This window comes from Nerophis lumbriciformis, linkage group LG23, assembly GCF_033978685.3.
Source record: "Nerophis lumbriciformis linkage group LG23, RoL_Nlum_v2.1, whole genome shotgun sequence".
Lineage (NCBI taxonomy): Eukaryota > Metazoa > Chordata > Actinopteri > Syngnathiformes > Syngnathidae > Nerophis > Nerophis lumbriciformis.
In genome coordinates this window covers 7,181,798-7,470,155 of record NC_084570.2, presented here as the reverse complement: position 1 = coordinate 7,470,155, position 288,358 = coordinate 7,181,798, and the positions used below count along the sequence as shown (strand labels likewise).

General features: G+C 40.6%; 7 protein-coding genes and 1 long non-coding RNA gene across 18 annotated transcripts; 2 read left to right on the top strand and 6 right to left on the bottom strand.

Annotated features, from left to right (window-relative positions):
* Nucleotides 1–91,501: 91,501 nt before the first annotated feature.
* arl13b (ADP-ribosylation factor-like 13b) lies at nt 91,502–113,082 on the bottom strand. Of its 3 annotated transcripts, none has more exons than XM_061985226.1 (10): nt 112,553–113,082; nt 99,929–99,999; nt 99,580–99,829; nt 99,376–99,481; nt 99,030–99,232; nt 98,698–98,812; nt 98,468–98,624; nt 92,421–92,543; nt 92,128–92,196; nt 91,502–91,876 (listed from the first exon to the last, which is right to left on the bottom strand). In XM_061985226.1, the coding sequence occupies exons 1-10, from the start codon at nt 112,609–112,611 to the stop codon at nt 91,800–91,802; spliced, it is 1,230 nt and encodes a 409-aa protein (XP_061841210.1). In that variant the 5' UTR covers nt 112,612–113,082; the 3' UTR covers nt 91,502–91,799. The 3 variants fall into 3 exon arrangements, with proteins under 3 accessions (XP_061841210.1, XP_072771958.1, XP_061841213.1); XM_072915857.1 differs by lacking the exon at nt 112,553–113,082 and adding an exon at nt 103,938–104,390 and having other exon boundaries at nt 99,929–100,001; XM_061985229.2 differs by lacking the exon at nt 92,128–92,196.
* Nucleotides 113,083–114,601: 1,519 nt separating this feature from the next.
* Nucleotides 114,602–148,593, bottom strand: cbsa (cystathionine beta-synthase a). The gene is made up of 15 exons (XM_061985225.1): nt 148,434–148,593; nt 141,852–142,122; nt 135,389–135,495; nt 131,507–131,641; nt 131,303–131,382; nt 131,017–131,221; nt 130,813–130,904; nt 124,047–124,172; nt 123,890–123,974; nt 123,685–123,790; nt 123,426–123,503; nt 121,044–121,178; nt 120,869–120,977; nt 120,613–120,697; nt 114,602–115,306 (listed from the first exon to the last, which is right to left on the bottom strand). Exons 1-15 carry the CDS (start codon nt 148,555–148,557, stop codon nt 115,170–115,172), a joined length of 1,875 nt encoding a protein of 624 aa, XP_061841209.1. The 5' UTR covers nt 148,558–148,593; the 3' UTR covers nt 114,602–115,169.
* A 1,654-nt stretch (nt 148,594–150,247) lies between these two features.
* On the bottom strand, nt 150,248–168,512 carry LOC133622461 (splicing factor U2AF 35 kDa subunit-like). Of its 5 annotated transcripts, XR_012051123.1 has the most exons (9): nt 168,449–168,512; nt 165,548–165,635; nt 165,392–165,458; nt 162,715–162,764; nt 160,587–160,685; nt 160,378–160,511; nt 151,741–151,833; nt 151,476–151,656; nt 150,248–150,710 (listed from the first exon to the last, which is right to left on the bottom strand). XR_012051123.1 is itself a non-coding variant. In XM_072915858.1 (8 exons), exons 1-8 carry the CDS (start codon nt 168,490–168,492, stop codon nt 151,548–151,550), a joined length of 684 nt encoding a protein of 227 aa, XP_072771959.1. In that variant the 5' UTR covers nt 168,493–168,512; the 3' UTR covers nt 150,248–151,547. The 5 variants fall into 5 exon arrangements, 4 of the variants coding, with proteins under 4 accessions (XP_072771959.1, XP_072771961.1, XP_072771962.1 ...); XM_072915858.1 differs by having other exon boundaries at nt 150,248–151,656; XM_072915860.1 differs by lacking the exons at nt 165,548–165,635; nt 168,449–168,512 and adding an exon at nt 163,352–163,422 and having other exon boundaries at nt 150,248–151,656; nt 165,392–165,457.
* Nucleotides 168,513–171,443: 2,931 nt separating this feature from the next.
* LOC133622460 (uncharacterized) lies at nt 171,444–193,525 on the top strand. 2 transcript variants are annotated; one of them, XM_061985233.2, is made up of 6 exons: nt 171,444–171,808; nt 178,267–178,599; nt 178,669–178,710; nt 190,876–190,980; nt 191,091–191,125; nt 191,186–193,525. In XM_061985233.2, exons 1-6 carry the CDS (start codon nt 171,739–171,741, stop codon nt 191,459–191,461), a joined length of 861 nt encoding a protein of 286 aa, XP_061841217.1. In that variant the 5' UTR covers nt 171,444–171,738; the 3' UTR covers nt 191,462–193,525. The 2 variants fall into 2 exon arrangements, with proteins under 2 accessions (XP_061841217.1, XP_061841218.1); XM_061985234.2 differs by lacking the exon at nt 178,669–178,710.
* Nucleotides 193,526–208,538: 15,013 nt separating this feature from the next.
* Nucleotides 208,539–227,229, bottom strand: LOC133622542 (OX-2 membrane glycoprotein-like; the record flags this gene model as incomplete). Its single annotated transcript, XM_061985370.1, has 5 exons — nt 208,539–210,343; nt 214,694–214,789; nt 220,152–220,436; nt 224,782–225,111; nt 227,013–227,229. Coding segments are annotated over 5 exons (933 nt in total), but the record flags the coding sequence as incomplete, so codon positions are not given.
* A 1-nt stretch (nt 227,230) lies between these two features.
* On the bottom strand, nt 227,231–239,370 carry LOC133622462 (uncharacterized). The gene is made up of 4 exons (XR_009817778.2): nt 238,282–239,370; nt 230,223–230,273; nt 230,062–230,125; nt 227,231–227,320 (listed from the first exon to the last, which is right to left on the bottom strand). It is a non-coding gene; the product is annotated as an uncharacterized lncRNA (long non-coding RNA).
* A 4,582-nt stretch (nt 239,371–243,952) lies between these two features.
* On the bottom strand, nt 243,953–254,615 carry LOC133622458 (OX-2 membrane glycoprotein-like). 3 transcript variants are annotated; one of them, XR_009817777.2, is made up of 6 exons: nt 254,342–254,615; nt 254,137–254,226; nt 250,059–250,377; nt 249,662–249,774; nt 246,831–246,933; nt 243,953–244,499 (listed from the first exon to the last, which is right to left on the bottom strand). XR_009817777.2 is itself a non-coding variant. In XM_061985230.2 (6 exons), the coding sequence occupies exons 1-6, from the start codon at nt 254,525–254,527 to the stop codon at nt 244,457–244,459; spliced, it is 1,077 nt and encodes a 358-aa protein (XP_061841214.1). In that variant the 5' UTR covers nt 254,528–254,615; the 3' UTR covers nt 243,953–244,456. The 3 variants fall into 3 exon arrangements, 2 of the variants coding, with proteins under 2 accessions (XP_061841214.1, XP_061841215.1); XM_061985230.2 differs by having other exon boundaries at nt 249,662–249,997; XM_061985231.2 differs by having other exon boundaries at nt 249,662–249,997; nt 250,059–250,310; nt 254,342–254,392.
* A 5,380-nt stretch (nt 254,616–259,995) lies between these two features.
* On the top strand, nt 259,996–266,058 carry gemin8 (gem (nuclear organelle) associated protein 8). Of its 2 annotated transcripts, XM_061985219.2 has the most exons (4): nt 260,002–260,193; nt 260,365–260,412; nt 264,192–264,516; nt 265,348–266,058. In XM_061985219.2, the coding sequence occupies exons 2-4, from the start codon at nt 260,410–260,412 to the stop codon at nt 265,605–265,607; spliced, it is 588 nt and encodes a 195-aa protein (XP_061841203.1). In that variant the 5' UTR covers nt 260,002–260,193; nt 260,365–260,409; the 3' UTR covers nt 265,608–266,058. The 2 variants fall into 2 exon arrangements, with proteins under 2 accessions (XP_061841204.1, XP_061841203.1); XM_061985220.2 differs by lacking the exon at nt 260,365–260,412 and having other exon boundaries at nt 259,996–260,193.
* The last annotated feature ends 22,300 nt before the right edge of the window (nt 266,059–288,358 follow it).

Here is a 288,358-nt window from a genome sequence, read left to right as displayed (position 1 = left end):
GGATGGTGTCCTGCTGGCCCCACTATGGACTGGACTCTTACTATTATGTTGGATCCACTATGGACTGGACTCTCGCAATATTATGTCAGACCCACTCGACATCCATTGCTTTCGGTCTCCCCTAGAGGGGGGGGTTACCCACATATGCGATCCTCTCCAAGGTTTCTCATAGTCATTCACATCGACGTCCCACTGGGGTGAGTTTTTCCTTGCCCTCATGTGGGCTTTGTACCGAGGATGTCGTTGTGGCTTGTGCAGCCCTTTGAGACACTTGTGATTTAGGGCTATATAAATAAAGATTGATTGATTGATTGATTGAAGTGGCAAGGAATTGGACGTTTGTTCCGCACACTTTGCTACGACAGAGATGGCAAGAATGTGTGGATATCCTGCGACACTCAAAGCAGATGCATTTCCAACGATAAAGTCAAAGAAATCTGCCGCCAGACCCCCATTGAATCTGCCGGAGTGTGTGAGCAATTCAGGGACAAAGGACCTTGGTAGCACGGCAAGCAATGGCGGTAGTTTGTTCCCGCAGACGAGCGAGCTAAACCCCCTGGATGTCTTGGCTCACACCATCCCTTATGCCACCGAAGATGATCAAGAGAAGAATATCGACCCTAGCTTCCCTGGCCTGCTGACATCAACTCCAAAACTGGACAGATCAGCTTTCAGGAAAAAGAGCGGATGAGGGTATGTCTACAGAATATATTAATTGATGAAAACTGGGCTGTCTGCACTCTCAAAGTGCATGTTGTTGCCAAATGTATTTCATATGCTGTAAACCTAGTTCATAGTTGTTAGTTTCCTTTAATGCCAAACAAACACATGCCAATCGTTGGTTAGAAGGCGATCGCCAAAGTCGTCCTCGCTTTCTCCCGTGTCGCTGGCTGTCGTGTCGTTTTCGTCGGTTTCGCTTGCATACGGTTCAAACCGATATGGCTCAATAGCTTCAGTTTCTTCTTCAATTTCGTTTTCGCTACCTGCCTCCACACTACAACCATCCGTTTCAATACATGCGTAATCTGTTGAATCGCTTAAGCCTCTGAAATCCGAGTCTGAATCCGAGCTAATGTCGCTATAGCTTGCTGTTCTATCCGCCATGTTTGTTTGTATTGGCATCACTATGTGACGTCACAGGGAAACGGACGGGTGTATATAACGATGGTTAAAATCAGGCACTTTGAAGCTTTTTTTAGGGATATTGCGTGATGGGTAAAATTTTGAAAAAAACTTCGAAAAATAAAATAAGCCACTGGGAACTGATTTTTAATGGTTTTATTTTTTCTGAAATTGTGATAATGTTCCCCTTTTAGGGTTTTGGTCCTACATGATCTGAGTAAGATATTACAGCTTGTTGCTGAGATTTGATGACCTATATTGAGTAAAACATGCTTGAAACTAGAATATCAACTGTTGCAAAGCTGTGTCATCAACACTCACAAGTATAAAACTACTTTTTTAAAGTAATAGTTCCTTATTTCAAGCATGAAAAAAAAATCATGATGCCAAGCGCATGTCATTATGTCAAGATAATGGCACTAGCATTTACTTAATTTAAGAATATTTTTTGACATATTGAGCAAAAAGGTCTCTTTTTTTGTACCAAGAAAAGTGCACTTGTTATTAGTGAGAATATACTTATTTTAAGGTATTTTTGGGTTCATTGAGGTAAGCTCATTTTACTTGTTTTGGAAAGTCTTGACAAGCCGAATTTTCTTGTTCTATTGGCAGATATTTTTGCTTAGTTCAAATAAAATACCCCTTTCTTGTTTTTGAACACTGACTTTTTGCAGTGCACACATACGAGCTGTGCAAACCCGCCGCTGTCTAGGTCTGCTTGATTAATGGCTGTTTACTACACCTCCCACTCACCTGCTCTCAGCTGCTTGATTGATGGGCTCCGGGGTTTGACAGATGGACAGATGTGGCATCGGGGAGGACTTGGGCAGGGAACGCCACATCAGTCCCGCTGGCATCCTACTCAGCCGGGACTATTGTGTTTTATCCTCATCGGGCCTCATCATCTTTTAATTGCACTGACATGGAAGAGTTGAGGTGTACTTTCCGCTGACGTTATGCAAATGGACCCGAGATGATCCGACCATTAAATTACTTCAATCAGGTATAATCGCAGAATGTATACATTTCCATTTTTCTAGATGTGTTACACGATTCTTTTAAGGCAAATCTGCTTGTTCTAACACTGCATTAGTGCAAAGATAAAAATCACAATTTCATAATTGCATTTGATGTAATTATGATGTTGTCTCACGCTGCTGCCTATCATTTAGGAGGAGGACAAACGGAGGTTAAATAAGATGATGAAACTCATTATCAGCTGCAAATTAAATCGCCGCCTGCAATATTATTATTGCTGCATGTAAGCCTGCTCAGGGTTTTTATTTTTTTTTTATATTTCAAATTTGCAGTCACATCCAGCAATAACTTATAGCAGGGGGTGTCAAACTCATTTTAGATCGGGGGCCACATGGAGGAAAATCTACACCCGAGTGGGCCGAACTGGTGAAATCACGGCACGATAACTTAAAAATAAAGACAATTTCGGATTGTATTCTTTGTTTAAAAATAGAACAAGCACATTCTGAAAATGTACAAATTATATAGTTGTTGTTTTTTTTACATTTACACATACTTGCCAACCTTGAGACCTCCGATTTCGGGAGGTGGGGGGAGGGGGTGGGGTGGGCGTGGTCGGGGTGGGGCGGGGGCGTGGTGGGGTGTGGCTAAAAGGGGAGGAGTATATTTACAGCTAGAATTCACCAAGTCAAGTATTTCATATATATATAAGAAATACTTGACGTTCAGTGAATTCTAGCTATATATATATATATATATATATATATATATATATATATATATATATATATATATATATATATGTATATATATATATTTATTTTATTATATGTATATATATATATATATATACAAATATATATATATATATATATATATATATATATATATATATATATATATATATATATATATATATATAAAATAAATACTTGAATTTCAGTGTTCATTTATTTACACATATACACACACACACATAACACCACTCATCTACTCATTGTTGAGTTAAGGGTTGAATTGTCCATCCTTGTTCTATTCTCTGTCACTATTTTTCGAACCATGCTGAACACCCTCTCTGATGATGCATTGATGTGTGGCATGCACAAAAGTGCTTTCATCAAATGCACTAGATGGCAGTATTGCCCTGTTTAAGAGTGTCACAACATTGCTGTTTACGGCAGACGAACTGCTTTACGGTATACAAAAAAGTGACTGCTGTTGTTGTGTGTTGTTGCCATGCTGGGAGGACGTTAATGAAACTGCCTAACAATAAACCCACATAAGAAACCAAGAACTCGCCCTCCATCATTCTATAGTTATAACGTGATTGGGCAGGTACGCTTTTTTATATTGTGGAGGACCTGAGTCCGCCTGAATTTCGGGAGATTTTCGGGAGAAAAATTGTCCCGGGAGGTTTTCGGGAGAGGCGCTGAATTTCGGGAGTTGGTAAGTATGCATTTACATGTTGCGGTTAATAGTATTCTTGTTGTGATCTGCTGCCCGGATCATAGTCTGTTTAAGTTTTTCGAGTCACTTGTGTTTTCTGTTAGTTTTGCACTCCTTGAGTTCCTGTTTATGCATCTCTGAGTTTGTTACCATGGCTACTTATTAGTTTCACCTGCCTCTTGTGTTCTGGACGCATACCTGTTTGTAATCACTGACATTATTTAAGCTTGCCTTTGCCAGTCAGTCGGTCTAACGTTAGTTTTGCTCGTCTCCTAGCCCCTGCTAGTGATCCCTAGTCTGTGCTAAGTAGTAGCCTTAGCTTCAGGTGCGATCGGCACCTTTTTCCGTCGGTTTGTTTTCTGTTGTGTACCTGTTTTGTGTTCATTTACTATTAAACCTGTTCGGATTCGTCCGTTTGCATCCTGGGAGAACAAACCCCGCATCACCATGCGACCCAGTCGTAACAATTATATCTTTATTTGTTGTTATTTATACTTTCTGAATAAATTATGTTATAATGTTCATCAGTCGACTCATTGGTGTTAATATTAAATCTATAGCAAGATAAATGGTAAATGGTAAATGGGTCGTACTTGTATAGCGCTTTTCTACCTTTTTAAGGAACTCAAAGCGCTTTGACACTATTTTCCACATTCACCCATTCACACACACACACACACACACACATTCACACACTGATGGCGGGAGCTGCCATGCACGGCGCTAACCAGTCCCATCAGGAGCAAGGGTGAAGTGTCTTGCTCAAGGACACAACGGACGTGACTAGGATGGTAGAAGGTGGGGATTGAACCAGTAACCCTCAGATTGCTGGCACGGCCACTCTCCCAACTTCGCCACGCCGTAATATCAAAATCAATTTACAGTATGCTGTTTATGTAATTTGCAAATTTTCCTCGATTAGTGGATTATTTTTTGTACATATGTAGCATCATCTACAAAGATACCAATAATTGCTATTGGGACATCTAGTGGACACATTTAGAACAGCAGTTTCTTTCATTCAAAAATTTTGGCTAATTTTTATACTTAGCAAACACATCCCGCGGGCCGGATAAAACCTGTTTGCGGGCTTGATCCGGCCCAAGGGCCGTACATTTGACACCCCTGATTTATAGTAAAAATATCTCGAAACTCCCGATTAAGGTTGTATATCGTTAGGATTTTATCAATACCAGTATTCATTGGTACTCTTTTCGTTAGTATATGTTATTTGCGTAAATAAGGATGTGGAAAAATGCTATTTTTGATAAGCACAAGAAATTGTGCACCAGCAGCATCGTGATACAACATCTCACAGCATGGAAGTCTTTTATTAACACTTGCTTTTAAATCTTTCAGAGATGTGTGAAAATGGAAAAAGAAGAAGAAAAATATAAATTTTTTGTTTTAATATGTTTTGTCAGAGACCAACATGACACAAACCGCCCTGATTGTTAGAAATCTCACAGTTTATATTAAACATGCTTCACTGATGAGAGTATTTGGCAAGCACCGTTTTGTCCTAATTTCAGCGATCGTTGAACTCATCGTAGTTTGTTTACATGTACAACTTTCTCTGATGCTGCCACAGAAAGACGTGTTTTATGCCACTACTTTTTTGTCTCATTTTGTCCACCATATATTTTATGCTGTGCGTGAATGCACCAAGGTGAGCTTTGTTGATGATATTGACTTGTTGGAGTGTTAATCAGGCATATTTGGTCAATTTATGACTGCAAGCTATTTGATGCCAACATGCTATTTAGGCGAGCTGTATGTACATATTGCATCATTATGCCTCGTTTGTAGCTATATTTGAGCTAATTTATTATCCTTTACTTATGTCCTCTGTGTATTTAATTTATATATGCATGTGTCATGACACATTATCTGTTTGCAATATTAGCTGCATTTCTCACAGTTGTTTGTGTGCCATGTTGTTCCAGACCACAGCAAACGTTACCCAGCTTGCAAAGATTGCAATAAATCCATTAGAAGAAGACAGCCTGCCATTTCCTTCAACTTGGACACACACATCTATACCTTTGGCCATTCTGAGCCAGTTATTTCTAGGAGTTATCTCATCCTGTGAGAATCCTCCATTTACTAATGATTTCCAATGTTGCAAAAATTTGCAGAATACAAATTTAAATACAACATTCTGTCCAACGAAGACTTGCGTCAGCCTTTGATAGTAGGCTAATATAGCTAATATAGACACTTACATCATGTGTTGCCTTCATTTTAACACTTATATGAGACTTTAATTTTTTGCGGCTCAAGACAGATTTTTTGTTTGTATTTTTGGTCCAATATGGCTCTTTCAACATTTTGGGTTGCCGACCCCTGGGCTAGGGCTAAGGAGTAGGGCAAGGGTGTGTCTTAGGCAGTGTTACTGTAACGCGTGTGTGTATGTGTGTGTGTGGGAGGGAGGGGGCGTGTCTGTGTTTACTAACAAGACATGGCGAAGCCGAGTTTCTTAACATGGAGATATTCTCACTACTTTTCTTTTGTCGACCACAAAGAAAAGAACATTTTTGTTAAATGTAAGTTGTGTCTTGGATCAAAGATCCTATCCTAGCAATTCAAATCTGCTGAAACAGCTACAAAAGCAACATGCTTCGACGAAGCTAGTAAAGAGAGACACACTTCATTCACCTCCTAAGCAACAGCGGCTGGATTTTTAACGAGGCACTGCGCACTGAAGGTACACACTCTGTCAATTCTCTTATATACTGTTGCGCTTTCATTCTAGACTTCTAGAGTCTTCACATCACTCTAAATGTATAGACTATAAAGTTCACAAACAAAGATGGATGCTAGTGGGCCAGGCCAATCTTTCATTATCTCTAAACTAAAACTGGGGAAATGTGTAGTGTGTTCTGGGCTTCAGACAGGATTTTATTTCACAATTCCTTGAGAGAGAAAAACGCCTGGTTAGGCTTTGTGTATGTAGTGTGTGCCTTCCTTGGTTTACAGCTATGTTGTTATAATGCTGTTTATTACTTATGTATGTTATGTTGCAGTTATTTAAAATAGTTTTGTCAATTTGTTCGGGCCTGAAACAAATTGGCCCTTTGAAACATATCTTTGTCTTTGTCTGTTTTATACAGGCCACATTGCTTAGCAGAGTTCAGTGATGCAAATGTATGTCACGTTGATCAACAGATTGTATTATTCTCCAGTGCAATAACAGTACTGAAATGAAGGCTAAAAGGGCATTAAAGGGGCTTTAAAAAAATATATATAGTGCGCAGTGCCTCGTTATCACTTTCCTCTGGCACTGTTCCACTAGCATTCAAAAAAGCGGTTATTCATCCTTTGCTCAAAAGACCTAACCTCGATCCTGACCTCATGGTAAACTACCGGCCGGTGTCCCACCTTCCGTTTATCTCGAAAATCCTCGAAAAAATTGTCGCACAGCAGCTAAATGAACACTTAATGTCTAACAATCTCTGTGAACCTTTTCAATCCGGTTTCAGGGCAAATCACTCTACGGAGACAGCCCTCGCAAAAATGACTAATGATCTACTGCTAACGATGGATTCTGATGCGTCATCTATGTTGCTGCTTCTTGATCTTAGCGCTGCTTTCGATACCGTCGATCATAACATTTTATTAGAGCGTATCAAAACACGTATTGGTATGTCAGACTTAGCCTTGTCGTGGTTTAACTCTTATCTTACTGACAGGATGCAATGCGTCTCCCATAACAATGTGACCTTGGACTATGTTAAGGTAACGTGCGGTTCTTGGCCCTGCACTCTGTAGTATTTACATGTTGCCGCTAGGCGACATCATACGCAAATACGGTGTTAGCTTTCATTGTTATGCTGATGACACCCAACTCTACATGCCCCTAAAGCTGACCAACACGCCGGATTGTAGTAAGCTGGAGGCGTGTCTTAATGAAATTAAACAATGGATGTCCGCTAACTTCTTGCAACTCAACACTAAGAAAACGGAAATGCTGATTATCGGTCCTGCTAAACACCAACATTTATTTGATAATACCACCTTAACATTTGACAACCAAACAATTACACAAAGCGACTCAGTAAAGAATCTGGGTATTATCTTCGACCCAACTCTCTCCTTTGAGTCACACATTAAGAGTGTTACTAAAACGGCCTTCTTTCATCTCCGTAATATCGCTAAAATTCGTTCCATTTTGTCCACTAGCGACGCTGAGATCATTATTCATGCGTTCGTTACGTCTCGTCTCGATTACTGTAACGTATTATTTTCGGGTCTCCCTATGTCTAGCATTAAAAGATTACAGTTGGTACAAAATGCGGCTGCTAGACTTTTGACAAGAACAAGAAAGTTTGATCATATCACGCCTATACTGGCTCACCTGCACTGGCTTCCTGTGCACTTAAGATGCGACTTTAAGGTTTTACTACTTACGTATAAAATACTACACGGTCTAGCTCCAGCCTATCTTGCCGATTGTATTGTACCATATGTCCCGGCAAGAAATCTGCGATCAAAGAACTCCGGCTTATTAGTGATTCCCAGAGCCCAAAAAAAGTCTGCGGGCTGTAGAGCGTTTTCTATTCGGGCTCCAGTACTATGGAATGCCCTCCCGGTAACAGTTAGAGATGCTACCTCAGTAGAAACATTTAAGTCCCATCTTAAAACTCATTTGTATACTCTAGCCTTTGAATAGCCCCCCTTTTTTTTTAGACCAGTTGATCTGCCGTTTCTTTTCTTTTCTCCTCTGCTCCCCCCTATCCCTTGTATAAGGGGAGACACACAGATCCGGTTGCAATGGATGGGGTGCTGGCTGTCCGGGGTCGGGACCCGGGGTGGACCGCTCGCCTGTATATCGGTTGGGAACATCTCTGCGCTGCTGACCCGTCTCCGCTCGGGATGGTTTCCTGCTGACCCCACTGTGGACTGGACTCTTACTGTTATGCTGGATCCACTATGGACTGTACTCTCACAATATTATGTTAGACCCACTCGACATCCATTGCATTCGGTCTCCCAAGAGGGGGGGGTTACCCACATATGCGATCCTCTCCAAAGTTTCTCATAGTCATTCACATCGACGTCCCACTGGGGTGAGTTTTTCCTTGCCCTTATGTGGGCTCTGTACCGAGGATGTCGTTGTGGCTTGTGCAGCCCTTTGAGACACTTGTGATTTAGGGCTATATAAATAAACATTGATTGATTGATTGATTGATATATATAAATAACTAAATAGTTACTTTTCACAGTAACGCATTACTTTTTGGTGTAAGTAACTGAGTAAGTAACTGAGTTACTTTTGAAATAAAGTAACTAGTAACTGTAATTAGTTACTGGTTTTCAGTAACTAACCCAACACTTATCTTAGGACCGGCCCCAACTCTTATTAGCGTGCATGACTTTGGGAACAAGGAGGAAATATTGTTGTGTTCAAAACTTGTGTGTGGTGTTGCTTCCTTATTTGTGATTATTCCAAGCTGATTGTCATCTTGAACTGAATGTGACAGCGTGTCAAAAGTATGACGGTCAACCGGGTAAAAAACACAGACAGCAGTATCATTAGACCCAATTAGGAACCGGTACCAAAAAATACTGGTATATGGTATACATTCCTACTACTGCTAGATACTGTTTTTTTTGTTGTTTGTTTGTTATTAATCTCCGCCCACCATTCAGCCTATTTATAACACAAGTCTGACTTGGAGGTACGCTTCCACGAACAAAGCTCCCAGTGCAACCTGAGAGCAAGAAGACAGAGGAAGCAGAATGGAGGCCGACTCTCTGTTGTGTTGCAAAGTGAAAGCGGCGCTTTCTGGAGGAGCGGAATAAAGCCATAAATCATTTGTCTACTAATGGCAGTTCCAAATGAGGCCTCTCATCAAACAAGACAAGTGCCGCTCTGTTTGCTACTTCAAGCGCCACTGTAACATCTGGGCACGCTCATGAAACTGCGCCCGCCATGTGTGTCACTCTTGCATCCATTAGGAAATGTCTACTAAGCTGTAAAAGTTCCGATTGGGTTCAACTGGCTTGAATCTGAAACGATGGCGGTGACGAGGGACGCGGGAATGATGAAATACGACAGAAATGATAGAAATTTGCCCGACAATAGAGTATTTAATTACATTGCCACATTTTAGCGCAATAGTTGTATGTTGTAAGTAGCGTCCTCGCCAGTGAGCACAGTTTATGTCTCTCCACAGTGCGACGCGGTTTCTACAAACTCCGTTTCCATATGAGTTGGGAAATTGTGTTAGATGTAAATATAAACAAAATACAATGATTTGCAAATCATTTTCAACCCATATTCAGTTGAATGTGCTACAAAGACAACATATTTGATGTTCAAACTGATAAACATTTTTTTTTTTTGCAAATAATCATTAACTTTAGAATTTGATGCCAGCAACACGTGACAAAGAAGTTGGGAAAGGTGGCAATAAATACTGATAAAGTTGAGGAATGCTCATCAAACACTTATTTGGAACATCCCACAGGTGAACAGGCAAATTGGGAACAGGTGGGTGCCTTGATTGGGTATAAAAGTAGATTCCATAAAATGCTCAGTCATTCACAAACAAGGATGGGGCGAGGGTCACCACTTTGTCAACAAATGCGTGAGCAAATTGTTTCACCATCTACGGTCCGTAATATCATCAAAGGGTTCAGAGAATCTGGAGAAATCACTGCACGTAAGCAGCTAAGCCCGTGACTTTCGATCCCTCAGGCTATACTGCATCAACAAGTGACATCAGTGTGTAAAGGATACCACCACATGAGCTCAGGAACACTTCAGAAACCCACTGTCATTAACTACAGTTGGTCGCTACATCTGTAAGTGCAAGTTAAAACTTTCCTATGCGAGGCGAAAACCGTTTATCAACAACACCCAGAAACGCCGTCGGCTTCGCTGGGCCTGAGCTCATCTAAGATGGACTGATACAAAGTGGAAAAGTGTTCTGTGGTCTGACAAGTCCACATTTCAAATTGTTTTTGGAAACTGTGGACGTCGTGTCCTCCGGACCAAAGAGGAAAAGAACCATCCGGATTGTTATAGGCGCAAAGTGTAAAAGCCAGCATCTGTGATGGTATGGGGGTGTATTAGTGCCCAAGACATGAGTAACTTACACATCTGTGAAGGCACCATTAATGCTGAAAGGTACATCCAAGCAACATTACCATGGACGCCCCTGCTTATTTCAGCAAGACAATGCCAAACCACGTGTTACATACAACGTGGCTTCATAGTAAAAGAGTGCGGGTACTAGACTGGCCTGCCTGTAGTCCAGACCTGTCTCCCATTGAAAATGTGTGGTGCATTATGAAACCTAAAATACCACAACGGAGACCCCCGGAATGTTGAACAACTTAAGCTGTACATCAAGCAAGAATGGGAAAGAATTCCACCTGAGATGCTTAAAAAATGTGTCTCCTAAGGTTCCCAAACGTTTACTGAGTGTTGTTAAAAGGAAAGGCCATGTAACAAAGTGGTGAACATGCCCTTTCCCAACTACTTTGGCACGTGTTGCAGCCATGAAATTCTAAGTTAATTATTATTTGCAAAAAAAAAAATAAAGTTTATGAGTTTGAACATCAAATATCTTGTCTTTGTAGTGTATTCAATTGAATATGGGTTGAATAGGATTTGGAAATCATCATATTCTGTTTATATTTACATCTAACACAATTTCCCAACTCATATGGAAACGGGGTTTGTATATATATATATATATATATATATATATATATATATATATATATATATATATATATATACATATATATCTCCAGTACAGCTGCGCCCAACAAATATAGCCAAATGTTAAAATAATTGTTTCTAAGTTATCACAAAAACTTTGTGTTACATTGAGTGCCCAGTGAGAAGCAAAAGCTTTGAACCTACCAAAAAGAAGGCTTGTAAAACTCCAATGTGTAAGAGGGGAAGCAACATGAAGGTGTTTATGTTTCTTTCATGTATTGTAATCAACAAAAAGATATTATCTGACCCAAGAACTACAAAAGCAAAGAGGAAGCAGGACCAGACTCCCATCCAGGCACCGCTTTTTTGAACTCTTTTGCGAACCTCTTTTTTAACTGTTTTACGGCCTTTCCTGTGAAGTGTTTACGACCTTTTATTTTGAACTGTTCTGTAGCCAAAGGCAACGCTGTTTACGACCCACGTCCCTTTGGAAGCAGCTGTTGCCATGTGGTTCAGGGAAAGTCCAAATAAAGGAGGCGGCGTACAATCTTTCGCCAGAGTGTGCTGAGACACTGTGCAAGGGTACAATGTCCATGCGTCTCTCCTCAAATTGAGCCAAATTGAATTCTGTCTCTGTTTAATTCTTTGCTTCTTGTCTTGTTTAATAGATGTCATCAGTGTTTGAACCTGACACCAAACATTTAAAGGGGAACATTATCACCAGACCTATGTAAGCGTCAATATATACCTTGATGTTGCAGAAAAAGACCATATATTTTTTTAACCGATTTCCGAACTCTAAATGGGTGAATTTTGGCGAATTAAACGCCTTTCTAGTATTCGCTCTCGGAGCGATGACGTCACGTTGTGACCTCACATCGGGAAGCAATCCGCCATTTTCTCAAACACATTACAAACACCGAATCAAATCAGCTCTGTTATTTTCCGTTTTTTCGACTGTTTTCTGTACCTTGGAGACATCATGCCTCGTCGGTGTGTTGTCGGAGGGTGTAACAACACGAACAGGGACGGATTCAAGTTGCACCAGTGGCCCAAAGATGCGAAAGTGGCAAGAAATTTGACGAAATTTGTTCAAAATACGAGGGTGTGGGGAAAGCCGACGAAAATGGTCAGTTGTTTGTTCCGCACACTTTACCGACGAAAGCTATGCTACGACAGAGATGGCAAGAATGTGTGGATATCCTGCGACACTCAAAGCAGATGCATTTCCAACGATAAAGTCAAAGAAATCTGCCGCCAGACCCCCATTGAATCTGCCGGAGTGTGTGAGCAATTCAGGGACAAAGGACCTCGCTAGCACGGCAAGCAATGGCGGCAGTTTGTTCCCGCAGACGAGCGAGCTAAACCCCCTGGATGTCTTGGCTCACACCGTCCCTTATGACTGAAGATGATCAAGAGAAGAATATCGACCCTAGCTTCCCTGGCCTGCTGACATCAACTCCAAAACTGGACAGATCAGCTTTCAGGAAAAGAGAGCGGATGAGGGTATGTCTACAGAATATATTAATTGATGAAAACTTTATTTATTACTCGCGGTTTTACGGATATTATTATACATAAACTGTGTTTACCAATAATTTAGCTTAAAAACATTACAACACTTAAAAACAAACACATACCAATCATTGGTTAGAAGGCGATCGCCGAATTCGTCCTCGCTTTCTCCCGTGTCGCTGGCTGTCGTGTCGTTTTCGCTTGCATACGGTTCAAACCGATATGGCTCAATAGCTTCAGTTTCTTCTTCAATTTCGCTTAAGCCGCTGAAATCCGAGTCTGAATCCGAGCTAATGTCGCTACCTTGCTGTTCTATCCGCCATGTTTGTTTGTATTGGCATCACTATGTGACGTCACAGGAAAATGGACGGGTGTATATAACGATGGTTAAAATCAGGCACTTTGAAGCTTTTTTTAGGGATATTGCGTGATGGGTAAAATTTAGAAAAAAACTTCGAAAAATAAAATAAGCCACAGGGAACTGATTTTTAATGGTTTTAACCCTTCTGAAATTGTGATAATGTTCCCCTTTAATATAGTCAAATACAGATAAGTATGCCTCACTACTCTTTTGTAGAGTAAATTTGTACAAGTATGAGCATCTACATCAATAGGATTTGCCTGAGCGGCTGGACAAAGCAGATTTTATTAAAAAAAAACTATTTTCATTTAAATTTTTTATTTTTACTTGGGACCTCCAGAGGTCCGGCTTGCGGACGCTGGCGGTTTGGATCCAGCCCACCGGCCGTAGTTTGGACACTCCTGATGTAAGTGGTTAAGTACTGTGGACCAGGACTTGATGAGTTGGTTGGCTTATAACAGTTGTCATACTTTGACGGCTGACCCCATGCAAACGCGACAACGCCTTTGTTCTACTTGGTAAGCGGATGATGACGTCTGAAGCCGTATGCTGGTGCTATGCAGAGATAGGGACTGAAAGAAAGAAAAATGCAATTACTATACCTGTCTGAGCAACAATGGCTGAGCAGCCACGTTGCCCCTAACGCCACTCGAGGAAGCCTGACAGCAAGTGCTGTTGGATTGTGGGAGCACAAAAGCTGCCCTTGCTGCGACTCCCAAATCAGTGTCTCGTACAAGATAAAAAGGGATATGTGACAGTATTCTCCCAAAAAAAAAAAAAAATAATAAAGCAGATATGTGTATCTGGATGGAAAGGTATTTTCGCCGCGTCCATTCCTTTTGATACCACAAGGCCGAGATAGGAAGCAGTACTAAAATAAGCTTTCGTATAAAGCTTTCATAATAACAACGATCCCTACTACTCAAGAGACAGGAGTCAATCAATCAATCAATGTTTATTTATATAGCCCTAAATCACAAGTGTCTCAAAGGGCTGCACAAGCCACAACGACATCCTCGGTACAGAGCCCACATAAGGGCAAGGAAAACTCACCCCAGTGGAATGTCGATGTGAATGAGAAACCTTGGAGAGGACCGCATATGTGGGTAACCCCCCGCCCTCTAGGGGAGACCGAATGCAATGGATGTCGAGTGGGTCTGACATAACATTGTGAGAGTCCAGTCCATAGTGGATCCAACATAATAGTAAGAGTCCAGACCATAGTGGGGCCAGCAGGAGACCATCCCGAGCGGAGACGGGTCAGCAGCGCAGAGATGTTCCCAACCGATGCACAGGCGAGCGGTCCACCCCGGGTCCCGACTCTGGACAGCCAGCACTTCATCCATGCCCACCGGACCTGTGTGTCTCCCCCTCCACAAGGGAGAGGGGGGAGCAGAGGAGAAAGAAAAAGAATGGGCAGATCAACTGGTCCAAAAAATGGGGGTTATTTAAAGGCTAGAGCAGGGGTCGGCAACCCGCGGCTCTAGAGCCGCATGCGGCTCTTTAGCGCCGCCCTAGTGGCTCTCTGGAGCTTTTTCAGAAATGTATGAAAAATGGAAAAAGATGAGGGGAAAAAAATCTATTTTTTGTTTTAATATGGTTTCTGTAGGAGGACAAACATGACACAAAGCTCCCTAATTGTTATAAAGCACACTGTTTATATTAAACATGCTTCACTGATTCGAGTATTTGGCGAGCGCCGTTTTGTCCTACTAATTTTGGCGGTCCTTGAACTCACCGTAGTTTGTTTACATGTATAACTTTCTCCGACTTTCGAGGACGTGTTTTATGCCACTTCTTTTTCTGTCTCATTTTGTCCACCAAACTTTTAAGGTTGTGCATGAAAGGTGAGTTTTGTTGATGTTATTGACTTGTTGGAGTGCTAATCAGACATATTTGGTCACTGCATGACTGCAAGCTAATCGATGCTAACATGCTATTTAGGCTAGCTATATGTACATATTGCATCATAATGCCTCATTTGTAGCTATATTTGAGGTCATTTAGTTTCCTTTAAGTCCTCTTAATTCAATTTATATCTCATGACACACTATCTGTATGTAATATGGCTTTTAATTTTTTGCGGCTCCAGACAGATTTTTTTTGTATTTTTGGTCCAATATGGCTCTTTCAACATTTTGGGTTGCCGACCCCCGGGCTAGAGTGATTTATTTTAAAGAGTGTTTATAATTTGTCAACAATAAATCATATACAGTCGCGATCATAAGTTTGCATACACTTGTAAAGAACATTATGTCATGGCTCTTTATTTTTTTTGTGATAGAGTGATTGGAGCACATACTTGTTGGTCACAAAAAACATTCATGAAGTTTGGTTCTTTTATGAATTTATTATGAGTCTACTGAAAATGTGACCAATTCTGCTGGGTCAAAAGTATACATACAGCAATGTTAATATTTGGTTACATGTCCCTTGGCAAGTTTCACTGCAATAAGGCTCTTTTGGTAGCCATCCACAAGCTTCTGGTTGAATTTTTGACCACTCCTCTTGACAAAATTGGTGCAGTTCAGCTAAATTTGTTGGTTTTCTGACATAACTTGTTTCTTCAGCATTGTCCACACGTTTAAGTCAGGACTTTGGGAAGGCCATTTGAAAACCTTAATTCCAGCCTGATTTAGCCATTCCTTTGCCACTTTCGACATGTGTTTGGGGTCATTCTCCTGTTGGAACACCCAACTGTGCCCAAGACCCAACCTCCGGGCTGATAATTTTAGGTTATCCTGAAGAATTTGGAGGTAATCCTCCTTTTTCATTGTCCCATTTACTCTCTGTAAAGCACCAGTTCCATTGGCAGCAAAACAGGCTCAACGCATAATACTACCACCACCATGCTTGACGGTAGGTGTGGTGTTCCTGGGATTAAAGGCCTTTTCTCCTCCAAACATATTGCTGGCCAAACACCTCAATTTTTCTTTCATCTGACCACAGAACTTTCCTCCAGAAGGTCTTATCTTTGCCCATGTGATGTCAGATGAAGCAAAAATGCTGAAGAAACAAGTCCATGTCAGAAAACCAACACATTTAGCTCAACTGCACCAATTTTGTCAAGAGGAGTGGTCAAAAGTCAATCCACCTTTTCTCCTCCAAACATATTGCTGGGTATTGTTGCCAAACAGCTACATTTTTGTTTCATCTGACCACAGGACTTTCCTCCAGAAGGTCTTATCTTTGTCCACCGTCAAGCATGGTGGTGGTAGTAATATGCTCTGGGCCTGTTTTGCTGCCAATGGAACTGGTGCTTTACAGAGAGTAAATGGGACAATGAAAAAGGAGGATTATCTCCAAATCCTTCACGACAACCTAAAATCATCAGCCCGTAGGTTGGGTCTTGGGTGCAGTTGGGTGTTCCAACAGGACAATGACCCCAAACAAACATCAAAAGTGGTAAAGGAATGGCTAAATCAGGCTAGAATTAAGGTTTTAGAATGGCCTTCCCAAAGTCCTGACATAAACGTGTGGACAATGTTGAAGACATCTACCTATTTGGAACCATGATCGCGGGGCACCTGCTGATTGGGCTTGGCATTGCTCTGGTCTATCGTAAAATTTGTAAGACAATGGCAGCCACTCAAGGAGCCCGAAGGCTGTTCGTCGCAATGGACGGATTGGGTCGGGCTGTGGGATCACAGTCTGGGGCGATTTCTGAACTGAATCACAAGATGGATCACATCATGGAGAAGCTTGCTTGAGAAAAAAACAAAAATTCTTATCTACGATCTGACTCCCCCGAATGGCCTTGAGGACAAAAACAGGCTGTTCTGTAATTATCCCCTGAGGAATTTCAAAGATGGACGCTTTTGACCTCCCTCCCTCCTCAACGACACCTGGACGTCGAACTTTGCTTGCATAGCATGCAGAATGACCCCAGGCCTATGAACACAACTCCACTACACCCAAAGACAATGGGCATATACACAAACACACAGTCCCCACCCCCACCCCACACCTTCACCACCGCTTGATTCCCCTTCTGGGTGATGGACGGCTGAGTAGCGCTTTATAGCAGCATGCCGGCCTCCAGGACCCCAACCCCCCCTGTTGCGAGTTGTTGTGATTATATGTTTATGTGTGCTATGGAAAATGAGTTTTTTTCCCTTGGACTCAGTCTGGAAACCCTCCCAAAGGTCCAGCCTTTGACTGATATTTTTTACTCTTCGCCCCTTTCCCAATATCACCTTTTTCCCACCTTTTTTAAGGAGCGCCGTAAGTGGCTGATCCATCGGCGGTCCCGTCTTGTCTCCCTGTAATGTATGTCTGCTCTTAGTGGGACTGTGCCGAAAATGTAATTTCAGTTCTTATGTGTCTTGTACATGTTAAAGAATGGACAATAATAAAGCATCCTGAATCCCGAAACAAGTCCATGTCAGAAAACCAACAAATTTAGCTGAACTGCACCAATTTTGTCAAGAGGAGTGGTCAAAAATTCAAGCTTGTGGATGGCTACCAAAAGTGGCTTATTGCAGTGAAACTTGCCAAGGTACATGTAAGCAAATATTAACATTACTGTATGTATACTTTTGACCCAGCAGATTTGGTCACATTTTCAGTAGACCCATAATAAATTCATAAAAGAACCAAACTTCATGAATGTTTTTAGTGACCAACAAGTATGTGCTCCAATCACTCTATCACAAAAAATAAGAGTTGTAGAAATGATTGGAAACTCAAGACAGCCATGACATTATGTTCTTTACAAGTGTATGTCAACTTTTGATCTCGAGTGTAGTCCTTCTGACAATGACAACCAGCGTGTTGCTCAAGGACACTTCAGCGGTGAGAGAAGCTGCGATTGAGACACGGACGTCTGTTTACCCACTGGGCCCCTCAATTGAGCTTATTTTCCTTTATTGTGACTTGACAAGCGCCACAGATCTCCCGTCATGCTGCGGCCCGCCTTCACTTTTTTTTCGGTGACGGCTGCTGAGTCGGCACGTGTGCGGCGCCGACTGCTCAAAGGACGCTCGGTGGGTCTTGTGTGATTGGCGAAGAGATATCGAGAGCAAGGACCAATGCAAAAGCAATTTTCAGGAGCTGTTGGGAATATTGAGGTCAAGTGAACTTCTTCTTTTTTTCCCCCCCATATCCATCTTTTCATTGAAACGGGTCTCATTCAGGACACTGAAGGATTGTGGTACCAGTGGAGTATAGAACACGTGGCAAAATAAATTACATGCGCATCTAACTTTGATATTGGTGCTTTAGTGGCCAGTGGCCTGGTGGTTAGAGTGTCCGCCCTGATATTGGTAGGTCGTGGGTTCAAACCCCGGCCGAGTCATACCAAAGGCTATAAAAATGGGACCCATTACTTCCCTGCTTGGCACTCAGCATCAAGGGTTGGAATTGGGGGTTAAATCACCAAAATGATTCCCGAGCACGGCCACGCTGCTGCTCACTGCTCCCCTGGAACAAGGGAATGGGTCAAATGCAGAGGGTAATTTTACCACACCTAGTGTGTGTGTGTGTGTATGTGTGACTATCAGTGGTACAACCGACCGATCTCAGGGCAGACACCAACTACAAGGCCACTGAGCAGGTTTAAAGGCCTACTGAAATGCGATTTTCTTATTTAAACGGGGATAGCAGGTCCATTCCATGTGTCATACTTGATCATTTCGCGATATTGCCATATTTTTGCTGAAAGGATTTAGTAGAGAACATCGACGATAAAGTTTGCAACTTTTGGTCGCTGATAAAAAAAGCCTTGCCTGTACAGGAAGTAGCAGACGAGTAGCGTGACGTCACAGGTTGTGGAGCTCCTCACATCTGCACATTGTTTACAATCATGACCACCAGCAGCGAGAACGATTCCGATCGAGAAAGCGACGATTTCCCCATTAATTTGAGCGAGGATGAAAGATTCGTGGATGAGGAAAGTGAGAGTGAAGGACTAGAGGGCAGTGGGAGCGATTCAGATAGGGAAGATGCTGTGAGAGGCGGGTGGGACCTGATATTCAGCTGGGAATAACTAAAACAGTAAATAAACACAAGACATATATATACTCTATTAGCCACAACACAACCAGGCTTATATTTAATATGCCACAAATTAATCCCGCATAACAAACACCCACCCCCCTCCCGTCCATATAACCCGCCAATACAACTCAAACACCTGCACAACACACTCAATCCCACAGCCCAAAGTACCGTTCACCCCCCCAAAGTTCATACAGCACATATATTTCCCCAAAGTCCCCAAAGTTACGTACGTGACATGCACATAGCGGCACGCACGTACGGGCAAGCGATCAAATGTTTGAAAGCCGCAGCTGCATGCGTACTCACGGTACCGCTTCTGCATATCCAACTCAAAGTCCTCCTGGTAAGAGTCTCTGTCATCCCAGTTCTCCACGGGCCAATGGTAAAGCTTGACTGTCATCTTCCGGGAATGTAAACAATGAAACACCGGCTGTGTTTGTGTTGCTGCAGTCGGCCACAATACACCGCTTCCCACCTACAGCTTTCTTCTTTGCTGTCTCCATTGTTCATTGAACAAATTGCAAAAGAATCACCAACACAGATATCCAGAATACTGTGGAATTTTGCGTTGAAAACAGACGACTTAATAGCTGGCCACCATGCTGTCCCAAAATGTCCTCTACAATCCGTGACGTCACGCGCTGACGTCATCATACCGAGACGCTTTCAGCAGGATATTTCGCGCAAAATTTAAAATTGCACTTTAGTAAGCTAACCCGGCCGTATTGGCATGTGTTGCAATGTTAAGATTTCATCATTGATGTATAAACCATCAGACTGCGTGGTCGGGAGTAGTGGGTTTCAGTAGGCCTTTAAAGTTGTGAAATGTGAAGTTCCAGTTAACCTGCTCTTATCTCTACTGTGACTGATGGCCATATGCAGTGTGTCGCTCGTACACTAGGGGGCGATTGTGGTCATTTCACCTTGTTTATGTCACGATTGGTATAACTCGGGGGTCGGCAACCCGCGGCTCACGAGCGGCATGCTGCTCTTTAGCGCCGCCCTAGTGGCTCCCTGGAGCATTTTTTTTTTAAAAGGATTGAAAATAGAAAAAGATGGCAGGGAAAATATAATGCAACAGTTTGTTTACATGTAAAATTGTCCACTACTTTGTCTCATTTTGTCCACCAAACATTGTATGCTGTGCGTGAATGCACAAAGGTGAGCTCTGTTGATGTTATTGACTTGGAGCGCTAAGCAGTTATATTTGGTCAGTGCGTGACTGCGAGCTAATCAATGCTAACATGCTATTTAGGCTAGCTGTATGTACATATTGCATCATTCTGCCTCATGTGTAGGTATATTTGAGCTCATTTGATATCCTTTACTTTCATCCTCTTTGTATATAATTTACTTTTGCATTTCTCATGACACATTGTATGTAATATTGGCTGCATTTCAGACAGTTGTTTGTGTGCCATGTTGTTCCAGACCACAGCAAACATTCCCGAGCTTGCCAAAGATTGTAATGAATCTATTAAAAGAAGACAGCCTGCCGTTTCCTTTAAAGGGGAACATTATCACCAGACCTATGTATGTGTCAATATATACCTTGATGTTGCAGAAAAAAGACCATATATTTTTTTAACCGATTTCCGAACTCTAAATGGGTGAATTTTGGCGAATTAAACGCCTTTCTATTATTCGCTCTATCGGAGCGATGACGTCACAACGTGACGTCACAACAGGAAGCAATCCGCCATTTTCTCAAACACCGAGTCAAATCAGCTCTGTTATTTTCCGTTTTTTCGACTGTTTTCCGTACCTTGGATACATCATGCCTCGTCGGTGTGTTGACGGAGGGTGTAACAACACGAACAGGGACGGATTCAAGTTGCACCAGTGGCCCAAAGATGCGAAAGTGGCAAGAAATTGGACGTTTGTTGCGCACACTTTACCGACGAAAGCTATGCTACGACAGAGATGGCAAGAATGTGTGGATATCCTGCGACACTCAAAGCAGATGCATTTCCAACGATAAAGTCAAAGAAATCTGCCGCCAGACCCCCATTGAATCTGCCGGAGTGTGTGAGCAATTCAAGGACAAAGGACCTCGCTAGCACGGCAAGCAATGGCGGCAGATTGTTCCCGCAGACGAGCGAGCTAAACCCCCTGGATGTCTTGGCTCACACCGCCCCGTATGCCACCGAAGATTATCAAGAGAAGAATATCGACCCTAGCTTCCCTGGCCTGCTGACATCAACTCCAAAACTGGACAGATCAGCTTTCAGGAAAAGAGTGCGGATGAGGGTATGTCTACAGAATATATTAATTGATGAAAATTGGGCTGTCTGCACTCTCAAAGTGCATGTTGTTGCCAAATGTATTGCATATGCTGTAAACCTAGTTCATAGGTTCCTTTAATGCCAAACAAACACATACCGATCGTTGGTTAGAAGGCGATCGCCGAATTCGTCCTCGCTTTCTCCCGTGTCGCTGGCTGTCGTGTCGTTTTCGTCGGTTTCGCTTGCATACGGTTCAAACCGATATGGCTCAATAGCTTCAGTTTCTTCTTCAATTTCGTTTTCGCTACCTGCCTCCACACTACAACCATCCGTTTCAATACATGCGTAATCTGTTGAATCGCTTAAGCCGCTGAAATCCGAGTCTGAATCCGAGCTAATGTCGCTATAGCTTGCTGTTCTATGCGCCATGTTTGTTTGTATTGGCATCACTATGTGACGTCACAGGAAAATGGACGGGTGTATATAACGATGGTTAAAATCAGGCACTTTGAAGCTTTTTTTAGGGATATTGCGTGATGGGTAAAATTTTGAAAAAAACTTCGAAAAATAAAATGAGCCACTGGGAACTGATTTTTAATGGTTTTAACCCTTCTGAAATTGTGATAATGTTCCCCTTTAACTTGGACACACTCACCTATACCTTCGGCCGTTAAAAGCCAGTAATTTCTGAGAGTTATCTCACATTTTGAGTAGCCTCTGATTTACTAATGTTTTTTAACGTTGTAAAAATGTGTAGAATAACAGACTGTGGATGCTTTTAAAAAAAGCTTAAAAACCTTATTTTAAAAAAAGCCTTTTTATAGATATATGCATACTAGTTCTAGCTATTAGGCTGTTCTAGTTTTTATTTTTTTATTTTTTTTTAAATCTTTTTATCATTATTTTTTTTAATACACTGTAGCACTTTGAGGTTGTTCGCTCAATGTAAAGTGCTTTTTTACAAATAAAATCTATTATTATTATTATTATTATTATTATTAAATATTCCATTTCAACATTTCTGTCAACCAAAATTTGCTGCAGCCTGCGACAGTCATTTTGATAGTAGGCTATTATAGCTAATATAGACACTTACTTCATGTGTCGCATTCATTAAGCATTTAATTTTTTGTGGCTCCAGACCAGACCTGGGCAAATTAAGGCCCGGGGGCCGTATGCGGCCCATTAAGCTTTTCAATCTGGCCCATTCCCAAATAAATGTTTTAGTTTTTAAGATGGAAAGTGTAGCTGCCATTATGATGTGCAGTCATGTTTTCAAATGACCGTAAGTCTTCAACTATACAAAGTATTTCAATGGTTGGAATCTGCACTTTTGCATGATATACTAGTTACTATGGTAATCTACTTAGTTACTTTGATAATTTAATTAGTTACTATGGTAATATAAGTCACAGCAGAGGCACCAAACAGTGTGGGTGGGGAGCGTTTCCACAGAGTGTTTCCAGAGCGGCCAGCCTGAAATGCGGGTGTCAGGGATAGACGCGGAAGGAGATTTTTACAACACAGTTCTGAAGCTTAGTGATATATCAGATTGTAGGTGGGTTTATTTCATTGTTTGTTGCATTTTTATTGCGTTTCGTTTGATTGTAAAATATGTCGATCGAGTGGGGGTGTGATGTTCATATGTTGTCAATATTCAGTGTTTTATCGTTCATAGTTAATATTGTAAATCACACATTTTTTATTTTCATGTACATTTTGGGTGTCTCATTCAGTAAAAAAAATTTAAATTACATTCTGTTTTTCTAAGGCGGTCTGTCATAATGTTTTTAGCATTCAATCAGACATTATTGTGAGGTTTTGTATTAGTGTTCCTAAAAATAGATATATTGGCCCCCAGAGACATGTTTTCTCTAAATGTGGCCCCCTGAGTCAAAATAATTGCCCAGACCTGCTCCAGACAGATTTGTTTTTTTGTATTTTTGGTCTAATATGGCTGTTTCAAGGTTTTGGGTTGCCGCCCCCTGGTATAACTGTTGGGCCCAAACGCAGAAATGACAGGCAGAATCAAAGTCTAAAGCATGGGTGTCAAACTCTGGCCCACGGGGCCAAAATTGGCCCGCCGTGTAATTTCATTTGGCCCTTGAGGCAATATCAAATTAACACTAGAGCTGGCCCGCCGATTATATACAGCGGCGGTGCCGCGGTAACACCGCATTCACCGCTAATTCTCATACTTGCCAACTTACAGACTCCCAAATTTCAGTGCCCCTCCCGAAAATTTGCCCCGAACTGTCGTCACGTCAGCTTTTCATCCAGTCCAACGGCACACCCCCAAGACTGTGGTCCGGGTGGACTACGAGATATAATGACTGATGAACACCTTTGTTCTATAATGAAGGTTGCCTCAGCTCAAAGCCTGAACCCTGACATTAATGAACGAGCATCCAAGAAAAGATGCCAGGTACCTGGCTTGGGCACATCAGATTAGATCAGTGTGTTGCGAACTGAGCAGTTTAAAGTCCTGAATGTTTTTTTTATTCATTATTTTATTTTCAAATGTATTAGCCTGTGGAAAAAGTTAATGTTGATGTTTACCTCAGAAGGCTGCAAATAGAAAAGAGGCATTCAATTTTTATTTAAATTTTATTTGATATGCCATTGATATTTTTTAATTATTATTAGAAACTCGATTTTACATGTCACTATAAAGTTATATAAGCCTTGCTTGTTCAATATTCAATGCAAAACTTGTTTGGGTCCCTATTAAAAGGTTCATTTGTTCAACCTTGGCCCGCGGTTTTGTTCAGTTTTAAATTTTTGGCCCACTCTGTATTTGAGTTTGACACCCCTGGTCTAAAGGTTATTATTGAAAAACCAAAAAGGAAAGGAGGGAGCTTGTAGTTCTTGGCTTTTGTGGTCCAGGAGGGCAGGCTATGGCTCGCAGGCTGAGGAAGGGGTAGCGTTACCACGTGTAGAACTGTGAACGACCTGGCAATCGCGCCGAGAGAAGTCCAAACATTTATAGGCTGCAGGTGATGAGTTGATGGCAGGCAGGTGAGTTGATTACGGAGTTGGGATCAGCCTCCGGCCAAAACACGCCCACTCTCACAAAGACAAACACATGGACACAGACAGAGACTGTGACAGTTTAGCTGTATGGAAATGTAAATAATATAGAAGAAGAGAATGCTACATACTAATAAGCTTGTGATAGTAACTTTCAAGCTACGGACATAACACATTTCCACTGCTATTTAGTGTTGTTGGTAATGTTTAATGTGTTTAAATGACACTTGTGGTTATTAGGATCACCAGAGACTACCAATATTTTGATACTTTTTGATACTTTTCTAAATAAAGGGCACCACAAAAAATGGCATTATTGGCTTTATTTTAACAAAGAATCTTAGGGTACATTAAACATATGTTTCTTATTGCAAGTTTGTCCTTAAATAAAATAGTGAACATACAAGACAACTTGTCTTTTATTAGTAAGTAAGCAAACAAAGGCTCCTAATTTAGTCTGCTGACATATGCAGTAACATATTGTGTCATTAATCATTCTATTATTTTGTCAACATTATTAAGGACAAGTGGTAGAAAATGAATTATTAGGTACGCCTCAGGATCTCCCGGAAAGAGCTGGATGAAGTGGCTGGGGAGAGGGAAGTCTGGGCTTCCCTGCTTAGGCTGCTGCCCCCGCGACGCAACCTCGGATAAGGGAAAGAAGATGGATGGATTGTTCATTTACTGTTAATATCTGCTTACTTTCTCTTTTAACATGTTCTATCTACACTTCTGTTAAAATGTAATAATCATTTATTCTTCTGTTGTTTGATACTTACATTAGTTAGCAGGGAAAGGTGTAGACCAGTGTTTTTCAACCACTTGTGTGCCAAGAGTTACAGTCTGGTGTGCCGTGGGAGATTATGTAATTTCACCCATTTGGGTTAAAAATATTTTTTGCAAACCAGTACTTATAATCCGCAAATAATGTGCCGTTGTTGAGTGTCGGTGCTGTCTAGAGCTCGGCAGAGTAACCGTGTAATACTCTTCCATATCAGTAGGTGGCAGCAGGTAGCTAATTGCTTTGTCATGATCACAATATGCGGGAGGCAGCGTGAAGGTAAAAAGGTATCTAATGCTTAAACCAAAAATAAACAGAAGGCAAGTGCCGCTAAGAAAAGGCATTGAAGCTTAGGGATGGCTATGCAGAATGAAACTAAAACTGAACTGGCTACAAAGTAAACAAAAACCGAATGCTGGATGACAGCAAAGACTTACGGCGTGTGGAGCAGAGTATCCGTACATGACATGACAATCAACAATGTCCCCACAAAGAAGGATAGTCTTGATTGCTAAAACAAAGTAGGTGAAGTTTAACATTGAAACACCCTCAGGAAGAGGTGCTTTAAGACATGGCTAGCTAGCTAGCCGCCATCTGCAGTGTTTTAGCTACTTCTAAATTACTAATCCTCCATGGCAACAAATAAAGTAAGTTTCTTACAAGTATCATCCCTGCAGGACGAGGAATAGCTAAACATGCTTCACTACACACCGTAGCTCACCGGCGTCAAAATGTAAACAAACGCCATTGGTGGATCTACACCTGACATCCACTGTAATGATATCAAGTACAGGCACGTATCTAATCGATACTACTATGATTACGTCAATATTTTTTTGCTTCACAACATCTACTTTAGTTTTTTTTTAAATGTATATTATGTTTATAAATAAGGAAATATGTCCCTGAGGGGGCTTCACGGTGGCAGAGGGGTTAGTGCATCTGCCTCACAATACGAAGGTCCTGAATAGTCTTGGGTTCAATCCCGGGCTCGGGATCTTTCTGTGTGGAGTTTGCATGTCCTCCCCGTGACTGCGTGGGTTCCCTCCGGGTACTCCGGCTTCCTCCCACTTCCAAAGACATGCACCTGGGGATAAGTTGATTGGCAACACTAAATTGGCCCTAGTGTGTGGATGTGAGTGTGAATGTTGTCTGTCTATCTGTGTTGGCCCTGCGATGAGGTGGCGACTTGTCCAGGGTGTACCCCGCCTTCCGCCCGATTGTAGCTGAGATAGGCTCCAGCGCCCCCCGCGACCCCAAAGGGAATAAGCGGTAAAAAATGGATGGATGGATGGATGTCCCTGAGGACTTTGAATATGACCAATGTATGATCCTGTAACTACTTGGTATCAAATTGATACCCAAATTTGTGGTATCATCCAAAACTAATGTAAAGTATCAAACAACAGAAGAATAAGTGATAGTTACATTTTAACAGAAGTGTAGACAGAACATGTTCAAATAGAAAGTAAGCAGATATTAACAGTAAATAAACAAGTAGATTAATAATGAATTTTCTACCACTTGTCCCTCATAATGTTGACAAAATAATAGAATGATGAATGACACAATATGTTACTGCATACTTCAGCAGACTAATTAGGAGCCTTTGTTTGTTTACTTACTGTTGTGGTTTAACAGAGGGAGATGACGGCTCAGACACCAGGGGGCAGTAATGTTCAAGAATGTATTATATATATAGTTAATATATATAATAATAAACAATACTAAGTAATAAACTAAACTAAGGAAATGGAGAGTGTCAAAACCCAAGAGTGTGTGTGTGTGAGGCTATGTGTGTAGTTAGCTGAAGTGTGTGTTACCAAGTGTTGAGAGCGAAGGAACGAGGCAGTCCGTGGGGCAGGCAGGTGGTCCAAGGCAGAAGAGGAGTGACAAGGTCCGTGTCCAGGCGAGGGTCAAGGATCGAGGAAGGCAGTCCAAAGTCCACAGGGGAAATCAACGGAAGAATCACCAAGGGCAAAACTCGGGAGAGCACTGAGGGAGGACAAACAAGGAAGTCAAGCACGGAGGGAAAACAGAGAGCATCAAGCTAGAGTAGGCTTACGGTACACCATTGAGAAACTAAGTTACAGCATGGATCCTTGGGTCCACTGGTCTTTTATACAGCTCCCTCTCATCAGGTCCAGGTGCGCTGATTGCTGATCGCCCACAGCCTTGCAGGCATGTGGGCGCATTGGAACGCGCTCTGGCCGTGACACTTATTACTAAAAGACAAATTGTCTAGTATGTTCACTATTTTATTTAAGGACTTAACTGCAATAAGAAACATATGTAAGATATTTTGTTAAAATAAAGCCAATAATGCAATTTTTTTGTGGTGCCCTTTATTTAGAGAAGTACCGAAAAATTTGTAGTACCGGTACCAAAATAATGGTATCGTTACAACACTACACTACACAGAGGAAAACACAAAAAAAAAACTAAATAAGTCGCGGCGTGATGTGACAGGTGGTGACAGTACACCTACTTTGAGACAAGAGCTGTAGTGATGCATGCTTGGTTATGCTTTGAATTCATATCCAACAATTGCCAGAACAACTTTTTACTGTCAGTATCGGCTGCTGAGTTTCATGTATTTATGTTTTCTGCTGGTGGTGTGCCTCCGCATTTTTTCAATGAAGAAAATGTGCCTTGGCTCAAAAAAGGATGAAAAACACTGGTGTAGATGATGCAAAGCTTTGTATACTCAACCCCCTCTACAAACACTTCGAGAAGCCACCAGCCCATGCCAGGCTCTCATTTGCTGATTTCTCTTCCGCATGTAATTCAATGCATCTCTTAATAGAGAGGCTTGTGTCTAAATGTAAATGGTCTCACCAGCTTGTGCTATGGATTTTAGACTTTTTAAGTGGCAGAGAGCAAAGAGTCTCTGTAAACGGCTGTCTCTCTGACTCTGTAACCATCTCCACATGGTTTCATCATGTAAATAGTTGGGGACCTTTTTTTGACCACCAGCTCAAGTTTGATGTGCACACCGATTTTATTGTGAAGCGAGCACAACAGAGAATTCATCTTCTCAGGAAGTTAAATTATTTCTCTGTCAGGCCTGTTATACTCTACAGCAGTCTTTTTCAACCACTGTGAGATACAGTCTGGTGAGATTATCTAATTTCACCTATTTGGGTTAAAAATATGTTTTGCAAACTAGTAATTATAATCCACAAATTATGTGTTGTTGTTGAGTGTCGGTGCTGCCTAGAGCTCGGCAGAGTAACCATGTTATACTTTTCCATATCAGTAGGTGGCAGCCGGTAGCTAATTGCTTTGTAGATGTCAGAAACAGCGGGAGGCAGCGTGCAGGTAAAAAGGTGTCTAATGCTTAAACCAAAAATAAACAAAAGGTGAGTGCACCTAAGAAAAGGCATTGAAGCTTAGGGAAGGCTATGCAGAACGAAACTATAACTGAACTGGCTAGAAAGTAAACAAAAACAGAATGCTGGACGACAGCAAAAACTTACTGTGGAGCAAAGACGGCGTCCACAATGTACATCCGAACATGACATGACAATCAACAATGTCCCCACAAAGAAGGATAAAAAACAACTGAAATATTCTTGATTGCTAAAACAAAATAGATGCGGGAAATATCTCTCAAAGGAAGACATGAAACTGCTACAGGAAAATACCAAAAAAAGAGAAAAAGCCACCAAAATAGGAGCGCAAGACAAGAACTAAAACACTACACACAGGAAAACAGCAAAAAACTCAAAATAAGTCAGGGCAGGATGTAACAGGTCGTGACAGTACACCTACTTTGAGAAAAGAGCTATAGTCATGCATTCTTGGTTATGGTTTAAAGTCATATCCAACAATTGCGACGACTTTTTATTGTCAACTGAGTTAGTTTTTTAATGATTTCTGCTGGTGGTGTGCCTTTTCAACGCAAAAAATGTGCCTTGGCTCAAAAAAGGTTGAAAAACACTACTCTACAGAGCCCCTAAAGCAGGGGTCGGCAACCTTTACCACTCAAAGAGCCATTTTGACCCGTTTCACAAATTAAAGAAAACAATGGGAGCCACAAAACTCTTTTGAAATTTAAAATTAAATAACACTGCATACAAAGTTTTTTTTTAATTTGTGCTATGCAGAGGTGTGGACTCGAGTCACATGACTTGGACTCGAGTCAGACTCGAGTCATGAATTTGATGACTTTAGACTCGACTTGACAAAATGTAAAAAGACTTGCAACTCGACTTAGACTTTAACATCAATGACTTGTGACTTCACTTGGACTTGAGCCTTTTGAATTGACATGACTTGACATGACTTGCTACTTTCCCCAAAACCCAAAGATGAAAAAGTTATTCGGGAGCGCACCGTATTTTTCATTGTGTACTTGTCTATCAGCGTTGCATGTGTCAGCTGGTGTGGTCTCAGTACAACAGCCAATCAAATTAGATCTACTTTGTTTTCATCACACAGCATTCATCCAATCAAATTGCAGGACAACCAACGAAGAAGACATGTCCAAACCACACGCCAGTGAACAAAAAATGATACCTAAAATAATTTTGTTTGGGTATAAAAATTACGAGGTGGTCAACACAAAACGGTTTGCAGTATGCAACACATGCGGTTCGAAAATTACTGATGGAGAGGCAACAACTTCCAACTTCGTCCGGCATTTGAAGTTGCACAAAGAACGGTAAGTTTTGAATGTAAGATAACGTTTATTGGCTAAGTAACGTGACTTTTATTTGCTGTGTAGTTAAATCAGTGAGGCTGTAAACTCACTGCTAACGTTATAACGTTATTGCAAACATGGGAATCTGTTGCAGTTCACTACCTTATTCATACTTTTTGTTCAGTGATTTTTTTTAAGCAGGGTTACGTTAGTCAATATATCACACGTAACGTTAGACGGCGGTCAGCAGCACCGCGTATTTTAGCCACCTAAAAAAAGACAAAAATAGTAAAATAAAGGTCAGTTAAAATGTATACTATATTATGAATGTGTGTACCGTTTTAGCTAGCTTTCTGACATACTGTTGGTTGTTTACCTCAGTGGTCCCCAACCACCGGGCCGCGGCCCGGTACTGGTCCGTGGATCGATTGGTATCGGGCCGCATAAGAAATAATTTTTTTTTTCTCTTTTTTTAAATAAATCAACATAAAAAACACAAGATACACTTACAAGTAGTGCACCAACCCAAAACAACTCTCTCCCCCCTTTTGTTCTGGGCATTGAACATGAAGACTCTTCCTTCACTGTTCCGAGTGGCCATGAGAGTCTTGGCAGTGCCTGCCTCCAGTGCTCCAGTGGAGCGAGTTTTCAGCCATGGTGGCATCATACTACGCCCCCATCGTGCACAAATGACTGACAGACTCTTGGCTAATTTGGTCTTTTGCAAATGCAATGCAGCATAGGGCCCTGACATATAAAAAGTACAACTTTTTTGTTATGTCCACGTATATGTCATGTTTTTTCAATGTTAACACTTTTGTACAAATAAGTACATTTGCACTTTATTTTTCAATGTGTTTGTTCTGTAAAGGAATGAGTTAATGTTTAAAATGACTGGTTAATAGTGCTATTATAAAGTGCAATGTCAGCACAATTTTCTTTCCTGCAATTTAAAATGCACTTGTTTTAATAAATAAATACAGCGTTTGAAAAGCATACACAATCTGTGTTAATATATTAGTCTGTGGTTAAAAGGACTTGAAAGGACTCGAAACTCAAAATGCAGGACTTAGGACTTGACTTGAGACTTTCCAGTCTTGACTTTGGACTTGACTCGGGGCTTGCCTGTCTTGACTCGGGACTTGACTCGGACTTGAGGGCAAAGACTTGAGACTTACTTGTGACTTGCAAAACAATGACTTGGTCCCACCTCTGGTGCTATGTATAAACCAGGGGTCTCAGACACGCGGCCCGCGAGACGTTATTTTGCGGCCCGCACCTTAATATGAGAATTTAATATTAGTGCAGGCCGCAAGTTTAATATAAATGGCGCTTGACAGAGTCATACTTGCCAACCCTCCAGATTTTTCCGAGAGACTTCCGAACATTAGAGCAACTATTCTCTTGAACGTCTGCTGATTTTCATCCAAAGAACAATAATAAGAGCGTGCCGTGATGGCACTGCCTTTATCGCCCTCTACAACCTGTACAGACAGCATGCCAGCCCAGTTACATGTTATATGAGGCTTCTGCATACATACTTAAGTGACTGCAACGCATACTTGGTTAACAGCCATATAGGTTACACTGAGGGTGGTGATATAAACAACTTTAACACTGTTACAAATATGTGCCACACTGTGAACCCACACCAAACAAGAATGACAAACACAATTCGGGAGAACATCCGCACCGTAACACAACATAAACACAACAGAACAAATACCCAGAATCCATTGTATTCCTAACTCTTCCGGGCTACTTTATACACCCCTGCTACCACCAACCCCCCCCCACACACACACACATCAACTTCCCCCCCCTCCGTGCGTCGGTTGAGGTGGGCGGGGTTTGGTGGTAGCGGGGCTGTCACTCACGTGTGTATGCAGAAGCCAAATGCAACATGTGACTGGGCCGGCACGCAGATAGTGTGGTGAAAAAGCGGAAGTTGAAGGCAGTGGCATCACGGCACGCCCTCAATATTGTTGTCCGGGTGAAAATTGGAGAAAGGTTGCCCCGGGAGATTGTTGGGAGGGGCACTGAAATTCGGAAGTCTCCCGGAAAAATCGGGAGGGTCGGCAAGTATGCAGCTGAGCCGCATCAGAGTGGTCAAAGAGCCGCATGCGGCTCCGGAGCCGCGGGTTGCCGACCCCTGCCCTAAAGGGACATGGAGGGAAAAAATGTTTTGCGAGATCTCGCAAAACTTTTTTTCCTATGTGAGTGAACCGGAAGTATAACAGACACAACGATGGTGAACCGAAAGTGAAACAGACAAAGCGATGGAGGAGCCTACCCATCATCCGTGGGAGAAGTTTATTGATTTATATTTTAGTATTGGCCTAACATATAAAGACATCAAATCGTATTATGGTCCCACAACAGAGCACAGATGATAGGTAGGCACCCGCATGCTCCCGCTCCTCCATCGCTGTGTCTGTTTCACTTCCGGTTCACTGACATAGGAAAAAAACTAGAGCTGTCCGATAATGGCTTTTTTGCCGATATCCGATATTCCGATATTGTCCAACTCTTAATTACCGATTCCGATATCAACCGATACCGATATATACAGTCGTGGAATTAACACAATATTATGCCTAATTTTGTTGTGATGCCCCGCTGGATGCATTAAACAATATAACAAAGTTTTCCAAAATAAATCAACTCAACTTATGGGGAGGTTGAGGTGGGTGGGGTTGGGGGGCGCGGGGTTGAGGTGGGGGGGGTGGTAGGGTGTAGCGGGGGGTGTATATTGTAGCGTCCCGGAAGAGTTAGTGCTGCAAGGGGTTCTGGGTATTTGTTCTGTTGTGTTTATGTTGTGCTACAGTGCGGATGTTCTCCCGAAATGTGTTTGTCATTCTTGTTTGGTGTGGTTTCACAGTGTGGCGCATATTTGTAACAGTGTTAAAGTTGTTTATACGGCCACTCTCAGTGTGACCTGTATGGCTGTTGACCAAGTATGCCTTGCATTCACTTGTGTGTGTGTGAAAAGCCGTAGATATTATGTGATCGGGCCGGCACGCAAATGCAGTGCTTTTAAGACATTCCCCCAATATTGTTGTCTGGGTGGAAATCGGGAGAAATTCGGAAGAATGGTCGATTTTCGGGAGGGGCACTGAAATTCGGGAGTCTCCCGGGAAAATCGGGAGGGTTGGCAAGTATGACTGGGAGACACAACTGCTCTGTATTTCTCCCTACGTCTGTGTACCACTCCGTACAGAGGCGTTTTAAAAAGTCATCAATTTTACTTTTTGAAACCGTTACCGATAATTGCCGATATTACATTTTGAAGCATTTATCGGCCGATAATATCGACAGTCCGATATTATCAGACATTTCTAAAAAAAACTTTTGCGAGATCTCGCAAAACATCCATGTCCCTTTAGGGGCTCCGTAATACTCTTGTCTTTTTTAATCAAACATTTATTGAGAGTCTTATGTGTTTTTCTCTTATTTGTTGGTTTCACTGTCTTTCAGTTACAGACCAAAACAGCCGGACTAGTATTGTTAATTCTTTCTCTAAGAATACCGGAGTAAAACTAGGAGACTTAAACTTCTTCTGCAAGCAGCAAATCCTCCGAAAAGCAAAGAGCATTTCAGCCTCCCCGAGCCATGTCCTGGCGGGGGAATTCTCTCTGTTGCTTTCAGGGCGACGTTATGCCCTTCCATTGTGTGAAACGAATCGCTTTTCCATATCATTTGTCCCCTCTGCACTCAGACTCTTAAACTTTTACATTTTTCAGAGTAATATAATGTTTATGTATTTATTTACTTTTTATTTTCTGTGAGCCATGTAGGCATTGTGAAACACGACAACCTGCTGCTCAAATTGAATTGCCCCTTGAGGGATTAATAAGAGTTGTTGGAATTGAATTGAATCGAATTGAATTTCCCGGTTAAAAATCCACACACTGTGTCTTAGTAGTTGTAGTTCTGATTGGATCCCCGTCGTGATTTAGCCCCCGCCCCTCTCCCGCATGCTACTGTGATTGGATAGTTTCCTAACTTGTCCCAACCGCCTAAAGACGAACTGAAACATGATTGGATTTTGTTAGGGGCGTAACGGTACACAAAAATTTCGGTTCGGTACATACCTCGGTTTAGAGGTCACGGTTCGGTTAATTTTCGGTACAGTAAGAAAACAACAAAATATACATTTTTTGGTTATTTATTTACCAAATTTGTAAACAATGGCATAACATACATATACACACAGGGTCCATTGCCAGGGTTAATGTGGTCAACATATATAAAATAAAAACTAAATAAGACAAGGCTCAGAATGGTTTCTTAACAAAACCTTTCTACATATAAAGTGCTTTTTTTGATTGATTGAGACTTTTATTAGTAGATTGCACAGTACAGTACATATTTCGTACAATTGACCACTAAATGGTAACACCCGAATAAGTTTTTCAACTTGTTTAAGTCAGGGTCCACGTTAATCAACATTAAACTGTCTCAAATTGTTGCTCAGATTAAATAAAATGACAAAACGTTTCTTCTACATATAAAAAGAGCAACATTAAACAGTTTCAAGTCAACTCATCATGCTTAATTTATTACAGCATTTGGGAAGCCTGTCGTTGATTTTTATTATGTAAATGTTATATTTTTATCAACATGTGATAGCAGGGACCCTGCCATTCAAAACTAGGCTGCTCCATTACTAATGATTAATGTAACTATAGGTGAAAAAATAGTACAATAACAATAGGAGAGGCTATTCATCCCTGAACACCATGGAGTTCATGTAGGCTTAATGATGAAGTTACATTATTATATCAACTATCAGAGACAGAAACTCTTCATTTAACATAATGTCCTTTTTTGCTGCTTCAACACAGCTCAATCAACACAGAAAAAGGTAAAGTGAAATAACAGACAGACAGGGCTTTGCTGTCCGTAACACACACACACACACGCGCACACACCGCAAAATGAGCTAACGTTACGCTAAAAGCGAATTAGCCTTCACCTCAAGCCAGGACTGCGAGCGAGCTGAGCTGCAGTTTATATTTCTAGAAGGTCAACGGGCTCATAGTGATGATACTAGTACCGTATTTTCCGCACCATAAGCTGCCCTGGGTTATAAGCCGCGCCTTCAATGAACGGCATATTTCAAAACTTTGTCCACCTATAAGCCGCCCCGTGTTATAAGCCGCATCTAACTGCGCTAAAGGAATGTCAAAAAAACAGTCAGATAGGTCAGTCAAACTTTAATAATATATTAAAAACCAGCGTGATGTGGGCGCGCATGGAGTCGTATATCAACATGGACGGAGCTGCGTGAAAAAAGCCACCCGGCCTCTTCGCGTAAACTTACCTTAACCACTCGCTCATCTTTTCTTCATCCATCCATCCCTTCGAGTTAGCTTTTATGATGACGCCGGCTGGAAAGGTCTCTTTTGGCAAGGTCTTCCTTTTGAATATCACCATGGGTGGAAGTTTCTGGCCATTAGCATGGCAAGCTAGAACCACAGTGAAGGATGACTTCTCATTCCCTGTGGTGCGAATATTCACCGTACGTGCTCCCGTTGTATCCACAGTGCGGTTCACAGGAATATCAAAAGTCAGTGGAACCTCGTCCATGTTGATAATGTTCTCTGGCCGGATCTTTTTTTCAGCTATCTTGTTTTTACAATATGCACGGAAAGTAGCCAGCTTTTCTTGAAAGTCTTTAGGCAGTTGCTGTGAAATAGTAGTCCGTGTGCGGATGGAGAGATTGCGTCTTTTCATGAACCGGAAACCTGTCGCTTAGTAGGAGCCATTTTGTGGTCTTTACAGATGTAAACACACAAAGGAAATGAAACGTAATATCCGCGCGCTTCTTCTTCTTCTTCTACGCGGGCGGGTGGTTGCTTACAGTAGAAGAAGAAGCGCTTCCTGTTCTATGGGGGCGGGTGCTTACCTTGGCGGTTGCTTGCGTAGAAGAAGAAGCACTTCCTCTTCTACGGGGAAAAAAGATGGTGGCTGTTTACCGTAGTTGCGAGACCGAAACTTTATGAAAATGAATCTTAATATTAATCCATATATAAAGCGCACCGGGTTATAAGCCGCACTGTAAGCTTTTGAGTAAATTTGTGGTTTTTAGGTGCGGCTAATAGTGCGGAAAATACGGTAGTTGCCTCGGAGGTGTTTAGTATAATTTGGGGAGAGTCCTTTGCATTATGCTTACCTGCTAAACACCTACATGCTCATCACTACGAGCACTGACTCCATGCGCTCTGAATACGCACTGCTGATTGGCTGTTACCGCTTTGTGTGTAACCAATCAGATGGTTGTGTGAGTGGGACAATGCTGGGTGCTGCGGAGTGCTGACAGAGACATGGGCAGTAGAAGCGGAGCAGCTTGTTAAGACTTTAGCTTTGGCGGCTACTTAATATGTTCTTGTGGAAACTCGAACCGAATCAAAACGAACCGAACGGAAACCCTGTTACCGAAACAGTTCAATACAAATACACGTACCGTTACACCCCTAGTTTTCGTCTATGTCAACATTTTCGTCTCATTTTTATTTTCGTCGACTAAATTGTCAAATAGGTCCTCATTGTTTTAGTCAACGTGCATTTGTTGTGATTTTTTATCGTCCTATTTTAATCAGGGAAAATACACTATATTGCCAAAAGTATTTGGCCACCTGCCTTGACTCACATATGAACTTGAAGTGCCATCCCATTCCTAACCCATATGGTTCAATATGATGTCGGTCCACCTTTAGCAGCTATTACAGCTTCAGCTCTTCTGGGAAGGCTGTCCACAAGGTTGCGGTGTGTGTTTTGTAGGAATTTTCGACCGTTCTTCCAAAAGCGCATTGGTGAGGTCACACACTGATGTTGGTCGAGAAGGCCTGGCTCTCAGTCTCCGTTCTAATTCGTCCCAAAGGTGTTCTATCGAGTTCAGGTCAGGCCAGTTAAGTTCATCCACACCAGACTCTGTCATCCGTGTCTATATGGACCTTGCTTTGTGCACTGGTGCACAGTCATCTTGGAAGAGGAAGGAAGGGGCCCGCTCCAAACTGTTCCCACAAGGTTGGGAGCTTGGAATTGTCCAAAATGTTTTGGTATCCTGGAGCATTCAAAGTTCCTTTCACTGGAACTAAGGGGCCAAGCCCAACTCCTGAAAAACAACCCCACACCATAATTCCTCCTCCACCAAATTTCACACTCGACACAATGCAGTCCGAAATGTACCGTTCCCCTGGCAACCTCCAAACCCAGACACATCCATCAGATTGCCAGATGGAAAAGCATGATTCATCACTTCAGAGAAGGCGTCTCCACTGCTCTAGAGTCCAGTGGCGACGTGCTTTACACCACTGCATCCCACGCTTTGCATTGGACTTGGTGATGTATGGCTTAGATGCATTTGCTCGGCCATGGAAACCCATTCCATGAAGCTCTCTGCGTATTGTACGTGGGCTAATTGGAAGGTCACATGAAGTTTGGAGCTCTGTAGCAACTGACTGTGCAGCATCCGCTGACCCCTCTCTGTTAGTTTACGTGGCCTACCACTTGGTGGCTGAGTTGCTGTTGTTCCCAAACTCTTCCATTTTCTTATAATAAAGCCGACAGTTGACTTTGGAATATTTAGGAGCGAGGAAATTTCACGACTGGATTTGTTGCACAGGTGGCATCCTATGACAGTTCCATGTTGGAAATCACTGAGAGCGGCCCATTCGTTCACAAATGTTTGTAGAAACAGTCTCCATGCCTAAGTGCTTGATTGTATACACCTGTGGCCGGGCCAAGTGATTAGGACACCTGATTCTGATCATTTGGATGGGTGGCCAAATACTTTTGTTATTATAGTTGTATATTTGTCCATGAATCGCACAATACTATCGATGGGATGTGAAGTCGTAGCGCAGAGTCCCACTAGCTCTAAAAGCAAATACAAGACTGACAGGTAAAATGAAATAAAAACAATTCTGAGAATCCCTTATGAAGGAGAGAATATGTGCAAGGAGGCCATGTTTATAATGTTTGTATTGGACGTGCGCGAGTCTAAGAAGAGGCATCTCACTCTCAAGGTTTATTGACCGGTCCCTTTCTGCCTCAGCTGCAATCCCCATCAGATCATTCATCCAGTCCCGTACGCTTTATGTACTTCACAGACGCGCTGCCTCCAGTGAGCACATGATGGAGTGTGTGGACGTTAACGGGAGATAACAAAGTGGGAATCCATTAGGCTGCTTAATTCCAAATCGGGGTGGTGCTGACACAGCAGCCTGAGAGGTGACAATAGGGACGGACAGCTCCGCCGTGATTAACATCACTTTAAAAAAAATAAATAAATAAAAAGCTTTATGATGCTTCTGGATAAACACAATGAGTTAGAAAAAAAGTCCATCACTGACAATGGGTCTGAAAAGGGTCTTAGTCGGAAAACAGTGCAAAAAGAAGAATGGCTTGGTGATGAACGACACAGAACAAGAACCATGGACCTGCAGGGAATTGTGTTTCCCAGCATCTCCAGGGTGACACACACACACACACACACACACATACGTTCTTGTATTTGTTACCTTCTTGAGACCTCCGATTAATGCCTACCTCTTTAGGACCACCCTTTCTCGATATATAAATATTTGTATTTACAACATTAATAATATATACATACTATGCAGATATAAAAAAGCTTGTTGTGAAAAATGAGTTGGAATTTCCCAAGAAGAAGGTGACAATTTCACTATGTAAAAGTGCTTTGAGTCACTAGAGAAAAGCACTATAAAAATATAATTCACTTCACTTCACTTCACAAGTAAAACTTAGAATGTTGTCATTTTTATAGTAAAAGTCATGATTTTCCTCAACACAAGTCAAAATTTTACAAGAAAAACGGAACATTTGTGCAATGTTATGATAAAAGTTGAAATTTTACTCAATAACAGTCGCACTTTTATGAAAAGAGTCGTATTTGTACTCGACAAAAGTCACAGTTTTATAAGAAAACTTTACAATGTTGGCAATGTTATAATAATAATCGGAATTTCACTTGGAAAAATTATGACAAAAGTCATCATTTTTTACTCAAAAAATGTCACTATTTTACGAGAACAACCAAAAAATTGGCAATATTGTGATAAAAGTCAGAATTCTGTATGACGCATGTCACCACTTTGCATTAAAAAGTAATAATTTTACATGAAAAAGTAATAATTTTACATAAAAAAGTAATAATTTTACATAAAAAAGTAATACTTTTATTAGAAAATATTGCAGTATTACAGAAACAGAAAGAATATGAGAAATTATTCCCAACTATATAAGAAAAAAGTCGACACATTGTTAGAAAAAGACTGATTTTAGTTAATTTATTATTTTTTTATTTAATTTTTTTGGTAGTAGAAAATGGATGGATGGATGGATGGTTTTTAATCTTCCTTATTTATTTCAAGTTATTACAGTATGTCTTTATATATGTTTTTTTTATTTTTTTATTTTGGCCAAAGGGGGCAAATTTCAATTTATTACACACACTTGTTATTTCATATGTTGACAGTCAAATTTTTTTGGGACCACCCTAATTTTTTTTATAGATTTCACCACCAGGGGTGCAAATGAGACATTCTCCATTAGATGCAATGGTTTTCCGTACTGGGACCATGATTTATGTCCTGACTTGTTCACATACGGAAGGTACTTTTCTTTGTTGATGTCTCAAGAAGGGTGGAAATACAAGAACACACACACACACACACACATTCTTGTATTTACTACCTTCTTAATACCGACCTCTTTAGGACCACCCTTTCTAGATTTCTATGTAAAAAAAATGTATTTACAACATTAATAATATATACATACTATGCAAATATAAAAACGCTTGTTGTGAAAAATGAGTTGGAATTTCACAAGAAAAAGGTCACAATTTCACAAGTAAAACTTAGAATTTTGTCATTTTTATAGTAAAAGTCGTAATTTTACTCAACACAATTCAACATTTTACAAGAAAAACTGAACATTTGTGCAATATTATGATAAAAGTTAAAATGTTACTCAATAACAGTCGCAATTTTACAAGAAAAGCTTAAAATGTTGGCCTATTTTATGAAAAGAGTCGTAATTGTACTCGACAAAAGTCACAATTTTATAAGAAAACTTTACAATGTTGGCAATATTATAATAATAATCTGAATTTCACTTGGAAAAATTATGACAAAAGTCATAATTTTTACTTAAAAAATGTCACTATTTTACGAGAACAACAAAAAAATTGGCAATATTGTGATAAAAGTCAGAATTCTGTATGACGCATGACACCACTTTGCATTAAAAAGTAATAATTTTACATGAAAAAGTAATAATTTTACATAAAAAAAGTAATAATTTTATTAGAAAATATTGCAGTATTACAGAAACAGAAAGAATATGAGAAATGATTCCCAATTTTATAAGAAAAAAGTTGACACATTGTTAGAAAAAGACTGATTTTAGTTAATTTATAATTTTTTTTGTAATTAGTTTTTAATCTTCCTTATTTATGTCAAGTTATTACAGTATGTCTCTATATATATATTTTATTTTTTTGTTTTTTTTATTTTGGCCAAAGGGGGCGAAATTTCAATTTCTTACACACACTTGTTATTTCATATGTTGACAGTCAAATTTTTTTGGGACCACCCTAATTTTTTTATAGATTTCACCACCAGGGGTGCAAATGAGACATTCTCCATTAGATGCAATGGTTTTCCGTACTGGGACTATGATTTATGTCCTGACTTGTTCACATACGGAAAGTACTTTTCTTTGTTGATGTCTCAAGAAGGGTGTAAATACAAGAACACACACACACACACACACACACACACACACACACACACACATACATGTCTTGCCTACTTTGTGTGGACCCACGTTTGGTTAGTAGGTTGTGAGGGCCCCCCTTTCCACTATAGCTAGAATGATGAAAAATATATATCTAGCACAAGATGGGAGTAGAGAGTTGCAACCTCACTTCAGAATGCAAAACACACAAAGTAAAACAAATATTTTACTTCTGTAGTTGTGAGGACCAGGCAAATGTCCTCACAAGTCAAAAGGTCCTCACAGAAAGGGTAGTTTGTCAAGTGTATGTCCACACAGGGATGGTGAGACAAGTGCACACACACACACACACAGACACACACACACAGACACACACACACACACACACACATTCTTGTATTTACTACCTTCTTAATGCCTACCTCTTTAGGACCACCCTTTCTAGATTTCTATGTAAAAAAAAAATGTATTTACAACAGTAATAATATATACATACTATGCAAATATAAAAACGCTTGTTGTGAAAAATGAGTTGGAAATTCACAAGAAAAAGGTCACAATTTCACAAGTAAAACTTAGAATTTTGTCATTTTTATAGTAAAAGTCAAAATTTTACTCAACGCAATTCAACATTTTACAAGAAAAACTGAACATTTGTGCAATATTATGATAAAAGTTCAAATGTTACTCAATAACAGTCGCAATTTTACAAGAAAAGCTTAAAATGTTGGCCTATTTTATGAAAAGAGTCGTAATTGTACTCGACAAAAGTCACAATTTTATAAGAAAACTTTACAATTTTGGCAATATTATAATAATAATCTGAATTTCACTTGGAAAAATGATGACAAAAGTCATAATTTTTACTCAAAAATTGTCACTATTTTACAAGAACAACAAAAAAATTGGCAATATTGTGATAAAAGTCAGAATTCTGTACGACACATGTCACCACTTTGCATTAAAAAGTAATAATTTTACATGAAAAAGTAATAATTTTACATGAAAAAGTAATAACTTTACATAAAAAAGTAATAATTTTATGAGAAAATATTGCAGTATTACAGAAACAGAAAGAATATGAGAAATTATTCCCAACTATATAAGAAAAAAGTCGACACATTGTTAGAAAAAGACTGATTTCAGTTAATTTATTATTTTTTATTTTTTTAACACCCCGAATTGTAAATAATGTAAATAATTCAATGTATACACCCTGATGATTATCTTGTGTGATGGCTGTATTATGATGATAGTATATATGATAGTATATATCTGTATCATGAATCAATTTAAGTGGACCCCGACTTAAACAAGTTGAAAAACTTATTCGGGTGTTACCATTTAGTGGTCAATTGTACGGAATATGTACTTCACTGTGCAACCTACTATTAAAAGTCTCAAAAAAACCGTACACACACATAGTAATAAGTTCTGTGAGTTGGCCATTTTTTAAGGACAGCAAAGTACTCAATGAAGGTCATATCATATCTTGCTCATTTCTCATCCTATTTTCGTTCAGTTTACATTATGTCCTCACAGAAAGGGTGGTTTGTCAAGTGTATGTCCACACAAGGATGGTGAGACAAGTGCACACACACACACACACACACACACACACACACACACACACACATACACTTACACACACTAATGGCTGATCACACTTGACAAAACACTGAAATGTTTTCCTTCTCACCGGCTTCGGTTCTCCCTCTCACTCATAAACGACTTTTGATCTGCTCATTTCACATTTAGGCCCTGGACTATCAGACGGACAATTGGATTGCCGGGACAAAACGGCCTTAGATGGATTTTCCATGAAGTTGAAAGCAGGTGGCTATTGATTAGGACGATCACAGCCTGTTGCACTGACACGTCCAAGGAACGTTTCTACTTAGAACAATTTAAAGATATCAGTGTCCTGTTAAAGGCCCATTGATTTTACTGGCTGGTTCGAACCCAAATTGCTTTATTTGCGTGTCAGCGGAAGCCGGCAAGACTTTGCGTGTGTCATAAAACGACACTAACTTGAAGGCACTCTAGGGGGAAGTCAAAAAATATACAGTGGCACCTCAACTTTAAAAGTGTTTTGAGATTAGAGCTCTCTCTCGGCTAATTGTTATTGTAGCAGCTCAGTTGAAATTAATGTCCGGAACTGATGGTCGAATGGTCTTTTATTCAACACCCGTGGGTCCAATGACCAATGAAAGAGCTAATGAGCAAACATACAGAAGAAACGGAACATTAGGATACATATTTTAGCCTTAGCTCATTTTGCACAATTACACAAATTAGACTATAACTGCAACTGTTTAACTTGTTTCCCTATCGTTCTATCACGATAAAAGCATATCTGCTAATGCAACCTTCAAAATAACAGCCATAAGATACACACAAAAAACAATAAAAACATTTTTTTTTAAAAGTCACAAAACAGTGTTCTAACAGTTTTTGCACTGCAAAAAGTCAGTGTTCAAAAACAAGGGAAAAAAATACAAAAATGAGGGGTATTTTACTTGAACTAAGCAAAATTATCTGCCAATAGAACAAGAAAATTTGGCTCGTCAAGACTTTCCAAAAGAAGTAAAATTAGCTAACCTCAATGAACCCCAAAATACCTTAAAAAAAAAAGTATATTCTCACTAATAACAAGTGCACATTTCTTGGTAGAAAAAACAAATATGAGACCTTTTTCCTCAGTATGTTGAAAAAGATTCTTAAATTAAGTAAATGCTAGTTCCATTGTCTTGACATAATGATATGCGCTCGGCATTACATTTTTTGAAACCAGCAAACTTATACTAAAAACTATTTTATTGTTTTTAATGGAAACACTAAAGCGAACCAACAGGCCCTCCAGCGAGTGGTTAAAGCGGCGGGGAAAATTACAAGGACGATACTCCCAGAGATGAGTGCCATGTACACAACTCGCTGCCTAAAGCGAGTACACATGATCTGATATGTGCTCGGCATTACATTTTTTGAAACCAGCAAACTTACACTAAAAACTAATTTATTGTTCTTAATGGAAACACTAAAACGAACCAACAGGCCCTCCAGCGAGTGGTTAAAGAGGCGGGGAAAATGACAAGGACGATACTCCCAGAGATGAGTGCCATGTACACAACTCACTGCCTAAAGCGAATACACATGATCTGATATGTGCTCGGCATTACATTTTTTGAAACCAGCAAACTTATACTAAAAACGAATTTATTGTTCTTAATGGAAACACTAAAACGAACCAACAGGCCCTCCAGCGAGTGGTTAAAGCGGCGGGGAAAATGACAAGGACGATACTCCCAGAGATGAGTGCCATGTACACAACTCGCTGCTTAAAGCGAGTAGACATGATCTGATATGTGCTCGGCATTACATTTTTTGAAACCAGCAAACTTATACTAAAAACTAATTTATTGTTCTTAATGGACACACTAAAGCAAACCAACAGGCCCTCCAGCGAGTGGTTAAAGCGGCGCAGAAAATTACAAAGACGATACTCCCAGAGATGAGTGCCATGTACACAACTCGCTGCCTAAAGCGAGTACACATGATCTGATATGTGCTCGGCATTACATTTTTTGAAACCAGCAAACTTATACTAAAAACTAATTTATTGTTCTTAGTGGAAACACTAAAGCAAACCAACAGGCCCTCCAGCGAGTGGTTAAAGCGGCGGGGAAAATTACAAGGACGATACTCCCAGAGATGAGTGCCATGTACACAACTCGCTGCCTAAAGCGAGTAGACATGATCTGATATGTGCTCGGCATTACATTTTTTGAAACCAGCAAACTTATACTAAAAACTAATTTATTGTTCTTAATGGAAACACTAAAGCGAACCAACAGGCCCTGCAGCAAGTGGTTAAAGCGGCGGGGGAAATTACAAGGACGATACTCCCAGAGATGAGTGCCATGTACACAACTCGCTGCCTAAAGCGAGTACACAACATCCTGAAGGACAGATACCACCCAGCACATGGCCTCTTCAACCTGCTACCCTCTGGAAGGAGGTATAGATCGATTCGCGCCAGGACCACCAGAATGTCTCACAGTCTGTATCCCCAGGCTGTGAGACTGCTAAATGAACAGCCTGCCCCTTTGCTGCCCCGGACCATCTTATTACCTCACTCTTCACCACCTCAGTAATTGTGCTCTGGACATTGCATTGCTGCAACATCAACGTAACACCAATCAGACATCTGACTGTTCCCAACTCCACGTCCCTCTTATCGCGATCTTCTTGACAATGCTAAAATGCTAAAATGTAAACTATTGTCAACCTGCACATCAATGCAGTTTCTATGCCGCTGGACAAAGCTCAAACAAAATCTCGTCGTTCATGTATGACTTAAGTGTTATTATGACAATGACAATAAAGGAATTGATTGATTGATTGATTGATTGATTGATTGATTGATTGATTGATTAATTGATTGATTGAAAGGCAACAAGGCAACCGCTTGTTACTATCAGGGTCTACGAGCCGCTCAAGCAAATCATATTGTCTAAAAATGCATTTTCCCATCGATAACATGACATCATCGCGCCAAGTGCGTGCTCTTTCAGTCAATTAGTGCCCAAGGGATGTGTATATATATATATATATATATATATATATATATATATATATATATATATATATATATATATATATATATATATGTATGTATATATATATATATATATATATGTATATATATATATATATATATATCAGTGACGTGCAGTCACTAGAGGCAGGTGAGGCGGGGCCTCACCTGCCATCATGAAAAGAAAAAAAATGTGAAAAGAAAAAAAAAAAATTAAATTGTTATATGTATCCAGTGATTATACTATAAAGTTATTTTCCATTTAACTTCACCAGTTTTAGATTATTTTTATTCAAAATCGCTGAATTTTCACATTTGCCGTTCAAATACTGAGAAGAGACGGTGTGGTGAACAGCAGCCAGTCGAGGCACGTCACTCAGTGCCTCAACATGGATTCCGGACTCGGCTAACTGCTGGCCTGCTGTGCAGTGAGACTGTATTGCTATATGAATTATATTATACATTTACATAGTTTAGTTAGCTGAGGTATATAATGTACAGTGTATTTTGTCAACAACTCTATGTGTGTAACGTATTTCTTATGCTGAGCGATCATAAAACGGCTGCAAAAGACGCACTGGCTGAGGCTCGCCTCCTGCACCCCCGCCGTAGAATTGTTATATCAACTAAAGCCCACACTTAAACTTTCCACGTGCAAGATTGAATCTATTTAAAAAAATTATTTCATAAGTAGCCAAAAAGTGCAAAAACAATAATGTTCGTGTTGGAGGAGTTGTGAATGACTGCAGGGACACAACATTAGGTACACCTGCAGACTGCAGGTGTATCTAATTCACAACTCCTCCAACACGAACATTATTGTTTTTGCACTTTTTGGCTTCTTATTAAATAACTTTTGTAACCTATTTTTATGGGCTTTCCTCTTTGTAATGTTAAGTTCCTGTTATGCGCTGTTATACAGTATATGCCTTGAGCTCTTATTTTGAAGGCGCTAAGAGCGGAAGTGATGTCACATTGTGGAGGTTTTTGAAAGAAGGTAAATAAAGTGGTCCTCGTGTAAATTGGAGCCTCTGTGTTTGTTATTTTGTAGTTTCATACAGTATAGGCGACATTTATAAACCCTCGGTTACACTTTTTTAAATAGATTCAATCTTGCACGTGGAAAGTTTAAGTGAGGGCTTTAGTTGCGGCACATGGACTTAATTTCTAAGTAAAGGTAAGACCATAATAACGTTTTTTTTATTAAATGTGCTTTTTTGTGTGCTACAGTTTGTATGTGTAAAGTTAAAGTTAAGTTAAAGTACCAATGATTGTCACACACACACTAGGTGTAATGAAATTTGTCCTCTGCATTTGACCCATCCCCTTGTTAACCCCCTGGGAGGTGAGGGGAGCAGTGGGCAGCAGCGGCGCCGCGCCCGGGAATCATTTTTGGTGATTTAACCCCCAATTCCAACCCTTGATGCTGAGTGCCAAGCAGGGAAGAATGCTGGTATGAGCTTTTAAATACAACCCGTTAACTGCTGCCAATCAAATGGTGAATAAGATACTCTTTAGGGTTCATATGTTTGTAAATCTGACTGTGATGAAGTCAGTGCCTCACCAGCCATCAACCTCACCGCACGTCACTGATATATATATATATATATATATATATATATACATTCAGCCCGGCCCCTGGCCAATTTTTTTTTATTGTAATTTTGAAGAATTTACCTGAATGTGCATGAACTATTTCTGTTCAAAATGGTTTGAAATGTGAAATGTTTAAACTGTCAGTTTACTGTACTGTGCCAACTGTACTACTATATGAGTACGTATTTTCTCTTGTTTCATTGAAAATAAAACAGCAAAGTCCATTTGGCTGTCATCCGTTTTAATTATGAGACACAATTGTGTCAAAGTCATGATTTTTTATTTCATGCTTGAAATAAGAAATGATTACTTTAAAAAACTAGTTTTGATGACACAGCTTTGCAACAGTTGATATTCTAGTTTCAAGCATGTTTTACTCAATATAGGTCATCAAATCTAACAGAAGAAATATCTTACTGAGATCATTTAGGACCAAAACCCTTAAAACAAGTAAAACACTAACATAAAATATGCTTAGAGAGAAGAATTATCATATCAGACAGAAAATAAGCAAATATCACCCTTATTTGAGATATTTAATCTTACTTAGATTTCAGTTTTTGCAGCGTGCAAGCACAACTTTTAGTTAAAAGCACCACCGCCATTGGTTGGTGGAGCAAATGTCCCACCAACCAAAACTGATAGCTAGAGATCGACATGATAAGCATAGGAAAGAAAAATGTGGTTGTGAAGGACAGTGCTGAGGACAACAAGTGAATTATAGTTCATTAATTAAAAAATAAATCATCAAAAATTGGCAAAGCAATATGCTAGTCTGCACCATACTGAAGCACAATGAGTCTTAACGCCAGCCAAGAATGTTAAAATAATATCTAAACGGCAGAAGTGGAGAATTTGCTGATGGTGTGTTTGCTGGAGAACAAGGTGGAAAGAGACACTGTAGAAGTCCGCTGTAGGCCTACACTAATATTGTATTACCTTATACAAACCCCGTTTCCATATGAGTTGGGAAATTGTGTTAGATGTAAATATAAACGGAATACAATGATTTGCAAATCACTTTCAACCCATATTCAATTGAATGTGCTACAAAGACAACATATTTGATGTTCAAACTGATAAACTTTTTTTTTTTGCAAATAATCATTAACTTTAGAATTTGATGCCAGCAACACGTGACAAAGAAGTTGGCAAAGGTGGCAATAAATACTGATAAAGTTGAGGAATGCTCATCAAACACTTATTTGGAACATCCCACAGATGTGCAGGCTAATTGGGAACAGGTGGGTGCCATGATTGGGTATAAAAACAGCTTCCCAAAAAATGTTCATAATATCATCAAAAGGTTCAGAGAATCTGGAGAAATTACTTACTCCAGATTTAAGCGGCATGGCCAGAAACCAACATTGAATGACCGTGACCTTCGATCCCTCAGTATCAAAAACCGACATCAATCTCTAAAGGATATCACCACATGGGCTCAGGAACACTTCAGAAAACCACTGTCACTAAATACAGTTGGTCGCTACATCTGTAAGTGCAAGTTAAAGCTCTACTATGCAAAGCGAAAGCCATTTATCAACAACATCCAGAAACGCCGCCGGCTTCTCTGGGCCCCGAGATCATCTAAGATGGACTCATGCAAAGTGGAAAAGTGTTCTGTGGTGTGACGAGTCCACATTTCAAATTATTTTTGGAAATATTCGACATCCAGACTGTTATCGACGCAAAGTTCAAAAGCCAGGATCTGTGATGGTATGGGGGTACATTAGTGCCCAAGGCATGGGTATCTTACACATCTGTGAAGGCACCATTAATGCTGAAAGGTACATACAGGTTTTGGAACATCATATGCTGCCATCTAAGCGTCGTCTTTTTCTTGGACGCCCCTGCTTATTTCAGCCGGACAATGTCAAGCCACATTCAGCACGTGTTACAACAGCGTGGCTTCGTAAAAAAAGAGTGCGGGTACTTTCCTGGTCCGCCTGCAGTCCAGACCTGTCCCCCATCGAAAATGTGTGGCGCATTATGAAGCGTAAAATATGACAGCGGAGACCCCGGACTGTTAAACGACTGAAGCTCTACATAAAACAGGAATGGGAAAGAATTCCAATTTCAAAGCTTCAACAATTAGTTTCCTCAGTTCCCAATCGTTTATTGAGTGTTGTTAAAAGAAAAGGTGATGTAACACAGTGGTGAACATGCCCTTTCCCAACTACTTTGGCACGTGTTGCAGCCATGAAATTCTAAGTTAATTATTATTTGCAAAAAAATAAATAAAGTTTATGAGTTTGAACATCAAATATCTTGTCTTTGCAGTGCATTCAATTGAATATGGGTTGAAAAGGATTTGCAAATCATTGTATTCCGTTAATATTTACATCTAACACAATTTTCCAACTCATATGGAAACGGGGTTTGTACAAAATATACTCTTGTTGTTACTATTACATTCTATTGTATTGTCTTTTTGTACAATTTGGCTTATCTGAAAGTTTTTTGACACCACATGTTAAAATGTTGCTGTTATGGGGTGGCCAAACACCAAAGAACTGGATTCCAACTCATTTCAATGGGAGACATTGATTTGAGATACACGCATTTTGAGTTAAGAGCTCTGTCACAGAACTAATCAGGCTTGTAAGTTGAGGTACTACTAAGTGTATTACTTATTATAATTTTGTAAATGTACCCCCTTACAAAGACATAATCAATACAAAATTGTCATATGTTTAATTGTAACTCAAGCACAGAATGTGAAAACAACTGTTTCAATTAAGTGAATAAATTAAAGGAGCCATATGTAATAATGTGGCCAGAAATGGTACTGCAATCACGATAAAAATTCTGTAGTCCCCTCCCACTCTCCATGACTGAGGTTGCCAGATACGCAGCCGAATCCCAATCCTACTCCAAGGAACTTCAAATGGCAATCGACGAGTCCTACGCTGTAGGTTTCTCTTGTTTATGCTTCATGCAAGATGGTTTACTAAGTAATTATGCCACATTTTACTGATGTCCATTAGCCAAATGTATTTGTAAAGGTACGCAGCAATATTTTCGTCGGGAGTCGGGACAGATTGTTGGCATTACCCTGCTAAAATGTCTAGTTTGACCGCACGGACCACCATCGAAATAATTATGTACAAACCCCGTTTCCATATGAGTTGGGAAATTGTGTTAGATGTAAATATAAACGGAATACAATGATTTGCAAATCATTTCCAACCCATATTCAATTGAATGCACTACAAAGACAAGAAATTTGATGTTCAAACTCATAAACTTTTTTTTTTTTTTGCAAAGAGTAATTAACTTAGAATTTCATGGCTGCAACACGTGCCAAAGTAGTTGGGAAAGGGCATGTTCACCACTGTGTTACATGGCCTTTCCTTTTAACGACACTCAGTAAACGTTTGGGAACTGAGGAGACACATTTTTTAAGCTTCTCAGGTGGAATTCTTTCCCATTCTTACTTGATGTACAGCTTAAGTTGTTCAACAGTCCGGGGGTCTCCGTTGTGCTATTTTAGGCTTCATAATGCGCCACACATTTTCAATGGGAGACAGGTCTGGACTACAGGCAGGCCAGTCTAGTACCCGCACTCTTTTACTATGAAGCCACGTTGATGTAACACGTGGCTTGGCATTGTCCTGCTGAAATAAGCAGGGGCGTCCATGATAACGTTGCTTGGATGGCAACATATGTTGCTCCAAAACCTGTATGTACCTTTCAGCATAAATGGCGCCTTCACAGATGTGTAAGTTACACCTGTCTTGGGCACTAATACACCCCCATACCATCAAAGATGCTGGCTTTTACACTTTGCGCCTATAACAATCCGGATGGTTCTTTTCCTCTTTGGTCCGGAGGACACGACGTCCACAGTTTCCAAAAACAATTTGAAATGTGGACTCGTCAGACCACAGAACACTTTTCCACTTTGTATCAGTCCATCTTAGATGAGTTCAGGCCCAGCGAAGCCGGCGGCGTTTCTGGGTGTTGTTGATAAACGGTTTTCGCCTTGTATAGGAGAGTTTTAACTTGCACTTACAGATGTAGCGACCAACTGTAGTTACTGACAGTGGGTTTCTGAAGTGTTCCTGAGCCCATGTGGTGATATCCTTTACACACTGATGTCGCTTGTTGAGGCAGTAAAGCCTGAGGGATCGAAGGTCACGGGCTTAGTTGCTTACGTGCAGTGATTTCTCAAAAAAAAACAAGACAAGACCAACGTTGTGTGCTTATTGGAGGACATTTCGATGTTAACAGGCTGTCCAACTTTGCACAAGTAAACACACTGCAGGACTGCTTGTATCTGAGATTTTAAATGAAAGCCGATATAATCCGCATACTTGCCAACCTTGAGACCTCCAAATTCGGGAGATTGGGGGGTGGGGGGTATTTGGGCGGGGGCGGGGTGGGCGGGGCCTGTGGGGGGGTTAAGGGGGGAGGAGTATATTTATAGCTAGAATTCACTGAAATCCAAGTATTTCTTATATATATATATATATATATATATATATATATATATATATATATATATATATATACATGTATGTGTGGGGAAAAAAATCACAAGACTATTTCATCTCTACAGGCCTGTTTCATGAGGGGGGGTGCCCTCAATCGTCAGGAGATTTTAATGGGAGCATTCGCATACCATGGTTTATATAGGGCACAGAGTGGGTGGGTACAGGCTGGCCTAGGGGCGTGGTGATTGGCTCATGTGTTACCTAGGAGGTGTTTCCGTCTATGGCGGCATGTTGTTACAATTTCGCTGCGCTTGTTGAGGGATGACAGGTCTGGACGGTAAATAATAAACAGTTTCTCTTTCAAGCATAGGTTGCATCTTTTATTACCACTATTGTAAGGTGTGCTGGATGCAAGAATTTGCCATGTTATTGAATATTCAACATTATTGTCTTTGAGGTCCCAAATGTGTTTGCTGAGTTCTGTGGTATTTCGCAGGTTTTTGTTCCTGAAAGAAGCCTTGTGGTTGTTCCATCTGGTTTTGAATTCACCCTCGGTTAATCCTACATATGTGTCGGATGTGTTAATGTCCTTGCGTATTACCTTAGATTGGTAGACAACTGATGTTTGTAAGCACCCCCCGTTGAGAGGGCAATCAGGTTTCTTTCGACAGTTACATGCTTTGTTGGTTTTGGAGTCGTTCTGACTGGGGGTCGACGGCTCATTTGCAATTGTTTTGTTGTGGTTTGAGATGATTTGTCGTATATTGTTCATGCAGCTGTAGCTCAATTTGATGTTGTTCTTGTTGAATACTTTTCTTAGGTTGTTGTCTTTGGGAAAGTGTTTGTCAATCAGATTGAGGAATTTGTGTCCAATGTTCGTTGAGACGTTTTTGCTGTATGGGGGGTTGTACCAGATGATGCCGCTTCGTTTTCTGTTCTTTTTTGGCTGGTTTCCTGGCGTGGGTTCATAGGTGAGGGTGAAATTGTATCCGCTTTCATCAAGGGCTTTTTGGTACGGGGGGGTTGCTTGGTCAAATTCAGCTTTGCTAGATGACAGCATCGATAGCCTTTTATTGATTCCGGTAGGTATTCTTTTCGTGGTGGTGGGTGGGTGGTTGCTGTCATGGTGCACGTATTGGAGTGTTGTGTTGGGTTTCGTGAATGGTTGGTAGCTGTTATTTCTCAGGTTGAAAGTGACGTCAATGCGAATGCTCCCATTAAAATCTCCTGACGATTGAGGGCACCCCCCCTCATGAAACAGGCCTGTAGAGATGAAATAGTCTTGTGATTTTTTTCCCCACACATACATATATTGTGCTCTACTACGGTATCGAGCACTATTTTTTGGATAACCTTATTAAGACATATATATATATACATATATATATAATGAATACTTGACTTTCAGTTAATTCTAGCTATATATATATATATATATATATATGTATTTTGCTCTATATATACTGTATATAGATATACATATAAATAAAATAAATACTTGAATTTCAGTGTTCGTTTATTTACACATATACACACATAACACTCCTCTACTCATTGTTATATTTGAAAGTGCAATGCTTTGCAGCCAGTAGCACAGCCTTTGAAGGAGCATAAGTATGGGCAGTGTAATATTCTGGGTTGGAGTCAATAACCAGGCGAGGTGATGAAGTTACGTCTCTTTACTTCATACTTTAGAACCGACTCCCACACTTGCCGTCAGGGTGCGCAATACAACATAAACCGTTGGCCAACCAAAAAGTAACCACAGAACTCTATACCCAACATTCACCAGGAGATGGCAACAAACAACTTAGATCACTCTATTACAGGCAGCATCTGTGACATTTAATTTGCAGGAAAAGAGTGAGTTTAGGGTTGAATTGTCCATCCTCGCTCTATTCTCTGTCACTCGTCGTCACCATGACTGCCTCTTCTTCGTCTCCTTCTTGTGGTGTGTGCAGTTGTGCACTCGCCAAAAGCCGTAGATGTTATAACGTGACCGGGCTGGCAGCTGTAAAGCGGACGTGACGACAGGCTGTCCTCACTCAGGTCCGCACGGACCTGGAGGGGGCGTGCCTTAGGTCCGGCTGGAAATCGGGAGAAATTCGGGAGAATGGTTGTCCCGGGAGATTTTCGGGAGAGGCACTGAAATTCGGGAGTGTCCCGGAAAAATCGGGAGGGTTGGCAAGTATGATAATCCGATACTTGGTTTTTTGGGGCTAATATTGGGCCGATATCAATATCGGAACAAGATACCCCTCGTACTTGCGTTCGTTGAAAAAAGGTTGAGACTAACTGAATTAGAATAGTATTCCACAATGTGCTGTGACAGTGAGATTTGACACATGGCGCCGTCACCAATGCAAGACACTGCAATCATTTGCTACATTTTTACAGCGATGACATCGTCCCGGCGTCCTCGGCGACTATCTCAATTTCAGGTCCCAGCCGTCCCTTGGGCGCTCCTCGCCGTCGCTGGGATTGACAGATTAGGACTCTCTTTTCTCCCGCCGCACTATTTCATTTACACCAATACATCCTCTGCAGTAAATAAATCCAATTTCCAAGGCCTTGAAGTGTCTCCGCACTCGGGAGACAACAGATAAAAACAGGCATCTCTGTAATGCATCTTGTTAGATGTCAGTCTAACAGCAGCCTTACATACAGGTGCTATAACGGTGAACTTGTAGTGTAAATAGTCGTGTAAGGTAATAAGTGGAACTGTGATGAGATGATTACCGGGCCAACCCCCGCCTGAACAGTATCATTGCCAGTGAATGGCAGCAGCTAGAAATGGTCACTCTAAAACTGCGCAGAGGGACTCTGTAACACACCTCCACTCCCGGTAGTCCCTCTGATTGAACCCTCAGGGAGCAATCACTCTTCAGTATCTTCAATACCCTTCTCCACAGTCATTTTCCTCCGCCCATCAACATCAAAAGGCGCTCTTCTCGCCATGTGACAATAATTGCGAGCCTTCATCAGCCGGGCCATCAAATGATCACAACCCACATGCACAGTAATGATTCCCTATCACTGCATGGATTCACTGTCCTGCTGTCTGTGATAAATGTGAACGACGCGTTTATTTATTCGACTCTCTTAAGCCACATTCCATTTTTAGTTGTGACAGCTGGGATTTTAAGTGTAAAGCTGCAGAAAATGACTATTTTAATTGTTGTACATTATGTCAACAGAATCAGAAAGCGATAAACACATAGGGCCTGATTTGCTGAAAGGGGAACTGTGCCGCCCTCGATATGTAGAAATATCTTGGCTTTACCCTAACACCTTTTCTTGATCAAACACTCTGAAAAACGTCTTCTAGTCCACAGGTTTATTGACCGTAAAAAGGGTAAAACTGAAAGCATACAAGCAGAAGGATGCTTACATTACAGACATGCACACACAGCCAATTACACACACAAGCATACTACAATAAAACATACATTGTGCTGTGTATTGAACTTAAATGGATAAATAAATGCCACAAAATATGTAATTTAAGTGCTCTACAGCAAACTAGCTTACTATGCTAACATTCACTTCACTGTGTGAATTAGGGTGACCATTTCCATGACACCAAAAAGGAGGACATTATGCGGCATATCAATAAATTACTATGGTGTACATAGGACTCTGGTATACCTTATTTATAGTACAATTTTGAGTGGTTTAAAGATGATGTTTGTGTGGCTGAATAGGAAAAAATATTAAAGTCAAGTGTTTGTTAACAGTATTTGTATTTATTCAATACATTGTGGTGTTCAAAAAGTGACCACTGAGATGAATCTTTTCAAGTGCAGAGTGCCACAAAGCATAACATATGTAGTTAACATATATAATAAAAAGAAAAATGCCACAAAAAATGTTCCACATCAACATCAAGGCTGCTTGCTGCATATCTGGTTGCGTTATGCAGAATATGGGCCAAACAGTTTGCAGGGAGCACATCTTTTTGGCTCAGTTTCAGCTTCTGATACACTGTTATGTTTGCCACAATTGACACTGGCATTGTCTGCTGCATATGCAGACATGTTTTTCACCTCTAAGCCAGACATCTCAAGTTTTGCCAGCAGCTGGTTTGTTATGGCTTCTGACGTTTCGTTGCTGTCACTATAAAAATCCAACAGGACATGTTGGATGCCTTCATCAAAGTGAAAATACCTTACCACAATGGGAAAACACTTGTTTGTTCCTTTATTTGAGGCGTCGGTTGCCACGGAAAAGGGTAGGTTGTTTTCTTTTATGTAGTCGGTATGTTCCTGTACCGAATAGTGAGCGATGACGTTCTCGCACAATGCCTTGGCTTTTGTTCGGCCACAGGCCATCCCTTTAGCTGTGGGATAGTCACTGAAAATCTCCCGGTCCACTTTCATGCCGCAGTCTAAACTTCTGTAGGACTGGTGATGCTTTACAGCAGTGGTTCTCAACCTTTTTTCAGTGATGTACCCCCTGTGAACATTTTTTTAATTCAAGTACCCCCTAATCAGAGCAAAGCATTTTTGGTTGAAAAAAAGATATAAAGAAGTAAAATACAGCACTATGTCATCAGTTTCTGATTTATTAAATTGTATAACAGTGCAAAATATTGCTCATTTGTAGTGGTCTTTCTTGAACTATTTGGAAATATATATATAAAATAACAAAAAACTTGTTGAAAAATAAACAAGTGATTCAATTACAAATAAAGATTTCTACACAGAGAAGTAATCATCAACTTAAAGTGCCCTCTTTGGGGATTGTAATAGAGATCCATCTGGATTCAGGAACTTAATTCTAAACATTTCTTCACAAAAAAAGAAATCTTTAACATCAATATTTATGGAACATGTCTACAAAAAATCTAGCTGTCAAGACTGAATATTGCATTGTTGCATTTCTTTTCACAGTTCTTTTTGACAGACATTTTAGTGAGGGTCAAACCATCAATGGCATGGGGGAAACTCTGGGTTTATGGTAATGAATGGAATAGCCTACTTGATTTGATGTTCAGTTTATGAACTTACATTACATTACATACCCCCAGGGTACCATTTGAGAACCCCTGCTTTACATCATGGTACACCTTGCACAGCTCCGCAGCGGTTATCTTGTCATCCAGGGGCGACGAAACCTCACGAAAAAATGTCCTCATTGAAGAGGTACTTGCCGCACGTTTATTACTTTTATGTTTATCCGCGCACCCGCATGCCGTTCAATTGCAGCATTCCCCTGACTACTTACGTCGACATCACATCGACAAAGTGTGCAGAAGCCATGGAATGAGTCTCGACTGCTTTTCGTTATAAATTCGTTCTCTTTTATCCATTCAGAATTAAACGAGGTCTTGCGTTTTGGCATGATGCTAACTTTCTGTCAATGTCATGCCGCAACAGCACATGGACCCTTGTTTACTTTTTTAACCAATGATAATTGGAATTGGGGGTTAAATCACCAAAATGATTCCCGGGCGCAGCCACCGCTGCTGCCCACTGCTCCCCTCACCTCCCAGGGGGTGATCAAGGGTGATGGGTCAAATGCAGAGAATAATTTCGCCACACCTAGTGTGTGTGTGACAATCATTGGTACTTTAACTTTAACTTTAACTTTAAGCAGATTTGTATCCGACACAGCTCTTAGCCAATCATTTGATATGTTACTGCGTTGGGGGCATTTTTTACGGTCTGCGCTGCAGCCCAGCAAAGATGAAAAAACTCCACTCTTCAAGCCTAGTGCCTCAAAAAGGAGGACAAATACGTGTCCGGCTTGATGCTGCGCCGGACGCCGGACAGGGCATTAAAAATCCGGACTGTCCGGCCTAAATCCGGACACCTGGTCACCCTGAATTACAAAAATTAGCATGACTGACTTTTGGCCATAAAACGTCCCAAATTACATCACAACCAACAAATAATACAACTCCATCAAATATTAGCAAACTACTCAACAATACATACCGATGATACTTTGTTTGGCATGAGATTCGAGCAGATGAAAACGTTTGCAATCGTCACCGAACTAGCTTAAAGTAGACTTGAAAGGAACTCCTTGTTGAGTCCTGTTAACATGGACATTACTGTAAACTAGGCTATGCTGCCTCCTGCTGTCTAAAGGAGGAAGTGCACCTCACTGTTGAATTCCAAAGTGAACTTAAACACTGGTTTTACATATCCATCCATCCATTTTTCTACCGCTTATTCCCTTCGGGGTCGCGAGGGGTGCTGGAGCCTATCTCAGCTACAATCGTATTATTAATAAATTCAACAAACAAGACAGAACAGGAACATTATCACAATTTCAGAATTGTTAAAACCATTAAAAATCAGTTCCCAGTGGCTTATTTTATTTTTCAAAGTTTTTTTCAAAATTTTACCCATATCCCTAAAAAAAAGCTTCAAAGTGCCTGATTTTAACCACCCGTCCATTTTCCTGTGACGTCACATAGTGATGCCAACACAAACAAACATGGCGGAAAGAACAGCAAGCTATAGCGACATTAGCTCGGATTCAGACTCGGATTTCAGCGGCTTAAGCGATTCAACAGATTACGCATGTATTGAAACGGATGGTTGTAGTGTGGAGGCAGGTAGCGAAAACGAAATTGAAGAAGAAACTGAAGCTATTGAGCCATATCGGTTTGAACCGTATGCAAGCAAAACCGACGAAAACGACACGACAGCCAGCGACACGGGAGAAAGCGAGGACGAATTCGGCGATCGCCTTCTAACCAACGATTGGTATGTGTTTGTTTGGCATTAAAGGAAACTAACAACTATGAACTAGGTTTACAGCATATGAAATACATTTGGCAACAACATGCACTTTGAGAGTGCAGACAGCCCAATTTTCATCAATTAATATATTCTGTAGACATACCCTCATGTCAGCAGGCCAGGAAAGCTAGGGTCGATATTCTTCTCTTGATCATCTTCGGGACGGTCTGAGCCAAGACATCCAGGGGGTTAAGTTCGCTCGTCTGCGGGAACAAATTGCCGCCATTGCTTGCCGTGCTAGCGAGGTCCTTTGTCCCTGAATTGCTCACACACTCCGGCAGATTCAATGGGGGTCTGGTAGCAGATTTCTTTGACTTTATCGTTGGAAATGCATCTGCTTTGAGTGTCGCAGGATATCCACACATTCTTGCCATCTCTGTCGTAGCATAGCTTTCGTCGGTAAAATGTGCGGAACAAACGTCCAATTTCTTGCCACTTTCGCATCTTTGGGCCACTGGTGCAACTTGAATCCGTCCCTGTTCGTGTTGTTACACCCTCCGACAACACACCAATGAGGCATGATGTCTCCAAGGTACGGAAAACAGTCGAAAAAACGGAAAATAACAGAGCTGACTTCCGCCCGATTGTAGCTGAGATAGGCTCCAGCGCCCCCCGCGACCCCAAAAGGGAATAAGCGGTAGAAAATGGATGGATGGATGGATTTGACTCGGTGTTTGAGAAAATGGCGGATTGCTTCCCGATGTGACGTCATCGCTCCGAGAGCGAATATTAGAAAGGCGTTTAATTCGCCAAAATTCACCCATTTAGAGTTCGGAAATCGGTTAAAAAAATATATGGTCTTTTTTCTGCAACATCAAGGTATATATTGACGCTTACATAGGTCTGGTGATAATGTTCCCCTTGAAGGTCTGCGTCTACTAAAACAAACTTGGTAGCACATGCAAAGCTAAGCTACTAACACTGCAAAAAGTCAGTGTTCAAAAACAAAACAAAAATTAGGGGTATTTTAATTGAACTAAGCAAAATGATCTGCCAATAGAACAAGAAAATTTGGCTCGTCAAGACTTTCCAAGACAAGTAAAATTAGCTAACCTCAATGAACCCAAAATGTTCTTAGAATAAGTATATTCTCACTAATAACAAGTGTACTTTTCTTGGTAGAAAAAAAATGAGACCTTTTTTCTCAGTATGTTGAAAAATATTCTTAAATCTAGTAAATGCTAGTGCCATTATCTTGACATAATGATATGCATTTCTTGAAACCAGCAAACTTATACTAAAAACTCGTTTATTTTTCTTAATGGAAAGGCAACAAGGCAACCGCTTGTTACTCTCAGGTTTTCGAGCCGCTCAGGCAAATCATATTGTCTAAAAATGCATTTTTCCATCGATAACATGACATCATCGCGCCAAGTGCGTGCTCTTTCAGTTCGTTAGTGCGCATATATACAGCCCGGCTCCCGGCCAAACATTTTTAATTGTAATTTTGAAGAATTTATCTGAATGTGCATGAACTATTTCTGTTCAAAATTGTTAGAAATGTGAAATGTTTAAATATTAACTGTCAGTTTACTGTACTGTGCCAACTGTACTACTATATGAGTGCGTATTTTCTCTTGTTTCATTGAAAATAAAACAGCAAAGTCCATTTGTCTGTCATCCGTTTTAATTATGAGACACAGTTGTGTCAAAATCATGATTTTTTTTTTTCATGCTTGAAATAAGAAATGATTACTTTAAAAAAGTACTTTTATACTCGTGAGTGTTGATGACACAGCTTTGCAACAGTTGATATTCTAGTTTCAAGCATGTTTTACTCAATATAGGTCATCAAATCTCAGCAACAAGCTGTAATATCTTACTGAGATCATTTAGGACCAAAGCCCTTAAAACAAGTAAAACACTCTTAACATATAATCTGCTTAGTGAGAAGAATTATCTTATCAGACAGAAAATAAGCAAATATCACCCTTATTTGAGATATTTAATCTTACTTAGATTTCAGTTTTTGCAGTGTGCATGTTTCCTGCTTGTTTGAAAACACAGCAAAAGGCGACAGGTGTAACATGACAACATGAATGTGCAGTAAATGAGTGTCTCTGTGGTGATGCCCCGTTTAGTACACGCAGAATCCTCATTTAAATGAGGATTGTACCACTTTTCAATTGCACACGCAGTTAGTAGATCACCCACTTATAGTACACGCTATCTTATAGATTGTACAAGCTGTTTAGCTTAAGGTATTTAGTTCTTAGTAAATCCGACCCTGAATAAACATTTGCTTGCAGCAATGGAGTAGTAGCTCTAATATATTCCAGAATTAGGACCCTCCCTTTTAGAATGGACGAGTCCTCCCATATTTGTTTATTCCGAGGCTGTTTAAAATGATTACAGGTGACTAGAACTGGAATTTAACCATTTATTCTATACAAAGGAGTAAGTAAAATCAACTCCAATACCAGCGCTGAGAGAGAGAGAGAGAGAGACGGGCTCTCTCGAGGTCGGAGCGATCTCTAAAATGGTTGCCCGTCTCTCATGCTTTTGTCCACGCCTTGTCAGGCATTGAAACTGAAATTCGACAAGACGTATTTTCCTCCACTCTCCCTTCAGGCTGGTACTTTATGACACCTTTAAACTACAGAGAACAATACGTGTGTGTGTGAGAGAGTGCATAGATAACAAAACAGTGTGAGTTCATTGTGTGTTTCTCTTCTAGCAGATAGAAAACTAATTCTAAAGCAGCCTATGGATGAATACCAAATTTGGTACTTTTATAGACATGACTGAAGTCAGTCGGTTTGATTTGATTGATTGAGACTTTTATTAGTAGATTGCACAGTACAGTACATATTCCGTACAATTGACCACTAAATGGCAACACCCGAATAAGTTTTTCAACTTGTTTACGTTAATCAATTCATGGTACTGTCAGGTACTGATTCACGTAACAACAAACGGTGCCATTTTTCGATAAGCTTCGATGCATGAAACATCACGTGTGGGTTGCGCAAAACATTTGGCCAGGAAACAAGCAGTCAAGCCCTCAGAGCGGACGCAGCCCGACTGCTTTTAGGAAATGTTGCAATTTTCCGTGTCAACATAACAAAAAAGAAGGCCCTCAAAAGTACAGGAAGGCTTCTTTATATAATGCGCTAGCTCGATGCTAGTTTACATTGGATTGGACATGCTACCGATTAGCATTAGGGATTTTACATGGCGGTTTCAACATTTCCATATCCAACATCTCCATATCCAACATCCCCACATCTGCGGTCCCCTTCAAGGTTCCCATTGGGTTGAGTTTTCTCTTGCCCTTGTCACGACGTGAACTGTGGGGGGTTTGTTTTCCCGAGATGCAAGAGAAACTGGAGCGGAAGGAAAGGACATGATTTAATTCTAACAAAAAGAGTGAGCAAAAAGTGCACACAAGGCGGAGGTACAAACTTGGCTGATTAAAGCAAAAACTAGCACTTGGGCAAAAGCTATGGACATGAAACAAAACACGAGCATGAGCTATGGTAATAGCAGATAGCATGGGCGTCAAGGGTGACAGCGGTAATGTCGCCAGGACGACCAACTGAAAATGACAGGCTTAAATAGTATTGACATGATTAACACAGGTGCGCGAGTCCAAGACGTGAAACAGGTGAAACTAATAAGTTGTCATGGAAACGGTAATAGCAAATAGCATGGATGTCAAGGGGAACAGCGGTAATGTCGCCAGGACGACCAACTGAAAATGACAGGCTTAAATAGTGTTGACATGATTAACACAGGTGCGCGAGTCCAAGACGTGAAACAGGTGAAACTAATAAGTTGTCATGGAAACGGTAATAGCAGATAGCATGGGTGTCAAGGGGAACAGCGGTATTGTCGGCAGGACGACCAACTGAAAATGACAGGCTTAAATAGTATTGACATGATTAACACAGGTGCGCGAGTCCAAGACGTGAAACAGGTGAAACTAATAAGTTGTCATGGAAACGGTAATAGCAGATAGCATGGGTGTCAAGGGGAACAGCGGTAATGTCGCCAGGACGACCAACTGAAAATGACAGGCTTAAATAGTATTGACATGATTAACACAGGTGCGCGAGTCCAAGACGTGAAACAGGTGAAACTAATAAGTTGTCATGGAAACGGTAATAGCAGATAGCATGGGTGTCAAGGGGAACAGCGGTAATGTCGGCAGGACGACCAACTGAAAATGACAGGCTTAAATAGTATTGACATGATTAACACAGGTGTGCGAGTCCAAGACGTGAAACAGGTGAAACTAATAAGTTGTCATGGAAACGGTAATAGCAGATAGCATAGGTGTCAAGGGGAACAGCGGTAATGTCGCCAGGATGACCAACTGAAAATGACAGGCTTAAATAGTATTGACATGATTAACACAGGTGCGCGAGTCCAAGACGTGAAACAGGTGAAACTAAAAAGTTGTCATGGAAATGGTAATCGCAGATAGCATGGGTGTCAAGGGGAACAGCGGTAATGTCGCCAGGACGACCAACTGAGAATGACAGGCTTAAATAGTATTGACATGATTAACACAGGTGCGCGAGTCCAAGACGTGAAACAGGTGAAACTAATAAGTTGTCATGGAAACGGTAATAGCAGATAGCATAGGTGTCAAGGGGAACAGCGGTAATGTCGCCAGGACGACCAACTGAAAATGACAGGCTTAAATAGTATTGACATGATTAACACAGGTGCGCGAGTCCAAGACGTGAAACAGGTGAAACTAATAAGTTGTCATGGAAACGGTAATAGCAGATAGCATGGGTGTCAAGGGGAACAGCGGTAATGTCGGCAGGACGACCAACCGAAAATGACAGGCTTAAATAGTATTGACATGATTAACACAGGTGCGCGAGTCCAAGACGTGAAACAGGTGAAACTAATAAGTTGTCATGGAAACGGTAATAGCAGATAGCATAGGTGTCAAGGGGAACAGCGGTAATGTCGCCAGGACGACCAACTGAGAATGACAGGCTTAAATAGTATTGACATGATTAACACAGGTGTGCGAGTCCAAGACGTGAAACAGGTGAAACTAAAAAGTTGTCATGGAAACAAAACAAACAAGAGTGTACAAACAGGAACTAAAAGGAGTCCAAAACCCAAACAGAACATAGCCAAACAAAAACATGATCGCAGACATGACAGCCCTGATGTGGGATCTGAGCCGAGGATGTCGTTGTGGCTTGTGCAGCCCTTTGAGACACCTTTGATTCAGGGCTATATGAATAAACTTTGATTGATTGATTGATGCTAATAAAAACTACAAAATAGATGCACGTTGCAATCAAACAGCTGGCGTGTAATAAATACAATACTTACTGTTTAAACACTTTGTAGGACTCAACAACAACAAAAAAGATCGGGACATTTAGCGTTTAACTTAATGGCAAATACTACTTCCTGACTAATGCAACACACCGTAACACAGAGTCATGTAAAAAGAGAGCATGGCCAACTAAGCAGCAGGCGCCATGACTGCTACCAAGGACGTGTGCGGCTGTGCCCGGATGCATGCAATTGCTGTTGTTTTGACGCTAGTTTTTGTGACAAAATAAACCAAAATAATAGGTCTATAAATAGTTCTAAACATACTCCGGCTCATAAACTTATAATAAAACATGCATTTATTTCTTCAAAGTATAACTTTTCGGCCGTATTTGACGCACTCTGCTGCTACATTCCTGCAGTGTTTCATGACCAGCGGCCACGCACCCAATGTTACGGCGCACGCGCATTCTGCTTCTCCCTCCTCTGCGGGAGCACCTCGAGGCTCCGCTGTGAGCTGCACAGGACGCGCCCACGCGTCGCCGCAGCCGAAGACAATCTACAATCAACGCACCTGGACCTGATGAGAGGGAGCTGAATAAATGGTAAATGTGTTATACTTGTATAGCGCTTTTCTACTTCAAGGTACTCAAAGCGCTTTGACACTATTTCCACATTCACCCATTCACTCACACATTCACACACTGATGGCGGGAGCTGCCATGCAAGGCCCTAACCACGACCCATCAGGAGCAAGGGTGAAGTGTTTTGCTCAAGGACACAACGGACGTGACGAGGTTGGTAGAAGGTGTGGATTGAACCAGGAACCCTCAGGTTGCTGCCACGGCCACTCTCCCAACAGCGCCACGCCGTCCCCTAAATAATAAAGGACCAGTGGACCCAAGGATCCTGGCGGGAACTTAGTTTCTCAATGGTGTACCGTAAGCTGACACAAGCTTTATGCTCTTTTTTGCTCTCTCCGTGTTTCTTCCCCGTGCTTGATTTGTCCCCTGTCTTCTCCCTCGTGCACGCAGTGTTTTCCTTCCGCTGCCTTGGTTTCGAGGTGTGCGCGTCTCGCTTCCTTGGACTCCCCGCCCCCCTGGATCTCGACTGCCTTCCCGGATCTCGACCACCTCGCATGGACACGGATTCTGACGCTTCTCTCTCACTAAACAGATAACTGCTTCACATAGTCTCACACCAGACACACTCTTGAATTTAGTCACAATCCATTCTATAGTTTATTAAGTATATTGTTCATTAGTTATTATATTATATTGTTGATATATATAATAAATACATAGAGCAATAATGCCCCCTAGTGTCTGAGCCGTCATCTCCCTCTGTAAGCATAACACCCGACGATAAAATAAACATTAAAAAATACACAGAACAACCAAAAAAATAACTTATTACCCTCAGTTTGCAAAAATCGTTATTAGTTTTGGACCAACAATTGTAACTTTTGTGTGAAGTATGTCAACTGTGGTGTCTGCCTTCAATGTATGTGTAACTCATTATGTATTATTATAACTCATCTTTCCTTTTTGTAGCATGCTAAAAGTGAATTAGCGTACTTTTGAACTTATTTCACCATATTTCTGCACAATTACTCAGATATGGTAACACTGGTGAGCAGTAGAGACTATGGAATGATTTTTGGTCCAGAACATATTTTGCTTTATTCATTATTGGCATATTTCTTGCCACTTGCCTGCTCAGTGGCCTTGTGGTTAGAGTGTCCGCCCTGTGATCGTCAGGTTGTGAGTTCAAACCCCCGGCCGAGTCATACCAAAGACTATAAAAATGGGACCCATTACCTCCCTGCTTGGCACTCAGTATCAAGGATTGGAATTGGGGGTTAAATCACCAAAAATGATTCCCGGGCGCGGCCACTGCTGCTGCTCACTGCTCCCCTCACCTCCCAGGGGTGATCAAGGGTGATGGGTCAAATGCAGAGAATAATTTCGCCACACATAGTGTGTGTGTGACTATCATTGGTACTTTAACTTTGTTGTATATTAGTATGTGAGATTTTAAGTTAATTTTCTCATCTGTTACACCCAAAATGTGTTTTATTTTACTAATATAAACTAATATTTGTATGTGTTTGACTTTCTCTTTTGCTGCTACCGAATCTTTTTGGCAATATAGTGTATTTATGTGAGCGTGTGTCAGGTTCAAACACTGATTACATCTATTAAAGGGGAACATTATCACCAGACCTATGTAAGCGTCAATATATACCTTGATGTTGCAGAAAAAAGAACATATATTTTTTTAACCGATTTCCGAACTCTAAATGGGTGAATTTTGGCGAATTAAACGCCTTTCTATTATTCGCTTTCGGAGCGATGACGTCACATCGGGAAGCAATCCGCCATTTTCTCAAACACCGAGTCAAATCAGCTCTGTTATTTTCCGTTTTCCGTACCTTGGAGACATCATGCCTCGTCGGTGTGTTGTCGGAGGGTGTAACAACACGAACAGAGACGGATTCAAGTTGCACCAGTGGCCCAAAGATGCGAAAGTGGCAAGAAATTGGACGTTTGTTCCGCACACTTTACCGACGAAAGCTATGCTGCGACAGAGATGGCAAGAATGTGTAGATATCCTGCGACACTCAAAGCAGATGCATTTCCAACGATAAAGTCAAAGAAATCTGCCGCCAGACCCCCATTGAATCTGCCGGAGTGTGTGAGCAATTCAGGGACGAAGGACCTCGGTAGCACGGCAAGCAATGGCGGCAGTTTGTTCCCGCAGACGAGCGAGCTAAACCCCCTGGATGTCTTGGCTCACACCGTCCCTTATGCCACCGAAGATGATCAAGAGAAGAATATCGACCCTAGCTTCCCTGGCCTGCTGACATCAACTCCAAAACTGGACAGATCAGCTTTCAGGAAAAGAGAGCGGATGAGGGTATGTCTACAGAATATATTAATTGATGAAAATTGGGCTGTCTGCACTCTCAAAGTGCATGTTGTTGCCAAATGTATTTCATATGCTGTAAACCTAGTTCATAGTTGTTAGTTTCCTTTAATGCCAAACAAACACATACCAATCGTTGGTTAGAAGGCGATCGCCGAATACGTCCTCGCTTTCTCCCGTGTCGCTGGCTGTCATGTCGTTTTCGTCGGTTGCGCTTGCATACGGGTCAAACCGATATGGCTCAATAGCTTCAGTTTCTTCTTCAATTTCGTTTTCGCTACCTGCCTCCACACTACAACCATCCGTTTCAATACATGCGTAATCTGTTGAATCGCTTAAGCCGCTGAAATCCGAGTCTGAATCCGAGCTAATGTCGCTATAGCTTGCTGTTCTATGCGCCATGTTTGTTTGTGTTGGCATCACTATGTGACGTCACAGGAAAATGGACGGGTGTATATAACGATGGTTAAAATCAGGCACTTTGAAGCTTTTTTAGGGATATTGCGTGATGGGTAAAATTTTGAAAAAAACTTCCAAAAATAAAATAAGCCACTGGGAACTGATTTTTAATGGTTTTAACCCTTCTGAAATTGTGATAATGTTCCCCTTTAATCAGACAAGAAGCAAGGAACCATGCAGACAGAGTTCAATTTAGCTCATGAGGAGAACACATGGAACTGCACCCTTAGTCACAGTCTCGCTCTAAGGTTCAGCTCCTGCGTCCCTCTATTTATTCAGGAGCTCCACAGTCAACATCACTGAGGCCGCCTCTAAAAGGAGTGGTCACATATATTGTGCAAAGCAGGTCCAGGACGCACAATACGTGACGGAATGTGCTGGGGGACTTGTGATTTCGCCTTGTCCCCGCTTCGTCTGCGTGCTGTCATCTTATCTTCGTTGAGGTCCTTGAAGTGTCTGCTTCGTCTGCGTGCTGTCATCTTATCTTCGTTGAGGTCGTTGAAGTCCTTAGAAAAGTCTAACTTGAGCACAATAGCTAATAACTAAAGCAAAGGACTTTAAGCATACTAAAGTTAGTGTGATAATATATACATAACTATTCTAACAGCGTGTGTGTGTGTTTATTACAGTTGCCTAAATATAAAAAAACAAAGGGCAATTAGTGAGATGAAACTATGTTGAAAGTCAAACAATAAAAATATGTTTTTAAATGTCTGTAATAATGTAGGTGGTGCAAGACAACATAAACGCTTAAAGGTGGTAAAAAAACGGGAATCCAAATATTGGAAGCCAGGACAAGAGTAAATGCTGAGGTTTACAGGAAGCAGTTAAAAGAATAAGAGCTTTCTGTACTCGTTGTAAACGGTGGAGGGAAGGCTGGCTGTAATAAAAGGTGTTACAGTCCAGCAAAGTCCTGATCAAAACATAGATTTCAAGGTCCCGAGATGGGAAAATGGTCTCAAAACTTGATTTGCCAATTGGCGATTCTGTAAAAAATCTGGGTCTGTTGTCACACCGAGATTAGTAACCGTGATTCGGGTTATTAAGTGTAATTTCACACACACAGAGCGTCTCCATCTTTGCCTTCGTTGTTTTCCACGTTCTCTCTCTTATTCTGTCACTTTCCAAGGCAGGAACGTCTCAGAACGACAAAAGCCGGACTTCCCAACACTTGACACACCTGACGTGCAGGTAATTACACCCCGTCTTGTCTGTGTTTACACGTCCGTAACAATCTCGCCTCAGACGACAGCAAGTCGTGATCTTAATCCAGAAACATCCGCCCTAAATCCTGACTTTTCTAATCCCAAACAACATTTCATGGTGGTAAATTCAAGTATTACAGCGGACCTGTCGGTTCCAATGTTAAAATGTAAGGCTTCACACACAAAAAAAATGTAAAACTGGATTCAAATCAGTGTGTGATCTAAGTATTAAAGGGGAATAGTATCACAATGTCAGTTCCCAGTGGCTTATTTTATTTTTCGAAGTTTTTTTCAAAATTTTACCCATCACGCAATATCCCTAAAAAAAGCTTCAAAGTGCCTGATTTTAACCATCGTTATATACACCCGTCCATTTCCCTGTGACGTCACACAGTGATGCCGATACAAACAAACATGACGCATAGAACAGCAAGATATAGCGACATTAGCTCGGATTCAGACTCGGATTTCAGAGGTTTAAGCGATTTAACAGATTACGCATGTATTGAAACGGATGGTTGTAGTGTGGAGGCAGGTAGCGAAAACGAAATTGAAGAAGAAACTGAAGCTATTGAGCCATATCGGTTTGAACCGTATGCAAGCGAAACCGACGAAAACGACACGACAGCCAGCGACACGGGAGAAAGCGAGGACGAATTCGGCGATCGCCTTCTAACCAACGATTGGTATGTGTTTGTTTGGCATTAAAGGAAACTAACAACTATGAACTAGGTTTACAGCATATGAAATACATTTGGCAACAACATGCACTTTGAGAGTGCAGACAGCCCATTTCAGGCACGCTAAGAACATATATTTTTCCACGATTTCAGCACTCAGGTTAGCCATACCTAAATAGACACAAAATACTGCATTACACAAGACTACCCGAATGTACTCGAATGATTGAAAAAAATAAATGTTTTGGTAAACACAGTTTATGTATAATGATTTACGTAAAACCGCGAGTAATGAATAAAGTTTTCATCAATTAATATATTCTGTAGACATACCCTCATCCGCTCTTTTTTCCTGAAAGCTGATCTGTCCAGTTTTGGAGTTGATGTCAGTAGGCCAGGGAAGCTAGGGTCGATATTCTTCTCTTGATCATCTTCGGTTTATTATTGCTATCTCTGTCGTAGCATATTTCTAGGCGCAGTCAAGGCGTTGAGGGGATCCGGTTTGGTGGCTGCAGGATTAGGTCTCTGCTTTTTGCAGATGATTTGGTCCTGATGGCTTCATCTGGCCAGGATCTTCAGCTCTCACTGGATCGGTTCGCAGCTGAGTGTGAAGCGACTGGGATGAGAATCAGCACCTCCAAGTCCGAGTCCATGGTTCTCGCCCGGAAAAGGGTGGAGTGCCATCTCCGGGTTGGGGAGGAGATCTTGCCCCAAGTGGAGGAGTTCAAGTACCTCGGAGTCTTGTTCACGAGTGAGGGAAGAGTGGATCATGAGATCGACAGGCGGATCGGTGCTGCGTCTTCAGTAATGCGGACGCTGTATCGATCCGTTGTGGTGAAGAAGGAGCTGAGCCGGAAGGCAAAGCTCTCAATTTACCGGTCGATCTACGTTCCCATCCTCACCTATGGTCATGAGCTTTGGGTTATGACCGAAAGGACAAGATCACGGGTACAAGCGGCCGAAATGAGTTTCCTCCGCCGGGTGGCGGGGCTCTCCCTTAGAGATAGGGTGAGAAGCTCTGTCATCCGGGGGGAGCTCAAAGTAAAGCCGCTGCTCCTCCACATCGAGAGGAGCCAGATGAGGTGGTTCGGGCATCTGGTCAGGATGCCACCCGAGCGCCTCCCTAAGGAGGTGTTTAGGGCATGTCCGACCGGTAGGAGGCCACGAGGAAGACCCAGGACACGTTGGGAAGACTATGTCTCCCGGCTGGCCTGGGAACGCCTCGGGATCCCCCGGGAGGAGCTGGACGAAGTGGCTGGGGAGAGGGAAGTCTGGGCTTCCCTGCTTAGGCTGCTGCCCCCGCGACCCGACCTCGGATAAGCGGAAGAAGATGGATGGATGGATGGATGGATGTCGTAGCATAGCTTTCGTCGCTAAAGTGTGCGGAACAAACGACTGACCATTTCGTCGGCTTTCCCCACAGCCTCGTATTTTGAACAAATTTCGTCCAATTTCTTGCCACTTTCGCATCTTTGGGCCACTGGTGCAACTTGAATCCGTCCCTGTTCGTGTTGTTACACCCTACGACAACACACCGACGAGGCATGATGTCTCCAAGGTACGGAAAACAGTCGAAAAAATGGAAAATAACAGAGCTGATTTGACTCGTTGTGACGTCATCGCTCCGAGAGCGAATAATAGAAAGGCGTTTAATTCGCCAAAATTCACCCATTTAGAGTTCGGAAATCGGTTAAAAAAATATATGGTCTTTTTTCTGCAACATCAAGGTATATATCGACGCTTACATAGGTCTGGTGATAATGTTACCCTTGAAGTACTAAATATTCACTTTAGAATGATGTTTAACCACGTGATTAAATTTCTTAACGACTGCTAACAGCCTTAAGTCTTTATGAATGTACAAACACCCGAACCCAGTGAAGTTGGCACGTTGTGTAATTTGTAAATAAAAACAGAATACAATGATTTGCAAATCCTTTTCAACTTATATTCAATTGAATAGACTGCAAAGACAATATATTTAATTTTGGAACTGAGAAACAACATTTTTTTTGGCAAATAATCATTAACTTAGATTTAATGGCAGGGATACATTCCAAAAAAAGTTGGCACAGGGGCATTCTTACCACTGTGTTACATGGCCTTTCCTTTTAACAACACTCAGTAAAGGTTTGGGAACTGAGGAGACCAATTTTTGAAGCTTTTCAGGTGGAATTCTTTCCCATTCTTGCTTGATGTACAGCTTAAGTTGTTCAACAGTCCGGGGGTCTCCGTTGTGGTATTTTAGGCTTCATAATGCGCCACACATTTTCAATGGGAGACAGGTCTGGATTACGAACAGGCCAGCCTAGTACCCACACTTTTTTACTACGAAACCACGTTGTTGTAACACATGGCTTGGCATTGCCTTGCTGAAATAAGCAGGGGCGTCCATTGTAACGTTGCTTGGATGGCAACATATGTTGCTCCAAAACCTGTATGTACCTTTCAGCATTAATGGTGCCTTCACAGATGTGTAAGTTACCCATGCCTTGGGCACTAATACACCCCCATACCATCACAGATGATGGCTTTTGAACTTTGCGCCTATAACAGTCCGGATGGTTCTTTTCCTCTTTGGTCCTGAGGACACGACTTACACAGTTTCCAAAAATAATTTGAAATGTGGACTCGTCAGACCACAGAACACTTTTCCACTTTGTATCAGTCCATCTTAGATGAGCTCGGGCCCATAGTAGAGTTTTAACTTGCACTTACAGATGTAGCGACGAACTGTAGTTACTGACAGTGGTTTTCTGAAGTGTTCCTGAGCCCATGTGGTGATATCCTTTACACACTGATGTCGGTTTTTGATGCAGTACCGCCTGAGGAATCCAAGGCATTGGGCATTCAATGTTGGTTTTCAACTTACGTGCAGTGATTTCTCCAGATTCTCTGAACCTTTTGATGATATTACGGACCGTAGATGGTGAAATCCCCAAATTCCTTGCAATAGCTCGTTGAGAAATGTTGTTCTTAAACTGTTCGACAATTTGCTCATGCATTTGTTCACAAAGTGGTGACCCTCGCCCAATCCTTGTATGTGATTGACTGAGCATTTCATGGAAGCTGCTTTTATACCCAATCATGCCACCCACCTGTTCCCAATTAGCCTGTTCACCTGTGGGATGTTCCAAATAAGTGTTTGATGAGCATTCCTCAACTTTGTCAGTCTTTTTTGCCACTCGTGCCAGCTTTTTTTAAACATGTTGCAGGCATCAAATTCCAAATGAGCTAATATTTGCAAAAATTACAAAGTTTTTTCAGTTCGAACATTAAATATCTTGTCTTTGCAGTCTATTCAACTGAATATAGGTTGAAAATTATTTGAAAATCATTGTATTCTGTTTTTATTTACGATTTACACAACGTGCCAACTTCACTGCTTTTGGGTTTTGTAGAATTTAATATAATATTATTTTATTCTGACACTGTACAGTTCCCCAATGGGTGGTCAGAGACAAATCCGCTTTCTTACATTCTTAAACGACCATTGTGTGTGTCTGGACAAGGATAAGGTTGGGTGGGATTCACCCTGGATAACCTTAGTGTAGAAGGGGCCTTAATGTCCAAATAAGAACGTCCACTTCGCTGTGACATCACAACGTAGCCAGGCTGCAAAACCCCGCAAAGACAAGCATCTAAAACAATTAAAAGATGGACAATTTGGGTGTGTGTGTGTGTGTGTGTGTGTGTGTGTGTGTGTGTGTGTGTGTGTGTGTGTGTGTGTGTGTGTGTGTGTGTGTGTGTGGTCTAAAGGAAACACATTTAAAGAATGATTAGGATACATTTAGGCAATATAATATTTGATAATATAACAGGATATGTATAATGTTATATATAATATAATATACTCTACAATGTGTTATGAAACAATATACAAACAAATGTACATGGACTATTTAAAACAGTCCATTAGAAATGAATGGAGAATAAGCGCTGTTGATTTAGACAGTGCTTTAAACGTGGTCTATGTCGCCCTCTAGTGGTAGGATAGGGTAACTACTGTGTAACAAGAAGTATGTCGCCATTCAAAAGGGCGAAAGTTGAACTGGCGAATTATATCGTCATGCAGAAACATTGTAGCAAACAAACACTCGGTTAAGGCCACATCTAACACATTATAGGCATTTTAGCACTAATAACAGTGCTATATTCGCCGTATACTTACATTTTAGTAACGAACGCACACGATGCTGTTTACACCATCACTTATATTACACAGGAAACGCTACAAACAGGAAATGACGTCCGAGACTAGATCGCCAAAATAAGAGCACAGGAAACCTACCATCCTAAAACTGCGTCAGAATAAGATAAAACTAAAACACTTTCTGACAGTGACAATGTTTGTACGTCAGAAAATATTTAATGCATCATAGGTCCGCTTTAACAAGCCACATCACAAACAAACACGTCAATTTCCCTCAAGAAATCTTGCTGTGCTTTTGTTAGCATGACGGCCTACTTCTCCTCCTTGCTCTCCTTGTCATCCGCCAACCCCAGCCAGGGCGGCAGAGCCAACCCGCTCTGGCCATCATCGTCAGCTCGCGGGAGAAGCGATCACATTAATTACCTGACTTTTACATGTCAGAGATGTACTTTGGCACAGGACCATTAAAAGATCAATTAGAATAATATATAATGTTGGATGTAGAGAACATACAAACCCTGAATTTATTGAATCAAAAATATTGAAATTCAACAATTTGGTGCATTTGCAAACAGCTAAAATGATGTACAAAGCAAACTATAACCTGCTACCCAAGAATGTACAACAATTCTTCTCAACAAAAGAGGAGAAATATAACCTTAGAGGAAAATCTAATTTAAAACATTTGTATGCACGTACAACACTTAAAACCTTTAGTATATCAGTATGTGGAAGTAAATTATGCAAATAAATCAAACAAAGTACCAATATGATTCAGTATAAGAGACTGTTCAAACTACAAGTGTTTACAAAGTACACAGAACAAGAATTATGATGAACATCTTGAACCCTTTTTTTTTTATTGAGACAAAGATTATTTATGTATTTAATATTTGTCTACTTACTATGGTATATTATTTATTTATTATTTAGTTCGGTTACAGAGAACAAGGAAATTGGATAAAATTGCTGTGGTATGAAAAGTGGTAGGATTAAATCAACTCTTCTTCTTCCTACTCCTTTTCGGACGTGCTGTAATGAAACAGCTGGAAAAATGTGTGATGCATTACATTGTATCGTATGCATGTTCCAAATAAACTGAAACTGAAACTGACTTTTTCTTCTGACTTGTCTTTATTACATGAATGAATGAATGTTGTGGGGTGAGTGAGCTGCCATGCTTTTGACTAGATGGATTATTTTTAGAGATGTCCGATAATGGCTTTTTTACCGATATCCGATATTCCCCAACTCTTAATTACCGATACCGATATCAATCGATACTGATATCAATCGATACCGATATATACGGTCATGGGATTAACACATTATTATGCCTACTTTTGTTATGATGCCCCGCTGGATGCATTAAACAATGTAACATGGTTTTCCAAAATAAATCAACTCAAGTTATGGAAAAAATGCCAACATGGCACTGCCATATTTATTATTGAAGTCACAAAGTGCATTATTTATTTTTTAACATGCCTCAAAACAGCAGCTTGGAATTTGGGACATGCTCTCCCTGAGAGAGCATGAGGAGGTTGAGGTGGGCGGGTGTATAGTGTAGCGTCCCGGAAGAGTTAGTGCTGCAAGGGATTCTGGGTATTTGTTCTGTTGTGTTTTTGTTGTGTTACGGTGCGGATGTTCTCCCGATATGTGTTTGTCATTGTTGTTTGGTGTGGGTTCACAGTGTGGCGCATATTTGTAACAGTGTTAAAGTTGTTTATACGGCCACCCTCAGTGTGACCTGTATGGCTGTTGACAAAGTATGCCTTGCGTTCACTTGTGTGTGTGAAAAGCCGTAGATATTATGTGACTGGGCCGGCACGCAAAGGCAGTGCCTTTAAGGTTTATTGGCGCTCTGTACTTCTCCCTACGTCCGTGTACACGGCGGCGTTTTAAAAAGTCATACATTTTACTTTTTGAAACCGAAACCGATAATCATGAAACCGATACCGATAATTTTCGATATCACATTTTAAAGCATTTATCGGCCGATAATATCAGCGGTCCGATATTATCGGACATCCCTAATTATTTTATATTTTTATCCATTTCTGTTGAATAAAAAGTCCCGGTGTGTAACGATCTTATGTAAATAAAATTTATTATTTTTATTTTTAGAATCGTAATTCACATCTCAGGCGAAATTGAGCAACCTTATTCAAATGTAAACAAAAAGTAAATGTAAATAAAAAGTATTCGCTTGTTCAAATAGAGTTGTGTGCAACATTGTGAAGCGTATTCAAATGTCTTGGTTCATCTTAAAGTCCCATCTTACAACTCAGTTAGAGATGCTACCTCAGTAGAAGCATTTAAGTCCCATCTTAAAACTCATTTGTATACTCTAGCCTTTAAATAGACCCCCCTTTTTAGACCAGTTGATCTGCCGTTACTTTTCTCCTCTGCCCCCCTCTCCCTTGTGGAAGGGGGGTGGGGTGACAGGTCCGGTGGCCATGGATGAAGTGCTGACTGTCCAGAGTCGGGACCCGGGGTGGACCGCTCGCCTGTGCATCGGTTGGGGACATCTCTGCTCCGCTCGGGATGGTCTCCTGCTGGCCTCACTATGGACTGGACTCTCACTATTATGTTAGATCCACTATGGACTGGACTTTCACAATATTATGCTAGACCCACTCGACGTCCATTGCATCCGGTCTCCCCTAGAGGGGGTCACCCACATATGCGGTCCTCTCCAAGCTTTCTCATAATCATTCACATCGACGTCCCACTGGGTTGTGAGTTTTTCCTTGCCCTTATGTGGGCTCTGAACCGAGGATGTCGTTGTGGCTTGTGCAGCCCTTTGAGACACTTGTGATTAAGGGCTATATAAATAAACATTGATTGATTGACTTTCGGTTCACATTGCAGCTCATGGCACCGATGCAGGTCCTCCTATTTCTAAATGAAACTTCCCTCCAGTCACCTTTATCACATTTGCCCCTTCCCCAAATTCCACTCCCTCTCTTTTCCTCCTGGAACACCACTCACCTCATTATCCCTTATCTGCTTCTCTTATTCTCTCGCCAATCTCTCATTGGCTCCCCTCGCCTAATCTCCCTTTTTCCTCCTGCCGTTCGCAAACTGCCACCTTTTTATGACCTCAATCAAATCGAGCATTGTCCCCCATCAGGTGTGCTTGTACCAAACACGAAGGCAATGTTGGCGGAAATGACGAACGGCGAGGAATATCTGGTGCTTCGCGCCGTTGTTTTAGATAAGACCAAAGTCAATAAGGCTAGTGGATCAGTAACACTGAAACGGGCATGTCACATGGGTACAGATTTGTTATGCGAGGGCTCGGTTGCCGAGCAGATTTTGTTAAAGGGTGAACTTGGCTTTGGCGCGACCCCAGGATGCAGAGACGAGAGGTGGCGTGCACGTAAAATAATATGTCAACACGAAAAAATAAGACAGCAGCGGGGATGAAGCTAAGGTCCAAAAAAACTAACAGGAACAAAGGAAGAGGCAAAAAAATTAGAGATGTCCGATAATATCGGACTGCCGATACCAAATTATCGGTATCGGTTTCAAAAAGTAAAATGAATGACTTTTTAAAACGCCGCCGTGTACACGGACGTAGTGAGAAGTACAGAGCGTCAATAAACCTTAAAGGCACTGCCTTTGCGTGCCGGCCCAGTCACATAATATCTACAGCTTTTCACGCACACAAGTGAATGCAAGCATACTTGGTCAACAGCCATACAGGTCACACTGAGGATGGCTGTATTAACACTGTTACAAATATGCGCCACACTGTGAACCCACACCAAACAAGAATGACAAACACATTTCGGGCGAACATCCGCACCGTAACACAACATAAACACAACAGAACAAATACCCAGAATCCCTTGCAGCACTAACTCTTCCGGGACGCTACAATATACAACCCCCGCTAGCCCCTACCTTCCCCCACCTCAACCCCGCCCACCTCAACCTCCTCATGCTCTCTCAGGGAGAGCATGTCCCAAATTCCAAGCTGCTGTTTTGAGGCATGTTAAAAAAAAAAAAAGCACTTTGTGACTTCAATAATAAATATGGCAGTGCCATGTTGGCAATTTTTTCCATAACTTGATTTATTTTGGAAAACCTTGTTACATTGTTTAATGCATCCAGCGGGGCGTCACAACAAAATCAGGCATAATAATGTGTTAATTCCACGACTGTATATATCGGTGTCGGTTGATATCGGTATCGGTAATTAAGAGTTGGACAATATCGGAATATCGGCAAAAAAGCCATTATCGGACATCTCTAAAAAAAAAAGGTATAGTTTAGAGCAGTGTGAGGAGCAAAGAAGACTGGGTACAGCATAACATGGTGTAACCATGGTCTAACCTACTCAGTGGCCTAGTGGTTAGAGTGTCCGCCCTGAGATCGGTAGGTTGTGAGTTCAAACCCCGGCCGAGTCATACCAAAGACTATAAAAATGGGACCCATTACCTCCCTGCTTGGCACTCAGCATCAAGGGTTGGAATTGGGGGTTAAATCACCAAAATGATTCCCGGGCGCGGCCACCGCTGCTGCCCACTGCTCCCCTCACCTCCCAGGGGGTGATCAAGGGTGATGGGTCAAATGCAGAGAATAATCTCGCCACACCTAGTGTGTGTGTGACAATCATTGGTACTTTAACTTTAACTTAACATAACATGGTGCTGAGGTATGCATGAACAGAGTACAAAGCATATGAAGCAGGGACAGGTGTGTCATGATTAGCCAATGGTCGGACTAGAGTAGTGGTGCAGGAAAACAGGAAGTGGAAACAAAAATAAGAGCGCTGGACAGGAAATAATACAGAAACTAAGTAAACAAACAAAAGTCTAAAAAAGTAATGAAGGCTCACAACAGAATTTTTTTGTTCATGTACATGGATTGGTTTTTAATCACATTGATACTGGAGATGTAGTTGACAAAAATGATAAGCATCAAATATTGCGGCACCAAAATTGCGCTGATCTTTTAAAGCAGGGATGACCAAACAGCGGCCCGCGAGACGTTATGAGTTTAATAACGATTTTAGGTATCTGACAGTAGAATTGCTGCAACTTTGTTGCCATCTATTGGACATTGAGAGTAATTCAGGTTAATGAGTTATGACCATGGCCCGATCCAAACAACCTTTCCCACTCATGGCGCAATTCACTCACTTTCACACACTAGGGCCAATATATATTTATAATTGTATATATATATAATTATATATATATCATTTTATATATCGTATATTACCAAATAAACGCCCTTGGGCAAATAACCGCCCATGTCCTAATAGCCGCCCGGGGTCTGTCCCCATTTTGTGAATTAACCGCCTCTTCCTAATAACCGCCTATGTCCAAATAGCCGCCCATGGGCTGTTATTTGCATAATTTAGATTAAAATGCTACTGGGGTTGCGTTTGCTGCAGTATTATTGTTTTGATGGTTTTATAGAGTACTTGGTACCATAATTTTATTTTTCCTGTATGCTGCTTTATTTAATTGACAGTATTATTGTTCTGTTTTGATGGTGGGTTTGGTACCATCATTTATTTTTCCCGGTAGGTTGCTTTATTTAAAAAGTATATTTATTTTTAGTATTGGTATTCTATTTGACAATTGTTGCACTACTGCCATGTTAAGGCCTTGTTGATCTCTTGTCTTTTGATAGCCTACCTCATGTTGATCTCTTGTTTTTTTGTTTTGTATGTTTACGACAGCTTTTACATTTAAAGTTTTTTGTACGAAAAAAAAATACTGAACAGTAACCATTGTAACCAAATAATGGCCTGGTGCAGGCTGGTGCAAAAACAAAAGCCTTGTGCAAATAACCGCCTTCTTCTTTTAAACGCCTGTCTCCAAAATCGATTTTGTGAAATAAACGCCTATTTGGTAATATACGGTATATATATATACCTGTATATATATATATATATATATATATATATATATATATATATATATATATATATATACATACACATATATATATATATATATATATATATATATATATATATATATATATATATATATATATATATATATATATATATATATATATATATATATATATGTGTGGGGGAAAAAAATCACAAGACTATTTCATCTCTACAGGCCTGTTTCATGAGGGGGGGTACCCTCAATCATCAGGAGATTTTAATGGGAGCATTCACATACCATGGTTTATATAGGGCACAGAGTGGGTGGGTACAGGCTGGCTTAGGGGCGTGGTGATTGGCTCATGTGTTACCTAGGAGGTGTTTCCGTCTATGGCGGCATGCTGTGACAATTTCGCTGCGCTTGTTGAGGGATGACAGGTCTGGACGGTAAATAATAAACAGTTTCTCTTTCAAGCATAGGTTGCATCTTTTATTACCACTATTGTAAGGTGTGCTGGATGCAAGAATTTGCCATGTTATTGAATATTCAACATAAGACAAAGACAATAATGTTGAATATTCAATAACATGGCAAATTCTTGCATCCAGCACACCTTACAATAGTGGTAATAAAAGATGCAACCTATGCTTGAAAGAGAAACTGTTTATTATTTACCGTCCAGACCTGTCATCCCTCAACAAGCGCAGCGAAATTGTAACAACATGCCGCCATAGACGGAAACACCTCCTAGGTAACACATGAGCCAATCACCACGCCCCTAGGCCAGCCTGTACCCACCCACTCTGCGCCCTATATAAACCATGGTATGCGAATGCTCCCATTAAAATCTCCTGACGATTGAGGGTACCCCCCCTCATGAAACAGGCCTGTAGAGATGAAATAGTCTTGTGATTTTTTTTTCCCACACATACATATATATATATATATATATATATATATATATATATATATATATATATATATATATATATATATATATATATATATATATATATATATACATATAATCTGTCGATCAACTTCAGATCCATCCGTCAAATATACATTTGTATTATTTTTTATGGGGTATTTTGTGTTTGTTTTGTGCTTTTTTTTGTCATAGACAACTTTGGTAACACACTATACACAATACTTCCCCCAAAACATAGTTCAAAGTGTATTATTTGATGTGAAGTCATTGGAGCCTTGAATATGTCAATAACTTAAAACAATATTTATTTTTGATTCATCATTATTTTTCGAGCAATGACAAGTTTTAAAGAAAAAAAAAACAGCCTTCATGGCAGCTTTGTGCTATCAGAGGCAACATGACAACTTTTTCTCGTTACATTTCACCTGTTCGCTCTTCTAGTCCACTTTTTATGGGTTTTTTTAAATAGTGTTTTTAGAATGAGCCGTTAAAAAAATAGCTGATGGCCGCACTTTGGACACCCCTGATATAGAGAGATGCCCTTGTACTTTTGGCAACCTGTAAGCATCTTCCATTGATAGTGAGCTGTGATTACTGGGGCTGCATTGCCCTCTGCTGGCAAAAATAAATAACTGCATGGGATACAATAACAACAGTTCAACTGGTTGTTGCAGCAATTCTCCAGTATATGTTCTACACAGTTTTTAAACAATGTGCTGGTGCATTACGGTAATCACCAGTCTATTGCAATTCTCTGTGTTGAAACAGAACTTGCAGAGGCCTTTTTTTTGTAGATACAGTAATGTGGATCAAGAGGTAAATTACTTACACTAGTTTTGTTCAAGCTGTCTTTTCAAAACTATGCAGCAGAAGACAGAAGAGCAAAATGAATCCTGGGTGTTGTTTTGGCCTCTGGCCTTTGCTGCAGCCCTGATGCAACATCACAATCCACTATATCGGTGTGTCCAAAGTGCGGTCCGGGGGCTATCTAAAAATATTATTTGAAAAAAATATATAAAAAAAGATCAATAAAAGAGCAAACAGGTGAAATGTAACGAGAATAAGTTGTAATTTTGCCTCTAATAACACAAAGCTGCGGTGATGTAGACAGCCTTTTTCTTTAAAGCTGTCATTGCTCAAAAAATAATAATTAATCAAAATCGTTATGATTTATTGAACTATTCGAGGCTCCAATTACTTCACATCAAATATTGGGGGGAAATTACTGCATATTTGATGTGTTTGCCATAAAAAAAACCTGACCTTTCTACGACAAAAAGGGCATTACACAAACAAAGACTTGAAAGTTAAAAAATAATGTATGACTTATTTTTAACACTTTTTTGAGCAAGGATCCCCGATAATTTTAGTGGGTCCAATTACTTCACGTCAAATATTCCACTTTAAACATTTGTTGGGGGGGGGGGGTGTTTCACATTTTGTGCTTTTGCTATAAAAAATAGGGTTTTCTTGAACAAAAGTGCATAAAATGTAAACGTTGACAGATAGATCTTAAGTTGCTCTAGAGATTTAAGCATTGAAAAAACATAAAAATAATAACTTATTTTTTTAAATTGTATGACCGGGTCCCTGGGACCAAACTTTACGGGAGCCCTGAAGTAAAAAAAAAAAAAAAGAAAAGTTAAATATAAAAATGACCCACACATGACATATCTAAGCTATTTTAAAAGAAGACTCACATCCATCCATCCGTTTTCTACCGCTTGTCCCTTTTTTGGGGATACATACTTTAATGCTTTAATACTTTACTGGCCATGCAGCTTTTATCGAGTTTCCTAAAGCAGAAAAGCCATCCGGTACCTAACCCATAGGGTTCAATATGATGCCGGTCCACCTTTTGCAGCTATTACAGCTTCAACTCTTCTGGGAAGGCTGTCCACAAGGTTGCCGAGTGTGTTTATAGGAATTTTCCACTATTCTTCCTAAAGCGCATTAGTGAGGTCACACACTGGGTCGAGAAGGCCTGGCTCTCAGTCTCCGTTCTAATTCATCCCAAACGTGTTCTATCAGGTTCAGGTCAAGACTCTGTGCAGGCCAGTCAAGTTCATCCACACCAGACATTTGTCATCCATGTCTTTATGGACATTGCTTTGTGCACTGGTGCACAGTCATGTTGGAAGAGGAAGGGGCCCACTACAAACTGTTCCCACAAGGTTGGGAGCATGGAATTGTCCAAAGTGTTTTGGTATCCTGGAGCATTCAAAGTTCCTTTCACTGGAACTAAAGGGCCAACTCCTGAAAAACAACCCCACACCATAATTCCTCCTCTACCAAATGTCACACTCGGCACAATGCAGTCCCAAATATACCGTTCTCCTGGCAACCTCCAAACCCAGACTCACTTATTTTTAACACTTTTACGAGTGGGACCCTTTTGGATCCCCGAGAGTTTTAGTGAGGGGGGGGGTTTCACATGTTGTGTTTTTGCTATAAAAAAAAAACAGGGTTTTCTTGAACCAAAGGGCATAACATGTCAACTTTGACCGATAGATCTGAAGTTGATCTAGAGATGTAAGCGTTGAAAAAACATAATAATAATATATGACTTATTTTTAACATTTGTATGACCCTAAAGGTAAAAAAAATAAAATAATAATAATAATATCAAAATGACCCACGCATGACATATCCAAGCTAATGTAAAAGAATGCAGCTACACAGGCGATGCAGCTTTTATCGAGTTTCCCAAAGCGCAGAAAAGCCTCTCAGCAACAGCATCTTCTGGGTATTTATGCAGTTTATGCAAGAATGAGTTCAGGACCGCAAAAGTCATTAATCCGAATTATTCCCTGACAACCATCTCAAATACCGTGTTATCATCCCTGCGCCAGAGAGAACTACTCAACAGCCTTAGAGGCTCTGATCAATGCTCACCCTGCATGCAACCCTTTAAGCCCCAACAACAACAATCAAATCTACTGTACATAACAGGACAGGTTTCAATGTCAGATGCATCACATTTAATAAGAACATGTTCATAAGTGCCTTGCTCAAGCATGTCAACAGTCAAACTATCAGCTTTTCACATTACCTTCCAAATTTGCATTGTTTTTTGTTGCGTATTTCCAGTCCAATAGCCAAGTCCAGACAAATTGAGCTATTGCCACCACACTGACCTATTATTTGCAGTGTGTAAAGCCATACTTAGAGGGGGGAAACTGGCATAATGTGTATCCTGATGCTAAAGGTTTCCCAAAGTTGATTGGGGAAAATGCAAGTGGATCTGTCAAAATGACCAAAAGCATGGCCAACCCATTCCAGCCCATATAAAATATTTTTCAGACCTTCGTGTGTAATGGTGGTCCTTTGGTCAAAATGTCATAGATTATTTTTTACAACCCGCTTTCTGACCATCACTTCAGAATGCGCTGTTTTGTAGATGGTCTTATTTACGTTGCTCCATTTCTACAGCGTCTTCTCCCCGTCATCTTTGTTGTACCGGCAGTTTTTAGCGCTTCCATAGCGAGTCTACGGACAGATATACAGTCATACACTTGGAAAGAACATAATGTCATGGCTGTCTTGAGTTTCCAATCATTTCTACAACTGTTTTTTTTTTTTTGTGATAGAGTGATTGGAGCACATACTTGTTGGTCACAAAAAACATTCATGGAGTTTGGTTCTTTTATGAATTTATTATGGGTCTACTGAAAACTGGGTCAAAAGTATACATACAGCAATGTTAATATTTGCTTACATGTCCCTTGGCAAGTTTCACTGCAATAAGGCGCTTTTGGTAGCCATCCACAAGCTTCTGGTTGAATTTTTGACCACTCCTCTTGACAAAATTGGTGCAGAATTTGTTGGTTTTCTGACATGGACTTCTTTCTTCAGCATTGTCCACACGTTTCTAAAACCTTAATTCTAGCCTGATTTAGCCATTCCTTTACCACTTTTGACGTGTGTTTGGGGTCGTTGTCCTGTTGGAACACCCAACTGCGCCCGAGACCCAACCTCTGGGCTGATGATTTTAGGTTGGAGGTAATACTTCTTTTTCATTGTCCTATTTACTCTCTGTAAAGCACCAGTTCCATTGGCAGCAAAACAGGCCCAGAGCATAATACTACCACCACCATGCAAGACGGTAGGATTGGTGTTCCTGGGATTAAAGGCCTCACCTTTTCTCCTCCAAACACATTGCTGGCAAAACAGCTCAATTTTTGTTTCATCTGACCACAGAACTTTCCTCCAGAAGGTCTTATCTTTGTCCATGTGATGTCAGATGAAGCAAAAATGCTTAAGAAACAAGTCCATGTCAGAAAACCAACACATTTAGCTGAACTGCACCAATTTTGTCAAGAGGAGTGGTCAAAAACTCAACCAGAAGCTTGTGGATGGCTACCAAAAGCGCCTTATTGCAGTGATACTTGCCAAGGGACATGTAAGCAAATATTAACATTGCTGTATGTATACTTTTGACCCAGTTTTCAGTAGACCCATAATAAATTCATAAAAGAACCAAACTCCATGAATGTTTTTTGTGACCAACAAGTATGTGCTCCAATCACTCTATCACAAAAAAATTAGAGTTGTAGAAATGATTGGAAACTCAAGACAGCCATGACATTATGTTCTTTACCACGACTGTACGTTAGAAATGTAATCCATTATGAGGTCCTTATACACACACCATAATAACACCCGTATGTTGAAGCACAGTACGTCTGACTACGGTAGCCGTAATGCTCCGCGTTCTGTCAAGCGGTGCGGCTTCGGAGCTTACTAAAATATTTTGACAGATGTTTGAGCGCCGTGTGTAGTGTTCTGTATTTCCACTTAAGCATCAACGTTTTGGTGTTGCTTGCTTACAGGTACTTACTTGCAAGTATCATTTATTGAACAGGCTTACACTTATCTCTTATGTGTAACTGCCATCAACTGGTCACACTTGTAATTACACCATGTACCAAAAGGAAATTGCTTCATGGTCGGTAAGCACAACCAGAATGAATAAAGTTAAAGTTAAAAGTTAAAGTACCACTGAAAATACTCTCTGCAATTGACCAATCCCCTTGTTCCACCCCCTGGGAGGTGAGGGGAGCAGTGAGCAGCAGCAGTGGCCGCTCGGGAATCATTTTTGGTGATTTAACCCCCAAATTGCAACCCTTGATGCTGAGTGTCAAGCAGGGAGGTAATGGGTCCCATTTTTATAGGCGCACCAGGTCAGACTTAGACAAACTTTAATGATCCACAAGGGAAATTGTTAAAAATGTATAAAGGCACACTGTCGATTGTTAGTTGGTAGCTGGGGGTGTATAATGTAGCGTCTCGGAAGAGTTAGTGCTGCAAGGGGTTCTGAGTATTTGTTCTGTTGTGTTTATGTTGTGTTACGGTGCGGATGTTCTCCCGAAATGTGTTTGTCATTCTTGTTTGGTGTGGGTTCACAGTGTGGCGCATATTTGTAACAGTGTTAAAGTTGTTTATACGGCCACCATCAGTGTGACCTGTATGGCTGTTGACCAAGTATGCATGGCATTCTCTTGCGTGTGTGGAGAGCCATAAATATTGAGTGGCTGGGCCGGCACGAAAAGGCAGTGCCTTTAAGGCACGCCCCCAATACTGTTGTATGTGTGGAAATCGGGAGAAATTCAGGAGAATGGTTACCCCGGGAGATTTTCGGGAGGGGCACTGAAATTCGGGAGTCTACCGGGAAAATCGGGAGGGTTGGCAAGTATGTCAATCAACCCACTCCCTCGCTCTCTTGCTCTCTCTGTCTCTGCCCCTCCCTCACGAATGCTGCTGCGTGCACACATCTTCACAATTTGTTTTTTTTTTAACCCCTTCTTAACCCTGGACGTACATTGAAAATACACGCAACCCTGACTCAAAATGCTGGACATTTGAGGCATTTAAGAAACCCCGCCCGGACAGCCCTGCAAAAGAGGACATATCCGGGGAAAAGAGGACATATGGTCAGTCTAGCTAATAAAGTTCAGAAACGATTGTGGAGTCCCGGAGGACACAACAAATAATTAACTGGAACCATTAAGGATCTGGCAACTGGGAGATTTCCACTTTCACCTCCAGTTCTGGCCCCTAGGATGGCTGCAACCAATGTTCCCTCTAAGGTGTGCGCCTGTGCAATTGTGCACTGCTCAAGCGTCCTCTGCGCACGGCAAATCTATGCCACGCACAAAATCAAATAAAAAAATAAGCGCATAACAATTTTCGACACGACACGGACACGACAGAGAAAACAGTTTTTGTCTTCAATGTTCAAATATTGTATCGTCTGTCGAGACGCTTTGAGGACATGAATTCCATCCATCATTTTACTGAGCAAAACTCTTTATTGTCGGCCATAAACACATCACCAAAACATTAGTAAAAAAAATTATATCTAGCAAAAGTGGTAATTTTCTGCAGTACAGACCAGACCAAAACCAACTTTGTTATATCAACGGTAGCCGCTCGCTCTTTCTCACTTGCGCCAACACATGCACATATGGCACTTAGCCTGTGATGCGTTTACAGCCACACAAAAAGTCGGACAACTCCAACACCACACATAAAGTGTAATTCCAGGTCGTTACACTATGATTTACCAATCAAATGCGTGCTTATTCTAGTGTCATTTTATTGGAATCTTAATTTATAAATATTATTTATGAAATGCTGTTAGTATATTAAATAAATACTAATAAAAATATCCATCCATCCATCCATTTTCTACCGCTTATTCCCTTTTGGGGTTGCGGGGGGCGCTGGAGTCTATCTCAGCTACAATCAGGCGGAAGGCGGGGTACACCCTGGACAAGTCGCCACCTCATCGCAGGGCCAACACAGATAGACAGACAACATTCACACTCACAATAACACACTAGGGCCAATTTAGTGTTGCCAATCAACCTATCCCCAGGTGCATGTCTTTGGAAGTGGGAGGAAGCCGGAGTACCCGGAGGGAACCCACGCAGTCACGGGGAGGACATGCAAACTCCACACAGAAAGATCCCGAGCCCGGGATTGAACCCAAGACTACCCAGGACCTTTGTATTGTGAGGCAGATGCACTAAGCCCTCTACCACCGTGATACCTAATAAAAATATATTTTTTACAAACAGGAAGTTGCAGGAATGTACACATGATCCCCTGCTTACATCTCATTGTGCAACATGTGAATGTTTTAATGGGAACTAAATGCAATGTCTGAAAGGGGTACAAATTATTTCCAAAGCAGGACCTCCACCCAGACAAACAATACAAGTACCCTACACAGTTCATGAAAAACAATATTTTTTGTTATTGTCATTGTAAGTGGGCCTAAACACTTATATTAGAGTGTGTGTGTGAGTGAATTATATTTATATAGCGCTTTTCTCTAGTGACTAAAAGCGCTTTACATAGTGAAACCCAATATCTAAGTTACATTTAAACCAGTGTGGGTGGCACTGGGAGCAGGTGGGTAAAGTGTCTTGCCCAAGGACACAACGGCAGTGACTAGGATGGCGGAAGCGGGAATCGAACCTGCAACCCTCAAGTTGCTGGCACGGCCGCTCTACCAACCAAGCTATGCCGCCCTCATATAACCTCATGGAAATGACTGATGTCATTTGATCATAATAATAAGAGAATGTTGTCTGTCTATCTGTGTTGGCCCTGCGATGAGATGGGGACTTGTCCAGGGTGTGCTCCGCCTTCCGCCCGAATGCAGCTGAGATAGGCTCCAGCACCCCCCGCGGCCTCGAAAGGGACAAGCGGTATGGATGGATGGATGGAGATTTAACTTGTTATTTAGTCAGGTTTGGGACAGGTGTGCTGCTGGTGTAGCCACAGTGTGCACGTCTGATGTTGCTCACATGGGCTCCACTCAATGCTCAGGGAGTTTTTGCGTTTGCTCACACACATGAACAATTAGAGGGAACATTGGCTGCAACCAAGACAATGGACTTTTAAAAGTGCAAAAAACGGGGGGGAAATGGGATGGGGAAAAAGAAATTCTACCTGGAAAGGCCAACATTCTCCAGAGTCAGCAGACCAGGTCACTGCAGAGGACAGCAAGGAGACTAAGCAACCGGCAGTCATGGAGTCTACTCTGAGGGTGCCAGGAAGACAGCCAGCAATGTGAGCACTGGACCATTGGACATCTGCAGCTTGCGAACCGAACTCTCTAGGAGGCACTCTCGTACTGGGTCAGCGGGTTTGGAAGGTGACTGCTGCAGCACTTCAGGGGGCTGACGGGAGGTTTCTGAACCCTGAGCACTGGCATGATTAAAAAGTATGCCTAAGGAAGGACTTACTTAGGGGGGTAAACAACCTAAAAGTGAGTCTTCAGTTCAGTTTTGTCACATCTTTTGGATGTTGTTGTGATACTAAAGACAATGAAACAATAATGAAGTCGAAACGACATGTTATTAGTTCTAAGTAACATCTGTTGAACAGCACAAAATAAACAAATTGTGATAAATATAGCTAAGCAAATTCTCCCCCAATCACAACTCAAAACGGCAAGGTTTGATTTGACTGAGATGCATATAGTAATACCTCAACTTAGGAGTGTTTTGACATCAGAGATGTCTTTCGGCTAATTGTTATGCTTTAAGTTGCAGGCAAAACTTTACAATTCCGCCCCCAGGAAGACCCAGAAATGGGGCCTGATGAATCCCTTTCTAGACCGTCTAACCGTCCAAGCAACCCAGCCACAAGATGCACCCAGATAGACATAACTTTGTTTTCCAACAATGACAAAGTGAAGTGCTGAGAAGAATACGTGGATAATATTCGTTGAACTGAAAAAACAAATAATCAAAAACATGGCCGAGCGTGTGGCCGGCACGGCGAAGCAATACGAGCGCATCACTGCAGCTTGGAATCATATCTTAACGGTGGTTATTTTAGCCATTAAAATATGCAAAAGATGCTGATGGTGTGTTTGACGTAGAAGCAGCTGGAAGGCAAAACTGTAGAAGCCCATTCATCAGTAAATGCTCTAAACCAGGTTTCCCCAAAGTTTTTGACTCAGGGGCCGCATTAGGTTAAACAAATTTGGTCGGGGCCGGGCTGTATGTATATGTATATATATATACACGTTAGGTCAGGAAAAAACACAGAGGCTATTTCATCCCTACAGGCCTGTTTCGCAAGAGATCTTCAATAAAATCTCCTGAAGAGCAGGGAAACCTGCGAAACAGGCTTTTATTGAAGTATATAAAATCCCCTGAAGAGCAGGGAAACCTGCCAAACAGGCTTGTAGGGATGAAATAGCCTCTTGTGTTTTTTCCTGACCTGTTTCGCAGGTTTCCCTGCTCTTCAGGGGATTTTATTGAAGTACATAAAATCCCTTGGGAAAATGCATTTTTGGACAATATGATTTTCCTAAGAGGCTAGGAGACACCGAGAGTAACAAGCGGTAGAAAATGGATTAGAAAAGACAGATTTAAAAAATATTAATAAAAAATATAATATATATATATATTTTTTTTTTTTTTTTTTAACTTGGGACTTCCCGCGGGCCGGATTTTGGATGCTGGCGGGCTGGATTCGGCCAGCGGGCTGTAGTTTGGGGACCCCTGCTCTAAACCATCCATCCATCCATCCATTTTTTGCCGCTTGTCCCTTTCGGGGGTCGCGGGGGGTGCTGGAGCCTATCTCAGCCGCATTCGGACGCCAGTGGTTCTCAAAACTGTGGCACAGGCTCCATCTAGTGGTATGTGAAAGAATCACTTGAGTAAAGTACAGTGGTTTAATTTTTTATATTGAAAAACAGTCTTACTGTTCAAACGGTGTGTAATGTAACAGTGGCGATCCATCCATCCATTTTCTACCGCTTGTCCCTTTCGGGGTCGCGGGGGGTGCTGGAGCCTATCTCAGCAGCATTCGGACGGTAGGCAGCGTACAGTGGCCAAAAATATAAAATATAATTGTTAAATAGAACCTATGCCCTTTTTTTAATGAGTACTTAGGCGTACCATGCTACTGCATTTTAATGTTTGTCATCATGGTGGTACTTGTTTCCTAGAAGGTATTTGGTAAAAAAAACGTTGTTACACTATTATTACATTACTTTATAAAACTACTTTAGTTGTTAGTCGTACACAATTATACTGTTTTTATGCCATATTTATTATCTGAAAGCATGTTTTCCTTTTTAAAAAGGCGTGTTACATGTTACTATTGTGCTGTTTTTTGGGGGGAGGGCTCAAGCACCATTTAAATAATTTGAATGGGAGACGCAGAGTGTTTTGAGGTAAGAGCACTGCAAAAACTGAAATCTAAGTAAGATTAAATATCTCAAATAAGGGTGGTATCTGCTTATTTTCTGTCTAATAACATCATACTTGCCAACCCTCCCGGATTTTCCGGGAGACTCCCGAAATTCAGCGCCTCTCCCGAAAACCTCCCGGAATAAATTTTCTCCCGAAAACCTCCCGGAATTCAGCCGGAGCTGGAGGCCACGCCCCCTCCAGCTCCATGCGGACCTGAGTCCAGTGTGCGCACACAAGGAGACGAAGCAGAAGAACGAGACTGTAGTCGAAGAGCGCAGGGGAGACACTTCTCCAGGGCCGATGTATGCTCGGGGCAACACCCTTCACCTTACCCGGCAGTGGGTCTCCACAGCGGACGACTTTATGGTGAATGAGGAGTCCAGCGATTAGTTGCAAATCTTGCTTTATTGATTGCTTGCACACAGCCAATCCAACACAAAACCAACTAGTCCCTCCCCGCACTCACGCTACCCCGCTCCCTCTCTTCTCTCGCCCACACACTCACTGACGTCACTCACCTCACATGCTGTCACCTATTAAAGGGCCACACACACACATACTCTATTCTCATAACACACAGTACAGTTAGTAGAACAACTGTGTTTTCATTACTGTGTATTTGATAGGTGCCATTGCCCCGGAATTGTATTGCATTGTACTTTTAAGTACAACAATGAGTAGATGAGTGTTATGTGTGTGTATATGTGTAAATAAATGAACACTGCAATTCAAGTATTTCTTTTATTTATATATATAATAAAATAAATATATATATATATATATATATATATATATATATATATATATATATATATATATATATATATATAGCTAGAATTCATTGAAAGTCAAGTATTTCATACATATATATATATATATATATATATATATATATATATGAAATACTCGAGTTGGTGAATTCTAGCTGTAAATATACTCCTCCCCTCGTAACCATGCCCCCGACCACGCCCCCACCCTCCACCTCCCGAAATCGGAGGTCTCAAGGTTGGCAAGTATGAATAAGATAGTTCTTCTCACTAAGCAGATTTTATGTTAAGAGTTTTTACTTGTTTTAAGGGTTTTGGTCCGAAATAATCTCAGTAAGATATTACAGCTTGTAGCTGAGATTTTATAACCTACCGTATATTGAGTAAAACATGCTTGAAACTAGAATATCAACTGTTGCAAAGCTGTGTCATCAACACTCACAAGTATAAAACTACTTTTTTAAAGTAATCATTTCTTATTTCAAGCATGAAAAAAAAAAAATCATGACTTTGACACAATTGTGTCTCATATTAAAACAGATGACAGCCAAATGGACTTTGTTGTTTTATTTTCAATGAAAGAATAGAAAATACATACTCATATAGTAGTACAGTTGTTATTAGTGAGAATATACTTATTTTAAGGTATTTTTGGGTTCATTGAGGTTAGCTAATTTTACTTGTTTTGGAAAGTCTTGACAAGCCAAATGTTCTTGTTCTACTGGCAGATAATTTTGCTTAGTTCAAATAAAATACTCCTCATGTTTGTATTTTTTTTTTCTTGTTTTTGAACACTGACTTTTTGCAGTGAGCTCTGTGACAGAACTAATTAAGGTTGTATATAGAGTATGTTACATAACATATACTGTAATACTAATAATTATGTGCAATGTATATGTATGCTTTCTTCCACCTGATAGTCACCAAAGTCGTTAAAAGGAGCCCAAAAATCAAAAGTCTTTAGAAAAATCCAGCTGTTTTAATGTGAACTGCAAGTTTTCCCACGGACTGTTGTGGTTTCTCACTAGTGTGTGGGTCAGATCATAATGCAGATGCATTAATTATATATATGCACAATAAATATTGCATAAAATAATATACAATGTGAATATGAATACAATATTCGTTTAGTTTAATAACATTGTAAAAACATATGGTACAAGAACAAACAAATGTATAGTAAAATATTTTTTTCCATGTCAGTGAAACCAGTTTTAAGGACCTCTTAACAGGGCGCCCATTTCTGTGTTGCCTCTTTACCTCTTACATCATGCTCAGTGCTCCCAAGCTGCTCTTTCCCAGAGAAGCTGCAGGTTGTGTGCCTTCGGTTGTTTACACTCCATTTGCTTGACGCCAAAAGCAAAAGGGGAGAGCCGTGATCGGGTGGGGCCTCGATTGGCGAAAAAGTTAAAAAACCACTTCATGAGTGTCACTGTTAGGCTGCGGCCTGTTTGCAACAGGTGGGAGGGGCTTCTTGTTAAACTCTGTAAAGCGGAAAGAGAGGGTTTGCTAAATTATTACACAACAACTCAAATCAAACAAAGAAAAATAAAGAGTGAAGATGCTGCATTGAGACAGACAGATGGATAAAAAGACAACCAAGCTGAGGAGGAAACGTCTCAGTATTAGTGGATGAGTACAGTAAATGAAAACCTCAGCCAGTTAGCAAGCGGTGAGATGGGAGTTAAAGAATGAAACATGAGCAGTGAATTTTATTCTGGACACGTTTCTTTACCAGAGGGCTTTGAGTCCCAGAGTGGCTCTAGTTTGGGCAGCCTAGAAACTTTAGGTGTGGCCCATCCAACTAAAATAGTAGAAAATGGAAAATTCTGTCAGGGGAAAAATGTGCCTGACCATTCTTATGGTTGTCGCTTCAGAGATGATCAACTATGCTACATACTTGACAATCTAAAATTGCAACAGCATCCACTTCCTGCCTAAGTTTCGTGTAATCAATGAAACATCTCCGTATAAAGAGGGCAATTTAATCAGTTTGATGAAGTGAGAACTAGATAGGAGAGGACTAACCGGGAGGAGGTGGAGGAGTGGCGTTATCTCCCTGCCCCTCCTCCGTCTTCAGCGGGTCCACACGGTGCTTCCTCTTCAGATACAACTTTCTCCCTTTTTTCTTGTTCGGCTCAGTAGCGGTGCCTGCAACAAAACGCGGTACAATAACTCAGAAATTAAAATTGAAAATCTCTCGTACTGTATTTCCACTGCATCAAATGTTTGACGTTTGAAATCATATTCATTCTCAGTCTCAGCAATATTATTTTGTTCATCTATCCATCCATTTTCTACCGCTTGTCCCTTTTGGGGTCGCAGGGGGTGCTGGAGCCTATCTCAGCTGCATTCGGGCGGAAGGCGGGTTACACCCTGGACAAGTCGCCACCTCATCACAGGGCCAACACAGATAGACAGACAACATTCACACTCACACAGTAGGGCCAATTTAGTGTTGCCAATCAACCTATCCCCAGGTGGGAGGAAGCTGGAGTACCCGGAGGGAACCCACGCAGTCACGGGGAAACATGCAAACTCCACACAGAAAGATCCCGAGCGCAGGATCGAACCCAGGACTACTCAGGACCTTCGTATTGTGAGGCACATGCACTAACCCCTGTTCCACTGTGCTGCCCATTATTTGGTTCATTTTTGTGATTGTTGCGGCCTAAAAACGCCTCAATTCGCAGTAGTTTAAGAAAGTTGTGGCAAAAGTTGTTTTGAGGCTCTTTTGTTTTCGAAAACATTTAATCAACTTGTGATCAATTGTTCCTTGTACCGGTAACCTTAATCTCAAAAAGCACAGGATTTCTACATAAATTGGAACAAATAGTGCAATGATGTTTTACTTATTTTATACCACACAATATACATTAGATGGCAGTTAAAGTTCATATTTCGAGCTAATTGTCAAATTATTGTACTGTTTTAATTATACATGTCCGATAATATCGGACTGCCGATATTATCGGCCGATAAATGCTTTAAAATGTGATATCGGAAATTATCGGTATCGGTTTCAAAAAGTAAAATTTACGACTTTTTAAAACGCTGCTGCGTACACGAACGTAGGGAGAAGTAAAGAGCGCCAATAAACCTTAAAGGCACTGCCTTTGCGTACCGGCCCAGTCACATAATATCTACGGCTTTTCACACACACAAGTGAATGCAATTCACACTTGGTCAACAGCCATACAGGTCACACTGAGGGTGGCCGTATAAACAACATTGACACAGTTACAAATATGCGCCACACTGTGAACCCACACCAAACAAGAATGACAAACACATTTTGGGAGAACATCTGCACCGTAACACAACATAAACACAACAGAACAACAGAACAAATACACAGAACCCCTTGCAGCAGTAACTCTTCCGGGACACTACAATATACACCCCCCGGTACCCCCCTCAACCCTGCCCACCTCAACTTCCTCATGCTCTCTCAGGGAGCGCAAGTCCCAAATCCCAAGCTGCTGTTTTGAGGCATGTTAAAAAAAAATGCACTTTGTGACTTCAATAATAAATATGGCAGTGCCATGTTGGCATTTTTTTCCATAACTTGAGTTGATTTATTTTGGAAAACCTTGTTACATTGTTTAATGCATCACAACAAATTTAGGCATAATATTGTGTTAATTCCACGACTGTATATATCGGTATCGGTTGATATCGGTATCGGTAATTAAGAGTTGGACAATATCGGAATATCGGATATCGGCAAAAAAGCCATTACCAGACATCTCTAATTTTAATTAGTAACAATTAATCAAAATTACAGAAAGAAACACCAGCAAATGCTTACTTATTGTCAGCTGTCTGCTATGTTGTATAAATATTCCATGTTTATTTTACGTTTGTCTATCTAAAACATTTATGTTCCAACACAATTATCCCTGCATGTTAAGAACATGTGTGATCTATTGAGAGTGATAAATAGTAGTTTGGTCAATGAGAGACGGTAAGATTGTCATCATACATCTCTATCATGTAAATGCTGCCTCTTTGCTCGGTCAGCATTGTAAATGACAATATTATAGTACCACTGATAGTCACACACACACTAGGTGTGGTGAAATTATTCTCTGCATTTGACCCATCCCCTTGTTCCACCCCCTGGGAGGTGAGGGGAGCAGTAAGCAGCAGTGGTGGCCGCGCTCTGGAATCATTTTGGTGATTTAACCCCCAATTCCGACCTTTGATGCTGAGTGCCAAGCAGGGAGGTAATGGGTCCCATTTTTATAATCTTTGGTATGACTCGGCCGGGGTTTGAACTCACGACCGACCGATCACAGGGCGGGCACTATAACCACAAGGCCACTGATCAGGTATTGTTATATTATTAATTGCTGTACCCTGGAAAATTGAATCTGAGGACAAAAAATCAACAATTTGTTCATAGTTAACTCAAAACTAATTGCGATCAATTGCAGATAAATACATATTTGTGTCATTAATAAGTGTACCCTTTTTTCATGTTTTTATGACTGGGCAATTTCTTTGCTTTAATTAAATGTTTTTAAATATTATGCTATTTTAAAGAGCTCAACACAAAAAGGACATTCTTTTAATGAGAATAAGTAAAAAAAAATACCTGCATTGCCTAGGTGTCTTGCCAGATTTTGTATTTCGTAGGAATACAGAATTTGTATTCCTGCTCTAGGAGCGCTTGCATTCAGAAGAGGAACTACACTTTCATGTTTAGATACCAATTTCACACATTTATGACACAACATGTGGATTGTTACAATCCTGGTTTGATTGTCAAAGATGTTTGGTAATGTAATCTGTGAAATTTCAAACTGAAAAAAAAATTCGGATTATCTGTACATTACATGTTGTCAATGGTATTCATATCTCTGCATGACAATGTTTTACCTTCCGTATTTATTAAAATAAAAGGTTTTATTAAACTTTCTGGAATTGAGGACTATCAATCACATCAGGTTATAAAAGAATATGCACTTTATTTCAATCTGCCACTAAACACTTATTTAGGTAGATCCATTCATTCATTTTCTACCGCTTGTCCCTCTCGGTGTCATAGGGAACTGGAGCCTATCCTAGCAGCTTGGATTACACTATAAAACATCTTTGACAAAGCATTATCGTAATGTAAGACAATTTTTCATTTTCTTATGGATTTAGACTGTATTTGACGCGTTCGCTATTATTGTGAAGCCGAAAGTGTGTAAGTAAGGCTAGACTACTGCAACGCACTTCTTGTCGGGATCCCCAGCAAAAACATCCAGAAGCTACAATACATACAGAATAGTGCTGCTAGGATCCCGATGAGAGTGCAAAAATATGACCATATCACACAAACTCTCAAATCCCTTCACTGGCTTCCTGTTCCACTCAGGATTGAATTCAAAGTCTCCCTACTAACCCACCAGTGCCTCCATGGAAATGCCCCCCTCTACCTCAAAGAACTACTCACCCCCAAATCCTCCACACGACACCTCTGCTCCGGACAGGCTAACCTCCTCCAACCTCCGAGGACAAAGTTACGAACAATGGGGGACCGGGCTTTCTGCTCCGCCGCTCCCAGTCTGTGGAACGCTCTCCCTGACCACCTGAGGGCACCACAGACTGTGGATGCGTTTAAAAAAGGCTTAAAAATCTTTCTTTAAAAAAATACTTTTTTTTAGATATATGCATACTAGTTTTAGCTATTTGGCTGTTCTAGTTTGTTTTTTTTAGTTTTTTTTATTATTTTTTTATTTTTTATTTTTTTATACACTGTAGCACTTTGAGGTTGTTTACTCAATGTAAAGTGCTTTTTACAAATAAAATGTATTATTATTATTATTATTATTAAGTGTCTTGACATGTTTTGCCAAAGGTCTCCGATTAAAGAGTGACTCCTGACCTCTTGTCCACTGTCTTTTTTTCTGTTGAGTTTTAATGCCATATTACTAATGCAGTTAGTGTAACAATCTACATTTTATGTTACCAAATCCAGCAAACCCAAAAGGGACAAGCGTTAGAAAATGGATGGATGAATGCACTAAACTGTAAAGTAAACACAGACGTGAAGCTCCCCTCCTCTACAAGCGGCAAAGTGCGCCAGCAGGCGTTCGCTCCAATGACGTCGTCTCACGGCAATCGAAGATAAAATGGTCATGTCTTGTCGGGAGAACGACTTGCTATGGCTTTGGATCTGAGACTTCCATGATGTCCGCCTTACTTTGTGTATTTCTGCTCGCTATTTTTGAACTTGTGGCTCGACAGTAACTAACTCTATTACATTCCCCTACGCTACAAAATGGGCCGAGGTTCAAAAAGGAGCCAGGACGCCTGTGTGTTAACCACGCGTTAAAACAATTAGCGCCGTTAAATTACCTTATAGTTAACGAGTTATTATCGTGTTAAGTTTAATCATTTTGCATTGGAGTCTACTGAAAATGATGGAAAGTGCCTGGCGACCCTTTTCAGTCGAGGACGTGAAGATATCTACCTATTCGGAATTATGACAACAGGACATCTGCTGATTGGAGTAAGCGTTGCTCTGGTTTGTCGACAAATTGGAAGTTGCTGGGAGTCTTCAAAGTACCCCGTAGCTGCCACAAATGATTGGAGAATGCGGGAAGAACTGTGGACACTCTGGTGATTTTGGATCACATCGGACTGTCTGCCCCGCAGTTTTGAGGACCAGTCATAGACAATTTAGAGTGAAAAGCAAATTTTATTTTCACTCGCATACAAAACATTCTAACTTGGATTGTTTCCCTGGCGTCGAGACTCTCCCGAAGGACAGTGCAGCGAAGACACAACAAACTCCCTTCTTGTCTCTCATGGACACACACCTGTTGTTGTTGACACCAAGGCCGCGGAACAGAGACACACTACGGGGCTTAAACACAAACATGCATCCACAAAAATATACGGCACACATACACACCCCACCCCCAATCCAACGCCCTCGATGCAAATCCCTTAGGGGTGATGGATGGATGGTCAGCGCCTGAGAGCTGCGGCCCACCATCACGACCTCGCACTCCCTTCCCTCTGTTGCTAGATATCTTGAGATGAAGGTTGTAATATGTATATGTGCTTTGCTATGGAGGATTTTTCCCACTCCAGACTGGGCCCCCTTAGGAGCCCAGTCTAGATTGTATTTTTTTACTCATCCTTCCCCAGCGTTTTATCTTTTTCCCATCTTTTACGGGGCGCCTTGTGGCGACCCATCAGCATTCCTGTTCTGTAACCCTGTACACTGTTTGTTTTGTCTAATCTTGAATGGGTTTGTGCTGAAAACAAAGTTTTGTTGTACTTGTGCAATGACAATAAAGACCTACCAACTGCCGCTGTGGTCAAAGTTGGAATTGCCACAAAACACATTTTAATATATTCAACACTCGACTGCCATACGGCGGCTAAAGTGGTTAGTGCCACGCTCCAATTTGTCACGTTTCATGTGTCAGGTAAACTGTGCCGAATGGGGCCATATGAATCCCCTTCCTGTAAACTAGGAAGTCAGGACCCCAGTGTGTTGCTATATGTTTATATACTACATTACACAAAAGGCTTAGCGCCATAAACCGGACCCGGAAGTAGGTCTGAGCTACTCGGGAGGATGACGATTGCGCCGTTGGAGAAATAAAGAGTTGCTATGTTGTTACGCGTTGTTGTTCCTGCTTCGTCGACACAAGAAACAAACGAGGTTTGATTAGACCGTTGACGTGCGCGTTTAAGTACCCCTTGAGAGACAAATTGATTGGCAAAAATATGCAGGAAAGTTGAAGGCATTGGACAAAATTACGAGGCTGCGCATAATCCACAGGGATTGGTTGATTTGTGCTTTTGCAAATTCCTGGAGGGACTGGTTGTTACTTTCTCTTTTGGGAGTCAGATCAATCTGACTCTTCCCAGGTGGTGCAAAAACAGGCCACATGCTGTCGTGCTAATGATCTTCAAAAGTGCCAGCAGCCTTTATCTTCACACTGATTATTTTTAGTTCAGTGATAATTACATATTTGCATGGATGAATTGCACACTGACAGGTGTTAAAGTGTTCGCCCAAACATAGAAAAGAAAGATGACAGTTACTTGTAAATTACACTTACTTGGACTGGAATTTTCCGGCGTTTGTCTGGAATTGTCTGGCTCTTCGTGATTATCCTCCTCAAACTCTGCCTCCGCCTCTGCATCTGTCTTAAAACTGTTGCTCATGTGCCCCTGCAGCTCCTGTTGCCTCTTCTTCCAATTTTCCTTAACTTCACACTGAATTACATTTTGGATAAAGGTGAAATTGGTCAATTGGTCTTGTTTTAATGGTCGGTAGCAGCTTCCACACCTCAGTTAGGACATTTTCGATGGGCTGGAAGGGGTTGTGCACGTGTTGTTCAAAAAGCTCGTCTTTGCAGGCATGCACGCCTTCGCGGTCTGCCTCCTCCCTCTCTTGCCGCTCTCTAAGAGAAAAATGTTATTAACCTTATGGCATCTTGATATACACATCTTTAGGGCAAAGTTAGTTACAGAAAAAAATATGCTCAGGTCAATTGAGGTCAAGTTTTGACTCCAAGCCATGAATAAATATTCTATTACGCTGCGGACAGAGATTGTCTTAAGTCCTCGGCCAGCGCGCTGAGAGACCATACAGTACATAACCTATCCAGACGCACGTACCTCTCTTCTCGTATCCGTCTGACCCGTTCTGCCCTTTCTTTCTTATCCTGCTCCTCCTGAGCATGCTGCTCTGCTGTGTCTTTCTGCACACGCTCGGTGATGGCCTCATAATCTTTGGCAATGTTGTTAAGCAGCCAGCTCAGGCCCCTTTTAATGGATTTGTCAAACTTTTTGCCATAACCCAAGACTGCGGAGCACGGCTCCTGGAAAAAGAATATAAAGTATTTTAATAGCACTGACGAGTTCAAGCAGGTTAGGATACTAAACATTTCTATAAATGGCTGGGCTCAGGGTAAAACTGACTCTACATGTCACTCACTACTGTGCCAGGTGCACAAACACTTACAATCTGACAAAGACACTTGTTCTCATTAACAAGCTTCTCTAACGACAGGTTCTCAATGATGTCTGCTTCAGCCAATGCGCCCTCCTGATCTTGTTTGTTGGCAAGTCTGGAAGCCAAGACAAGAACTCATTGAATATATGCCACCTGGCAAGTAAACTGCAAATTCAAACACAAATGCATATCATTTAGGTTCCATCCACTCACACAAGCACAGGCTTCCCAGCGATGCGTGGGTGCTGCAGGACTTCTGCCATGGTTTCCCGTGTCTCCTGGATCCGCTGCACATCGCTGGAGTCCACCACAAACACCACACCGTGTGACTCAGAGTAGTAATTCTTCCATATGCCACGGATCCTCTTCCCACCGCCCAGATCGAAGATCGTGACCTCAAACTTGCCCTGCTTCAGGTCAACCTTAGAAAAACCCACAGTTGGAGCAACATCTTGGGGATTCTCTGAAATCAAATTAAAAAGTCAGAGGTTGCACCCGTTTTAGCCAAAAAGACACCTTTGTAAACATGTATCTTTTAAAAGATGTAAAAATAGGTACAAACCTCCTTGGATTCCACGTACTGTGGCTGTCTTTCCTGCATTATCCAATCCTACCATTACCAGAGTCACTTTTCTGTAAAATTAGAAATGAGTATGATTACACTTCCAGTTAATTGCCACTAAGGATGTCCCGATCAACATAATTGGTCGTCGATCCCGGTGCGATTTTTTGTCCTCAGATTCAATCCGACTGAGTCCCGATCTGATACTTAGACAATAAATTATACAACTGAAAATGTTTTACAGCAAGTAACTATAGTCAGGGGCGCTGAAAAGGGGGGGTAAAGGAGACGGATTCTAGGGGCCCATGATGGAGGGGGGGGCCCAGAGAGGCCCCTAATGATGATGAAATTATAATACAGAAAAAATAATGACACTAAGTTATTAACTAACATATAATCACACATGTTTTATTTCCCATGTCCTGGTAACAATACCTTTATTTGTTTTGGAAGCATCAACCCCTGCAGGACCCTCCCTTACCCACTCTATTTACGTAAAATGGTTCAGTCCGACTGGATCAGCTGCAGGTAGCGCATGGCGATTTGTCACAGACAGCGCCACAGCGGGCAAAGTGGAGGAGACAGCAGTATGCCTCAAAAATCAGGCAGCCAAAAAAGAAAGGGAAAAAAAATAAGAGAGGAGAAGGAGTTGAAGGGTCGACAATATGTCACGCAATATTTCCAAAAAAAAGGTGGGTTTGTTAGTTGTGGTGGAAAGTTATGCATATTAACTTTGTCCCTGTCTGTGGTAATAAGATAGCTCACTTTTCTCACCATGTTAGCTCAAGAAAACTCTGGATTTTTACATTTTACTGCTATATTAGTTAAATAATCAATCCAGTCAAACATTTATCAAGCTGTTCTTATTCAATAAGAGTTTATTTCCAATTTAAGAATCAGTGGTGCAGCAAATAAATGACTCAAAATGAATTCCATTGTATTCAGAGTGCTCAGTTCTTCCCCTACTGTACATGTCAACTGTGATGCTGTTCTTCTTTCAAAAATATGGTAATGATAGTCAAAAATACCATTACAATGCATAATTGTATGTAAAACAGCATCAAAAAATGTTTCCGCTGTGTTGGGGGCCCTGTAAAGATTCTTTTCATGGGGCCCAAAATCCCTAGCGGCGCCCCTGACTATAGTGAACACATTAATATAAAGCTTATCTTGGTGAATTTACAATTGCTAGAATTGTTGTAAATCAGATGCTGTATGATAATTTGTGGTAATGAATTCTACATATAATTTTTTTTACAAAATAAAGTGACGAATGCACAATAACTAAAGAAAAGCATAAACTACTACTGGTTCCCATTTAAATCTTTGGGTTTTGCCCTCAAAGCCTTACTGCATCCAGAAACTTACTCCTGAGTTTTTAAATACAAACAAAAATGACTCCCCCAAGAATTTTTTTTATTAAGAACAATAAAACGAAAAATACCGAATTAATCATTTAGTATCGTTGGTATATAAGGTATCAATATTATCGACATCTGGATCGATCCCGCCTACTTTACATTGAAGCTGTAGCCCTTAGCTTTAGAAATTAGCTTTTGTGTGCCGCAGATTCAGATACCGATCATCCATGAGTAATATTGTCCAATACCGATCACATGTATTAACTGTACATTTTTCAATGTATTCACAGTGAGTGCTATTGACACGACAGTTCAACAGTATCAAGACAATATTTCAACTAGTTCCTTATCCTCTGTTATTACATACAATTGTTTGAGCAAAACTAAGTCAATAGTACACAATAACTAAAAAAAAGTAAAAAGTATCTCTTACTCATTTCAATCCTTTGGTTGAGTCCTCCTTTATTCAGGTAATTTGATTACTTAAGTATTGATCATATACTGATACTACCCTTAATAGTCCATCCATCCATTTTCTACAGCTTGTCCCTTTTGGGGTCGCAGGCATACTTGCCAACACTCCCGATTTTCCCGGGAAACTCCCGAATTTCAGTGCCCCTCCCGAAAATCTCCCAGGGCAACCATTCTCCCGAATTTCTCCCGATTTCCACCCAGACAACAATATTGGGGGCGTGCCTTAAAGACACTGCCTTTAGCGTCCTCTACAACCTGAAAAGGAGACTATTATATATGTCTCTGTTATACATAGATTACCTCTATAACCCATAAAGTAGGCAGGCACGGAGTTATTTCTCAGCGTGTGTTTATTCCAGCCGGCACGTTAATATACTGACACACAACATCCGGATTCCCATCATGCATTGCTTCAAAACTACGGCAAGTAGTAATGTCCAAAAACATAACAGACGAAGCAGAAGAACGAAGAAGAGACATGGTGACGACGAGTAAGAAGAAGTAGTACACTTGCAAGTTCCAAAATCATTGGAAAAAATAATTTCAGTTCATACAGGACAGCTCGAAGGGGAAGGGGTATGCTGCCTGCAAATTTTGTAGATCAGACGTCTCCATTGAACACGGTGGCCAAACGGATATACTCATTCATGAACGGATTATATATATATAAGAAATACTTGAAAATATATACCCCCCCCCCATCTCCCGAATTGGGAGGTCTCAAGGTTGGCAAGTATGGTCGCAGGGGGTGCTGGAGCCTATCTCAGCTGCATTCGGGCGGAAGGCGGTGTACACCCTGAAAAAGTCGCCACCTTATCGCAGGGCCAACCTTAATATTGATACCACCAACTTATGGATTGATCCTCCTCGTGTACTGACTGTGACAATGCTGACATACCAACGGTTGTTATATTATCCTCTAACTCCTATTAATCTACTTGTTACTTTCCCGTAAGTAGTTGCTTACTTTCTTGTGTGACTTAGGTCCATCTACACTTTTTAAACTTTACTAAGCACTTACTTTATGGTGTTGTTTAGGGCTAGGTTAGCTTTGCGAGTCATACTAAAGACTATAAAAATGGGACCCATTGCCTCCCTGTTTGGCACTCAGCATCAAGGGTTGGAATTGGGGGTTGAATCACCAAAAATGATTCCCGGGCGCGGCCACCGCTGCTGTTCACTGCTCCCCTCACCTCCCAGGGGGTGATCAAGGGTGATGGGTCAAATGCAGAGAATAATTTTGCCACACCTCGTGTGTGTGTGTGAATCATTGGTACTTTAACTTTTACTTAATTATTGGCATGCCAGCTCCTGCCTTTCTCCCTGTGTGTGACATGTTTAGCCTCGGCCTCCAGCGATAATACTTTATAATGATACTTGGGATACTAAGAAATGCAGTTTATTTGCCGAAATTTAGATGATAATTATTCATTTACGGGAGCGGCTCCACACTGTGTATGGAGACACATAATTAGCTTCTAGCTGCTTGTTAGCCAAAGAGGATCAACGTTTGTGATCGTCAATAAAGACATTAATCGGCAATGGCTGACCATGTACTATTTCACGAAAATACATATCGGGGGCTGATCGATCGACCCATTCCTAGTTAGATTCTTATGTAACCCTGCTTGTTGTGTGGTACGTTGATCTCAAATTCAAGCCTTTGCTCTGGAAACACGCACACCTTTATGGAAATCATGCAACTCCTGCATGTGTGTAACAAGAAATCCAGAAATATAATTGTGTCTCCCGAGCGTGCATCCCTTTGTAAGGAATATTTTACATGAGTACAATCTTTAGCCATGTAAACAATGGGACATACGGCTGCCTATAATTAAAAGACAAATATCGGCACCCAATCCGACCCCATCATCTGGATATCTCGGATTGTCACATCGGAAGGCACAGATAAGCCAATTAGATAAACAGCACAACTAAATGAGTCAGCAATTGTCACAGGCTTGCACTTTTTAAAAATGTGTAATTAAACACAAGGTTTGCAATAATTAATTTGGATCATACATCTGCTAAATATGCAGTAAAATAAACAGTAATCAATAGCTCTGACATGCTAACCATGGCTGCTCACACGATCAAGAACAAACTGCAGGGGATTGTAAGCACATACCGGTAAACACTACCTGCCATTGTCATACTGCCATACATACTTAACTTAGACAGTTGTGCAGAAAAGACATGAAGCGCACAATCCATCAAAGAGTCCTCTGGAGCCGGCACCCTTTAATCAGAACAGCCTCATGACGTAAACCCAGAGAAAGGTTATGTTCTGAACGCCCACTACCGGAGACCCCATGACCCACTGGGTTATTGTTTGCACACCCCTCACAGCAATGTGTCAAAGGAGACTTGCTGAACAGACCTGACTGGGGGATTACATGAGGATTTCAAACTAAATCCAGGATCAGATGTCTCACCAGTACCACGTGGGCTCGGCTCAAATGTTTGTTTTGTGTTCCTCAGTTACTGGACGCATGACAATAAAATAGCACAATTTAGAGGAATTTTCAATATTTTGCCACTATAATGTAGCTACTAGTAAGTATCAGATGTATTCATCTTTTTATTAAATATAAGCAAGAAAATCCAAGTTTATTGCGTTTCAAAGGGATACTTGGTTTTATATTATTATTACCGTATTTTTCGGACTATAAGTCGCTCCGGAGTGTAAGTCGCACCGGCCGAAAATGCATAATAAAGAAGGAAAAAAACATATATAAGTCGCACTGGAGTATAAGTCGCATTTTTTGGGGAAATTTATTTGATAAAACCCAACACCAAGATTAGACATTTGAAAGGCAATTTAAAATAAATAAAGAATAGTAAAGAACAGGCTGAATAAGTGTACGTTATATGAGGCATAAATAACCAACTGAGAACGTGCCTGGTATGTTAACGTAACATATTATGGTAAGAGTCATTCAAATAACTATAACATATAGAACATGCTATACGTTTACCAAACAATCTGTCACTCCTAATCACTAAATCCCATGAAATCTTATACGTCTAGTCTCTTACGTGAATGAGCTAAATAATATTATTTGATATTTTACGGTAATGTGTTAATAATTTCACACATAAGTCGCTCCTGAGTATAAGTCGCACCCCCGGCCAAACTGAAAAAAACTGCAAGTTGTAGTCCAAAAATACGGTATGTCCAGTATGACTAATCTGATATGGTCAAAGTCCAGAAGCGTTACTACAGTGACATAGAATTAACGGAAATCACAGAAGATGTACAGAGCGGAATATTCAAAATAGCCGACGGATTTTGTGGCATTTTGTGATGTTTTAACGGTATTTTCACATACTGTGCGGATTGTAAATACAATTGGATATGATTTAATGGATACAATAAAACATGATTAAGCATATAAAGCCAACTCGTTTTTCCACTCTTCCACTCTAATGGTACTTTAGGAGGAGCATGACTGCATATAGTTGGTTGTTTCTTTGAAACTGCTAAAAAAAAAAAAAACGCTATAAACAAAAGTACACGTCCCATAGTGAGTGAAGTAGAAGATTCCAAAATAGCTTATAAAAACATCAATGAAATTATTGAACGACAGGAATTTTACAACAAACAATATTCACAGCCTCTTCCTACTCAGCCGCCAATTAAAATACGAGCTTGACACGCCGCCAATAAATTTAGCCTCGTCACATCAGACCAATGAAATTGCCAAACGGGTCACGGTGGACCAATGATTCAATGTGTAAACTCGCTGCTTACAGATGTGAGCTGCCAACAAATGTATGAAATACAATTCTACAAAAAATTAAGTGGTGGCGGCTAATATTTTGGTACTTTACATTTTATTTACTGTTGATTTACTTGGAATTTATTGTGAAATTCAGTCGACTAAAACTAAATAAATATAGATGATGAAACTATCGATAATTTTAAAAATCGAGTAGTCTATCGATTAGTTAGTTTGAATCGGATAAAACACACTATAAAAGTGTATTTTGAGGAAAATAGTTTAAATAAACAACAATTTTTCTGCTTGCCATACCCTTCATTGGTTTGTTCTAATTCAATGCACATCAACAACATTGAAATTGCAATTTTAACATTGTGAATACATTGAGTAAAAAGAATAACCGGGCACTCGATGACGGATTTTTATACATTTTAATTGGTTACACTTAGGGCTGCAATTATTCATCAATTCAATCGATTAATTTAAATTTGAAAAAGTTTCCATTTGTAGGTAAAAGGTAAAAAAGTCGATTTTGGTAGCTAACACCATCTTATATGTTTGACTTGCATAACGAATGTTTTATTCCAGCACTGAGTTGTTAGTCCAAAGATCAAACCAGTTATCAATTAGTAAATTTTCAATCGTTTGTGTTAAATTGGTTAATACATTGTCACTCAATTTGTCCTACTTTAGAATAGTGTATTTTTGTTTTGTTCTTTATTATCTGTTACCAGGTATTGTTTTTTTTATTAAATAATATATAGTGTGGCTCCTATGGCAGAAGTGCAATTCAAATATTATGTGCATTTATAAAAACAAAGAATAAAGATCATTATAAACATTCTTGTTTATAACAACTTGTTTCCCTAAAAGGCGCATTGAGGTTATAAACTGTGTTTTATTTGATTACTCAATTAATTAATCAACAGCTGCAGGCCGAGTTACACACATTAAACAATGAATTCAAGCTTTACTCTAATCTTTCAATTAGAATAATACATGTAAGATATAAAAAAACATACAAACCCTTTATTTATCAAATCGCAATTATTGAAATTCAACGATTTGGTGCATTTGCAAACAGCTAAAATGATGTATAAAGCAAACTATAACCTGCTACCCAAGAATGTACAACAATTCTTCTCAACAAAAGAGGAGAAATATAACCTTAGAGGAAAATATAATTTCAAACATGTGTATGCTCGTACAACACTTAAAACATTTAATATATCAGTATGTGGAATTAAATTGTGGAATTTGTATGAAATAAATCATACAAGCACCAATATGATTCAGTTTAAGAGACTGTTCAAACTACAAGTGTTCACAAAGTACACAGAACAATAATTATGATGAACATCTTGAACCCTTTTTTTTTTTTTTTTTTTTATTGAGACAGATTATTCATGTATTTAATATCTGTGTAAAAACAAGTGTAAAAAAAAAATTGAATTGATCAATATGCTTGATTAATCGTTGCACCTAATAAATGACTAAAGTATGACTAAAACTCAAATATATTTTAGTAAAGACAAAATAACTACTAAAAATAACCTGTGTGAAGTTGGCTATATCATTGCAATAATAAAATAACACTGCCATTAATTGTGTGAATGCTCCAAAGCATTCACACAACTTCATCTTCTTCTTCTTCGCCTCCAGATTTTGGCGCGCTCTACCTTTCACATTTTTCATCCGATTCAAACAGTTCCAACTTCAAACTATTCAGCCTATTCGGCAATAGCGGGCTTTCCCTTGACAAATTCCCAAAATTCCCAGAATTCCCGGTTTTTCCGGGACATTCTTCCCTATTTAAAATGAATTGGCCATTTTTCAAACTATCACCATTTCCACATTTTTCAACCTATTCATACCATTTCGCCTTCAACACATTCCACCATCTTGGAAATTCAAACTACTTTTTTTCCAAGTTCATAACAATTCCAGGATTTTCCAGAATTACTGCTTTTCCAAAAGCCCTATTTCTACCCTTTTTTCTGGCAACTACTCCTCCCCCAGTTTTCAACCCACTTTAACTGTTCTACCGTCAAAACATTCCTCTTAATTCGGACAAAAAACGAAGTTGTTTTTTGAACTGGAAAAAATCCCAGTTTTCCCGAAATTCCAGGAATTCCGTAATACAATTTCTCGATTCAACATGTTACTGCTTCAACATTTCTTGACCGTCCATCCATCCATCTTCTTCCGCTTATCCGAGGTCGGGGCGCGGGGACAGCAGCCTAAGCAGGGAAGCCCAGACTTCCCTCTCCCTAGCCACTTTGTCCAGCTCTTCGCGGGGGATCCTGAGGCGTTTCCAGGCCAGCCGGGAGACATAGTCTTCCCAACGTGTCCTGGGTCTTCCCCGAGGCCTCCTACCGGTCGGACATGCCCTAAACACCTCCCTAGGGAGGCGTTCGGGTGGCATCCTGACCAGATGCCTGAACCACTTCATCTGGCTCCTCTCGATGTGGAGGAGCAGCGGCTTTACTTTGAGCTCCTCGCCCTATCTCTAAGGGAGAGCCCAGCCACCCGGCGGAGGAAACTCATTTCGGCCGCTTGTACCCGTGATCTTGTCCTTTCGGTCATAGCCCAAAGCTCATGACCATAGGTGAGGATGGGAACGTAGATCGACCGGTAAATTGAGAGCTTTGCCTTCCGGCTCAGCTCCTTCTTCACCACAACGGATCGATACTGCGTCCGTATTACTGAATACGCCGCACCGATCCGCCTGTCGATCTCACGATTCACTCTTACCTCACTCGTGAACAAGACTCCGAGGTACGTGAACTCCTCCACTTGGGACAGGGTCTCCTCCTCAACCCTTTTCCGGGCGAGAACCATGGACTCGGACTTGGAGGTGCTGATTTTCATCCCAGTCGCTTCACACTCGGCTGCGAACCGATCCAGTGAGAGCTGAAGATCCTGGCCAGATGAAGCCACCAGGACCACATCATCTGCAAAAAGCAGAGATCTAATCCTGCAGCCACCAAACCGGATCCCCTCAACCCCTTGACTGCGCCTAGAAATTTTGTCCATAAAAGTTATAAACAGAATCAATGACAAAGGGCAGCCTTGGTGGAGTCCAACCTTCACTGGAAACGTGTCCGACTTACTGCCGGCAATGCGGACCAAGCTCTGACACTAATCATACAGGGAGCGGGCCGCCACAATTAGACAGTCCGATACCCCATACTCTCTGAGCACTCCCCACAGGACTTCCCAAGGGACACGGTCGAATGCCTTCTCCAAGTCCACAAAGCACATGTAGACTGGTTGGGCAAACTCCCATGCACCCTCAAAGACCCTGCCGAGAGTATAGAGGTGGTCCACAGTTCCACGACCAGGACGAAAACTGCACTGTTCCTCCTGAATCCGAGGTTCGACTATCCGGCGTAGCCTCCTCTCCAGTACACCTGAATGTGTGTATATATATATATATATATATATATATATATATATATATATATATATATATATATATATATATATACCGTATTTTCCGCACTATAAGGCGCACCTAAAAACCACAATTTTTCTCAAAAGATGACAGTGCGCCTTATAACCCGGTGCGCTTTATTACGATTAATTTTCATAAAGTTTCGGTCTCGCAACTTCGGTAAACAGCCGCCATCTTTTTTCCCGGTAGAACAGGAAGCGCTTCTTCTTCTACGCAAGCAACCGCCAAGGAAAGCACCCGCCCCCATAGAACAGGAAGCGCTTCACCCGCCCCCATAGAACAGGAAGCGCTTCACCCGCCCCCGGAAGAAGAAGAAAAAACGCGCGGATATCACCGTACGTTTCATTTCCTGTTTACATCTGTAAAGACCACAAAATGGCTCCTACTACGACGCGACAAGGATCCGGTTCATAAAAAGACGCAATCTCTCCATCTGCACACGGATTACTACCGTATTTCACAGCAACTGATATTCCTGTGAACTGCACTGTGGAACGGGAGCACGTACGGTGAATATTCGCACCACAGGGAATGAGGAGTCATCCTTCACTGTGGTTCTAGCTTGCCATGCTAACTTCCACTCATGGTGATATTCAAAAGGAAGACCTTGCCAAAAGAGACCTTTCCAGCCGGCGTCATCATAAAAGCTAACTCGAAGGGATGGATGGATGAAGAAAAGATGAGCGAGTGGTTAAGGGAAGTTTACGCGAAGAGGCCGGGTGGCTTTTTTCACACAGCTGCGAAGGCGAACACACCTTCACTAAGACGGGCAGATAGCGCCGGTCGACATACGCCAACATCTGCCAGTGGATCGTAAATGCCTGGGCAGATATTTCGGTCACAACTGTGGTCCGAGCTTTCCGGAAGGCAGGATTCACAGAACAACAGCGACACTGACTCCCGATGACTTCTACGAGACGGAACCGGCCATTTTGGATCCCACGCTTGCGCAACTTTTCAATTCGGACACCGAAGACGAAGAATTCGAAGGATTTACGAATGAAGAATAACTTCAGAAGGTGAGCGCTATGTTTATTTTGTGTGTTGTGACATTAACGTTCGAGCAACATTATGTTGCTATTTATTGCTCTACACCATTTTGAATTTTACTATGTTTGTGATTGCACATTTGCGTACATTTTGGGACAGAGTTGTTAGAACGCTGGTTTTCAATATATTATTAAAGTTTGACTGAACTATCTGACTGTTTTTTTGACATTCACTATAGCGCAGCGTTTTTTTGACATTCACTTTAGCGCAGCGTAGGCGCGGCTTTTAGTCCGGGGCGGCTTATTGGTGGACAAAATTATGAAATATGTAATTCATAGAAGGTGCGGCTAATAATTCGGTGCGCCTTATAGTGCGGAAAATACGGTATATATATATATATATATATATATATATATATATATATATATATATATATATATACACATGTTATTTTAAATTATTGTAAGATACATTTTCTGAATCAAAAAACATAAAAATGTTTATGTGTGCAGCATAAATAGTAACCTTGTTGTGACGCCTATATATTACTGTAACTTGTTCTTAAAAATAGTAGTTACTCTGTATGTCAAATTGAGTGTTTGTGTATATATATATGTATACTGTATATATGTATGTATCTATGTGTGTGTGTGTGTATGTATATATATATATATATACCGGTATATATATATATATATATATACATACACACACACACACACACACACACACACACACACACACACACACACACACACACACACACACACAGGTAAAAGCCAGTAAATTAGAATATTTTGAAAAACTTGATTTATTTCAGTAATTGCATTCAAAAGGTGTAACTTGTACATTATATTTATTCATTGCACACAGACTGATGCATTCAAATGTTTATTTCATTTAATTTTGATGATTTGAAGTGGCAACAAATGAAAATCCAAAATTCCGTGTGTCACAAAATTAGAATATTACTTAAGGCTAATACAAAAAAGGGATTTTTAGAAATGTTGGCCAACTGAAAAGTATGAAAATGAAAAATATGAGCATGTACAATACTCAATACTTGGTTGGAGCTCCTTTTGCCTCAATTACTGCGTTAATGCGGCGTGGCATGGAGTCGATGAGTTTCTGGCACTGCTCAGGTGTTATGAGAGCCCAGGTTGCTCTGATAGTGGCCTTCAACTCTTCTGCATTTTTGGGTCTGGCATTCTGCATCTTCCTTTTCACAATACCCCACAGATTTTCTATGGGGCTAAGGTCAGGGGAGTTGGCGGGCCAATTTAGAACAGAAATACCATGGTCCGTAAACCAGGCACGGGTAGATTTTGCGCTGTGTGCAGGCGCCAAGTCCTGTTGGAACTTGAAATCTCCATCTCCATAGAGCAGGTCAGCAGCAGGAAGCATGAAGTGCTCTAAAACTTGCTGGTAGACGGCTGCGTTGACCCTGGATCTCAGGAAACAGAGTGGACCGACACCAGCAGATGACATGGCACCCCAAACCATCACTGATGGTGGAAACTTTACACTAGACTTCAGGCAACGTGGATCCTGTGCCTCTCCTGTCTTCCTCCAGACTCTGGGACCTCGATTTCCAAAGGAAATGCAAAATTTGCTTTCGTCAGAAAACATGACTTTGGACCACTCAGCAGCAGTCCAGCTGGTGTCGGTCCACTCTGTTTCCTGAGATCCAGGGTCAACGCAGCCGTCTACCAGCAAGTTTTAGAGCACTTCATGCTTCCTGCTGCTGACCTGCTCTATGGAGATGGAGATTTCAAGTTCCAACAGGACTTGGCGCCTGCACACAGCGCAAAATCTACCCGTGCCTGGTTTACGGACCATGGTATTTCTGTTCTAAATTGGCCCGCCAACTCCCCTGACCTTAGCCCCATAGAAAATCTGTGGGGTATTGTGAAAAGGAAGATGCAGAATGCCAGACCCAAAAACGCAGAAGAGTTGAAGGCCACTATCAGAGCAACCTGGGCTCTTACAACACCTGAGCAGTGCCAGAAACTCATCGACTCCATGCCACGCCGCATTAACGCAGTAATTGAGGCAAAAGGAGCTCCAACCAAGTATTGAGTATTGTACATGCTCATATTTTTCATTTTCATACTTTTCAGTTGGCCAACATTTCTAAAAATCCCTTTTTTGTATTAGCCTTACACAATATTCTAATTTTGTGACACACGTAATTTTGGATTTTCATTTGTTGCCACTTCAAATCATCAAAATTAAATGAAATAAACATTTGAATGCATCAGTCTGTGTGCAATGAATAAATATAATGTACAAGTCACACCTCTTGAACGCAATTACTGAAATAAATCAAGTTTTTCAAAATATTCTAATTTACTGGCTTTTACCTGTATATGTTTTTTTCCTTCTTTATTATGTATTTTCGGCCGGTGCGCCTTACACTCCGGAGCGACTTATAGTCCGAAAAATACGGTATGTATATGTGTGTGTGTGTGTATATAAAAATATATATGTTATTTTAAGTTATTGTAAAATACATTTTCTGACGAAAAAAATCATAAAACATGTGTATGTGTGCAGCATAAATAGTAACCTTGTTGTGACGCCTATATATAGGACATAATAATGTAAAATAACTCACCTTGCCGGCTCTCGCCAGCGTTTGAGCCAGTTGCAGCAGTTCGCCATCAGACTAAACATGTCAGGCCGAGCGTGGACGACGGCAGTCAAGTGCTCATCGAGCCTCCACAGACCCACCGCTATCCCAGGCTTCTGTCCTTCTAAACTAACTGCACTACATTATGAGCGACCTTCTCACAACATCGGCGGCGCTGCGGTTGTTTAACATGGTTTCCACCCGACGAGGTGAGCTTCACTGTCGCGGAAAGCCTTACACAAAGAATACATTTCTACAAATTCCCCAAACCGTTAACTACAGCTAATGCTAACGCGCTTCAAGCTCGCTACAGCGAGATTTTTATACTCGTTTTGAGTCTCGACACTCAGCCGTGTGAACTACAGTTGTGTTCGCCGTCAGGTATGATTATGATATTGAAAAAGATGAAAACGTTTAACACGGAAGGCGTAATTTAGCATTAGCTTGTTTCTGCTTTGCTGCGCCTTCTTTTTCTGTTGCTAGGCTGCAGACATGATGACGTCATTTTCCTTCGTCGAATAAATCTAGACTGATGACTTTAAAGAGCGCCCCCTGCGGCGATGTTGGCACGACACTATAGCTGTATCCCAATTCAGGTTTTTTTTTTCTTTTCAAAGCCTTTATTTCAAATCAAATCAAATCAACTTTATATTATATTTATAATATTCAACATTTATATACAATCAAATAAATAATAATAGTCAAAACAAGTACATGTTGCCGTGTTTTTTGTTTTGTTTGTTTTTTTATTATTTTTTATTTTTTTATAAACCTTTATTTATTAATTGCAACATTTACAAACAATTGAGAAATAATAAAACAAAATGGTAAAGCCATAGGCTCACACAAGTCCAGTAAATAATTAAATTTAATTTAATAATTTAAATTTGGAACACAGCATCATCGTTTTCACAGCTTTTTGGTTGTTAGAGGTAGAGTGTTTTAAAGTAGTGTTCTAATTCTTTTTTAAAGGCACAAAATACAGGTCGGGTATTGAGAAACTTACATTTATATAAATAATTTAAAAAAAAATTGTTAATTTATTTGTTATTATTTTTTTATAAACCTTTATTTATAAATTGCAACATTTACAAACAATTGAGAAAAAATAATCAAAATAAGTACAAAAACAGTACAAAACAGCGTCAGGGGGTTGTAAACTTAAGAAAGTAACTAAAATAGAATGCAATATATATATATATATATATATAGACATAACAAAATGTAAAGCCATAGGCTCACACAAGTTCAGTAAATAATTTAAATTTGGAGCACAGCCTCATCGTTTTCACAGCTTTTTGGTTGTTAGAGGTAGAGTCTTTTAACGTAGAGTTCTAATTCTTTTTAAAGGCACAAAAACAGGTCGGGTATTGAGAAACTTACATTTATATAAATAATACACTTTTTATTTTTTTTATTTGTATATATATATTTTTTTTTATTCATTTTTTTTTAGTGTTTTAATTTTATAAACCTTTATAAATTGCAACATTTACAAACAATCGAGAAATAATAATAATCAAAATAAGTACAAAAACAGGACAAAACAGCGCCAGGGGGTTGTAAACTCAATAAAGTAACTAAAATAGAATGCAATATATATATATATTTATATATATATATGTATGTATGTATGTATATCGGTGTACCCCGCCTTCCGCCCGATTGCAGCTGAGATAGGCTCCAGCACCCCCCACGATCCCAAAAGGGACAAGCGGTAGAAAATGGATGGATGGATGTATATATATATATACATATTATAATATATATATATTTCCACATGTATATATATATATATATATGTGTATATACACATACATATATATGTATATATACAGTGTGTATGTATGTATGTATGTATAATATATATATATATATATATATATATATATATATATATATATAATGTGTGTATATATGTGTATGTATAAAGTATAAATATTACTTTCTTGCTTCTTTCTTTTTGCATTATAACAAAACACAAATAATGCATGCACATAGATTTTGGATAATTCATGACCAATATGCATAAAATACAGTTTATACCCTTTATTAAAACATACACATTCATTACAGTAAGCTGAGTAAATTAAAAAAAAAAAAAAAGTGTTTTCCTCCCAACACTTCAAATTACTGGCACTGTGCTGAAAGTAGGAAAAAACCTTTACACATTCTGATTTGGATTATACTCAAAGCACAAGCAGCAAACAACGTACAATGTAACTTGAAATATTTATCAACTAAAATAAATGTCAACCCGTCAAAATCTTGATTTTGGACTCTCTTCATTCTGCAAGAAAAAAACCCAAAATATTTGTGAAGATGATAGTAAAGGTGTTGTAATGAAACAAAACTTTAACAGCAAGCAGATTTACTTTGTAACAGCTAATTGCTTGAGAGTAAATGCCCCTATCCCCAGTTACATGAACGGTGTAACAAACATTATAGTACCGGTACACAGCAACATAAACATGATTAGATGGAAAAAAGGAATCCTAATCAAAATCCTTAAGGATATAAAAAATAATAATAATACTTGCGACTAACTAATGGAGAAGAGTTACGTTGCTGCAGGAACTGTACAATTGTGCAATGGCGCGCTTCACAGAGACAACTCGTCCGTGGAATCTGAGAAAGAACGCTCCCTCCGCTCGCGCGTCGTGACAAAGTTGAGCAGGTCGACAGCAGTTACCACCCCGAAGACCATCTGCTTTTGACTAGGAGAGCCGTCTGTCAAGTCTGCAATGGAAATAGAACAGATGAGAGGAGGAGGAGGAAGTGGATTGATACTTATTTACAGTTACACAGGTGGTGGCGTACGCTTCCGCTGAAGTAATGTTAGCTGCAATTTAACACACACACACACACACACACACACACACACACACACACACACACACACACACACACACACACACACACACACACATTGATGAGACAATAAAACGTATACTGCTCGGGACAATTTAAACCAGGGCGGAGGAATAGGGAGGGGGTTGAGCCTACATCACAGTGCATCCAACACTATTTTAAATATATTTGAGAACCTTTTTGATGGAGTCATTATGGGGTGATAGGTGCAGACTATTATGAGCGGACCGATGTTTTTTATTTATTTATTTATGTATTTATTTGACAGGGACAGTACAATGAAACATTGCTACCCACAGGTAACCGATGTCATAGTACATAGCAGAGGTGGGACCAAGTCATTGTTTTGCAAGTCACAAGTAAGTCTCAAGTCTTTGCCCTCAAGTCCGAGTCAAGTCCCGAGTCAAGACAGGCAAGCCCCGAGTCAAGTCCAAAGTCAAGACTGGAAAGTCTCAAGTCAAGTCCTAAGTCCTGCATTTTGAGTTTCGAGTCCTTTCAAGTCCTTTTAACCACAGACTAATATATTAACACAGATTGTGTATGCTTTTCAAATGCTGTATTTATTTATTAAAACAAGTGCATTTTAAATTGCAGGAAAGAAAATTGTGCTGACATTGCACTTTATAATAGCACTATTAACCAGTCATTTTAAACATTAACTCATTCCTTTACAGAACAAACACATTGAAAAATAAAGTGCAAATGTACTTATTTGTACAAAAGTGTTAACATTGAAAAAACATGACATATACGTGAACATAACAAAAAAGTTGTACTTTTTATATGTCAGGGCCCTATGCTGCATTGCATTTGCAAAAGACCAAATTAGCCAAGAGTCTGTCAGTCATTTGTGCACGATGGGGGCGTAGTATGATGCCACCATGGCTGAAAACTCGCTCCACTGGAGCACTGGAGGCAGGCACTGCCAAGACTCTCATGGCCACTCGGAACAGTGAAGGAAGAGTCTTCATGTTCAATGCCCAGAACAAAAGGGGGGAGAGAGGTTTTTTGGGTTGGTGCACTACTTGTAAGTGTATCTTGTGTTTTTTATGTTGATTTAATAAAAAAATAAAAAAAAATTAAAAAAAAATATTTCTTGTGCGGCCCGATACCAATCGATCCACGGACCAGTACCGGGCCGCGGCCCGGTGGTTGGGGACCACTGAGGTAAACAACCAACAGTATGTCAGAAAGCTAGCTAAAACGGTACACATATTCATAATATAGTATACATTTTAACTGACCTTTATTTTACTATTTTTGTCTTTTTTTAGGTGGCTAAAATACGCGGTGCTGCTGACCGCCGTCTAACGTTACGTGTGATATATTGACTAACGTAACCCTGCTTAAAAAAAATCACTGAACAAAAAGTATGAATAAGATTCCCGTGTTTGCAATAACGTTATAACGTTAGCAGTGAGTTTACAGCCTCACTGATTTAACTACACAGCAAATAAAAGTCACGTTACTTAGCCAATAAACGTTATCTTACATTCAAAACTTACCGTTCTTTGTGCAACTTCAAATGCCGGACGAAGTTGGAAGTTGTTGCCTCTCCATCAGTAATTTTCGAACCGCATGTGTTGCATACTGCAAACCGTTTTGTGTTGACCACCTCGTAATTTTTATACCCAAACAAAATTATTTTAGGTATCATTTTTTGTTCACTGGCGTGTGGTTTGGACATGTCTTCTTCGTTGGTTGTCCTGCAATTTGATTGGATGAATGCTGTGTGATGAAAACAAAGTAGATCTAATTTGATTGGCTGTTGTACTGAGACCACACCGCAACGCTGATAGACAAGTACACAATGAAAAATACGGAGCGCTCCCGAATAACTTTTTCATCTTTGGGTTTTGGGGAAAGTAGCAAGTCATGTCAAGTCATGTCAATTCAAAAGGCTCAAGTCCAAGTGAAGTCACAAGTCATTGATGTTAAAGTCTAAGTCGAGTTGCAAGTCTTTTTACATTTTGTCAAGTCGAGTCTAAAGTCATCAAATTCATGACTCGAGTCTGACTCGAGTCCAAGTCATGTGACTCGAGTCCACACCTCTGGTACATAGGACTTCTAGCTAGAGATGTCCGATAATATCGGTAGCCCGATATTATCGGACGATAAATGCTTTAAAATGTAATATCGGAAATTATCGGTATCGGTTTCAAAAAGTTAAATGTATGACTTTTTAAAACGCCGCTGTGTACACAGACGTAGGGAGAAGTACAGAGCGCCAATAAACCTTAAAGGCACTGCCTTTGCGTGCCGGCCCAGTCACATAATATCTACGGCTTTTGACACACACACACACAAGTGAATGCTAAGCATACTCGGTCAACAGTCATACAGGTCACACTGAGGGTGGCCGTATAAACAACTTTAACACCGTTACAAATATGCGCCACACTGTGAACCCACACCAAACAAGAATGACAAACACATTTCGGGAGAACATCCGCACCGTAACACAACATAAACACAACAGAACAAATACCCAGAACCCCTTGCAGCACTAACTCTTCCGGGACGCTACAATATACACCCACCCACCCAATGTTTGTCATCATTTCTGAGAATGAAGAGCATAGAAGAAAAGGTAATTTCAAACATCAGTATTCAAGGACAACTTTAAAACCAATGTGGATATCAGTGGTGGGGGTTAAACTATGGAATTCTCTTTACAATGAGATAAAAGATTGTAGAAATACATTCCAATTGAAAAATATATATAAAGACAGAACAATAAGATCATATGACAAGCTGTAAGTGTCTACATTTTGCTTTATATGTATTAATTTACTTATTTTTTGTCTGGTTTTGTATCATCCCATAAGGTGTATATTACTTTTTTTGTTGGGTTTGTACTTCATGAAGTTTTGCACTTGTTTTTTTTGTTTTGTTTTGTTTTCATTATATTTGGATGTATTTGTTTGGTTTGCATGCTTGTGAATCTGGGCTATCCATTAAGTAAGACTACTTATTATGTTGAAGGGGGCAGGAAATATAATATTTTCTTCATCCTGTTCCTTCTCAAGCATAGGTGTGTAAATATGTGTTTAGTTGCTAAAGTTTAATTGTCTATTGATCAAAAATGAAGGAAATAAATAAAAAATGAATGAATGAATAATATTGTAGCATGCTTTTTTATTAAGGAACTGTCTATATTAAATATATATTTTGCTTTTGAATTGTTCAGATGGCTAATAATTTAATGTATCTTGTTTTGATTAGCCAGTGTTATGTGAAAAGATGAGGGTGAATCTTCCGTATCATTACATGGTAGCGGTCTTGGGATAAAACCGTCTGCAAGTTGTTGTACAGAATTAATAAAATATAATGTTCTTGTATTTGATTTACAAACCCTGTTTCAATATGAGTTGGGAAATTGTGCTAGATGTAAATATAAATGGAATACAATGATTTGCAAATCATTTTCAACCCATATTCAGTTGAATATGCTACAAAGACAACATATTTGATATTCAAACTGATAAAAAAAATGTGTTTTGCAAATAATCATTAACTTTAGAATTTGATGCCAGCAACACGTGACAAAGAAGTTGGGAAAGGTGGCAATAAATACTGATAAAGTTGAGGAATACTCATCAAACACTTATTTGGAACATCCCACAGGTGAACAGGCAAATTGGGAACAGGTGGGTGCCATGATTGGGTATAGAAGTAGATTGCATGAAATGCTCAGTCATTCACAAACAAGGATGGGGCGAGGGTCACCACTTTGTCAACAAATGCGTTAGCAAATTGTTGAACAGTTTAAGAAAAACCTTTCTCAACCAGCTATTGCAAGGAATTTAGGGATTTCACCTTCTACGGTCCATAATATCATCAAAGGGTTCAGAGAATCTGGAGAAGTCTCTGTCAGTAACTACAGTTGGTCGCTACATCTGTAAGTGCAAGTTAAAACTCTCCTATGCAAGGCGAAAACCGTTTATCAACAACGCCCAGAAACGCCGTCGGCTTCGCTGGGCCTGAGCTCATCTAAGATGGACTGATACAAAGTGGAAAAGTGTTCTGTGGTCTGACGAGTCCACATTTCAAATTGTTTTTGGAAACTGTGGACGTCGTGTCCTCCGGACCAAAGAGGAAAAGAACCATCCGGATTGTTATAGGCGCAAAGTGTAAAAGCCAGCATCTGTGATGGTATGGGGGTGTATTAGTGCCCAAGACATGGGTAACTTACACATCTGTGAAGGCGCCATTAATGCTGAAAGGTACATACAAGTTTTGGAGCAACATATGTTGCCATCCAAGCAACGTTACCATGGACGCCCCTGCTTATTTCAGCAAGACAATGCCAAGCCACGTGTTACATCAACCCTGCTTCATAGTAAAAGAGTGCGGGTACTAGACTGGCCTGCCTGTAGTCCAGACCTGTCTCCCATTGAAAATGTGTGGCGCATTATGAAGCCTAAAATACCACAACGGAGACCCGTGGACCGTTGAACAACTTAAGCTGTACATCAAGCAAGAATGGGAAAGAATTCCATCTGAGAAGCTTAAAAAATGTGTCTCCTCAGTTTCCAAACGTTTACTGAGTGTTGTTAAAAGGAAAGGTCATGTAACACAGTGGTGAACATGCCCTTTCTCAACTACTTTGGCACGTGTTGCAGCCATAAAATTCTAAATTAATTATTATTTGCAAAAAAAAATAAAGTTTATGAGTTTGAACATCAAATATCTTGTCTTTGTAGTGCATTCAATTGAATATGGGTTGAAAAGGATTTGCAAATCATTGTATTCCGTTTATATTTACATCTAACACAATTTCCCAACTCATATGGAAACGGGGTTTGTATTTCAATATATAATATACAGCTTTGCACAATGAATAGAGTTTCTTAGGGCATATATAACCTGCTCCGAAATGGTTATATTACCACCTATGTGCCAAGTAATACTGTGATATAATTTATTTTTGCAAGTGGTTGCGATGAATATCACAATACAGGGTTTAGGCCTACTCTTCCCATTATGTATTTAAATGTGTAAATACAGCATATTCTACATAAGAAATAAACCTGATGGCAGAGTAAATATTTACTTGGCAAAATAATCAATGACTAAATACTTTTACTTTGTTTACTAGGGGAACCTAAAAGAGGCAAGTGTACTTCTTCCATACTTCCAGTAGTGGGCGCCAGAGTGGTTGGACAACTTACATTGGATCTGCTCATGAATCACCAAGGCAAAGTGATCGATTTCCAAAATGCGGGACAACTTTCCCAAGTTATCCAGCAGACGGATCTGAAATTATGAAACAAGGAGAACATTTTAGAGGAGTTTGGAAAAAAAGTAGACATTCTATCCAGTAAAAAATCCAAGTTTCAGACAGACCGACATAATCTAGAACTTGGATTACACTTTTAAAAATATGATCAAGGTGACTCTCAACCAAACACAAGAGGTTAATCTGACCCGTTTGAACTGCTTGTAGAGCACTTTGTTGACTGGGTCTGACAGCTTGATCTTCCCGGCAAGTATAGAGGCCAGCATGTTTCCCAAAGTCACCATGCCCAGGATTAACCTGCATGCACACATGGCATTACAAACACGGCATAGTCTCCTCTTATTTTTCTTCCAGAACACCCACCCTGACTCGTCCACCACAGGTGCCTGGTCGAAGCCCTTCTCCTTGAGGATTTTAATCGTCCTCTGGCAGCTGACGGTCGGCAGGACGGTGAGCGGCGCCGACAGGTTCAGACTTTGCACATTAAGATTCCACCACCTGACCAACAAGACCACATTTGTGTAGGAATGTTATGTTCAAATTAGGGCTGTCAAAATTAACGAGTTAACGCATGTGATTAATGACAAAATATTGGAATAACAAAGTATAAAGGCAGATTGTGAGCATACATGCTCCTTTATTTTAACCACGGATGGTTACCAGAAGGTGGCGTAGGTAGGGTTTTAACGATAAAGCGATGGGACTGGATGCCCGGTTACAGCCCCCTCAGTCGACAAGGTTCAGTTGTGAATCTTTAGTTTAATCGAGTGTAGACACATAAACTGGTGAACACGGCGAACTATGAATCAGTTGACAGTTTTTGTCTTTAAAAACACTAAAGCCAGGGTTGTTTGGAAAAGAGTGACGTGCTTGTTATGTTACTTATAACAGTGTTTTTCAACCTTTTCTGAGGCACTCAACCAGCAGAAAACATAAAAAAATGAAACTCAGCAGCCGATACTGACAATAAAAAGTTGTTCTCGCAACTGTTGGATATGAATTCAAACCATAACCAACCACGCATCACTATAGCTCTTGTCTCAAAGTAGGTATACTGTTACGACCTGTCACATCACACCGTAACTTATTTTGAACTGTTTTTGATCAAAGGTGATGGCTGTTTACGACCCCCCTCCCTTAGAAACAGCTGTTGCCATGTAATCAGGGATAGTCCAAATAAAAGAGGATGCGTACAATCTTTTGTCAGAGCGTGGTGACACTGTACAAGGGTACAGGTGTACGTGTTTATCCTCATAGACTTAGCTTGGACAGATCTAGTCTGAGCGATTGGTGCCAAGGTCCTAACTATTTATCCTCTAACATGAGTGTATGCACTGCTCATGTGGTGTAAAAAAAATGTGTACATCAACAAATCGAATCTTAATGAATCGTTCACTCACTAAATCGAATCGTTCTTTCTTATAAATAAATCCTTTTTGAATCGCATCGTAACCCATGCATCGAGATGCGTATCGAATCGTCCAACACAAGAGATTTACATCCCTATGGTGCTATGTGCAAAAATGAGTGAGGAGACGCCGACTGTTGCAAATAATCACTTCAAAATACAGCCCTGACGGGACTTTAGAAAAAAAACAAGGTAATTTGCATATATTACCGCATCAAAAGTTTAAAATAGCTTATAAAAACAAAACACGTTTTTGAGGAACCTGCTAGCAAGAATGCTGCAGGCTTCTAGACTAACACCCTCCCCCCACCACATCCCACCTCCCCGGATTGTAAATAATCAAATGTATATACTTGTTCTTGTTCTTATGCTTTCTGAGCTCATTATGTTCACTGCTCGCTGTACATATCCTACCAAGTCAGAACGACACTGTTTCAGTGTCCATTTCTCTGATGATATAATTGTTGATGACTGAAGTGCTGATATCAACCAAACCTAACCCCCCCGCCCCAACCCCCTCCACATCCCACCCCCTGGATTGTAAATAATGTAAATAATTCAATGTATATACTCTGATGATGATTAACTTGTGTGATGACTGTATTATGCTGATAGTATATATTTATACCATGAATTGATTAACGTGGACCCCGACTTAAACAAGTTAAAAACGTATTCGGGTGTTACCATTTAGTGGTCAATTGTACGGAATATGTACTGTACTGTGCAATCTACTAATAAAAGTCTCAATCAATCAAAAAAACAAAAACAAACAACAGGCAGTGGACAACAAACGCTGGCTGAGAGTATGTTGTCAGCAAAAGTACCAAAAATAAGTTAAGCTAGGCTTTTGTACCATCCATCCATCCATCCATTTTCTACCACTTATTCCCTTTGGGGTCGCGGGGGTCGCTGGAGCCTATCTCAGCTACAATCGGGCGGAAGGCGGGGTACACCCTGGACAAGTCGCCACCTCATCGCAGGGCCAACACAGATAGACAGACAACATTCACACTCACATCCACACACTAGGGCCAATTTTAGTGTTGCCAATCAACTTATCCCCAGGTGCATGTCTTTGGAAGTGGGAGGAAGCCGGAGTACCCGGAGGGAACCCACGCAGTCACGGGGAGAACATGCAAACTCCACACAGAAAGATCCCGAGCCCGGGATTGAACCCAAGACTACTCAGGACCTTCATATTGTGAGGCAGATGCACTAACCCCTCTGCCACCGTGAAGCCCGGCTTTTGTACCAACAGTGAATAATCATGATTAATCCAAATTTAACAATGTGAAAAGTCTGATTCGTAATGAAAACGGTGACATTCTCCATACCAGGGTTTTTTCACCATGAGGTCCTCCTCACTCAGGAAGCCCTTCTGTACCATCCATTTGTCACTCAGGAATTTGGACCTTGCAGAAGAAATTATAATTGAGTTGACAGCAACTGTGGACCAAATATTTATCATTTCCAGGAACACAAACCTAACATTATGTTCCTTAATCATCAAATATATGACAGTACGAACATAGATTTCCAGGTCATCACAAAAGCCACTTTACCACCCTTTGGGGGTGCGGCATGAACTCTTACATGTAATTTCGGACCGAGTCTGGCAGGAGGACAACACAGCGCTGGCCTTCCTTCAACTCTTTGGCAACGTTGACAGCGGCTGCCATTGCGGTGCCAGAGCTCCCTCCTGTTTAACACACAATCATTTCACTGCCAAGATAAGATTACATTTAATGGTACTTCTAAGCACCGAGTAGGGTTTCGCTTGGCAGCTGCGAGCACTTACCACACAGAAGGCCCTCGTCCCTGATTAGCATACGGGACATGTTGAAGGATTCCTCGTCGTTGGACTTATACCAGGTATCAACAACCTGACAAGATCAAAGTTGCTACCATGAAGCAAGCATGTGAGAAGAAAAGAAGAAAAGCGAGGTGGAACTTACTGATCTGTCAAGCACCGTGGGGATGAAGTCATAGCCGATGCCCTCCACCTCATACTGGGTCTTGTCCGTCTTGTTCAGTTCCTCTGGCTCAGCGAGGCAAGAACCTTCTGGGTCCACACCTACAATCTACAGACCAGATTATACAGGTTAGTGTTGCTTCATAGTCATACTCTATCCAAGTTGTATCTGTCATTTAACTAGGTTATACAGTTGAGGGTTATCATTTTACTGACAAAAACATAATTCAGACTAGAGGTCAATGGCCTAACTTTATTTCGCCGCAATGATTTACAAATTATCAAACCTTATTTCGCCATCAGATTTTATTGTCAGACTTGGTTCCGCAATGCTTTGCATGTGTAAAGCTCAGCTCAAAACATTATGGCAGCGATTAAAAATTGTGGTACGTGTAACACTAGTGGTACGCGGGCTCTATCTAGTGCAGGGGTCGGCAACCCAAAATGTTGAAAGAGCCATATTGGACCAAAAATACAAAAAAAAATCTGTCTGGAGCCGCAAAAAATTAAAAGCCATATTACATACAGATAGTGTGTCATGAGATATAAATTGAATTAAGAGGACTTAACGGAAACTAAATGACCTCAAATATAGCTACAAATGAGGCATTATGATGCAATATGTACATATAGCTAGCCTAAATAGCATGTTAGCATCGATTAGCTTGCAGTCATGCAGTGACCAAATATGTCTGATTAGCACTCCAACAAGTCAATAACATCAACAAAACTCACCTTTCATGCACAACCTTAAAAGTTTAGTGGACAAAATCAGACAGAAAAAGAAGTGGCATAAAACACGTCCTAGAAAGTTATACATGTAAACAAACTACGGTGAGTTCAAGGACCGCCAAAATTAGTAGGACAAAACGGGGCTCGCCAAATACTCGAATCAGTGAAGCATGTTTAATATAAACAGTGTGCTTTATTACAATTAGGGAGGTTTGTGTCATGTTTGTCCTCCTACAGAAACCATATTCAAACAAAAAATAGATTGTTTTCCCCTAATCTTTTTCCATCTTTCATACATTTCTGAAAAAGCTCCAGAGAGCCACTAGGGCGGCGCTAAAGAGCCGCATGCGGCTCTAGAGCCGCGGGTTGCCGACCCCTGATCTAGTGGTACACTAAAGAATCACTTCATTAAAGTAGTGTTTTATTTTTCTATATTCAAACACAGTGTTACTTGTCCAAACTGTGTGTAATGTTGCAGTGGCTAAAATATTAAAAATACTTGTTAAAATTAAACCTCTGCCTTGTTTTAATGAACACTTAAGACTATTATGCTACAATATTTTAATGTTGGTCATTATGGTGGTACTTGGAGAGCAAAGTTTTTTCCTCAGGTGGTACTTGGTGAAACAAGTTTGAGAAGCTCTGCATTGTGGTCATTGGTACTTTGTGTAGTCATGCTTAGTGTTTTTGTGATTGATAGCAGCAAGTGACTCTGGCACCCAGTTTAAGCATCTTTATGTGGTCGACGCCTCAATCATTGGTATGTGTTCATCTACAAAACCATTCTGGGTATCACTCCATCTTATCTATATTGTCTTTTAACAAAGACACAAGGAAGTCACAATCTTCGTTCAATGAATGTTCTGCAATTTCATCCATCCATCCATCTTCTTCCGCTTATCCGAGGTCGGGTCGCGGGGGAAGCAGCCTAAGCAGGGAAGCCCAGACTTCCCTCTCCCCAGCCACTTCGTTCAGCTCTTCCTGTGGGACCCCGAGGCGTTCCCAGGCCAGCCGGGAGACATAGTCTTCCCAACGTGTCCTGGGTCTTCCCCGCGGCCTCCTACCGGTCGGACGTGCCCTAAACACCTCCCTAGGGAGGCGTTCGGGTGGCATCCTGACCAGATGCCCGAACCACCTCATCTGGCTCCTCTCCATGTGGAGGAGCAGCGGCTTTACTTTGAGCTCCCCCCGGATGGCAGAGCTTCTCACCCTATCTCTAAGGGAGAGCCCCGCCACCCGGCGGAGGAAACTCATTTTGGCCGCTTGTACCCGTGATCTTGTCCTTTCGGTCATAACCCAAAGCTCATGACCATAGGTGAGGATGGGAACGTAGATCGACCGGTAAATTGAGAGCTTTGCCTTCCGGCTCAGCTCCTTCTTCACCACAATGGATCGATACAGCGTCCGCATTACTGAAGACGCCGCACCGATCCGCCTGTCGATCTCACGATCCACTCTTCCCTCACTCGTGAACAAGACTCCGAGGTACTTGAACTCCTCCACTTGGGGCAAGATCTCCTCCCCAACCCGGAGATGGCACTCCACCCTTTTCCGGGCGAGAACCATGGACTCGGACTTGGAGGTGCTGATTCTCATCCTAGTCGCTTCACACTCGGCTGCGAACCGATCCAGTGAGAGCTGAAGATCCTGGCCAGATGAAGCCATCAGGACCACATCATCTGCAAAACGCAGAGACCTAATCCTGTAGCCACCAAACCAGATCCCCTCAACGCCTTGACTGCGCCTAGAAATTCTGTCCATAAAAGTTATGAACAGAATCGGTGACAAAGGGCAGCCTTGGTGGAGTCCAACCCTCACTGGAAACGTGTCCGACTTACTGCCGGCAATGCGGACCAAGCTCTGGTCTGTTTGTACAGATTGTAGAGGGCGCTAAATACTGTACCATCACGGCACGCCCTTATTATTATTGTTAGGGTGAAAATCGGAGAATATTAATCCCGAGAGTTTTCCGCGAGAGGCATCGAAATCCGGTAATCTCCCGGGAAAATCGGGACAGCTGAGCCGCATCAGAGTGATCAAAGAGCCGCATGCGGCTCCGGAGCCGCGGGTTGCCGACCCCTGGACTAGCATTACAACTATGTTTGCTAGACAATTGTACATGCAAGAGTTATGCATTAAAATGACCACAATGAATTTAGTCACCAGCACTCATCGAATGCGGACGATCCCCTTTCCCTAGCCTGCTTGCTTCTTTGTTTTGTCTTGTCTTAACTTTGTTGTTGCCTCTTTTTGCACTGCTCTCTAAAATCAGGACTCCCCCAGAGGACGGTGCAGTGAAGACGCAACAAACTCTAACCCTGTCTCTCATACCCCACCCCCCATCCCACGACACTTCAACCCACGTGGTATGATGGCCCATGAAGCAGCGCCCCCTAGTGGCTGGCAGCTTCAGGCCGGATGCCTGACCCCTCGTTGCAAGTCTCGAGTGTGTCGTAATGTGTATATATGCTTTGCATTGAGTTTTTATGTGCTTTGCAATGGAGTTATTTTCTCACTTCAGACTGGGTCGCCCTCAATAGTAGCCTAGTCTGTAATCAACTTTTTTTTTTAACTCATCCTCCTCCACTTTTTTTCTACCTTTTACGGGGCGCCGTAAATAGCGATCCGACACTGTTCATAGATAGAAAGAGAGATAGATAGGTCTTTATTGTCATTGCAAAAGTACAACGAAACTTTGTTTTCAGCACAAACTTGTTCAAGATTAGACAAACAAACAGTGTACAGGGTTACAGAACAGGAACGCTGATGGGTCGCCACAAGGCGCCCCGTAAAAGATGGGAAAAAGGTAAAACTCTGGGGAAGGACGAGTAAAAAAATACAATCTAGACTGAGCTCCTAAGGGGGCCTAGTCTGGAGTGGGAAAAAACCTCCATAGCAAAGCACATATACATATTACAACATACATCTCGAGATATCTAGCAACAGAGGGAAGGGAGTGCGGGGTCATGTTCTGTTCCCTGTACATTGTCTAATCTTGAACGGATTTGTGGTGAAAGGGAAATTCTGTTGTACTTATGCAATGACAATAAAGACCATACCATACCATAGTGTAGTGTAACGGCCAGCATGTATTAATCAATAATGTTGATGGTCAGAATTAGAGTGTTCGTGAATGCACTTCACCTTGAGTGTGATTGATGGATGAGGTAGTGCCGTGTTGCTGGTGTGTACAATGACGGAGAAACGTGTGTGCATGTTTAAGAATATGGAGTTGCCTTTGGCGTTTTCAGCAATAAAGTTTAATAAGAGCGTCTTTGGCAGCACGCTACTTTAGACGTTAATTGCACGTGTCTTTCGAGCACTTGTGCAAGCGATAAAGTATTATTTTTCTACTAGCACAATCCAATTCTAGGCGCATATGCGAGTGAAATGCTCACATTTTACGGCCCTGTAATGCAGTGGTCCCCAACCACCGGGCCGCGGCCCGGTACCGGTCCGTGGATCGATTGGTGCCGGACCGCACAATAAATAAATACATTTTTTTTTTTAATTAATAAATATATATATATATTTTTTTATTAAATCAACATAAAAAACACAAGATACACTTACAATTAATGCACCAACGCAAAAAAAAACCTCCCCCATTACACTCATTCACACTCATTTCGTTTCTTTCTGTTATTAATATTTCTGGTTCCTACATTATATATCAATATAGATCAATACACTCTGCAGGGATACAGTCCGTAAGCACGCATGATTGTATTTTTTAATGACAAAAAATAATAATAATTAAAAAAATTATATATTTTTTTAATTTATGTTTTTTATTATTATTATTTTTTGTCATTAAAAAATACAATCATGCGTGCTTACGGACTGTATCCCTGCAGACTGTATTGATCTATATTGATATATAATGTAGGAACCAGAAATATTAATAACAGAAAGAAACAACCCTTTTGTGCGAATGAGTGTAATGGGGGAGGGTTTTTTTTTGCGTTGGTGCATTAATTGTAAGTGTATCTTGTGTTTTTTATGTTGATTTAATAAAAAAAAAATATATATTTTTTTTTTAATCCCCTAGTTACTGCTAGTCGTTTTTAATTAAGTGACTAAAAGAATGGGCAAAGTCTCTAGACTCTTGACAAATTCTCAACAAAGTACATTGTACAAAAAGCAGCAACAATTGAAAAATAGAGCAAAACTGTATTATGTAGGAAATATCTAGGTTATTACTAATTATTTATAACAGATTTGTTTTACATATATGTGTAACTTTTTTTGCCTTTTTAAAGAAAATACATGCATCATCGCATCGACTTCATATTGACCACACCCCCACTACGCCCTTACCGCCACAGGTATCTTGGCACCCATCCACCCATCCATTTCCTAGCGTTTGTACCTTTCGGGTTCGCTTATTTTTGGAATGCGGAAGGAAGGCCACACACGCAGGGGGGTTGTAGTGAAGTGAAGTGAATTATATTTATATAGTGCTTTTTCTCTAGTGACTCAAAGCGCTTTACATAGTGAATACCATTATCTAAGTTACATTTAAACCAGTGTGGGTGGGCACTGGGAACAGGTGGGTAAAGTGTCTTGCCTAAGGACACAACGGCAGTGACTAGGATGGCGGAAGCGGGGATCGAACCTGCAACCCTCAAGTTGCTGGCACAGGCGCTGTACTAACCGAGCCACACAGTGTCTAAACGGAGGTTCGAAAACACACATGGCCTAAAGTTAGACGTTACGGTCGGTAGTAATGTCACAATTTGGGTAGTTTTCACAGGCTTTAACAAAAAATAACTCTGTTCTACGGTCGATTAGGTGTGACCAACTGTAGCAATCATGCTTACAGTCAAATTAGATGCACGTTTTTCAGAATAAAAAGGAATATTTGTATGATATTTGGAATGTTTTTAAACTATTCATGGCCAATAGTGCATAAATAATGTGGTCGATCCAGAGCGATTGTTCTGCCACTCAAAACCTCTATGCTAACAAGGGGATATTCCAATTAAACTGGCGTTAAGCATTGACATTAGGATTGATAGTTTGCATCTCAACAGTTGTTTTTCTCACTACGATAGGGCGAAACCATCCTTGCCCAGAAACACCCACCCAGTGTTGGAGTATAAATATTTGGGGTTTTGGCACCAGTCGCTAGACTAGAGCTGACCAATCTAAGTTTAAGACTAGATCTGACCAATCAAAGTATATGAGGATGAACCAATGAAGCCTACTTGGAGTGGCGAAACGTCTTCTAAGAAAGAAAACAGTCTAGTTGTGATCTATTGAATGCGCTAAGAAAACAATGACCTGGATGAATGACAACATCCATAGAAATAAGTAATAGACTATACCCATTCATATAATACTTACATTTGTTTTCATGTAAAAAAAAAAAATTCATTTTTAAGGTGTGGCGGTGTGCCACGATCAATCAGGGGAAACCCTCTAGTTGTATGCTTTGAAGAGATAGACAGCATTGCATTGGTCTGTCTGTTAAATGCTGCATGCTTATATTCCTTTTAAGAATCCTTGGTAGAAGCGAAGGCAATGGTGCTATGTGACTTTGTCCCCTACATAACTAAAAGGCCTACCTTAATCTTATGGCGAATGCATATATGTTTAAGAGTTCTTTCTTTATTTATAGCCATGTTTAGATCATCTAGTACTTTTCCTTTGTATATTCTACCAGTTTCTCTTTGTCTTCATAGGTCTGTTTAGTGTCTTAGGCCCCCCCTTCTTGCCTTATCAGTGTTGCGAGAGGGAGAGGCATCCCTTTTCTGGGGGAGAGGGGGGCTGCTTTCTTCTTTAAAGAGTAGTTTTTCCATTTGAATGGGAGATCAACTCGAGTAGCTGATATGAATGTATCGGTGTGGGCTTATCTCCTGAAATTTCAGTAAAACTTGATAATATTCCTATTCTGTCTTGGTGGTCCTTCTTACTTAGCATATATGTCATCGAAAGAATTTGGGATTGATCAGTAACTTAGATTCCCTGGGAGGAAGAGCTGGTCGACGCAACAATCTCTAGTGACAACTTACTTTGATGTTGGGACAACGTTCCTTTAGTTTGCGAGCAATGCCTGTGATGGTTCCTCCAGTGCCGGCTCCTGCCACCAGCATGTCAATTTTCCCTGTCACAGAGAGAGGTATCAAATATGTAACTTGGGGATCCCAATATGCTGTCAGAGTTTAGCAAAGGCAAAGGAGAAATTAGATGTTTATCATCTCAGTGGTGTCCTGTACCGTCGCACTGCTCCAGGATTTCTTCTGCTGTGGTGTCGTAGTGAGCCAGAGGGTTGCTCGGGTTGCGGTACTGGTCCAAGATGTGAGAGTTCGGCATCTCGTTCTTCAGGCGCCAGGCAACTCCCACGTGGGATTCTGGGGAATCGAAGCGAGCACTAGTAGGGGTGCGGACAATCTCGGCTCCAAGTGCCCTCAGGACATCCACCTGCATTGTTTTGTGTGTTATATGATTGCATAAAAAAACATCTCTGGTGAAAAAGTGACCAAAGTAAAAAGGACAACTTACCTTCTCCATGCTCATTTTCTCTGGCATGACGATGATGCAGCGGTAGCCTTTCACAGCTGCGGCCAGAGCCAATCCAATACCTGAACACCAAGCAAACACATACACGAGTAAGCTTTTGCAAGCCTGCTGCTTCCAACACATTAAAATTCCTTTTGTCATAGCATCGCAACACACTTGTGAGCACAAACACGTGCAAGTACTTACCGGTGTTTCCAGAAGTGGGCTCGATAATGGTGTCCCCTGGCTTGAGGGTCCCTGCTCTCTCCGCATCCTCCACCATTCGCAGACTGATCCTGTCTTTGACACTGCCGCCGGCGTTGAAGAACTCGCACTTGGCCACTAAATCATGGGGAAAAAAACTTGTCAAACCATTATCTTCATATATGCAGTCATGGCCAAAAATATTGGCACCTCTGCATTTCTGTCAGATAATCCACCTCTTTGACCAGAAAATTGTTGAAATTACAAATGCTTTGTTCTTCACATGTTTATTTATTTTGTTTGCATTGGAACAACATACAAAAAAAAAAGAACCCAAATCTGATGATATTTTACACAGAACTCCAAAAAAGAACTGGACAAAATGATTGGCACCCTCAGCTTAAAATTTGGTAGCACACCCTTTGGAAAAAATAACTGAAATCAATCGCTTCCTGTAACCATCAATGAGTTTCTTACACCTTGCTACTGGAATTTTGGATCATTCTTCTTTTGCAAACTGCTTCAGGTCTCTAAGATTTGAAGGGTGCCTTCTCCCAACTGCTGTTTTTAGATCTCTCCACAGATGTTCTATGGGATTTAGATCTGGACTCATTGATGGCCACTTCAGAACTCTTGTTTGCGGATGACTCGGCCTTGCTGGTATCAGACAAGGACAAGTCACAGGTGGAGAAAATCCTCAGTGCTGAACTCTGTAGAACATGCACCTGGCTCGCTGACAACAAGCTATCCATACACTTGGTAAAACGGAATCCATCCTATTTGGGTCCCACATCAACCTTAAGAAAGTCAATGACTTCACTATAAAAGTGGGTGACATTGTTATCACCAGGAAAGATGAGGTCACCTACCTAGGTTCCATTCTAGAGGCTAATCTTTCCTGTGATAAAATGGCAACCAAGGTAATCAAAAAGGTCAATTAACGAACGAGATTTCTCTATAGAATCTCCTCTCTGGTCAACAAAAGCACCATGAAGATTCTGGCGGGAACTCTCGTTCAACCCTTTTTTGATTACGCATGCACCTCCTGGTACCCTAGCACCTCTAAAACCCTCAAATCTAGACTCCAATCATCCCAGAACAAGCTAGTCAGATTACTTCTAGACCTCCACCCCAGATCACACCTCACTCCTACTCACTTCTCCAAAGTGGGCTGGCTCAGAGTGGAGGACCGTTTACCATTTATTGGTCAATTGTACGGAATATGTACTTCACTGTGCAACCTACTAATAAAAGTCTCAATCAATCAATCAATCCAGCGATTTGTCTTAAGCCATTTTTGTGTGCTCTTTGAACAGCTTTGGGTTGTTGTTGTTGTCCTGCTGGAAGACCCATGACCTCTGACGGAGACCCAGCTTTCTGACACTGGGCCCTACATTATGCCCCAAAAATTATTTGGTAGTCCTCAGATTTCATGTTGCCGTGCACACAGTCAAGGCATCCGGTACCAGAAGCAGCAAAGCCAACCCAAAACATCAGTGCGTCTCCACCATGTTTGACTGTAGGAATGGTGTTCTTTTCTTTGAAGGCCTTATTTTGTTTTCTGTAAACAATGTGATGTGCTTTACCAAAAAGCTCCACTTTAGTCTCATCTGTCCACAGGACGTTCTCCCAGAAGGATTTTGGCTTCCTCCGGTAAGTTTTTGCAAACTCCAGTCTTGCTTTTTTATGTCTCTGTGTCAACAGCGGGGTCCTCCTGGGTCTCCAACCATAGCATCCCTTTTCATTGAGATGGCGACGGATAGTGCGAGCCGACACTGTTGTGCCCTGTGTCTGCAGGTCAGCTTGAATTTGTTTGGAAGTGGATCCAGGTTCTTTATCCACAAGTCTAACAATCCTTCGTTGCAGTCTTTCATCAATTGTTCTCTTCCGTCCACATCCAGGGAGGTTAGCTACAGTGCCATGGGCTTTAAACTTCTTGATGATTGCGCACAGTAGACACATGAACATTTAGATCTCTGGAGATGGACTTGTAAACTTGAGATTGCCCATGCTTTTCCACAATCTTGGTTCTCAAATCTTCTGAGAGTTATTTGGTCTTTTTTATTTTCTCCATGCTCAGTGTGGTACACACAACACAAAGGTTTAGTCAACTTTTCTCCACTTTAAAGGGAAACATTATCACAATTTCAGAAGGGTTAAAACCATTAAAAATCAGTTCCCAGTGGCTTATTTTATTTTTCAAAGTTTTTTCAAAATTTTACCCATCACGCAATATCCCTAAAAAAAGCTTCAAAGTGCCTAATTTTAACCATCGTTATATACACCCGTCCATTTTCCTGTGACGTCACATAGTGATGCCAACACAAACAAACATGGCGCATAGAACAGCAAGCTATAGCGACATTAGCTCGGATTCAGACTCGGATTTCAGCGGCTTAAGCGATTCAACAGATTACGCATATATTGAAACGGATGGTTGTAGTGTGGAGGCAGGTAGCGAAAACGGAATTGAAGAAGAAACTGAAGCTATTGAGCCATATCGGTTTGAACCATATGCAAGCGAAACCGACGGACACGACAGCCAGCGACACGGGAGAAAGCGAGGACGAATTCGGCGATCGCCTTCTAACCAACGATTGGTATGTGTTTGTCTGGCATTAAAGGAAACTAACAACTATGAACTAGGTTTACAGCATATGAAATACATTTGGCAACAACATGCACTTTGAGAGTGCAGACAGACCAAATTTTATCAAATAATATATTCTGTAGACATACCCGTATCCGCTCTCTTTTCCTGAAAGCTGATCAGTCCAGTTTTGGAGTTGATGTCAGCAGGCCAGGGAAGCTAGGGTCGATATTCTTCTCTTGATCATCTTCGGTGGCATAAGGGACGGTGTGAGCCAAGACATCCAGGGGGTTTAGCTCGCTCGTCTGCGGGAACAAACTGCCGCCATTGCTTGCCGTGCTACCGAGGTCCTTTGTCCCTGAATTGGTCACACACTCCGGCAGATTCAATGGGGGTCTGGCGGCAGATTTCTTTGACTTTATCGTTGGAAATGCATCTGCTTTGAGTGTCGCAGGATATCCACACATTCTTGCCATCGCTGTCGTAGCATAGCTTCCGTCGGTAAAGTGTGCGGAACAAACGTCCAATTTCTTGCCACTTTTGCATCTTTGGGCCACTGGTGCAACTTGAATCCGTCCCTGTTCGTGTTGTTACACCCTCCGACAACACACCAACGAGGCATGATGTCTCCAAGGTACGGAAAACAGTTGAAAAAACGGAAAATAACTGAGCTGATTTGACTCGGTGTTTGTAATGTGTTTGAGAAAATGGCGGATTGCTTCCCGATGTGACGTCACGTTGTGACGTCATCGCTCCGAGAGCGAATAATAGAAAGGCGTTTAATTTGCCAAAATTCACCCATTTAGAGTTCGGAAATCGGTTAAAAAAATATATGGTCTTTTTTCTGCAACATCAAGGTATATATTGACGCTTACATAGGTCTGGTGATAATGTTCCCCTTTAACTGGCTGCAAGTGTGATTTCTATATTGCCAGCACCTGTTACTTGCTCCAGGTGAGTTTATTTACAAATTAAAGGAGCATCACATGCTTAGAATACAACTATTTCTTACAATTTTGAAAAAATGCCAATAATTGTGTCCAGTCCATTTTTGGAGTTATGTGTAAAATAATATCAGATGTCTTTTTTTTGGGTGGGGGGTTATGTTGTTCCAATGCAAACAAAAGACAAACATGTGAATACCAAAGCATTTGTAATTTCAACAATTTTCTGGAAGAAGTGGTGCATTATCTGACAGAAATGCAGGGGTGCCAATATTTTTGGCCATGACTATATGTGATGAATATTGCACTTTAGGGCAGAACAGAGAGAGAGGGTCTGTGAACGTATCTTACATAGTTCACATTTGAGTCCAAATGCTTTAGGGATCTTGTTAATCCGCACCAGGGGAGTGTCACCGATTTTGTGCAGGATGTTAGGAAGAATGGTAGGCGTTACCTTTCTGTCAAGGGGGCAAACAAAGGTGTGTCAGCAAAAATACATTACAATAATCATACACTATAGCAGGGGTGCTCATTACGTCGATCGCGAGCTACCGGTCGATCTCGGATGGTGTGTCAGTCGATCACCAGCCAGGCATTAAAAAAATAGTCCTAAAAATGAGCGATCATAAATCTTCACTATGACGTCACTTTCGTCACTTGATTGACATTCACGGCACCCAAGGGTCTTCTGAGATGACGCTGGCTGCTGCCAGCTCATTAAAATTACCGACTGGAAGGCGAGAAACACTTTATTTCAACAGACTCTGGCGTCGTACCTGTCGTCAAAACTCCAAAGACCGACTGCACAGTTGCGCTAACAAAACGAGTCTCAGAAAGCTGGCGTGCAAAAGCTAGCAAGCTACGGAGTTTGCCGACAATGTATTTCTTGTAAAGTGTATACAAAGGAGTACGGAAGCTGGACAAATAAGATGCCAAAAACCAACCACTTTCATGTGGTATTGGACAGAAAGGAGGACTTTTTCTTCCTCCATTCGAAAATGCGGACGTTTTTAGCACCACAGTCTGATTCCAATCAATGCAAGTCATCAGAATCAGGTAATACACCAACTTATATTCTTGTCTTCATGAAAGAAAGGAATCTATATGTGTTAAACATGCCTGTATTATCTTTAAACACCTTAACTTGTTAACAATATTAACTATATGTGTTAAACATGCTTGCATTATCTTTAAACACCTTTAACTTGTTAACAATATTAACTATATGTATTAAACATACTTGTATTATCATTAAACATCTTTAATTTATTAACAATATTAACTATATGTATTAAACATTCTTGTATTATCATTAAACACCTTTAATTTATTAACAATATTAACTATGTGTTAAACATGATTGCATTATCATTAAACACCTTTAATTTATTAACAATATTAACTATGTGTTAAACATGCTTGCATTATCATTAAACACCTTTAACTTATTAACAAAAACATATATTTCATAAATAAGTAAATATAAATTATATATATGAATGAGGTAGATCCCCACGACTTGATCAATTGAAAAGTAGCTCGCCTGCAGAAAAAGTGTGAGCACCCCTGCACTATAGGCTGCTTTATGCTGCAGCTGAACAGTCTCAATGAACCTGTTCTAGCTCTTTGTGACTTGCAATTATTTGCTAAAACACTCAGGGCAGTGTTTTCCTGAGAAGTAAAAAAAACCATAGCTGTTGTTGACTAGCTATTTAGCTTTGTGTGTAGTGGTAATGAACAATAACAACTGAGGCAACATCCATATCATGGTGAAAGCTGGAACTAAATCTCTTGGAACATCAATCACTTTTATTGTGTTTTGCTTCTCCGAAACCGCCCACATTTATATTATATTTTCATGATTGCCAGTATTTGGTAATGTCTTGCCAAGACACTCCTCAATATGCGTCATTGTTTGTTTTGCAAGCGACACACACTGGAAACGATGTGCTAACAAGAAGGCAATCACAGCTCTGAGGTCCACATTGCAGTTGACAAGGTTAGATTTTTTTGGGAGATGCACATCATGCTCTGCCCGTGGGTTTGTAGGGGGAGAAGCTAGCCGGCGTTGTGTGTAGCATAGCTCAGCCTTGAGTGTAATAAAATGTGCCATGGCTTTTAGCTTAATGTACATATTTTTAGGGATGTCCCGATCCGATATTGATATCAAAAATCAGAAAAAAGTGAATATCGGATTTTATCGGACTGAATCTAAAAACTCCGATATAGGCGCTCCGATTTAAGCTGTCCATTTACCGCTGCAGCACGTCTATAATAGGTGACTCTGGTTTGATCATACTCCAACACAGTAGGTGGCGGCAATGCCCCTTAATTAACGTTGGTGCCGGCCGTGGAAGAATAGCGTCTCTGATCCAGCATGCACAGCCCACGTGATCACAACAACGACAACGCGTGTGCTTGCAGCAAAGTGTAGTGATGTCGGCTGTGTGGAAGTATTTTAACCTAAACTCGGACAAAGACATACTTGCCAACTAGAGATGCGCGGTTTGCGGACACAACCGCGGAGTCCGCGGATTATCCGCGGATCGGGCGGATGAAATTTAAAAAAATAAGATTTTATCCGCTCGCGGGTCGGGCGGATTAATTAGATATTTTTTTTTTTTTTTTTTTTTTTTTTTTTTTTGCGGGTGGCAGTTAAACCAATTGGGAAATGTATATACATAGTTAAATGTTGTTACCCACATACGAAAAACGAGCAGGAACCTGCAGCATATGCCACAACAGAAGAAAAAAAAAAAAAGAGATGGACACTTTTACGGAGCGGAGGGACGCCTCGCCGGGGTCCGGGACCGAGGCTCCTTCCCCAGAGAGGGCCCCACCGGGAGCCGTAGCTGAGGCGATCCGCGAGAAGGGCCCGACGCACGTCCAGGGTCACTACCGCGCCCACCGCACCGACACCCCGCCTCGTCCGCTTTCGCCGCGGCCGGCGTCACGCGCAGCAGGTAAGCAGCTTACCTGCCCGCCACCCCCGTGGCCGGGGGCTCGTAACATGGGTCACTCCGCGCGCTCCGCCCGCGCAGCTTACCTGCTTGCTCGCAAAATGATTATTAGCATTCAGACAGGTTAAAATGTTGCTAAAACCATCACTTTTCTATCAGTCACAGTGACTTTTCAAAACAAAAATATTACAGCAAAAATCATATGGGTTGATTGACATGTTTATTCTGTAAGCTAACTTCAATAGTTTGAAATTATTTTGACAGTTAATGCCAGTTATCCTGTCAACCTTTCACAAGACTTCAATTTGTTAATTGAAAGTATAAATAGTATAAACACTTTTAACAGTATGTCGTGCTGTGAAATACAGCCGACAGGATGGCGCACCAAACACAAAGCAAGGCCATGCTGCAGGAGAACAAAGGACTTCTTTCATTTAAGGTTTGTGATAAACCATCAAACTCATTCGTTAAAAGGACTCTATAGTAATACAAAGCGAATTTTTCTGGACATTATCATGCAAGAAAAGTTTATTTTTGGGATCGCGATCACCGCGTAATGATTTTTAAAGGTTGCATTACATTATTAACTGTCCCATGTGATCAGCCAGTGCGATTGGAAGTCCATGCTCAATTATTGCCTCCGTAAATAAAACTTCGGCATTTATCACATCCAAAGAATCTGTTTGGGCGACGAAAAACGTTGAAAGTTTTCCACTTGTATCGCTAGCAACGGCATTAGACTTGTGTTTTTTTGTCCCAACGTGGTCTTTTACATCACTAATTCCTCCGTGTCCCGATCGAAAAATCTTGTCTGCACAAGGTGCAATTCGTGTAGTTTTCACCCTTTTTTTTTTTTTAAATTAATATTAGATATATAACAACGGGCGGATGGCGGGCGGATGCAGTTCTGATCAAACGTTACATCGGGTGGATGGCGGATGGTTGACGACTTTCTGCCGCGGTTGCGGATGAAATAAATTGCCTATCCGCGCATCTCTATTGCCAACCTTGAGACCTCCAATTTCGGGAGGTGGGGGGGGCGTGGTCGGGGGGGGCGTGGTTGGGGGCGTGGTTAAGAGGGGAGGAGGATATTGACAGCTAGAATTCACCAAGTAATTATATGGCTGGATGTAATAAGGAGTCAGAAAAAATACAAATAAAAATACAATTAATTTTGATGTTTTTAGCAAATTATAGTAAACATTTAGTTTTGTTTTTTTAAATTAATAAATGTATTTATTTTTTAGGTAAGATAAACATAATAATACAATTTATGTCTAGTCTGGATGATTTACTTCTTGTCACCCTGTTGTCCTCCCGTCGTGAAAAACGGCTGTCCTCACTCAGGTCCGCATGGAGCTGGAGGGGGCGTGGCCTCCAGCTCTGCTGAAAATCGGGAGATTTTCGGGAGAATATTTGTCCCGGGAGGTTTTCGGGAGAGGCGCTGAATTTCGGGAGTCTCCCGGAAAATTCGGGAGGGTTGGCAAGTATGGACAAAGACGTTGCCGCTAAATGCAACATTTGTCAGGCGCAAGTGTCCCGTGGAGGGACAGAACCGGGAAGGTTCAATACAAGCAACCTCATCGCACATTTGAAAAAACACCACAAAAAAGAACATGAGGATTTTCGCGAGAGCAGCAAGGCGAAGTAACAAACCTCTGGCTCGCTTCAGCAACCCACGCTGGCCGAAAGCTTTGCAAGACGTGACAGACTACCTCGGGACAGCAAAAAGGCAATGGCCATAACAGAAAAGATAGCCCAGTTTATTGTGCTTGATGACCAGCCCCTGTCGGTGGTGAGTAATGTCGGGTTTAAACGCTTAATGGAGCACCTCGAACCTCGCTACATTATTCCTAGCCGCCACTACATTGCTCTTGTTATTAGAGTGATATGTTTATTGTGTTTACACTATTCTTCAGTGAAGACTAAAAGTAATTACTACATTGTTTTGGGCAGTTAGTCAGTGAAACTGGAGCTGTGAACTTAGAGCAGTTGGACAGTGGACAATATTGTGTTGTTTTTGTCCCTGCCCACAGTTGTTTCCAACATATGCTGACAGTAAAAAAATAACTGAAGTGAACTTGAATTGTTTGCACTTTAAAACGTTTTTTTTTTTTTTTTTTTTTTTTAAATTGGATTTATTTAGGTTATTTTTCAGGGGCTTCTAATTTATTCTATTCAATTGTATAATTATGTTGGTATTAGTGGTTATTTTGCACTTTAAATATAACATTTTGTTTTTATTGGATTTGTTGAGGTAATACTCTTATGTTTAAGGTTAAAATTAATGTAACCATCCATCCATGCATCCATCTTCTTCCGCTTATCCGAGGTCGGGTCGCGGGGGCAGCAGCCTAAGCAGGGAAGCCCAGACTTCCCTCTCCCCAGCCACTTCGTCCAGCTCTTCCTGTGGGACCCCGAGGCGTTCCCAGGCCAGCCGGGAGACATAGTCTTCCCAACGTGTCCTGGGTCTTCCCCGCGGCCTCCTACCGGTCGGACGTGCCCTAAACACCTCCCTAGGGAGGCGCTCGGGTGGCATCCTGACCAGATGCCCGAACCACCTCATCTGGCTCCTCTCGATGTGGAGGAGCAGCGGCTTTACTTTGAGCTCCTCCCGGATGGCAGAGCTTCTCACCCTATCTCTAAGGGAGAGTCCCGCCACCCGGCGGAGGAAACTCATTTCGGCCGCTTGTACCCGTGATCTTGTCCTTTCGGTCATAACCCAAAGCTCATGACCATAGGTGAGGATGGGAACGTAGATCGACCGGTATATTGAGAGCTTTGCTTTCCGGCTCAGCTCCTTCTTCACCACAACGGATCGATACAGCGTCCGCATTACTGAAGACGCCGCACCGATCCGCCTGTCGATCTCACGATCCACTCTTCCCTCACTCGTGAACAAGACTCCGAGGTACTTGAACTCCTCCACTTGGGGCAAGATCTCCTCCCCAACCCGGAGATGGCACTCCACCCTTTTCCGGGCGAGAACCATGGACTCGGACTTGGAGGTGCTGATTCTCATCCCAGTCGCTTCACACTCAGCTGCGAACCGATCCAGTGAGAGCTGAAGATCCTGGCCAGATGAAGCCATCAGGACCACATCATCAGCAAAAAGGAGAGACCTAATCCTGCAGCCACCAAACCAGATCCCCTCAACGCCTTGACTGCGCCTAGAAATTATGTCCATAAAAGTTATGAACAGAATCGGTGACAAAGGGCAGCCTTGGCGGAGTCCAACCCTCACTGGAAACGTGTCCGACTTACTACCGGCAATGCGGACCAAGCTCTGGCACTGATCATACAGGGAGCGGGCCGCCACAATCAGACAGTCCGATACCCCATACTCTCTGAGCACTCCCCACAGGACTTCCCGAGGGACACGGTCGAATGCCTTCTCCAAGTCCACAAAACACATGTAGACTGGTTGGGCAAACTCCCATGCACCCTCAAGGACCCTGCCGAGAGTATAGAGCTGGTCCACAGTTCCACGACCAGGACGAACACCACACTGTTCCTCCTGAATCCGATTGGTTAATAATAAATGGGTCAGTTTTTCCTATACCTACTCTTGCTGACTATTGTTTTCTGTTTTAACACTACAACATCAGTAACAGTAACATCACTTTATCAAGCTTTTTCTAACATTCCACACAACAAAATAAGGAATAAATATATGTATGATTTGTGCCTATATCGTATCGTATTGATATCGGTATCGGCCAATACTCAAGGCTACAATATCGGTATCGTATCGGAAGTGAAAAAGTTGTATCGGGACATCCCTACATATTTTATTCTTAACTAAATGAAAGTTTTCAGTCTGAAAACAACCAACAGAGTGTTTAATCACTCACCCGGGGACTTGAACATGAGGAGAGTCAGCCTGTGAGGCCCCAAGGCTCCACTTGCAGCGGCTGGGGAGATCTGGTCGGATCCATTTCCTCTGAATGCCACTGTTGGGCTCTGCAGGGTCCTCTACCGCAGCTGCCGCTTCAACCCCATTGTGCAGGAGCCTACCCTCCCGCAGTTTGGCATCACCGTTGGTGTGTTGGTGCAGCTTAGCAGAATGGGGGCAGACGGGGCTCTTGACAGGGCTCTCCTTGGACAAGGGAACTGATGGCATGGCTTGTTTGGGAAGAACCAGAAAGAAATGAATTTGTGTTCTACCAGACGAGGGGAACCGTCACTATTGAACGGCAACTTAAAGGAAGATGGAGTGTTTTTGTAACTGGAACTAATCAATGTGTTACACAATGACTTTTATTGCAAATATTGATCCGAATTCAGAAGAGACAAAAAGGCCCTCTGAAGGAGTTTTATAAACAAAGGAGATGACGTACTAAAAGCCGACCAATCACAGCCACGTTGCCGAAACTCAAAGTTAGGTTAGTTTCTTGGAGGTGCACGGTAAGAGGGTTTGGAGGGGGAGGACAGAGCTCAACTCGTAAGGACGCACATCAAATCCCGCTAACCAAATGCAATTTTTCAAAACGCTGTTTAATCAAACCCCAAACTGGTGTACCGTATTTTTCTGAGTATAAGTCGCACCGGAGTATAAGTCGCACCTGCCGAAAATGCATAATAAAGAAGGAAAACAACATATATAAGTCGCACTGGAGTATAAGTCGCATTTTGGGGGGAAATTTATTTGATAAAACCCAACACCAAGAACAGACATTTGAAAGGCAATTTAAAATAAATAAAGAATAGTGAACAACAGGCTGAATAAGTGTACGTTATATGAGGCATAAATAACCAACTGAGAACGTGCCTGGTATGTTAACGTAACATATTATGGTAAGAGTCATTCAAATAACTATAACATATAGAACATGCTATCATTTACCAAACAATCTGTCACTCCTAATCGCTAAATCCCATGAAATCTTATACGTCTAGTCCAGGGGTCGGCAACCCGCGGCTTTAGAGCCGCATGCGGCTCTTTAGCGCCGCCCTAGTGGCTCTCTGGAGCTTTTTAAAAAATGTATGAAAAATGGAAAAAGATGAGGGGAAAAAATAATAATTTTTTGTTTTAATATGGTTTATGTAGGAGGACAAACATGACACAAGCCTCCCTAATTGTTACAAAGCACACTGTTTATATTAAACATGCTTCACTGATTCGAGTATTTGGCGAGCGCCGTTTTGTCCTACTAATTTTGGCGGTCCTTGAACTCACCGTAGTTAGTTTACATGTATAACTTTCTCCGACTTTCTAGGATGTGTTTTATGCCACTTCTTTTTCTGTCTCATTTTGTCCACCAAACTTTTAACGTTGTGCATGAAAGGTGAGTTTTGTTGACGTTATTGACTTGTGTGGAGTGCTAATCAGACATATTTGGTCACTCCATGACTGCAAGCTAATCGATGCTAATATGCTATTCAGGCTAGCTATATGTACATATTGCATCATTATGCCTCATTTTTAGCTATATTTGAGGTCATTTAGTTTCCTTTAAGTCCTCTTAATTCAATTTATATCTTAAGACACACTATCTGTATGTAATATGGCTTTTAATTGTTTTAATTTTTGCGGCTCCAGACAGATTTGTTTTTGTATTTTTGGTCCAATATGGCTCTTTCAACATTTTGGGTTGCCGACCCCTGGTCTAGTCTCTTACGTGAATGAGCTAAATAATATTATTTGATATTTTACGCTAATGTGTTAATAATTTCACACATAAGTCGTTCCTGAGTATAAGTCACACCCCCGGCCAAACTATGAAAAAAAACTGCGACATATAGTCCGAAAAATACGGTAGTTGTTGTTAAATCAGAACTCACGCCATAGCAGTATTGCTAAAAAAAAAGAAGCTTCAATTCGATCAATACTCTGTTGTGTAGCTTAAATCTTAGCTACCAAGATGCGCGTAGCTACAGATCCATCCACCCCATGCAAAAAAAAATGGCTACGTTGTTATCCTCATTCCGTAAACTGTGGCTTAAGATGGGGAGCTGTAACCTCCCTGGGTTACAAAGGTTTAGCCATCAGACTGAAGTCTGAAAGTTAGCCACAACATACTAAATGATACCATAGCACCCCTGATTTGTGGACTCATATGGGCTTATCCATAAGGTCTGCCCTTGGGAAGTAATTTAGACCTCAGTTGTGGTTTATGTTTAGGTTGACGGATCTGAATTACCCACAAATCAAGACAAACTGGTATTTCTTGCTTCTTCTAACAGCTGTAGGATTTTTTTTTTACATTGCAATTGGGTGTTTTTTTACAGTTAAAAAATGGAAATAGGTCATTTGTTTTCTGTTTGTAGTTTATTGATTTCATAAATCAACACACAGTTGTGAAATATAAAGCATGATTTGGAAACGGCCATTCTAGGGTTAAAGTTAAAGGTTGCCGATCTTTTTACCGTACAGACCTACGACATCGACTTTTACATTGTAAACTCCTTTGAGTGTCCAGGATGTGTGTTGTAAAGACGCAAAGACACTTAGAAAACAATGAAAATATGGTTCATATTTATTTATTGTGAAACACAAGCATCAAAGGATAAACAAGCACACTAAAACTATTTTCAAACCATTCGTGCCATGTCCCACAAACTATTATTAAAACCAGGCACTTTTTTTTGTCATAGTTGACTGCACATCCTGTTGTTGCATTTGCTTCCTTTAGATTCCCCGCATATTTTTGCTTTTTGACTCATCTAAATTAAGGTTTAGCAACCCACATAGTCAGTAGGTGAATTACAACCGGAAGTACAATTGCATCATTCACTCAGCCATTTGGTTTTAAGAGCAAAATTTTAAATACTTTTTTTTAACCATTGGGCCCTTGGTAGGGCCGCCCAAAAATATCGGTTTCTCTGCTCGTATGGGCCGCAGTGGTAGTCAGTTGTAATACACTTTTCCACCACTTGTGGCAGTAATGACAATATCAAACAAACAGAAGAAGTCTGGGGCTAAAGTTGAGAAGTTTCTTAAGCGCAAAAATATGACTAAATTGGTGAAGCTGTATTTTCATTTGTACTTAGCAATTTACTGACAGTTTGTTTCAGACACATAGGATGTGGTTATTTATTATTAATTCAAGTTAGTGTGTATTCATTTAGCAACATTTTAAATCAGACTGACCTAAACCTTCATAATAATCTTTGTGATTAACACATTGTTTCCTATCATTTTATAAAGTTTATCCTGTTATAGAAATTATAAGTAGGTTAGATGTACTTATTGAATACGATTAAAATCAAAAGTAACATTACTAATTCACTCCTAATGCTCTCAATCATTTATAAAAAAAAATAAAAAATTCTTATGGATGACAGGCACTGCAGACCAAGCAGCTAATTTGGCTCTGCTGGTGAATGTGTGACTTAAGGGTTCATCTGGAAACCTGTTCTGCTGTAATGGAACAACTTTGCCAGTTAAGATTTGAAATGTTAGTTAGTTGTTTCTTCGGTCAGTTGTCAACAAAATAAACAAACAGTTTTACATTCATAAATTGACAATTTTACAGACCGAAAGGGTTTAGGCCAGGGGTGTCAAACTCATTTTAGATCAGGGGCCACATGGAGAAAAATCTACTACCAAGTGGGCCGGACTGGTAAAATCACAGCACGATAACTTGAAAATAAAGACAACTTCAGATAGTTTTCTTTGCTTAAAAATAGAACAAGCACATTCTGAAAATGTACAAATCATAATGTTGTTGTTGTTTTTACACATACATGTTGCGGTTAAAGGGGAACATTATCACAATTTCAGAATTGTTAAAACCATTTAAAATCAGTTCCCAGTGGCTTATGTTTTTCAAAGTTTTTTTCAAAATTTTACCCATCACGCAATATCCCTTAAAAAAAGCTTCAAAGTGCCTGATTTTAACCATCGTTATAAACACCCGTCCATTTTCCTGTGACGTCACATAGTGAAGCCAACACAAACAAACATGGCGGAAAGAACAGCAAACTATAGCGACATTAGCTCGGATTCAGACTCGTATTTCAGCGGCTTAAGCGATTCAACAGATTACGCATGTATTGAAACGGATGGTTTTAGTGTGGAGTCAGGTAGCGAAAACGAAATTGAAGAAGAAACTGAAGCTATTGAGCCATATCGGTTTGAACCGTATGCAAGCGAAACCGACGAAAACGACACGGGAGAAAGCGAGGACGAATTCGGCGATCGCCTTCTAACCAACGATTGGTATGTGTTTGTTTGGCATTAAAGGAAACTAACAACTATGAACTAGGTTTACAGCATATGAAATACATTTGGCAACAACATGCACTTTTGAGAGTGCAGACAGCCCAATTTTCATCAATTAATATATTCTGTAGACATACCCTCATCCGCGCTCTTTTCCTGAAAGCTGATCTGTCCGGTTTTGGAGTTGATGTCAGCAGGCCAGGGAAGCTAGGGTCGATAGGGGGTTTAGCTCGCTCGTCTGAGGGAACAAACTGCCGCCATTGCTTGCCGTGCTAGCGAGGTCCTTTGTCCCTGAATTGCTCACACACTCCGGCAGATTCAATGGGGGTCTGGCGGCAGATTTCTTTGACTTTATCGTTGGAAATGCATCTGCTTTGAGTGTTGCAGGATATCCACACATTCTTGCCATCTCTGTCGTAGCATAGCTTTCGTCGGTAAAGTGTGCGGAACAAACGTCCAATTTCTTGCCACTTTCGCATCTTTGGGCCACTCGTGCAACTTGAATCCGTCCCTGTCCGTGTTGTTACACCCTCCGACAACACACCGACGATGCATGATGTCTCCAAGGTACGGAAAACAGTCGAAAAAACGGAAAATAACAGAGCTGTTTTGACCCGGTGTTTGAGAAAATGGCGGATTGCTTCCCGATGCGACGTCATGTTGTGACGCCATCGCTCCGAGAGCGAATATTTAATTCGCCAAAATTCACCCATTTAGAGCTCGGAAATCGGTTAAAAAAATATATGGTCTTTTTTCTGCAACATCAAGGTATATATTGACGCTTACATAGGTCTGGTGATAATGTTCCCCTTTAATGAGTGTTATGTGTGTGTATATGTGGAAATAAATGAACACTGAAATTCAAGTATTTCTTTTATTTACCGGTATGTGTGTATATATGTATATATATGTATGTATAGGCTATATATGTGTGTGTGTGTGTGTGTGTGTGTGTGTGTGTGTGTGTAATGTGTATATATACATATATATTATTTTTTAATTTATATTTTATTGAATAATATTCAATAACATTAATAAAATAAAAGAAAATATTCAATAAATTCCCCTGACGAGCAGGGAAACCTGCGAAACAGGCTTGTAGGGATGATATAGCCTCTGTGTTTTTTCCTGACCTAACGTATATATGTGTGTATATATGTATATATATGTATGTATAGGCTATATATGTGTGTGTGTGTGTGTGTGTGTGTAATGTGTATATATACATATATATTATTTTTTAATGTATATTTTATTGAATAATATTCAATAACATTAATAAAATAAAAGAAAATATTCAATAAAATCCACTGACGAGCAGGGAAACCTGCGAAACAGGCTTGTAGGGATGATATAGCCTCTGTGTTTTTTCCTGACCTAACGTATATATGTGTGTATATAATAAAATAAATATATATATATATATAGTTAGAATTCACTGAAAGTCAAGTATTTCTTATATATATATATATATATATATATATATATATATATATATATATATATATATATATATATATATATATATATATATATTAAATACTTGACTTGTTGAATTCTAGCTGTAAATATACTCCTCCCCTTTTAACCACGCCCCCAGCCACCTCCCGAAATCGGAGGTCTCAAGGTTGGCAAGTATGTACTAACTGTAGCTAGTTACTGGTTTTCAGTAACTAACCCAACACTGGATATAAGACAAAACTATGTGAAAATGTGTTCTGATTAGGTAGGGGTATCGCATTTCTAATCTATTTTTGGAATAACCTGCAGGCCCATGTTTAATTATTTGTGGGTGACTCCTTTAAATACCCTTTCTGCATTGTCAGCAGAAGCCACCCACTGGGCCATGACAAATGAGCTAAAACTGCATAGAAGGAATGCCGACCAAAGAAACGATATAAAAAAACGCCACTTTAAAGCATTACGATTATCGCGTGAGTCTCGCAATATTTATACTGATTCATATTTATGTTTGTATACGCACACGTGTTTGAGCCCATTTGTCCCCTTTATGGCGATAGATAGTGTATGCCAAATTGTGGCGACGTTACTATAAAAAACATCAAACAATACAGATAAATGATTTTTAAAATATTTAAATGAGGGATTCATTTTGTGAGAATAGTTTGGTGTAGTTTAAATAGCTCGAAGGTGACAATGATGTAAGTGTTGCATCAGCCGAATAAAGCCGAAGCGTTTTCACTCACGGTGTCACGTTTCGATGGACGCCCACTGAAATTACTCGATTTTTTTTTTTTTTTTTACTCACCCGCTGAGTCAAAGTTGTCCAAAACGAGAAGGTTAAGGCAACTGCAGTACACCGGAGGATGCTGCGGGACGCTGCGACGGGAGCAAGTTTCGCTTTGCAGCTTCAGTGATGAATCACGATACATGCGTGTATGATACGCTAGCTTGGGCCAGGCGTCATGGTCCCCGCTGATTGGCTGCGAAGGGGGCGTCTGCTTAATCTCCTGCACCAATCAGAGCAGAGTTCTCAAGATGGGTTTGGTCGACTCCATGCCCAGTGTTCTCTGTTTACATTTTATTGCCAGGACAAGCCAGAACACACGTTTCGCATCTTGACACTTCTCATGACTAATGATACTCACCCACTTTATATTTGTCCACATGGTCTAGCTCGCTGATAAACATGGATTAAAGAAGATAACGTGTTTGACAAAAACACAGATCGTTCATATAATACCAGGAAAAGACTACATTCTGATTTCAAGTGCATATTTAGATATTGCAGCCTTATGGTTATAAAGTAGTCGAAATGCTTTCACTCAATAACCGCCTGTTAGTATTTTCCACATACACTATATTGCCAAAAGTATTTGGCCACCTGCCTTGACTCACATATGAACTTGAAGTGCCATCCCATTCCTGACCCATAGGGTTCTACATGATGTCGGTCCACCTTTTGCAGCTATTACAGCTTCAACTCTTCTGGGATGCGGAGTGTGTTTATAGGAATTTTCGAACATTCTTCCAAAAGCGCATTGGTGAGGTCACACACTGATGTTGGTCGAGAAGGCCTGGCTCTCAGTCTCCGTTCTAATTCATCCCAAAGGTGTTCAGGTCAGGACTCTGTGCAGGCCAGTCAAGTTCATCCACACCAGACTCTGTCATCCATGTCTTTATGGACCTTGCTTTGTGCACTGGTGCACAGTCATGTTGGAAGAGGAAGGGGCCCGCTCCAAATTGTTCACACAAGGTTGGGAGCATGGAATTGTCCAAAATGTTTTTGGTATCCTGGAGCATTCAAAGTACCTTTCACTGGAATTAAGGGGCCAAGCCCAACTCCTGAAAAACAACCCCATACCATAATTCCTCCTCCACCAAATTTCACACTCGGTACAATGCAGTCCGAAATGTAGCGTTCTCCTGGCAAACTCCAAACCCAAACTCGTCCATCAGATTGCCAGATGGAAAAGCGAGTGATTCATCACTCCAGAGAAGGCGTCTCCACTGCTCTAGAGTCCAGTGGCGACGTGCTTTACACCACTGCACCCGACGCTTTGCATTGGACTTGGTGATGTATGCCTTAGATGCAGCTGCGAGGCCATGGAAAACCATTCCATGAAGCTCTCTGCGTACTGTACGTGGGCTAATTGGAAGGTCACATGATGTTTGGAGCTCTGTAGCAACTGACTGTGCAGAAAGTCGGCGACCTCTTTGCACTATGCACTTCAGCATCCGCTGACCCCTCTCTTGTCAGTTTACGTGGCCTACCACTTGGTGGCTGAGTTGCTGTTGTTCCCAAACTCTTCCATTTTCTTATAATAAAGCCGACAGTTAACTTTGGAATGTTTAGGAGCGAGGAAATTTCACGACTGGATTTGTTGCACAGGTGGCATTCTATGACAGTTCCACGCTGGGAATCACTGAGCTCCTGAGAGAGGCTTATTCTTTCACAAATGTTTGTAGAAACAGTCTCCATGCCTAAGTGCTTGATTGTATACACCTGTGGCCGGGCCAAGTGATTAGGACACCTGATTCTCATCATTTGGATGGGTGGCCAAATACCTTTGGCAATATAGTGTAAGTGCACTCCTGGCTTTTCAAAGAGATAAACTGATGCAGAGTAACAAAATCTGTTTTATTGTGAAAGTGACATAATCGTTACATAAAAAAGGGGGACAAAACAAAAATAATTGTCATAATTCATCCATCCATCCATCCATTTTCTACCGCTTAATCCCTTCGGGGTCGCGGGGGGGCGCTGGAGCCTATCTCAGCTACAATCGGGCGGAAGGCGGGGTACACCTTGGACAAGTCGCCACCTCATCACAGGGCCAACACAGATAGACAGACAACATTTACACTCACATTCACACACTAGGGCCAATTTAGTGTTGCCAATCAACCTATCCCCAGGTGCATGTCTTTGGAGGTGGGAGGAAGCCGGAGTACCTGGAGGGAACCCACGCAGTCACGGGGAGAACATGCAAACTCCACACAGAAAGATCCCGAGCCCGGGATTGAACCCAAGACTGCTCGGGACCTTCGTATTGTGAGGCAGACGCACTAACCCCTCTTCATCCATCCATCCATCTTCTTCCGCTTATCCGAGGTCGGGTCGCGGGGGCAGCAGCCTAAGCAGGGAAGCCCAAACTTCCCTCTCCCCAGCCACTTCGTCCAGCTCTTCCTGTGGGACCCCGAGGCGTTCCCAGGCCAGCCGGGAGACATAGTCTTCCCAACGTGTCCTGGGTCTTCCTCGCGGCCTCCTACCGGTCGGACGTGCCCTAAACACCTCCCTAGGGAGGCGTTCGGGTGGCATCCTGACCAGATGCCCGAACCACCTCATCTGGCTCCTCTCGATGTGGAGGAGCAGCGGCTTTACTTTGAGCTCCTCCCGGATGGCAGAGCTTCTCACCCTATCTCTAAGGGAGAGCCCCGCCACCCGGCGGAGGAAACTCATTTCGGCCGCTTGTACCCGTGATCTTGTCCTTTCAGTCATAACCCAAAGCTCATGACCATAGGTGAGGATGGGAACGTAGATCGACCGGTAAATTGAGAGCTTTGCCTTCCGGCTCAGCTCCTTCTTCACCACGACGGACCGATACAGCGTCCGCATTACTGAAGACGCCGCACCGATCCGCCTGTCGATCTCACGATTCACTCTTCCCTCACTCGTGAACAAGACTCCGAGGTACTTGAACTCGTCCACTTGGGGCAAGATCACCTCCCCAACCCGGAGATGGCACTCCACCCTTTTCCGGGCGAGAACCATGGACTCGGACATGGAGGTGCTGATTCTCATCCCAGTCGCTTCACACTCAGCTGCGAACCGATCCAGTGATTCATCAAAACACAAAATACTTTTTCACTGTCGGAGTATTAGAGAAAGAAGTGTTACATGAAAAAGCCTTTTCTTCACTTAAAACCTTCCCGAGCGTTCTCTGTGTCTCGACCGTCGTCTTTCACGGTCCCGTCGTCGGTCCTTGGAACGGGAGCGTCTTTCCCGGGAACGTGAGCGAGAACGTTGCCTGTAGGAAGAAAAAAAAAAAAGATTGTTTAATGACATTGATTTGATTGAATTAATTTAACCCAACTGAATTGGGCGTCCAAACCTTTTTCCGCGGCGTCCGTATAATTCTCGTCTAAGTTCTCTCGATATTGGTTTCAGGTGCATGAAGTTGCAGAAGCCCCCTCTTGTGCACTCTCTGGAAGACAGTGTGCATGACTTGAATCCACCGCCCACATACTGTAGTGTCTATTCTCCTATAAATGTATCTATACGTATACGGTAGTACCTCACTTTTACAAAAATGACGGTGGAATTTTGCCCCAGTTTTCATATACTGATTCAGTTATCATACAGCTCAGTGACGTGCGGTGAGGTTGATGGCTGGTGAGGCACTGACTTCATCAGTCAGATTTACAAACATATGAACCCTAAAGAGTATCTTATTCACCATTTGATTGGCAGCAGTTAACGGGTTATGTTTAAAAGCTCATACCAGCATTCTTCCCTGCTTGGCACTCAGCATCAAGGGTTGGAATTGGGGGTTAAATCACCAAAAATTATTCCCGGGCATGGCGCCGCTGCTGCCCACTGCTCCCCTCACCTCCCAGGGGGTGATCAAGGGGATGGGTCAAATGCAGAGAACAAATTTCACCACACCTAGTGTGTTTGTGACAATCATTGGTACTTTAACTTAACTTTAACTTTACACATACAAACTGTAGCACACAAAAAAGCACATTTAATAAAAAAAACGTTATTATGGTCATACCTTTACTTATAAATGAAGTCCATGCGCCGCTGTTGTGCTGGATTAATGCAACCCCTGACGGGAGTGTTATATCAACTAAAGCCCTCACTTATACTTTCCACGTGCAAGATTGAATCTATTTAAAAAAGTGTAACCGAGGGTTTATAAATGTCGCCTATACTGTATGAAACTACAAAATAACAAACACGGAGGCTCCAGTTTACACGAGGACCACTTTATTTACCTTCTTTCAAAAACCTCCGCTCCACTCCAACGTGTCATCACTTCCGCTCTTAGCGCCTTCAAAATAAGAGCTCAAGGCATATACTACATGTACCTAATGTTGTGGCCCTGCAGTCATTCACAACTCCTCCAACACGAACATTATTGTTTTTGCACTTTTTGGCTTCTTATAAAATAACTTTTTTAAATAGATTCAATCTTGCACGTGGAAAGTTTAAGTGTGGGCTTTAGTTGATATAACACTCCCGTCAGGGGTTGCATTCTACGTCGGGGGTGCAGGAGGCGGGATTACTGCGAGCCTCAGCCAGTGCGTCTTTTGCAGCCGTTTTATGATCGCTCAGCACAAGAAATACGTTACACACATACAGTTGTTGACAAAATACACTGTACATTATATACCTCAGCTAACTAAACTATGGAAATGTATAATATAGTTCATATAGCAATACAGTCTCACTGCACAGCAGGTCAGCAGTTAGCCGAGTCCACAATCCATGGTGAGGCACAACGCAGTGACGTGCCTCAACTGGCTGCTGTTCACCGCACCGTCTCTTCTCAGTATTTGAACGGCAAATGTGAAAATTCAGCGATTTTAAATAAAAATAATCTAAAACTGGTGAAGTTAAATGGCAAATAACTTTATAGTATAATCACTGGATACTTACAACAATTTAATTAAAAAATATATATTTTTACATTTTTTTTCTTTCCATGAGGCAGGTGAGGCGGGGCCTCACCTGCCTCTAGTGGCTGCACGTCACTGATACAGCTAAACATTGCACTGAACAAACTAGTCCATCTGCCCGTGAATTAGTATGTGGAATTGAGTGCTCAAACAAAGAATCTCACACGTTGTTGATGCCGTCTTAGTGATTAATACTGCAAAATAACCTAACATGGGACCAAAGAAACGTGTATGTGCCAACGCTTTAATCAAGAGGATGAGAAACTATTGAATTCAAGAAACAACTTGTAGCAAAGTAAAAAGATTGCATCCATGTTAAAGTTAAAGTTGTCACACACACACTAGGTGTGGCGAAATTATTCTCTGCATTTGACCCATCACCCTCGATCACCCCCTAGGAGGTGAGGGGAGCAGTGAGCAGCAGCGGGGGCCGCGCCCGGGAATCATTTTTGGTGATTTAACCCCCAATTCCAACCCTTGATGCTGAGTGTCAAGCAGAGAGGTAATGGGTCCCATTTGTATAGTCTTTGGTATGACTCAGCCGGGGTTTGAACTCACAACCTACCAATCTCAGGGCGGACACTCTAACCACACTGAGTAGGTCAACTTGAAAGTGAAATGAAAAATTAGAAATAGAATCTATTATCTATTTGAATATAGTTGATCGTCTATATAATCATATAGTTTGTAGATATTTGAATATAGTTGCTATGAATTGGAAAAGAGGTAGGATTAAATACGCTTGGCTTCTTCATACTCCTTTACAAACATGTTGCAAAGAGAAATGTAAATACGTAAATTATGTTAAGTATCATGTTCGAAATAAACTTAAACCAAACCACACCAATTATGTTAGTACCGTATTTTTCGGAGTATAAGTTGCACCGGAGTATAAGTCGCACCTGCCGAAAATGCATAATAAAGAAGGAAAAAAACATATAAATCGCACTGGAGCCCGGTCAAACTATGAAAAAAACTGCGACTTATAGTCCGAAAAATACGGTACATACATTTTAATATAATAGTATAATATATATATTTTATTATTCATTTAATATATTTGTTCATATTTGTTGTTTACATTTAACAAAGAGAGCAGTCTACCAAGTCAAAATCCTTGTGTGTTAAACATACCTGGTAGAGATGTCACGGTATGAACATTTCTTACTGTGGTATTTTTAAAAGCACTCCAATTAAAAAAATTAAACTGAAATCTTTTAACCAAGTTTTTTAATTAATAAAACACAAAACAACACATTCAAAATTATTTCATTTGAAGAAGAAACATTATTGTAGAAACGAAAACTTTTATGTACCTCAAGTAGGAATTTAATGTGCATATGAAAGCAACACAATCCTTAGAAACAAAGTAATATGGCAGAAGCAAAATAATAACATAAATAAAAAATAAATGTGAAAATTGTGCAAGATGGCACCTTAACATAAGAGATAAAGAATGAAAACAAATGTAAGAATTTGGCAAGATGGCCTCTGATGGCCATAAGATGTAACTGACTTTTTTGGCCATATAGATAGAAATAGTGCTCATGTAGGACATCTAGTCTTAAACATAGGGTTGCACAATTATGGCCAAAATAATAAGATAATTTTTAATCAATATGGAAATCACGATTATTAATCAAGATTATCCATTATGTTAGGTCAAACAGTGTTGGGGTGAGGGGGTGAACGCAACGCCATCATGTAGTTTGTAAACTCTAATAAAAAGGCTATTGATAAACATTCTCCATATATTTATTGACAAACATTTGTGTTTTTGTTCATTAATAGTATCAACGTGTCAGGTTTTTCTCATTGCATGATGCCTCTATCTCTATTTTTTACATTTTGATAGAGATAAGTATTTTTTTAAATTTATGTACTTTTTGTGTACATTAACATGTACTAAATGTATATACATGTACATGTTGTATCGGGGCATTCAAGTTTGAGCAGAAATATGTTGAATAGGAATTAACTATACACCATAAAACAATTAAAAAATGCTACGTCACTTGAATGGTTTTCAAAATAATAATTTTGTGACATGCAAAAAACAGCCACAAGTAATATAAAAAACATGGTGTTTACTTTTTGATCTCAATATAAAACACAAAGCAGTTTGGCTAATGACAATAAAGTCAAATAAATAAGCTTTGTTCTTCTCCAACAACAACATGTGGTTCAGTGCACATCTAATACACAATCTTCGTGCCTCTGACAGCTCAGTGTGTTGATACTTCACAGCCTGCACTCAATTCAAAGAAATGACAAAACATTTTAGCTAGTATTGAAGTTATTGGAACACTGACAAAGTTGGTGTCAGAAAAATTTTATGTAAATTATCAAAAAACGTTCCGTTCTCTGAGTTCCCAATGAACAGACAAGAGGCTGTCTTTGTTGCACCAAGCAAAGGCTTGGAAAATTCCATTGTGTACGATGGGAGGAGACGGGAGGGGGTTATCTATTGTCATCAAAGACTTGCCCAAGCTGAATCCAGGACCAGCCCAACAGGTTGACACGTTTCTCCTCAATTGAGTCCAAATTGAATTCTGCCTCTGTTTGATTCTTTGCTTCTTGTCTTGTTTAATAGATGTCATCAGTGTTTGAACCTGACAGTTGGCAATTATATAAAGGACCGGTCACCATTATAACATAAACAAATGGCAAGACTTTATAAACAAGTTGTGGCGGCATTCCCTACACATCGCCTGTTGCATGGTAACTCTCAGTCACAGCGGCTGAGTGAAGGATGCTTTGTTGAGAAAATTAAAGCGACATCTAATATTTTTCTCCTTCGCTGTATACTTTTTGTGTGGGACAAATGCGTCTGTCTTCAATATTGTCCACACCTGTCGCCATCTTATAACAGCAATGCGCTCTTAAACACACGCCAAGACTCCAGGGAAATGAAGCAACCGGCTCCGCTTATTCGAATGGGAAAATCTCCGGAGCAAGGTCCGTGTAGTTGCCGCCATATTTTCTAAAGCCAAATGGCGCTGTGGGCAAGCGCCGGCGCCGCTGCGACTACATTCCCAGGAAGTAAGCATTGTTGCCTAATATTCTTTTATAAATGACATTTTTTCAATAAATCAACTATTACTCACCGGTTAATCATTATACCGTTTACCGTTGCATCCCCAATACCTGGCCAATAAAGCTAATAAAGCTTGATTCTGATTCTAAAAAGAAAGAATCGTTTGACTAGTGACTAGTCGACTAATCAAAAAAATGTATGGTTAACAAGTTGACTATTAAAATAATCGTTAGTTGCGGTCCTAAGTTAAGGGGGAACATTATCACCAGACCTATGTAAGCGTCAATATATACCTTGATGTTGCAGAAAAAAGACCATATATTTTTTTAACCGATTTCCGAACTCTAAATGGGTGAATTTTGGCGAATTAAACGCCTTTCTAATATTCGCTCTCGGAGCGATGACGTCACAACGTGACGTCACAACGGGAAGCAATCCGCCATTTTCTCAAACACCGAGTCAAATCAGCTCTGTTATTTTCCGTTTTTTCGACTGTTTTCCGTACCTTGGAGACATCATGCCTCGTCGGTGTGTTGTCGGAGGGTGTAACAACACGAACAGGAACGGATTCAAGTTGCACAAGTGGCCCAAAAGATGCGAAAGTGGCAAGAAATTGGACGTTTGTTCCATACACTTTACCGACGAAAGCTATGCTACGACAGAGATGGCAAGAATGTGTGGATATCCTGCGACACTCAAAGCAGATGCATTTCCAACGAAAAAGTCAAAGAAATCTGCCGCCAGACCCCCATTGAATCTGCCGGAGTGTGTGAGCAATTCAGGGACAAAGGGCCTCGGTAGCACGGCAAGCAATGGCGGCAGTTTATTCCCGCAGACGAGCGAGCTAAACCCCCCTGGATGTCTTGGCTCACACCATCCCAAGATGATCAAGAGAAGAATATCGACCCTAGCTTCCCTGGCCTGCTGACATGAGGGTATGTCTCCAGAATATATTAATTGATGAAAATTGGGCTGTCTGCACTCTCAAAGTGCAAGTTGTTGCCAAATGTATTTCATATGCTGTAAACCTAGTTCATAGTTGTTAGTTTCCTTTAATGCCAAACAAACACATACCAATCGTTGGTTAGAAGGCGATCGCCGAATTCGTCCTCGCTTTCTCCCGTGTCGCTGGCTGTCGTGTCGTTTTCGTCGTTTTCGCTTGCATACGGTTCAAACCGATATGGCTCAATAGCTTCAGTTTCTTCTTCAATTTCGTTTTCGCTACCTGCCTCCACACTACAACCATCCGTTTCAATACATGCGTAATCTGTTGAATCGCTTAGGCCGCTGAAATCCGAGTCTGAATCCGAGCTAATGTCGCTATACCTTGCTGTTCTAACCGCCATGTTTGTTTTTATTGGCATCACTGTGTGACGTCACAGGAAAATGGACGGGTGTATATAACGATGGTTAAAATCAGGCATTTTGAAGCTTTCTTTAGGGATATTGCGTGATGGGTAAAATTTTGAAAAAAACTTCGAAAAATAAAATAAGTCACTGGGAACTGATTTTTAATGGTTTTAACCCTTCTGAAATCGTGATAATGTTCCCCTTTAACTATATATCAGTATGTTACTTATGAAATTATTTTTCCCAATCATTTTGGAACTTGCAAGCGTATTTCTTCTTCTTACTCGTCGTCACCATGTCTCTTCTTCGTTCTTCTGCTTTGTCTCCTTCTTGTTGTGTGTGCAGTTGTGCACTGAGCTCCAAAAGCCGTATATGTTATTGTAGCGTCCCGGATTCTGGGTATTTGTTCCGTTGTGTTTATGTTGTGTTACGGTGCGGATGTTCTCCCAAAATGTGTTTGTCATTCTTGTTTGGTGTGGGTTGGCAGTGTAGCGCATATTAGTAACCGTGTTAAAGTTGTTTATACGGCCACCGCCAGTGTGACCTGTATGGCTATTGATCAAGTATGCCTTGCATTCACTTGTGTGTGTGTGTGTGCTTGAAATTAACGTTATCATTAAACCATTTAAAAGATCATACAACGTGTCAGCATTTCTTGACATCTTCGAATAAAGACCATTGTTAAACCCGTCCAACGCTACATTATTATGTGACTGGGCCGGCACGCTGTTTATATGGAGGAAAAGCCGACGCCTGGACAGCATGCGGCTGTTAAGCGGTGAAGGTTTCAGGTGAGAGAGGACACTAACGGCCGTGCCTTTAAAGGCACACCCCCAATATTGTTGTCCGGGTGGAAATCGGGAGAAATTCGGGAGAATGGTTGCCCCGGGAGATTTTCGGGAGGGGCACTGAAATTCGGGAGTCTCCCGGGAAAATCGTGAGGGTTGCCAAGTATGACCAACACATCTATCACAGTGGCGACAACCATGACCAGCAAATTTTACTAAAATAAAGCCTTGTTTTCTCCAGATCTAACATTTCTGAGAATCAAAAGTACAAACAGAATCAATTTTACACATTTTAAACTGTTGTCAGACATAGAATATCTGTGACTTATTTGAGTACAGATTCATACCAACCCACTATCTGCACGACAGGCACTTATCGCCGCAGAGACAAATGCCGTAATGACACTGAAGTAAGGCTGCACAATTAATCGAGCTTTAATCACGATTACGATTCTGGCTGCCACGTTTAAATGAAGGAGACCGTCGGCAATATTAACTTTTTAAAAGCATGCTGCGCTTCGTATTAAAACAAGCACTTTCAGAACCGCAGCGGCAGAGAACAGCTTTCTGAAGAGCGCCCTCGCCCACACCACAGGCCATTATGAGCACAAAACGCGATTAAACATGAACAATTATATTAACTTACCGCATTTTTCGGAGTATAAGTCGCACCGGCCGAAAATGCATAATAAAGAAGGAAAAAAACATATATAAGTCGCACTGGAGTATAAGTCGCATTTTGTGGGGAAATTTATTTGATAAAACGCGACCCCAAAGGGAATAAGCGGTAGAAAATGGATGGATGAATGGAAAACCCAACACCAAGAATAGACCTTTGAAAGGCAATTTAAAATAAATGAAGAATAGTGAACAACAGGCTGGGTTGTATATCGTAGCGTCCCGGAAGAGTTAGTGCTGCAAGGGGTTCTGGGTATTTGTTATGTTGTGTTTATGTTGTGTTACGGAGCGGATGTTCTCCCGAAACGTGTTTGTCATTCTTGTTTGGTGTGGGTTCACAGTGTGGCGCATATTTGTAACAGTGGTAAAGTTGTTTATACGGCCACCCTCAGTGTGACCTGTATGGCCGTTGACCAAGTATGCATTGCATTTACTTGTGTGTGTGAAAAGCCGTAGATATTATGTGATTGAGTCGGTACGCAAAGGCAGTGCCTTTAAGGTTTATTGGCGCTCTGTACTTCTCCCTACGTCCGTGCACACATCAGCGTTTTAAAAAGTCATAAATTTCACTTTTTGACACTGATACCGATAATTTTGGAACCGATACCGATCATTTCCGTTATTACATTTTAAAGCATTTATCGGCCGATAATATCGGCAGTCCGATGTTATCGCACATCCCTACTGTGACTGACTGAAAAGCGGGTTCACTGCATTCAGTTACTTCTAATGTTAAGTAAACACACTCAGGTGCCGAGAGCAATGCACAGAGTGAGACCTATTTCTCCCTGTTTGAAGTGCGAGATGAAAGAACAAACACACAGACAGCAATTTATCGATGCCAGCAAAGTATTTCAACTTAATTTTCATTAATCATTCGATTGATTTATTGACTTATTGACTATTGGCTTAAACGTTTTCCAATGTGCAAGTATAGTATTTGTTATTAATATACTGACTGCTTCCACTGCAGCGCACATAAACATGTGGTTTCCTTTAACACTTTTGATTGGCTAGGAGGCAATTCTGATTAGCGACCATGTCTGTCACTCAAATGCTAGTGACGGCGGAGAGATGAAAAAAAAACCTTGCCTCTTGCAGTTTGGTAATCACGCTAATTAAAACCTCGATGTTGGTTCGATATCGATTAATCGTGCAGCCCAACTTCATGGTTTGCATTACGGTGAACTGTGGTGATAGAGGTTGCTCACCCCATTTCGTACTGGCGGCAACAAGCTTCCCTGAAGTCCGTGACTGGGGAAAGCTCGGCGTGGACGGGCTGAGCATTAAACCAGCGGTTGTTCAAGTCCATGACTGCTTTTTCTGCATCCTCTTCACGGCGGAACTGCACACAAAATTGTCAAAGAAGGTGGTTGGTTCCAGGCCTTCTCATAGAACTTTATGGCAATTTGCTACGTACCTTGACGTAGACGCTGCCAACAAGATGGTCACCCAAATTGTCACACACATTCATCTCCTCCACCTCCCCATATTTCTCTTCCATCTCTGTGAAGACCTCCTGCACAAACACAATTTGGGGTTTGTGCAACTTTTTCAGGGTCCGATACAAGCACTTTGCAAGATCTAGTTTTATGTTTTCTTTACAGATATGGTAAATTATTATTCATACAAACCTGTTTGACTAGGGTTGTCAAAAGTATCATATACTCTGATACTAACACGCAAAAATACACCGATAAATGCTTTTTTCAGTATTGTCAGTACCGAAAAATATACAACACTTTCTCCTCTGCGAGCCGCATCAATTCTCAGCAGTGTTTCCCATATGTGTACTTATTCTTGGAAGCCTGTCACGAATGCAGATTACACGCTTTCCAGTCCACCCTTGCTTTTAAACAAACAATAATGGAAGTGTGGTAGTGTAGAATAACGGGAGATGCGGCATAACTCAGCTTCACAACACACCTCCTATGCAGCTGATTTGCCACAAAATAAAACGTAGCAGAAATGATCTGTGATGCACTTTAGCATCACAGATATATATACAGTCGCGATCAAAAGTTGACATAGACTTGTAAAGAACATAATGTCATGGCTGTCTTGAGTTTCCAATCATTTCTACAACTCTTATTTTTTTGTGATAGAGTGATTGGAGCACATACTTGTTTGTCACAAAAAAAACATTCATGAAGTTTGATTCTTTTATGTATTTATCATGAGTCTACTGAAAATGTGACCAAATCTGCTGGGTCAAAAGTATACATACAGCAATGTTAATATTTGGTTACATGTCACTTGGCAAGTTTCACTGCAATAAGGCGCTTTTGGTAGCCATCCACAAGCTTCTGGTTGAATTTTTGACCACTCCTCTTGACAAAATTGGTGCAGTTCAGCTAAATTTGTTAGTTTTCTTACTTGGACTTGTTTCTTCAGCATTGTCCACACGTTTAAGTCAGGACTTTGGGAAGGCCATTCCAAAACCTTAATTCTAGCCTGATTTAGCCATTCCTTTACCACTTTTGACGTGTGTTTGGGGTCATCGTCCTGTTAGAACACCCAAATGCGCCCAAGACCCAACCTCCTGGCTGATGATTTTAGGTTGTCCTGAAGAATTTGGAGGTAATCCTCCTTTTTCATTGTCCCATTTAAAAGCACCAGTTCCATCGGCAGCAAAACAGGCCCAGAGCATAATACTACCACCACCATGCTTGACGGTAGGAGTGGTGTTCTTGGGATTAAAGGCCTCACCTTTTCTCCTCCAAACATATTGCTGGGTATTGTGGCCAAACAGCTCAATTTTTGTTTCATCTGACCACATAACTTTCCTCCAGAAGGTCTTATCTTTATCAATGTGATGTCAGATGAAACAAAAATGTAGCTGTTTGGCCACAATACCCAGCAATATGTTTGGAGGAGAAAATGTGAGGCCTTTAATCCCAGGAACACCATTCCCACCGTCAAGCATGGTGGTGGTAGTATTATGCTCTGGGCCTGTTTGGCTGCCAATGGAACTGGTGCTTTACAGAGAGTAAATGGGACAATGAAAAAGGAGGTTTACCTCCAAATTCTTCAGGACAACCTAAAATTATCAGCCAGGGGGTTGGGTCTTGGGCGCAGTTGGGTGTTCCAACAGGACAATGACCCCAAACATACGTCAAAAGTGGTAAAGGAATGGCCAAATCAGGCTAGAATTAAGGTTTTAGAATGGCCTTCCCAAAGTTCTGACTTAAACTTGTGGACAATGCTGAAGAAACAAGTCCATGTCAGAAAACCAACAAATTTAGCTCAACTGGACCAATTTTGCCATGAGGAGTGGTCAAAATTTCAACCAGAAGCTTGTGGATGGCGACCAAAAGCGCGTTACTGCAGTGAAACTTGCCAAGGGACATGTAACGAAATATTAACATTGCTGTATGTATACTTTTGACCCGGCAGATTTGGTCACATTTTCAGTAGACCCATAATAAATTCATAAAAGAACAGAAAAAATGTAAAGCTTGCGCCATCTAAATAAGTGCACTGGCGGGGTAGTTGTTACATAGTGACACGCTGGGAAATGAGGAAGAGCGACGCAAAAGGTCACTCACCTCAAAGAACTCGTCGTAGTGCTCTTGCATTTCCACATCACTGACGGCACCTACAAAATGAGAACACAGCACTGTCAAAAACCTCAGCTTCCCCAAAGTCCACAAACTTTGACATTTTACCTGTTGATGTGAAATAACAAAGTTTGGTGTGTGTGTGTGTTCTGTTCATATTAACGAGCAAGTTGGCTTTGTCTTCAAGGTACAATGTGTCACTGTGACTATGACCTCAATTATTGATCGGGTTCTAGATGTACTCATTACAGAGTTTGGGATCAGCGCCCTGTGTCAGTAGATCAGATTACGTGTGTGTTAAGTGTCAAAGGAGTCTAAAGCAAACAGGCTCGGACAAACAGGCCTAGTATGTCACGGCCAATCCAAGGAGAGTTAAACCAGGGATAGACATGGGCAAGAGAACCCTAGGAATCGACCCTTCTTGGATGTTCCATTAATTCGACATCAGCAACATTTCAAAAGAAAAGACATTGTAGGAATATACGCACCACACAGGCACAACTAGACAGGAAACTGCACATGTTCCGTTGGTTTGAAGTCTGGCCAAATTGTTACGAATATTGTGGGATTCGGTAACATTATTGCAGTCAATGCTGGAGGGTCCTGGGTACGAGGAAGAACTTACAGTGCGAACCACCAGCAGACTTGGGCACAGTTTTCAAGGTTATGAAGGTAAATGTTCAAGAGGGAAATGGTCTGAAATACAAAACGTAAACTTGTGTGACATACAGAAACCAGAATGTGGAGCTGGGGAGGGAAAACACATTATTAAATGTCTCAGGACAATAGTTACACCTTCTCAGTTAATCATATTGGAGATATTGAAGAGTGGCTTTGCATGTGCGAGCAACAAAGCCAGAGGGCTAATGGCGGTACGTTTTTTAACTTGATTTTCCTGCTTTGAGAACTTGGCGAACCCGAGACAAATCTCATCGTGACTTTGCAAGGAAAAACAGGACAGAGATGCCAGTTTTTTTCCCCCCTGTTCCAAGGTCGGGCGTCTAATCAGAATGCTGATAAAGATAAAACGTACACTTTTGACCAGCTCGGGCAAAATATTGAGGTATCATATTGCAGATAGGAACGACAAGTATAAAATAGAGTTTAAAACGGCAAAATGACCGAAGTCTCCTTTTACGGCCTTATGTTGCCACTGCAAAAACTGAAATCTAAGTAAGATTAAACATCTCAAATAAGGGTGATAATTGCTTATTTTCTGTCTGATAAGATAATTCTTCTCACTGAGCAGATTTTATGTTAGTGGTTTACTTGTTTTAAGGGTTTTGGTCCTAAATGATCTTAGTAAGATATTACAGCTTGTTGCTGAGATTTTATGACCTATATTGAGTAAAACATGCTTGAAACTAGAATATCAACTGTTGCAAAGCTGTGTCATCAACACTCACAAGTATAAAACTACTTTTTAAAGTAATCATTTCTTACTTGAAGCATGAAAAAAAACAATCATGATGCCAAGCGCATATCATTATGTCAAGATCGATAATCGATTTAAACTATTATACAAACATGGTGTCTGGTTCAAATATAGAGATGAGGGTCTTTAATTTGACCTGCTGTTGTACTCTGTCTCAAAGTGTTAACATGTGCTCAATGTTTCCTTACCATTATTGCTATGTTGTCTATTACCATTGTTGGCATTTTGTCTATTACCATTGTTGGTATATTCATTATTCCTACATTGTTGATACAAATTATTGTTACAGTGTAATAATTATTGTTACCTGTGGTAATGCCACTATGATACAACATCTGTATTATAATCCTTGAACAAAGTAACAGTAAAACTCATGTGAATAATCACTGAATGGAGAACTGGGGGTGGGATTAAATAAATTATCTTCTTCCCACTCCCTTTCAGGCAAAACTGGACAATCATGCATTACATACTATACATTACCCTTTGCACTATATTAATTTATATTATTATGTGTTGTCAACTTTGTACTTTTTTATGTCATTGTCTGAAATAAATAAATAAATAAAAAAAATAAAATAAATGAAGATAATGGCACTAGCATTTACTTAATTTAAGAATATTTTTCAACATATTGAGCAAAAAGGTCTCTTTTTTTTCTACCAAGAAAAGTGCACTTGTTATTAGTAAGAATATACTTATTTTAAGGTATTTTTGGGTTCATTGAGGTTAGCTAATTTGACTTGTTTTGGAAAGTCATGACAAGCCGAATTGTCTTGTTCTATTGGCAGATAATTTTGCTTAGTTCAAATAAAATACCCCTAATTTTTGTATTTTTTTCTTCTTGTTTTTGAACACTGACTTTTTGCAGTGCAGTAAACCCCCACAATATGTTGTAAATGCATTGCAGTGTGTTTGGCGTTGTTATTGTATGTGTGTGTGTGGCGACCGACAAAGTGCCAGTCATGCGCAGATGTGTGTGTTTTACCAACCAGGAGACACAAAGGATAACGATACAACCAACCAACAAGTCTGAAGTCACGTGTGCAGTTTACTGTTTAACGAGCTCGCCTGTTAGTGGTGTACTTTTCCCCACCAAATGTTTGTTTTAGGCGTTGCCTCACCAGCTGACGCGCAGGACCAGACGTGCATTGTTTGTTTACTCCTGTGCTGTGTAGCATGTGGCTGTTTCTTTTTGTAGCATATCACAAGTGTAAAAGCAAGACTTACAGCGCGTTGCGTCGGCTGTCTGTGCACTGTTCTGAGGGTTGCGGTAGACGTTCTGAATCAATATCGTCTGGAGAGAAAAAAAACAAAGTTTAAAAGACAAATCAAGCGTGCAGTGAGTGACGTTGGTAGCAATTGCACAACAGCAGTGTTCTAAACCTGGCTGAAGGTTGGTTTGTTGTGCAATCTTGAACAGCGATCTCCATGTCTGCAAGCTCCAATTTTGAAATAGAAGGAACAATTGACCCTGTGGGAAAAAAATGGGACATTGATTGATTGATTGATTGAAACTTTTATTAGTAGATTGCACAGTGAAGCACATATTCCGTACAATTGACCACTAAATGGTAACACCCGAATAAGTTTTTCAACTTGTTTAAGTCGGGGTCCACTTAAATTGATTCATGATACAGATATATACTATTAGATATATACTATCATCATAATACAGTCTAGGGATGTCCCGATCCGATATTTGGATCGGATCGGCCGCCGATATTTGCCAAAAAATGCGTATCGGCAAGGCATGGGAAAATACCGATCCAGATCCAGTTTTTAAAAAAACTCCGGTCCGTGTTTTCCAACGCACCTATCTAAATAATACATTCTACTTTTCTGCTGCTCCCTAATATCCGTTCCGCATTTTCCAGCACGCTTTCAACACATCCACAGGTCTGTGGATTCTCACGCAGTTGCTTTTAGCTGCTGGCATTACACGACAGGCTCTTCTCACTCTTTCCTGTGTCTTCCTCTCACAGACAGCAAGCGCACCTTCTTACACACGTCACATACTGTCACGACATACGTCACATACGTATACGCCCTCCCCGAGCAGAGAGGTAGCATGACTAACGTTAGCTGTGATGCTAGCGCAGCCGTGCTAGCAAAGCTCCCTCTAAGGTGCGCGCCTGTGCAATTGCGCACGGCAAATCTATGCCGCGCACGGCAAATCTATGCCACGCACAAAATCAAAAAAAAAAAAAAAGCGCATAACAATTTTCGACACACGGACACGACAGAGAAAACAGTTTTCGTCATCATTGTTCAAATATTGTAACGTCTGTCGAGACGCTTATCTCCATTCGGTGCCACACGTCCACACCATCAAAATGCCGAGGCAAACATTTCCAGATCAACACCGTATGAAAAAATTAGTGATTTTTTTTAGTTGTGATTTCCTTCTCTGCATGAAAGTTTAAAAGTAGCATATATTAATGCAGTATGAAGAAGAATGTTTTAATGTAGACACATAGAATCATCATACTGCTGTGATTATATGCATCAAGTGTTCATTCAAGGCTAAGGCAAAATATCCACATATATATGGTGTATCGTGACATGGACTAAACATATCCACATATATATGGTGTATCGTGACATGGCCTTAAAATATCGCAATATTAAAAAAAGGCCATATCGCCCAGCCCTAGTTCAATGATGCCATTTCTGTTTGTCATGTATAATTTTGTCTATTTTGTGTTTATCCTTGAATAAACAGGTCAATTTCTTGTTACCAACCATTGTGTATTATTCAAACTCCCCTAATTCAGCTGGCTAGTTGTTATCAAGAGTACTAAAACCCTTTTCAACATGATTCTGACAACTAAGTAGGCTAAATAACTTTAAACTTCAATACATGCTCGGATAGGCCAGTATCGGTCAGTATCGGTATCGGTCGGTATCGGATCGGAAGTGCAAAAACAATATAGGTATCGGATCGGAAGTGCAAAAACCTGGATCGGGACATCCCTAATACAGTCATCACACAAGATAATCATCAGAGTATTTACATTGAATTATTTACATTATTTACAATCCGGGGTGTGGGACGTGGAGGGGGTTAGGTTTGGTTGTTATCATCACTTCAGTCATCAACAATTGAGAACAGAGAAATGGACATTGAAACAGTGTAGGATTGACTTAGTAGGATATGTACAGCAAGTAGTGGCGATAGAGAGAGAGATCAGAAAGCATAAGAAAAAGTATCTACATTTGATTATTTACATTTCATTATTTACAATCCAAAAACATGCACCTGGGGATAGGTTGATTGGCAACACTAAATTGGCCCTAGTGTGTCAATGTGAGTGTGAAAGTTGTCTGTCTATCTGTGTTGGCCCTGTGATGAGGTGGCGACTTGTCCAGGGTGTACCCCGCCTTCCGCCCGATTGTAGCTGAGATAGGCTCCAGCGCCCCCCGTGACCCCGAAGGGATTAAGCGGTAGAAAATGGATGGATGGATATTTACAATCCGGGGAGGGTGTTAGTTTAGGGTTGAAGTTGCCTGGAGGTGTACTTTTAGTGCGGTTTTGAAGGAGGATAGAGATGCCCTTTTTTTTTACACCTGTTGGGAGTGCATTCCACATTGATGTGGCATAAAAAGAGAATGAGTTAAGACCTTTGTTAGATCGGAATCTGGGTCATAGTCATAAGCTTGACAATTTCACATAAGTCACCTGTTATATTGACATTTTCTATACATAAAAAAAAACATTGACAGTGTTTTTTAAACAGAAGAATGAAAACATCGTAATGCATGGCGAACATATCAATAAATAGTAGCATACAAATGTGCTGCTCGTCTTTACCATGAATTGATTTACGTGGACCCCGACTGAAACAAGTTGAACAACTTATTGGGGTGTTACCATTTAGTGGTCAATTGTACGGAATATGTACTGTACTGTGCAATCTACTAATACAAGTTTCAATCAATCAAAAAAAGTGAAGTGAAACCAAAACAATCAAGTGAAAAGCACCTAAATTAGCAGACACCTTCGTAATCGATTCAAAACAAAACTGGGATTAAAAAGTAGTTGAATAATGGTCAAATGTTGCGAGAAAGGCACATTGCAGCTACAGGTTTGCAAAAATGGAACTCACGATGGGGTTCATTCATTGGCTTAGCTCAGCACTAGCATCAGCTTCACTGGGCCATTCAGTTGAAGCGTCGCTATAAATGAGCCTCGCTGCTAGTTTTTAGTTACGCTACAAATGTGTATTACATTTCGTCCATAATTTTTTAAAAGTCATCTCAAATAAAGCAGGTAGTAAAACTTACTTGTCTTTTTCTGTGCCGAAAATAGATGCCAGATACTCCGCCATTTTGGCTGACGCTGTGGAATGACGTCATCACGTAAAGAGCGATGGGCGTGCCTTGGTTGCAATGACACATTCACCCATACAGTGGCGCGCCTGTCAAGTGTTTTATTATTTTATTTACCATTCAGAAATATGTCTTTTTAATACATATGTAACTGATGTAACTTCTGTATCTGAATGATTAAAGTTGGATAAGTGTGAGCTGATAGCTCCTAAAATTTGGAAATTTGGTCCAAAATTAGGGATGTCCGATTATGGCTTTTTGCCAAATCCGATATTCCGATATTGTCCAACTCTTTTTGTGTGCTTTACTTCAACAATTCTAAAAAAAAAAAAAATCCAGGATTTTCCAGAATTCCTGGTTTTCCAAAGCCTTATTTCAACCCTTTTTTCTGGCGTCTACTCCTTCCACATTTTTAAACGTATTTCAACCGTTCTACCGTCAAAACCATCCTCTTAATCAGGGGGAAAAAACTATGTTTTTTCCCGGTTTTCACGAAATTCCAGGAATTCCGTAATACCATTTCTCAATTCAACATGTTACTCCTTCAACATTTCCCGACCGATCTGAAAAATTCCAAAACCAACCATTTCAACTCATTCAGACCGTTCAAGTTTATTCCAAAAATTCCCAATTTTTTGGGGAAATTCCCATTGAAGTCAATGGGGCATTCTTCAAAGTTCCACAACTCCCACATTTTATGTCTGATTCAAATTGTTTCAACATCAAAATATTCAGCCTGGTCAGGAATTGTGTGCTCTACTTCAACCATTCTAAAAAAAAAAAAAAAATTTCCAGTATTTCAGTTTAACTTCAGCTTTGGAGCATTCACACGCAATTCCTTCAGGAAGTGCCTCATCATTTAAAAAAAAAATTGAAATCCTTATATATAAACGTTAAACATTTTAACCCACAAAACAAAACAAAAATGTAACACTTTTTGCAGAAAGTCAAAATTATTGGCTACAATGAGCACGTTTTGCAGTGCACAGCTTTTCAAAGCGGGGCTTGAAGCATGATACTGATAAAGCATGTTCCCCTAGCTCAGGGGTCGGCAACATTTACCACTCAAAGAGCCATTTTGACCCATTTCCACAAATTAAAGAAAACAATGGGAGCCACAAAACTCTTTTGAAATTTAAAATGAAATAACACTACATACAAAGTTTTGTTTTGTTTTGTGCTATGTATAAACCAGGGGTCTCAGACACGCGGCCCGCACCTTAATATGGAAATGTAATGTTAGTGCGGCCCGCAAGTTTTATATGAAGGGCACTTGACAGCGTCACACTTGCCAACCCTCTCGATTTTTCCGGTAGACTCCCGAATTTCAGGGAAACTATTCTCTCAAATGTATGCTGATTTTCACCCAAACAACAATAATAAGGGCGTGCCGTGATGTCACTACCTTTAGCGCCCTCTACGGCTTGAACAAACAGCTTGCCAGCCCAGTTACGTGTTATATGAGGCTTCTGCAGACACACATAGGTGAATGCCATGCATACTTGGTTAACAGCCATACAGATCACACTGAGGGTGGCGATATAAACAACTTTAATACTCTTACTAATATGCGCCACACTGTGAACCCACACCAAACAAGAATGACAAACACATTTCGGGAGAACATCCGCACCGTAACACAACAGAACAAATACCCAGAATCCCATGCATCCCTAACTCTTCCGGGCTACTTTATACACCCCCGCTACCACCAAATCAAATCAAATCAAATCAACTTTATTTATAAAGCACATTTAAAATTTACCACAGGGGTAGCCAAAGTGCTGTACAATGAGCAGGTTAAAAGATAAAACGAGTACCGAGCAAACACAACACAACACAAACAGAACACGATAAAAAATAAATAATTAAAATAGAATTAATAAAAACATAAAAACAGGATCACAGCAGGTGTATTATGGGGCGCCATTGCAGGATGGATATCACTCAGTGTTAAAAGCCATGGAATAAAAGTATGTTTTTAAGAGAGATTTAAAAACAGGAAGAGAGGAGGCTTGTCTAACACTCAGGGGTAGGTCGTTCCAGAGCTTGGGAGCAGCAACGGCGAAAGCTCTGTCACCTCTAAGCTTCAGCCTTGTGTCAGGGACCGTCAACAGCAGCTGATCCGCTGATCTTAAGGATCGGGTGGGGCAGTAAGGCCCCACCAAAGCCCGCCCCCCCCCCCCCCCCCCCCCCCCCCACACACACACACACATCAACAACATCCCCCAACCCCCCGTGCGTAGATTGAGGTGGGCGGGGTTTGGTGGTAGCAGGGTGTGTAATGTAGCCCGGAAGAGTTAGGGATGCATGGGATTCTGGGTATTTGTTCTGTTGTGTTTATGTTGTGTTACGGTGTGGATGTTCTCCCGAAATGTGTTTGTCATTCTTGTGGGTTCACAGTGTGGCGCATATTAGTAAGAGTGTTATAGTTGTTTATACGGCCACCGTCAGTGTGATCTGTATGGCTGTTGAACAAGTATGCCTTGCTGTCACTTAGTGTGTGAGCAGACAAAATGTGACTGGGCCGGCACGCTGTTTCTTAGGTGAAAAAGCGGACGCGACGACAGGTTGTAGAGGACGCAAAATGCAGTGCCATCACGGCACGCCCTCAATTTTGTTGTCCGGGTGAAAATCGGAGAATGTTTGCCCTGGGAGAGGCAGTGAAATCCGGAAGTCTCCCGGAAAAATCGGGAGGGTTGGCAAGAATGCAGCTGAGCCGCATCAGAGTGGTCAAAGAGCCGCATGCGGCTCCGGAGCCGCGGGTTGCCGACCCCTGCCCTAGCTCAACCCCCATCGCACCACCTCTCCCACCTCCGCCCCACTACTTGAGACAAAAATGGGTTATAAGGTTACACTGCAGTCATCCGTTTATGGTTTCCGATACGTGACCAACGTCTTCCTACACCGTTGAACACTTACAGAGAGGCCAAAAGGAACTCACGTCCTGTGTCAAACACTTACCACAACCACACTGATACCAGTCATGCCTCTGCACGTGTGTGTTACAACGTCACTCGTTCAAGGTGGCGAGCGTGCTCAAACCAGGGATGTTTACGTTAAGGTTCTTGCAGAAGCTGCAAACCCACCAAGTATCACTTACCTGCAGTACTCATGGCGTAGCCGCAGCAGAAAGAGGAAGTAACAGTACTCACTTCTGTTTTCTGCGATGAGAAGATGACGTGCGGAAACACCGACTGGTCTAAAATGTGCTGCAACGAGATGTTTTAGTATCGCTGTCCACCATGACGCTTACCTGGACCGTGCAAGTTGTGTCCGTCCTGGCATTGCTACATCTCACCACAAGCGACAGCGGTAAGTCACCTTTTCTTTCAGTATTACAAACTCGTTGGACAGTCCTTAAGTGTTCATAACTCCAATTGATAGCCAGAGTCTATATACCTTATATAAAACTATGATAGAGAAAGTCATTTACACACAACAATGGTGCATTATTTTCAATGAAATTCAATTGGAATGTGGACTTTCAGCTTTAAAATATAGCTTTTACTATTATCCAGGAATTACAGTGTGTAGAGAGTATGTCCATTTTGATTCAGACACATCAAAATACACCTAAGACAGTATGTGTATAATAGTAATAGTATTATACACATAGTAGTAGTTTAATAATGAAATGCTTTCATGAAAGAAGATCCAAAGGGTTTGGGTCTTTCATAGACCACAATGGAAACAAGCCTTTTGGCTTTTTGTGCCATCCATTTGCCTTTTTAAAGTATTACATGGATTCAATTCTTTAAGATGTCAATAAACTTCTCAATCAATCAATCAATTCTGCCGAATCAGCGCCTTTTTCAGCTCTAAATCTAAAATGTACATGTGTTGAACTTACTCAAACTGTACATTGGTCCATCTCTGGCAACTTTTTTTTGTTTGTAGCAGGTGTCAGGTTCAAACACTGATGACATCTAATAATCAGACAAGAAGCAAGGAATCATGCAGAGACAGAGTTCAATTTAGCTGGAGGAGACACGTGTTTTGGGCTATAGTCTACAAACCCCCTTTCCATATGAGTTGGGAAATTGTGTTAGATGTAAATATAAACGGAGTACAATGATTTGCAAATCATTTTCAACCCATATCCAGTTGAATATGCTACAAAGACAAAATATTTGATGTTCAAACTGATAAACTTTTTTTTTTTGCAAATAATCATTACCTTCAGAATTTGATGCCAGCAACACGTGGCAAAGAAGTTGGGAAAGGTGGCAATAAATACTGATAAAGTTGAGGAATGCTCATCAAACACTTGTTTGGAACATCCCACAGGTGAACGGGCAAATTGGGAACAGGTGGGTGCCATGATTGGGTATAAAAGTAGATTCTATGAAATGCTCAGTCATTCACAAACAAGGATGGGGTGAGGGTCACCACTTTGTCAACAAATGCGTGAGCAAATTGTGGAACAGTTTAAGAAAAACCTTTCTCAACCAGCTATTGCAAGGAATTTAGGGATTTCAACATCTACGGTCCGTAATATCATCAAAGGGTTCAGAGAATCTGGAGAAATCACTGCACGTAAGCAGCTAAGCCCGTGACCTTCGATCCCTCAGGATGTACTGCATCAACAAGCGACATCAGTGTGTAAGGGATATCACCACATGGGCTCAGGAACACTTCAGAAACCCACTGTCAGTAACTACAGTTGGTCGCTACATCTGTAAGTGCAAGTTAAAACTCTCCTATGCAAGGCGAAAACCGTTTATCAACAACACCCAGAAAAGCCGTCGGCTTCGCTGGGCCTGAGCTCATTTAAGATGGACTGATACAAAGTGGAAAAGTGTTCTGTGGTCTGACGAGTCCACATTTCAAATTGTTTTTGGAATCTGTGGACGTCGTGTCCTCCGGACCAAAGAGGAAAAGAACCATCCGGATTGTTATAGGCGCAAAGTGTAAAAGCCAGCATCTGTGATGGTATGGGGGTGTATTAGTGCCCAAGACATGGGTAACTTACACATCTGTGAAGGCGCCATTAATGCTGAAAGGTACATACAGGTTTTGGAGCAACATAGGTTGCCATCCAAGCAACGTTGCCATGGACGCCCCTGCTTATTTCAGCAAGACAATGCCAAGCCACGTGTTACATCAATGTGGCTTCATAGTAAAAGAGTGCGGGTACTAGACTGGCCTGCCTGTAGTCCAGACCTGTCCCCCATTGAAAATGTGTGGCACATTATGAAGCCTAAAATACCACAACGGAGACCCCCGGACTGTTGAACAACTTAAGCTGTACATCAAGCAAGAATGGGAAATAATTCCACCTGAGAAGCTTAAAAAATGTGTCTCCTCAGTTCCCAAACGTTTACTGAGTGTTGTTAAAAGGAAAGGCCATGTAACACAGTGGTGAACATGCCCTTTCCCAACTACTTTGGCACATGTTGCAGCCATGAAATTCTAAGTTAATTATTATTTGCAAAAAAAAAAATAAAGCTTATGAGTTTGAACATCAAATATGTTCTCTTTGTAGTGCATTCAATTTAATATGGGTTGAAAAGGATTTGCAAATCATTGTATTCCGTTTATATTTACATCCAACACAATTTCCCAACTCATATGGAAACGGGGTTTGTAGTTACAGATCCAAACTACGTTCTAAAAGTCAAGCCCGCGCGCCTCCTCTATTTATTTGGAAGGGCCCTATTACATCACAGAGGCTGTCGCTGAGGGAAGGGGGTAATATCGACAACTCCAGTTAGACCCAATATATGATTATAGAATGAATAAAAATTAGTTGACGCAGGTCATATCGCCTTGTCTCTGCTCTGTCTGCTTCACGGCGGTGTTCGGCCTTGGCACCCAGCAGGCCAAGTCTGGACACAACACTGATAAAGTCGGCTGGCAATCTTTTGGACTGCCAGCTTTGCGCAGATACAAAAATACCACTTCAGCACAATTGACAATAATTTATAGCAATGGCCCTTAAGCATAAAGTTAGTGTGATAATATATACATAATTATTCTAACAAAGGTCCCTAAGCTGAAAATGACTTATTTGAGTAACAGGACTAAAAGTAACAGGACTGAGTTTTGTTTCATGGAACTAGCACTATAGGCACATTATAGTAATAAAAAAAAAAGTGTTTAATAAATAAACAACATTGAAAAAATAATAGTTCAGGTAACAAGACTGCACTGAAACTTTACCTCCCTCAGTCGTAGTTGAAATATCATTGAATATGCAGACCAATAAATGAATGAGCTTACTTTTGGCCTTTCCATTGGCCTGCAACGGATGACAATGATGCAACTTTCTTCCTCTGGACCGGAGGTCAGCAACCTGTGGCTCTAGAGCCACATGTGGCTCTTGAGCAGCGCCCTGGTGGCTCCATGGAGCTTTTTTCAAAAATGTATGGAAATGGAAAAAAAAAAATGGGGTGAAAAAGATATTTTTTGTTGTAATATGGTTTCTGTAGGACGACAAACATGACACAAACCTTCCTAATTGTTAGAAAGCCCACAGTTTAATATTTTTGTGTTCATGCTTCACTTATGAGAGTATGTTGCGAGCGCCTTTTGGTCCTACTAATTTCAGCGGCCCTTGAACCTACCGTTGTGCGGACTGAGACTCAACAGTTTGTTTACATGTGTAACTTTCTCCGGCGCTGCCACAGAAAGACGTGTTTTATGCCACTCCTTCTTTGTCTCATTTTGTCCACCAAACGTTTTATACTGTGCCTGAATGCACAAAAGTGAGCTTTGTTGATGTTATCGACTTGTTATGGAGTGCTAATCAGGCATATTTGGTCACTGCATGTCTGCAAGCTAATCCATGCCAACATGCTATTTAGGCTAGCTGTATGCGATGAGGTGGCGACTTGTCCAGGGTGTACCCCGCCTTCCGCCCGATTTTAGCTGAGATAGGCTCCAGCGCCCCCCGCGACCCCAAAGGGAATAAGCGGTAGAAAATGGATGGATGGATGGATGTATGTACATATTGCATCATTATGCCTCGTTTGTAGCTATATTTGAGCTCATTTAATTTCCTTTACTGATGTCCTCTGTGTATTTAGTTTATTTTTGTTTCATGACACATTATCTGTATGTAATATTGGCTACATTTCTGATATTTGTTTGTGTGCCATGTTGTTCCAGACCACAGCAAACGTTACCCAGCTTGCAAAGATTGTAAAAAATCCATTAGAAGAAGACGGCCTGCCGTTTCCTTTAACTTGGACACACACATCTTGGCCATTCTAAGAGTCATTACCAGGAGTTATCTCACCCTTTGAGAAGTTTTACTAATGTTTTCCAATGTTGTGAAAATGTGTAGAATAAATATTACATTTCAAGATTTCTGTCAACAAAGATTTGCGTCAGCTTGCGACACATAGTCATTTTGATAGTAGGCTAAAATAGCTAATTAGCCACTTACATCACGTTTTGCCATCATTATAACACTTATATAAATATTTTAGTTTTTTGCGGCTCCAGACAGATTACTTTTTTGTCTTTTTGGTCCAATATAGCTCTTTCAACATTTTGGGTTGCCGACCCCTGATCTGGGCCATGTGACTTGTAGATTTTTATTTTTTTTTAATCAGAGGGGGAAGCATCGTAGGGCAAGTTCTCAAATTCAATAAAACTGCGGCCGAGAGTCGGGTTGAGGCTTGGATCCACAAAGTATTCACTTCAGAATTAGGTTTTAACCTTGTGACTTTCTAACATTGTGACTAAATGTGTCGACTACTTCTACCAACAGCTACAGTGACTCTAAGTTATGTTAGGACTTAAGTCATTATAAATATACATTTTAATGTACAAAACCCAAAACCAGTGAAGTTGGCACGTTGTGTAAATGGTAAATAAAAACAGAATACAATGATTTGCAAATCCTTTTCAACCTATATTCAATTTAATAGACTGCAAATACAAGATACTTAACATTCGAACTGGAAAACGTTGTCATTTTGCGCAAATATTAGCTCATTTGGAATTTGATGCATGCAGCATGTTTTAAAAAAGCTGGCACAAGTGGCAAAAAAGACTGAGAAAGTTGAGGAATGCTCATCAAACACTTATTTGGAACACCCCACAGGTGAACAGGCTAATTGGGAACAGGTGGGTGCCATGATTGGGTATAAAAGAAGCTTCCATGCAATGCTCAGTCATTCACAAACAAGGACGGGGCGAGGGTCACCACTTTGTGAACAAATGCGTGAGCAAATTGTCGAACAGTTTAAGAACAACATTTCTCAACAAGCTATTGCAAGGAATTTAGGGATTTCACCATCTACGGTCCGTAATATCATCAAAGGGTTCAGAGAATCTGGAGAAATCACTGCACGTAAGCGATGATATTACGGACCTTCGATCCCTCAGACGGTACTGCATCAAAAAGCGACATCAGTGTGTAAAGGATATCACCACATGGGCTCAGTAAAACTTCAGAAAACCACTGTCAGTAACTACAGTTTGTCGCTACATCTGTAAGTGCAAGTTAAAACTCTACTATGCAATGCGAAAGCCATTTATCAACAACACCCAGAAACGCCGTCGGCTTCGCTGGGCCTGAGCTCATCTAAGATAAGTTAAAGTTAAAGTTAAAGTACCAATGATTGTCACACACACACTAGGTGTGGCGAAATTATTCTCTGCATTTGACCCATCACCCTTGATCACCCCCTGGGAGGTGAGGGGAGCAGTGGGCAGCAGCGGTGGCTGCGCCCGGGAATCATTTTGGTGATTTAACCCCCAATTCCAACCCTTGATGCTGAGTGCCAAGCAGGGAGATAATGGGTCCCATTTTTATAGTCTTTGGTATGACTCGGCCGGGATTTGAACTCCCAACCTACCGATCTCAGGACGGACACTCTAACCACTAGGCCACTGAGTAGGTTAGATGGACTGATACAAAGTGGAAAAGTGTTCTGTGGTCTGACGAGTCCACATTTGAAATTGTTTTTGGAAACTGTGGACGTCGTGTCCTCCGGACCAAAGAGGAAAAGAACCATCCGGATTGTTATAGGCGCAAAGTTGAAAAGCCAGCTTCTGTGATGGTATGGGGGTGTATTAGTGCCCAAGACATGGGTAACTTACACATCTGTGAAGGCTCCATTAATGCTGAAAGGCACATACAGGTTTTGGAGCAACATATGTTGCCATCCAAGCAACGTTACCATGGACGCCCCTGCTTATATAAGCATGACAATGCCAAACCACGTGTTACATAAACGTGGCTTCATAGTAAAAGAGTGCGGGTACTAGACTGGCCTGCCTGTAGTCCAGACCTGTCTCCCATTGAAAATGTGTGACGCATTATGAAGCCTAAAATACCACAACGGAGACCCCCGGACTGTTGAACAACTTAAGCTGTACATGAAGCAAGAATGGGAAAGAATTCCACCTGAGAAGCTTAAAAAATGTGTCTCCTCAGTTCCCAAACGTTTACAGAGTGTTGTTAAAAGGAAAGGCCATGTAACACAGTGGTGAACATACCCTTTCCCAACTACTTTGGCACGTGTTGCAGCCATGAAATTCTAAGTTAATTACTATTTGCCAAAAAAAAAAAAAAGTTTATGAGTTTGAACATCAAATATCTTGTCTTTGTAGTGCATTCAATTGAATATGGTTTGAAAGGGATTTGCAAATCATTGTATTCCGTTTGTATTTACATCTAACACAATTTCCCAACTCATACGGAAACGGGGTTTGTACTACGTTACAATTGTGTGTCCATAGAGTCTGTCACTGTCTTCAAAATGGACGTCAGTCTGTTGGCTGTAACTCCTGTGTTTCTCATCCCTTCTGTCCAGACGGAGGCGACTGCATCCCATACATCCAGGTTCCGGAAAACAATGGTTTTAAAGTTCCAGTTGGGAAACACTTGATGATTAATTGCACAATCACATACAACCATACTTGCAAAGACACGTTTAAAAATGTCTCCTGGTATAAGTTGGAAAACCACAACTATGTGCCAGTGACCAATGGGTCTCATGCTCATGTAGAACTTAAGGTCAGAAATGCATTGGATAGGACATTATTTTTATCCTTTACAACTATACAAATAAGCGATGCCGGTTTGTATCGGTGTCAAAGTGAAAGTGGATACAGCCTGGGGAAAGCCTTCAACGTCTCTGTGCAGGGTAAGTGTCATGAATTTTGGTTAATTTTGAGAGCTTATCTTACATTAAATACCACCTGTTTTTCTTTAGATAACCGTATGATGAGCAACGACTCAGTTACGAATAAAATAAGTAAGAATGCTTTTGCAACCAATTCCTAATGTACTACCTGTAATTTCCGGGCTGTAGAGCACACTTAAAATAAACCACACACTCATCATTTCATTTTTTTTACACGTTTGGCCGCACAATTCTACAAGCCGCCGGTGTACACATTGAAACATGAAATATTTACACAGGTGCTTTTGTTCACTCACAAATTTAACAAAAGTATAAAACAAGTAGCCATTGAGAAGTCATTGAGTGCGACCTTCGTCCTTCTCCTCCTTTGGTCTGGCCTTTTGGGGCCCATTATTGGTGGTGGATATCCGTTCTATTTCCTTTTTTCGATGGCCGAGTCGATTTCCTTCGGATTTGGGGCTACATCTTGTGCGTTTCGCAGTGTCGTCTCCATGACAAGGGTGAGTCCATAATGCGCTAAATGGTTGACTGAATAATGGTGTAGGTCATACTTGCCAACCCTCCCGGATTTTCCGGGAGACTCCCGAAATTCAGCGCCTCTCCCGAAAACCTTACGGGACAAATGTTCTCCCGAAAATCTCCCGAAATTCAGGCGGACCTGAGTGACGTGTCGACAGCCCTTTTTTCACGTCCGCTTTCCCACAATATAACAGCGTGCCTGCCCAATCACGTTATAACTGTAGAATGATGGAGGGCGAGTTCTTGGTTTCTTATGTGGGTTTATTGTTAGGCAGTTTCATTAACGTCCTCCCAGTGCAGCAACAACACTCAACAACAGCAGTCACGTTTTCGTCTACCGTAAAGCAGTTCGTCTGTCGTAAACAGCAATGTTGTGACACTCTTAAACAGGACAATACTGCCATCTACTGTACATGCATATGTGACAATAACATCTACGGCTTTTAGAGAGTGCAGTGCACAACTGCGCGCACAACAAGGAGACGAAGCAGAATGCATCATCACAGAGGGTGTTCAGCATGGTTAGAAAAATAGTGACAGAGAATAGAACAAGGATGGACAATTCAACCCTTAACTCAACAATGAGTAGATGAGTGTTATGTGTGTGTATATGTGTAAATAAATGAACACTGAAATTCAAGTATTTCTCTTATATATATATATATATATATATATATATATATATATATATATATATATATATATATATATATATATATATGTATATATATATATATATATATATATAATATCAATCAATCAATCAATCAATCAATCTTTATTTATATAGCCCTAAATCACAAGTGTCTCAAAGGGCTGCACAAGCCACAACGACATCCTCGGTACAAAGCCCACATACGGGCAAGGAAAAACTCACCCCAGTGGGACGTCGATGTGAATGACTATGAGAAACCTTGGAGAGGACCGCATATGTGGGTAACCCCCCCCCTCTAGGGGAGACCGAAAGCAATGGATGTCGAGTGGGTCTGACATAATATTGTGAGAGTCCAGTCCATAGTGGATCCAACATAATAGTAAGAGTCCAGTCCATAGTGGGGCCAGCAGGACACCATCCCGAGCGGAGACGGGTCAGCAGCGCAGAGATGTTCCCAGCCGATGCACAGGCGAGCGGTCCACCCCGGGTCCCGACTCTGGACAGCCAGCACTTCATCCATGGCCACCGGACCTATGCCCCCCCCCCTCAAGGAAAAGGGGAGCAGAGGAGAAAAGAAAAGAAACGGCAGATCAACTGGTCTAACAGGGGGGCTATTTAAAGGCTAGAGTATACAAATGAGTTTTAAGATGGGACTTAAATGCTTCTACTGAGGTAGCATCTCTAATTGTTACCGGGAGGGCATTCCATAGTACTGGAGCCCGAATAGAAAACGCTCTATAGCCCGCAGACTTTTTTTGGGCTCTGGGAATCACTAATAAGCCGGAGTTCTTTGAACGCAGATTTCTTGCCGGGACATATGGTACAATGCAATCGACAAGATAGGACGGAGCTAGACCGTGTAGTATTTTATACGTAAGTAGTAAAACCTTAAAGTCGCATCTTAAGTGCACAGGAAGCCAGTGCAGGTGAGCCAGTATAGGCGTAATATGATCAAACTTTCTTGTTCTTGTCAAAAGTCTAGCAGCCGCATTTTGTACCAACTGTAATTTTTTAATGCTAGACATAGGGAGACCCGAAAATAATACGTTACAGTAGTCGAGACGAGACGTAACGAACGCATGAATAATGATCTCAGCGTCGCTAGTGGATAAAATAGAACGAATTTTAGCGATATTACGGAGATGAAAGAAGGCCGTTTTAGTAACACTCTTAATGTGTGATTCAAACGAGAGAGTTGGGTCGAAGATAATACCCAGATTCTTTACTGATTCGCCTTGTGTAATTGTTTGGTTGTCAAATGTTAAGGTGGTATTATTAAATAAATGTCGGTGTTTAGCAGGACCGATAATCAGCATTTCCGTTTTCTTGGCGTTGAGTTGCAAGAAGTTAGCGGACATCCATTGTTTAATTTCATTAAGACACGCCTCCAGCTGACTACAATCCGGCGTGTTGGTCAGCTTTAGGGGCATGTAGAGTTGGGTGTCATCAGCATAACAATGAAAGCTAACACCGTATTTGCGTATGATGTCGCCTAGCGGCAGCATGTAAATACTAAAGAGTGCAGGGCCAAGAACCGAACCCTGAGGAACTCCGCACGTTACCTTAACATAGTCCGAGGTCACATTATTATGGGAGACGCATTGCATCCTGTCAGTAAGATAAGAGTTAAACCACGACAAAGCTAAGTCTGACATACCAATACGTGTTTTGATACGCTCTAATAAAATATTATGATCGACGGTATCGAAAGCAGCGCTAAGATCAAGAAGCAGCAACATGGATGACGCATCAGAATCCATCGTTAGCAGTAGATCATTAGTCATTTTTGCGAGGGCTGTCTCCGTAGAGTGATTTGCCCTGAAACCGGATTGAAAAGGTTCACAGAGATTGTTAGACACTAAGTGTTCATTTAGCTGCTGTGCGACAATTTTTTCGAGGATTTTCGAAATAAAGGGAAGGTGGGACACCGGTCGGTAGTTTACCATGAGGTCAGGATCAAGGTTAGGTCTTTTGAGCAGAGGATGAATAACCGCTTTCTTGAATGCTAGGGGAACAGTGCCAGAGGAAAGTGATAAGTTTATAATATTTAGCACTGATGGACCTAATAATACAAAAAGCTCCTTGATAAGTTTCCCAGGAAGTGGGTCAAGTAAACATGTTGTTTGTTTTATCCCACTTACACGCTGTAATAGTTCCTCTAATGTTATTTCATCAAAAAGAGAGAGACTATTTTGTATTGCAGTATCCGTCGTAGATACAGTTGTATCTGTGTTCATAGAACCCAGTTGTAGCTGGGATGCGTTGTCTTTAATCTCCTTTCTAATGAGTTCAATTTTCTTATTAAAGAAATTCATAAAGTCATCTGCCGAGTGGGTGGAGCTATTGGGAGGAGTCCCTTGTTGGGTTAGCGATGCTACTGTACTAAACAAAAATTTAGGGTCGTTTTTGTTGAGGCGGATGAGATTTGAGTAATATTTAGCTTTAGCTAAGGTAAGCATGCGTTTATACGATATTAAACTATCACTCCATGCTTGATGGAAAACCTCAAGCTTGGTCGCGCGCCATTTGCGTTCCAACTTTCTACATGATAATTTATGAGCTCTGGTTTCCTCTGTAAACCATGGGGTGCGTCTTTTAGGGGCCCTTTTTTGTTTTAGCGGTGCTATACTATCAATGGTTTTGCGCAGGGCATTGTCAAAGTTGTTAGTGAGGTTATCAATAGAGCCGACATAATTTGGGAATGGTGCCATTACCGAAGGCAGTAGGTCAGCAAGAGTCATCGTCGTGGCGGCATTAATGTTGCGGCTGCTATAGCAGTTATTATTATTATTAGTTTGTTGACAATGAGTCAGAACTTCGAATTTTATAAGGTAATGATCGGACATTACTTTAGTATACGGGAGTACCATAACTTTGGAGGTGGTGACACCCCTGACCAGCACTAGATCTATCGTATTGCCGTTGCGATGCGTAGGTTCATTTATTATTTGTGTAAGACCACAGCTATCAATTATAGTCTGGAGCGCCACGCACTGAGGGTCCGATGGGGTATTCATATGGATATTAAAGTCCCCCATTATGATTATATTGTCTGCGTGCGTCACTAGATCAGCAACGAACTCTGAGAATTCATTAATAAAGTCCGAGTAGGGCCCTGGGGGGCGGTAGATAACAGCCATATCGAGAGGCAGCGGTGCGACAGACCTCATAGTAAGCACCTCAAACGATTTGTATTTATTATTTAGGTTAGGGGTAAGGTTAAAGTTTTCATTGTATATTAGTGCGACCCCCCCACCCCTTTTAAGGGGACGGGCAATATGCGCATTCGTATAGTTAGGAGGAGATGCCTCATTTAGCGCAAAAAATTCGTCTGGTTTGAGCCAGGTTTCGCTAAGACCAATGACGTTAAGATTGTTGTCTCTAATGACCTCATTAACTAATAACGTTTTGGGAGACAATGATCTTATGTTTAAAAAGCCCATATTATAAGTATTGGGCTGTTTTGACGAGTTTTTGTTTAAATTATCCGTAGTAGAAATATTAATAATGTTGCGTTTATTATACGTAGTGCACTTTAAATAGTTTCGACCATATCTAGGAATTGATACGACGGGAATTTTCAGATTGTTTGCTTGATGCTGCGATCGACTGAACGCATCATGATAATAAAATAAATATATATATAAATATATATATATATATATATATATATATATATATATATATATAGTCAATTATATCTTATATATATATATATATATATATATATATATATATATATATATATATAATAAAATAAATATATATATAAATATATATATATATATATATATATATATATATATATATATATATATATGTATATACATATATATATACATTCGCAAAACGCAAAAGAAAACTTACGGATTCAAATCTACCAAGAACCCACCCACAGTTGAGGAACTAAAGGATTTTGAGAACGACATGCTCAAAATGATACAATCAGTCAAATTCAAGCCAATCCGCAACCCACTCCTCACCAAGCTGAAAAATGACAAGGAGCGCATCAAGAAAGTAAACAACCTCATCATAGCTGCCGATAAAACCACAAACTTCTACAGAATGGACATACCAGAACACCACACCTTACTGGACAGAAGCATCACCAAATCATACAAAAAAAGCGCAACCCAACACCTTACAGAACATCCACCTGGAAAATAAAAGGATCGCGGCTGAACTGGACATTGAGGACAGGGTGGACGCCACAGCCAACAAGGAAGCCTTCATCACATTGAAGGACCACAAACCCAACTTTGCAAATAACCCAACATGCCGACTAATAAACCCAACTAAATCTGAAATAGGAAAAATCAGCAAAATAATCCTGGACAGAGTCAACACAAAAATCAAGGACAAAACACCACTCAACCAATGGAGAAATACAGCAGCAGTAATCAAATGGTTCAACAACATCCAAGACAAACAACAGCACAACTTTATCTCCTTTGATATCGAGGAATTTTACCCTTCCATCACGCAAGACCTACTGACTCAAGCACTAGACTTCGCCTCAGACTACGACTCAATCACAGGCAACGAAAGAAACATCATCATCCACGCAAAAAACTCCATTCTCATCCACAACAGTACACCTTGGCAAAAAAAGAACAATGCAACATTTGACGTCACTATGGGAAGTTTTGACGGAGCAGAAACGTGTGAACTCGTTGGGAGTTTCCTCCTCTCCCAGCTCGCTAGCCTCAATCTGAACCTTGGTATTTACCGTGATGACGGACTGGCAGTGTGTCGCGCCTCACCAAGGAGCAGCGAGAATACCAAGAAGCGCATATGCCAAATTTTCAAAGAGAACGGCCTACGGATCACGATTGAAGCCAACAAGCAAACCGTCAACTTCCTTGACGTCACTTTCAACCTGAGAAATAACAGCTACCAACCATTCACGAAACCCAACACAACACTCCAATACGTGCACCATGACAGCAACCACCCACCCACCACCACGAAAAGAATACCTACCGGAATCAATAAAAGGCTATCGATGCTGTCATCTAGCAAAGCTGAATTTGACCAAGCAACCCCCCCGTACCAAAAAGCCCTTGATGAAAGCGGATACAATTTCACCCTCACCTATGAACCCACGCCAGGAAACCAGCCAAAAAAGAACAGAAAACGGAACGACATCATCTGGTACAACCCCCCATACAGCAAAAACGTCTCAACGAACATTGGACACAAATTCCTCAATCTGATTGACAAACACTTTCCCAAAGACAACATCCTAAGAAAAGTATTCAACAAGAACAACATTAAATTGAGCTACAGCTGCATGAACAATATACGACAAATCATCTCAAACCACAACAAAACAATTGCAAATGAGCCGTCGGCCCTCAGACAGAGCGACTCCAAAACCAACAAAGGATGTAATTGTCGAAAGAAACCTGATTGCCCTCTCAACGGGGGGTGCTTACAAACATCAGTTGTCTACCAATCTAAGGTAATACGCAAGGACATTAACACATCCGACACATATGTAGGATTAACCGAGGGAGAATTCAAAACCAGATGGAACAATCACAAGGCTTCTTTCAGGAACAAAAACCTGCGAAATACCACAGAACTCAGCAAACACATTTGGGACCTCAAAGACAATAATGTTGAATATTCAATAACATGGCAAATTCTTGCATCCAGCACACCTTACAATAGTGGTAATAAAAGATGCAACCTATGCTTGAAAGAGAAACTGTTTATTATTTACCGTCCAGACCTGTCATCCCTCAACAAGCGCAGCGAAATTGTAACAACATGCCGCCATAGACGGAAACACCTACTAGGTAACACATGAGCCAATCACCACGCCCCTAGGCCAGCCTGTACCCACCCACTCTGTGCCCTATATAAACCATGGTATGCGAATGCTCCCATTAAAATCTCCTGACGATTGAGGGTACCCCCCCTCATGAAACAGGCCTGTAGAGATGAAATAGTCTTGTGATTTTTTTCCCACACATACATATATATATATATATATATATATATATATATATATATATATATATATATATATATATATATATATATATATATATATATATATATATAGTCAATTATATCTTATATATATATATATATATATATATATATATATATATATAATAAAATAAATATATATATAAATATATATGTATATATATATATATATATATATATATATATATATATATATATATATATATATATAGTCAATTATATCTTATATATATATATATATCCATCCATCCATTTTCTACCGCTTATTCCCTTTGGGGTCGCGGGGGGCGCTGGAGCCTATCTCAGCTACAATCGGGCGGAAGGCGGGGTACACCCTGGACAAGTCGCCACCTCATCGCAGGGCATATATATATATATATATATATATATATATATATATATATATATATATATATATGTATATATATATATATATATATATATAATAAAATAAATATATATATAAATATATATATATATATATATATATATATATATATATATATGTATGTATATATATATATATATATAATAAAATAAATATATATATATATATATATATATATATAGTCAATTATATCTTGTATATATATATATATATATATATATATATAATAAAATAAATATATATATAAATATATATATATATATATATATAGTCAATTATATCTTATATATATATATATATATATATATATATATATATAATAAAATAAATATATATATATAAATATATATATATATATATATATAGTCAATTATATCTTTTATATATATATATATATATATATATGTATGTATATATATATATATATATATATATATGTATATATATATATATATATATATATATATATAGTCAATTATATCATTCATATATATATATATATATATATATATATATATATATATATATATATATATATATATATATATATATATATATATATATATGTATATATATATATATATATATATATATATATATATATATATATATATATATATATATATATATATATATATATATATATATATATATATATATATATATGAATGATATAATTGACTATATATATATATATATATATACCGACCTCGGATAAGCGGAAGAAGATGGATGGATGGATGGATATATATATATATATATATATATATATATATATATATATATATATATATATATATATATATATATATATATATATATATGTATATATATATATATATATATATATATATATATATATATATATATATATATATATATATATATATCCATCCATCCATCCATCTTCTTCCGCTTATCCGAGGTCGGGTCGCGGGGGCAGCAGCCTAAGCAGGGAATCCCAGACTTCCCTCTCCCCAGCCACTTCGTCCAGCTCTTCCTGTGGGACCCCGAGGCGTTCCCACGCCAGCCGGGAGACATAGTCTTCCCAACGTGTCCTGGGTCTTCCCCGCGGCCTCCTACCGGTCGGACGTGCCCTAAACACCTCCCTAGGGAGGCGTTCGGGTGGCATCCTGACCAGATGCCCGAACCACCTCATCTGGCTCCTCTCGATGTGGAGGAGCAGCGGCTTTACTTTGAGCTCCTCCCGGATGGCAGAGCTTCTCACCCTATCTCTAAGAGAGAGCCCCGCCACCCGGCGGAGGAAACTCATTTCGGCCGCTTGTACCCGTGATCTTGTCCTTTCGGTCATAACCCAAAGCTCATGACCATAGGTGAGGATGGGAACGTAGATCGACCGGTAAATTGAGAGCTTTGCCTTCCGGCTCAGCTCCTTCTTCACCACAACGGATCGATACAGCGTCCGCATTACTGAAGACGCCGCACCGATCCGCCTCACGATCCACTCTTCCCCCACTCGTGAACAAGACTCCGAGGTACTTGAACTCCTCCACTTGGGGCAAGATCTCCTCCCCAACCCGGAGATGGCACTCCACCCTTTTCCGGGCGAGAACCATGGACTCGGACTTGGAGGTGCTGATTCTCATCCCAGTCGCTTCACACTCAGCTGCGAACCGATCCAGTGAGAGCTGAAGATCCTGGCCAGATGAAGCCATCAGGACCACATCATCAGCAAAAAGGAGAGACCTAATCCTGCAGCCACCAAACCAGATCCCCTCAACGCCTTGACTGCGCCTAGAAATTCTGTCCATAAAAGTTATGAACAGAATGGGTGACAAAGGGCAGCCTTGGCGGAGTCCAACCCTCACTGGAAACGTGTCCGACTTACTACCGGCAATGCGGACCAAGCTCTGGCACTGATCATACAGGGAGCGGACTGCCACAATCAGACAGTCCGATACCCCGTACTCTCTGAGCACTCCCCACAGGACTTCCCGAGGGACACGGTCGAATGCCTTCTCCAAGTCCACAAAACACATGAAGACTGGTTGGGCAAACTCCCATGCACCCTCAAAGACCCTGCCGAGAGTATAGAGCTGGTCCACAGTTCCACGACCAGGACGAAAACCACACTGTTCCTCCTGAATCCGAGGTTCGACTATCCGGCGTAGCCTCCTCTCCAGTACACCTGAATTGACCTTACCGGGAAGGCTGAGGAGTGTGATCCCACGATAGTTAGAACACACCCTCCGGTTCCCCTTCTTAAAGAGAGGAACCACCACCCCGGTCTGCCAATCCAGTGGTACCGCCCCCGATGTCCACGCGATGCTGCAGAGTCTTGTCAACCAAGACAGCCCCACAGCATCCAGAGCCTTAAGGAACTCCAGGCGGATCTCATCTACCCCCGGGGCCTTGCCACCGAGGAGCTTTTTAACTACCTCAGCAACCTCAGCCCCAGAAATAGGAGAGCCCACCACAGACTCCCCAGGCACTGCTTCCTCATAGGAAGACGTGTTGGTGGGATTGAGGAGGTCTTCGAAGTATTCCCTCCACCGATCCACAACATCCGCAGTCGAGGTCAGCAGAACACCATCCTCGCCATACACGGTGTTGATAGTGCACTGCTTCCCCTTCCTGAGGCGGCGGATGGTGGTCCAGAATTGCTTCGAAGCCGTCCGGAAGTCGTTTTCCATGGCCTCACCGAACTCCTCCCATGTCCGAGTTTTTGCCTCTGCGACCGCTGAAGCCGCACACCGCTTGGCCTGGCGGTACTTGTCCGCTGCCTCAGGAGTCCCATGAGCCAAAAGAACCCGATAGGACTCCTTCTTCAGCTTGACGGCATCCCTCACCGCCGGTGTCCACCAACGGGTTCTTGGATTACCGCCACGACAAGCACCAACTACATTGCGGCCACAGCTCCAATCAGCCGCCTCGACAATATAGAGGCGCGGAACATGGTCCATTCGGACTCAATGTCCAGCACCTCCCTCGTGACATGTTCAAAGTTGTTCCGGAGGTGGGAATTGAAACTCTCTCTGACAGGAGACTCTGCCAGACGTTCCCAGCAAACCCTCACAATGCGTTTGGGCCTGCCAGGTCTGTCCGGCATCCTCCCCCACCATCGCAGCCAACTCACCACCAGGTGGTGATCGGTAGAAAGCTCCGCCCCTCTCTTCACCCGAGTGTCCAAAACATGAGGCCGCAAATCCGATGACACAACTACAAAGTTGATCATGGAACTGCGGCCTAGGGTGTCCTGGTGCCAAGTGCACATGGAAACCCTTATGTTTGAAAGTGGTGTTCGTTATGGACAATCTGTGACGGGCACAAAAGTCCAATAACAAAACACCGCTCGGGTTCAGATCCGGGCAGCCATTCTTCCCAATCACGCCTCTCCAGGTTTCACTGTTGCTGCCAACATGAGCATTGAAGTCCCCCAGTAGAACGAGGGAATCACCCGGGGGAGCACTCTCAAGTACTCCCTCGAGTGAATCCAAAAAGGGTGGGTAGTCTGAGCTGCGGTTTGGCGCGTAAGCGCAAACCACAGTCAGGCCCCGTTCCCCCACCCGAAGGCGGAGGGAAGCTACCCTCTCGTCCACCGGGTTGAACTCCAACGTACAGGCTCTAAGCCGGGGTGAAACAAGAATTGCCACCCCAGCCCGTCGCCTCTCACTGCCGGCAACGCCAGAGTGGAAGAGAGTCCAGCCCCTCTCGCGAGAACTGGTTCCAGAGCCCTTGCTGTGCGTCGAAGTGAGTCCGACTATATCTAGCCGGAACTTCTCCATCTCGCGCACTAGCTCAGGCTCCTTCCCCCCCAGCGAGGTGACGTTCCACGTCCCAAGAGCTAGCTTCTGTAGCCAAGGATCGGACCGCCAAGTGCCCTGCCCTCGGCTGCCGCCCAGCTCACATCGCACCCGACCTCTATGACCCCTGCTATGGGTGGTGAGCCCATTGGAGGGGGGACCCACGTTGCCTCTTCGGGCTGTGCCCGGCCAGGCCCCATGGGGACAGGCCCGGCCACCAGGCGCTCGCCATCGTGCCCCACCTCCGGGCCTGGCTCCAGAGGGGGGCCCCGGTGACCCGCGTCCGGGCAAGGGAAATCTGGGTTCCTTGTTTGTTTTCTTCATAAAGGTCTTCGAGCTGCTCTTTGTCTGATCCCTCACCTAGGACCAGTTTGTCTTGGGAGACCCTACCAGGGGGCATAAAGCCCCCGGACAACATAGCTCTTAGGATCATTGGGACACGCGAACTCCTCTACCACGTTAAGGTGGCAGCTCAGAGAAGAGTACATATATATATATATATATATATATATATATATATATATATATATGAAATACTTGACTTGGTGAATTCTAGCTGTAACTATATTCCCCCCCTATTAACCACGCCCCCAACCCCCCCCCCCCCTCCCGAAATCGGAGGTCTCAAGGTTGGCAAGTATGGTGTAGGTGTTTTGATTTAATGTGAACGATTCCATTGGTTCACCGTGACCAGTTCGGCAATTTCATTGGTCTGACTTGACGAGGCTGAATTTATTGATGGAATGTGAAGGTCCTGATCCTGGAAAAATTCATAAATCAACGGTCGGGAAAAAAGGTAGCGGCTCATAGTCCGGAAATGACAGTTTCTGTTTTTAAATCCAAAACACCCATGAGAAATGTTTTGCTTTCTTGCTTTTCCTGCTTTGATGACATTTTTTTCCCCTCCCTTTTAAAATAAACTATGTTTATCTGCTTATGTTTAACACCAGAGGAGGAAGCGGGAAGGATTTCCGGGATATATTTTGCTGCTGGCGCTCTGGCATTTATCATAGTAATAACATGTATTTCCATCATATTCATGCAGCGACGCAAAGGTGAGGTATTTTTTCGTATCCTTGCATGTCAAATATTATATCTATACATGTTTTCCAAGATATTGAAGATATATACATAAACCGATACATTATCTGTACTGAAAATGCAGGTAACACAAAGAGAGAGAGGCACATTGAAAATCAGGTAAGACATCCTGAAACTTCAGTACAACATTACAGTTGATCTAATATGTAAAGTTTGCAGGACATCTCTATGGCAAACCTACATATCGACGCTAAATCCGTGGCCTGCAGGGGAACCGCCTCTGACCCGCCAACTACGAAAGCGACACCACCCTCCACGCGGTTGCCAAGAAGCGGCCGGATGAGTCCACAGGATGAAGACAAGTCAAACAAAAAGACAATAGAAGATGGAAGCTCCATCATGTATGCTACTCTCGATCACCGGCTGCCACCTGGTGGCGCTGCTTGGCCACTGCCGCCCACGGAGGAGAGTTCAGTGTATGCAGTTATCAGTTAGTAGTATGAGGCTGGAGTCATCAGGATCAGAGTTCTCCCATGTTTAACCCTTGTGTAATGTTCATATTGTTGTTACTCAGCCAGTGTTTGAGGGTCTAATGGACCCGTTGCATTTTGCGGCTTTTAATGCCTCACAATCAAACACTTTTATGTTAAAATACTGAACAGATGTTTACCTTATTCCAATAAACTACACTGCAACAAGCAAACAATAGCAGGATGCATACTGCACTGTGACAGATGTCCTGCACTGGCAAATCCCTCTTTAAAGCCACGTCATTTCCAGTGGCTGGTTATCCATCCATCCATTTCTACTGCTTGTCCCTCTCGGGTCGTGGCGGGTGTTGGAGCCTATCTCAGCTGCATTCGGGCGGAAGGCGGGTTACACCCTGGACAGGTCGCCACCTCATCGCCTATAGCCCGGGAAAAATGTCCATCAATGCTGCATGCCATCGTATATCTTATAAACCAGAGGTCTTCAATACGGGATCCTCGCCGCCCAGGGGGTCCGCAGAGGTACTGCAGTGGGGTCCTGAACGTTTTAAGTTAAAGTTTGTCATGTCTTGGTGATCATGTTTAGTTTGGCTATGTTCTGTTTGGTTTTTGCACTCTGTCAGTCTCTGTTTTTTCACTCCCTGTTTTGTTTCCATGACTACCAATCAGTTCACCTGTCCTCACTACTCACGCACCTGATTCATTTGAACTCACGCACCTGTTTTCAATCACCACATGACTATTTAAGCCTGTCATTTTCTGTTGGTCGGCCTGGCGACATCACATTCATGCTCTGCACTCTTGACACGCTGCTTACTCTGTCCAGGTCATAGTTCATGCTGCTCTTTTCTTGCCACGTAAATTGTTGTTTATTCAAGCCACTGTTTTGTACCTCCGCTGTGAGCGCCTTTTGTTTGTTCCTTTTTTCCCCCATAGTTCTGCCTTTGTGCTAGTTTTGTTTTATTAGCCAAGTTTGTTCCCTGCCTTGTGCGCGCCTTTTCTTTATACTTTTTATAGTATATTATTAAATCATGTATTTAACTTCACGCCATGTCTAGTCCAAATCATTTGCACCATGGGAAAAAAAACCACGCCAAAGTCCAAGTCTTGACAAAGTTAAAGTTAAAGTACCACTAATGCACTTAATATACTTAACACACACACACTTGGTGTGGTGAAATTACCCTCTGCATTTGACCCATCCCCCTTGTTCCACCCCCTGGGAGGTGAGGGGAGCAGTGAGCAGCAGCAGTGGCCACGCTCGGGAATCATTTTGGTGATTTAACCACCTATTCCAACCCTTGATGCTGAGTGCTAAGCAGGGAGGTAATGGGTCCCATTTTTATAGTCTTTGGACTTACCGATCTCAGGGCAGACACTCTAACCCAGTGGTTCTTAACCTTGTTGGAGGTACCGAACCCCACCAGTTTCATATGCGCATACACCGAACCCTTCTTTAGTGAAAAATAAAATGTTGTTTTTTTTCAAATTCAAAACAAAGTTATATGTTTTTGGCAACACCTTAGTATGGGGAACATATTCTAAGTAACAAAGACTTAATTTAGAGTTATTTGGTTAGGGTTAGGGTTAGAGGGTTCGGGCCAGGGTTAGAGGGTTAGGGTTATAATAAGGCCATGCCGAATAAGGCATTAATAAGTACTTAATAATGACTAGTTAAGAGCCAATATGTTACTAATTTGCATGTTAATAAGCAAGTAGTTAATGGTGAATATGTTCCCCATACTAAAGTGTTACCATGTTTTTTTTACTGGTGCATGAACATCACCTTGTTCAAAGAACAAAACCAACACAGTGCATAAACTCACAACAAATTACACACCTGCAAATCAGTCTGACTTCTGCTGTTGCCGTATCCGTAAAACGCCGATAGGGAGAAGTTTTTATTTACACGATGAGTCGGGTATGTCTTGATCTCCGCCGAACCCCTGAGCCCGACTCACCGAACCCGTAGGGTTCGATCGAACCCAGATTAAGAACTACTGGTCTAACCGCAAGGCCACTGAGTAGGTCTTGGTTTTGGTTTTGGTTTGATTAAACATTTCTTCGAATATACGTTTGTATTCTCTCCTTTTAATACTCATTAACATATTGAGTGTATTAACATTTGCAATGTAGTTTGGAAATGGCAGCACCTTGCAGATTTAGATAGTATTAATATGAGTATATTAGCATTTAAGATAGCTAGCGATTGGTGCTCAAGTTTCCAGCGATTAGGGATGTACTGCCATTAATAATTTGGTATTGCTCAACCAATCAATCATCTATTTATACAGCCCAAATCCTACTTGCCTCAAAGGGCTTCACATTGACATCCCTTGATCTGAACCCACATCCAGGGAAGGAATAGCTTCGAAAGCCCGAATTGGGAAAACTATGAAACCTTGGGAAGGGACCGAAGATGTGGGGACCCACCTCCAGGGTGACAGGCTGCAGTGGGTACAATTATTGAATTGTTACATTAATAGGTAATGTGAGAGCCCAGTCCAGCGGGAAACCAACAGATGGTCATAGGGGCACACGATAATAACTTGTAGGGCCAGTTTAATTAAAAATACAATTTGATAGAGGATATACAATAAGAGGGTCCCTGCTCCATATGCAGAATTTTGGGGGTCCTTGGCTGTGTTTTGAACTTAAATATTACCTGATCATGCAAAAATATTTTATAAGCATTTTCTTGGTTATCAAAAACTCTTAAAATATCTGCCTGATTAGGATTAGGATTTCAAAGCAACTTATCGTAGTAATCAAAGGCATCGGGGTCATGGAGCCTATCCCACTCACATTCACACACTAGGGCCAATTTAGTGTTGCCAGTCAACCTATCCCCAGGTGCATGTTTTTGGAGGTGGGAGGAAGCCGAAGTACCCGGAGGGAACCCGCGCAGTCACAAGGAGAACATGCAAACTCCAAACAGTAAGACCCCGAGCATGGGAATCGAACCCAGGACCATCGTATTTTGAGGCACACGCACTCACCCCTGTTGAACCGTGCTGTCCATTGTGTAAGTAATAATGTAATAATGAGGCAATTATACATTTATGTTCATATATGTTGACCGTTACAAAAAGCCATCTGAGGCTATACTTGGACTGTGGTAAGGTTGTACCTTAACAGGGTATGTATATGTACTTTTCCCTCAAAATGCAATATTTTAAATTTTCTGGTGCATTCATTTGTCATTTTTCATCTGGCAATGCCTTAAGTTGCACTTTTAGCGGTGCAGGAATGAGATCAGAATATCAATAGTGAAGTGCCATTTTTGAAAAAAAACAAGTGATTTGCAGTATTAGTGGAAGGTGTAGTAGGTTCTGCAAACAGCTTGTGGGTGTAGTTTCCTGTGGCTTATGAATGCTGCTGCGGGGGCTGCACATTGTGCAATTTGTCACGGTTTTAATCACTGAGTGAAAATTATATTGTGACAAACAAAACGTGACCTTGTGAAAGTATTATCCATAACCTTGTAACTGCTCGGTATTGGACTGATACCAGAATTTATAATGTCAGCAAAAACCTATGTAAAGTATCAAACAGAAGAATACATGCTTATTACATTTTAACAGAAGTGTGGTTAGAACATGTTAAAGGGGAACATTATCACCAGACCTATGTAAGCGTCAATATATACCTTGATGTTGCAGAAAAAAGACCATATATTTTTTTAACCGATTTCCGAACTCTAAATGGGTGAACTTTGGCGAATTTAACGCCTTTCTATTATTCGCTCTCGGAGCGATGACGTCACATCGGGAAGCAATCCGCCATTTTCTCAAACACCGAGTCAAATCAGTTCTGTTATTTTCCGTTTTTTCGACTGTTTTCCATACCTTGGAGACATCATGCCTCGTCGGTGTGTTGTCGGAGGGTGTAACAACACGAACAGGGACGGATTCAAGTTGCACCAGTGGCCCAAAGATGCGAAAATGGCAAGAAATTGGACGTTTGTTCCGCACACTTTACCGACGAAAGCTATGCTACGACAGAGATGGCAAGAATGTGTGGATATTTCCAACGATAAAGTCAAAGAAATCTGCCGCCAGACCCCCATTGAATCTGTCGGAGTGTGTGAGCAATTCAGGGACAAAGGACCTCGGTAGCACGGCAAGCAATGGCGGCAGTTTGTTCCCGCAGACGAGCGAGCTAAACCCCCTGGATGTCTTGGCTCACATCGACCCTTATGCCACCGAAGATGATCAAGAGAAGAATATCGACCCTAGCTTCCCTGGCCTGCTGACATCAACTCCAAAACTGGACAGATCAGCTTTCAGGAAAAGAGCGCGGATGATGGTATGTCTACAGAATTTATTAATTGATGAAAATTGGGCTGTCTCCACTCTCAAAGTGCATGTTGTTGCCAAATGTATTTCATATGCTGTAAACCTAGTTCATAGTTGTTAGTTTCCTTTAATGCCAAACAAACACATACCAATCGTTGGTTAGAAGGCGATCGCCGAATTCGTCCTCGCTTTCTCCCGTGTCGCTGGCTGTCGTGTCGTTTTCGTCGGTTTCGCTTGCATACGGTTCAAACCGATATGGCTCAATAGCTTCAGTTTCTTCTTCAATTTCGTTTTCGCTACCTCCCAAACAGCAAAAAGACTCCGCGGCGGAACCCCCGCGGACGTATCGCGCTTTCCGGAACGGACCCGCGAAACGGATCCGTATCGGCGTCCACTTGCTCTCAGGAATGGATCCGCCACGGAGGTGTGGCGCGGACCCGCCGTGGCGCCGGGCTGGATCCGCTCCGCATCCATGATCAAAACCTAACCTCCGCGACGGGTGCGCCGCGGACCAGCAACAGACTCATAAAAACCCTGGCTCATCTGTTTTGGACCAGTTGATCTTATTTTCAAAATCCCTTCTGTTCTTGCTGTAGGATAAAATAGGAAACTAAAAAATTCACTAGGCCCTACTACAGCAATATAGGCTTACATATGCATTGCCTTGTATTTTTAAACTAACAATATTGTCAATAGGCAGAAACAGAAAATGGTCAATTCACTCTATAAAGTAAATATATAATATATAAATAGTAAATATAGTAAATATACATATTTTATCTATTAGGCTACAACATCAACGAAATGCTGCTCCATGCACAGCTAACATATCAGAAAATGAATAACTGGTGAATGACAAGAAGTTCAATAAAAGATTGTTTATTGATACATTTCTATTCCCAGAGGTGGGTAGAGTAGCCAGAAATTGTACTCAAGTAAGAGTACTGTTACTTTAGAGATTTATTACTCAAGTAAAAGTAAGGAGTAGTCACCCAAATATTTACTTGAGTAAAAGTAAAAAGTATGTTGTGAAAAAACTACTCAAGTACTGAGTAACTGATGAGTAACATACACACACATATCATATATATACACACACACATATATATATATGTATACACACACATATCATATATATACACACACACATATATATATATGTATACACACACATATATATATATATATACACATATATATATATATATATATATATATATACACACACATTTATATATATATACATATATATATATATATATATATATATATATATATATACACATATATATATATACAGTATATAATTTATATTTATTTATTTTGCCGTTTTTGTTTACATGTTAAAGGTGTTTTAATGAATATACATGCATGTTTAACACATATAGATTCCTTTCTTTCATGAAGACAAGAATATAAGTTGGTGTATTACCTGATTCTGATGACTTGCATTGATTGTAATCAGACAGTAGTGCTGATAGCGTCCACGTTTTCAAATGGAGAAAAAAAGTTCCTCCTTTCTGTCTAATACCACATGAAAGTGGTTGGTTTTTAGCATCTTATTTGTACAGCTTCCATATTCGTTTTTATACACTTTACAAGAAATACTTTGGCGGCAAACTCCATAGCTTGCTAGCTTGTTTGCGCTGGCTTTCGGAGACTCTTGTTTTGAAAGCGCAGGCGCGATGGAGCGGCACTTTTATTGTGAAGACAGGAACTGTGCAGTCAGTCTTTAGGCTTTTGACTTGATGTTCGGTTGAAATAAAAAAGGGTCTTTTTTCCTTCACACTTTTGATTGATTGATTGAAACTTTTATTAGTAGATTGCACAGTACAGTACATATTCCGTACAATTGACCACTAAATGGTAACACCCCAATAAGTTTTTCAACTTGTTTAAGTCAGGTCATGTGACCACCTGGCTCTGTTTGATTGGTCCAACGTCACCAGTGACTGCATCTGATTGGTGAAACGGAGTGAAGGTCACCAGTGACTGTATTTGTTGAAACGCAGGCACTATGACAGACCAAAACAAACAAAGCGTGCATTAACAGATCGATAAAAATTAGTAGCGAGTAGCGAGCTGAATGTAGATAAAAGTAGCGGAGTAAAAGTAGCGTTTCTTCTCTATAAATATACTCAAGTAAAAGTAAAAGTATGTTGCATTAAAACTACTCTTAGAAGTACAATGTATCCCAAAAGTTACTCAAGTAGATGTAACGGAGTAAATGTAGCGCGTTACTACCCACCTCTGTCTATTCCTCCTGAGGAGGTGGAGGCGGGACTCGTCTCCTGGTTGCCCGATCCGCCGCCAGGTTGAACCACCTGATGGCGTGTTTGGTGACCTCAGCGTCCGTGGCTGACCTTGTCACCACATTTTTTCTCACAGCACCTGTAATCAAACAAGATTACAAGACAGATATGTTTATGGTATGTAGCATCCAAAGCCAAGTATGCTTACACAATACAAAATATCCCATCTTCTTCCGCTTATCCGAGGTCGGGTCGCGGGGGCAGCAGCCTAAGCAGGGAAGCCCAGACTTCCCTCTCCCCAGCCACTTCGTCCAGCTCCTCCTGGGGGATCCCGAGGCGTTCCTACGCCAGCCGGGAGAGATAGTCTTCCCAATGTGTCCTGGGTCTTCCTCGTGGCCTCCTACCGATCGGACGTGCCCGAAACACCTACCTAGGGAGGCGTTCGGGTGGCATCCTGACCAGATGCCCGAACCACCTCATCTGGCTCTAGGTATTAAGGAGATTACATTTGAAAAAGAAACAATCCAAAATGTTCAAACAATATCATTATTTGGTTCCTTGATCAGAGTACTGTATGTGGATAAATCTGTGTGGTTTTGTCATGTTTGTTTGATTCTGTTGGATGACGGCGGCGGGGGGCATAAATAAATATCCATAACCCAACTTTGGGAAGTTGACATTGTTTTCTTATTATATTTGTACTACCATTCTATGTTTGTATTCGTGTAGGCCAGGGGTGTCCAAAGTACGGCCCGGGGGCCATTTGCGGCATTTTAAAAATATGATTGAAAAAAAATAAACAACATTAAAAGTGGTATTTAAAGGGCAAACAGGTGAAATGTAACAAGAAAATGTAGCAATGGTTACTCTAATCACACAAAGCTGCCATGTGGGCTGTTTCTTTCTTTAAAAAATAATAATGAATGCGAAGAAACGCAATAAAGGAAGTCGACAAACATCAGTTGAAGCGCATACTTGCCAACCTTGAGACCTCCGATTTCGGGAGGTGGGGGGTGGGGGGGTGTGGTCAGGGGTGGGGCGGGGCGTGGTTAAGAGGGGAGGAGTATAGTATTTCATACATATATATATATATATATATATATATATACATCCTGAAAATATGTAAACAAAACTGTGTTTAGATAATTGATACTTCAAACTTGCATAAATAAATCTTAAGGAATATAACATAACTTGGCTTCTGAGAGCTTCAAAATGTAATGAATAAAATGCTAAAGTTGTTGATAAACAAGCAATTATTTTAATAATTAAATATGGTCATTTTAAATGAATTATGATCATTTAAAATTAATTATTTCAAATATGTTTATTTTAATGTATAATTCTATGGCTGGATGTAATAAGGAGTCAGAAAAAATACAAATAAAAATACAATTAATTTTGATGTTTTCAACCAAAATATAGTAAAAATGTATTTGTATTTTTTGTTTGTTTTTAATTAATAAATATATTTATTTTTAGGTAAGATAAACATAATAATACAATTTATCTCTAGTCTGGATGATTTAGTTCTTGTCACCCTGTTGTCCTCCCGTCATGAAAAAAGGCTGTCCTCACTCAGGTCCGCATGAAGTTGGAGGGGGCGTGGCCTCCAGTTCCGGCTGAAAATCGGGAGATTTTCGGGAGAATATTTGTCCCGGGAGGCTTTCGGGAGAGGCACTGAATTTCGGGAGTCTCCCGGAAAATTCGGGACAGTTGGCAAGTATGGTTGAAGCGTTACGTTAATCTGACCAAGAGAATAAGTGAAGACAATTAATATTAATCTTGTAGTAAGTCACTCGCTCAAAATATACTGTCAATTTCGAAAACATTTTAACCTGCAAGGAATGAGCCTTTTCAGTCCAGTAGCATCAAATTACTGTTTTCCACCTTCAACACTTGACACAGCTTTTAATATGTGGCATCAAAGGGGTTTGAAATGCTTCAATTATATTTTTATAGACAATATATTCGCCTCTTTTACGGAGTTGTCCAAGAAATTGAATCTACCCAGTTCCCATATATTTAGATATTTCCAGATAAGGGATTATGTTAAAATAGTTCTTCCGCAGTTCCCTAACAAACCCTCTAAATCAACCACAGATGAAATGATGTCTTTAAATCCAATAAAGAAGAGGGCAATCTCACATATACTTAATTTACTCTCAGGATTAGAATGCACTTCCATGCTAAGAATCAGAACAGCATGGGAACAAGACCTCCAAACATCAATAGATGACGTAACCTGGGCAAAAATTGAGAAAAGGGTTCACTCATCTTGAATGTGCGCACGACACTCACTGGTCCAATTTAAAGTGATACACCGGGTGCACTTCTCAAAAGCAAAATTAGCAAAAATATTTCCCCATATTAACCCATTATGCGATAGATGTAAACTAGATAACGCAACATTAATACACATGTTTTGGCTTTGTCCGAAGCTAAAGGGGTACTGGAAGTTTATCTTCGAAGCACTCTCCACGGTCTTAACAATTCAAATCGATCCAAACCCTTTAATTTCTGTATTTGGAATCATTCCTGAAGGGATGGAACTACCTGTCGGGGGTCACAAAATAGTTGCCTTTACCACCCTCCTCGCACGCCGCCTGATATTGTTGAAGTGGAAGGAGGCTGTCCCACCCTTAGTCTCCCACTGGATAAGGGATGTACTACCAAACCTGAAGCTCGAGAAAATAAGATATACATTACGGGGCTCTGAAAACAATTTTTTAAAAGTGTGGAGACCTTTTTTGACCTTTTTTTGATCAATCTTCTACACAAGTGCAGGAAGAGCCCTAGATATGCACCTAAATATGGCCTTGTCATGCTGCGTCTACATTATGTTTCAGTTTTCAATTACTTTGTTTTAAGTGCCTTGTACTGAACTTTATTTATTTATTTATTTTACTCCGCGTACTTTTGTACTCTTACTTTTGTTTTTTGTGTTTGTTTTGAGTGACAGCAGGGGTAGGGGATGAAGAGGGTTTGAATATGTTGTTAATGTGAATGTGAAATCAATAAAAAGAACTATGAAAGAAAGAGAATAAGTTTGGGAATAGCTACAGGTATGATGGTTACTACGATTTTTAAGGCTGCCCCCCACTATTGACTTTGAACGTATGTAATATTCCATCCATCCATCCATCCATCTTCTTCCGCTTATCCGAGGTCGGGTCGCGGGGGCAGCAGCCTAAGCAGGGAAGTCTGGCTTCCCTCTCCCCAGCCTCTTCGTCCAGCTCTTCCTGTGGGACCCCGAGAGCCGGGAGACATAGTCTTCCCAACGTGTACTGGGTCTTCCCCGCGGCCTCCTACCGGTCGGACGTGCCCTAAACACCTCCCTAGGGAGGCGTTCGGGTGGCATCCTGACCAGATGCCCGAACCACCTCATCTGGCTCCTCTCGATGTGGAGGAGCAGCGGCTGTACTTTGAGCTCCCCCCGGATGGCAGAGCTTCTCAACCTATCTCTAAGGGAGAGCCCCGCCACCCGGCGGAGGAAACTCATTTCGGCCGCTTGTACCCGTGATCTTGTCCTTTTGGTCATAACCCAAAGCTCATGACCATAGGTGAGGATGGGAACGCAGATCGACCGGTAAATTGAGAGCTTTGCCTTCCGGCTCAGCTCCTTCTTCACCACAACGGATCGATACAGCGTCCGCATTACTAAAGACGCCGCACCGATCCGCCTGTCGATCTCACGATCCACTCTTCCCTCACTCGTGAACAAGACTCCGAGGTACTTGAACTCCTCCACTTGGGGCAAGATCTCCTCCCCAACCCGGAGATGGCACTCCACCCTTTTCCGGGCGAGAACCATGGACTCGGACTTGGAGGTGCTGATTCTCATTCCAGTCGCTTCACACTCGGCTGCGAACCGATCCAGTGAGAGCTGAAGATCCGGGCCAGATGAAGCCAACAGGACCACATCATCTGCAAAAAGCAGAGACCTAATCCTGCAGCCACCAAACCAGATCCCCTCAACGCCTTGACTGCGCCTAGGAATTCTGTCCATAAAAGTTATGAACAGAATCGGTGACAAAGGGCAGCCTTTTTGTTGTTGACACCCTTCCAATTGATCTGATCTGAAACGTCATCTGTAAACATCCTGCCCAGGATGTTCCAGGTCACCCGCTTCACATCCTGGCCTCCAATGGTGGCCAAAGAAGAAATCTAAAAGGCAAAGACATCTCTTTAAACAAACAGATAAACATTTTTAAGCTTAAGTTGCATTTAAAATGTTTTTGTTCCTGTTCAAAGCGTCCAGAAATGTAAAAAAACCAGAACCTGTTCTCTTGGCTCATGGGCCTATGCTACCTTTACACACAATGTCAAACCAGGCAGATTGTGGCTCACTGACATAATCTTACCACTGGGAAAAGGCGGTTCAGGACAGGCCTGGTTGTCAGGGCTGATTCAATAGAATATTTGCATAATCATGGACAATCAATAAACCTAATGGCACAATTCATATTAAGTAAGAAACATCACCACTCTTTGTCGAGCTGGGCCATTTGATGGTTCATTCAAAAATGCCTCCACCTGTTCCAGTGGAAACTGGATATTGGCCGGCATTTCAACTTCTGGCCCCGGGGTAATGGTCAACCTGCTGGTTAAGAAGTTGACCTTCGCCATCAGCTGGTCTTGGGTGTGTTTAATAGTTTCCAGCAGGCTAAGGATCTGGACCTCAGCCACTGTTGACAAACAGCAGTATAAAATGTATCATGTTTCAGTGTTTATCCTCATTACCCATAATCCTGACAATAGCTATTGACCTTAGTTAATGACAAAAGTTATTGACAAAGTTTGAAGAATATATGTGATTGGTTGTGAATTTGAATTTTTTTCCAAAAATCTGTGGCACAGAATGACCATCCGGTATTTGTCAGTTATTGCTCACCAGAGCAGGAAATGTTGTCGGCCATTCTTCCCCCTCGCCATGTTGGCCTGTAGGCCAGGCTGGATCCAGGCTCCTTCCTATTACTGTAGAAACATGACAAAAACAAGACAGAACACACTTACACTGGCTACCTGTTCCTTTTTTTTCTGGCAGCTCAACCTCATTCTCTGCCTCAAATTGCAGGTCTAAGGTGTTGCAGCCGTTTCGATATTGTTGCATTATTTTTAATGCGTCTTTGTAGTTGTATACAATTTAATATGTTAAAATTAACATGAGTTTCAAATTAGCTGTAGAGCTGAACAGAATATTATTATTATTGATGATGATGTATCAGGTCTCTCTCTTACAAGAGACCTGGTCAGAACATAGACAGAATAGGTTATTCCAAGCAGAAAGAGAAGCAACTATGACGTTATTTTTAAACAAGAAATTTATGAATATGCATACCACAATGATGAAGCCTTTTTTGAACGTCTACACGTGTCCTTCGTCTTAAGGTTGATAAAGAGACAGGCACAGTCTTTCTATTCCTGTTTGCGCTGAAAGACAAGAAAATACAGTAAAGTTTATCATTGATCATTGTTTCTAATGTTATATTTAAATAAATACATTGTTAAATGGTGGTGTTGTCTGTTTCATTGCTACAAACTAGACAAGATATAGGGCAACGTTAAATTGTGGGTGCACTTCTTGATTCAGCCCCCTGAATAGGCCAAGAGCTGCTAGAAAAATGTGTAAGCAACATTACATTTTAACAAACCAGAAAGTATCTTACTTGATTAAGCGAACGCAGCAAGAGCAGTTGTAGGCAAAAATCCAGGCAGTAGATGATGCTGCAAAACACACAAAATAGAAGATGGGACCAAGTTCCATACAGTTGCATAAGAAATAATGAACAGGCGCAAAATACATTAGTTGTCTGAACTGATGTAAACAGTGATTAAAATAATTTCTAATTCATTCATTTAATTATAAAGATTGCAGATAGACACTTTACATTATACATGTAACAGTCACTGTTCTGCGTTGTTTCTTTTATAATGATGCACACACAAGAGTTGAGTCGTGGAGGATTTATTCACCTTTTCTTTTTTTGAATGGAAACAAAAACAGGGCGTCACAAACAGTCCACAGAAAACAAGATCTCTCTCCACAGCTCCCAGCGTCATCAGTGCTCACTCAACTCAATTATTTATGCTTACATGTGGAAATAATAATAATAAATAAAATAATAATAATAAAAAAAAGTAAATAAAGCATAAAATAGTCTCTAATAAATTAATTAAAAACAGTATATAAAATATATACATCAGCAAATAACAAAAATATATATTAAGAAAAAGGATCCTTAATATGTGCAGCAATAAACCTCATTTTTCCCACTCACATCAACTCATTTAATATTTTTTTCTACAATTAACTATGCCAAAAAACTCATAACAGACATACCTTTTTTTGAATGGAAACAAAAACAGGGCGTCACACTAGTCCACAGTAAACAGGATCTCTCTCTCCACTAAAGAATAAAGAAAGAAATAATGCACACTCATATTATTGTCACAGCGGCACACAAGATGTCCACACGGACAGAGTTATAGGCCCGTGCGCAAACTCACAAGACCAGAAAACACCGTAACAGCTGCCGCTTGCATTAAGCTAACCCATGTGGATTAGCTTAATGCTAGCGGCAGCATTTAGCATATAAAAGTCCGGTTTTTACAACAATTTAACAACGTCACTTACCAGCTCCGAGCGTCGCATCAAGAAAAATACACAGCAAAGAAACTTTGCTTAACTACCATAACATATTCTGCCAAAATTGCTATTCCATTTGAAATAAAATAGCCTTTTTTTACAGAATATAAAGTTTTACTTCTAGTCCTAATATCAAACGTCATTACAATCATAGATAAATGATGATGGAAACACAAAGGCCGATGTTTAGCAATAAATCAATAAATCTATACTTACGTTCGTGTTCCAGCCAAGAAAATCCAGAAATGATCGATCTTGGCTCATGCGCGTACACACCAGTAGGCGCGCGTCCACGTCCGCGGGTGAAGACATTGGTCGGCTCAGTGTCCGTGTAGGCGGAGCCTATACTCTAGGCGGGGCGCGCCGGTTTAGTTTGCGCGTCCGCTTACGCGAATCAGACACGGGGCCGCTCAGGATCCGCTGTCTGACCGTACAATTTTCAGAGGCGGAGCGGATCCTCTAGGCGGAGCCAAAATGAATGTGACAGTAACGCGGGTTGGGCGACTTGAAGGCGGATCTGTATAGGAGTCTTCTGCTGTGTGGGCTGCTTCCACACTACAACCATCCGTTTCAATACATTCGTAATCTGTTGAATCGCTTAAGCCGCTGAAATCCGAGTTTGAATCCGAGCTAATGCGTTCGTTACGTCTCGTCTCGACTACTGTAACGTATTATTTTCGGGTCTCCCTATGTCTAGCATTAAAAAATTACAGTTGGTACAAAATGCGGCTGCTAGACTTTTGACAAGAACAAGAAAGTTTGATCATATTACGCCTATACTGGCTCACCTGCACTGGCTTCCTGTGCACTTAAGATGTGACTTTAAGGTTTTACTACTTACGTATAAAATACTACACGGTCTAGCTCCGTCCTATCTTGTCGATTGCATTGTACCATATGTCCCGGCAAGAAATCTGCGTTCAAAGAACTCCGGCTTATTAGTGATTCCCAGAGCCCCAAAAAAGTCTGCGGGCTATAGAGCGTTTTCTATTCGGGCTCCAGTACTATGGAATGCCCTCCCGGTAACAATTAGAGATGCTACCTCAGTAGAAGCATTTAAGTCCCATCTTAAAACTCAATTGTATACTCTAGCCTTTAAATAGCCCCCCTGTTAGACCAGTTGATCTGCCGTTTCTTTTCTTTTCTCGTCTGCTCCCCTTTTCCTTGAGGGGGGGGGGGCACAGGTCCGGTGGCCATGGATGAAGTGCTGGCTGTCCAGAGTCGGGACCTGGGGTGGACCGCTCGCCTGTGCATCGGCTGGGAACATCTCTGCGCTGCTGACCCGTCTCCGCTCGGGATGGTGTCCTGCTGGCCCCACTATGGACTGGACTCTTACTATTATGTTGGATCCACTATGGACTGGACTCTCACAATATTATGTCAGACCCACTCGACATCCATTGCTTTCGGTCTCCCCTAGAGGGGGGGGGGTTACCCACATATGCGGTCCTCTCCAAGGTTTCTCATAGTCATTCACATCGACGTCCCACTGGGGTGAGTTTTTCCTTTCCCGTATGTGGGCTTTGTACCGAGGATGTCGTTGTGGCTTGTGCAGCCCTTTGAGACACTTGTGATTTAGGGCTATATAAATAAAGATTGATTGATTGATTGATTGAATGTCGCTATAGCTTGCTGTTCTTTCCGCCATGTTTGTTTGTGTTGGCTTCACTATGTGACGTCACAGGAAAATGGACGGGTGTATATAACGATGGTTAAAATCAGGCACTTTGAAGCTTTTTTTAGGGATATTGCGTGATGAGTAAAATTTTGAAAAAAACTTCGAAAAATATAATAAGCCACTGGGAACTGATTTTTAATGGTTTTAACCATTCTGCAATTGTGATAATGTTCCCCTTTAAACTGAATCATATTGGTGCTTTGTTTGATTTGGTTAATCCATTCCATAATTGAATTCCACATACTGAAACGCTAAAGGTTTTAAGTGTTGTACGAGCATACAAATGTTTTAAATTTGATTTTCCTCTCAGGTTATATTTCTCATCTTTTGTTGAGAATAATTGTACATTCTTGGCTAGCAGGTTATAATTTGCTTTGTATATCATTTTAGTTTTTTGCAAATGCACCAATAATTAATAATTATTTTATAATGATAATTTGATTTCCTTTACTTATGTCATCTGTGTATTTAATTTATATTTGCATGTCTCATGACATATTATCTGTATCAGGCTTGTCACTGACAGTTTGGTTATGTTTTGTTTTTTCCTCTGTCTTATTTTTGTTCAGTTTCCTGCTTGTCTCCCTGAGCGCTGTTTCCCCTCACCTACGGCTGATTGGCACCTGGCCACACCTGGTGTCAATCAGTCGGCTGCTATTTATACCTGCCTCGCCCTCCAGTCAGTGAAGTGAAGTGAATTATATTTATATAGCGCTTTTCTCTCGTGACTCATAGCACCTTTACATAGTGAAAATAGCAGAGTATTGTAAGCTGTTTCCTGTATGCTGTGGACTGTTTGCTGGTTGCTGTGTCCGGTTTTCTCGTTTCCTGTTCACCTGTTTTCCTGGTATCCTGTTTCCTGTCTCCTGGTTTGTGTTTTTCCTGCATTTTTTGGACATTAAAAATCATGTCTTCCTGTATCCAGCCTGCCATCTCTGCATCTTGGGGTTCGTCACCACCAAAACTTGACAGACCTCCACTTCCTGACAATCTGTATGTAATATTGGCTGCATTTCTCATAGTTTGTGTGCCATGTTGTTCCAGACCACAGCAAACGTTACCCAGCTTGCAAAGATTGTAATACATCTATTAGAAGAAGACAGCCTACCGTTTCCTTAAGCTTGGACACACACATCTATATCTTTGGCCATTCTGAGCCAGCAATTTCCAGAAGTTATCTCACCCTGTGAGAAGCCTCCATTTTACTAATGATTTCCCATGTTGCAAAAATGTGTAGAATAAAAATTAAAATACATTTCTGTCAACGAAGATTTGTGTCAGCCTTTGATAGTAGGTGTGGAGGGGGCGTGGCCTGCGGGCCTGCAGCGAAGCGGGGTGTGCCAGAACCGGCTTCGAAATCAGCGAAAGGTGCGTAGATGGCCCACCTGAGCCTGGTTATCTAATCACCTGTCGCTCTGTTATAAGCAGCAGCCAGGAGGAGAGACGGGGTGGAGCGGGAGTTGGAGCTGGAGGAGAGTTGGAGCGAGAGCGAGAGCGACAGTGACAGTGACACTGACACAGACCTTGTGCTGAAAAGCAAACAAATGGAAAAAACTGAAAATAATCCCGCATTAAACCCTGAACTCTGGGCTCTCATGTCGGTGCTTGGTGGTCAGAAGAACCCACTGGGGGGGCAACCTCCACAGTAGGCTAATATAGCTAATATAGAAACTTACATCATGTGTTGTCTTCATTATAACACTTATATAAGGCTTTAAATGAGTTTGCATGTTCTCCCCGTGACTGCGTGGGTACTCCGGCTTCCTCCCACCTGGGGATAGGTTGATTGGCAACACTAAATTGGCCCTAGTGTGTGAATGTGAGTGTGAATGTTGTCTGTCTATCTGTGTTGGCCCAGTGATGAAGGGCGACTTGTCCAGGGTGTACCCCGCCTTCCGCCCGATTGTAGCTGAGATAGGCTCCAGCACCCCCTGCAACCCCGAAAGGGACAATCGGTAGAAAATGGAGGATGCATAAGGCTCTAAATATTTTCTGTGGCTCCAGACAGATTTTTTGGGGGGTATTTTTGGTCCAATATGGCTCTTTCAACATTTCTGGGTTGCCGACCCCTGACTTAGGCCATCAGTTGAACAAAACCCCAACTGAACTGTCACTTTAAGGTTAAATGTCGCCATCTACTGGTGCATACGACCAAAACCTCATATAAATACACAATAACATATTTTTATTAGGTTTTACAGAGCAAATATGATGTGTACGAAACCAGAAAAAGGTGAAGGAGAGTTTTGAAACTCTAATTTCATAACATTTTAAAGGCCCACTGAAACCCACTACTACCGACCACACAGTCTGATAGTTTATACATCAATGATGAAATCTTAACATTGCAACACATGCCAATACGGGTTAGCTTACTAAAGTGCAATTTTAAATTTCGCGCAAAATATCCTGCTGAAAACGTCTCGGTATGATGACGGCTGCGCGTGACGCCACGGATTTTAGAGGACATTTTGGGACAGCCTGGTGGCCAGCTATTAAGTCGTCTGTTTTCATCGCAAAATTCCACGGTATTCTGGACATCTGTGTTGGTGAATCTTTTGCAATTTGTTCAATGAACAATGCAGACAGCAAAGAAGAAAGCTGTAGGTGGGAAGCGGTGTATTGCGGCCGGCATGCAGCAACACAAACACAGCCAGTGTTTCATTGTTTACATTCCCGGAAGATGACAGTCAAGCTTTACCATTGGCCTGTGGAGGACTGGGACAACAGGGACTCTTACCAGGAGGACTTTGAGTTGGATACGCAGACGCGGTACCGTGAGTACGCTTCCAAACATTTGATCGCTTGCCCGTACGTGCGTGCCGCTATGTGCATGTCACGTACGTAACTTTGGGGACTTTGGGGAAATATATGTGCTGTATGAACTTTGGGGAGGTGAACGGTACTTTGGGCTGTGGGATTGAGTGTGTTGTGCAGTTGTTTGAGTTGTATTGGCGGGTTATATGGACGGGAGGGGGGAGGTGGTTGTTATGCGGGATTAATTTGTGGCATATTTGTGGCCTGGTTGTGTTGTGGCTAATAGAGTATATATATGTCTTGTGTTTATTTACTGTTTTAGTCATTCCCAGCTGAATATCAGGTCCCACCGGCCTCTCACAGCATCTTCCCTGTCTGAATCGCTCCCACTGCCCTCTAGTCCTTCACTCTCACTTTCCTCATCCACAAATCTTTCATCCTCGCTCAAATTAATGGGGAAATCGACGCTTTCTCGGTCCGAATCGCTCTCGCTGCTGGTGGCCATGATTGTAAACAATGTGCGGATGTGAGGAGCTCCACAACCTGTGACGTCACGCGCATATCGTCTGCTACTTCCGGTACAGGCAAGGCTTTTTTATCAGCGACCAAAAGTTGCGAACTTTATCGACGATGTTCTCTACTAAATCCTTTCAGCAAAAATATGGCAATATCGCGAAATGATCAAGTATGACACATAGAATGGACCTGCTATCCCCGTTTAAATAAGAAAATCGCATTTCATTAGGCCTTTAAAACATACATGAACACATTCCCAACATTGTTTTACTTCTACACAGTCTGCAAGTATGACTTTAAAACTGTCAGTAACACTTGACAAGTTTTCCCTTGTCACATGTACACAAAACCATTAACTTCACAAACAATCTCTTCAGTCACAGGTCAGCTGCCCTTCCCGACCTTGGCCCCTATAAATAGCAAATAACAGACACTTGAATTTTTTTTTTCGTCCTCCCCCTTTTCGCATGCTGTTAGCAAATACATTCGATGCACTTTGAAAAAACACAAGGGCTGGAGGTCTAAAGACTTCATTGCTGATTGTTATCAGGATGATACTGGTATAAATTAAGGCTGATAGGGAAAAGTCAGGTAGGACGCTTCCACAGGCTCACTTGTGTGGTCAAAATAGCTGGACAATGTAAAAAAAATGTTTTTTTAGTTTTTCACAGTCGATATTTCTTTCCAAGTCCCAACCTGCCAGGTTTCTTTGACAAAGAAGCAATGGCACCAGCTCACTCTAGAGGGAGACACAAAGTACAGTCATCATACAATGGACTACCAGTGGGATTCCTTAGTTCTGCCCACATGTTTTAAAAACAAGCAGGATGTGGTTCCTCTCATGTATTGTACGGCTTGTGTAGAAAGCTGCGGATAAAAACATCCAATCTGTTCTGGCCTTGAATTAAATCCCAAACAGACCTAGAACAATTCACTAAAACAGCCTCACACACACACACTGCAGCTTAAATAAAGAATCCACTCGAACCACCTGAACAATACTGTAACATTCTGTTGCTGTGTGTGTGTGTGTGTGTGTGTGTGTGTGTGTGTGTGTGTGTGTTCTTGTATTTCTACCTTTCTTAAGACATCAACAAGGAAAAGTACCGTCCATATGAGGACCAGTGAACAAGTTGGAACATAAATCATGGTCCCAATACGGAAAACCATTGCATCTAATATAGAGCCAAATACTAGAGTCCGTGAACATTGCTCCAAAGTCAGGATTTTTTTTTGTTGATTTAATGTGCATGCAAAAGTGAACTGTGACGATCTGTCACTTAATTTCTGTTTGTTTACTTGTTTTTGTATTTGCTTCCTGTCAGTGCTCTTATTTTGTTGTATTTCCTGTTTGTTCCGCTGAGCAGTGTTTTTTTCCTCACCTGCCGTTGATTGGCAGGTGAGGAACACCTGCTGCCAATCAACATATATCCTATTTATACTTTGTCTCGAGCACTCCTCAGTGCTCGATGATAACACTCTATGTTTGGAACATTTATGCAAGACTGCTTTATTTTCTGTTTTGCATGAGATTACAACTCATCATACCTGCTCTCAGCTCTCCTGGTTCTTGCATCTTGGGGTCACAAAACGGCAGCCATGCGAGTTCCTCACAGTAAACATTGACAGGTGAAAAGGCAGCAATATATGATAAAACAAGACGGCAGCTAAGGAAGGACTTCCCTATTCATCCTCGGAAAAATACGCCAGGTGAACAGCTGATTTTTTACGACTTTCAGTGCTGACGTAAGACAACCCATCTGTGACCGTAGGATGAACAAATACACTACGGACTCGTTTGTCATCGGCCTTAAGCACATTACAAATAACAAAAAATAGAGATCTTATTTGCACCCCTGGTGGTGAAATCTATCAAAATGAGGGTGGTCCCAAAAAGGCGGGATTTTTCAAATTGACTGTGTGTCGGTTTTAAAAGCACTCCCCCTCTGGTCAACATATGAAATAACAAGTGTATGTAAGAAATTTAAATACGCCCCCTTTGGCCAAAATTAATAATAATACAAAAATGTATGGAGAGACATACTGTAAAAATTTGAAGTACATAATGAAGATTAAAAAACCAATTACAAACAAAAAATTAACTAAAATCAGTCTTTTTTTCACAACGTGCCGACTTTTTTCCGATAAAATTGGGAACGATTTCTCATATTCTTTCTGTTTCTGTAATATTGCAATATTTTCTCGTAACATTTTTGCTTTTTTTATGTAAAATTATTGCTTTTTCATGCAAAATGGCGACATTTGTCATCGGCCTTAAGCACATTACAAATAACAAAAAATAGAGATCCTATTTGCATCCCTGGTGGTGAAATCTATCAAAATGAGGGTGGTCCCAAAAAGGCGGGATTTTTCAAATTGACTGTGTGTCGGTTTTAAAAGCACTCCCCCTCTGGTCAACATATGAAATAACAAGTGTGTGTAAGAAATTGAAATACGCCCCCTTTGGCCAAAATTAATAATAATACAAAAATGTATGTAGAGACATACTGTAAAAAACTTGAAGTACATAATGAAGATTGAAAATCAATTACAAACAAAAAATTAACTAAAATCAGTCTTTTTTTCACAATGTGTCGACTTTTTTCCAATAAAATTGGGAACAATTTTTCATATTCTTTCTGTTTCTGTAATATTGCAATATTTTCTCGTAACATTTTTGCGTTTTTTATGTAAAATTATTGCTTTTTCATGCAAAATGGCGACATTTGTCGTATAAAATTCTGACTTGTGTCACAATATTGCTGATTTTTTTGTTGTTCTTGTAAAATAGTGACATTTTTGGAGTAAAATTATGACTTTTGTCATAATTTTGCCAGGTAAAATTCCGATTATTATTATAATATTGCCAACATTTTAAAAGTTTTCTTATAAAATTGTGACTTTTGTCGAGTAAAATTGCGACTCTTTTCATAAAATTGCCAAAATGTTAAGCTTTTTCTTGTAAAATTGCGACTGTTATTGAGTAAAATTCCAACTTTTATCATAATATTCCACAAATGTTCGGTTTTCTTGTCAAATTTTAACTTGTGTTGAGTAAAATTACGACTTCTATTATATTACTGCCAAAATTCTCAAAACTCATTTTTCATAACAAGCTTTTTTATATTTGCATAGTATGTGTATATTGTTAATGTTGCAAATCCACTTCTTTATATATCTAGATAGGGTGGTCTCAAGAAGGTAAGAAATACAAGAATGTGTGTGTGTGTGTGTGCGTGTGCGTGTGCGTGTGTGCGCGTGCGTGTGTGTGTGTGTGTGTGTGTGCACTGTCCCATGTGAGGGAGGCATTGTTGTCATAGGCCAACTTCCAGCTAACTTCTTCCCATCAGAGGAAACATGGCCTTTTGTCCAACAATCAGCACTCATTTTTCTCAGGATCAACAGAAAGGAGGACGTTTGGGACAAAACGAGGTTGTTAAATTTCTTCTGGTGCGAAAAAAAATGCACAAAAGAGTTAGCCTTTTTTGTTGCTCCACACCAATTTACAACACCTAAAAAAAATCTGTACTTTGTATAATTTTTTAGGACAAAATTCTGTCTGAGCTGATACTTCCAAAAAGGCCCACGAGATCCTACGGGGGGAGTTGTAAATCTCTGTCAAAGTTCAAAAACATTTAATTCAATATGGTAATAAGGCATACTTGCTAGATTTGTTGAAATAATGTGCTTTTTGAGGTTAGGGTTACCAAAACACATTTAAAACACTGATTTTATACATACACACACACTCATATATATATATGTATATATATATATATATATATATATATATATATATATATATATATATATATATATACACATATATATACAGATATGTATATATATACACATATACATATATACATACATAAAAGCTAACAAGCTAAGTAAGGAGTTAACCTCTTGTAAAGGGTTAGGGTTACAAAACCCACTTAAAACACTGATTGTATATGAATATGATATATATATATATATATATATATATATATGTATATATATATATATATATATATATGTATATATATATATATATATATATATATATATATATATATATATATATATATAAAATCTGTGTTTTTAATATATATGTATAAACATAAAATCAGTGTTTTAAGTGCATTATATAAATATATATATATATGTATATTACATATAAATTTATAGATATACATATATAAATATATGTATTAATATATACACATATGTACATAAACATATACATATAAGCTAAAGTTAAAGTACCAATGATTGTCACACACACACTAGGTGTGGTGAAATTTGTCCTCTGCATTTGACCCATCCCCTTGTTCACCCTCTGTGAGGTGAGGGGAGCAGTGGGCAGCAGTGGTGCCGCGCCCGGGAATCCTTTTTGGTGATTTAACCCCCAATTCCAACCCTTGATGCTGGTGATGATGGTATGACTCGGCCGGGGTTTGAACTCACGACCTACCGATCACAGGGCAGACACTCTACCCACTAGGCCACTGAGTAGGTTAACTACTAGGTTAGCTCCTTAGCCAAGTTGCTGGCACGGCCACTCTACTAACAGAGCTATACCGCCCCGATAGTAAAGGGTAACTTGGCTTCACAACTTGCCTACTCAGTGGCCTAGTGGTTAGAGTGTCCGCCCTGAGATCGGTAGGTCGTGAGTTCAATCCCCGGCCGAGTCATACCAAAGACGATAAAAATGGGACCCGTTACCTCCCTGCTTGGCACTCAGTATCAAGGGTTGGAATTGGGGATTAAATCACCAAACTGATTCCCAGGCGTGGCCACCACTGCTGCCCACTGCTCGCCTCACTTCCCAGGGGGTGGAACAAGGGGATGGGTCAAATGCAGAGGACACATTTCACCACATCTAGTGTGTGTCTGTGTGTGTGACTATTATTGGTACTTTAACTTTAACTTAACATGCCGCCAACGTCACACTTTCCAGAGCAGGAAGGTTCCACACCTAAGTGGGGGAAACAACTTGGTCACCTAACGGATGACCTTGTCAAAGCTCGTGTTAAAAAAAATGTTTCCACCCCTGCGTTACTCTCCTGCCAGGAACTGCAGCCATTTCTGTAAGGGAAGCACTTACTCTTAGCGGAAACGCGGAGATACACGCACAAGCAGAAGAGGAGCAGGACTGCCACCACACCGCCCAGCCAGATGAGGGTGACTTTGACGGGGTTCACTGCAGCACATAAAACACACTTGTTTTTATTCCCTTGGTGCGGATGTGGTACATCTGGAATGAACCACTTCCCGCATGCACTGATTGACCACATCAAAACAACCAGCATCACTGGAATAGCTGAGACGTGGTCGAGGTGGGGCGGGGCGTGGTTGGGGGCGTGGCTAAGAGGGGAGGAGTATATTTACTGCTAGAATTCAAACAAGTCAAGTATTTCATATATATATATAAGAAATACTTGACTTTCAGTGAATTCTAGCTATATGTATATACATTTTATTATATATATATATATATATATATATATATATATATATATATATATATATATATATATATATATATATATATATATATAAATAAAAGAAATACTTGAATTTCAGTGTTCATTTATTTACACATATACACACACATAACACTCATCTACTCATTGTTGAGTTAAGGGTTGAATTGTCCATCCTTGTTCTATTCTCTGTCACTATTTTTCGAACCATGCTGAACACCCTTTCGCAGGTACCCAGAAAGGTTTCGAGTACCACCAAAAAAAACCTGAATCACTGAAGACAGTATAAAAATCTGTGTTAAAGGTGTACAAATACTGTTTGTATAATAAGCATGTTATTGTTTACAAATGAGGGTTAAGAGTTCAGTACTAAAAAAAAAAAAAAGAATGTGGCATAAGTACAGTTTTTTAATTGAACTGCCGCATTTTATGGTTGGGTTGTTTATTTATTTTGAGTAACTTCTAAAAGGGGAGGAATGTAATAGAGTGATCTATGTTTGTCTGTGGCCATCTCCTGGTGAATGTTGGCTATAGCGTACTGGGGTTACTTTTTGGTTGGCCAACGATTTACGTGGTGTTGCGCACCTGACGTCAAGTGTGTGAGTCTGTTCTGAAGTCTACAGTAAAGAGACGTACTTCATCACCTCGCCTGGTTATTGCCACCAACTCAATATATTACAACAACATTGCTGTTTACGGCAGACGAACTGCTTTACGGTAGAATAAAACATGACTGCTGTTGTTGTGTGTTGTTACCGCGCTGGGAGGACGTTAAACTGCCTAACAATAAACCCACATAAGAAACCAAGAACTCGCCCTCGATCATTCTACAGTTATAACGTGTTTGGGCAGGCACGCTGTTTATATTGTGGGAAAGCGGACGTGAATACAGGCTGTTGACACGTCACTCAGGTCCGCATGGAGCTGGAAGGGGCGTGGCTTCCAGCTCCGCCTGAATTTCGGGAGATTTTCGGGAGAAAATTTGTGCCGGGAGGTTTTCGGGAGAGGCGCTGAATTTCGTGAGTCTCCCGGAAAATCCGGGAGGGTTGGCAAGTATGCATAAAGGACTTTTGGAAAGAGATACACCAAGCTCTACAGCAGGGGTGCTCATTACGGCAATCGCGAGCTACCGGTCGATCGTGGAGGGTGTGTCAGTCAATCACCAGCCAGGCATTAAAAAACATAGTCCTAAAAATGAGTGATCATACATCTTCACTATGACGTCACTTCCGTCACTTGATTGACATTCACGGCACCCGAGGGTCTTCTGAGATGACGCTGGCTGCTGCCAGCTCATTAAAATTACCGACTGGAAGGCGAGAAACATTTTATTTCAACAGACTCTGGCGCCGTACCTGTCGTCAAAACTCCAAAGACCGACTGCACAGTTGCGCTAACAAAATAAGAGTCTCAGAAAGCTGGCGTGCACAAGCTAGCAAGCTACGGAGTTTGCCGACAATGTATTTCTTGTAAAGTGTATACAAAGGAGTACGGAAGCTGGACAAATAAGATGCCAAAAACCAACCACTTTCATGTGGTAATGGACAGAAAGGAGGACTTTTTTTCTCCTCCATTCGAAAATGCGGACGTTATCAGCACCACTGTCTGATTCCAATCAATGCAAGTCATCAGAATCAGGTAATACACCAACTTATATTCTTGTCTTCATGAAAGAAAATAATCTTTATGTGTTAAACATGCTTGTATTATCTTTAAACACCTTTAACTTATTAACAATATTAACTATATGTGTTAAACATGCTTGTATTATCTTTAAACACCTTTAACTTATTAACAATATTAACTATATGTGTTAAACATGCTTGTATTATCATTAAACACCTTTAACTTGTTAACAATAATAAGTATATGTATTAAACATGCTTGCATTATCATTAAACACCTTTAACTTGTTAACAATATTAACTATATGTATTAAACATACTTGTATTATCATTAAACACATTTAATTTTTTAACAATATTAACTATATGTGTTAAACATGCTTGCATTATCATTAAACACCTTTAACTTGTTAACAAAAACATATATTTCATAAATAAGTAAATATAAATTATATATATATGAATGATGTAGATCCCCACGACTTGATCAATTGAAAAGTAGCTCGCCTGCAGAAAAAGTGTGAGCACCCCTGCTCTACAGGATATTTTCAAACGTGAAATACCCCTCGAAAGTAAAACTTTGTTATTTGGACATGTACCTCAGGACTGGCTGAAGAAAGATAAACAATTAATGAATATCCTACTGGTGGCCTGTAAAAAGACCATTACTAGGAAATGGATATCCCAAGAGAGCCCAAATTTGAAGCAATGGATGGAAACAACAATGGACATATATAAAATGGAGAAGATAACTGCCTTTATTAATTATAAATTAGAGAAATTTGGGAAAATTGGGTCAACTATGTCACGCCCCATAAACCTGACTTTAATTTTTCGAATTAGCGATTGCACTGCAAAAAAAAAGAAGGGATTACTCCCTATATGTCAAAGCGCTTTGAGTACCTTGAAGGTAGAAAAGCGCTATACAAGTATAACCCATTTATCATTTATATGTGTATATATTAGTGACGTGCAGTCACTAGAGGCAGGTGAGGCGGGGCCTCACCTGCCATCATGGAAAGAAAAAAAATGTAAAAAGAAAAAAAAAAATTAAATTGTTATATGTATCCAGTGATTATACTATAAAGTTATTTTCCATTTAACTTCACCAGTTTTAGATTATTTTTATTCAAAATCGCTGAATTTTCACATTTTCCGTTCCAATACTGAGAAGAGACGGTGCGGTGAACAGCAGCCAGTTGAGACACGTCACTCAGTGCCTCAACATGGATTCCAGACTCGGCTAACTGCTGGTCTGCTGTGCAGTGAGACCGTATTGCTATATGAATTATATTATACATTTCCATAGTTTAGTTAGCTGAGGTATATAATGTACAGTGTATTTTGTCAACAACTGTATGTGTGTAACGTAGTTCTTGTGCTGAGCGATCATAAAACGGCTGCAAAAGACGCACTGGCTGAGGCTCGCAGTAATCCCGCCTCCTGCACCCCCGCCGTATAATTGTTATATCAACTAAAGCCCACACTTAAACTTTCCACGTGCAAGATTGAATCTATTTAAAAAAGTTATTTCATAAGAAGCCAAAAAGTGCAAAAACAATATGTTCATGTTGGAGGAGTTGTGAATGACTGCAGGGCCACAACATTAGGTACACCTGCAGACTGCAGGTGTATCTAATTCACAACTCCTCCAACACGAACATTATTGTTTTTGCACTTTTTGGCTTCTTATTAAATAACTTTTGTAACCTATTTTCATGGGCTTTCCTCTTTGTGATGTTAAGTTCCTGTTATGCGCTGTTATACAGTATATGCCTTGAGCTCTTATTTTGAAGGCGCTAAGAGCGGAAGTGATGACACGGAGTGGAGCGGAGGTTTTTGAAAGAAGGTAAATAAAGTGGTCCTCGTGTAAACTGGAGCCTCCGTGTTTGTTATTTTGTAGTTTCATACAGTATAGGCGAAATTTATAAACCCTCGGTTACACTTTTTTAAATAGATTCAATCTTGCACGTGGAAAGTTTAAGTGAGGGCTTTAGTTGCGGCGCATGGACTTAATTTATAAGTAAAGGTAAGACCATAATAACGTTTTTTTTTATTAAATGTGCTTTTTTGTGTGTTACAGTTTGTATGTGTAAAGTTAAAGTTAAGTTAAAGTACCAATGATTGTCACACACACACTAGGTGTCATCCCCTTGTTCACCCCCTGGGAGGTAAGGGGAACAGTGGGCAGCAGCGGCGCCGCGCCCGGGAATCATTTTTGGTGATTTAACCCCCAATTCCAACCCTTGATGCTGAGTGCCAAGCAGGGAAGAATGCTGGTATGAGCTTTTAAACATAACCCGTTAACTGCTGCCAATCAAATGGTGAATAAGATACTCTTTAGGGTTCATATGTTTGTAAATCTGACTGTGATGAAGTCAGTGCCTCACCAGCCATGAACCTCACCGCACGTCACTGGTTGGACGCAGCTTTCATTCGCCCGAGCTGGCATCAACCTCGCTGGATTTAGTCTCAGCTATTCCATTTATGCTGGTTGTCTTGATGTGGTCAATCAGTGCATGCGGGAAGTGCTTCTTTTTTTTTTACATTTTATTTTTATTGACATCCAGCATCAGACCTTCCAATCCATTACATCATATTCACATAAATCATCTATTGTCTGTCCTAAATGTCAAAATATTTTTGTTTATAGCCCATCCATACCACCCACACCCCCATCCCCCAAAAAAGAAAAAAACAACAAAAAAACTAAGTAAAATCTACAAATACATTGATTAAATAAACAGAAAAAGAAAAAAAGGAAACAATAACACATTAATAATAATAATAATCAGAAATAAAATAAAATATATAGAGATACATATATATATATATATATATATATATATATATATATATATATATATATATATATATATATATATATATATATATATATATATATATATATATATATATATGTATCTCTTTATATTTTTATTATAATAATAATAATCAGAAATAAAATAAAATATAAAGAGATACATACATATATATATATATATGTATCTCTTTATATTTTATTTTATTTCTGATTATTATTATTATTAATGTGTTATTGTTTCCTTTTTTTCTTTTTCTGTTTATTTAATCAATGTATTTGTAGATTTTACTTTGTTTTTTGTTGTTTTTTTCTTTTTTGGGGGTGGGGGTGTGGGTGGTATGGATGGGCTATAAACAAAAATATTTTGACATTTAGGACAGACAATAGATGATTTATGTGAATTTGATGTAATGGATTGGAAGGTCTGATGCTGGATGTCAATAAAAATAAAATGTAAAAAAAAAAAGAAGCACTTCCCGCATGCACTGATTGACCACATCAAAACAACCAGCATAAATGGAATAGCTGAGACTAAATCCAGCGAGGTTGATGCCAGCTCGGGCGAATGAAAGCTGCGTCCAACCCAGTCCTGCACAGTAAGCCATTGAGAGATGGCTGGGGACATCTTACCAAGGTTGTGGAGGGACACTGCGAGAGGCATCTCCAGTCCCTGGTGGTGCACTATGCACTGGACCGAGCGCTTGGTGAACACCCCCGACTGGAGGTGCAGTGTGCTCGTCAGCGTCGTGGTGCCGTCCGTCTCCTGGGAGAGGGAAACGAGCGGCGATTCGAGGGTTTGGTTGTCCTCGCCGATCCTCCACGTGATGTTTGATGCGGGGCGCGACCGCACCGTGCAATTGGCCTCGGTGTCCCCTGACGACAAGGTTGCGTGGGTCACCTTCGCCTCCGGTAACACTGTAAGAAAAAATGGCGAACTGAAAACAACATTGTGTCTAAATCAGTGTTTTTTAACCTTTTCTGAGCCAAGGCACATTTTTTTCATTAAAAACAATTCTGAGGCACACCACCGGCAGCGGCTTTCAACTCAGGTCAGACTGTGGTATGTTTATACTTTGTTTCCCCTTCCTGAGCGATAAAAGGAAAACGTAAGTATAAACTTCCCCTCTGCAAATTCTGTGCATGGGTCACTAGCATACCATGCTGTAAATGCCTGTTGCATTGGCTATTACATATTACACAAACGGAAATGCAAGGCAATATTTATTTGTGGGTCCCAATTAGGCAGTTTCAAGTCCTGGAAGACGTCTAAGATTTTGAGGGATTTTGTTTTCGTCATTCGGCTTTAAAAAAAGACACTGATTTTATGCCATGTTTACACCAACGCAGATATTTTTAAAAAATGCACATTTCCTCCTATCTGTTAAGAATCTTCCTCCACACACTCCTCATAAAAACACATTAACCAGGTGGCATGCACATTTTGTCCAACTAAAAGACTAAAAAAAAACAACCTATAAACTTTGGGGTGTCTCGAATCTGTCCATTTGGGGGAGGGTACTGTTATGACCTTTATGTAGAATATATGCTGATTATCAGAACTCCCACAACACTGGGAGGACGGAAAGCAAATAACCATTTAGAGCGTGGGATGTGATTTATCAAAACTGATACTGTTCTGCGGCACTTGGTTTGCATCTATATTTTGCACGTTTTAAATATGCGTGCAAACTGGCTGTGTGTGTGTGTGTCCCACTAAATTTGGACTGTCGGAAATAGAAATATTCGACGTATCCTTTATTCAGCAATATTATTTTATCATGTTGAAGTTGCTGGGTGACTTAAAAGGGTAAACTTTGGGGTGTCTCGAATCTGTCCGTTTGGGGTAGGGTACTGTTATGACCTATATGTAGAATATATGCTGATTATCAGAATGCCCACAACACTGGGAGGAGGAGAAGAAAATAACAATTAAGAGCTTGTGATGTGATTTATCAAAACTGATACTGTTCTGTGACAGGTGGTTTGCATCTATTTTTAGCAAGTTTTAAATATGTGTATAAACTGGCTGTGTGTGTGTCCCACTAAATTTGGACTGTCGGAAATAGAAATATTCGACGTATCCTTTATTCAGCAATATTATTTTATCATGTTAAAGTTGCTGGGTGACTTAAAAGGGTCAACTTTGGGGTGTCTTGCATCTGTCCGTTTGGGGGAGGGTACTGTTGTGACCTTTATGTAGAATATATGATGATTATCAGAACGCCCACAACACTGGGTGGGCGGAAAGCAAATAACCATTTAGAGCGTGGGATGTGATTTATCAAAACTGATACTGTTCTGCGGCAGTTGGTTTGCATCTATATTTATCACATATGCGTGCAAACTGGCTGTGTGTGTGTGTGTGTGTGTGTCCCACTAAATTTGGACTGTTGGAAATAGAAATATTCGACGTATCGTCTATTCAGCAATATTATTTTATCATGTTGAAGTTGCTGGGTGACTTAAAAGGGTAAACTTTGGGGCGTCTCGAATCTGTCCGTTTGGGGGAGGGTACTGTTATGACCTATATGTAGAATATATGATGATTATCAGAATGGCCATAACACTGGGAGGAGGAGAAGAAAATAACCATTTAGAGCTTGTGATGTGATTTATCAAAACTGATACTGTTCTGCGACAGCTGGTTTGCATCTATATTTAGCGCATTTTAAATATGCGTGCAAACTGGCTGTGTGTGTGTGTCACTAAATCTGGACTGTCGGAAATAGAAATATTCGACGTATCGTCTATTCAGCAATATTATTTTATCATGTTGAACTTGCTGGGTGACTTAAAGGGGTCAACTTTGGGGTGTCTTGAGTCTGTCCGTTTGGGGGAGGGTACTGTTATGACCTATATGTAGAATATATGATTATCAGAATGCCCACAACACTGGGAGGAGGAGAAGAAAATAACCATTTAGAGCTTGTGATGTGATTTATCAAAACCAATACTGTTCTGCGGCAGTTGGTTTGCATCTATATTTAGCACGTTTTAAATATGCGTGCAAACTGGCTGTGTGTGTGTGTGTCCTACTAAATTTGGACTGTTGGAATTAGAAATATTCGACGTATCGTCTTTTCAGCAATATTATTTTATCATGTTGAAGTTGCTGGGTGACTTAAAAGGGTAAACTTTGGGGTGTCTCGAATCTGTCCATTTGGGGGAGGGTACTGTTATGACCTATATGTAGAATATACGCTGATTATCAGAACAGCCACAACACTCGGGGGAGGAGAAGAAAATAACAATTAAGAGCTCGTGATGTGATTTATCAAAACTGATACTGTTCTGCGACAGGTGGTTTGCATCTATATTTAGCATGTTTTAAATATGTGTGCAAACTGGCTGTGTGTGTGTGTCACAAACTGTTTGACTGTCGGAAATTGAAATATTCGACGTATCGTCTATTCAGCAATATTATTTTATCATGTTGAAGTTGCTGGTTGACTTAATTAAAGGGGAAATGCCCTTTTTTTTTATTTTGCCTAGGGACGGCGTGGCGCAGTGGAAGAGTGGCCGTGCGCAACCCGAGGGTCCTTGGTTCAATCCCCACCTAGTACCAACCTCGTCATGTCTGTTGTGTCCTGAGCAAGACACTTCACCCTTGCTCCTGATGGGTGCTGGTTAGCGCCTTGCATGGCAGCTCCCGCCATCAGTGTGTGAATGTGTGTGTGAATGGGTAAAATGTGGAAGTAGTGTCAAAGCGCTTTGAGTACCTTGAAGGTAGAAAAGCGCTATACAAGTACAACCCATTTACAATCTTTATTTAAGACAGGAACATATATGATTTTCTTTTTTTTATGCATTCCAACTTGTAAATAAATGCTCTCAAGAGTCACTTAACAATAGAGGTAATGGGATTCGCTCCATTCCGGCTAAAAAGAGCTCAAAAAACAACATTGTATATATATGCTGTAAGTATACAGTATATGTAATGTAGTAACAAGCACAATCATAGTAACATGTAATATTTACGTATTTTGATCATCTTAAGCATACAGCGTCATATTCATTTCCCAGACGCATCACAACATTTGTTTTTCCTTCAACGACAACAAATGATGATCCAGAAACGTAACCTTTTTGAGCTTGAACATAAGGAGGACGAGCTACAAGTTGAGTGATAAGCAGAACCGGCAAATAGCAATATTGCTGAGTGCTAAACAAGAAATACCCTACAAACGCCCGAGGGAGGCTCTGTCATCCTCCCGAATGACAGAGCTTCTCACCCTATCTCTAAGGGAGAGCCCCACCACCCGGCGGAGGTAACTCATTTCAGCCACTTGTACCCGTGATCTTGTCCTTTCGGTCATAACCCAAAGTTCATGACCATAGGTGAGGATGGGAACGGTAAATTAAATGGTAAATGGTAAATGGTAAATGGGTTATACTTGTATAGCGCTTTTCTACCTTCAAGGTACTCAAAGTGCTTTGACACTATTTCCACATTCACTCATTCACACACTGATGGCGGGAGCTGCCATGCAAGGCCCTAACCACGATCCATCAGGAGCAAAGGTGAAGTGTCTTGCTCAAGGACACAACGGACATGACAGGGTTGGTAGAAGGTGGGGATTGAACCAGAAACCCTCAGGTTGCTGACACGGCCACTCTCCCAACTGCGCCACGCCGTCCCTATTGACGAAATTGAGAGCTTTGCCTTCCGGCTCAGCTCCTTCTTCACTACAACGGATCGAGACGCTGCACCGATCCGCCTGTCGATCTCACGATCCACTCTTCCCTCACTCGTGAACAAGACTCCGAGGTACTTGAACTACTCCACATGGGGCAAGATCTCTTCCCCAACTCGGAGATGGCACTCCACCCTTTTCCGGGCGAGAACCATGGACTCGGACTTGGAGGTGCTGATCCCATCCCAGTCGCTTCACACTCGGCTGCGAACCGATCCAGTGAGAGCTGAAGATCCTGGCCAGATGAAGCCATCAGGACCACATCATCTGCAAAAAGCAGAGACCTAATCCTGCAGCCACCACACCGGATCCCCTCAACGCCTTGACTGTGCCTAGAAATTCTGTCCATAAAAGTTATGAACAGAACCGGTAAAAAAGGGCAGCCTTGGCGGAGTCCAACCCTCACTGGAATTGGGTCCGACTTACTGCCGGCAATGCGGACCAAGCTCTGACACTGATCATACAGGGAGCGGACCGCCACAATCAGACAGTCCGTATCAAGGCAAAATCCAAAAAAACTATCAAAATTCTGTATTTCTGAGTCAACATCTGACCCTCACACTCACCATAAACATAGAGGCAAGCCGTGTTACTCCTGGTCCCGTCAGGATACGTGTTGAACTCGCAGGTGTAGCAGGCCTCGTCTTCAATGGCGACCGATTGGAAATTCAGCTGGGGGGCTCCCAGACTTCTACTCAGGCTGAGGCGAGCTCGCAGTGCCTCCTCGATGTTGTAGTGACCTTGTTTGGAGTAGGAGGCCAGGGTGATGGCGTGGCCCTGCTGGGATGTCTTCTTCCACAGAACCTGCTGCACACGCTCAGGGAGGTCGTACCAGCAGGAGAGGACGGCTGCCTTGCCGCTCACGGCCGTTTTATTGCCGTCAAGATGCACCCTGGCTGGGATAAAGCAAACATCGGAATGATACAGCACACTTTCTGCTTCCACCAACAAATGTGCTGTAAAAGGTTGACAGGGACATTTCTGCAGGAGCCCATTTAACAAGGAAGAGTCTGGGGCTCAAACTGTGCACGCTCAAAATTACAACAGGATGGCTGCTGAGTGGGTGGGCTTTACCTCCTGCTTATCGGGTGGGGGTTGGAATGGGTCAGACGTCAGCCTGAATGTTCTTATCACAATGGTTTCCGTTCACTGTTTGGTAAATACAAACCCCGTTTCCATATGAGTTGGGAAATTGTGTTAGATGTAAATATAAACGGAATACAATGATTTGCAAATCCCTTTCAACCCATATTCAATTGAATGCACTACAAAGACAAGATATTTGATGTTCAAACTTTTTTTTTTTTGCAAATAATAATTAACTTAGAATTTCATGGCTGCAACACGTGCCAAAGTAGTTGGGAAAGGGCATGTTCGGCTGTTACATCACCTTTTTTCACCTTTTCTTTTAACAACACTCAATAAACTATTGGGAACTGAGGAAACTAATTGTTGAAGCTTTGAAAGTGGAATTCTTTCCCATTCTTGTTTTACATAGAGCTTCAGTCGTTCAACAGTCCGGGGGTCTCCGCTGTCGTATTTTACGCTTCATAATGCGCCACACATTTTCGATGGGAGACAGGTCTGGACTGCAGACGGGCCAGGAAAGTACCCGTACTCTTTCTTTACGAAGCCACGCTGTTGTAGCACGTGCTGAATGTGGCTTGGCATTGTCTTGCTGAAATAAGCAGGGGCGTCCATGAAAAAGACGGCAGCATATGTTGTTCCAAAACCTGTATGTACCTTTCAGCATTAATGGTGCCTTCACAGATGTGTAAGTTACCCATGCCTTGGGCACAAATACACCCCGATACCGTCACAGACGCTGGCTTTTGAACTTTGCGTCGATATCAGTCTGGATGGTTCGCTTCCCCTTTGTCCGGATGACACAATGTCGAATATTTCCAAAAACAATTTGAAATGTGGACTCGTCAGACCACAGAACACTTTTCCACTTTGCATGAGTCCATCTTAGATGATCTCGGGCCCAGAGAAGGATGTTGTTGATAAATGGCTTTCGCTTTGCATAGTAGAGCTTTAACTTGCACTTACAGATGTAGCGACCAACTGTATTTAGTGACAGTGGTTTTCCGAAGTGTTCCTGAGCCCATGTGGTGATATCCTTTAGAGATTGATGTCGGTTTTTGATACAGTGCCGTCTGAGGGATCGAAGGTCACGGTCATTCAATGTTGGTTTCCGGCCATGCCGCTTACGTGGAGTGTTTTCTCCAGATTCTCTGAACCTTTTGATGATATTATGAACCGTAGATGTTGAAATCCCTAAATTTCTTGCAATTGCACTTTGAGAAACGTTGTTCATAAACTGTTTGACTATTTGCTCACACAGTTGTGGACAAAGGGGTGTACCTCGCCCCATCCTTTCTTGTGAAAGACTGAGCATTTTTTGAGAAGTTGTTTTTACACCCAATCATGGCACCCACCTGTTCCCAATTTGCCTGTACACTTGTGGGATGTTCCAAATAAGTGTTTGATGAGCATTCCTCAACTTTATCAGTATTTATTACCACCTTTCCCAACTTCTTTGTCACGTGTTGCTGGCATCAAATTCTAAAGTTAATGATTATTTTCAAAAAAAAAATGTATCAGTTTGAACATCAAATATCAACGTTGGCTTTGTAGCATATTCAACTGAATATGGGTTGAAAATGATTTGCAAATCATTGTATTCCGTTTATATTATATCTATCACAATTCCCCAACTCATATGGAAACGGGGTTTGTATAATCAACGTTGTATCAATGTCTTGATAGAATCCTGGCGCGGCTGCGAACTCACCAGTCACCCTGATGCACGCGCTGCCTTCCTGCGAGCCCCTGGGGAAGACATCGAAGATGCAGCGGAAGCAGCCCTCGTCCTCAGGCAACACCCTCGCGATGGTGATGTAGCTGGAGTCCTTGTGTGAGGCAGTCAGCTGCACGTTGGGAAATTGGTGGCTGATGCGGACCGTTGTCCTCGCTTCGTACGCCAGCAGGAGCTTCCTGTGTTTGTCAAGCCGCTGTCCCCCGTGGTCGTCGTCACGTTGCAGCCTAACAGGACAGGTTTGCCCGCCTCCGCATGTATAGTGGGGGAAGATATGACCTCACCTAAGATGACACAAGGTTAACTCAGTCAGTTCGGTCCTTTTTGGTGTAGGCTCCTGCAGTGGTTCTTAAACTTTTTTCACCAAGTACCACCTCAGAAAACACACGCTGTCCAACTACCACCATATTAACAGACTTCAAATACAGTAGCATAGTAGGCGTAAGTATTCATTGAAAACAAGGCAGAGGTTTAATTTAACATGTACCGTATTTTCCGGACCATAGGGCGCATCGGGTTGAAGGCGCACTGCTGTTGAATGGTCTATTTTCTATTTCTTTTTTCATATATTAAGTGCACCGGATTAAAGGGCGCATTAAAGGAGTCATATTATTATAATTTTTTTCTAATTGGAAAACACTTCCTTGTGGTCTACATAACATGTAATGGTGGTTCTTTGGTCAAAATGTTGCATAGATAATGTTTTACAGACCATCTTCAAGCCGCTTTCTAACAGTCGCTTCAGGATGTGCCGTTTTGTGGGCGGTCTTATTTAACCCTAACCCTAACCCCAACCCCAACCCCAACCCCAACCCTAACCCTAACTCTTTTTCTTTATGCCTAACCCTAACCCTAATCCTAAACCTAACCCTAACCCTAATCCTAACCCTAACCCCAACCCCAACCCCAACCCTAACCCCTAACCCTACCCCTAACCCTAACCGAACCCTAACCCTAACCCTAACCCTAACCCTTCGGCAGCGTCTTTTCTCCGTTATCTTTGTTGATAGATAGATAGTTAGTACAAGTACAACAAAACTTTGTTTTCAGCACAAACCCGTTCAAGATTAGACAAACAAACAGTGTACAGGGTTACAGAACAGGAACGCTATGGGGTTGCCACAAGGCGCCCCGTAAAAGATGGGGAAAAAAGGTCAAACGCTGGGGAAGGATGAGTAAAAAAAACATACAATCTAGACGGGGCTCCCAAGGGGGCCTAGTCTGGAGTGGGAAAAAACCTCCATAGCAAAGCACATATACATATTACAACGTACATCTCGAGATATCTAGCAACAGAGGGAAGGGAGTGCAAGGTCATGATGGTAGGCCGCAGCTCTCGGCGCTGACCATCCTTCCATCACCCCTATGGGATTTGCGTCGAGGGCGTTGGGTTGGGGGGGTGTATGTGTGGCGTATATTTTTGTGGATGCATGTTGTTTGTGTGTAAGCCTACAGTGTGTCTCTGTTCCGCAGCCTTGATCTTGTGCAGCCGATAAGTCCAAAGTCAACAACAACAGGTGTGTGTCCATGAGAGACAAGAAGGGAGTTTGTTGTGTCTTGGCCGAACTGTCCTTCGGGAGAATCTCGAAGCCAGGGAAACAATCCAAGTTAGAATGTATTGTATGCGAGTGAAAATAAAAATTTGCTTTTCACTCTAAATTGTCTATCTATCTGTTGTAGGGGTGTAGCGTGCAAGGACGGGAGATGAAGAAGTGTCAACAGATGGAGCTAACTGTTTTAATGACATTCAGACTTTACTTCAACCAATAACGGAGCATCTCCTCATCCGGAAACAACAACACCGGAAATGTGTCCCGTGAAAAACCGTCCGACCGGAACGCTTAACAACTAAAGTTCCTTGGGTGAATAATGTAAACTCACTACACCGGTATGTTTTAGCGCATTCATGGCGAGTTTACTGACAGATATAAGTAAGAACTTTACACTACTTTATATTAGAAATAGCAAAAGCGGAGGATGAATGTCCCATAACAAGAAGATAGAGAAAAAGAAGAAGCTTATCGACTACGGTGTCGACACAGACTACAAAGGCGGACGGGCGCAATTTTTCAGGATTTATGCAGATCCCAAATACACATCAGCAGGTACCAGAAGGTAAGAAAAGTTGCTTTTGCATAACAAAATGCCAGAAAATATGTCTTATCTTATACACACACACCATAATAATACTCGTATGTTGAAGCACATCAAGCTTACCAAAGTCGTACTAAAACATTTTTATAGATTTTTGAGCGCGGTGTGTAATGTTCTATATTTTCAATGGAACATATAAAATGTTGGTGTTGTTTACTTGAGTCATATTGCCATCATAGTGCAGTCTACATGTATCTCTTATGTTTGACTGCCATCTACTGGTCAAACTTATCATTACAACATGTAGGAAAAATAAAATTGCTTTGAGGTCGGTAAGCAAAACCAGAATTATTCCATACATTAGGCGCCCCGGGTTCTAAGGGTTATAAGGTGCACTGTCAAGTTTTGAGAGAAAAAAAAAAGATTTTAAGTGCGCCTTATAGTCCGGAAAATTCGGTGTATTTAATTATTTTGGCCACTGTAACATTACACACAGTTTGAACAGTAACACTTTGTTTGAATATATACACCCAGCAAAACAAACTGGTGCATGCTATCCACTGTAATGATGATTCATATATTGGGGAAACAAAACAACCACTAAGCCGATGCATGGCACAGCATGGACGGGCAAACTCTTCAGGCCAAGACTCAGCTGTCTACCTGCACCTCAGGGAGAAACAGCACTGGATTTGGATATTTTGCCTTCATATATTCAATCTGCGGTTACCAACATAATTTATGATCAATTATTATTCCCAAGAATTTTGTTTCATATACTCTATCAATTTCCACTTGATTTAATTTTGATTTTAATTATATATATATATGCATTGATGCAGTGTGCAATGTTTCCTCCATAATTACACATGCAACTTGAATATCTCCGGATTATAATGAATATGTGACAAGAAAACTAGATGCAACTAACCTTGCGTGCTGGATGTTCCTCCGATCCAGAGCAGTAAGGTCAGACGCAGCCCAAACATGTCAAACTGATGCAAAGCCATCAACAGATAACACACACACACACACACAATGAATGTTCGTCCTTGGCTTAAGGAAGTTCTGGAGAACTTGATGCAGACTCACCCTCGTCATATCAATATTCAGCAGGAGTGGGTCTGCATGGCGCACTGTCTGCTGCACGAGAGGAGAAATAGCCTTTAGTCGTCATTTGCTTTAAGGTCCATTAAAAGGGAGTGACTGCCATGCACACCACATTCAACCCAGCAAAAACAAAGTCTAGACAAGTGTTTTTCAACCACTGTTGTGCTGAGGGAGATTATGTAATTTCCCCTAATTGGGTTAAAAATATTTTTTGCACACAAGTAATTATAATCCGTAAATAATGTGCCGTTGTTGAGTGTCGGTGCTGTCTAGAGCTCGGCAGAGTAACCGTGTAATACTCTTCCATGTCAGTAGGTGGCAGCAGGTAGTTAATTGCTTTGTAGATGTCGGAAACGTGGTTTGTCGTGATCACATTATGCGGGAAGCAGCGTGCGTGCAGGTAAAAAGGTATCTAGCACTTAAACCAAAAATAAACAAAAGACGAGTGCCGCTAAGGAAAAGGCATTAAAGCTTAGGCATGGCTATGCAAAATGAAACTAAAGCTGAACTGCCTGCAACGTAAACAAAACACAAAATGCTGGACGACAGCAAAGACTTACAGCGCGTGGAGCGGAGACGGCGTCCACAAAGCACATCCGTACATGACACGACAATCAACAATGTCCCCACAAAGAAGGAAAGCGTCCGCACAACTTAAATAGTCTGGATTGCTAGAACAAAGCAGGTGTGTGTCATGACGAGGGGGTTTTTTGCAGCTTACAGGGAGGATTGTTCTCCCGGGACGCAAACGGACTTTTCCGGACAACAGTAGCAGGTAGGAATATATTTATTCTCCTCTCAAATAGGTGCAAACTAGTGATGGGTCCGGCAACACCGATGCATGCGTCGAGCTCATAGAGCAAAACCCTGTGTCGGTGCACGTACCGCCTTTAGAAAGTCACGTGACCGATCATGAGCTGTTTTGGTCACGTAACCGATACGCGAGCTGTGTCACACCGACGCCTCCTCTGTGCCCCGTGAGCGGGTGTTTTCTACAGCCGGAGAAATAATAACTAAGAAGAGAAATCGTCTAAAATTTAATACGTTGGAAAAACTGTTTTTTTGTTGTTTTTTTATAAAAATGTGTAAAAAAAAAAAAATTCAAAAAAATTCCCAGTCCACAAGCATCCTCATTCACAACAGGTTCTCTTAGATTTCCATGTTATGATACATGTTCACATTATTTATTGACTGTATCTAAAAAAGATAAAAATATATTTGTATTTAAATGAAGATATGAAATAATCCTAAATGAAATACAATGACTTGGTTTATATTATTGTATATACTAGGTCATAAAATCAGTGTCAGTTGAGTCGGTCCATAGGTTGCCTGTAGGGATTTTTAATGTCCAGCAGATGTCAGTATTTAGTGACACAGTATCGACACAGTATCAATACAGTTTTGCAATGTGTCGAAACGCTTCATGACGCCTCATCAACCCATCACTAACATGAAGCATGAAAAGAGCAATCGCAAGAATATAAGCTTGAACGGAGCATGAAATGAACAATGTCGCCGGCCCGACTAACTGGCAATGACAGGCTTAAATAATATCAGTGATTACAAACAGGTGCGCGCCCGGAACACAAGAGGCAGGTGAAACTAATGAGTCGCCATGGTGACTAAAACAAACAAGGGTGCGCAAAAACAGGAACTATTGGAGTCTTAAACGATTTTATTTACTGTTTTAATTGGTTTTACTCATTAAAATCGTTTTTAATCATATTTATTTTTATATTGTTTTTGTATTGGTTTTATATTTATTTATTTTTCATTTTTATTCAGTCATTGGTGGAGCTAAGGATAATATTTGAATGTGGTTTTTAATATTGTTTTTAATATTGTTGTGCAGCACTTTGGAAACATTTGTGTTCCCATCGGCCACAAATACAACAACAGGGAGAACGCGGAGTCATAAGAGATATTTTTATATTCATTTTAATTTGTGTAATGTTTCTGTTTAAAAGTCAACAGTACTTTAGTGTTTAACAAAAACTAATCATTTTGCATGAAAGATAAGGAAACAAATTGAGGTTTCAGTATGGTGATGGGTCATTCGTGAACAATCCAGCTCTTTAAAACTGACTTTTCAAGTGAACGAGCTCCACGTTTTTTTCCCCCCGTTTCATCTTTTGATATTTTTTTTTTAGCTGTCAAAGACGCACATGGTTGGTCACAATGTCTGGTGCCACATGTGACTAGACTGAGCAGATATTGAAACAAGGGTGTGGAAGACTTGCTCTTCCGGGTTCTTCAGACCACCAATCACGGACATGACAGCTTCATTCGTAGTTCTGAACAACGATTTATTTTTCAATAAATGCTCTTTGTGTTCCTTTTCAGTCATTGCGTTACGTGTCAGTCCTCGCTCTCTCTCATGCTCGTGCTCGTACTCGTTCTCCATCATCAACCACCCTTCTCCTTCCCGGCTGGTGCTCTATAACAGAGCGACCGGTGATTAGATAAACCGGCCCAGGTGTGCCATCTACGCACCTGTCGCTAATTTCGAAGCCGGCCCTGACAGACCCCGCTTCGCTGCAGGTCCGCAGGCCACACCCCCCCACAAAGGGTTACACACACACAAACACACACACTCAAGCCCTGTGGACTAACGTTAAAGTTAAACCACTGATAGTCACACACACACGAGATGTGGTGAACTTATCATCTGCGTTTGACCCATCCCCTTGTTCGACCCCCTGGGAGGTGAGGGGAGCAGTGAGCAGCAGCGGTGGCCGCGCTCAGAATTTTTTTTGTGTGATTTAACCCCCAATTGTAACCGTTGACGCTGAGTGCCAAGCAGGGAGGTAATGGTCCCATTTTTATAGTCTTTGGTATGACTCGGCCGGGGTTTGAACTCACAATCTACCGATCTCAGGGCGGACACTTTAACCACTAGGCCACTGAGCAGGTTTTAAACTATATTTTTTTTAAGAATAATGTATTATTATTATTATTATTAGAGTTTTTAAGGACCCCCACCAAACCATAAGGTCATCGCCCCAGATACACACAGTCACTATGTTTACATGCACTAAAAAATAACTTCATTTGATTAAAAGCTAACTTTTTAAAAGGTTTTGAATGCAGCATACAGCTAGCAATATCTCCACGATTTGTAAGTTTTAATAGTCATATATTCATTATTCACTTAAATATGATTATCAAGTTTTCCTTTGCTTCATTGTGTAGGATTATCACTAGTGGATAACAATAGCAATATATCATTATCATTATTAGTGTTTGTGGAAGTTTCTTGCTTCCGGGTTCTTTGGACCACCCGCCACGGACATGACAGTTACATTCAGGGTTTTGAACAGTGTTTTATTTTTCAATAAAATGTCCTTTTTGTCCATTTCAGCCCTATCAACTTCTTCGCTCGTTGACGCTGTGTCATCTACGCACCTGCCGCTAATATCGAGGCCGGTCCTGACACGCCCCACTTCTCCGCAGGCCCGCAGGCCACGCCCCCCCACAGTGTTATTAGTGCATCTACTGGGAGTTAAGCCTCTCCTGTTTTTAAAAACCGAGTGACGCATCTGTTTCGAACTTGAATCAAGGTTCCTTGAACGCACCACAGTTACGTGCTACGACAGGGGTTGGCACCCCAAAATGTTGAAAGAACAATATTGGAGCCGCAAAAAAAAGTGTTATAATGAAGGCAACACATGATGTTTATATTAGCTATAATAGCCTACTATCAAAATGACTATGAAGAAACTCGAATATGAAACATGTTTTCAGTTATTTCACCTTTTTTTGTTAAGTACATAACTCCACATGTGTCCATTCATAGTTTTGATGCCTTCAGTGACAATCTACAATGTAAATAGTCACGAAAATAAAGAAAACGCGTTGAATGAGGAGAAGGTGTGTCCAAACTTTTGGGCTATACTGTAAATGCAACCTTATAAATAAATAATATACATAGTTTTACATTGTGTTTTTTATTTTGTATGCATTTTGGTAATAAACAAAAATATGAGCAGCCAATTGGGAGCCAAAAAAGTCATCTCTCTTCAGAGTCTAGTTAAAATAAACTGATTTTCTAAATCCCGATCGTTATATCGTTTGCGCTTGCCGTCTGGCAGCAACCAAGACTGTTTGCTGCACACTTCAAAAACTTTTCCACAAGACCATTTTTTTATTTTATTTTTTTCAAAGCTCACTACCCAAGTAAAAAATCTAAGAAAAAAAAAAATAACACAAAAAAAGGGCATTATTGTTGTAATAAGTAATGCTTAACCATACAAAACCAATTTAAAAAATAAAGATAAATTAAAAACATTACTGTTTTACACACACACACAAACACACACACACACACACACACACACACACACACACACATATATATATATATATATATATATATATATATATATATATATATATATATATATATATATATATATATATATATATTTATTTTTTTATTTTTTTATTTATTTATTTATTTATTTATTTTTATTAATCAGTCCAATAAAATGATACACAATAATACCATAATAATACAAAACCAAAACCGGCCCAGCCACATTCAGAATAGCAATCAACAGAGCAATTGAGAGGACACACAAACATGACACAAAACAATCCAAAAGTAGTCAAACAAAAATGAATAATATCAACAACAGTATCAATATTAATAGGAATTCCAATATAGCAGTGATTATAAATCCCTCATTTACATTATCATCCCAGCCATTTATAAAAAATAAAATAAAAACATTTAAAAAATGAAAAATAGTGGCTTACACTTGCATCGCATCTCATACGCTTGACAACACATTGTGTCCAATATTTTCCACAAAGATAAAAGAAGTCATATTTTAGGTTAATTTCATATTTAAAACTAATTTAAACAATGGATCCCATATTCCAATATATGACTCATTATTATCTAAAAGTTTTTTCACACATTTATTGAAGTGTCAACAATGGACAGAACACCGGTATAATTACTATAATGTATATTATAATATAAAATGCTACATATTATAATTATTAAAATTTGAACAAATTGTTAAAAATGTTTGCCGGTATTTATATGAATATTTGTGAATAGATGGAAAATACTATAAGCCTCTACTTGGACTAAGACTTAGACAAACTTTATTGATCCACAAGGGAAATTGTTCCACACAGTCGCTCAGTTACAAAGGATGGAAAGGGTTAGGATGGACAGGATAATGCAGGTATTAAAGTAGACTTAAAATGTACCATAGTAGCAACATAAAATATAACATATATGTAATATTTGCATATTATATACACAGTATATAATATATGCAGATATATTATATTTTTATGTAATATATACAATATATAACGAATCCCAATTACCATGTACAATATTACAAAATAAAAAATAGATTATATAACTACTTTCGTTATTTGAGCATTTTAACAAGTAGAGATGTTGTTTTTGGATTATTTGTTTTTGACGTGCTGAATAATAAAGTTACATGAGGGAACAGCAAACTGTATTGATCCACACAGTCGCTCAGTTTCAAAGGATGGAAAGGGTTAGGATGGACAGGATAATGCAGGTATTAAAGTAGACTAAAAATATACTGTTGTAGCAATATAAAATATAACATATATGTAATATTTACATATTATATACACAGTATATAATATATACTGATATATTATATTATATTCTTATATAATATATACAGTATATAACAAATCCCAATTACCATGTGCAATATTAAGGCATATGTAACAGCTGCAGGGAAAAAAAAGAAAAAAAAAATTATATAACTACATTCGTTATTTTTACAAGTAGAGATGTTGTTTTTGGAGTACAATAAAGTTACATGATGGAAAATCAAACTTTATTGATCCACACAGTCGCTCAGTTTCAAAGGATGGAAAGGGTTAGGATGGACAGGATAATGCAGGTATTAAAGTAGACTAAAAATGTACCGTAGTAGCAATATAAAATATAACATATATGCAGAGGTGGGTAGTAACGCGCTACATTTACTCCGTTACATCTACTTGAGTAACTTTTGGGATAAATTGTACTTCTAAGAGTAGTTTTAATGCAACATACTTTTACTTTTACTTAAGTATATTTATAGAGAAGGAACGCTACTTTTACTCCGCTACTTTTATCTACATTCAGCTCGCTCCACGCTACTAATTTTTATCGATCTGTTAATGCACGCTTTGTTTGTTTTGGTCTGTCAGACAGACCTTCAAAGTGCCTGCGTTACTGGTGACGTTTCACTCCGTTCCACCAATCAGATGCAGTCACTGGTGACGTTGGACCAATCAAACAGAGCCAGGTGGTCACATGACCTGACTTAAACAAGTTGAAAAACTTATTGGGGTGTTACCATTTAGTGGTCAATTGTACGGAATATGTACTGTACTGTGCAATCTACTAATAAAAGTTCCAATCAATCAATCAAAAGTGTGAAGGAAAAAATATATATTTCAACCGTACATCCCGTCAAAAGCCTAAAGACTGACTGCACAGTTCCTGTCTTCACAATAAAAGTGCCGTTCCATCGCGCCTGCGCTTTCAAAACAAGAGTCTCCGAAAGCCAGCGCAAACAAGCTAGCAAGCTAAGTAGTTTGACGCCAATATATTTCTTGTAAAGTGTATAAAAACGAATATGGAAGCTGTACAAATAAGATGCCAAAAACCCACCACTTTCATGTGGTATTAGACAGAAAGGAGGAACTTTTCTTCTCCTCCATTTGAAAACGTGGACGTTATCATCATTACTGTCTGATTACAATCAACGCAAGTCATCAGAATCAGGTAATACACCAACTTATATTCTAGTCTTCATGAAAGAAAGGAATCTATATGTTAAACATGCATGTATATTCATTAAAACATCTTTAACATGTAAACAAAAACAGCAAAATAAATACATATAAATTATATACTGTATATATCAATGTATATGTATGTATATATATATATATATATATATATATATATATATATATATATATGTATATGTGTATATATATATATATATATATATATATATATATATATATATATATATATATATATATATATATATATATGTATATATATGTATATGTGTGTGTGTGTACGTTACTCATCAGTTACTCAGTACTTGAGTAGTTTTTTCACAACATACTTTTTACTTTTACTCAAGTAAATATTTGGGTGACTACTCCTTACTTTTACTTGAGTAATAAATCTCTAAAGTAACAGTACTCTTACTTGAGTACAATTTCTGGCTACTCTACCCACCTCTGCATATATGTAATATTTACATATTATGTACACAGTATATAATATATACTGATATATTATATTATATTCTTATATAATACATACAATATATAACAAATCCCAATTACCATGTACTATATTAAGGTATATGTAACAGCTGCAGAAAAAAATATATATATATAAATTATAAAACTACATTCGTTATTTGAACATTTTAACAAGTAGAGATGTTGTTTTTTCAAATGATGGAAAGGGTTAGGGTGGAAAGGGTAATGCAGGTATTAAGCAGACTAAAAATGTACCATAGTAGCAACATAAAATACAACATATATGTAATATTTGTATATACAGTATATAATGTATACTGATATATTATATTATATTTTTATATAATATATACAATATATAACAAATCCCAATGACCATGTACAATATTACAGTATATGTAACAGCTGCAGCAAAAAACAAATAATTACAAAAATAACTAAATTAATTAAAAAAATAACTACATTCATTAGTTTTAACAAGTAGAGATGTTGTTTTTTTATTATTTATTTTTGACATGCTGAACAATAAAGTTACACGAGGGAACATCAAAAGGAGTAGAAAGAATCAGATCTTATTTAGTCCTATATTTGCCGGATGCATGTCTATTACTCATAATTCCTTCAAACAACCTGTTTAACATGTTGACAGAAAAACAGTAAATAATGATAAACAAGATAATACATACTCTGGTATATGTACAAAAAAAATATTGGGGTAACAACTGTGTCACGGCATAGAAAAGCAGATTAAACTCACCCACGTGTCAAGAAGAATTACTTTTCGGTGAGCAGCAGGTCAAATGTGACGTGAAAGTGAAATAAAAACTCCTAACTGCAAAAGACCCCTTCAACGTGATGCTATCCTCATCATTGTTTTTTTTTTAAGTGCCCTCTAGTGGCTATTTTGTGTAGTTCGCTCGGATACAACAGACTTTACCCATCCATTTCCAACCGGGGTGCTGGAGCCTATCCCACTTTATTTATTTATTTATATTTATACCAATTATGTGGTTGCACGGCAGATACAAAAAGTCCACAAAAAATGTAAAAAGACAAAAAAAAAAAACAAGAGGAAAACATCAAGGAAAACAAAGTACATAAAAGACATTAAAAGAGCGACAGAGCTGATGGCGCCATTTCAACATACAGCTACAAAAGTAAAAGGAAAACCCCCCAAAAATGACCAATAAATAAGTCAGTTGTTTAGGGCCGACTTTTTTTTAATATAAAATATGACATTTATTTTTTTCTTTTTAATCCAAATCTGTCATTTATTTAAAAAAATCAAATACATTTTGCTGTCATCGTCCCATAATTATTTAGTTTGAATCAAAGTGAGAATGTGTAGCAATAAATAATCACATACAAATTGACGACTCCAATTCAGTTCAAGCCATTGTGTTCAACAGTTATGTTTATATTCCAGATAAACTCCAAAGAGCATATGAAAAGGTGACAAAAATAGGAACGAAAAGTGTTCCATATCTCCAGTTTAAAACGGCTTTGACACTTGGGCTTTATTTGAGAAAGTAAACAAAACACGATAAACGTGCAAAAACTTGGATAAAACAAATTGTCTTGATGCGGACACGTTTGTTACTGGATACTTTCTAATATGATTTCTGTCTTGAAAATTTTGTATCTGTAATTTTATTTGTATTTTATTTTTATTTATTTTTTTATTTATTTATTTTTATTTCAGGCAATCACATGAAAAAAAGTACAAAGTTGACAACACATAATAATATAAATCAATATAGTGCAATAGGTAATGTACAGTATGTAACGCATGATATGCAAGTGATATGCAACCAACTGCCAATTCAGCGGCGCCATTTCAACATACAGCTACAAAAGTAAACAACCCCCCCCCCCCCCCCCCCAAACATGACCAATAAATAAGACAGTTGTTTAGAGCTACAACCTACGGAGCCCCTAAAGGGACATGGGGGAAATGTCCATCCATCCACTTTATACCGCTTATTCCCTTTGGGGTCGCGGGGGGCGCTGGAGCCTATCTCAGCTACAATCATGTATTTATTTATAATATTTATTTATTTATTTTTTAGACATGTATCTCGTGCGCACAAGAAACTATCTTGTGCGCACGAGAAACTTTTTATAAAGTTATAAAAAAAATTTTAAAAGAATTTCTAATTTCTATTTTATTAATATTCTTTTTTTAAGACATGTATCTCGTGCGCACGAGAAACTTTCTCGTGATACATGTCTAAAAAAAAAAAAAAAAAATTATAAAAAATGTTTCCCCCCATATCCCTTTAGGGGCTCCGTAACAACCACTAGGGGGGGCATGTGACTTTTTTTTATTTTTTTTTATAAGATATGACATCTGTTTTTTTCTTATTAATTTCAAGTCTGTCATTTATTTAAAAACATTATCTAATATATTTTGCTGTCAACGTTCCATAGTTAGGTTGTTTGAATCAAAGTGGGAAAAGTGTAGCACAGTTCATTCTGTTTACACAACACAGACATTGTGACGTCATCAAGGCTCACTTTTATCCATTTGGGAACCAGGATGAGGTGTTGGAAGAAAGGCAAATATATTAAAATATCGGACAAAGTTATGTTTAAGTTTGTTTTTTGTAACCTATAGCAGATAATCATGGTGTGTTCAGGGACCCTCGATTTAAGTTCGAAACAGGAGTCATTAGTTTTTAAAGACAGGGGCGGCTTAACCCCCAGCACTAGTAATACACTATATTGCCAGAAGTGTTTGGCCACCCATCCAAATGATCAGAATCAGGTGTCCTAATCACTTGACCCGGCCACAGGTGTATACAATCAAGCACTTAGGCATGGAGACTGTTTCTACAAACATTTGTGAAAGAATGGGCCGCTCTCAGTGATTTCCAGCATGGAACTGTCATAGGATGCCACCTGTGCAACAAATCCAGTCGTGAAATTTCCTCGCTCCTAAATATTCCAAAGTCAACGGTCGGCTTTATCATAAGAAAATGGAAGAGTTTGGGAACAACAGCAACTCAGCCACCAAGTGGTAGGCCACGTAAACTGACAGAGAAGGGTCAGCGGATGCTGAAGTGCATAGTGCAAAGACTTTCTGCACAGTCAGTTGCTACAGAGCTCCAAACTTCATGTGACCTTCCAATTAGCCCACGTACAGTACGCAGAGAGCTTCATGGAATGGGTTTTCATGGCCGAGCAACTGTATCTAAGCCATACATCACCAAGTCCAATGCAAAGCGTCAGATGCAGTGGTGTAAAACAGTTGGGCTTAGCCCTAGTTCCAGTGAAAGGAACTTTGAATGCTACCAGATACCAGAACATTTTGGACAATTCCATGCTCCCAACCTTGTGGGAACAGTTTGGCCCCTTCCTCTTCCAACATGACTGTGCACCAGTGCACAAAGCAAGGTCCATAAAGACACGGATGACAGAGTCTGGTGTGGATGAACTTGACTGGCCTGCACAGAGTCCTGACCTGAACCCGATAGAACACCTTTGGGATGAATTAGAACGGAGACTGAGAGCCAGGCCTTCTCGACCAACATCAGTGTGTGACCTCACCAATGCGCTTTTGGAAGAATGGTGGAAAATTCCTATAAAACACACTCCGCAACCTTGTGGACAGCCTACCCAGAAGACTTGAAGCTGTAATAGCTGCAAAAGGTGGACCGACATCATATTGAACCTTATGGGTTAGGAATGGTTCAAGTTCATATGTGAGTCAAGGGAGGTGGCCAAATACTTTTGGCAATATAGTCTAACACAGAAATAATTACAATATATATTTTTTTATAATTTTATGCTATGAAGCAAAGGGATATCTGACATGTTTATTTCAGGTTTTGAAACTCACATTATGGCTACTTGATAATACATTTGTCCGCACATTTTTGTAAATGCAATTTAAAAAATAAAAATAATTATAATAATAATTAAGGGGTTTTTAGAATATTTCAAGGCTCCCTACAAAAGGCTTAATGACACCGCTGATGAAACACATCATTGATTAGACCGAGACAAGTGCTTCATCTTCTTCTTCTTGTATGTTTTTTTTATTAGACAGATACATACATGTGAACCATTTTATATCCACACATGACAAACACCACAAAAAACACTAAATAAATAAGTTAACAGCAGTTAAGGTGAAAGGAGCATGTCTAGTAGGAAGGGGATTCGTATGGCCCCATTCGTCACGGTTTACCTGACACATGAAACGTGACGAGGGGCTGGGGGTGCACAATCCACTTGAGATGCCAGATGGCAGTAGTGTTGAATATCTTAAAATGTGTTTTGTGGAAAGTCCGACTTTGACCACAGCGTTATAGCGTTACAGCGATATAGAGTCACGCGTTCCATCATTTTCAGCAGACTGCATTGCAAAAATGATTAACCCCCAACCCCAATGAGACCATGTGAATTCCTTTCTCTACTGTACAGTCAAAATAAAGTGCATTATTAATGCAATAATTGTATGTGGTTAATGTCAAGTTGCCTCGTTTTTGACAGCCTGAATTATTATACACAAAATCAAACACATTGAGCACCTCTGCAAGCAGAGATGAATTATACACATCCTTGTTAAACTGACATATGAAGTGCAAACATGCAAAAAAAAAAGGTGCAATTTAATTATGAAAAAAGCTGTAAAGATATAAGCTAAACCAGGGGTGTCAAACTCATTTTAGATCGGGGGGCCACATGGAGAAAAATCTACTCCCAAGTGGGCCGGACTGGTAAAATCACGGCACGATAACTTAACAATAAAGACAACTTCAGATTGTTTTTTTTTTGTTTAAAAATAGAACAAGCATATTCTGAAAATGTACAAATCAAAATGTTGTTTTTTTTTTTTTTTTTTTTTTTACAATTACTTGTTAATAGTATTCTATCTTTATTTGTCATTATTTATACTTTCTGAATACAGTCAACTCATTGTATTCAATATTTAATCCATCAAAATACAAAAATAATATCAAAATCATATTACAGGATGTTATTTATGCAGTTTGCTCATTTTCCTTGACTGGTGCACTAACATACGGAGCCCCTAAAGGGACATGGGGGATTTTTTTTTTTTTGTAATTGTATTTTATTTTATTTGTATTTTTTATTTTTTTAGACATGTATCTCGTGCGCACAATAAACTATTTCATGCGCACGTGAAACTTTCTCAGGCGCACGAGCAACTTTTTATAAAGTTATAAAAAAATATATATATATATATATATATATATATATATATATATATATAATTTTTTTTTATAAAAAGTTTCTTGTGCGCACGAGATACATGACTAAAAAAAAAAAATAAAAAATTATATAATTAAAAAAAAACAAAAATTCTATAAAAAGTAAAAAAACTATCTCGTGCGCACGAGATACAAAACATACAAAAAATATATTTTTATTTTATTTATTTTTTTATCATTTTATAAAAAAGTTTCTCGTGCACACGAGATACATGTCTAAAAAATGTTTTCAAAAAAATACAATTATAAAAAAAAATCACGGCACGATAACTTAACAATAAAGACAACTTCAGATTGTTTTTTTTTTTGTTTAAAAATAGAACAAGCATATTCTGAAAATGTACAAATCAAAATGTTGTTGTTAATAGTATTCTATCTTTATTTGTCATTATTTATACTTTCTGAATACAGTCAACTCATTGTATTCAATATTTAATCCATCAAGATACAAAAATAATATCAAAATCATATTACAGGATGTTATTTATGCAGTTTGCTCATTTTCCTCGACCGGTGCACTAACATATGGAGCCCCTAAAGGGACATGGGGGATTTTTTTTTTTTTATAATTGTATTTTATTTTATTTTTATTTTTTATTTTTTTTAGACATGTATCTCGTGCGCACGATAAACTATTTCATGCGCACGAGAAACTTTCTCAGGCGCACGAGAAACTTTTTATAAAGTTATAAAAAATATATATATATATATATATATATATATATAATTTTTTTTTTATAAAAAGTTTCTTGTGCGCACGAGATAGTTTCTTGTGCGCAAGAGATACATGACTAAAAAAAACAAAAAATTATATAATTAAAAAAAAAAAATTTCTATAAAAAGTAAAAAACTATCTCGTGCGCACGAGATACAAAAAATACAAAAACAAATTTAAAAAAAAATTTTTTTTTTATCATTTTATAAAAAAGTTTCTCGTGCACACGAGATACATGTCTAAAAAATGTTTTCAAAAAAATACAATTATAAAAAAAATTTAAAAAATCCCACATGTCCCTTAGGGGCCCCATTCTAACATCATGTGGTTTCATTTGTTTTAATATATATATATTTTTTACAAATAATTGCTATTGCGACATCCATCTTGTGCGCACCAGAAACATGTCTAAAACATTTTTTTTTTTAAATAAAATTATTTAAAAAAAAAAAATCCCCCATGTCCATTTAGGGGCTCTGTACTAACATCATGTGGTTTATTTTTTTTAATTTTTTTTTTTACAAATAATTGCTGTTGCGACATCGAGTGGACACATTTAGAACAGCGGTTTCTTTCATTCAAAAAATGTTCTGCTCATTTTTATTGTTAGCAAACTCATAAAACCTGTTCGTTTGACACCCCTGAGCTAAACTGATTATAGTTAATATGTCTCATTTTTCATTACTTCACTGAAAAGTCCACAAGTCACACTAGAGGTTGAGTTCCTGGAGGTGGAAACTCTTCCTGCCTCTCCACCAGCCTCACAAATCCACACTTGACCTTACATTCCCCGACATACCTTATCGTCCCAAACAGAAGAAGCCATCAAAAAACATTTCCTTTAGATAACAACAATATACTTCTAATATAATCTGCTACATTTAGATAAACACAAGAAGGTAGGTTTGAGCTATAGGTGAAGATCAGGGTAATTCAGCACAATATTCCTGTTGTGGATCTCTTAAATGGCTGGAGAGCTAAATAACGCCAACAACTTCAGGTATTTTGTAGTCTTTCACCCTAGTAGGAAGGAGAGAAACAAGTATGTTTATAAATTGATATTAGGAAACAATGTATCGTTAATATTTGACAAGTTTTTGTATTTACGATAAAAAAATCACATAGGAATTGACGACTGCAGTTCACTTCAATCCATTGTGTTCAATAGTTATGTTTATATTCCAGATAAAGTAGCTCACCGGCATCAAAATGTAAACAAACACCATCGGTGGATCTACACCTAACATCCACTGTAATGATACCAAAAACAGGAGCGTATCTAGTCGATACGACTATGATTACTTTGATATCTTAAGGCATCACAACATCTTTCGGTTTTTTTAAATTTATGTTTACAAAGTCAAGAAATATGTATCTGGACACATGAGGACTTTGAATATGACCAATGTATGATCCTGTAACTACTTTGTATCGGATTGATACCCAAATTCGTGGTATCATCCAAAACTAATGTAAAGTATCAAACAACAGAAGAATAATTGATTATTACATTTTAACATAAGTGTAGATAGAACATGTTAAAAGAGAAAGTAAGCAGATATTAACAGTAAATGAACAAGTAGATTAATAATTCATTTTCTACCACTTGTCCTTAATAATTTTGACAAAATAATAGAATGATAAATGACACAATATGTTACTGCATATGTCAGCAGACTAAATTAAGAGTCTTTGTTTGTTTACTTACTATTGATTACTTACTACTAAAAGACAAGTTGTCTTGTATGTTCACTATTTTATTTAAGGACAAACTTGCAATAAGAAACATATGTTTAATGTACAGTAAGTATTTTTGTTCAAATAAAGCCAATAATGCAATTTTTTGTGGTCCCCTTTATTTAGAAAAGTACCGAAAAGTATTGAAATAATTTTGTTACCGGTACCAAAATACTGGTATCGGGACAACAATTATATATATATATATATATATATATATATATATATATATATATATATATATATATATATATATATATATATATATATATATATATATATATATATATATATATATATATATATATATATATATATATATTATTGTTGTCCCAATACCAATATATACACCTACTCAGTGGCCTAGTGGTTAGAGTGTCCGCCCTGAGATCGGTAGGTTGTGAGTTGAAACCCCGGCCGAGTCATACCAAAGAGTATAAAAATGGGACCCATTACCTCCCTGCTTGGCACTCAGCATCAAGGATTGGAATTGGGGGTTAAATCACCAAAAATGATACCCGGGCGCGGCCACTGCCGCTGCCCACTGCTCCCCTCACCTCCCAGGGGGTGATCAAGGGTGATGGGTCAAATGCAGAGAATAATTTCGCCACACCTAGTGTGTGTGTGACAATCATTGATACTTTAACTTTATATATATATATATATATATATATATATATATATATATATATATATATATATATATATATATATATATATATATATATATTATTGTTGTATATATATATATATATATATATATATATATATATATATATATATATATATATATATATATATATATATATATATATATATATATTATTGTTGTATATATATATATATATATATATATATATATATATATATAATTGTTGTCCCGATACCAATATTTTGGTACCGGTAACAAAATTATTTCGATACTTTTCGGTACTTTTCTAAATAAAGGGGACCACAAAAAATTGCATTATTGGCTTTATACACAGCCCGGCCCCGGCCAAATTTTTTTAACCCAATGTGGCCCCCCCGAGTCAAAAAGTTTGGGGACCCCTGCTCTATACAACCGAATTTGGCCCACAGGCCGCCAGGTGAATAGTCTATACTACGGTCTATACTATTTATAGTCATATTATGTTACGATGAAATAAAAACATTTCTATGGTGTCAACAGTGCCAAAATCCGCACGGACAAAAATGTGCATGTGCAGACTCAGTCAGTTCGCAGACTTGCAGGGACATTATTCAGAATGACTTCTTACGTACAGCAACTACATAAACTGAACAATTTTTCTCTTACACACACTACTGAAATGTTCTCGAACAAAACTGAAACGCTCTTATACACACTACTGAAACTGAGAGCATCCTAGTCGTGTGTGTAAGAATCATGTTTCTGTTTATGTGAGAGCGTTTCAGTCGTATGTGTGAGAGGTCATTCTGTATATCGCTCCTGGCGGATGTCATAGAAGCCGCACAAGCGCAAACAGACAGTAAGCACAGATTTCACAAAGTAATTTCTTTAGGCACGAGGATTTTGACGACATACATTTCAGATAAGACGTCACATGCCATTTCTAAAGGGAATTGTAATACTGGGATACAATTTAATCTCACCTTTTTTGTGTCCACTTAACAATGCAGATGATGACCACTGCAATAATCGCTACAGAAATACCCGAAACAATACCAACGACCATTACTGGTGACGGTGATCCACCTGCAAAAATACAGCATACTTTTAGAATGGTTTGACAATTAAAAATTCAGGCAATACGTTTACATGCACATATACTTGAAGGAAGTGATGAGGATAATAGAGGTTGAGTTGATTCAGCTAAAATTTGGTTTGATAATAAGTTATCATTAAATGATAGGAAAACTAAAATGTACGGGGTTAAGTGGTGCAAGGACAAATTGTGAAGCAAAATTAAAATTAAATCAAGTGGAAATTGATAGAGTATATGAATCTAAATTCTTGGGAATAATTGATCTTAAATTATGTTGGAAACCGCAGATTGAATATATGAAGGGAGAAATATCCAAATCCATTGCTATTCTTTATAAAGTAAGACACATGCTGAATAAGAAATGTCTGCATATGTGATATTATTCTGTTATTTTTCCATCCATCCATTTTCTACCGCTTGTGCTCCATTTTCTACCGCTTGTGCTCGAACCTATCTCAGCCGCAATCGGGCGGAAGGCGAGGTACACACTGGACAGTGAATAGGATGGCGGAAGCGGAGATCGAACCTGGAACTCTCAAGTTGCTGACACGGCAGCTCTACCAACCAAGCTACACCGCCTGTCTACTTCTCTCCTGTATTTATTGTTGTCCTTCAGAGAGACTGACACATGCACATAATAAAAACAGAGATATTCAACTACATTGTTTTGGGGGGGGGGCATTTCCAGAAAGCTAAGGACCGGCGGGTCGGACTTCTTCCTTTCATATTAGTCTTAATTTGAATATTCTGGAGTACCAGCGTCTTCTCCAGTACACACTTGAATTTGGTCTATTTGTTTTTGTCAAAGTTTACAGGGGTGCTCTGCTGTTTTTAAGGACCTTCTGCAAAAAAGCTGATCAAAGATCATCTATACGGCAGCAGTTTAGTGTTGTTTTTTTTAAGAATCCGCTGCAAAAATGTGAGTCTCTCGCAAGTTTAACTGAATTAGCCAAAATGATTAAAATGGAGAGAGCCTAAAGTAGACCCTTGAGGAACACCACTAGTATAAGTAAAGAAGTTGAATAAAGGACTAAGGACTGCATCTGAAGTAAACACTTTGGTTACATACGCCTCAGTTATGTAAATCACAAGTTTGCATTCCAGAACAAGCTAGTCAGGCTACTTTTAGAACTCCACCCCAGATCACACCTCACTCCTACCCATTTGATTATTAACAATCCGGGGAGGGTGTTAGTTTAGGGTTGTAGCTGCCTGGAGGTGAACTTTTATTGCGGTTTTGAAGGAGGATAGAGATGCACTTTCTTTTATACCTGTTGGGAGCGCATTCCACATTGATGTGGCATAGAAAGAGAATGAGTTAAGACCTTTGTTAGTTCGGAATCTGGGTTTAACGTGGTTAGTGGAGCGCCCCCTGGTGTTGTGGTTATGGCGGTCATTTACGTTAAAGGGGAACATTATCACCAGACCTATGTAAGCGTCAAAATATACCTTGATGTTGCAGAAAAAAGACCATATATTTTTTTAACCGATTTCCGAACTCTAAATGGGTGAATTTTGGCGAATTAAACGCTTTTCTATTATTCGCTCTCGGAGCGATTGTGACGTCACATCGGGAAGCAATCCGCCATTTTCTCAAACACACTACAAACACCGAGTCAAATCAGCTCTGTTATTTTCCGTTTTTTCGACTGTTTTCCGTACCTTGGAGACATCATGCCTCGTCGGTGTGTTGTCGGAGGGTGTAACAACACGAACAGGGACGGATTCAAGTTGCACCAGTGGCCCAAAGATGCGAAAGTGGCAAGAAATTGGACGTTTGTTCCGCACACTTTACCGACGAAAGCTTTGCTACGACAGAGATGGCAAGAATGTGTGGATATCCTGCGACACTCAAAGCAGATGCATTTCCAACTGGACTGGACAGATCAGCTTTCAGGAAAAGAGAGCGGATGAGGGTATGTCTACAGAATATATTAATTGATGAAAACTGGGCTGTCTGCACTCTCAAAGTGCATGTTGTTGCCAAATGTATTTCATATGCTGTAAAACTAGTTCATAGTTGTTAGTTTCCTTTAATGCCAAACAAACACATACCAATCGTTGGTTAGAAGGCGATCGCCGAATTCGTCCTCGCTTTCTCCCGTGTCGCTGGCTGTTGTGTCGTTTTCGTCGGTTTCGCTTGCATACGGTTCAAACCGATATGGCTCAATAGCTTCGGTTTCTTCTTCAATTTCGTTTTCGCTACCTGCCTCCACACTACAACCATCCGTTTCAATACATGCGTAATCTGTTGAATCGCTTAAGCCGCTGAAATCCGAGAGCTAATGTCGCTATACCTTGTTGTTCTATGCGCCATGTTTGTTTGTGTTGGCATCACTGTGTTACGTCACAGGAAAATGGACGGGTGTATATAACGATGGTTAAAATCAGGCACTTTGAAGCTTTTTTAGGGATATTGCGTGATGGGTAAAATTTTGAAAAAAACTTTGAAAAATGAAATAAGCCACTGGGAACTGATTTTTAATGGTTTTAACCCTTCTGAAATTGTGATAATGTTCCCCTTTAAGGTGTATGCGAGCATTTTTAAAAGCGGGTTTCAACCAAATTCCTTCAAAGTGCATGGAATCCTACTGACGTGTTTTCATGCCACGAATGTGAAAGAGAAACAACATTTATCAAATTGCTCTAAGATTGCATCATCATGGATGGTAACCTTTCACTTTCATTTTGACTTCAGTTTCATAATGACATGCATACCTGGCTCCCCCTCACGTTTTCCTTGATCGGGGTTCCAGGAAAAAGTGATCCTCTCCATTGTCCGTCCCCGACTCCCGTTTTCCACAACACAGTCAGCATGTCCTGTCCAGCCTCTGTACACAACCACTGTAACGTTACTACTGCTGGTCAACGTAAGGTCGTCGGTGGCTTCCATGGAAGCCAATGGTTCGTGCAAACTGGTGACGTCGGGCGAGAAGAGCCAGCGAATGGCGGGCGCTGGTTTCCCTGTGGCAGAGCAACTGAACGTAACCTGCTTGGTTGAGTCAGTCAGGTCGCCGGCGGAAGGGTACACCTTTGTTTGCACTTCAGATATTCCTACATACAAGTAGGAAAATCACTATTGAACCATCGTCGCAGAGTATGGTGAAGTTTTTACCTTGGATGGCGAGGCAGGTCTGAGTTTTCTTGGACCCTCCTGGATACACGTTGAACTGGCAGATATAACAACCTTCATCAGCCCACGTGAGGTTCTTTAGGGTGATGGACGCCGAGCTGAGGGACACCTCGGTGAGCATCACCTTCTCCTGGTAAGGCTCATTGACCTGTTGCCCATGCCGCTTGCTGTAGGACGCCAGGTTCTCCACTGAACCGTCCTTCAGGCGCCTTTGCCAGGTAACCTGAAGCACACCTGAGGTGGGGCCAAGAAGCCATTCGGGAATCAGCTCACAGATAAAAAGACACCAGCTAATTGTGCCCTGGAAAAGCAAGAAAGAAGCATGAAATGAAACATTCTTCTCCCTACAAACCGATAATGAAAGGCGCCATTGTCCTCGTGCACATGCACACATCCTGTTTGAGGAAATCCCCGCGTGTTTACGCCCTTTACTTTGAATGATGTTTTTACTTACAACAAGGTTGTCATATAAACAAGCAGCCGCATCCATTTTTTCTTCAAAAAGCAATTTAGCTATAAACAAATCCTGACTATAAATGAGGTTGTATGTTATAAGTAGAGATGTCCGATAATGGCTTTTTTGCCGATATCCGATATTGTCCAACTCTTAATTACTGATTCCGATATCAACCGATACCGATATTTGCAGCCGTGGAATTAACACATTATTATGCCTAATTTTGTTGTGATGCCCCGCTGGATGCATTAAACAATGTTGTACAGCCCTTACCTTTGGGCTGATACCGAGGGCGACTGTGTTGACCAGTTTGACGCGTGTAAATGATAGAAGTGGAGCTCCCCCTGGTGTTGTGGTTATGGCTGTCATTTACGTTAAGGAAGTTTGACATCAGGTAGGTGTAGCGGATTTTATAGACCAGGCTCAGTGCAAGTTGTTTTACTCTGTCCTCCACCCTGAGCCAGCCCACTTTGGAGAAGTGGGTAGGAGTGAGGTGTGATCTGGGGTGGAGGTCTAGAAGTAATCTGACTAGCTTGTTCTGGGATGTTTGTGTGATCCAAACAAATGAGGCAGGTGAAACTAATGAGTCGCCATGGTGACAAAACAAACAAGGAAGCGCAAACGGGAACTAAAGAAGTCCAAAATTAACAGAACATAACGAAACAAAACATGATCCAGACCACGGATCATGACATGTACAAAATAAAACCACATGATGTTAGTGCACCAGTCGAGGAAAATGATCAAACACTACATAAATAACATACTGTAATTTGATTTTGATATCATTTTTTTATCTTCATAGATTGAATTATTTGACTGATCAACATTATCACATAATTTAAATAACGACAAATAAAGTATATATACTATTAACTATCTATCTATCTATCTATCTATCTATCTATCTATCTATCTATCTATCTATCTATCTATCTATCTAATTGTAAAAAAAACAACAACAACATTAGGATTTGTACAATTTCAGAATGTGCTTGTTCAATTTTTAAACATAGAAAACAATCTGAAGTTGTCTTTATTTTTAAGTTATCGTGCTGTAATGTTACCAGTCCGGCCCACTGGGGGGAAAATTTTTCTCCATGTGGCCCTCCATCTAAAATGAGTTTGACATCCCAGTCTTAAGGGGTTTTATCATTTGTCAAATTGTTGAAATATATATTTATATTTGCATTTTAATATAATAAGGTTTTATTGGACAATTTAAACATTTTTACAGTAAAACAAACAAAAAAAATGTTAAATGCAAATTGTACACACTGCCAGCAGCCAGGAAGCAGCGACGTTGAACATCCACTTTTAGGGGTAGGTTAGACTTGTTTTCCATAGGGCTGCGAATCTTTGGATGTCCCACGATTCGATTCAATATCGATTTTTGGGTTCACGATTCGATTATAAATCAATTTTTTTGATTCAACGCTATTCTCGATTTAAAAACAATATTTTTCCGATTCAAAACAATTCTCTATTCATTCAATACATAGGATTTCAGCAGGATCTACCCCAGTCTGCTGACATGCAAGCAGAGTAGTAGATTTTTGTAAAAAGCTTTAATAATTGTAAAGGACAATGTTTCAAATGATTGCAATAATGTAAATTTGTTTTAACTATTAAATGAACCAAAAATATGACTTATTTTATCTTTGTGAAAATATTAGTCACAAGCTTATGAGATGTGATGCAAGTGTAAGCCACTGTGACACTATTATTCTTTTTTATTTTTATTTTTATTTTTTTTAATAAATGCCTAATGATAATGTCAATGAGGGATTTTTAATCACTGCTATGTTGAAATTGTAACTAATATTGATACTGTTGTTGATAATATTCATTTTTGTCTCACTACTTTTGGTTTGTTCTGTCTCATGTTTGTGTCTCCTCTCAATTGTTCTGTTTATTGCAGTTCTGAGTGTTGCTGGGTCGGGTTTGGTTTTGGAATTGGATTGCATTGTTGTGGTATTGCTGTGTATTATTTTGTTGGATTGATTAATTTAAAAAAATAAAAATTAAATTAAATAAATAAATAAAAAAATAGCGATTTTCGAAAAATGAGAACCGATACTGAATCGTACAATGTGTTGAATTCGAATCGATTTTTTCCCACACCCCTACTATTAATACTGTTAAATAGGATTAGATTGTGTTTGGGGGGCGTGGTCATCCCTGCTCTTTCACAACTCAATAACAGAAAGTCACGTGATAAACAGAACAAACAGGTCTAAATTAGAGATGTCTGATATTATCAGCCGATAAATGCTTTAGAATGTAATATCGGAAATTATTGGTATCGGTTTTATTTTTTTTATTTTTTTTATCAAATCAACATAAAAAACACAAGATACACTTACAATTAGTGCACCAACCCAAAAAAACCTCCCTCCCCCATTTACACTCATTCACACAAAAGGGTTGTTTCTTTCTGTTATTAATATTCTGGCTCCTACATTATATATCAATATATATCAATACAGTCTGCAAGGGATACAGTCCGTAAGCACACATGATTGTGCGTGCTGCTGGTCCACTAATAGTACTAACCTTTAACAGTTAATTTTACTCATTTTCATTAATTACTAGTTTCTATGTAACTGTTTTTATATTGTTTTACTTTACTTTTTATTAAAGAAAATGTTTAATTTATTTATCTTATTTTTATTTTTAAAAAGCTGCAGGGATACAGTCCGTAAGCACACATGATTGTGCGTGCTGTTGGTCCACTAATAGTACTAACCTTTAAGAGTTAATTTTACTAATTTTCATTAATTACTCGTTTCTATGGGTCTGTTTTTATATTGCTTTACTTTCTTTTTTATTAAAGAAAATGTTTAATTTATTTATCTTATTTTTTTATTTTTAAAAAGCTGCAGGGATACAGTCCGTAAGCACACATGATTGTGCGTGCTGCTGGTCCACTAATAGTACTAACCTTTAACAGTTAATTTTACTCATTTTCATTAATTACTAGTTTCTATGGATCTGTTTTTATATTGTTTTACTTTATTTTTTATTCAAGAAAATGTTTAATTTATTTATCTTATTTTTTTATTTTTTTAAAAAGCTGTAGCGATACAGTCCGTAAGCACACATGATTGTGCGTGCTGCTGGCCCACTAATAGTACTAACCTTTAACAGTTAATTTTACTCATTTTCATTAATTACTAGTTTCTATGGAACTGTTTTTATATTGTTTTACTTTCTTTTTTTTATTCAAGAAAATGTTTGTAATTTATTTATCTTATTTTATTTATTTATTTATTTTTTTAAGTACCTTATCTTCACCATACCTGGTTGTCCAAATTAGGTATAATAATGTGTTAATTCCACGACTGTATATATTGGTATCGGTTGATATCGGTATCGGTAATTAAGGGTTTGGTCAATATCGGAATATCTGCAAAAAGCCATTATCGGACATCCCTAGTCTAAATATCCTGAATATCTGTAGTAAATGTCTGCGTGCAGCTGCTTATAAGGAAAAACATTTTTTTTGTAGTGAGTCTGCAATCACCATAAAATAACATTTTAACATGTTCATGATTGCCTGGAAAACAGCATTTAGGGAATACGAGTGTATTGAAATGGCACCTGTCTGGTTGTGCAGCTCGCACTTGTAATGCGCGTCTGATCCGTAGTCAGCTCTCGTTGGACCAGAACTGATGATCTGCGAGTTGGCTGCTGGAAAACAAAGCCGAGAGGAAAATGTCGGTAACTTTCCATGACGCAGCCTAAGGCGCGGCTCACCCGTGTAAATATTAATAAACAGGCACAACAACACATGCAACAAACTAACCTTTGAGTTTGAGCAGCAACATAGACAACAACATCGTCCGCCACATCTTTGGTCCAGGCTGTCGCCGAAGTAATGCAAACTATGTTCGGTTTTGTTTTTGCAGCGACAAACAGAAAGTGAAAGCTGTGCAGCTCCTTTTTTTTTTTTTTTTTTTTTTTTTTTTTTTTTTAAATTTATCTCCTTCATTGCCGTGCATTTTTGATCAAAAGACAAACTTTAGCAACTAAACACATATTTACGCTCCTATGCTTGAGAAGGAACAGGATGAAGAAATGCTTATATTTCCTGCCCCCTTCAACATAATAAGTAGTCTTATGCAGTGTTTTTCAACCACTGTGCCGTGAGATACAGTCTGGTGTGCCGTAGGAGATGATCTAATTTCACCTATTTGGGGTAAACAAATATTTTTTGCAAACCAGTAATTATAGTCTGCAAATGATGTGTTTTTGTTGAGTGTCGGTGCTGTCTAGAGCTCGGCAGAGTAACCGTGTAATACTCTTCCATATCAGTAGGTGGCAGCAGGTAGCTAATTGCTTTGTCATTGTCGGAAACAGCGGGAGGCAGCGTGCAGGTAAAAAGGTGTCTAATGCTTAAACCAAAAATAAACAAAAGGTGAGTGCCCCTAAGAAAAGGCATTGAAGCTTAGGGAAGGCTATGCAGACCGAAACTAAAACTGAACTAGCTACAAAGTAAACAAAAACAGAATGCTGGACAACAGCAAAGACTTACTGTGGAGCAAAGATGGCGTCCACAATGTACATCCGAACATGACACGACAATCGACAATGTCCCCACAAAGAAGGATAAAAACACAGTAGATGCGGGAAATATCGCTCAAAGGAAGACATGAAACTGCTACAGGAAAATACCAAAAAAAAGAGAAAAAGCCACCAAAATAGGAGCGCAAGACAAGAACTAAAACACTACACACACAGGAAAACAGCAAACAAGTCCAAATAAGTCAGGGCGTGATATGACAGGTGGTGACAGTACAAATACACTGCAAAAAGTCAGTGTTCAAAAACAAGAATAAAAGGGCTGAATTGTGACGATACGTCACTTAATTTCTGTTTGTTTCCTTGTTTTGTATTTACTTCCCATCAGTGCTTTTATTTTGTTTCCACTTCCTGTTTGTCCCACTGAGCACTGTGGTTATTCCCTCTCCTGCTGCCAATCTCTATTTATGCCTGCCCAGAGCACTCCACAGTACTAAGAAGATTGCTTTCTGTTTTGGATCTGTTATGCACGACTGCTTCACTTTCTGTTTGGGGAAATGAAAACTCATTTTTTACCTGGCGGTTTTTGCATCTTGGGGCCACTAATGCAGCAATACTGTATTCCCATTAGCTGCCTTGTTAGACACCTCATAAACAAGGACAAACATTAGGTGTTATTGTCTTTCATAGGGATTGCGAATGATGGGCAGAATTCCAAAGAAACATTGGACCAATGGACTGAAATGGCCACAATAGTCCAGTCCAGAGAGAGATGACAAGGAGTCTTTGATGGCCCACGCCCCTCTTGGAGTGAAGGGCATGGCTAGATGGACAACACGTGACCCGTGAGTAGGTTGTGCCTTTCATTTGGATCTGTAACAATTACCCCTGCCATTTCACTGTTCGCATTAACCGCTTACATAGTGTCTTTTGTGAGGGCATATCTGTCTCTTTGCATTGCCTCTTAAAAGCCTTGAAGCCCAGAGCCACAGCATGACCCATATTTTTAGTTATGTTATCATAGCACTCGAACATTTCTGTTTCACTTCCCCTCTTCAAATGTTCCCATAATACATATCACATGTTTTGGAATGGAGTTTAGTGCCGAAAATAGACAACGTGGGCTAAACTCAACTTGAAAAACAATAATCAAAAGTACTCTGAATAAAATCTTAGGGACACAGATTCAACTAAGCGTAGTACCGATACTAGCATGATGAGATTGATATTTTTATGATTTATGTTTATTGTCACAAACATCTTTGTGTTTTTGTTGATTTGTTATATTGTTACATTGTGGATATGTATGTATGTATGTATGTATGTATGGTCAGGAAATAACACAGAGGCTATTTCATCCCTACCAGCCTGTTTTGCAGGTTTGCCTGTTCTTCAGGGGATTTTATGATTTATAAAATCCCCTGAAGAGCAGGGAAACCTGCGAAATAGGCTTGTAGGGATGAAATAGCCTCTGTTATTTTATCCCTACACGCCTTTTTTGCAGGTTTCCCTGTTCTTCAGGGGGTTTTATGGTTTATAAAATCATTTTATGATTTATAAAATCCCCTGAAGAGCAGGGAAACCTGCGAAATACGTCTTTTTCACAGGTTTCCCTGTTCTTCAGGGGATTGTATGATTTATAAAATCATTTTATGATGTATAAAATCCCCTGAAAAGCAGAGAAACCTGCGAAATAGGCTTGTAGGGATGAAATAGCCTCTGTTATTTTATCCCTACACGCCTTTTTCGCAGGTTTCCCTGTTCTTCAGGGGGTTTTATGGTTTATAAAATCATTTTATGATTTATAAAATCCCCTGAAGAGCAGGGAAACCTGCGAAATATGCTTGTAGGGATGAAACAACAGAGGCTATTTCATCCCTACAAGCCTGTTTTGCAGGTTTCCCTGTTCTTCAGGGGATTGTATGATTTATAAAATCATTTTGTGATTTATAAAATCCCCTGAAGAACAGGGAGACGTGTGAAATAAGCTTGTAGGGATGAAATAGCATCTGTTATTTCATCCCTACAAGCTTTTTCGCAGGTTTCCCTGTTCTTCAGGGGATTTTATGATTTATAAAATCATTTTATGATTTATAAAATCCCCTGAAGAGCAGGGAAACCTGCAAAATAAGACTTGTAGGGATGAAATAGCCTCTGTTATTTCATCCCTACAAGCCTTTTTCGCAGGTTTCCTGTTCTTCAGGGGATTTTATGATTTATAAAATCATTTTATGATTTATAAAATCCCCTGAAGAACAGGTAAACCTGCGAAATATGCTTGTAGGGATGAAATAGCCTCTGTTATTTCATCCCTACAAGCCTTTTTAGCAGGTTTCCCTGTTCTTCAGGGGATTTTATGATTTCTAAATACCCCTGAAGAGCAGGGAACCCTGCGAAATATGCTTGTAGGGATGAAATAGCCTCTGTTGTTTCATCCCTACAAGCCTTTTTCGCAGGTTTCCCTGTTCTTCAGGGGATTTTATGATTTATGAAAGCATTTTATGATTTATAAAATCCCCTGAAGAGCAGGGAAACCTGTGAAATATGCTTGTCGGGATGAAATAGCCTCTGTCTTTTTTTCCTGACCTAACGTATATTCCGCTCTACCCCGGTATTGAGCACTGTATAACAGATAAACCATAGAAACCTCGAGTGTGTGTCTGTCTGCCTGCCTGCCTGCCTGTCTGCCTGCCAATTATAAAGGCCCAAATATTTAAATGTAATTATAGCTGGTTTTACTTTTTGTTTCTGTATTTTTCACAATTCTACATTATGTAATAGAAAGGTAATCCTTATTATCTTAGACCTGCCCCGCCTTATACGCACACAGCGCAAGCAGCACATTTGAAATGTAAATACGTGACAGGGCACTTCATAGGAAATGTTTACTGCAAAATTATTCCTAGCGCCTTCCTGCCCGCCACTTACAGGAATATAATGGGCATAATAAGTGAACCCATGGATACATAAAGAATGATTATACATGTTGGTTTTAATGATGTTAAAATATCATTATGCACTTAAAAATAAGTCATTGCACAATTAATTTCCTATGTATTCATTTTAGTGCAAAAAAAACTGTCAAGCTTAAATCTCCTGATTTTATCATTTTGTTGATATTGTTACTTTTTTTGATTGATTGAGACTTTTATTAGTAGATTGCACAGTGAAGTACATATTCCGTACAATTGACCACTATGGTAACACCCGAATACGTTTTTCAACTTGTTTAAGTCATGATACAGATATATACTATCAGATATATACTAACATCATAATACAATAATACAGTCATCACACAAGGTAATCATCATCAGAGTATATACCGTATTTTCCGCACCATAAGCCGCCCTGGGTTATAAGCCGCGCCTTCAATGAACGGCATATTTCAAAACTTTGTCCACCTATAAGCCGCCCCGTGTTATAAGCCGCATCTAACTGCGCTAAAGGAATGTCAAAAAAACAGTCAGATAGGTCAGTCAAACTTTAATAATATATTAAAAACCAGCGTGATGTGGGCGCGCATGGAGTCGTATATCAACATGGACGGAGCTGCGTGAAAAAAGCCACCCGGCCTCTTCGCGTAAACTTACCTTAACCACTCGCTCATCTTTTCTTCATCCATCCATCCCTTCGAGTTAGCTTTTATGATGACGCCGGCTGGAAAGGTCTCTTTTGGCAAGGTCTTCCTTTTGAATATCACCATGGGTGGAAGTTTCTGGCCATTAGCATGGCAAGCCAGAACCACAGTGAAGGATGACTTCTCATTCCCTGTGGTGCGAATATTCACCGTACGTGCTCCCGTTGTATCCACAGTGCGGTTCACAGGAATATCAAAAGTCAGTGGAACCTCGTCCATGTTGATAATGTTCTCTGGCCGGATCTTTTTTTCAGCTATCTTGTTTTTACAATATGCACGGAAAGTAGCCAGCTTTTCTTGAAAGTCTTTAGGCAGTTGCTGTGAAATAGTAGTCCGTGTGCGGATGGAGAGATTGCGTCTTTTCATGAACCGGAAACCTGTCGCTTAGTAGGAGCCATTTTGTGGTCTTTACAGATGTAAACACACAAAGGAAATGAAACGTAATATCCGTGCGCTTTTTCTTCTTCTACGCGGGCGGGTGGTTGCTTACAGTAGAAGAAGAAGCGCTTCCTGTTCTATGGGGGCGGGTGCTTACCTTGGCGGTTGCTTGCGTAGAAGAAGAAGCACTTCCTCTTCTACGGGGAAAAAAGATGGCGGCTGTTTACCGTAGTTGCGAGACCGAAACTTTATGAAAATGAATCTTAATATTAATCCATATATAAAGCGCACCGGGTTATAAGCCGCACTGTCAGCTTTTGAGTAAATTTGTGGTTTTTAGGTGCGGCTAATAGTGCGGAAAATACGGTACATTGAATTATTCACATTATTTACAATCCGGGAGAGAGAGAGAGAGAGAGAGAGAGAGAGAGAGAGAGAGAGAGAGAGAGAGAGAGAGAGAGAGAGAGAGAATCTAAATTTGATTATTAACAATCTGGGGAGGGTGTTAGTTTAGGGTTGAAGTTGCCTGGAGGTTCTTTAAGTGCGGTTTTGAAGGAGGATACGTCTTATTATGTTGTATTTGAATTCACATTTCATTGTCTTATAATGCATTTGTTGTTTTAAAAAAAAAGTTTTCTTATAGCCTAATCTCATCGCTTGTCTTTTATTTTGATAATAATCGTGATGAATAAATGACAGGCAAAATAGTTTCCACTTCCGGCCAGGCCAGAGCAGCGCATTTTATTTTGAACATCCAGTCATATAGTCAGCTCACTTATCGTTCCACATTATTGGTACACTATTGTCAAAGATTATAAGTAAGAAGTAAATCGCTAAAAATAGATATATATTTTTTTTAGTTGTCTAACTAAAATGCCCACTAAGCGGCGCCACTCTGACACAGTGCAATGTTGTGTTGCTGCCTGCTACGCCGCGGAGGATGCTGGGAAATTGCAATGTTGTGTTGCTGCCTGCTGCGCCGCAGAGGATGCTGGGAAATGTTGTCTAAAGTAGAATTTGAAGCCGAGGGAAAATGTGTCTCTTAAAAATGTGAATACGACAACGAAGACCTCTACTGCTTTTAACGTCACATCATCTTTTTTCCCCAAGTCATCCAGGTAAAAGTTGGCGTTGTTTGGGTGAAGTTAAACTGCGCATGCTTCTATTGTTGGGCAATGTTAGCATCGACTGTTAGCATTTGTTACTGAGCAGCATTAGCCATGCTAACATAACAGCACTTTGCTCATATTTGTGCCGTTTTTATGTTTTTCTATGCATTTTCCCCTCAGAATTCCTCATTAGCGCGACCCTGTGGATGCTGCCAGCAGACAAACATGGTAAAAGCAGCTTATGTGCATGCATGATAACTATCAATAAGCTACATGAAAATAGGGCCTGGGCGATACGGCTAAAAACTATCAGCATATATCGGTCGATATCGATAATTATTGATATTTTGGACCTATCGAAAACAAGGACAAAGGAGCAGAAGAAAAACATTAAACAATAAACTTTTTTTTTTTTTTAATGTCGCATTCTTCTGATTGTAATTCCCTCAGCTATCGAAGCAGAATGTCAACACAACCATGGAAAACATGCAATGTACCGTATTTTTCGGCTATAAGTCGCAGTTTTTTTCATAGTTTGGCTGGGGGTGCGACTTATACTCAGGAGCGACTTATGTGTGAACTGATTAACACATTAGCGTAAAATATCAAATAATATTATTTAGCTCATTCATGTAAGAGACAAGACGTATAAGATTTCATGGGATTTAGCGATTAGGAGTGACAGATTGTTTGGTAAACGTATAGCATGTTCCATATGTTATAGTTATTTGAATGACTCTTACCATAATAGGTTACGTTAACATACCAGGCACGTTCTCAGTTGGTTATTTATGCGTCATATAACGTACACTTATTCAGCCTGTTGTTCACTATTCTTTATTTATTTTAAATTGCCTTTCAAATGTCTATTCTTGGTGTTGGCTTTTATCAAATGCATTTCCCCCAAAAATGCGACTTATACTCCAGTGCGACTTATATATGTTTTTTTCCTTCTTTGTTATGCATTTTCGTCCAGTGCGACTTATACTCCGGAGCGACTTATACTCCGAAAAATACGGTAAACACAATTCTAAAATCCATTTGAACACTTAACAATCAGCTCTTGAATTAATGTGGCGTTATAGTTCGGTTGGTAGAGTGGCCGTGCCATCAACCTGAGAGTTGCAGGTTCGATCCCCGCTTCCGCCATCCTAGTCACTGCCGTTGTGTCCTTGGGCAAGACACTTTACCCACCTGCTCCCAGTGCCACCCACACTGGTTTAAATGTAACTTAGATATTGGGTTTTCACTATGTTAAGTGCTTTGAGTCACTAGAGAAAAGCGCTATATAAATATAATTCACTTCACTTCACTAATGTGCAAAACTAAGGAATAGGTAAGAAATGCTTAATAAAGTATAACAAAATAGTGTAAAGTGTGCAATCCCTAAGAGAACTGTCAAACTTACTACACTGCAAAAAGTCAGTGTTCAAAAACAAGAATAAAAAATACAAAAATTAGGGGTATTTTATTTGAACTAAGCAAAATTATCTGCCAATAGAGCAAGAACATTTGGCTTGTCAAGACTTTCTAAAACAAGTCAAATTAGCTAACCTCAATGAACCCCAGAATACATTAAAACAAGTGTATTATCTCTAATAACAAGTGTACTACTATATGAGTACGTATTTTCTATTGTTTCATTGAAAATAAAACAGCAAAGTACATTTGGCTGTCATTTGTTTTAATATGAGACACAATTGTGTCAAAGTCATGATTTTTTTTTCATGCTTGAAGTAAGAAATTATTACTTTAAAAAGTAGTTTTATACTTGTGAGTGTTGATGACACAGCTTTGCAACAGTTGATATTCTAGTTTCAAGCATGTTTTACTCAATATAGGTCATGAAATCTCAGCTACAAGCTGTAATATCTTACTGAGATCATTCAGGACCAAAACACTTAAAACAAGTAAAACACTCTAGCATAAAATCTGCTTAGTGAGAAGAATGATCTTATCAGACAGAAAATAAGCAAATATCACCCTTATTTGAGATATTTAATCTTACTTAGATTTCAGTTTTTGCAGTGTATGAATTGATTAACGTGGACCCCGATCTGAACAAGTTGAAAAACTTATTGGGGTGTTACCATTTAGTGGTCAATTATACGGAATATGTACTGTACTGTGCAATCTACTAATAAAAGTTTCAATCAAACAAACTATTTTCTGCAGCTTTACAGCCAGGAAGTTACATGGTCTGTTTAACATTGAAATTGGTTTGTTTTTCTCATTTATTTATGGAAAGGAATTTGTAATGCAGTAATTATTATTTAAATATAATTGGACCAAATTGTTATTTAGTAGCACATTTGTTATAATTTGTAATTTATTTTATTTATGTGTACAGCTCCACTAATGGACATTGGAGTGTTACTTTCAAAGGCAAAATTAAAGTATTGCTAGAAACATAATTTTATATGGGACTTTATTGTATTATATGTATAGTTAGTACATGTTCCAAAAAGAAAAAAGCATAAAACACCACCAGAATTAGAGATATTACAAGTCAAAGTGATGAAGCTTAGTGTTACGCTCATGACTTGGTGTAACTAAACATTACCCGCCATCTGTGTGTGAATGGGTGAATGTGGAAATAGTGTCAAAGCGCTTTGAGTTCCTTAAAAAGGTAGAAAAGCGCTATACAAGTACAACCCATTTACCATTTACCATATAAGATGAAGACAATTGCATTTTATTGATATTTGAAATGTATTCAATGTTTATAAATAAATAATTAAATATACTAAATGTAAAAAAGAGAATAAATATTCAAAATAAGATCATTAAATGAAATCTAGTTTGGTTACGCCATCATGAGCGCAACACAAGGTTGTAAAAGTTTCAACTACAATTCTAAATAAGATGTCAAAAGCAAACTGAAATCAAATACACACAGCTTAAAGATTGATCAATACATATTTAAATTTAGTAATACATAAATATGATGATTTATCAAAATATAAAAGAAATATACCTGAACAGAACACTCATGATGGTTACACCAAAAAGTAACGCTATGAATCGCGTTTTTCCAAGTTTTTGGGGCATTTTTATGCTATTTCCAAGCATCTCCTTTTTATTATCGTTGATTTTAAATGGTCAAACTAATGCATATTATATATATGCATGCCCTAATAAACAAAAAAAAGTCATATTTATTTTGATTGTTACATTTTGAAGTACATTTGTGCAGGTGGGTGCGAATGTACCCATTACCAGAGCTGTACACTTATACAATCCTGCACTTTAGTTCCTACCTGAATACTTACATAAAAAGCGGGCAAGGGTTACAGAGAATTAAAAAAGTCCTAACGTCGAGGGGACTTTTCCCATTTTATGGACAATTTCTTTGCAGCACTCCTTTTTAATTTCTCTCTTGTCACTTTGTGCAGAGAATCAACAGTGAGACAGCAAGATGTTGCGACCAAACTTACTGTTAAGTGGTAACAGTAAGTTTGGTTTCTTCTGACCCCCCAAAAAAAATATATAACTGTGAATGTCTCTCTATGCGGGTAGGGTTCTCCTGAGGCCAATGGATCTTCTTGAGCCCGGGTAGGAGGTTTGAACAAGTGTTTTATTTGCATGACCACCCGTGTGCAGGACTTTTCAGTCTCGTGTGCTCGTGGTCGATTGTTCTTTCTGTCGTCGGGTGTGCGCGCTCTGCTCTCATCCGACCTCCTCGCTCATGGCCACGGCCCCTGCTGATAAAGGCGACAGATGATTAGATAATCAGCCCCAGCTGGGCAATCTACTCACCTCTCAGCTGGTCTTCGAAGCCAGCCATACACACTCCATTCCCGCAGGAGGCGCGCCGACCACGCCCCCCTCCACAATAACGTTTTAACAAACACGTTTTTTTTATTGATATCGATTACGTGACTATCGCGATGTATTGATATTATTTTATACATTGTATGTTGGGATTACGTCAATGTTTTTTCTGTCTTGCAAATGCTGGTGATCTCTTAGAGTAAGAACAAAACTAACTTTCTTCTCCTCTGCAGGAGGACATACGATCTCAGATGTCCTTCTTTTCCAGCCCTGTGTACAGTCGATACTGGCAGCACTACCAGCAGGCGATGGCGTGGCAGCAGAGGCACAGGCGAGCTTACCAAAAGGCCCTAGAGGCCGCTTACGGCCCCTTCGACCGGCCCCAGCGCCGTCCCGACACCCAAGAGCGCTACGCTGACTGGCACGCCAGCAAAAGTGACAGCGAAGAAGAGGAGAGCCGCTCGGACTGCGAGATTGAATGCGACGTCAGCAACATGGAGATCAGCGAGGAGCTTCGGCAGTATTTTGCCCAGACGGAGAAACACAGAGCAGAGTTAAGTAAGTGGACATGCGGTTCTTTGTTGACTATTATCACTAGAGATGTCCGATAATGGCTTTTTTGCCGATATTCCGATATTGTCCAACTCTCAATTACAGATACCGATATACACAGTCGTGGAATTAACACATTATTATGCCTAATTTTGTTGTGATGCCCCGCTGGATGCATTAAACAATGGAACAAGGTTTTCCAAAATAAATCGACTCAAGTTATAGAAAAAAATGCCAACATGGCACTGCCATATTTATTATTGAAGTCACAAAGTGCATTGTTTTTTTTAACAGGCCTCAAAACAGCAGCTTGGAATTTGGGACATGCTCTCTATGAGAAGGTTGAGGTGGGCGGGGTTGGGGGTAGCGGGGGGTGTATATTGTAGCGTCCCGGAAGAGTTAGTGCTGCAAGGGGTTCTGGGTATTTGTTCTGTTGTGTTACGGTGCGAAATGTGTTTGTCATTCTTGTTTGGTGTGGGTTCACAGTGTGGCGCATATTTGTAACAGTGTTAAAGTTGTTTATACGGCCACCCTCAGTGTGACCTGTATGGCTGTTGACCAAGTATGCATGCATTCACTTGTGTGTGTGTGAAAAGCCATAGATATTATGTGACTGGGCCGGCACGCAAAGGCAGTGCCTTTAAGGTTTATTGGCGCTCTGTACTTCTCCCTACGTCCGTGTACACAGCGGCGTTTTAAAAAGTCATACATTTTACCTTTTGAAACCCATACCGATAATTTCCGATATTACATTTAAAAGCATTTATCGGCCGATAATATCGGCAGTCCTACATTATCGGACATCTCTAATTATCACTATTATCATCTCCATGGCAGGGAAGCAGCAGCAAATTGAAGCAGAGCGACATGACAGCTACGTCCCGGCCGACCAGGACCTGCGCAGCGTCTCCTGGCGAACCAGCGCGGCCCCGCCCTGCGAGCGGCCAGGCGAGAGGCGTCGGGCTGAGATGAAGAAGCTGTATGGCGAGGACGCCGCCAAGATCCTGGCCATGGAGACGTCCATGCAGCTCACTTTTGACAGGAACTGTGACCTCAAGCAGCCCAAGTACTGGCCTGTCATTCCTCTCAAGCTTTAGCAGTCCGACTGGGCCGTGAAGGGTTTTTTTTAAATTATTTTGCACATTAAAAGCACAAGTTTTTAATTAACAGCCCTTAAATAATGCCATGTGCACTGCCTTCCAGAGACACTTCAAGAGACTTACTGTGACGTCTCTCCCAGGTGAAGGATGACGTACAGTAGAGGTTCAAACAAGTGCCTACTTGCATGTTTCTCTTGATGCGTTTTTGTTTGCGCCCCCAGCTGGCTAATGTTTCATGGTGCAGTAGTTCCTCTAATGCCTGTCAACTCAGTTCAACCACACAAAACACACAAGAAGCTCTCTTGCATGACTGGTTCCAAAAGTCCACATTTGAACATGCGCCAGCAGCAGCGCTTTGTTGCTTTGTAACGTCTCTGTAAACTGGAACATACACTGCGACTATTTGCCTTTGATCTGTCTTTCTAATAAAGTTATCATTAAACCCGAAGCTGTTTTGATTATGCCTGGAGGTTATTACTGCAGTTTACCAAAAAATATTAGCAATTTAGTCCGGTTGTCTTGTGAGATGAGATGACAAGTCAGTGGTTCTCAAACGTCTTTCACCAAGTATCACTTCAGAAAAACCTTGACTTTCCAAGTAGAACTTGTTGCGTCTGACCAGTGTACCTCCCAGGGAATTAAAGTCACTGGTCAATCCCAAGTTCTTTCAGATGACATATATGCAGAGTAAGAAGGACCATCAAGACAGAATAGGAATATTATCAAGTTTTACTAAAGCTTCAGGAGACTAGCCCACATCAATACAGTCATACCGTCATCTCGGGATGGTCTAACATTCAAACAGGCAGAGACAACAGGCTAGACTACTGCAACACACTTCTTGTCGGGATCCCCAGCAAGAACATCCAGAAGCTGCATCCATCCATCCATCCATTTTCTACCGCTTATTCCCTTTTGGGGTAGCGGGGGGCGCTGGAGCCTATCTCAGCTACAATCGGGCGGAAGGCGGGGTACACCCTGGACAAGTCGCCAGCTCATCACAGGGCCAACACAGACAACATTCACACTCACATTCACACACTAGGGCCGATTTAGTGTTGCCAATCAACCTACCCCAGGTGCATGTTTTTGGAGGTGGGAGGAAGCCGGAGTACCCGGAGGGAACCCACGCAGTCACGGGGAGAACATGCAAACTCCACACAGAAAGATCCCGAGCCTGGGATTGAACCCCAGACTACTCAGCACCTTCGTATTGTGAGGCAGACGCACTAACCCCTCTGGCACCGTGCTGCCCCCCAGAAGCTGCAATACATACAAAATAGTACTGCTAGGATCCTGATGAGAGTGCGGAAATACGACCGCGTCACACCAATTCTCAAATCCCTTCACTGGCTTCCTGTTCCACTCAGGATTGAATACAAAGTCTCCCTACTAACCCACCAGTGCCTCCATGGAAATGCCCCTTTCTACCTCAAAGAACTACTCACCCCCAAATCCTCCACACGACACCTCCGCTCCGGACAGGCTAACCTCCTCCAACCTCCGAGGACAAAGCTACGAACTATGGGAGACCGGGCTTTCTGCTCCGCCGCTCCCAGTCTGTGGAATGCTCTCCCTGACCACCTGAGGGCACCACAGACTGTGGATGCTTTTAAAAAGGGCTTAAAACCCCTTCTTTTTATAAAAGCCTTTTTAGATATATATGAATACTAGTTCTAGCTATTAGGCTGTTCTAGTTTTATTTTATTTTATATTTTTAATCTTTTTATTATTTTTATTTTTTTCAATACATTGTTGCACTTTGAGGTTGTTTGCTCAATGTAAAGTGCTTTTTACAAATACAATCTATTATTATTATTATTATTAACTTCTTGAATATGCACTCCAGAAAGGAATACAGCCTCATTGTTCTAATACAGATAAGATATAAGGGAGTCCTCCAACTCCTACATTCCAAGTCTTCAAGGTAAAGCACACAGTTTACATGCGGACATAAGATAAAAAAAAAAGAAAGAAAGAGTACAAATGGAAAAACACTAGCTGATTTAAACATGACTATGTTTAAAGAAAGAACTCTTAAACATATATGCATTCTCGACAAGCTGGAAGCTCACTATCGAGCCCAACAAGTGCAAGGCTATAATCCTGTTGGGAGAGTGGCCGTGCCAGCAACCTGAGGGTTCCTGGTTCGATCCCCAGCTTCGACCAACCTAGTCACGTTCCGTTGTGTCCTTGAGCAAGACACTTCACCCTTGCTCCTGATGGGTCGTGGTTAGCGCCTTGCATGGCAGCTCCCGCCATCAGTGTGTGAAGGTGTGTGTGAATGGGTGAATGTGGAAATAGTGTCAAAGCGCTTTGAGTACCTTGAAGGTAGAAAAGCGCTATACAAGTATAACCCATATACGATATCTTCTTCGGGGCTACTAAAATCGGGCGCTGTGACCCGACCCCATCGCACAACCTGTGGCCTTCTTTGATATTATTTCATCGTCAGGATACACAAGAAGATGGGTAAGTGAATTACTAAAATGACTTTACTTTGCACACAAATCGGGTCATTTTCAGATTAGCGTCTCATTTCCCTTGTCACGTGCGCGCGCCTCATTGGAGTGTTTGCGCCTGTGCGCGCGCCCGGCGTAATGCGCCGTGCATGACTATTGTGCATCTCTGAGCGGTAATCAGTTTAAAGGCTTAAAGCGAAAGAAAACACACTCAGTCTGCTGGCTTTCGCCGTCTCACTAAACCTGTTTGTTGTTGTGTTTTTGTGGTTCCTAATCACAGTTCGGGAAAATGGGTATACTTTGTTAGTGCGCATGCACCGGAGTATCTCTCCCAAGTCTACAAACTTTAAAGTTTGTGAGTGATTTGCTTCCAATGGCCAGGGGCTTTTGAGAAAATTACGACAGCTACAAAATTATGCATGTTTACACACTTTTTGTTGAACTTATTTTTGTATTTATGTTCTCCCAAAATGTGTTTGTCATTCTTGTTTGGTGTGGATTCATAGTGTGGCGTATATTTCTAACAATGTTAAAGTTGCTTATACGGCCACTCTCAGTGTAAACTGTATCGCTGTTGATGAAGTATGCGTTGCATTCGTGTATGTGTGCGTACAGAAGCCGCTCATATCTTGTGACTGGGCCGGCACGTTGTTAGAAGGGATGAAAAGCGGACGTGACGTCAGCTAGTAGAGGATGTTAAAAGCAGTGCCTGTAAGGCACGCCCCCAAGACTGTGGAATACGGGATATAATGACTGATGAACAACTTCGTTCGATAATGAAGGTTGCCTCAGCTCAAAGCCTGAGCCCCGACATTAATGAAGTAGCATCCAAGAAAAGATGGCAGGTATCTGGCTTGGGCACATTAGATTAGATCAGTGTGTTGCAAACTGAGCAGTTTAAAGTCCAGAATGGTTGGTTTATTCATTATTTTATTTTAAAATTTATTAGCCTATGGAAAAAGTTAATGTTGATATTTACCTCAGAAGGCTGCAAATAGAAAAGAGGCATTACATTTTTATTTAAATTGTATTTGATATGCCATTGATATTATTATTATTATTATTATTATTATTTGAAACTCGATTTTGCATGTCACTATAAAGTTTTATAAGCCTTGCTTGTTCAATATTCAATGCAAAACTTGTTTGGGTCCCTATTAAAAGGTTAATTTGTTCAACCTTGGCCCGTGGCTTTGTTCAGTTTTGTATTTGAGTTTGACACCCCTGTTTTAACCTTCGTCTTGTGTTAGGGTCGGCACCGACCCGTTTTAGTTTTTGAATGCATAAAAGAACCACATTAATTTATTTTTTTTGCATCAAGGCTTTTTGACTTTGTCAGGAACCTATATTTCAACAAAATAAAACTTTTTTTTTTTTTTTTTCACTAAATTATAAAATGCTCTGGTTGAAATTATGACCTTGGTGTCTTTAGGGTCGGTTTCGACCCAATTATAAAAATAAGATAATAAAGCAATAATTAGAGCCAAAACTGAACACATTGACAGCCAGCTCCTCTACCAATCATGGGAGCTTTAAGGGATTCTCATTTTACCTTGTTATCCAGTACTAAAACAAACAAAGACAGGCATGTCCAGACATGTGAGGTCAATTCAGTATAGAGTTGGTGACTTGCAGAGTGCACATCTCCAATTTGCAGCATGCAAAAATGAAAAAAAAAGATTTACAGTGAGGAGTTCGGGATAATATTTTTTGGTGAAAATGAGGGAGAGGACACAGAGCAGCATAGTGATACGGATGAACAGGTTTCTGAGGAGGAAGACAACGTGGACTATCATCCAGAAAACACAGACACATCTGATGAGTCTGATGAGGAGGTCATACCAAAGACTATAACAATGGGACCCATTACCTCCCTGCTTGGCACTCAGCATCAAGGGTTGGATTTGGGGGCTAACTCACCAAAAATGATTCCCGGGTGCGGCACCGCTGCTGCCCACTGCTCCCCTCACCTCCCAGGGGGTGAACAAGGGTGATGGGTCAAATGCAGAGGACAAATTTCACCACACCTAGTGCGTGTGTGACAATCATTGGTACTTTAGATCGGTAGGTTGTGAGTTCAAACCCCGGCCGAATCATACCAAAGACTATAAAAATGAGACCCATTACCTCCCTGCTTGGCACTCAGCATCAAGGGTTGGAATTGGGGGTTAAATCACCAAAAATGATTCCCGGGCGCGGCCACGGCTGCTGCTCACTGCGCCCCTCACCTCCCAGGGGGTGATCAAGGGTGATGGGTCAAATGCAGAGAATAATTTTGCCGCACCTTGTGTGTGTGTGTGTGACAATCATTGGTACTTGAACTTAACTTGATTTGCTTGATTGGTTATTGTTTGTTTGACCTTGCAAATCTATATTTTGTATTATGACTTGTTCTGCTTTTCATTTTGTGTTTGTATTAAAGCATACTTGCCAACACTCCCGAATTTTCCGGGAGACTCCCGAAATTCAGCGCCTCTACCGATTTTCAGCCGGAGCTGGAGGCCACGCCCCCTCCAGCTCCATGCGGACCTGAGTGAGGACAGTCTTTTTTCATGACGGGAGGACAACAGGGTGACAAGAACTAAATCATCCAGACTAGAGATAAATTGTATTATTATGTTTATCTTACCTAAAAATAAATATATTTATTAATTTAAAAAAAAAATAAATAAATACATTTTTACTATATTTTGCTAAAAACATCAAAATTAATTGTATTTTTCTTTGTATTTTTTCCTGACTCCTTATTACATCCAGCCATAGAATTATACATTAAAATAAATATATTTGAAATAATTGATTTTGAATTATCATAATAATCCATTTAAAATGACCATATTTAATTATTAAAATAATTGCTTGCTTATCAACAATTTTAGCATTTTATTCATTACATTTTGAAGCTCTCAGAAGCCAAGTTATGTTATATTTCTTAAGATTTATTTATGCAAGTTTGAAGTATCAATTATCTAAACACAGTTTTGTTTGCATAATTTCAGGATGTATATATATATATATATATATATATATATATATGTATGTATGTGTGGGGAAAAAAAATCACAAGACTATTTCATCTCTACAGGCCTGTTTCATGAGGGGGGGTACCCTCAATCGTCAGGAGATTTTAATGGGAGCATTTGCATACCATGGTTTATATAGGGCACAGAGTGGGTGGGTACAGGCTGGCCTAGGGGCGTGGTGGTTGGCTCATGTGTTGCCTAGGAGGTGTTTCCGTCTATGGCGGCATGTTGTTACAATTTCGCTGCGCTTGTTGAGGGATGACAGGTCTGGACGGTAAATAATAAACAGTTTCTCTTTCAAGCATAGGTTGCATCTTTTATTACCACTATTGTAAGGTGTGCTGGATGCAAGAATTTGCCATGTTATTGAATATTCAACATTATTGTCTTTGAGGTCCCAAATGTGTTTGCTGAGTTCTGTGGTATTTCGCAGGTTTTTGTTCCTGAAAGAAGCCTTGTGATTGTTCCATCTGGTTTTGAATCCTCCCTCGGTTAATCCTACATATGTGTCGGATGTGTTAATGTCCTTGCGTATTTACCGTCCAGACCTGTCATCCTTCAACAAGCGCAGCGAAATTGTAACAACATGCCGCCATAGACGGAAACACCTCCTAGGCAACACATGAGCCAACCACCACGCCCCTAGGCCAGCCTGTACCCACCCACTCTGTGCCCTATATCAACCATGGTATGCGAATGCTCCCATTAAAATCTCCTGACGATTGAGGGTACCCCCCCTCATGAAACAGGCCTGTAGAGATGAAATAGTCTTGTGATTTTTTTTCCCACACATACATATATTGCGCTCTACTACGGTATCGAGCACTATTTTTTTGGATAACCTTATTAAGACATATATATATATATATATATATATATATATATATATATATATATATATATATATATATATATATATATATATATATATATATATATATATATATATATATATGTATGAAATACTTGACTTGGTGAATTCTAGCTGTCAATATACTCCTCCCCTCTTAACCACGCCCCCAACCACGCCCCGCCCCCACCCCCACTTCCCGAAACCGGAGGTCTCAAGGTTGGCAAGTATGTATTAAAGTTCTGTTGCTGAAAAAAATACTTTTTAGCCTTTTTCTTGAAGTAAATATATATGGGTCGAAATTGACCCGTAACACCATAGATGTTACTATAGTTAAAATTATTAAAATGAAAAAATAAATTAAACAAATTTATTCAAGAGATGTGTTCTAATACCCCTCAATAATAGTCAGGTAACACAACAACATTTTATTTATTTATACTATTCTCTTGAGGTTCATTTTACCATTTTTTTATTTGAAATCGAGGGGTATACTGACAAAACAAAAGGCCCAATGGCCCACACCAAAAATATTAAAACCAATATTTTCATGGATAAGGAAGCCTAACGAGGTAACCAAGAGATGAGAAACAAATTGGATGATAGATAATTGTTTTTAGTGTATTTTACAGCTGATTTAAGACATGGGTCAAAACCGACCCGTTAACATAAGAGATGGTACCAGAAAGCTAACACAAGAGGAAGGTTAAGGTATTTTGGGTTCATTGAGGTTAGCTAGGGGCTTCACGGTGGCAGAGGGGTTAGTGCATCTGCCTCACAATACGAAGGTCCTGAGTAGTCTTGGGTTCAATCCCGGGCTCGGGATCTTTCTGTGTGGAGTTTGCATGTTCTCCCCGTGACTGCGTGGGTTCCCTCCGGGTACTCCGGCTTCCTCCCACTTCCAAAGACATGCACCTGGGGATAAGTTGATTGGCAACACTAAATTGGCCCTAGTGTGTGGATGTGAGTGTGAATGTTGTCTGTCTATCTGTGTTGGCCCTGCGATGAGATGGCGACTTGTCCAGGGTGTACTCCGCCTTCCGCCCGATTGTAGCTGAGATAGGCTCCAGCGCCCCCCGCAACCCCAAAGGGAATAAGCGGTAGAAAATGGATGGATGGATGAGGTTAGCTAATTTTACTTGTTTTGGAAAGTCTCGACAAGCCACATTTTCTTGTTCTATTGGCAGATCATTTTTCTTAGTTCAAGTAAAATACCCCTCATTTTTTGACACTTAGGACTAAAACTTGACAAAAGTATTGGGCCACTTGGGACTAAAACTTGACAAAAGTATTGGAACTACTAGGACTACCACTGGACAAAAGTATTGGGACGCTTACACTGGACAAAAGTATTGGGACACTTAGGACTACAACTGGACAAAAGTATTGGGACGCTTACACTGGACAAAAGTATTGGGACACTCAGGACTCAAACTGAACAAAAGTTTTGGGACACTTAGGACTACAACTGGACAAAAGTATTGGGACACTTAGAATTACAACTTGACAAAAGTATTGGGACGCTTAGGACTGAAACTTGGCATAAGTATTGGGAAACTTCGGACTACCACGGGACAAAAGTATTGGGACACTTAGGACTACAACTGGACAAAAGTATTGGGACACTTAGGACTACCACTGGACAAAAGTATTGGGACACCTACACTGGACAAAAGTATTGGGAAACTTAGGACTACAACTGGACAAAAGTATTGGGACACTCAGGACTCAAACTGAACAAAAGTTTTGGGACACTTAGGACTACAACTGGACAAAAGTATTGGGACACTTAGGACTACAACTGGACAAAAGTATTGGGACGCTTACACTGGACAAAAGTATTGGGACACTTAGGACTACAACTGGACAAAAGTATTGGGACACTCAGGACTCAAACTGAACAAAAGTTTTGGGACACTTAGGACTACAACTGGACAAAAGTATTGGGACACTTAGAATTACAACTTGACAAAAGTATTGGGACGCTTAGGACTGAAACTTGGCATAAGTATTGGGAAACTTCGGACTACCACGGGACAAAAGTATTGGGACACTTAGGACTACAATACAAAAGTATTGGAACTACTAGGACTACCACTGGACAAAAGTATTGGGACGCTTACACTGGACAAAAGTATTGGGACACTTAGGACTACAACTGGACAAAAGTATTGGGCCACTTGGGACTAAAACTTGACAAAAGTATTGGAACTACTAGGACTACCACTGGACAAAAGTATTGGGACGCTTACACTGGACAAAAGTATTGGGACACTTAGGACTACAACTGGACAAAAGTATTGGGACGCTTACACTGGACAAAAGTATTGGGACACTTAGGACTACAACTGGACAAAAGTATTGGGACACTCAGGACTCAAACTGAACAAAAGTTTTGGGACACTTAGGACTACAACTGGACAAAAGTATTGGGACACTTAGAATTACAACTTGACAAAAGTATTGGGACGCTTAGGACTCAAACTGAACAAAAGTTGTGGGACACTTAGGACTACAACTGGACAAAAGTATTGGGACACTCAGGACTCAAACTGAACAAAAGTTGTGGGACACTTAGGACTACAACTGGACAAAAGTATTGGGACGCTTACACTGGACAGAAGTATTGGGACACTTAGGACTACAACTGGACAAAAGTATTGGGACACTCAGGACTCAAACTGAACAAAAGTTTTGGGACACTTAGGACTACAACTGGACAAAAGTATTGGGACACTTAGAATTACAACTTGACAAAAGTATTGGGACGCTTAGGACTGAAACTTGGCATAAGTATTGGGAAACTTCGGACTACCACGGGACAAAAGTATTGGGACACTTAGGACTACAACTGGACAAAAGTATTGGGACACTTAGGACTACAACTGGACAAAAGTATTGGGACGCTTACACTGGACAAAAGTATTGGGACACTTAGGACTACAACTGGACAAAAGTATTGGGACACTCAGGACTCAAACTGAACAAAAGTTTTGGGATACTTAGGACTACAACTGGACAAAAGTATTGGGACACTTAGGACTACAACTGGACAAAAGTATTGGGACGCTTACACTGGACAAAAGTATTGGGACACTTAGGACTACAACTGGACAAAAGTATTGGGACACTCAGGACTCAAACTGAACAAAAGTTTTGGGACACTTAGGACTACAACTGGACAAAAGTATTGGGACACTTAGAATTACAACTTGACAAAAGTATTGGGACGCTTAGGACTGAAACTTGGCATAAGTATTGGGAAACTTCGGACTACCACGGGACAAAAGTATTGGGACACTTAGGACTACAACTGGACAAAAGTATTGGGACACTTAGGACTACAACTGGACAAAAGTATTGGGACGCTTACACTGGACAAAAGTATTGGGACACTTAGGACTACAACTGGACAAAAGCATTGGGACACTCAGGACTCAAACTGAACAAAAGTTTTGGGACACTTAGGACTACAACTGGAAAAAAGTATTGGGACACTTAGAATTACAACTTGACAAAAGTATTGGGACGCTTAGGACTGAAACTTGGCATAAGTATTGGGAAACTTCGGACTGCCACGGGACAAAAGTATTGGGACACTTAGGACTACAACTGGACAAAAGTATTGGGACACTTAGGACTACCACTGGACAAAAGTATTGGGACACCTACACTGGACAAAAGTATTGGGACACTTAGGACTACAACTTGACAAAAGTATTTCGGACACTTAGGACTAAAACTGGACAAAAGTATTGGGACACTTAGGACTAGTTTTGTTCTTGTTTTTGAACACTGACTTTTTGCAGTGTGTGGATTAGACAGGATGCACAGGACCATCCTTATCGTGTTGCGTTCGGACTCAAACACGGAAACACACGAGCTCTCCCCTGGTCTCACTTGCCGAACATCTGGCTTCAATGATGCAACCCGGCCGCCTCTGGCCTTCAGGTCAACGCGAGGTGAAGAACAGACAGGAAGTAGCCAACATGATTTATTGCGATGGGCCCGTTTCGCCCTGCAGGAGGTCATTGCAAATTTCTTCATTTAGCCTGTGCAGCAAACTGGCCGTTTTTTTTTTGTTTTTTTTTTCACCCCATCACTGTTAACCATTCGCATTCTGTTTCCTCAACCCACGCGACCCCTTCGTCAATTCTCCCTTTGTGCTCTCTGCGGCGTGTAAGCACGCCTGCATCCTCTCTTGAGGATTGGCTGCAGAACAGATGCTCGAGCCGCAGCAATAAGAGCAGTTTTGCTTTTCGGACCACAGTACTGGATCGCCACAAGCGGCATGTTCGGTTGCTATCATATATTTACTCTCGGCCTTTCTGCACGCACGACTTCTTTCCACACACCCACCTCTCGTCCTTAATACGTGCTGGGTTGTCTCTTTTCCCCCCCCCCCCGTCTCGCATGTGAGCACATTCAAGCTCAGCCCGACGGCTACTCTGGTGTGTCGGAATGAGTGGTCGTCGAGGAGGACTTGTTGCCATGGCGACTCAGCGATGCACTCAGAGGAGGGCGTCATCTTACGCACATGCGAGGGGAGGCAAATAAACGTGAATATGAATGAGCCGAAGTCGTCAGCGGGCACGCATTGCTCGCCCACATGGTGTGACTCATTGGAAACACAAAAAGCACGTTTGTAGCGCACAGGTGCGGCCCACCATGTCACATGACCTAAGCAAGGGAGCCATTGTGCAGCGGACGTTTGTGCTTTTTGCATATTAGTGCTATTTTTTTAATGGAATTTGATCAAAGACCAGAACTGGAGGGGGCGCTGGTTTCTCAGGAGGATGTGTGTGTGTGTGTGTGTGTGTGTGTGTGTGTGTGTGTGTGTGTGGCATGGATGGGTTGTGCGTGGGATGACAGCGTACCAACATGTGGAGCAGACTGTAAACCAAATCTGGGCCAGTGGGATTAGAGGCTCGTCAGATGAATTGCGAGATTGGTGAGGGGGATGGGTGTGTGTGTGTGTGTGTGTGTGTTTAGGTGTGAGCACAAATCACCTGTACTGATAGGACTCAGGTATTGTAAATAAGGCAATTAAAAGAGCTTTCTGACGCGATTTAGAATGGCACACGGATAAAGACAATGCACGACGGGAAGTGAGTTTTTTTTAATAATCTGGAGGGGGCGGGTCCTCACTTTTCCCCGACGCCGTCGCGACGCCACCTTTTCCGAGTAAAAGATGCCATCTTTAGATTGGTGTGTGTCAACGGTGGATTATCCTATTCAGGGATGAGAGGGAAACGTCTCCTTGGCGACGGGAAGATGAGTGTGTGAGTGGGAGGGGTGCCAGAGGGAGGAGGGGCAACTGGGTCATCGCCACAGCCACAGATTAAAAGGCCTGATCGCAATGTACACACACACACACACACACACATACACTCATGCTCACACACTGTGGCACACATACAGTTAAGACCCCAATGAGTTTTACTATTGCCAAAAAATTAATGTGTTCATTTGCTAAATGTGTAACTTTTTTAACCGGAAATGACATAATAAATGATTCTATACTGTATGTATACATGCATTCATCTTCTTCTCACATTCTCATACACTATATTGCCAAAAGTATTTGGCCACCTGCCTTGACTCACATATGAACTTGAAGTGCCATCCCATTCCTAACCCATAGGGTTCAATATGATGTCGGTCCACCTTTTGCAGCTATTACAGCTTCAACTCTTCTAGGAAGGCTGTCCACAAGGTTGCGGAGTGTGTTTATAGGAATTTTCCATCATTCTTCCAAAGGCGCATTGGTGAGGTCACACACTGATGTTGGTCGAGAAGGTCCGGCTTTCAGTCTCCGTTCTAATTCATCCCAAAGGTGTTCTATCGGGTTCAGGTCAGGACTCTGTGCAGGCCAGTCAAGTTCATCCACACCAGACTCTGTCATCCATGTCTTTATGGACCTTGCTTTGTGCACTGGTGCACAGTCATGTTGTAAGAGGAAGGGGCCCGCTCCAAACTGTTCACACAAGGTTGGGAGCATGGAATTGTCCAAAATGTTTTTTGGTATCCTGGAGCATTCAAAGTTCCTTTCACCGGAACTAAGGGGCCAAACCCAACTCCTGAAAAACAACCCCACACCATAATTCCTCCTCCACCAAATTTCACACTCGGCACAATGCAGTCCAAAATGTACCGTTCTCCTGGCAACCTCCGAACCCAGACTCGTCCATCAGATTGCCAGATGGAAAAGTGTGATTCATCACTCCAGAGAAGGCGTCTCCACTGCTCTAGAGTCCAGTGGCGACGTGCTTTACACCACTGCATCCCACGCTTTGCATTGGCCTAGATGCAGCTGCTCGGCCATGGAAACCCATTCCATGAAGCTCTCTGCGTACTGTACGTGGGCTAATTGGAAGGTCACATGAAGTTTGGAGCTCTGTAGCAACTGACTGTGCAGAAAGTCTTTTCACTATGCGCTTCAGCATCCACTGACCCCTCTCTGTCAGTTTACGTGGCCTACCACTTCGTGGCTGAGTTGCTGTTGTTCCCAAACTCTTCCATTTTCTTATAATAAAGTCGACAGTTGACTTTGGACTATTTAGGAGCGAGGACATTTCACGACTGGATTTGTTGCACAGGTGGCATCCTATGACAGTTCCACGCTGGAAATTACTGAGCTCCTGAGAGCGACCCATTCTTTCACAAATGTTTGTAGAAATAGTCTCCATGCCTAAGTGCTTGATTTTGTGCCAAGTGATTAGGACACCTGATTCTGATCATTTGCATGGGTGGCTATCAATGGGACTGTGACTTTAACTTTTGTAACTGTGTGCAAGTTGCAAACAGACCCTCTAACATTGCTATAGTTGGCATTCATGGACATGTGCTCGTATTCCATTTAGTAAAGCAAAATCAAGACTTTTGGGTTTAAAGGCCTACTGAAACCCACTACTACCGACCACGCAGTCTGATAGTTTATATATCAATGATGAAATCTTAACATTGCAACACATGCCAATATGGCCGAGTTAGCTTACTAAAGTGCAATTTTAAATTTCGCGCGAAATATCCTGCTGAAAACGTCTCGGTATGATGACGTCTGCGCGTGACGTCACGGATTGTAGAGGACATTTTGGGACAGCATTTTGGCCAGCTATTAAGTCGTCTGTTTTCATCGCAAAATTCCACAGTATTCTGGACATCTGTGTTGTTGAATCTTTTGCAATTTGTTCAATGAACAATGGAGACAGCAAAGAAGAAAGCTGTAGGTGGGAAGCGGTGTATTGCGGCCGACTGCAGCAACACAAACACAGCCGGTGTTTCATTGTTTACATTCCCGAAAGATGACAGTCAAGCTTTACCATTGGCCTGTGGAGAACTGGGACAACAGAGACTCTTACCAGGAGGACTTTGAGTTGGATACGCAGACGCGGTACCGTGAGTACGCATGCAGCTGCGGCTTCCAAACATTTGATCGCTTGCCCGTACGTGCGTGCCGCTATGTGCATGTCACGTACGGGGACTTTGGGGAAATATATGTGCTGTATGAACTTTGGGGAGGTGAACGGTACTTTGGGCTGTGGGATTGAGTGTGTTGTGCAGGTGTTTGAGTTGTATTGGCGGGTTATATGGACGGGAGGAGGGAGGTGTTTGTTATGCGGGATTAATTTGTGGCATATTAAATATAAGCCTGGTTGTGTTGTGGCTAATAGAGTATATATATGTCTTGTGTTTATTTGCTGTTTTAGTCATTCCCAGCTGAATATCAGGTCCCACCCGCCTCTCACAGCATCTTCCCTATCTGAATCGCTCCCACAGCCCTCTAGTCTTTCACTCTCACTTTCCTCATCCACAAATCTTTCATCCTCGCTCAAATTAATGGGGAAATTGTCGCTTTCTCGGTCCGAATCGCTCTCGCTGCTGGTGGCCATGATTGTAAACAATGTGCAGATGTGAGGAGCTCCACAACCTGTGACGTCACGCTACTCGTCTGCTACTTCCGGTACAGGCAAGGCTTTTTTTATCAGCGACCAAAAGTTGCGAACTTTATCGTCGATGTTCTCTACTAAATCCTTTCAGCAAAAATATGGCAATATCGCGAAATGATCAAGTTTGACACATAGAATGGACCTGCTATCCCTGTTTAAATAAGAAAATCACATTTTAGTAGGCCTTTAAGTGTGTATTGTAAAACAAGTAAAGAAGTGTCAAATATAATTTCGTTTTTGCAGGTCAGGCATTGTGCAATCAACACTTGTGGCGGCCAGAAGTCCGTTAAAATGTCCCGGATTAGTCTGCAACAAACAGCAGGAGGTGCTTAAAGCCGTCGCTGAGACATCACTTGGCGGTGGCTGTGCGTCTCTGCGTCATGCTTGCAGGTGACAATTATATCCCAAAATTGTGATCGTCAAAAGTTCAAAGGTCAGCGTGATGCTTGAGCGACAAAGAGCACGGCGCGGCGGACGACTTACTTTCATACCCGCGCCCCACTTTCACTGACAACACACTGGCTTCCTGTCACCGTTTCCCCGCCCCTCAGGGACGCTGCGCCGGAAGAAAGAGCGATGCTGATAAGATTTATTTCACTCAACCCGTCTTCTTGCTTTTTAATTGGCTTTGTGGCTCCTGGCGGAATCACGTTGGCGACGAGGCCAACGCGAGGAGTTTCCCCTCAAAACGGGGTTTTTTTTTTCGCGAAACCATTGCGGTTACTGGCGCCGTGGAGCGTTTCCACGGCAACAGCGGTGTATGCATGCGAAGGAATGGAGACAGGTGCCCTCATTTTCTTGATCGTCCCTCCCGTGAACTCAGAAACGGAGCCGCTCATCGCTTTAAGACGTCCTCATTTCTCCAGCTCGCTGAAGTGTGAAGATGAAGTCAACAGACGGACGCTTTAAGGGAAAGTGGAAGGGTGTTCGCTGGCACCCAAGCAGTGTGTGGCGCTATAACAACCTGTAAAGTCATTTTAGTGAATCAGAAGCCAGAAATTATATACACTATACTGCCAAAAGTACAAACCCCGTTTCCATATGAGTTGGGAAATTGTGTTGGATGTAAATATAAACAGAATACAATGATTTGCAAATCCTTTTCAACCCATATTCAATTGAATGCACTACAAAGACAAGATATTTGATGTTCAAACTCATAAACTTTATTTTTTTTTTGCAAATAATAATTAACTTAGAATTTCATGGCTGCAACACGTGCCAAAGTAGTTGGGAAAGGGCATGTTCACCACTGTGTTACATCACCTTTCCTTTTAACAACACTCAGTAAACGTTTGGGAACTGAGGAGACACATTTTTTAAGCTTCTCAGGTGGAATTCTTTCCCATTCTTGCTTGATGTACAGCTTAAGTCTCCATTGTGGTATTTTAGGCTTCATAATGCGCCACACATTTCCAATGGGGGACAGGTCTGGACTACAGGCAGGCCAGTCTAGTACCCACACTCTTTTACTATGGAGCCACATTGATGTATCACGTGGCTTGGCATTGTCTTGCTGAAATAAGCAGGGGCGTCCATTGTAATGTTGCTTGGATGGCAACATATGTTGCTCCAAAACCTGTATGTACCTTTCAGCATTAATGGCGCCTTCACAGATGTGTAAGTTACCCATGTCTTGGGCACTAATACACCCCCATACCATCACAGATGCTGGCTTTTTAACTTTGCGCCTTTAACAATCCGGATGGTTCTTTTCCTCTTTGGTCCGGAGGACACGACGTCCACAGTTTCCAAAAACAATTTGAAATGTGGACTCGTCAGACCACAGAACACTTTTCCACTTTGTATCAGTCCATCTTAGATGAGCTCAGGCCCGGCGAAGCCGACGGCGTTTCTGGGTGTTGTTGATACACGGTTTTCGCCTTGTATAGAAGACTTTTAACTTGCACTTACAGATGTAGCGACCAACTGTAGTTACTGACAGTGAGTTTCTGAAGTTTTCCTGAGCCCATGTGGTGATATCCTTTACACACTGATGTCGCTTGTTGATGCAGTACAGCCTGAAATATCAAAAGTCACGGGCTTAGCTGCTTACGTGCAGTGATTTCTCCAGATTCTCTGAACCCTTTGATGATATTACGAACCGTAGATGGTGAAATCCCTAAATTCCTTGCAATAGCTGGTTGAGAAAGGTTTTTCTTAAACTGTTCAACAATTTGCTCATGCATTTGTTGACAAAGTGGTGACCCTCGCCCCATCCTTGTTTGTGAATGACTGAGCATTTCATGGAATCTACTTTTATACCCAATCATGGCACCCACCTGTTCCCAATTTGTCTGTTCACCTGTGGGATGTTCCAAATGAGTGTTTGATGAGCATTCCTCAACTTTATCAGTATTTATTGCTACTTTTCCCAACTTCTTTGTCATGTGTTGCTGGCATCAAATTCTAAAGTTAATGATTATTTGCAAAAAAAAAAAATGTTTATCAGTTTGAACATCAAATATGTTGTCTTTGTAGCATATTCAACTGAATTTGGGTTGAAAATGATTTGCAAATCATTGTATTCCGTTTATATTTATATCTAACACAATTTCCCAACTCATATGGAAACGGGGTTTGTATTTGGCCACCCATCCAAATGATCAAAATCAGGTGTCCTAATCACTTGGCCCGGCCACAGGTGTATACAATCAAGCACTTAGGCATGGAGACTGTTTCTACAAACATTTGTGAAAGAATGGGCCGCTCTCAGGAGCTCAGTGATTTCCAGCGTGGAACTGTCATAGGATGCCACCTGTGCAACAAATCTAGTCGTGAAATATTCCAAAGTCAGCTGTCGGCTTTATTATAAGAAAATGGAAGAGTTTGGGAACAACAGCAACTCAGCCACTAAGTGGTAGGCCACGTAAACTGACTGTTTTGGTTTTGTGTTGTATTCTTCCTGTGTTTCTTTGTTTCTGTTTCTGTACTTCCCTTGTTTGCTACTTCCTGTGGGAGAGCTGATTTCTAACACCTGTCTCTGATTACAATTAGGAGGCTGTATTTGCCAGCACTGTGTGCCAGATGGAGATGATTCATTGTACTCTGTTGTCTGTCTTTGCCGCCTCTACGTGGCTCGCCTTTTTGTCCCACGGAAATCATAACACTTTTTTACCCGCACGCCACCTCTGTCTCTGCATCCTGGTGTCACGCCATCGGTCGACATGCATGCGCCACTGTGACATTATCGTTCTTTGTCAATGTATTTTAACTACTATTTGTCAGTGCCCGTACCACTTAAGCATACAGTGGTACCTCAACTTACGAGTACCAACATTTCTTACCTATTGGTACCTGCTGTTGTGTATGTGGGATATGCATGAGTCCTGAAAATTTTGAAATCAAACCATGGCAGAGATACTTATAAAACAATCTTGCCTTCCTTTATACAAACCCCAAAACCAGTGAAGTTGGCACGTTGTGTAAATTGTAAATATAAACAGAATACAATGATTTGCAAATCCTTTTCAACTTGTATTCAATTGAATAGACTGCAAAGACAAGATACTTAATGTTCAAACTGGGAAGACTTTGTTATTTTTTGCAAATATTAGCTTATTTGGAATTTGATGCCTGCAACATGTTTCAAAAAAACTGGCACGGGTGGCAAAAAAGACTGAGAAAGTTGAGGAATGCTCATCACACACTTATTTGGGTGAACAGGCTAATTGGGAACAGGTGGGTGCCATGATTGGGTATAAAAGCAGCTTCCATGAAATGCTCAGTCATTCACAAACAAGGATGGGGCGAGGGTCACCACTTTGTCAACAAATGCGTGAGCATATTGTCGAACAGTTTAAGAACAACATTTCTCAACGAGCTATTGCAAGGAATCTAGGGATTTCACCATCTACGGTCCGTAATATCATCAAAAGGTTCAGAAAATCTGGAGAAATCAATGCCCGTAAGCGATGATATTACGGACCTTCAATCCCTCAGGCGGTACTGCATCAAAAAGCGACATCAGTGTGTAAAGGATATCACTACAGCACGCTGTGAAAGTAAACGTCAAGAACTCAGCCAACACGCCTCGTCTGCATTATTTATAATTAGACAGACAACACATATACAGTGTGATTTTGTTTTGTTTACAAGGAAAGAAAAACAAAAGTTAAAAAAGGAAGATATATGTTGTATATATATGTATGTGCTGCGTTTGCTTTAAGAACGTTGCGACAGCTGCCGTAAAGGAGGTGCGTTGCTAGCCTGGTTGCTATGTTTCCGGTTGGTGGTAAAAGTGTTGGTCATGTGTTTGTACCCTGCTCAAATCTCTCAGTAAAGTTTTTCATTGGATTATACCTTTTGTTTTGAACTTTATTACACCTTGGAGCTCTTTTTTCGGTCCATTGTTTTTCCTGCTTTCCCTATCTGCGCCTAATGACTGAGCTACGTGACGTCATTTCTTGTGATGTCACACGGGGCATTTCTGGTCGGGACGGGATTCGTTCCCAGGGATTCGAATAAAGAACCAACTCTTTTTCTTTACTATAGTGGTCTCGATAACGGGTACCGGTTCTCTAAAAGGGATTCGAGTCCGAGGACTCGGTTCTTTTCTTATCAAACAACCGGGAAACCCGGTTTCGAGTATCATCCCTAACCATAGTAACTAATTAGATGACCATAGTAACTAGTATATCATGCAGAATCCAAGCATTGATATAGTATAGTTGAAGACTTAGGGTCATTCGAAAACATGAGTGCACATCATAATGGCAGCTACACTTTCCATCTTAAACATCCAAAAAACATATTTGGGAATGTCCGGCGGGCCAGATTGAAAAGCTTAATGGGCCGCATGTGACCCCCGGGCCTTAAAGGGGAACATTATCACAATTTCAGAATGGTCAAAACTATTAAAAATGAGTTCCCAGTGGCTTATTATATTTTTCGAAGTTTTTTTCAAAATGTTACCCATCACGCAATATCCCTAAAAAAAGCTTCAAAGTGCCTGATTTTAACCATCGTTATATACAACCGTCCATTTTCCTGTGACGTCACATAGTGAAGCCAACACAAACAAACATGGTGGAAAGAACAGCAAGCTATAGCGACATTAGCTCGGATTCAGACTCGGATTTCAGCGGCTTAAGCGATTCAACAGATTACGCATGTATTGAAACGGATGGTTGTAGTGTGGAGGCAGGTAGCGAAAACGAAATTGAAGAAGAAACTGAAGCTATTGAGCCATATCGGTTTGAACCGTATGCAAGCGAAACCGACGAAAACGACACGACAGCCAGCGACACGGGAGAAAGCGAGGACGAATTCGGCGATCGCCTTCTAACCAACGATTGGTATGTGTTTGTTTGGCATTAAAGGAAACTAACAACTATGAACTAGGTTTACAGCATATGAAATACATTTGGCAACAACATGCACTTTGAGAGTGCAGACAGCCCAATTTTCATCAATTCATATATTCTGTAGACATACCCTCATCCGCGCTCTTTTCCTGAAAGCTGATCTGTCCAGTTTTGGAGTTGATGTCAGCAGGCCAGGGAAGCTAGGGTCGATGTGAGCCAAGACATCCAGTGGGTTTAGCCCGCTCGTCAGCGGGAACAAACTGCCGCCATTGCTTGCCGTGCTACCAAGGTCCTTTGTCCCTGAATTGCTCACACACTCCGGCAGATTCAATGGGGGTATGGCGGCAGATTTCTTTGACTTTATCGTTGGAAATGCATCTGCTTTGAGCAGGCCCGGCCCTAACCAATCTGGCGCCCTAGGCAAGATTTTAGGTGGCGCCCCCCCACATCGTCAGTGAAGTGTATATACTCACAAGAAACCGAATAGCTTTGTCTTTGACCTTTTTTTTTTACTTACAACTATACCTAATATATAAAGGAGTGGACAAGTGACTATTACCTGCAGGGCAAACATTAGCTAACCAGAAGGCAATAACAATGTAAACAAAAAACACCTGCTTAAAAGATCTACCGGTAATACAAATGTCCCTGAGGAATGTAAGGTGGGAGTACTGTAATTACCTAACGTTACATTATTATTTCCCATAACAATTTAGCCCCCTCCACAATATTAACCCGACGTTAAAACAGAACTAGCTATTTATTGATTAGCAATTGCCGAATCATGTAACATTAGCTTAATGCTAAAAAGCCAGGTTACTATCACATTCTGTAACAGACAAATAATTTCATGTAGGCTAACGTTACCTACCTGCTACCTCTGTCTTTTCTCGTTTCTACTCCTCTTCTTTTCTCTTTTTTCTTCCTTGGGCACCTGACAGTTTTGGCCGGTTTGACATCTTGTGTTGAATTTTTTGATGTGGTGACGTCCAAAAAGAGTCATGATACGGGAAGGGAGAGGGCGCACCGTGCGCGGGAGGGGGGGGGGGGGGTCGTAATGTTGTAACAAATAATATTTCTATTAAATAGGCTTTACTTTGCATTTTAATTAACGTGGGATTATTTTTTGTATTTAGAAATAATAGTACCAACTTTTTTTTCTTTTTTTTTTTCTCCAACATTTGTGGCACTGGCGTGGCGCCCCCTGATGGACGGCGCCCTTAGCATTTGCCTATACGGCCTATGCCACGGGCCGGCCCTGGCTTTGAGTGTCGCAGGATATCCACACATTCTTGCCATCTCTGTCGTAGCATAGCTTTCGTCGGTAAAGTGTGCGGAACAAACGTCCAATTTCTTGCAACTTTCGCATCTTTGGGCCACTGGTGCAACTTGAATCCGTCCCTGTTCGTGTTGTTACACCCTCCGACAACACACCGACGAGGCATGATGTCTCCAAGGTACGGAAAACAGTCGAAAAAACGGAAAATAACAGCTGATTTGACTCGGTGTTTGAGAAAATGGCGGATTGCTTCCCGATGTGACGTCACAACGCTCCGAGAGCGAATATTAGAAAGGCGTTTAATTCGCCAAAATTCACCCATTTAGAGTTCGGAAATCGGTTAAAAAAATATATGGTCTTTTTTCTGCAACATCAAGGTATATATTGACGCTTACATAGGTCTGGTGATAATGTTCCCCTTTAATTTGCCCAGGTCTGGCTTACAGGTCGGCCATGGAAACCCATTCGATGAAGCTCTCTGCGTACTGTACGTGGGCTAATTGGAAGGTCACATGAAGTGAGCTCTGTCGGCGACCTCTCTGCACTATGCGCTTCAGCATCCGCTGACCCCTCTCTGTCAGTTTACGTGGCCTACCACTTCATGGCTGAGTTGCCGTTGTTCCCAAACTCTTCCATTTTCTTATAATAAAGCCGACAGTTGACTTTGGAATATTTAGGAGCGAGGAAATTTCACGACTGGATTTGTTGCACCGGTGGCATCCTATGACAGTTGAGAGCGGCCCATTCTTTCACAAATGTTTGTAGAAACAGTCTCCATGCCTAAGTGCTTGATTGTATACACCTGTGGCCGGGCCAAGTGATTAGGACACCTGATTCTAATCACTTGGATGGGTGGCCAAATACTTTTGGCAATATAGTGTATTTGGGCCGTCCACTCGTGGATTACGGGAGAAAAATGTGACGTAAAACGTGTCAAACTCAGGAGTTGGTACATTGGGTGTTAACTTTTCTATTTTTAGATGTTGTGGTAATCACAGGAAACGGAATAAAAACAAGCCAGAAGGTAAAATCCGAAGTGAGACGCTGATGAAGCTCATAAACATCTGCACGCTGCTTACACGACGCTCGGCCGGCCGAGGTAAACACACTTCTTTGTTTATGCCGGCAGATCCGGTTTCGGGGGGCTGCTCACACGTCAAACAGTCATTGTGAGCCATGACCCTCTTTGACTGGGCCACATATGGCGCACAGTGGGTGTCGCTTTCAGCCCCGTGGCTAGAAAACACCCATTAAATGTCATGTGTGTCATGTGAGCCATTGCGATGTCTGACACCATGTTTTGAGGTATGGTCTATTACAAAGGGGGGTGGGTTCACTAAACTTGTTTGTCTGAAACATGGGGGGCCCACGTGGGGCTCTGAACTAAAACCGGCTTTAAGAGGATTCACGACAGATGGCATCCCATTGTTTCAGGGTGTCTTTATTATTACGGAAAATGGGTCAAATTATGGAATTATACGGACCACCCTGTGTAATAACATTCTTTGACCAGGACAAAGGAGACCTTCTCAAGCAGGGGTGTCCAAACTTTTTCCAGTGAGGACCCGGGGGCCACTTTGATACATTTTGTACAAACCCTGTTTCCATATGAGTTGGGAAATTGTGTTAGATGTAAATACAAACGAAATAACATGATTTGCAAATCCTTTTCAACCCATATTCAGTTGAATGCACTACAAAGACAACATATTTGATGTTCAAACTCATAAACATTTTTTTTTTTTTTGCAAATAATAATTAACTTAGAATTTCATGGCTGCAACATGTGCCAAAGTATTTGGGAAAGGGCATGTTCACCACTGTGTTACATCATTTCCTTTTAACAACACTCAGTAAACGTTTGGGAACTGAGGAGACA

Coding starts and splice junctions, on each gene's coding strand:
- LOC133622458 (XM_061985230.2), bottom strand. CDS start 254,527: ATGAAGGAGATAAATTTAAAAAAAAAAAAAAAAAAAAAAAAAAAAAAA. Junction 250,378..254,136: donor CGAGCTGCACAACCAGACAG/GTGCCATTTCAA, acceptor TTGCTTTTCCAG/GGCACAATTAGCTGGTGTCT. Junction 246,934..249,661: donor AAAACGTGAGGGGGAGCCAG/GTATGCATGTCA, acceptor GTATTTTTGCAG/GTGGATCACCGTCACCAGTA.
- LOC133622461 (XM_072915858.1), bottom strand. CDS start 168,492: ATGGCGGAGTATCTGGCATCTATTTTCGGCACAGAAAAAGACAA. Junction 165,459..165,547: donor ACAAACCAACCTTCAGCCAG/GTTTAGAACACT, acceptor TTTTCTCTCCAG/ACGATATTGATTCAGAACGT. Junction 151,657..151,740: donor TACGGACGCCGCGGAAAAAG/GTTTGGACGCCC, acceptor TTCTTCCTACAG/GCAACGTTCTCGCTCACGTT.
- LOC133622460 (XM_061985233.2), top strand. CDS start 171,739: ATGACGCTTACCTGGACCGTGCAAGTTGTGTCCGTCCTGGCATTGCTA. Junction 171,809..178,266: donor TCTCACCACAAGCGACAGCG/GTAAGTCACCTT, acceptor CCTTCTGTCCAG/ACGGAGGCGACTGCATCCCA. Junction 190,981..191,090: donor ATTCATGCAGCGACGCAAAG/GTGAGGTATTTT, acceptor CTGAAAATGCAG/GTAACACAAAGAGAGAGAGG.
- arl13b (XM_061985226.1), bottom strand. CDS start 112,611: ATGTTTAGTCTGATGGCGAACTGCTGCAACTGGCTCAAACGCTGGCGA. Junction 100,000..112,552: donor CGCTGGCGAGAGCCGGCAAG/GTGAGTTATTTT, acceptor CTAATTTTACAG/AAAAGTGACTCTGGTAATGG. Junction 99,830..99,928: donor AGTACGTGGAATCCAAGGAG/GTTTGTACCTAT, acceptor ATTTGATTTCAG/AGAATCCCCAAGATGTTGCT.
- cbsa (XM_061985225.1), bottom strand. CDS start 148,557: ATGTATCGTGATTCATCACTGAAGCTGCAAAGCGAAACTTGCTCCCGT. Junction 142,123..148,433: donor GGACAACTTTGACTCAGCGG/GTGAGTAAAAAA, acceptor TTCCCAAACAAG/CCATGCCATCAGTTCCCTTG. Junction 123,504..123,684: donor GACTCGGTCCGAAATTACAT/GTAAGAGTTCAT, acceptor TTCTTCTGCAAG/GTCCAAATTCCTGAGTGACA.
- gemin8 (XM_061985219.2), top strand. Junction 264,517..265,347: donor GAAACACAGAGCAGAGTTAA/GTAAGTGGACAT, acceptor TCTCCATGGCAG/GGAAGCAGCAGCAAATTGAA.